General features: G+C 41.1%; 2 protein-coding genes across 9 annotated transcripts; both read right to left on the bottom strand.

Moving 5' to 3' along the window:
* Positions 1-92840: 92840 nt before the first annotated feature.
* CHD7 (chromodomain helicase DNA binding protein 7) lies at positions 92841-225938 on the bottom strand. 8 transcript variants are annotated; one of them, XM_050971144.1, is made up of 39 exons: positions 225923-225938; positions 223024-223127; positions 182518-184378; positions 152000-152421; positions 142779-142917; positions 139457-139594; positions 138335-138400; positions 133396-133451; positions 131894-132008; positions 130429-130512; positions 129381-129518; positions 129163-129284; positions 128483-128726; positions 123711-123887; positions 122250-122393; positions 119765-120020; positions 115052-115262; positions 114383-114578; positions 113985-114152; positions 113136-113315; positions 112803-112913; positions 112501-112706; positions 111397-111596; positions 110641-110800; positions 107485-107574; positions 106811-106914; positions 105309-105438; positions 104956-105028; positions 104683-104737; positions 103737-103965; positions 103364-103572; positions 102546-103223; positions 101996-102156; positions 100131-100358; positions 99461-99904; positions 98670-98891; positions 98122-98262; positions 97537-97641; positions 92841-96753 (listed from the first exon to the last, which is right to left on the bottom strand). In XM_050971144.1, the coding sequence occupies exons 3-39, from the start codon at positions 184201-184203 to the stop codon at positions 95800-95802; spliced, it is 9042 nt and encodes a 3013-aa protein (XP_050827101.1). In that variant the 5' UTR covers positions 184204-184378; positions 223024-223127; positions 225923-225938; the 3' UTR covers positions 92841-95799. The 8 variants fall into 8 exon arrangements, with proteins under 8 accessions (XP_050827101.1, XP_050827100.1, XP_050827105.1 ...); XM_050971143.1 differs by lacking the exon at positions 225923-225938 and adding an exon at positions 225211-225650; XM_050971148.1 differs by lacking the exon at positions 225923-225938 and adding an exon at positions 225211-225650 and having other exon boundaries at positions 98122-98259.
* Positions 225939-243931: 17993 nt separating this feature from the next.
* On the bottom strand, positions 243932-287091 carry RAB2A (RAB2A, member RAS oncogene family). Its single transcript, XM_009085569.4, has 8 exons — positions 286925-287091; positions 274773-274844; positions 271288-271355; positions 261732-261814; positions 260297-260389; positions 256711-256822; positions 247696-247764; positions 243932-245576 (listed from the first exon to the last, which is right to left on the bottom strand). The coding sequence occupies exons 1-8, from the start codon at positions 286968-286970 to the stop codon at positions 245481-245483; spliced, it is 639 nt and encodes a 212-aa protein (XP_009083817.1). The 5' UTR covers positions 286971-287091; the 3' UTR covers positions 243932-245480.
* Between the last annotated feature and the right edge of the window lie 369 nt (positions 287092-287460).

Here is a 287460-nt window from a genome sequence, read left to right as displayed (position 1 = left end):
CTTATGAGTACTTTAAAAACTAAAATCTTCTTGATATATTCCTTTTATCCCACTCTCAGGAACAGTTACTGTCACAGATACTTTCTTTAGAAAGTTTATATTTGACTCTACATTTCCAGAACAAAGTCTTTGGTCTCACTTGTCCAGGCAACTGCACACGTGTATTGGTCACAAGAAACTCAGCAGGATTATGCATGTGTAGAAAGCTGTTTTACCTCTTTATTTATGCAGTTTTTTTCAGGTTGGTAGAAACTATTTCTTCCCAAAGAAAGAAATGCTACTGATGGACATTCTATGTCCATCATCTTGTGAGAGTAGTGTCTATATTCCTCAAACAAGTAGCTTTTACATAGCTGAGGTTGACTTACCAGAAAAGATCATGTACTCTCATTCCGTGGTGCAGACCATGTTTAAAGAAAACATACTTACAGAAAGAGAGAAAATAGTGTGTTACTACCATTGTGAAAATTTCATCTGTGAATATTTTTACCTTTACCTCTTGTCCAGTTTTGGATTTAGTTTCTAATCCTCTTAACAGGCTTTCCCAAATCCTGAGTAGTTTAAACTATTACTTAATATGTTCTTTGCTAGAAGGATTTTCTGCCTGTGTCTATGTACATTATAATATGTATGCACATACACATAACATTATTATTCCCTTAGTGGCAATTAAGCAGCATAATCCACCTCAAAGATATTTACAACAATTTAAACTACCCTGAATCAAGGAGTTTAGAGGATTAGACATGAGATTTAGGCAGTTACTGAAAGGATAAATTTTACTATTCCTGTGCACTGTTGCACTGTTTGACTTTAAGACCAGAGAATGGAGAGTTTGGAAGCAATTGAAGCACAGAAGGAAATGAATCAAAAGCCCAGAATAGTTTGTTTGCTGAGAACTTTTAACTTTCATGTTTAGAGGAGGGTAGACAGCTGGCTCCTTGAGCAAATTTGTTCAACTTCCTTGCAATCTCCTTTCATTGGTAATTTGAGGACAGTCAGTGAGTGTGTGTGTTCTCCCACACCATCTCCAGCACCCTGCACATCTGTGAGCAGGCACAGTGGGTCTGGCTTCAACTGAAAGCTCTGGTATCTTCAGTAACATATGGCATTCTCTGGGATAGAGGGCACAAACCAGCACTGAATATTCAAGCCACACTGGATTTTTCAAAGGAAATAAGCACCCAAAGACAAAAATTTGGCTGTGCTGAAGAAGGATTGAACTCATTCAGATTGAACAGCCCTGCTGTTTGATTTTTCCAATGTCCATGCAGTGAATCAGCACACTAGGATTGTTTATGGGCACACCCTGGCTTGTATTTGTATCAACACATTTATGCTTTTCACTCTCAGACTTCTCAGCTGAAATAGCATTTGGCTGAAAGTGTCTGAAGCAAAGCTCACCCAACATATTTATCTCTTGCACAATTTGTGGGGCCAGCTCCTTCAGTCCACCTTGTCAATGGAATAAGAGTAAACTCTCTGAAGCTGCCCCTCTTCTGCATGTAACACCTGGGATACTGTCTGTTTTCACTCTCTTTCTGCCAGTGAGAAGCTACCACTAAAAAGTGACAAATAGGGAAAATTACTGTTGCCACCTGGTGAACTAAATATACATCCCATATAATTCCCCAATAAATTCCTTGTATTACTCTCAGAGGGCAATTTCCCCCCCAAATTTATTTTTTCATTAGTAGTATCTTATATATAAAAATGCATCAAACTCTCCTGTCACACCCCAGGCATCAGCTCCTATTATCCACTCCAGAGGAGAGGAGAGCAGAGAGAGCAGGAAGTGGAGTTCTCTGAAGGTGTCGACTTTCCAAGCTGCCAATCTCCCAGCTGTGACATTGCCCAGCAGCCCAAGGGCAGCCTTGCTAGTAGTCCATGGAGTAGCCCCCAAAAGATGTGGTCCTGCTCCCTTCCCCGCACAAGGCTCTGGCAAACTTGGGAACAGCAAAAACCTACCCTCTGCACCTTCAATTTTGTATTGCTGATGAGAGAATGCAGCAAAATCTTTCTGAATGGACACTTCCTTCCCTTTCTAAGAAACATCTTCTAACATATCTGTGTTTGCTGCTTACTAGAAAGAAGGGAAGAATAGGAAAATGCATGTGGAAGACATGAGGATGAAGAGGCCAAGCACAAGGAAGCCTTGCATCGTAAGTGTCATATCATGTGTTTATATCAGCTTCACTTCCAGGAGATCCACACTTGGTCATGGATGGCACAAGCTCCCTGTGGTCTCCAAATGGCAACAATTTCCAATGGAAAGTTTCATTACAACTCCTCCTTGTGACTGTGGCTACTTCACTTAAGAAAGTGAATCATTAAGGGGAACAATGTATTTGCAAAACTTATAAAAGTACTAACTCTGCGGTGTTTTTCCTCTTAAAAAATACCAATTATTTCAAACTACCTTGAGGTGCCTGCAGCAGTACCATGAGACAGTTATATGCCCTGTTCACATACCAGAAGGAGAAACAATCTTTTGGGTATGGCACTGGATTTCATGCCTGAAGTGCTCAGAAGTTTATTGCATTTACTGGGGAGTGAGGATGGATATTACAAAAATTATGATAAATAGCTTGCCCTAGCCCATCTACAAATTTCACCTGCTGACATGGTTTAGTGGGCAGACACTAATACCACCCTCGGGAGGAAGAAGGAAACCAGTGCTGGGACGGGAAGGGGTTAGGCAAGATTTAAGTGAGTGTACAGGAAGCAATAAAGGTTGTGGAGATTTAGCTGGGTTCTGGTGAGTGTTTGATTGAATCCTTGGTTAGGGAACAAACTTGACAACATTCTCTGTTTTTGCTGTAGGAACAACTGTTCACTTGTCTAAATCCTGCCCTCAGCACTGATATATATCAGCCTTCAATTTACTCTCGCTTCCATTCGAATCGCGGTATGAATCAAGCACATCGCCCTTGCTACCATGCAGATGGTGTGCAGAAAAGACTACACAGTTTGTTTTAAGCATTTTTAATTTTTTTTTTTAATTTTAATTAGGCCTGATTTGTTCTTCCATTTCCTGCCTAGGGTGAATTTAACACAGGTGGTGTCTTCCAGGGAAGGGCAGGGGATTTGGGTGAAACCTCAAAGCTGCCTGAACATGCTGTGCTCTTGGCTGCCAAGCTGAGCCTGCGTTTTACAAGCCCAAGTTTGGCAGAGAGCGATGCCAACGGGACCAGCCCCGGGAAGGGCTCTGGGAGCTCAGCCCCGTTGGCCAGCAGGGGAGCCTGGCCAGCCGTGTCTCAGCAGCCCCAGCCAGCGTCAGGTGCCAGAGCAGATCAGATCAGAGGTCCAGCTCGCCTGAAATCCTGTCTGTTCTGCTCCCTTGAAATCCTGCCTCTCCTGCTCCCTTGAAATTCTGCCTCTCCTGCTCCCTTGAAATCCTGCCTCTCCTGCTCCCCTAAAATCCTGCCTTTTCTGCTTGCTTGAAAATCCTGCCTCTTCTGCTCACCAGGAACACATGCAGAAGAACCCCTCCTGCAAAGGACAAATGCCCATCCAAAAACATGTTCAGCAGTCCAGTTTCACTGCAAGAGGGAAGTACTCACTGTCACAAGCCCTGAAGCAGAGATCTGAGTTATTAAAATAATATTACATTAAATTATGAGTTCGTAGATTAACTTTTACCCTGGATAGTTCAACTACAGATGTAGGCAGTATTGATTGCAATGTCTAACATCTGTTAATCCTACTGAGCTTTTTACCTCTGTATTTCTCAAGGCCATGGCAGACACTGTCTTAAAAAAGCATTTGCTGGTTTAGATTTAAACCTGTTGCTTTTATTTCTGGATCTCTCTGTGATATTTATTACAAAGGAGGGTACACAGGAGTGACCACATGACCCCTTGGAACCATCTGTTATTTTATATACTGCAGTGACATCCATTTCTTGCCACCTTCCACTACTCAATTGTCCATATCTTCATCTCAAAGTGTTTCCATACCTCTTTATCACAGGTTTTGTTACTCTTCTCTGGACTTAAAAATATGTCAGCCATATAATCTTTTATGAGGTGAAGCTACCCTTACCTAAAAACAGCATTCTAGCTGAGGACATGCCATTGATCTTTCCATAAAAAGGCATTGTAATTCTCGCAGCACTATCTTTTATGCCTCCCTTAATAGGAGGATAACCTGATTCTGGGAACCTATTCCCAGGGAGCAGCTAGCTGGAAAGAGGTTCAGGTTCTCTGAGTTTTGACCAGAACTTTTTATGATGTGGCAAAGCCCAAAGCCACGTCTGTCAGCAAGGTCACCTTTGCCATGCACACATGTAAGGTTCTGTCCCACTGCCTCCACCCTGCTCCATGGGAATTTTGGTTGCCAGGCACGGCCTTTGTTTGCCTGCCCAAAATAAAATGCTGAGCACCAGTGTTGGCTGGGCATTGTCTCCTGTGCTGTGGAGGTGGCTGCAGTGCAGGAACAAGCAATAGCAGCAGTTCCAGGGGGCCCGGGGCAAAGGTGGAGGTCACGACCTCTTGTGTATCATTAGGCAATTAGCCAGAGCCCTCTCTAACCTCTCAAAACACAGGGCCCTGGGCAAACTGTCCTTCCCTAGCCAGCCACGGCTGACCCTCTCTGTCTGTAACCCCACTGGGAGTGTTTTGACACCCTCTCAGATATTCTTCTGTTCTGCATAGGAACAACACTATTATATGCTTTTCTATCTGCATCTTGCAAAGTTGCCAGATTTTGAGGCACTGGAAGACGACCTTTTCCTAGGAATTTCAAAGAACTGGCACTCTCAGAGCTGCCATAGAAACAGGCTGGGTATTTATAGGTTTTGTCCAAGGTGCTGTCCCATCTCAGGATCCTGCTGTCTGTATCTAATATTAAATGTTTTTGCCCAAAGGGGCTTAGAAAACAGTGGCCAGAACCATGTGTGAAATGAGAAGATACAGAAGGGAAAGATTTAAGGATTTAGACATAATTGAACCTAGCCAACTCTGCTAAGCAGACCCTATTGAGGTAATTCCTGACACCCTTGAAAATCTACCCAGATTTGGTCATAATAAAATAGGCAAACCCCAAAATGCCTTTTTCTAATTTTAATTCTCTTCACATTTGCAACCTCAGTCCAAGAAGTTATGTGCCCAGGTACAGCTGGTATGTTTCTGACTACGTTCAAAGGCTAGGTGGTCTGAATATGCCATTTCTGAGACAGTGGGGCTTTCTTCTACTGTAATTGACACCAATGTCCTTTGCATGAGGCAGTGAAAACAAAGGAAATGGAGGATAAAAGGAAAGATGAAGGAAGGAAGGAAAGAAAGAGGAGTCAGTCTGACAGAAGAGGAGAAATCAGAACACCAGATGTATGCTACATGTATAGCATTTTATTAGATTACCCTGTAAGCAATGGTGCAATTTTGTGTAGGGCAGCACAGGCCCTTCCCTCTCAAGGCTATGGCAAGAGAGAGAAAAGATGGTCTTGTTGTTAAGGTAGTGACACAGAATTCAGGAGATCTGGCTCCCATTCCTGGCTCTGACACAAACTTTGTGTAAATCACTTAATCTCTCTGTGCCTCTGTTTCCCATCTGTGAAACAGAGATAACACATCCTTTTTCTCACCCCAGTCTGTCTTGTCTATTTAGATTATCTGCTTTTCTGGGCAGGGAAAGCTTCTTACTGCATGGGCTTGGGTTTTCAGTTTGTTTGTTCTCAGCGCTTTTTGCTGGATCTTTTAAGACCAGAGGGAACCAGAGTGATCATCTGGTCACAACCCCTTATACATAACAAGTCCGGGGAGCTCCCAGAATTAATTCCTCTTTCAGAAGCTGAGATTGACAAAGGAACAGACTTTAGGAGAAATATATATGTATGTATGTATGTATGTGTGTGTGTGTGTGTGTGTCTGTAATGTAAAAAAAGAAAAAATCCTGAAATCCAATGTAGTCTTTTATAAACAGCTATCAGGAAACTTCACTGATAAAAACTGGTGCTTTATTACTTGCTTAGTTTTGTCTAGACTCCTTTCCCACTACTAGAAAGATGCTTTGACCAGCGGCTGCTATCCATGCTGAATTCAAGGTCTCTAATCAATGTGTATGTACTCATGGTAGGACTCATTTTCCCTAACCTTCCCAACCTAACTGTCCCAGTGGTGGAAAAACCTGAATACAGGAATTCATGGCAAAGATCTTTGATCACTCTATTGAAATAGGATAAAATGGCCTCTGAAGGGGTCTGTATTGTCTTTCTTGTACACGGACCTTGGATAACTTATTATCCCTATTTGCACCCTTAGGATAATATTGGAGCAGTTACATGGTGCTCCCCACTCTTCCTGACATTGCATTTCTTTGGAGAATTTATACTTGAGATTATTGCTCTTCATGATGAGAGCCCAGTTGTGATTGTAACTTGACTTCAGCTGCAGTTGTTGCTCCTGTAAATGTGTATTCAACCCCTCCTTTCCCCATCATCACTATACACTGATAATTGGTAACACCCAGTGAGATAAGTAGATTTGAAATATTTTCAAGAGAGAAAAAAATTCTATTTTGAATTTTTCTAACCTGGACAAGCTCTAACTACTGAGTAATTGAATAAAAGACCTTTTCCTATGGTCATATGTTAAAGAAAGGCTGCATCTTCTTTTGCATTTTTGTGCACAGACCGATCCTTGAAGTGTGCCATAAGCACACTCCTTGGATCAAGCTCTGTACGGGAAAAGATAGACAAATGTATAGTTATGACATTGGTACTGAACCGCTCAACCTTGTCAGGATTGAGGTGTCTTCTGGGAGTGCACAAAAGCAGAACCTCAGTTGCCTTGGAAACTTCTCCAGCTGAAAACCAAGGAGATTAAGGCAGTTCTGGGCAGCCACCGAGCTGAGCTTTCAGGACTGCCATTTTAGATTCAGATGCCTAAACTCCTCCTAACTTCTCTCTTAAACCACAGTTTGCAGAGACAGCCTCTATTTGAATAATCAAAATGTCAAGCCACACAAACACATTACGGAAGACTAAATCTCTTACATATCAAAACCGTGAATTAAATCACCCCATTTGAAATCTGATTTTAAATTATATCAAGATAGTTTGACAAGAATCATCCTGATTGTCTTTAATTATATCACCTTTTTTTAAATTCCTTATTACTCAAGGTCCCTATCAGCCATTCCATTATTTTGCCTGGGATCGAAGGCAAGCTGACAGGCCTATAATTACTCGGGTCACTGCATTTACCTTTTTTAAATATTGGTACAACATTAGCTTTCTTGTAGTCCTCTGGAACATCCCCAATGCTCCATGGCTTGTTAAAAATCAAAATTAATGGTCTGTAGTGCTCCTAGACTATCGATCTTAAAATCTTGGATGTAAATTATCCAGACCTACTAATTTTAATGTATCTAACTTTAATATCTGCTGTTTAACACATTCCCTTAGTTACTGCTAGAATGAAAAGCATTTCATCATCATTCTGTCCTGAATCATCTGGCTTTTCCCCAAATACCGAACAGAAGTATTGATTGAGCACCTCTGTCCTTTCTGCATTATTATCGAGAATTCTACCAGCTAATAAATGATTAATACCATATCTAGGACAGGTTTTATACCTGAAATCCTGTAAAATTTCCTTTTCTTCTGTTTAGGCATTTCTACTTGTCTTGGTTTTTTTTCCCGACTAAATTTTCTGGTGCTTGGTATACGGTCCCTTTCTCATTTTCATGTTTACACATTTACTCCCCTGCTTTAGGGATTCATAACAGTTCTTTGTTTTATGAAACTGACCCTTTGGAAGGCAACATGGATGTGTTTGTGTCCATTAAACTGAAAGGAGGATAAAGCACCTGTCTTTGCCTTTCTTCATCTAAACCCTTTTGAAACTTGGCCTCAGACACAAGTCTATTGTATCCAAGTCTCCATTTCCTTGCATTCTTGGAATGAACCATCATTTTGTTAAGTGAATGAATCAGTATTTAGCCTGTGATCCAAAACTTCAGCTGATTAATGCTGTTGAAGAATTTTCTGACATTACAGGAAGAAATGAAGTGAAACTGGGCTCTTCCTAAAACATCAAGCACATACTGCTGACACATGTAGTAATGTTTTGGAACCAACAGCAGCAGATCCTCTTTATGTTTCCACTGAGAAGGCACAGACTGTCCTCTTGCAAAATCTCAGGATTCTTCTTCTAAGTGAGCAATGGACCTTGAACAGCTTCCTACAATGCAGGGCAGGAGCCATGCAGATGAGCAGCTTTGATCCTATGCAGTAATGAGCAGCAATGCTTACATAGACACACCTTATTTTTTAAGCACTTCACAGGAAAATAAGATAGATTACATTTTATTTCTCAATCCAATATTTGAGACAAAATGAGTATTACAATTAGTTGTGAGTTAGGAGAAAAAGGGAATTTTCTAGAGGGAGGTAGCGAATTTTGTGTTGGACTTTGGGTAGATCCCTTAATGCCCTTACTATGTAAGTACTTTAATAATCTTTACCTATGGCATATATGGACCAGACAATACACTGGAACCAAACTGTGTTGCTCCTTTCAAGTCATCATTCACATCACTGAGATACATCATTAATTATTTTCATTAAATAAGACTGATTTTTTTTGCATAATCGGCTCCCTGAAGGACTGGGATTGCTCTGTGCTTCCGTGGAAAGAAACCAGCACTGGGTCCCACTAGTACCTGCAGTGCTAAAGCTATAAAAGTTGAGATGCAATGTATGACATCACATCCTGCTAGCAAGAGAAGTGAGAAACTGAAGTGACAAAGTTCCAACAACCGCAGAAAGAATGCAAAAGTAAAAAAGAAATAGCACTAATTCAGAAAAGTTCAGAGGGATAGAGAAAACTGCACTATTGGCCTATCCAGACACATGAAAAACTATGGGAATTTCCACAGTGTGATTGACCTTAGCACCTTCCACATTGCAAAAGCAAGTCCTAGAGCAAGCTTACTGTGGAAATGAAAATGGCTGTTGTGTAAGTAGCTGCAACTAATAAATTCAAAGCAAGTCAATACCATTTGTAATAAAATAAAATATCAACACCAATTTACACTTCTAGAGTAGCATTAGGAACAATAACCAAGTTGCAGAAACTCTTTGGAGACTCACAAGTGTACAACCCCACTGAACTTAAAGGGAGTGTTCTTTTATGAACTTAGACGAAGAGCAAAACCAACTTCTGCTGACAATACTTTGTTGTTTCCAGTGGCAAATACATGGAAGGAAGAACAAGTCTGACTTTCCAGAGAGGCGTTAGGGCATGCCCACTTGTATCAAGATGCAAAGCTGGGGCCTTATCAGAAAACTCTTCAAGGCAGATGCATTTCTTACTTAACCACTTTAAAAGGTGCCAGGATGTTGAAGTTGCAGTCATTTCTGAAAATGAATGAAGAATATGTTAAAGCACAAATTAAGGAAGTAAAAACTAGGAATCACAGCTTCCTAATGTGTAGGAAGCCTCATTTATAGGCAAGTGCTGGAAGGAAAAGCTTGGTAGCTTGCCTAATTTTAGAGCTGAGGGGCCTACAGATGCTGACAGTTGTACATCTGCTTTGCTTGTCTTCTGATGGACAGGAATCAACTCCAGTCCAGGAGCTCTGTAGGCACAAGTCCAAGGTAATAATCTCAAAGTGGCACAGCTGTGGTTCTTGATCAGTTCAAGTGTGTTTTGCACTCATGATCAGCAACAAGACCCTACAGCCAAGGGGACTTCCGAGTAATCTGAGTTCCCAGCTGTGGCAATAACCAGATCATCAAAGGATGATAATGTCAATATTTCTTGGTTGCCTTGGGAACCAGACAAATGCCCAGACCTGTTCCCTTTGGTAACAGAGTAGGGCGATAAGTCATTGTTTCTTCCCTCCTCTGAAGCATTCCCAGAGCTCCTGACTCGTGAGCTATGTGGGATGTGGCTTGCAGGTTTTGGAGAGATGAGCAGTTCAGTGTGTGGCTTGTGCAATCAGAGCCTTGGTTACAAACCTGCAATAAGCATGCTAAGAAGAGGGATAGAGTTGTTTGGGTTTGGCACCACAGGAACGCAGCTGCTTCAGTGCTGGCCCACATGTGGCTACCTTGGCGTGTGGGTGGAGAAGAGGTGGGGTTGCCTGCACCCATCAGGGTAGATGAAGCTGGATGACTCAAAAGCAGATGTTGGATTAGAGCCCCCTACATCTGACTCACAGAAGTGTCTTTTAACTACCAACCATTTCTCAGAAAATGTGCCTGACTGAAATACTCAAACCGTATTCTTAGAATGGGGGGGAAAAATTAAAAAGAGCAGAAGAATCTATTTTAAGAGAAACCACAGGGCTCACCTGAAGCACCCTACCAAAGTTTAAAAAAACCCCCAAGTTTAAACAGCTCTGATCCAGTTTGACCAGCAGCATCTGAATAAAGGCAGACAAATAATCCCTTCTCCCGGTCCAAATAAGACTTGCATATGTTCACTGTCTTGCACTTATTTCTCATTCATCTGAAAATTACTTCTACTAAACTACCCAAACCAGAAAAACACAACACATGCATAGAAAGAAAGGGTCCAAAAATTCAGTCCTACAGCTGTTGTAACCACTTAAACATTTCAACAGTGTTTATAAATGTATGCCAAACTGGAATTATTTCTCTCATAATATTATGATTAGTACAGTAAAGAACTGCAGTTTGGAAAATAATTGTGCAGCATCACTCATAAAGGAATATTATGCAAAGAATATTTGCCATAATGTTTTGGTCCAAAGATTTCAGTAATGACAGTAGAAATCCAAACATTGACAATAGTCTAATTTCTCTGATGTTATTTAACTGAGAGATACCATAACATTCCTCTGTCACAAATCATCATCAAGACACTTCAGAAATTACAGTAGTGTAGTTAGCTCTTTCCCTTTTTGCATTAAATTCTTCACAAACTTGAAGTGTAAGATGTGTAAAACAAGAAACAATTCTTTTAAATTCCTATTGACACTTAAAATAAGAACATCTTAGTAAGACTTCCAGCAATACCTTAACATATGCCATTAAAAAGAAAGGGAAAAAATCCCCTAAATTAAGTGGAAAATATTCTCTTAAGAAAAAGTTATATATCAATAGTTCCAACAGAGAATAACAAAAGCAGATTTAGGAAGACTGAGAAGGGGAAGTTTATTTATATTGACTGGGGAATATAAGGATGACAAGCAGAATACATACCTCAAGACATCAGAAACCCAAGAATTTGCTGCCCACTGTTGAAAAGGCAATCTCCAGCTCACAAAAGACTACCTTAGGTATGCTCTGCAGGATGACATTTCTGACATTTAAGGAATCATCTTCCAAATATAAAGCAGTAGGTGACAGAAAGTACAAATTATTTGAGCCTTCATATGAAAATCAACAAAATGCAGACCCAGAAGATCGGTTGAATTTCTAAATATTTTCTAATCTCACTAATTCCTCATCAGTCTCAAAGGCAAAAGATTACCAACACTCAAGCTGAACAAGACTGATCTAAGTGATATTCAACAGGGATTCAGCATACTCTCTCCTTGAGTTTGATTTATGGCTGGTCATCTTTGCTTTAATGCCCTAGAAGTCTCTCTCCTACATAATATATGTTATCAAGATTGAGTAAATTACAAAAGAAGCATCATGCATAATTCTAATTCTCTTCTCACAACAGGATGTTTATTTCCTGTTTCAAGATAGCAAAAAGGATTTCCAGTTATCATATTACAGCAATTTACAAAAAATGCCTGTAGGCAGGAAGTTCATGAAGAGTGAAACTGGCTCATAACTAGGTTAGCACATGTGAATGGACTCTGAAATGTAAATTTATCTTGTAAAAAAAAAAAAAGAAAGAAAGAAAAAAAAAAAAAAGAAAAAAGAAAGGAACATCAGCAGATACACTCAGGTATTAAATGAACCAAAGGTCACAGTGACAAGATTAGTGCCTAGAACAAGAGGTCCCTGGCTGGGGATGGAACATCCAGGCACCCATTGTGAAACTAATTACAATAAAGCTAAGTCAATCTTTTAAATAAATAACTCTTTGTGTCCTAAGGAATAAAAAGAAAAGGCCTCATCTTTCAGTTGCTGACTTATCATCAGCCCCTTTGGGCAGAACTGGATCCTCACTCTGACCTCCTGCAGATGCCCATGCACATGCCTGAGGCTGTCTGAGAACAGGGTTTGGCCTCTGGTGGGCTTCAAGCAAAGTTATGTGCATGCAGAGAAAATTCAGACTTACAGGGAGGCTGGAAACTTACAGAAAACATAAGCCCCAGGAAAAATGAGTGGTCTGAAAACATTGCACACACTCTTCAGGAGATACAACCTGAAGACTTGTTCTTTGAAGGTGAGATGGCACCCATGGAAATGTCCTGGAGCTTAAATAACCTGTTCCCTTTGGGAGGTTCAGTGTGGAGGGGTGGTGGGTGTTCAAAGCATGCTGTTCCTGCTCTATATGTGGCAGTGACCTCAAACAGAGGCATAGCAATCCTTATCTCCCTTAGTGTGTGGAAAGCCAGAACCAACATCACCTTCTTTGTTGTCCCTTTCCTTCCCACCTCCATCCCAGCATGTCCCCAGAAGGTAGGTGTGGGCCCTGCTGAGAGCCATTTTCCAGGGCTGCTGCAGTACCACGTAGGGTGTCCCTCTGGACTTCTGTGGCATGTGTGGGTGCTGTGAGCAGCCACCTGCAGTCCAGCCTCCTCTCTTACTAGGTTCTGCCCTGGACAAGCAGCACTCCCTCACTGATTAAAAAAATTATCATCAGGAAATTAAATTCCTCAAGCTTCTAGTGTGTGTTCAAAGAATCATTAATCAGCTGTGTGAAGGAAGGGTGGGTGCTCTGGTCCACTGTAGGCATATATGTAATTTGGAAGTGCAGTGCAACACCACAGATACCATTAATTAGAAGAGCAGCCATTCTCTAAACTTTGAGCTCCTATTTCTTTCTACTGTAGGAAATCCACTTGGAATATGGCTTACAGATCAGGGTACTTCCCATTCTGATGATTACACCAGGCTTCAACAATTCCACAGAGTTGTCTAGGAACACATGCCTGGGAAACTACAGGGGAGTGTTCAGCAGGTATGAACAAAGCCTCAAAGATAATTCACTAGAACCAGGGAGGCATCCATCTTTCAATAGGATGAAATTAAATACGGAGCAAATGTCACTAAAACAATCTCAGCCTTTTCAGAAGTTGATCTTCAGCTGTTATCAACTGAGAGAATTGCACCATTTTACAAAGAGCAACCTCAGACCCAGCTGGGTATCTGACTAAAGATTGCAACATATTAAGTACAAGTCAGAGAATTGGAAATAAATTCCTCTCACTGAAAGTGGTGTAAACCTGGAGTAATACCACTGATGTCAGCTGAGTAACACAGACTGCCACCACTGTGCTTTAAAGAACTTGGTATTTGATCTCATTCTTTTTCATGAATTCACCTTAGAAGCCCATCAGGCATAGTCAGTTCTTTTGTCTTTCCTATGCTGCTACTGCTGTAATTAATCTTTTTCCAACCACCCTATTGGCAATTTCCCTAATGCACACATCCTCCCTCTCCCTCCCTCCCTCTCCATCTCTTTCTCCTCCTATTCCTCTCTGCTGTGCACTTCCTCCCTCACCAGCCTTTTGGGAACATGACATCTTTTCTCTTAGCCTGTGAGCCAGATTGTCTTTAAACTCTTCTTATAAAGGTACAGAAATCTTTTACTCAGATGTATCTGTGCCCTGAATATGGGCTTGGTTATTGAAATAGTGATATAAATTAAACCTTCACATTAACATTAGTACTAATATAGCTACTTGGCAGTGTGGGTGTAAGTAAAATCTTGTTAATACACTTTAAGTTCTGACCAGAGGGGCACATGCTATTATTTTAAAAAATCTCTAATTTTTTCTATCTAAAAAACTTAAAGAAAGTAACTCATTTTGAATCACAGGAACCATTTGAAACTACAAATAATTTCTTAGTATATTTTAACTATCAAATTGAAGCTTATTTCAATGTAAAATATTTTCAAGCAAATAAAATCAAGATGGGTTTTTTCCTAAAAAAAAAAAAAACAACAAAAAAAAAAACTGAGGTAAAAAAATAATTTTCTAAAAAATACTGAAGTGAAAATACTGACCAGTAAAACAAAATCAGCATCTGAAATGTAATTTTAGTTATCCCCAACAAAGAGATTCATTTGGAAAAGCATCTTTCAAATCTTCTGCTCTGGGCGGGAAAACAGTCCTTCAATTCTGGTTTGCTTTTATCATGTGTTGTAGGCAAAGCAAGGACTGGGGGCTTTTGCCTGGACTGGTGGGTCAGTGCACTCCTGCGAGGGAAGCGAGTATGGCCAGGTGACACCTGCTCACCAGTGCCTCATGCTCTCACAGGTGCTGGAGTCTGGGGGACCTGCCTGCCACTTGTCCTTGCCCATTGGACCTTTTGCTTCTATTAACAGTTGTCCTCCCTATATGACAATGGCAGGGATGTCTTTGTACAATCTACCCAGTTTCACAATCTACTGATGGTGTGATTCTTCACCAAAATAAAAAGGCAGGAAATTTAAATGAAAACTTTTAATAAATTCTCATAATAATAGTAGGGTATAGACAGATTGATATGTATACTACAGCACTTTCCCAAATTGCTTTTTTCCCTTACCAAGCAACCCCTTCGCTGCCTCTATGATGACAGGTGAAGTCTCTAATTGCCTCTATCAGGCCTGTGAACCATCTAAATCTTCCTCTTCCTGAAGGAAACCCCCCCATCCTTTCTTGATCCACATGTCATGCCGTGCACTGCACACCCTAACAGTACAAAAAACATTAGACACACTGGGGTGGAAGTGCACAGGCAGCAGATTACACCCACACAGGTGCACACTCCCTGGACACTGAGGTGACTGCAACCACTTTTTTCCAGGTGCTCTTTCATCCAAGTGCATCTTTAGAAGCCAACAGAAAATTTGGTCACTGGTCACTTGAACAGAAGGAAGGCAGACATTCCATTGCTGTTTGTGTTACTGTGGGATAACACTGATCCTCATGACCAGAAATGTTCCCTCCAGAAGATTTTACACCACTTTATGTAATGGGCACTTCCCACATGGATGTTGGTGGCTGTCCAAAGACTGGATAATAGCCAAGTAGTATTTTCATAACTTTCAATTCTCACTCACAGACAATGAACCTATTTCTGACACTGATGTTCCCAGCACAATTTTTATTTCTTCAGTGGTAAGCATGACTTTGGTGGAAAAAGCAGCAATAAGAGACCTTGAGCTCTTCTATTACCCCACCACTGACATCTGGTTTGACAATGATAGTTCAGACAGAAACAGATTTGGAACTTGGTATACATTGCAGACAATTATGAAAATTTACCTCAGGACTTCCTGAAGGTGTCAGGTCTGAACTGTCCTAGTGCTGAACTCCTTGCACAGTTACTTGGAGCTCCTGGCCCTCCTAGATCCATAGGACAGGCCTTTTTGAGACATTTTGAGACATTTTGTCCTCATGCTTCTGTTCTGCTGTCAGTGACTGGTGCATAAGGACCCTGACACCCTCATGGCTGAAGTGAGAGGTCCCCAAGTGGTCTGTATGATCCCCTCATCAGTGTGTGAGATCACGCTCTGAACATCACCAGAAAGTTCTATACCTTATCCCATGTTATCCTACCATACCCAGCCTCACACCAGCTTTGGGCTCCCTGTCTCATAATCATTGGGTCAGCTGAAGGCAATGATGGGATGAGGTTTGCTTCCTGTAGGGTCAGCTCTGTCTGCATTTGCTCAGCCGTTCCCCACAGAGGAGCAGGCAGTCACCATTAGAACCACACTATGAAAGAGTTCAAAGGTGTGCTTTAGCTTTTCAGAAGCCAAAGTACTGTGGTAGTACTTTGTGACATCACCAAATGTGTATGGCTTGAAAGAAGTATAGCAGAGTGGGCACGTGCAAACAAGCTTGAATGTCCAGACCCAGGCAAACCCTGCAGTAAAGGGTCAGTGATGCTTTTCCTGCCTTCTATTTGCCTCTTCCCTGCTTTCCAAGTTTTGCTCATTTGCCGACTGTGCACCTCTCTTTAAATTAATTTCTGCCCAGTGTTGACTTGTTACACTGAATGGATTTTTTTCTGAGCCTGTTAAGGGGATGCAGCGGCTGCCTTCATTCAGGTTGTTCAACAATCTCATCCATAACCTCTTCCTAACAGGTGTTCAACACATCCCAACAGGATACATTTATCCTGAAGCTTCCTCACTGCTTTAAACAAAACCTCGTATTCCCTGTGCCTTCCCTTTCTACTCCCTTTGATCCATCCTTTTTAAGCCTTGTTTGTGCTATTAATAATCGAGAGTTCAGCGCTGTCAGCACATTCAACACAGCAGAGAACAAAGGGCAGAAAACAGCCCCACCCAAAATGAGTTTACAGCCTAATGAAGGCAAACAAAACCCTCCACTTGGCTGGCTGCACAGGGTGGCAGGCTGAATGGGAACTCCTGGGCTCGGATGGGGCGGCGGGGGGGAGGAGGGGGATGTCCTTCAAAAACCACAATTTTAAGTGGACAAGAGCCTGCTTATTGACAAAAGAAAAGAGTTTAAGGGGAAAGTTCCTAAAAGTGAAAATGAAAGCCTGATGAAGCAATTTTTGGGCAAAGGGACGCCAGACAGATGGAGATAGGGGAGATGGGTGGGTGCAAAATGTAAGTGAGGAGAGATATGCAGCCTAAATAGCTAATCAGTAAGAGGGCAAAGGCACCCAGACACCCTGCGAAGACGCACTCATAAAGAACCAGGGACAGATGGAGCCAGAGCTGTGCAGAGCCTTTGAAGGAGCAGATAAGCAGGTTGAATTTAATGGGGGAATGTGAGAGGTTGTAACTGAAGAGCTGAGGACACAGAGGATCATTAAGAATTTGCAAGGAGTATTGAGCACTGCATGAGGAGCTTGGAAAATCTCCTGTGTTTGAAGGCTTTAAGGACAAGTTAGATAAACATCTGTTGGGAATGCTGTAGATGTGGCTGATCCTGCCCTGGAGCAAGTGATGGGTCCGATGACCTTTTGAGCTCCCTTCCCTTTTCTATGTGGGTGTGGTAGGCCAGGAAGATAATTTGCCAGATGGTAAATACATTTTTGCCCAGATTGCAGCTGAATAATGAGTACTGATTTGAGGGACGAGGGGGTCCCAGCCTGTACCACTGTGCAAAGGTATCACATGAAAACTGGAAAGGAGGAGAAAGAATTAGGTTACTGCACAGTCTTTTCTGCTGAGCGTCAGCCAAGTATATCAATGGGAGGGAAAGAAAGAAAAGAGGAGATGAAAAATGGGTCAAAGATTGCAAGTGTAAATTCAGTTGTGTTCGATATGATGAAATCGGTCCTGTGAAAACTATTGTGTCGTTGAATGCCACTGTGTATTCACTCACAAGGCCATAAGTATGTCTTTCCCAGACTAGCTATAATAGAGATCCTCATGTCTCTACTCTAAAGAGACAATGCAAAGGGGGTCAGCAGAAGCAAGGAGAAGCACTCTACTCCAGCTAGTCTGCAGGTGAAGTAGACAGGCAAGAAGAGTCAGTGGCAAAACAAAGGAATCAGGTATTAGAACACACACACACACACACACACACACACAGAGGAGACACTGAGATGGCAACAAGGCAGGGTTTAAAGTAGGAAACAGAAAGATAAGCTTTTGTAATAGGAAGATCCTCTTTATTGGCCAGACCAACTATACTAAATTGAGGGGAATGAAACTTTTGGTTTAAACAAAAATTAGGTGTTGCAGAGAAAATATTTTCTACATTCTTACATTTCAGAGCCATTACATTTTCTACATTTCAGAGCCATTGTTAAATGGCTCTGAAAGGAGCTCGAAGTCTGCATCCAGAATGAGGAGGGAATCCAGGTAGTGGAAAGGCATGGAGGCACTGTGGTTTTACTTTATTAACCTTCCCTCCTAGACTCCCATGCCTCTTATATTATTTAAAAAGATGAGTCAAATTTTAGACTCTCTAGAAAGCTCTATGTGTGTGTGCATACACAGGGAAATTTTTACATTGAGTCCTTGAGGAAACAAAATGTAAACCTGATGAAAACGATATTCCTCTAGTGGGATACAAGGAGAGAAAACAACTACTGACAACTGGGCAGAGAAAATACCAGAGCTAGACTATTACACTGAGGATTCCCTCCTGGTGTCAGGCATGAAGTTTGCTTCTGAAATGCAGGGTAAATCCTCAAAGCCAGGAACAGGGTTTAGCCCAGGGCTTAGTGGAAGTAAGATAAGGCCTTTGGGCCTCCAGAGTCTGGGCACTATCATTACCATCTGGTTGAGAGTCCTGTTGTGTCACTCTTCAGTTCATACAGGTAATGGAGAAGGAAGGAAAATAAAAGAAATAATTAGAATACAGTTGATATAAAGCTGAGTTTGAGTTAATAAGTAGATCACAGCAATGTCAGAGCAATGGAGGAAGAATAGAATCAGAATGGGCAGGCAGTGGGTCAAGGACAAGGAGACGTCCATGAGAGCTATCAGCAAGGACAGGGGAATGGGTTGCCAAGAGATTACCAGGCAATGGAAAAAGAACAGGCTACAGACAGAGCAAAAATAACAAAGAATCTCGGAATGATTAGTCATAAATGAAAGGCTGAGAAGGAGAGAAGCACAGTCAAAGATATCTGAGGTGAAACTAATCAATGAGAAATTGATTGTTAGAGTTATCATTGGTGACTTGGTAGTCACAGACTGAGGAAGATGAAAATAGCAAGAAGCCATGGCAGCAGCCAGAAAAGGTCATATTGACTTTGACCAACACCTTGTTGGTTGAGGAAGGTGCCTCATTTCAGCCTCATAGCAGACAAATGGATGGAAGATTCAAGGGAAGTCATGTGCACTTTCACAAGGTTTGAAGTCAAAGGTAGATAGCAGTTGTTAAGGAAGAAAAAGTCTAGATTAGATTTTATAAGAAGAGATGACGGGTGGGTCAGATGACAGAGGGAAAAGAAATTTAAATGTTGGGAAAGTAAACTGTCTGTGACCTGGAAGATAAGAACGAATTCAGCTCTTTCAGGTCTTTGTTCATGGTTATGTATGCTATCTCTTAGCATTTCTAAAACAGAAAACATCTTCACTCAGAAGTAGTGGCAACATGTAGAGGCTGCTGAACTAATGACAAGAGAACTCTAAGCTATTGAGAGAACTCAGGGTGATTGCTACTGAAAAAAGGCTCCTGGCTCACCAGCCAGTTACCAGCCAGGCCTCTGCTGCTAGAGAACAAGCACTATTTAGGCGCTCAGCTTCCACATCCCATCTGCATAGCTTCAATAAAGTGTCCTAAGTCCATTCAGAGTGGCTTCGAAACAACATCAAAATTATGTCTCTTCTTCTCTCTCTCTCTGTTTTATTGCAGAGGAAGCAAGGATCACAGCTTTCTGACAGTGACTCACCGCCCGTACCTGGATGTTATTTCAGCTAGTTTTTCTGCCTCCATTTTGCCCAGCAGTAGGTATAATACAGTGCTAATCTCACTGAAAACCAGTAGGAATTCTCATCCAGAGCTAAAAATCACTTTTCCATGCAGCAAAAGCAAATCTGCTATCTTTGGTGTGTGAGTGTGTGTGTTATGTGTGTGTGTGTGTGTGTGTGTGTGTATGTGTGTGTGTGTATATATATAGATATATATGCATGAATCATAAGTGATCTATCATCATTAATTCATTAGATATTCATTGTAATTACCCTGCTTGTGATGAATTAATTTGTCATTAATTTAGATGTCACATGTACAGTACTTTTTCAAGGATTGCCATATGATTCAACCTTAATTAATGTACCTCTAAAGCAAAATGCTAACAATCAATTCACATTACTGGGATGCTTAGGCTGTCAGCAGGAGCATGTTTATTATGATTATTATTATTTATGGACACAAGGAAGAAGACATTACAATATTTGCAATCATCTATACGTTCCATACAGTAGGATATTTTAGTCCCAACATAGCTATATATCTGTATGGCCTTCCTTAGCCAATTTGTCTAATCGATTTGTGAATGTCCTTATCTTTAAAGATGTCACCTTGTATTTACAATCATTGGCAGGTCATTATCCATAAAGATACCTCAACTAAATTTTTTCTTCAGTAATGAATCGTATTACTTAGCCACTGTACACCAGAATCTCTTTTCACTCTCTTATGGTCCTTTTTGGGGGTGGAAGAATTTATAAGGATGTATCAAAGGTTTAAAAAAAATCCATGAGATATTTGTATTCCAGAATGGGTCTTATGTGAATAATGAAGTGACACTCAATTTAGAGAAGGCTTTATTACTAAAATAGGAAATCTTATTTCAATCATATCTTGATTCATTTGAACTCCAGTTCAGTTTTCTCAGTGCTGTAGTAAGAACACCAAGTACAAACATTGATTACAGTAAGATATACAGAAGCATCAAATAAGAACAAGCAATATTTCTGTTCAAACGCACCTCGTCCTTCACCATAAGAAAGCACAAAAGCTATCAAACTGGAAGCATTTTAGAATAGCTACGAACTATGAACTCTCTTTAAATTAAATGTAAATAACTAAAACCAAAGTGAAGCTGCAATACATAAAGAATGTACTGCAGGATACAATGAGATATGGAATTTCTGCTTTGTATAGGCTTCCATATTATTCCTACAATGATTTTGGATACATCATTATTCCTTGTAGCCCTCTTGGTTCTTCAATTTCCAAATCCTGGGAACGGTATACTTATGCCTGCTGAGTTCTTTTTTCACAAGTTTTGTTTCCATTTTCCTCTGATGCAATGTTGCATTTTGTGTAAAGGCAGTGAATAGTTTATTGTAAAATAGAGGATTAATATTAATGCACACTCGTAACAGCTTTTATCAGGAATACAGTGTGAGCCTCCTTGAAAGATTTTTTTGTCCTTTTCTTGGGGTATGACAGTATGATGTATATGATCTATCATGCTCATTTCCTTCACGCATTCTTAGCCCTACTGAAGCAGCCTCAGAGTGATGGTAATCTTATGAAAACTCAAAATGATTTGTTTATTACTGAAGGTTTATTTAAGGCTGTCACCATGACCTATATCCATTAGTAACCTCAAGAATTCTTAAAGGGACACAGGTCCCATTACCTGCTATTTTCAGCTGTACTCCATGATAGCAGAAAGCTAAGGCTGTTGCTTCTAAGAGCTTTTGATAAATTATATTGCTATCCTTCCCTCCCCATCAACCTTCTATGTTCTATAGATGTCTTGCCTGGAAAAATGTTTAATCCCTCCCATATCACTCAAGCAGCACATATAGGGGCATTGAAAGAAGGGAAATGAGGTAGCAACATCCGTGTATTCCAGTGTATTGGTTTTCAGCAATTTGACTCCACAGGAGAATTATTTTGAGTAAAAAAGAGCAGGAGCCCAGATTTACTCAGAGGACATGATGACCTAGCTCAGCACCAAGGCCCACTACCTACATGGCCTTCACATTTACAAGTTTACCCCATTTACCCCAGCTCCCTTACAGATGAGCCACCTAAGGTACCCCCTTCCTTCCAAGAGGGCTGCGCAGCCACCAGAAAAGCCCCTGTCCTGCCTCCCTAAGCTGGTCTGCCAGGCCCAGAGTATGATCACACAAGGGCTTGGTGCAGAAAAGGTGGAAGAGAAAATAACAGAGTTCCTCACCATCTCCAGGCTTCATATTTAGTACCTTAATTGTCATACAGAAAAGTATAAATATTTTCTCACATTGTTTTGAAGAATTCCATCCCATTTCCCCAGACGAAATCCTAAGTTATGATCTCTCACCACTGCAGTCAGTCCTGTCAAAGACATTATACTTTGCATTTCACTTACATTCAGATGAGAGCCAGGGCTACATTCTGACTAGCTGCTACATGATCCTCCTGGCATACCTTTAGGCGGAATGACTGTTCCAGTTCATGACATCTGAGGTGCAAGTGAGGCAACAGCTTCAGGTTTTGGCAGAAAAGGGCAGGCACTATCCCCAGAGAGAACCTGCAGCCATGAGTTCTGGGTAGTGAGGAGTGGCCACCCCCTATGCGAGCATAGTCAGGAGCTATTTAGGATCTTCACTAAGGATGGTCATGGATGGGGCTATCTTATAACATACCACAGCTATATTATATGGAACTGTACTACAACAAAGTGATGTGGCTACCACCTGCCCTGTACTGAGTATTTTCACTATTCTGGGAGTAAAAACTTGGGTTTAGGCTCTCTTCAGCTTCAGAGGCACAAAACCCATGTCCCAGGTAAAAACCCTGTCCACCAAACTGTGACAAGACAACTTATCCCAAGCCTGCAGCCTAAGAACAGTTGGGTTTTCTCCTAGCATTGAGACTCAGTATTAGGGAATTCCAGAAAGAAACCCCAGTTATATATACACAGGAGCAGAGGATGACTCAGTAAGAGACCTCAGGAAGTCTCTCATCTCAGCTCTGAGATCAGAATAGATTTGCCATGGCTTTGTTCATTCTGGTTTTGAGACCTCCAAATATGGGGATTACAGCCTCTGAGTGACCACTGCTTGGCTCTTATAATGGGGGAAAGGGTTTATCTTATACCCACCTGACACTCCCTTCTGTCACCCCTTGACTTTCTGACTTGTACCTCTGTGGAGAACCTGGATTTGTCTCCTCAATAACAGTTACTGGAAGGCTTCTAGGAAGGACAGAGTTTTGCTCCTTAGGTCCTGACTCAGTCCACAGCAGTCAAGGTCCCCTGAAGTAACAGTAGATCCTTCAATCTTTGTCATTAGATTGGGGCCTCAGACCTCAACCACCTTAGTGCACACAGTGATCCAACTTTGAAAGAAAGACAAGAAAACTGGAAAGTGCTGTCACACCAGGTATTCCATGGTGTTTATTATAGCCTTCTAAACCTCAGACCTCATAAAAGTGATGATAACTTTCTTGCCATGCCCTTGTGGTAGGAAATTATGTAAAAGATGGGCACCAGCAAAGAGAGTCATAGTCACAGTCTTCAGCACACCTAGCTTTTCATAATTCTCCATAAATCACTCCTAAGTGGAATGCACAGACCCATCTAATAGAAGGGTGACCATCTATGCAGAACAAACACTTCTGAGCACATAGGGAAATCAGAAAACTTCCAGGTTAAGATTAGGCAAAATCTATTGGCATTTTCCACAGATTCACACCTGCAGCTTCCTGTTCAGCATGCTGATTTCTGTATTTCCTATTCTCAGGCATCTAATTCTTCTGCACTAGATAAGCAAGTCTGTCATCTCACCTAGGCTAGGATTTCCCCAAGATGATAGGACATAAAAGAGCAAAGGTTTACTGTATGAGTTCACCTTGAGAATGTAGTTCAAAATTACAGGGTTTACCTCCACAGTCCAGACTATCTCAATTAGCACATATGTTCTTCCTGCCTGGCTAAATCAACTTATTCCCCTCTGAGATCTCATCTCTTGTCTTTTCCATCTGAAATCTCCTGATTTATTTTACCTTATTCGTGGACCTGTCTACACTGAGCTCTGCATAAATCTGCTGAGGAATTAAAGAAATATTATTAAGCTTTATTTAATATTCTAGCATGGGAGAAAACAGAATCCTTCTTCTTCTGTCTTCTATCCTGTTGAGGGAGAGAAAAATCTGCTGCCCTTTTGTAATCTGACTTCACACAATGCAACTCTTTACCTTTGAGTCCTGGTATATGGGTTGAGATCACAGGCTTGAATCATCCCTTAGCTTGGTTAGTGAACTTGTATGTCTCATAGAAGACAGGCATGAGCAGGCCTGTGACACAAAGTTAATCTCCAGAGTCAGGAGGCTGGATCATTTGAAGTCTGTAGGCTGTAAAGCTGTACCTAAGGAAAGTACACACAATGTAACTCTTTACAGTGGTCATGCAGGGCTACAGACAGACTGGATAATCTTAAAGGTCTCTTCCAACCTTGATTCTGTGATTCTGTGAATGTCATCCATGCATCCAGCTCAAAACGTGGCTCTGCATCCAAGTGGCAGAGGTCACCTGGCCAAAGATACCCATATCCTAGAATTCATTTTAGCTGACCAGCTAGCAAAAAAAAAAAAAATACAAACTATTAACTGGAAGGATCAAGGTGCCTGACTCTCATTCCTAAGAGTTAGGAATGCCCACAAAATGACTTAAAGCCCAAGCTTCAAAGTACCTTTGGGGATGGAGATCCCTGGATACAGGTGGTCAGCAAAGCAAACCACACAGGTTTAGGACTACAGGCCCATGGCAACACTCAGTAGCCATGCAGAACTGTGTCATGTCTGCAACAGCTGGGCTAAAGAATTTCATACACAATTACAAGCTTTATCCAGACCTTTACAAATATTTTGTGTTAGTCTATAAAACGGAGTTTGCAAAATTCAAGGTGATAATTAAAACAAAATCTTTTAGAGAATATTTTCATGTAAGAAGGAAAAAGAGAAATGTTTTTGTGTTAAGATAAAACACAGGCTAATGTAATGACTGTGCTAATAAGGTGCAATGATAGAGTATACAATTAAAACTAGTTCCTACAAATGTTTAAATGTGAATGATATCAATAAATAAGGAGAAGATGAGATACTTTCAAATAAATTACTATTTCAGTCATACCAAATTCAGGACCCAAGGGTACAAAGACAAAAATAAGGACTCCTCAAAATCTCCATTCTCATTATAAGGGTATGATAGCCCATATGGTGAGAAACGATTTTTAAAGTTTGCAGATTTCACCCTTCAACTGTTGGGAAGCATGTTTTCTTTAGCAGCAAGGCAAATTGAGGCATCATTTGAAATTCTTACTGGGTAAGGAAACTTAGACTCACTTTTAGTGATAAGAAAGCGGCCGTTCTTTGGGACACTACAATTCCAATCACAGCAAATGGCCCGCAAGGACCATCTGTTGCTCTGTTGAAATGCCTGAATAAGAGGGTGAAAGAAGAGGAGATAGCTGATAAATTAGACCTCTCCTGAAACATCTATGTGCATAAATGTTACATCTAAAATAGCTTCATGCTGTCAAAGGAGGATAAGCAACTCTTCTGGTATGGCTTGGCAAAGCATGGGTGGGAACTTCTAATGGAGTGCTGTGTTTGAAAGGAAATTTAAAGTCCAGATAGGTTGTTAGGAATGCTACATAGAGCTGTGTGCCTGTGTAGCTTTGGACTACCTTTCTATAAGCTCTGACTTAGCTGGGCTGCAAATAAATTGCTTGCATAGATGAAGAAATCACAGTGTGAAATCGTATGCCTGGTGCTATGCAGGAGGTCAGAGCAGATGAACACAACAGTCCTTCTGGCCTAACAATCTATGGAGTCTACCAAATCTTGCAGGAGGTAGTCTCTACGCAGACAAAAAAAATAAAAAATCACCTACGTAGTAACAATAAAAATCACCTATGTAGTAACAATATATGAAAAATGAGGAATCTTAAAAAATGTGAATTAGTCAGAGGTCATTTTTTATTTAATGAACCATATATATATGTGTAGGTGGCAGAGGTAAATTAAACTGATCCTTAGATTCAATCACCTACCAGCTTTGTCCAAAATGTAGAGATTATTTAGTCTAATTCCTGTATATTTATATATTTTGGAATAAAACTCAAACAGCAGCATTGGTGGGTACTATCACAGAAAGGCCTTTCCAAACAGCATCTGCCTCTAAACATTAACTGGCTTGCTCACAACTGAAATGCACACAAGAAAGATTGGCACCTGGTAATGAAAATATTGCTTCCTGGCTATGTTGGGTAAACATCAGTTTGATTAAATCATTTTGGGTTTAATAAAGAAGAATGGGTTAGGGTTAGGAGGAACGCCGCACAAGTGGCTGGATCCCCATCAGGTGCGAAGGATATGAATATACATATATATGTATGTGTGTGGACTCTCTAGTGCACGTTTTTGCCTGCCGTGTGCTCGGCGGAGCCCTCGGCGTTCGCGGGGCAGCTCCGGGGCCGCGGGTCGGCGGTGCTGGAGGCAGAGGATGGTCCGGAGCGGGGCCAGGCGGGCTCCCCCGCCCTGTGCCCGCACCCCAGTCCCGCCGGTCCGGGCAGAAAGCGGGGCGGCAGCCGGCAGATGGAGCGCAAGGCCAGAAACCGGGCTGGGGAACGCGCTGGGGGGAAGGGGGGAACTGCAAAACTGCCCGGTCCTTTGATTCATAAAATACATAAATCCGCCGGGATGAATAATAACAGGAAAAAGCAGCCACTGTGCGCTTCCCACGAGGCGAAAATATTCAGAATCTCAGCACCCGCACGGTGACCGCCTGTCTTTAGCCTGGAATTCATGTTTGCACGGCAGTTCCGCAGGGTGATTGCTGAGATTCGCGCACCTTCTTCGTGTTCCTCTATCTGTTTCACTCGCCTTCGTGAAAAAGTGTTTTCCCATCACCACCCTGCAAATTAACAGCATAGAATGCCGTGACTGCTGCTCGGTGTTGTAAGACCCACCATGCACAGTCAGTGTGCAGCAGCTTATAAAGTCCACGAAGTAGAATAGTTCTGTTTTAAAAGAGCATAAAATAAATTTTAAAAAAAAATTAAAAAAAAAAAAAAGGCAGTTTCGGGAGCCCTTAAAAAAAAAAAAAAGTTTTTAGATAAATGGCCCACAGGCAGAGATAAAGCCCTGAATTTCAAGGTCCTATAACTCTCACAGAAGGTTCATCATCATTGTCACAGCTGACGTACAACATTGATTTTTGTGCTATTATCCAGACCAGCCAGGACATAATGTGTGAACATCTACCACCTATTTTTCCACTGGCTTTTATTTCTAATGTGCCCCAGACTCCGAGCAAATGTGAATCTGAGCCCCGTAGTTCAGTCAAATTTATTATCCTTAAGGGAGGGGGACCGAAATCACAATTGTAAGTGCTCCCTCCACTCACACACGCATGCACGCACACACACACTAGATGTGCTGTCTGTGCACCACTCCCCTATTGTTTTCACTGTAACTGATTTTGGCACCAGCTCTTTAGCACTTTGGAAGGGCCTTCATTAGCACTGGGACACTGTCCAAAAGGAATCCAGAAAAATCAACACATGGCTGCTCTTGTTCTCATGATAAATGACAGCTTTGGCTGAAAAACAACAACAGTAAGGAAGCAAAACAAAACCCAAAAAGCAACAAGGGTAGCCATAATGTGAATAGGAGAAGTCAGACATGACTAACTCAGCCTGGATGAGGGAACGGGCTTGGCTAGGAGGGGGCAGGGGAATTCCTCCCTGGGTACTGTATTAAAAAAGTGGTTTGGTTTGGCCTTTACGCTGACACAGGGGGCTCGTTCTCGGAGGGGAGCGGAAAAACACTGCCAGACCTGACCCCACCACTTCGATGACGCGAAGCAAAGTGCACTAAAAAATAAAATGTCTGCCATCCTCATGAGGAGGAAGAGGGACCCATGTCCCTCGTGAAAAGCAGAGCTTACAATTGCAGAGAATGTATCAGGATGCCGTATTAACCCATTTATTCCCCAATGGCTGTGTTTACACTCAAATCCTGAAGTGCTTACTCAGGCAAAACTCCCAGTTGACCTAGTCCTGAAGGCTTTAATCAGGAAGTATGCCCAATGACTTCAATGGGAGCTTTGTCTCAATAACTATTCAGGATATGGCCCATAGGGATCTTGAAACTAGAACTAATTGAATTTTTTGCACGACATGCCTTTTCACTTGAAAAGAACCCTTTTTATCCAAAAACAGTTCTTCACAAAATGCATCAGTCATTTTTCCTTATTATTGGAAATTTTCTATCATATTTTACCAGAATGCTTGCAAACTTCTTACTTTGTACAGTTTAAAAAATAAAAAAGAAATTTAAAAAGCTGGGAAAAAACCAAATCCTTATGGACATATTTACTTTTTAGCCAAGAAAAAAGAGACAAGCAAATAGCTTTGAAACAATGTTGATGAAAACTGTGGAAAACACTAGAGAATGTCACAAGAAAAAGTAAAGTCCTTTTTTAAAGCAAGGAAATTTGGCTTAGTGAGTTTATTTTGTCGCTACTGTTAAAAATGCATTCCTTGCATTTTGATTTCTTACATTAAGAGCTACAATACACTACCAGTGAATACACAAGTTTGCATACATAGTTATCTTAAATCACCACAGACAATTTTTAAACTCATTTTGTAGCCTTTAAAAATAAAACAAATGTCAGCCTTGACCTGTGAAATCTTCCATACGCTTAAGCATAGGAGCTATAGGGAGTCCTTCAAGTTGTGCAAAATTCAACAGATATTGTAGAATAGAATGACATTCAGAACAGAAGATAGATGTGGAAAGAAGCACTGTAAAGAAAATTTTGAGGCAAACATCCACAAATCTGTGAAAATATGTACAAACCCATCCTAACTGTGACAAAATTCTCCTGGACTGCTTATAAAGCAGGGTTTGTGCCTTTGTTTTAAAGTCTGAGAATAGCCTGCTTTTCCAAAAATGTAATTCAGGGTCTGGAGTCCAACCCAAAAAAGTTTTAAAATACATTTTGATCTTATCTTTTCAAATGAGAACATCGATTGAATTTCAGGGGGAAAAGAAACAAAAGAACAAGTTAAAAATCTGCTGTATATAAACCAAAGTAACATTTTCCAAAAATCCTCCTTGAGCTCTGCGTATCTCATCCCAACTTGGCACGTATCAGATGGCTGGTCAACAGAGACCCTTGAGAATACACACAAGACCCTCACACATCAGCTGCATTACAACTTGTTCATTACCACGCACAGCATCCCACATTGATCATGAATATATATTATTTGAAAACAGGCTGTACGCTGATGAGAAGGAGTTTGGAAATTGTCCTGCTTGAAATTCACATGAGAAGTACATTTCCGATAGGTGCTTAGCCTGTTGACTTAATATGGTTAAAAGCTAAGCAAGTATTATATTGGAACTTGCACCTGGATCTCTATCCATTCAAAAATATTTAGAGACAAGTCCTATTAACTGATTTTTATTTTGCTACAGAACAAAAGGCCTGAGGAGATTTGCTGAAAGATCCCCTCTGGTCTCTGAATTTAAATCGAGCTTGGTTCAGGTATTTGTTCTGAAACAGCATGAAACAGCACACCTCAGTGTTTTCAGATGAGCTTCATGTAAAGCTAGATCTTTGCAGAGCTACAATTCAAACAAAAATCCAGGGCCACCAGTAGACTTGAGTTTATGCTTTCCCATATCTCCCTTGTGAAGATAAATCACTGGGAACAGTCAGTTGAGTGACTTCTAAATTCCCCTTCACACCCACCCAATTAAACTTTTATCATATGGGTTGATCCTGTGATATAAAACACAAGTGTGTCTTAATGCAATTTGAAGTCACAGGCAGCCTTCTGGGAGAAGGGCAGATGCCTGATGTACCTTAAGCTGATGTATTGGATGCTGTTTTTTCCTGCTTTATGCCATTAGTACACTTGTTCACCATCTCCCCTACCACATTGCCATCAGGGAGATCTAAGCTTGGCAGCAGGCTGGGATCCCTGCCTCTAAGCTGAAAGAGGTTGAGCTATTTGCAGAAATAATGCTTTCCAGACGTACTAAACAGCACTCATCTTTCCAGATGGAGGGGCATTAGTGTTGCTTCCAGCCATCTCTTCACCTTCTGGTGTACTTGCCACTCCTCCTGTATGCACCACGAGCCTTATGCTTCAAATACCTCTCCTGCATGCTGAGAAACTCTGTGAGCTGCCTGCACCTTGCAGCCCTTGGAGCCAGCTGGAGGAGGCATATAGCCCATCCCATTTTAGCTGGGACTCCTGTCAGATGTGAAATAGGACAGGAGGGAAATGGGGGGGCTCTGAAAAGACCCAGAAGTTCAAGGGCCCTTTTTTTCTCCAGTGATCTGTATTCCTACTTAAAGGATTTAAAAAGGAGAGGATTTGGCAGGTAGACGATCTGCTGAAGAGAAGCGTTGATAGCAGCCAAGCTAAAGGGGGGTGGAGAGAGAGAGAGAGAAAGTCGATGATGAAGAGGTAACGGCCCCACTGCTAAACTAAAGCTTTTAATGGTCCCACAAGACCTGCAGACTGTCTGGTCCAACGACAGACGGCTAAGAGCCAAGACTTGAACATGCAGATCTTGGATCTGTGGCACACCAGGCTACATCAACCCCGACGAGGTCATCTGGATCACATGAATGCTTCAAGTCAAACAGCTGAAAAAAAATTTATTTTTTCTTTTTTTTTTTTTTTCCTTTTCTTTTTTTGTTCTTCATGTGAATCCCCAGTGGAAGAAATCCACCGAACAAGCATGTTGATTTTGGCAAAGGCACACACAGTCACTCTGTTCTAAAGATGAGCTGACACGTGCAGATTCACAGATTAGCCATTTCTAAAGGTTAATTAAATATTGCCATTGTTTTCCAAGCTATTAATGTATGTTATTCTATTTTTCTCTGTTAAAGAACATCTGGGTTTTGGAGCTAAAAAATATGCAACCCTTCGTCCCCCTTCAAAAAAGGTCTTAGAAAACACACACAGAGTGTCTCCTTTCAAAATATGGCATGACCGTCTTCAGAATCACATTACAAAGTTGAGAAAAAAAAATCCTTGAAAAAATATTAAGAAAAATGTTCTTCCATAGATCAAAACATTTGATGTGCATTCTTGTCTACCGAGCATGTCTCAGAACCAGCTCACACAGTAAATGAGCTGTAGAAGAGGCTCCTGGTATTTGCTGAAGTTATTCAAAGTGATTATATTCTGATTTGATCCTGCTCCATCCTTTGGTGCCAGGATGTATGACAGCCAGTTTTGTTTACAATGCTGGCACTGCTGGGTAAATGAAGTGAATCTGCACAGCTTTCCTTATCCCTGTCCTGTGTCCCTCCTCAGCAGTTTGGGCTCAGTTTGTGAACAGACTTGAGGTGAAAGAAAGACTGAGTAGAATTAAGAGAATGGAAGTACACAAAGGCTGATTTGGTAGAGTTTTCTTGGCAGGGATGTAAATGACTACAGAAGACTCAAGTCGGTCCTACCCAAGTGATCAAGCTTGGCAGCAAAAGCAAAAGAAAGCTAAGCTTTCCTTGCAGCTTTACTCTGCTGTTCCTGTGGTACGTGAGACAAAACAGTTTCATTTCTTGCACCAAAACTCCTTCGTTACATCTCCATTCCTCCACTTCTCCACGTGCTATGCAGTCTGAAAAACCAACATGATAACATTTGCCTCCTCTTTGCACAGATAATAATAACTGCTTAAGATGCACTTAAAAAAGGGAATTCAATCTAGTACCTTCTGTTCCTCCATTTACCTCTCTGTCAAGAAGTGACAGTCACATGCAGGTAATTCATGGTTGGGTCAGAAAGTTCAAGCTATTAATGCAAAAAAGTGCTTGAAAATTCTTAGTTGTAAGAAACACAGAAACATAAAATATTGTTCTCAGGATGAAAATGTGATTTTTCATATTCCATGGCTACTTCTCATCAACCAGGCTTTGAGCTTCAACTTATGCTGTCTGTAATAACCAAAGTCCCTTGCAAATCCTAAAGAAATTAACCCTCCCTGTTCCTGATTCTGGTCCCAACTCTGTTCAGGTCCCAGTCACCACCTAGGTTATAGTCTTGCCAACTTATGAATGAACTAAACCTGCTGATGATACAAATCAAAGACCAGTGATGGTCTAACTCAAATTCTTCTGCATGACCTTATCATCTTGGCAGCCAAGCTGTAGTAGTACCTGGCCCCTTTTTCACCCCCTCTCTAGGATGTCAAACTGTGATGGATCACTTCCTCTGTTTACTTGGCCACACTAGCAAGAGATGAAGGGTACTGTACTGTCTTCTGCATCCCTCCATAGGGATCAAGGGCCAGAAAAACAAGGGCATAGAACACATGGTGGGAGGTAACCCTGGCTTGGAGCAAGACCAACCAGAATTTGCAGTGTGCCTGCCATATCCTGGGCTGCCATGTACTCTACACCATCACGTGCAGTTGGTTTCCCTGCTGCCCAGTGCTATTACATTCCTGCTGGGATCACAACAGTTGGATGAAATGAGAATAACTCTGTTATTTATTTCTGTTGTGTTCTTCTTGGAAAGATTGACAATTCCTTCTAACAAGCATTTCAGTAGTCAACAAAAAGTTACCCATATTGCAGACCCTCTTCTGACCTGCAAGTTAGCAAGCAATAAATCTTAATTACACTTAAATGCTAGAAATTTGCAATGAATGGGGCCACATTAGTCAGTTGTGAATTGGTCCTGACTTCTGCCTCTGCTTTGGCTGGAGATGCAGCTGCAGGAATACATAAATTAGTTTTTTATTTGTTTGTGCCAGTAGAATCAGTTGCAGTTGTTTCTTAAGAGCATTTCCAGTATTAGTGGGCTTACTGGCATTCATCCTATTAGCATCTCTGATGCAGGTGCCATCTGGAAAGTTTTATTTTAAAAGACATTTAGTATTGTGCTTAGGTTAATAAGAAAGCATTATTTTTAAATATCGCGGCAGTTTTCCAGAGTGCAGCTCAGTCTCATGACATCTGCTCAGTGGATACTTGTTACCTTTGGGTTTATTGAAAGAAACCATCTGAATAACCTTTTTGTTAGCAATCTGTTTTATAGGCCCTGCAATGGAATAGCGCTGGAGTGCAAATGCAGTTGCAAGCAGAGGGGATTTTCTAAGCTGTAACAAGCTCTTTGGTATTCCAGCATTTATGTGTCATAATGTTCAATAAAATCACACAGACCTCCTCCCCACTTCCCTCTTTTGAGATTCTGCCATCTTTATTCAAGAACTGAAGCTCAGTTGACAGCCCAGCCAAGCTCCATGGCTGCAGTGCAGTTCTCCCTCTGGAAACAGGGGTCTGGGGAAGATTTCACCACCGGCAACATGGGCAAATCTATCGTGTCCTGTTTTAAACAGTGCACTGAGACCAATCTTAAGTGGCTGCTCCTACTGGTTGGGAGCACTGACAAATTACACTGAATGAGTAATGGCTCATTCGCAATAAATTAAAAGAATCACCCACTTCACTTCCAAATTTCACCCATTCCAATATTTAGCCTTCAACGGGAAAATGATTCAATGGAAATCCTGTTGGTGTACAGAAGAGTTTCATTTATACTGAGCAAAGTGAGTGCCGTTGCCAGAAAAAACCCTCATACCCTTCATGAAATTCACCTTTATTAGTAGCTGACAGAGTATGGCTGGCAACCCAAACTAGCTACTCAGCAACTCCCATTAATGAAACCAGAGCAGAAACATTTTTTACAAAAGCATCAGCTGAAGCTTGTGCTCCTGTTTAGAGACATCATTCTCAACATACAAAGACATATCTTGCAGAGTCAAGAGCAACAAAGTTGCAACCATAAACCAAAGTGAAGGGATTGAAATCGTCTTTTCCTATGAAACAGTGGTGTAAGAACTAAGTGTCACTCAAAGACTCAGTCAGGACCAAAACTTCTGACTGGGTTGGTTCTGGTGTGGCTCCACAGAAATCAAATCAACAAAAGTGCAGAGGCTGAGCTGGTTCACAATTCCTAAGTGTTTTTTCTACAATTCAGTATAATTTCTAATCTGGTATAAGTCCTGGATCTTCTGAAATATGGTTGAGTAAAAATTAAAGAAATAAAATTCTCAGAAGCTGATCAGGATTTCTGTAAGCACTAGAAAATTATTCTAACTGAATGAAGTGGAAACTCTAGATTTGTGAGTATTCCTAGCATACAAACTGCAGAAACAAACACAACCTTATGAGGCTCCTATAGGTGCACCCTCTGTACTAAAATAGCAAATATTACAGGAGTCGCCATTGGACAGACCGCCAAATAACCAGGTTCTGTTTAAGCTTCAGTCAAAGAACACAGACTGAAGTAATAAAAATTGTGTTTGGGAGTGGCAGTGGATAGTTTTCCAGCCAAACCTTGGATTTAGGTTCATTTCTAAAGAAGGCAAAATTTAGTTAATCTTGGAAGAAAGAATATCACCAGTCAGCTGACACCACTGTGATGCTGTCATTCTTTTATATGGTTCTTTTCTTCTGGTGCCATACCTGACTTTATGAATAATTTACAAGATAAAAGTTTATTGACAAAGTCTAGAAGAGAGAGTTGAGTTCAGCTTTGTGGTTTAGACAAAAGCTGCTAGAAAGATAGATTTCAAAATGAGGTAACAAACAAGTGATATAAGAAATATTTTAGAGATATTTTAGAAGTCTTGGGAATGTTAATTCTGGATGTAAAACCAAAGTGTTGTCTCTAGCCACTGGGCAAGGGTGCTCAGAAAAGACCAAGAATAACTAAAAAAGTAGGTGGAATATGCAAATCAGTTGAAACCAAGATGAACAAAGGCAGATTGTTTTAAATAGAGAGAAATAACTTTGGTAGCAAGATCATATTGGTCACTGCCTGTAAGGAAAACTTTCTCCACTTGGATGAATAGATTTCCTCCCATGCTTTTCCACATTGTGTCAGGATCCCTACAGATGTAGGGATCTGTGTCTCCAAGTGCTACTCAGCCAAGCAACAGCAGTGTCATCAGGTGCAGTGACTCTAGGTCTGCACAGAGTATCTGGCTGCAGGACTGGGAGATCAGGTCCAGGCAGTCCAGGAGCTGGATCAGAGCTGATGACCATCTGTACTAAGTCTGTCAGCCAAAACCATCTTGGCCAGTACAGAGCTGAAGAATGATCATGTCTTTGTCTCTTTTTGATCTTTCAGATTGCCCTTGGAATCAGGGGAGCTACTGGAAAGGCACAATACAGGGCTCAGAAGGAGAAAAACAATCTGATAAAAATCCTGGACCTGAGCCTCCTTGGAGCAGAAGATCTTATTCTTGGAATCAAACAAATCTGGACCCTTCCCACTGTTGCCTCAATACATAAAAGTTAGTATTTACTACTTATCCTCCTCTTCAGGAGGATTCTGCATTTTTTTCAGGCTCTTGAAGAGGAAGGACCATTTGGATTCTCCCAGTAGATGTCATCCAGGTCTGATTGTGAAGCCTTCATGGAAATAGTCTCTCATAATATAAATCAGTCACAACTCTGTGAAGTGTCATCCTGCTGAGGTTTGAGATCAGAATTCTCTTCAGGCCATTTCTCTATCTCCCACCTCCAGGAAATTTGTATCTAATTTCATAACACAGTTCCTGGGCCAAAGTTCTCTGACTACAAAGGTTGTAAAAAATTAGTGGCAAAATGTTAGTGATGCAGCTGTGATTAAAGTCCTTATCAAGGAAAAGATTTCCCAGGTACTTTTATGTTCGAGCCACTAAACCAGTTCTGCAACATGTGGCACTGAGAGTTTCCTGTATAGCTAATGTCTTATCTGAGAAAATACTGACTTGACTCAGAGCTAATGAGGCTGCAGACTAAGTCCATAAGGCAAATTCACATATATTAGGCTGGCATGAGATCTAGTAATAGGGTGTTGGAATAATTTTGATACCCACAGGAATTGAAGCACTTGTAATAAAGGAAATATGCCAACAAGGAACTAAGATTTTACTGATCTGGAGGTAGTCATTAGCCCCATAGGCTGAGAAAGAATTAGTAACAGCTAATAGGATGCAGAGAGATGTGCATATTTATGTGATCTGAATGCCATGCCTTCTTAGATGGGTACTTGTCACTGCTGGGAATTTTATAACAATATTTTTGTTTATGAGAGGGCCAAATAGCAGGGGTTTTTGCATACAATCATTTGACCTGCCTCCAATCTACTCTGCTCTTTCTTCTTTTCTTGTCTCTCAGTCAAGAGCTGACAAATCTAGCACTCGGTACAAACAGCAGATGGGACAGCCTCCAGTTTTTGTTTCAACGCCACAAATAGTCATCAAAGGTGAGGAAACTAAGAAAGAACCCCAAAAACATACCCTTTCTTTATTCTTTACTAACTACACAGACACATACATCCCAGGGCTGCTGCTGTTTAGTGAAATCCACTCTTGAGTACAGACACAGTAAAGTAAGATCCACTCTCCTACAGACCTGAAAACCAGCAGCATGTTTACAGCTGCACCTCAAGCTTCTTGGGGGAGGAGAGGTGAGAGGAGAGGTGAGAGGGACAGGTTCTGACCTGCTCCAGAAACAGGGGCTGGAGGCAGTTCACAGGGACACTGACAAGGCAAAGTGGAAAGAGAGAAGGACCAAATGAATGCATTTCCAAATGCAGAGCAGCTTCTGCCAAAAGCAAATCCATTAGCAAGATCCTTTGAAGAAAATGTGTAGGTAAGAACCATTAACCACTCCTGGGAGATAAAGCATTGGCATTGAATATTTACTCTACATAGAAATGTGTTCCTATATTCCTGACATGGTAAAAAAAGCCTAGGACTCTCGCTCACTTATTTTCCCCCACTGTTATTCCCTCTTTTCTTATGCTTGCCCAGCTGTGGGGAAAAAAAAAAAAAAAGAAAGAAAAAAGAAAAAAAGAAACCCCAAACAACTCTATTAATGGAAAACATCTTTACTCCAGTGGAATCAAGAGGTGTGCACTGTCCCTGAACTTAGCTCCAAGGGATTGAAGAATGCAGGTAATTTCCAGCTGTCCAATACCCATCTAAGTTTCTTTCAGTCTGAGTGTCACAGTGGTGACACCACTCTGACCTTCACACTGGCACCACTTCTGAGCTGTTCTCTGTGTATTAACAGTGGTTTTTGATACAGGATCAAATGCTAATGATCCCACCTAGAGTATGCCAGTACCACCTAATTCTACCAGAAATATATCCGAAGTTAAGGGCTCTGACTGCAGATTCCAGTGATCCTGCTGAGTGATTTTGAGTGCCAGCCTGAGTTCCCACCATATCTTCAGACTACAAGTCTGTAGGCACATGTCTGAGCATGGCTGGAGCATGTCCTCTAAGGACGCTGAGATTCAAATATCAGGTAGGCACTTGGTCTCAGACTGTCCACAAGCTATCTACAAAGAGAGCAAGTGGACAGGGTACAGCATGGGCCATATTTATGGAACCCCATATATCTATTTTTCACAGTCCTCTGAAACTGCCTAATCCAAAGGAAGACCATCAGTGCTCTTCTCAAAGTGTTTAGTTAGCACTAACTCTCAGTTTATTTTAGCTCTTCATCTGCAAATCTGCTACAGCACACCACATAAAACACCTTTTTTCCTTTGCAGCTTTTTTCCCCTAGGCTGACCTCCAGATGTGTAGATAGGGGAAACAGTGGCAGAGGAACAACGCTGCGCTTATCCGCTTCCTGCTGCTGACAGGCCTGCACGGCTTTACCTAAGGCTTGACCCCTATCTCTCCTGCACAGCTGCCCCAGCAGATGCTGTGCCCATCGTGGAGATGTGCTACTCATCAAGATAAAAGGAATAAGAATCTATCTCAAAGCACTTAGGTATGATTAAATAAAGGAGGCCATTTCCTGTGCTGCTAATCTGGTGCCTTTCAAAATCACTAACTTCACTTTTTTTTTAAAGTTACCATCTTTTAATTCTCCTGGGTCTCCTCTATAGTTCTCTTCCTCCTTCCTGGGAAGGGGTGATCCACTTCATGATACGAGAGTGGCTCACAGGGCTGATTAAACTGAACTCTGTGCAACACAAACAGCAATTTTTCATGTACAAAATGAAAGAATTGTACTGCTCTCTCTTTTGAGTTTTGCCTGGGTCAGGATACCCAATTAACCTGCAGGCTCTTGTACTGGCAGCTACCTGCTCTTCACTTTGAAATCAAGTCACTCTCCTGTTTTGGGAGCTCTGCTGCTCTGGAAGTCTTCCTGTCCTTTAATATGACAGAATAAAGCTGAAGCATCTACTGTGAAAAAGCGAAAAAACCAGACTCATTCAATATGGCCTCTTATTTTTTCGTTTGAGTATTGCAGTCTAAAGTTCAATAACATCTTAACTGCTTGGCCACTAAGAGACAAGGTATTTTAGGACTCTAATATCTGATGAGTATGTACAAAGTCAAGTAAACCTCTAGGTTGTATCTTCCCACAAACAAGAAACCTCCATGCATGTCTGGGTTTTTTTTTTTGTGTGTCATTCACAGAAACTCAGTCAGATTACAGACCTTGCTGGGCTTTCTTCATCAAATACCAGATGCTACATACAATTTCCCATGGAAAGCTCTAATGTTTGGTAGTCCTTTTTTCTTTTTTAATAAAACACCTCAGAATTTGCATATTTATCAACATGCGAGCATGTGAGAGTGAAGCAGTGATTGTGACTAAGCTGACTGTCATCTGCAATAGCCACACCAAATGTGAGGAAGGACTGTATAGGCAGTGAAGTACAATCTGTTCTAGGCATAATACAACCCCAAAGCTTCAACCGTGGGGTTTGACACTTGAAGTGCAACAGACGTCTGACTGCAGTGAAGGCATCCCTTGCCTTTGCTCTGGAGTGCTGATCTGTGCATGTGTCTGCTGAGCAAAGACATAGGCAAAAAAAGGGTTGACTGTATCTGACAAAGTGTCAGATGTGGGGAGCATGTGCTGCACAGAGCACAATCCGTATCTCCATCTCAGCCTAGATGGGAATGTGACTGCCATAACTTGTTCAGAGCCCATCTTTACTGCGACCTCCTTAGGGTCACCACTAGTATGTGGGTAGTTAAAATCTACAGAAACCATATGCAACTGATATTCCTCTGCTGCAAAGTTTAGCACAGAACACAGTTATTTACACACTGAGTCTGACTTTCCCCTATCTTATGCCATGAACAGCCTTTTACATTTGTGCAAAGGAGCGATAAACTACCACCAAGACAGCATGGTAATAAAAGGTGCAAGAAATAGAGATTGAGATTGCTGGCTCACAGAGATCTGTGTCTTTCAAAATTATTTTCTTTTCTATAAATACTGACTTCTAGCCAGAGCTAATTAATGATTTGAAGCTGGAGATTTGGGAAACAAAGGAACAGCTAAACCAGTGTTCTTTTCTCTTCCTCTGTCAGACTCTACTCAGTGTGATTTCAAAATACATGCAGTGCTTTGGAGCGGACATTTTTGTCCCAACTTTTAAATTCACACAGATTGTAAGGCTATGCCACACCTTGAAATGCACTTGTATGTGTGAGAATATCCTGCACTGACTGCATGGAAGCTGATTGCTAAATTTCCCAGGAACCTTAGTTTTTCTGCAGCCCAGAGCTTCTCATCATTAGAATTCCCCAGGTTTCCACCTCCTTCCTCGACAGCCATCTGTCCTGTCCACACTCCAGCTGCAGTCAGACATCCCTCACCACTTACACCTGATCTTTTGACTCTATGCACCTGAAACAATTCTTGCTCAATCTATCAAGCAATACACATTTAGACAATCAGGGAAGCTCTTCCAAAAGCTATGAACAAATTGCCCAGTTTAAAATCACCACTCCCTTTCCCATGATATCCCAGACAGGGTTAAAATGGAGGGGAAGATTTATTTGAGGAAGAAAATTTCAGTGCATTTCAATACCACAGTGCATCCTGATGGAACAGTGTAAAGGTCTGAACTTCTCTGACAGTTGTTTTTTTTGATGCTTGATGCTTGCTGTTGTGATATTCTCATGGAATTATAGAATCACTAAGGTTGGAAAAGATTTTCAAGATCATAGAGTCTAACCTTTGACTGAATAGCACCATGTCAACTAAACTAAAGCACTAAGTGCCATGTCCAGTCACCTCTTAAACACTTTTGGGGATTCCACCACTTCCCTGTGAAGTTTGTTCCAACACTTAGCCACTGTTTTGGTGGGCAAAGTTAGCAGATCAGAGTTTAACATGCAAAGGAAAGTGGTGTCTACACAGAAGGGCATTGCAGAAAGGGAGACCAGCACGAGGAGCACTCATGTGGCCATCAGATTGTCACTAAAGTGTTGTGGGATATGAGACTTGGAGAAGATGCTGTGCTTTGAGCTTACCTTGTCTCAAAGCCTAAGGACCTTACGTCTTTTTTCCCCCCCACCCCCTCCTGTTTCCACCTTTATTTTCCATATAGAAATGCATGCTAGATTATTTTCAGTATTTTGCTCCAAAACCTCTTCCAACTTCTTTTTTTGACGCAATTCTCTTTAAACCCTTCCAAACAGCAGTCTTTGGCTAGGTTATAGCTCAGCTAGGCTAGAATGAGCTGTTCTGTATCAGCAAGAAATCTGTTACAGGACAGATGCCAACATGATTACAAGACATGAGTAAACCTCAAAAAGCCTAAGATCTGGTTGGGTTTCCATGAAGCCAAACCTCTGGGGATCATTTCTTCCTGCTGGAGAATCTAGTTTTAGAAATAACAAGAACAGGGAGTATTGTTTTTAATGCTATATTCTGCTCCTGGTTTTAGGCCAAATTTGAGAGTGCAGAGGTGTTCAATTACTTTAATGAACAAACAAAACAGTTTTTCAGCCTGGATATAGATTTGCTTGTGGTTTGTTTTCTGTTCTCAATTTTAATTTTATCATAAAATAAGGTAGCCTACCTCTAGAAGTCTGTTGCATCGTAGACATATCAGAGCATGCCAAATTGAGAAAAATCCGACTCCTTATACTAATTTGGTCACTGCCCCAGCAGCCACAGTTTCTATTACATGCTTTCTATTAATAATTTTTTTGCTATTTATTAATATTCTATTTTTTTTTGCCTTTTTCACTAAAGTACAGTGTCTGTTTTTAATTCCTGTTAAACTGCCATCAACTTCCATGGAGAAACTCCAGATTTACATTGGTTGTCATTAAGTCCTGTTACAGTACCAAGTTCTTAGCAATAACTTAATTAAAATTAGTTTTGCTGATGTTACTCCTCATTTTTTTTCCAGTCAAGTAAAAGAAATCATAAAGAAGATTTCTTTACTGGTCATCCTGGAGAGCCTGCATCTGCCTCTCAGATCTTTCCTCTCTCCACCTTTCTTGTGCCCAGTCTTCCCTCATCAGTCCCTCTCACACACATTGTTATGTAGTAACGGGGTCAGTAGGAAACATAGAGTTCAGCACTATAGAAGTGGAAACAGAAAGCAGCCATGGGCAATTAACCAGGGCTGTGACTGCTTATGTTTGGTTCCTGCTTCCATTTCTGTTTCCATGGAAATGGACATCAGATCATTGGAAATAAAGTAAATTTTCTACTTCTCCTCACCTTCATATCAGCCAAGCTATATAATCCAAATAAATCTAAACTTATCTAATTAAATGTGAATTTAGAAATCTTTTCATTTCATTGAAATAAATTGAAAAAAGCAGCATTGCTTTGAAATAGTCAGATGCTGTTGGCTGTCCTTTGGGAAAGGAGTAGGTAAGTTTGCCCACCCCTTTTTGCTTTGTAAGGTATGGAAACATGCAAGCATCCATCTTACCCCTTGCTCTGTGCTCCTGCCTGCCCATTAATATTGTTGTGCTGAGCAGTACTCATCACTTGCCCATTAGGGGTCATTTAAGCATAAATGACCCCCCTTACAGAGACTGTGTGGGTTAAAGACCTCTTCTTTGTCTGGCTGCTAAAGCTTTGAGGTTCATTTGTATTGCAGAGCAGCTGCATAAAAAAGGTTCAAGCCCACCTTTAAAGGTCATATGGTCTCAGAGGAGGAGCTTTGACCTAGAAGGGTTTCCCAGGTGAAAAGCTCAGGGTTTGGGAACAAAGAAAAAAAGTGAGTTTTAAGCTTTCACATTCCTGTGAATGACTCAGAAAAATAAGACCTGTGTCTTTTGTAAACAAACATATTGGAGACTGAGCGCTTCATTTCTCCTCTAGAGGTGAAGATGATCTGCAAATCTGCCACACCTGTAAAGGAGTAACAATAATTTTCAGTTTGGCTTCTGACAGGACAGATCAGTCACAGAAAATCAAAAGAAGGGTACCATGACACAAGTCCATATTCATCCAGAAGTAGCAATTGTCTTTACTGGTCAGACAATGAAGGCACACTTTTGTTTTTAGACTTTTCATACTTCATACATGCTTCATACTTTTTTCTCAAAGAAGCTCTCTAATTCTGTTAAATCCAATGAACTAATGAAAACTTCCTGAGACACAAGAGTACGAAATAACAACTCTGCTTGAATTGGCATCACACTTTGCAATTTGCAGTGATTGAAAGTACAAATATCATTACGGTATTAATGCAAACTCAGTGCCAATAAATTACTTGTTTTCTAATGAGGTTCATTTTATGGCAGGAAGAGGGGAAAGCTGCCTTTACTAGCATCCACCAAAGTGTTAATTTCTGAAGTCCAGTAACAAGAACAGTAAGAAAGCAAGCAATCAAAGTGGATCTATATAGGATGGTAGATTTAAACTGTTTAATTACTGTAGCTGTAGCTGGTTATTGCTAATGCATGGATCACAAAAGCGTCACTCCTGCAGAAATCAGTCATGCGAGGGAGATCAGGAATTACAGATACTTCACCAATGTGAGGGATTTGGTCTGGTTCTTTAAAGTGATTTCCTCCAGTGACAAAAGCCTCATGCCTGATAGAAATGCAGAGTATGGACAAATTTACTTTAAAAAAAAGCAGCCTGTAACCTAATCACAGTCAGTCCTAAAATATACTTTTTTAAATGGCCTGTATCAAACTGTTTAGTTATGTAGATTTTTTAAAAATTTAAATCCACCTTTGTCAGATGGCTAAATTATTGAAGCAGCATTGTCAGATGCTAGCATGTCTTGGGGAAGTGGAGAAAGCCAGATAAAGGGTACCGAAATGTGGTCAATGGTGTAAGGTTTGATTTTTCCTCTCTAACCAGAAGGCAAGCTTCAAACTCTTTTTCTGCTGTAATCCCAGTCATTATGGTTGCCATCATGAACATCAAAACGATCTCCTCGACTGAGATATCTGTATGAGTTTCTTGCCCCCAAAGGCATTGCACATGCATTTAAAACCTGAAACAAACACACAGGCCATTAAAACTGGTACAATCACCCACAAAACAACATGGACTGGGATCTAACTTCACACCACCGGAGTCACTCATAAAGCACTGGAAAATCAGAGCATTACAGAGTGTACGGAGAAGCCTATTAAGTATTACTTTGGTTTGCATAGAAAGGCAGGGAGCAAGGTGCAAAATATTTATGGGGCAGATTAAAAGAAAAAAAAATAGCTGGAATTGTGGGTTGCAGTCTAGCTTACAGTAGAAGGTTTTCACTGAGAGGACTTCCTAGAAGTGATGTAATACATGCTGATGAATAAATAAGTGCAGGCCATATTTATTCAACAACTCTCATAAAGCCATGCAAGACAAATTGTATTTTTCTGACAAAACTGCATCTATACTTAAGCTTTTTCTTCAGTAGTTTAAAGAAATGATAATACCCTCAATTTCTGTTACGATCAAGCCCCTAGTTTTAGATCTTGTCTAATTGTCGTTTTGTAGATTAGATCCCCAGAGACCCTTCTGCTATTGGTTTTGTTCATATATTAGGAGACTTTTTTCAAGTAATAAGAAAGATTTAAAGTAGATGTCTCTTAAATGATAATAAATACCTGGAGAAGAATGAGGGAATACATTAAAGCTGAATCACTGTTGTGTCACACCAATTTTCCTCTTTTACTCCCGAGATTCCACTGAAATCAATGAAGTTACAGTTACTTAAAGCTGTAGGACTACATGAGTGAGCCAGGTACACCACACTACAATGACGAGAACTTGCTGGCAGACTTGCTTGCAATCAAAATGTCCCCTTAAATTTCCTTCTATTTTCACAATCTTGTAGCAGCAAAGCAAAACAAGAAGTTCACTGTGCAGTCAAAACAAAATCTTTTTCCTCTGGTCTAAGTATTTAGCCAATACAGTATCACAGAAACATTGATTTCTGTTCCCAGCCTTAGAATCCTCCTGATAGTTTCCTACCAAAGACCCAGCACAATCTCTTCTTTTATGGCTAAGAAAATGCTAGGAGAATCGTTATCCCTGGGAAAGATTTCTCTGATGGACGAGGAAGGACTGTTCATTAGTGTCATGAATGATGCTGCCTCTTTTTTATGCAACTTGCATTCACTGATGCTGGCACTGTCAGAGCCTCCAACTGTGTGCACAGTTCAGTTCATCGAACAAGGCAGCATCCTTTCCAGATACACTCAACGTGCGCTATTATGGTGGGGAAATTCATTCCACGGAGGAGCAACATGAATTATTTCAATTCTCACCAAAAAAAAAAAAAAAAATTAAAAAAAAAGGCACAGTCTGTGCCTTCTTTTTCCATGTTATTAGAGAGATTATCAGGAAAAAATAAACACAGCAGTTGCTCAAGGTCCCACACAAACAAAAACAAGGACTGCAGGCCACTCCATACACAGTGTTGAGCCACTGCTCTTGTTTACTTGTAAGATGTAAAATAACACATTTTTCAATATGTGTTTTTAATAATTATTCTGAGCTGACAGGGTAATTTTCCAAAATTTTGAGCATGAAAATTGGCCCCAAATATTCTCAGTTCTAAGTATACTCTGTTTTCAGCTCCTCAGTTCAGCCATTTCCTTTTGGTGTATTTAGTGTGGCAGTGACATGCCAATTTGTCTGCAGGGAATGGCTGCCTATCACTAATGCTGAATGTAGGTAGAGGCCAGTCCCACGCTCCTGAGTCACCTGCAGAGCTCAGGGTGCATGAACAAATTACATCTGGTCCCTAAGCACCAAGGACCAGATCCAAAAAAGGAGCTACAACACGTGTCTCTGTGTGTGCCTCGGTGCCTGCCGTACAAGAGAGCCTGGAGCTAACGGCAGGGAAGCAGATACATCTACTCCAAGAAGCAGAGAGCCCTGCAGAGATAATAGCTCACATCCCAGAATCTGGGTAGGTGCTTTACATCAGTAATACTGACACAGGGCAAAAAGCCCAGTTTTCTCCTTAGGGATGAGTCAGTACCCTCCCAGCATGGTGCCTGGTTCCCATTTGGCCAGGAATCTGCTGTTCAGAACAGGCAGGGCTTGAGGATGGGCTGGTTTCTGTACCCCCTTCACCCACACCTCCTCCAGAAGGCAAGGAAAATGTGCAGCTGGGGCATAGAATTTTTGAGATAGCAGCATTTGGCCTTGGTCCACAGAGCTCCATGACTTCACTTTAAAAGCGCTGGACTGAACAAGGAGCCATCATAGCTTACCTCCAGGAAAACCCTGAGGATGTGGGATAGGAGAAGAGCCGAAGACCCTCTCCTCTCCAGAGTTTAGTTATTTTACTCTGTGTGTTTTCTCATTTTGGATGCCCCTTTCAGAAAGATGTCTCTTTCCTGCAGAACTGAGCTGTGCCACAGAGGGTGTTCAGAAACAAACAAACCCATGACACTGAAATCCTCCATCTTTTGCAGCAGCTGAATAGTCCCACCCAAAGTGCTTTGCCCCCTCTTCTGCCTGATGAGATTTCCTTCTCTGTGTGGAGAACTCTCAGTCTCTCTATTGGTAAGGCATTCAGGGTGGAAAAACCACCCTTTTCTTCTTTACAAAGCAGTTATGCCTCATAGGAAATAAATACATATATATATATATTTTAGCTAAAGTAGACTAAACATGAGAAGAAAGAAAAAACCTTTGGCCTAATGGCCAAAGAAAGATCAGATCTGGCAGAGCACAGCAGGCGGATACGAAGTGTCCTTGTGAGACTGAGGCCTGCAACAAGATAAGTGGATGAACGTACTGTTCATCATTTCTAATCCAACTTAAATGTCAGATAAGTACCCTGCTGCACAGCCTGGTCAAGGCAGAAGCACTGGTTAGGCATGCTCCAAAATGGCATTAGATGCCTTAGGAACTTTCATGGCAAAGTTTGAAGGATTTGCATGGCCTAAGAGCCTCTAAGGCCCTACAGGATCTGAACATGAATTTCAGGGAGCTTAACACTCCAGTCCCTAATTTAATTCCAGTTAGTTTTATCATGCCTAATTTTCCTCCTTTGTTTGCTGCAAGATGGTGCTACACCTGGGATGGAGAATTTATACAGAGGCACATTCCCCAGCCTTTGCTCACAGGGAGTCTTACCGAAAAGAGGAGGAATCTCTGATAAACCACTTGAGAACCACCTGATAAGGGCTTCTTTGGGTCCTTTGAGACAGCTGCCAGCTTTAAAAAACAAACAAACAATCCAATGGAAATGCATGGGACCAACAGAGTGGGCTGGAATGTGAAGCATTAATTTTTCCACTTATCAGCCATCAAGGTAAAGGGAAGGAAGGGAATAAATTATATGCCTGAAACATTTGTATGGAAACTTTTCCAAGCTAGATAAAAATTCAATTATTTATTACTTCAGGAAATACTCTAACATCAACCAGTGACCCCTGGCTGGTGTCAATGCTTCCCCAAAAGGACTGCCATTCAGAAAGCTTTATGATTACCACATAAAGTTTAATCGGTGCATTAAAAATAAATTAAAGATTTGCTAATTGTAATGTAATTAGCTTAATATAATTACATTGCTCAGTGACTGAGAATTTTATTGTTATTGTGAGATCTTTTCTCATTTGGGGAGCCTGAAGTTAAGTGGCACGATATTGACAACCGTTTCTTCCCTTAATATTCAGTTTCAGGAATGGGCTGAATTTTTTACCTGAATCTTGCAATTTATCACAATCAGTATCATCACAAATTACAGAAAGCATCCAGTTACATGATAACTTCTAAATGAAGTGTCTGCAACCAGGGCAGTAGCAGCCTCGGCTGTTAATTTGTCATATTTCATAGCCAGCCTGACACCCTGTCCAATTTGCTTGTAAGCTTTATCACAAAGACAGCTATGAGAGCTGCCTCTGACTCTGAGCAGGATGGGGGAGATGGACAGAAATTCAGCAGCAGCTTTGCTCTTCAAGTTCCCTGTTTTTGCGTACAATCCAGATGCAAAATAAACACCCCTGTGTCTTGATGATGTTTGTTTTCTCCATTAAAATCTCTCCCTTCTTTTCTCTGTTACCCCCTTCCTCATTAAGACAACCAATTTTTTTAAGACTCCCTGCTGACCATAATTCAATGGTTAGAGTAATTTATTAGCAGTTAGAGGAGTTATAAGAAATAATAGGGATAACAGTACTCAGGGAGCATCATTACCTATCTCAAACAGCCTCTCAATTTCAATCCAAAGCATGCCCTCCTCTCAAAATGACCTGCAAGTTTTTCCTTTTGGGCAGAAGTTGTGCAGCACTATAAAAATGGCCACAAATATCCCTTCAGGATATTGGTCTCTCCTCTCCTGTTATCTTCCAGATGCTCTGAGGCCCTCAATCAATTTGCATTGATTTAAGCAACATCATTCAATACATATTATCAATCTGATCTGAAGGGAATTGTGTGAAGAGCAGGTCTTCTTTTCTGTTCCTGACATGCCAAGCACAACATATGATGCTATGAAACACAAAAAATGGTTTCTAACAGAAATGGTTTCTAACCTGTTTCCAACAGGTGTTAAAAGATACCTAGACTCACAAAATGGAAGAAACCACATTTTCATTTGTCTAACACTTTAAAGTCAGGCTGGCCAACTTGGAGTGCAGAGTGAATGTTAGCTTGGATGGATTTTGTTGATAGTATTGGATCCAGGAACAATTTTTAAGATCCTGGTCTGAGTGCCTGCAACACCAACCGCTTCATACGATTTCAGGGTACAACCAATACCAGCCTGACATCCTTGGGTTTTTCTGCATAATGAAAAATAAGTCTCTCCTTGAGGCAGGAGATATTATTCTCCTTTCTACACTTGCTCCATCAATACCTGTGCTTCTCATCCTGTTGCTGGCTGCCCAGCTGTGCTGTTGGGCTGAGGACTCCACCAGAATATCTAGCAGACAGGCTCTGCGGAGCTCACCTCTCCTGCCTCTAGGTGGTTTTGCAGATCTGTCCCCTATTACACCAGGAACCAAGAGAGAATGAGTAGGAAATTAGCAGAGAGCATTCCAGTCTTTACAGCTGAGCCTCCAGAGGGGCTATAAAACCTCTCATGCTGTCGGGGAGTCAAGGATAAACAGAAAGCTTGTGGTGCCTGCAATTAAAAGGAGGAATTTGAGAATAGGGACTGCCCAAGGACACAGAGGCTAAAAGGAGGCAAAAGAATGACAGGACAGAGAAGACTCAAATAAAGTAGGAATCAGTCAAGAAAAGCCACAACTGTAAAAATGGCAGAAAGAAGATAAAAATTTGGAGAAATTTTCAAGTTTGAAGGAGCTTATTTGAACCAAGTGACCATATGTCAGTCTCCTGAGGTTTTGCCTTTCATGTTGAACTGCAAGCCCACTGATTCTGTAGGATGCAGTCTTCAGCACATGGCTACCACTGTGAGTGAGTCATTTGGTACAGTTCCTGTGGCAAGAATCCCAAATATGTCAGGCCTGGACTAAAAAGCAAGATGGAGAATGAACACACCTGAAGGCACATTTGGCACTTTAATTCTGAGCAGATATCACTTCTAATTATAGCCAGCCTTATGCCAGCTTACTACCGTTCAAGCGCTTGTGGGTTCGCACATCGAGTGCCAGATTTAATCCATTCAAGGTAAAGCGCAAGAGAACCAATTGCATTTTGCATGCCTTCTACCTGAATGATTTGCTTTGTTGTTCCCAGTTTGCAGTTTGACTTGAAGATTTGCACCCCTCTGGTTAGTTCTGGTTGGCTTCTCTGCAGCCACAGGGGCATATTTTTCAGCTGAATGAAGCCCAGCTGGCAGGCTCAATTTGCCCCACCAATGAGTCACATCTTTCTCTAATTTCACCTGCATGAGAGAATTGCAGCTTCCTCTCCTAATTCCTTGAATTCAAAATTCTTCCTGCAAAAAAAAGGTTCAAGCCCACCCTAGCACACGGAGCCGTAACCCTGCTTGGCTGGAGGACAGTGGCAAAGCTGAAGAGACACCCACTAGTGAACGTTACTTAAATAGGAAGTTTAGTGAGGGAAAGCCTTTCCCAGTCTGCTCCTGTATCAGTTTTTTATATGGTGCCTAGTGTTTCACAAGGACCAATGCTCAGCACCCCACAAGGACATGTTGTTTTCCAGCATGATTTAGGGCTTGGAGCAGAGGGAAGGTTTAATACAATCATGCATCAGTTTCCTTTCCAAACAGTACTTTGAAACACAGAACAGAAGGAGGATTGCCTCTTCACCCCATAAATCCACTTAAGCTTGGATTATGAGCCATATTCACCCAATTTTTGCTGGGAGCTTAAGGCAGCACCATGCTTCTCTTGCTCTGAGGGATGATGGGAAGCTGGATTCAGGAGGCTCCAAATTTCCAGAAGTGCAATGGCCACATTCTTCGATGTGCAGCGGTCAAACAGTGTAAGATCAGCCACATTTTATGTATGGAAATAGATGAAGTGCACAAAGAGCAGGCAGAAGGGTTTGTTTTAGTAACTAGTAGCCTTCAGAGCATGTGTTTTTTAGCAGCGCTGCCACACTGAGTTGACAAAGAAATAAAAGGGAATACTTCCCCACACACAAATCTATATTGATCCAAATATGGATCTTGTTTCAGTTTAGAGAACAACTAGCACTGATGCTGTCAAACAGACCCATCTGGAATAATTTCAGAAGCTCCATTTTCCACCCTTATGCATAAACAGAGAGAGAAATGGAGAAAAGAAAGGAAAGAGGGGAGGAGAAAATAGAAAGAGGAAAAGAAAAAGAAAAGGAGAAGAAAAGGGAAAGGGAGGTAAAAGGAAAAAGAAATAGAGCACGGCCAGTGGCAGGCTGTGTGAAACCTCTGCACATATCACCTGCTCCAAGCACTGTCCTTCCCTTACTCATCCCTAATGAGCCGGTTCAGTTGTGCAAGGTAGTTCCTAATTACCTCTCTCTCCGGTTTCTCTCTTTCCCCCCTGAGAATGGTCTTTCCAAGAACTTACTTCACATGCACACACCTGGTACTGTGAGATAGGGAGCCTCACCATGGATACCAGCCCCCCATTCCCAGCCCAACCCACGCTTCTGGGATTCAAGCAACTATCTCCAGGAGCTGAAAACTCCAGATGTGCCTTACCTACTGCCTGGAGACACCGTGTGCAAACCTTGCTCACAACTATTATTCTCCACTCACACACACAGACAAGAACTGGCTATGCAGATCAAGCTCTGAGAAATGAAATAAAGCAAAATGGTAATCTTAATCTTCCCTTTAATATCCTACCCTGTGCCAGATAAGAGCAGCTGTGCTCACACAATGTGTCCAACTGGACATGATAAATAGCCTGGGAGAAAAGAAAAATACACACAGACACACAAATATATATGTGCATACACACATGCTCTAAGGAATTTAAAATATGTTTGTTCACAGAAGTGGTGGCCTCCAGCTCACAGCTTCCTCGATTAAGAGAAGGGTTTATTAGAAATAAAAAATTCTGCCAGGGCTGGAATTGTACACAAAATCCTGGAGTAAATATCTGCATGGGTAGCCTGAAGGGTTAAGCTTACCAATGCACAAATACTGACTGGCTCTCCTCCTGTTACAGTGTAAATGCTGATTGGAAGGAAGAGATCATTCTAGGTCAGTATGTCCTTTACACTGTGAATAGCTTGACAGGGTCTAATAAACTCCTCTGCCTATGGCACCAATAATGTATTATATATTCCTGGGCATCACATGCAATTTTTTATTCATACATGTATAATTGGTTGGTTTGATTTTAAAGATGTGAAGCAGGACCACCTGGGTCAAGAAACATGCTTAAGCCAGAGGATGCCAAAGGGTCCACTCTCCCAGTCTTAACTTATGGTGGAGAATAACATCCTGGTTGCTACTCCCTGCACCGGGACTTTACAGGGCAGCTGGGCATTGGGGTGGGTCAGCACAGCTGACTTCTTACAGGGATCCAAAGGGTGCATGCATGGCTACCCGCTCATGCTGCAAAGCAGTCCCAGCTGCTTTGAGCAATTCTTCATGAACTGACATGATTGTGAAACTGGCAGATTTCAAGTTTCTTTCCTGAGCGGTCACTGCTCTGCAGCCTGCTGCCGAGGGAGCCATGCCCCAGAGCAGCCTGCTTTGCTGCTGCCTGCGCTGCACTGCATTTCACACCGATGAGGTAATTCCACTGCAGATGAGGTAACCCTGCGAGTTGCCCACCAGCTAGAAGAGGCTACCATATGATTCCTCATGTAAACACGCAGCAGGGTCCCCCCGGAGGAGAGCTGACAGCTGCGCTCTGCCGATGCCGAGCTGGTGGCCAGCAGGCCCCGGGGAGCCCCCGGCCCGCGGGGCCTTCGCGCCTCAGCGAGAGCTGCCAGGCTCCTGCCACGCCTGTGCCACACACGGCTCACACACACGCTCGGCTTCCTGCCCTCTGACAGGGGACCCTGCTCCCCCGGCGCCCCTGCAGCCAGGCTCACCATTCAGACGGCTCCTTGTCTCCTCACACCAGGGTTTTGGAATGCCTGTACCTTGTCACGCCCTGGTGAGGAGGTGCATCTCTTCGGAACGACTTCCTCCTGCGGCTGCGGGCGTTAGACCTGGGGAAATCCCTCCTTCCCTTGCACAGGAGGTGCAAGGAGAGATGTGGCAGAGGTGCTGCAGGGCAGCAGCGTGGGGAGCTGCCCTGGCAATCCCCAATGGTTTGGTGTGCAAGCACTGCCATTTTGTGTGAGTGCACTTTGCACAGGTGATGTTCCTAGAAAGTCCCCTAATTTGCAAACAGCTTGCAAACAGCATGAAAAATTACTTTTGTGGTTAGGCGGTGTCAATGGCTGCAACCCTCTTCCACCTACAAGTGTGCATGTCAGAGGATCTGCAGGCCTCTGCTCACCCTACCAGCAAAAAGCTAAAGCTGAAGCTTCCAAACCCAACACCTTGTCTTCAGAGTCTGGAATCATTGTCATTTACAGTCCTTTGCTACCCAAGGAACCCTACTAGCTCTTCTGTGTTAAGTATTCCCAGTGCTGTTTCCAACCTGGGTGGTAGACAAAGCAGACCTGTGTGATGAATGCATGAGGAGAAGGAGAAATTCTCAAGGAAAAGAGAGCAGGACACAGACTTGTCAACTCCCTAAGCTCAGAGTTCATCTGCACCTTGCTCAGTGCCAGGAGTTCTCAAAGCCTCCTTGCAACTGACAGGGCAGCTGGGATCAAATCATACCACACCTTCCAGTAACTACCTGTGTCTCCATGGACTCTACTTAACCACAAAAACTGTGTTTGAGAAGTTTGTTTCAACAAACTTCCTCTCAGCAGTGGCAGTCACTGATCTGGAAATCTGTTCTGGGCAGGCCTCGACCCAAACTGCATGTGACAAGTGACCCAGAAGGACCCTGAGGACTAACATGTCATTAAATGCAGGAAAGCAGCTAGGATGAGCATCTCCTGTTCCATTCCCAAGTTACAAACCTCAGGTCCCCTGGTCTGTCCAGTCTAGAGGAGGTCTAACCAAGCACTCCTGGTAAGTACAGCATGCCTGTACCAAGCATCCAAAGAAAGTTGTTTCCCTCCACCCTGGGGATGTGAAGATCAAGGAGCTCCTGGCTAGAAGGAAAGGCTTTCCATCACCCTCTGGTGAGTTTATTTTGCCAAAAAATGGGAACTACTATGTGCAAACCCTGGAGGAAGTCATCTCTCTCTTTCCCCTACCTCCCAGAGCAGCTGCTTACCCAAGGAACATGTCAAAACAAACTACTGTTATAATTGGAGTATATGAAGGGACACAAATCCATTACTGCTGGGGCTGAGCTCACCTCACTTTGCAAGGGCTGAGGTTAGGAATCTTCCCTCTACTCTGAGCTCACAAGATACCAGAGGGACAGACAGATCTCCTAAAGACAACCAGCAAACCTACATCACAGCCCCAAGGAACTGTGCAGTGGGACACATGTTGGACTCCAGACACCACAGCTAGATTTTTAAAAGATGTGGCTAACTTCATAAGCTCTAGCAGTTGCTGTCATGCATAATGAGGTACAGTTAATAATTTCTTTGCCTCATGCTGTAGTTGGATCATCTGCTACAGATGACTTTTCCCTTTTGTAGGGAAAAGCAAAATGCATCAGGTTTTACACATCCCTCTCTCAGACTGGGTGCTGGTCACTGTTCAGTGAACACCAAGCCTGGCAGAGGCAGAACATCCCTCTGCTTCAAAGGAACCTGTGAACAGCAGATGGCAGGGGCCTAGGGCATGCCTGCCATGACAGACCCCAGGCCCTTGTCTGCATGCCACCCACACCTTTCAGATGTGCACGGGTTTAAAAGGCAACACATTGCCTCATCAAGGTTTGTGCTCTCCCAGACACAAGCTGTGTGAGCAGCTCAGGTGGGATTCACTTCTCTGACCCCTTCTTGCAGCATAAATTTTACCATCCAAGCTTGCCATTCTCCCTCACAGCTTGGGAGACAGGCAGGCATCCTGTGGGCACAGCCATCTCAGAAATGGCTATAGCCCAAGATGAACCGCCCTTCAAAAGTGCCATAAAGGGTCTCTAAGGTCATTAGCTTGGACCCATTCCCAGAGGAAGCCATGTGTTTGGTCAGACCAGATTCACCCTTTGAACCTGCTCAGCAGCCAGGCTGGCACCCCCAGCACTGCCCATGTGGAACAGATCCTCAGCCCCAGGGCACAGATCCCAAACCTCTGCTGCTCTGCCTCGGGATGCAGCTTCCCCTCTGCAGGCCTGAATACAGGTGCTGTAAGGCAGGCAGGGCATTAATTATGGCAGAAACTGATGGAGAGCCAGCAGGAAAAGAGTTAAGAGAGCCAGGGCTTGTTGCTATCCAGGAACCCAGGCTACCTCACCTCCCAGGATAACCATCAGCCAGACCTTTCTCAAGCCTTTTTTGGCAGGCTTCGTTGTCAGAAAACCACCTGTTACTTGGGAGAGATTCAAATGCATAATGAATTAAAAAAGCATATTGTGTGTTACTATCTAGCCCCAGACAGATGTGTTATTTAAGTGTGGGTATGATCTGTGCTGTTAATTTTAAACAACATATGATCAAAGATCATGTCTGGCTTTGTGCTTTGCTTCCTTTAGGGTTCTGGCTTGTGTGTCCATGCCAGACAGTTGTGGTTTCTGTCATATGGCAGGAAAAGCTTATTTTACATGCTGCCTAAATTTATATTTTATTGCACATTAAAGCAGCCCATTGGAATTAAGTTATCACATTATTTATAATGTTAAGCGAATCATGGCTGTAGAAAAGAGAGTACCACACAAAGGGATTTTTTAGAAACACCTACTCCCTACACTCAGGACTTTCAGCCATTTTAAAGACAACAGCAGAGTGAAGAGCAAGACTGAAATATATAAACCACATCATCGCTCCTATGGGCAGGAAATCTGTTGGAAATGGCAGTACTGCCAACCAATCAGTCCAGAAGCACCAGTCAGGCCCTTGGCAGACAGGGAGACATGCTTAACAGATCATGAGATTTTTTTAAAAAATAATACAGTTGAGGTTCTTTTATTTGCTTCTCAGCCTGAGCCTTCGGGTTTTGCTGCCCAGCTAGAATAGCTCAACATCTGCCCTGGACGAATAGGTAAGTAAATAAACTGACCAAAATAAGGAAGAGCAGCCCTGTGTGATTGTTCAGCTCCACCTCAGAGGCAATGCCTGTTTGAAAATGTCATGTAAAGCAACAGGAACTCTGGCACACTCAGAGTGGTAGAGGGGTAAATTTCTTGGTGGATGCCTAACTACACTGCTTTCTAAAAAACCTACACAATTTAGGGCAGATGTAAAGCACAGCAAAAAAAGGCATTCTTGCTGATGAAGAATCACTGTACAGAACAGGGGTTTCACCACCAGCATTTGAGGATACAGAGATAGTCTGAACTGATACTTTCTGGATAAATATATGAAGCAAGATACATCATAAGAGAACTGAAAGTGAGAGTACTGGTTTGACATCAGTAAATAGGGAGGCAGAACCAGCCCTCATCTGCACCAAGGTAAATGCAAAGCTGCTGCCATGGCAAGCACAGGGGCAGTGAGCAGTCACTGCCAGTTGCCCACCTCAGAAATGTGTTTGGGTTCCAGCCCTCCTTTCACTAACAGAAGGCAAGCAAAGCTTCTTCCAGGCTGCAGACAGCTGCCAGGCTTTGACCACCCTGGGGAGGCAATAATCCTCTGACACACAAGTTACTCAGGTTCATTACAGGAATCAGTCATCTCTTCCGCCCAGGTGTGCTGGGAGTACTGCTCTGACTAAAGGCTAGGGGCGATCTGCCCCTGCTCTACCCGGGCCAGGGATTTTGGCCCAGATTTCCTTCCCAGCCTTTTCACCTGCTAAGAAACTGTTCTTTCTCTGTTGCAGGGTTTCAGCTCTGCCCACTTCAGGTGCAGAGGAGGCCTCATGGCTCTCCAACATCAGTGTGCTCTCAGTCCCACACAGATGCATGAACAGGGCTAGCCACTGGCTGCCACTATCCCTGTGAGAGGCAGGCCAGCCTTTGATCTCAGCTGTCACAGAAATAAATAAAACAAAAAGACATGAACTCTCCCCTTCCAAGGCTGTATTAAGAGTGGCTCCAGCCAACCAGCCAGGCAGCCCTCAGCTGCAGTGCCACTGCTCTCCAGCCACTTGGAAGAGATAACACCCATCCTCCCCGCAGGGGAAAAATCACCCTAAAACCTCTCCATGGAGGGGACCCAGAGAGGAGCTATCTGTGATACATCTGTAAAGGCTGTCCCCACCTCTGGGAGCCAGGCTGAAATGCTGTGCAAAGGCACAGAGGTGAAACAGTGAGCACGGGTTAAAGGGATTGCACTGTGCTGCTTTAACATAGAATAATCCTGCTCTGGGGCTGCTACTGTTTGAAGACCTGAAAACACCCTCATCCACACACACAGTACTGAACAGGAGAGTATAAGGGGTAAGAAGGGATTGTTTGAGAGATGATACCAGAGCTGAGGTGAGGATTTTAAAGAGCACAAACTCATTTCATATGGCTGAGTGCTGGCGACACTAGGAGAAATTCAATGGATTATGTTGCACCAGAGGTCAGAATATAATTGTCCCTTCTGGCCTTTAAAACCTGTGAATGTATAGAGGAACCTTGAAATGACCAGATTCCTCAGGAATTTGATTCCTGCAGTTTATTTATTTATTTTCTTACCAGCTGCCAGACACAGCATGCTCCTAGACAAATAAGGAGTAGTAGCTATGGGATGAGTATATCAGTAGTGCCAATCTCTTGTGGGGCTTCTTGGTAGAATATGTATCTGCCTCAGATGAGACAAGGTTAAGGGATATAAGACAGTTTCATCTTAAAATACTAAGAACTACACTGCTATTTCAGAAATGACTAGATGTTAGGGAGAACTAAACAACTTGGAGCACAAGTATTCTCCTAGATTTTTTTTTTTAACAGAATCTTCCCAGCCCCCATATTAAAGAGCTCTCTGTTGTCCTTGCAAAGGGCCAAAGAGCTAAGGATTGGTCCACTTATTGCTGCTTCCCTTTGTCCCTTAGCTCTAGAGATTCCCAACTTCTATATTATTACTTCATAATTTTAATTGTGCAAGAAGCTTTTCACAGAATTAATTAGAATAAAATAATACTAATACAAAAATAAACAGTTATTAGTATCTAGGTAGCACCATTTTTAGAGCAGGCACTTTGTGAAGGCCTATTAGCCAACACTTCTGCCTGCACATGCTAATGCTGGGCAGCCTCATTCTGCGTATCAGGGACACACCCTGTGACCTGCACTCACACCAAGGAGACGTGCCAGGAAAGCACATTGCTGTCTCCTGAGACATGCACTAAAGAAGGGACAGAAAAATAAGTAAATGGGGGCTGTTCCAGCTCTGAAACAGGAAGAGAAAACCAAGAGAGTTTAAGGTGCCTTACAGCTACTGTTGCCTTCTCCATAACCCTGGAGGTACAGGACCCAATCTACTCTATAACTGATATACACACAGGGAAGCAACTTGGAAACAGTTGACCCTCTGATACTACACAAAGACATTCAGCAGACCAATTTACCAGTGTCATTCATTTGCACCTTTCAACTTAATGATACCTTACAGGGAAGAAAAATTCAAATTAAAAATTGAAGCTATTAATATATCTTTGAAAATGGTAATGGAACAAGATTGAGACCAATAGGAGGCCACTCATCTTGGCATACTTCTGATTTTGTACCCTTTAAATCACTGTAATACCTTGTTCAAATTCCAACATAAATAGGATTTTTTTATGAGGGAGTTACTGTCCCTGGTGCATCAAAAGCCACAATATATTTCACAAGTCCTAGAGCTGAGAATCCTCACTCCCAAAACAGACCTCCTCACCAGATGACATTAACACAGCTGACAAAATAACATTATGTTGAAAAATACATCTGTAGAAAGTGAAATAGAAGAGCGGAAGAACTTTTCTCCTATAACTGTTGGAAGGGTTCAAGAGGCTTGCAAGGTAAGCAGAATGCATTTTACAACTTTCTAGCAGAGATACTGCAAGGTAACCACGTCCTCTTCCTTCTGCTACTTCTGCCTTCCTGGTGACTACCGACAGGCAGACTCACGTACACATAACAAGCATCAGTCAAGAACAGGCAGCAGGAGGGAACTGCTCCCAACCACCTAACTGCATCTTTAAATTTCTCTTCTCCCTGCCCTCCATTATATCTGTCTGTCTTTGAAAATGGTAATGGAATGCCTGTTTCTCTGGAAGGGAGGAGGGGACCCAAACAAACCCTGAAGCAATCCCAAATTTCCTTGGTAGGGGGAAAAAAAAAATCTATTCTCCGGAGAGCAAACCTTCAGTGAATCATTTTTCCACTGCTCTGACATGTCAAATACTCCAGTGATTCACCAGTCATGGAACTCTGATTCACCTGTAATAAACAGGGCTAATCGTTTCCCAGAAGCACTGGGGTTTGCATCATTCTCTAAAGGCTCCACTTCCTCCACGCAGCTTCTCACCTCCCTGCCACACACCAAAGCCACAGCACCAGCCAGGGCAGTGACAGGGAGCAAGAAGTCCAGACTACTGGTTTTAGATCACGGGGACAAGAGGGAAGACAGTCTTGGATAAATTAACAGCACAAGGAAAAGTTAGGAGGGCCCATGGATCTTCCCTTGTTCCTGTTTAAGCATGAAAATGGGAAGGACAGAAAAGAAAAGGGACAGGAGGAGTTTGGTATTTATTTGTGGCTCTCACTGGGTTCATCTCCCTGCCAGCACAGGACACAGTTTCTCCAAGAGGGAGCACCAGAAATAGAACTGACATTACATCTAATGAGCTTTTTGGTGGCATATTCATTAAGCTTGTAGAAAGGGTAAAGAAATGCAGGAAGCTAAGTCTTGGAAAGGCTCCAACTGGACCCCTTTGACTCATTAAAGGAGGGAGTAAAATGAACCATGCCCCAGGGCAATCATAAAAGGATAAGTAGGAAAGCAGGAAAGGGTCAATTCATTAAGGACTGTGGGACCCCAGTGGTCCCTGGCTGGGCAGTGTGGGGATAGTGCCACGGGATGGCTGGGGCATGATGGAGCCCTGCACCAGGGATGTCCACTTGCCCTTGGCCTGCTGGAGGAGCCACTGGCGCTTTGTTCTGACTGAGTCCCAAAAGGCAGCCGTGGGGGCATCTCAGAAAGCCCTTGCTCCCCACAATTGCCATGATTTCCCCATCCACCACCATCAACAGCTTTCCTGCCTTCATCTCTGGCTTGGACTGGCCTTCCTGCCTGCCAAAGGGAGGGGGAAGGGGGGGAAAAGTCACGCAGACCCTCCCGAGCCTTGCAGGGGCAGGGGGAGGGAGGAGGAGGCAAACTCAATTGAGCAGCTTCGCGGGGGGCCCCAGATTTTCTCAAACCAGTCACGCCAGCTGCAGCCCAGCCATGATGAGAAAGGAGAGGAGACAGTGCGGCAACGGCTCCTACGACCCCGAGGGAGGAGGAGGAGGAGGCGGCCCAGGCTGCTAAACTGACACCAGGCAAAAGTTGGCCACGTTTTCCCCCAGCCACGGAGGAATAGCGCAGGCAAGTCAGATGTGACCGTGCTACAGGAGCCAGGAGAAAATAAAAACAAGTGACAGCTGACTCTTGAGGACTTTTGTAGGGGGTGAAGGGGGAGAGAGGGCGAGGAGGGAGGGAGAGACCTACAAATACTGGGGGAAGGGCAGAGCGCAGCCCAGGAGCCTTCTGCAGCAGCAGATGGAGAGGGAAGCTACCGCTGATTCCTGCAGAGTCAGGGAAGGAGAGAGACAGCATTGCACCGAGGTGATCACATGAATAGGGAATGAAGGCGCAGAACAAAGAAGGGATTTTGGGGAGAGGGAGCGGGAATTCTTCACAGGACCCCCAGAGCTGGGGCATCCCAGTGAGGTGCCCTGGGGTGCTGTGGTGGGGGCAAACCTGCAAGGGAGCTTGGGCAGAGACAGCTGAGGCAGCTGGAGGACAGAGTCAGTGCGAGCGGAGGAGCCACAGAGGAGACGTTTGTGCAGTTACCGCGGGCTAATACCCGATAGAAGAGCTAATTCCTCAGATCAGGACGCAAGCACATGGTGGAAAGTCTAAATTCCCTTGCTCTGGGCTCCTCTAACCTGCTGCAGGATGAAGCCGCGGAGGCTGCCTGTCTTTCTGCTGGTCCTGAGGTCCCCGATGTGCCAGCGATGATTGTTATGACAGTCATTCTCGATGTGATTGGCACCGCCTGGTTAGATCAAGGTCACTGTTAGAACACATCTTTTCATTAAAATGGCCGAGAGCCTGTCAATGACCACAGGCCATGGCTAATTAAGGGAGGACCCAACGCCCCCACAGGAGTCAGTAATCAGGGCTGATGCTGAGCCACCCACCCGAAAGGCAGCCGGCAGAGCCATCCTGGCCCCAGCGCCCTTGCGCACAGGGAGGACGTACCCACCCCCGGCATGCCGGGCCACCCACCATCCTCACTGCTGCCACACCTGAGCAACAACATCACGTCCTGTCACACAGCTCACAGGAGCATCCTGGGCACCTGCAGATGGCCCTTGTGTCCACCTAGGTTATGGATCCTTCAGAGGGGAAGGATGGATGACAACAGACTCCTTACAGTGCAATCAGGTGCACTTTTGAGGGACTAAGACCCTAAGCAAGATTTAGATTTGAAGAAAATCCTTTTACAAAAATGTCTGATGATCACCACAGTGTAATAATAACGAATTCCTGGAACAGTATGAGGTTGTGTCTGTACAGACCTTAGCAAATATGACAAAGTCTTAGGAAAGGACATGATTGGAATGGGTTCTCACTTCTAGGATAGATTTTCAGCTCAAACTCCAATACAGGTGGGATGCAATACACTGACCAAAAATTTATTTGGTGTCAAACACTATGGTGAAGACGTACACTGCCGTATCTACACTTAATTTGGATAGTACCTCCCCATGTTCTTAGTTTGGCTAAACAGCTTATCAAAAAAGTCTGTTTCTTCTCCAGCTTAAAAAAACAAACAAAAAAATAATCTATTTCTTGAAAATTGAGGGACAAAGTTTTATTCCAAAGGCTGCTGTTTCTTTCAGTTCTGTGTCACAGCACTTCCCTCCAGATTCTTTACTAGAGCTCTCTTATTTATTTTCCCACCACTAAACCATAGTGGAACAGTTCCTCATCATGGGAAAATGGGACTCTGGGCTGCCTCCAGACTGCCACAAATAACATGTATTTACTTTTGCTATCAGGACAAGCCATACAGCCTTCTGTTCTCTTGCTGCCAAATTCCTCCCAGTTCAACACCAGTTATACCTTACAGACAGGTTGTGCTAATCTCAAGAGAGCTGTGTGAGCCTCTTGCAATGCAGTTCCACACAAGTTTGTTTGATGAGGAGCTTTCCCCAATTTTGGCAAAGTATTTCCCCTTTGTGTCCAGCTCAGAACAAAAAGACGTTTTGGAATTATTGCCGCATCCAGGTGTGCCTTCCTTGTTTTGTGTCTGTGGAGGCCCTGCCCAACTTCCATCTAGAGATGAAAGAGAACCAGTTGTTGGAATTTGGCAATAGGACAGGAGGGAATGGCTTTAAACTGACAGAGGGCAGTTTTAGATGTGATATTAGGAAACAAATTCTTCACCGTAAGGGTGGTGAAACACTGGCCATGGGTGTCCAGAGAAGTTGTGCATGCCCCATCCCTGGAAGAGTTCAAGGCCAGGTTGGGTGGGGCCTTGAGAAACCTGGTCGAGTGGAAGGCTCTTGTCAGGGTCATTCAAACAAGGCAATCTTTAAAGTCCTTTCCAACCCAAACAATTCTCTGATTCTATATGAAGCCTATTCTTTGTGATTCTGTGGCATCACACGTTTCTGGCCCACTGAATATGGGAAAGAAATTTGACTCCTAAACACCATCTGATATACCTTCAACAGGTTCCTGATTGAGGAGAGGGAAGCTCAATCCCCTCCCCCTGCCACCAATAAACAATTGCTTATTCAGCCTTCCCTTCAGTTTCTCCCAGCTACTGTGGTTTACAGCTTCCATATTAGGCCCTGCACCTGAAGATAGTTTTGTAGAATATCCAGTCCAGTTGGAGTCTGGCCTCGTTGCTTCACACAAGGTGAATAATGACAATAATGATGTTTAATTTTTACTGTGATTGTAGGTGAATGGCAAAAGACACAGCAGGGACTTACTCCCTTGCTCAGGAGATGTGCTTTCCAATACAACTTGTTAAAAGTGTGATTTAAAGAATCTTTTTTTTTAATTGTTTTGAAAAGAAGGTAAGCCATGTGTAATTCAGTCAGAATCTCACTCTGATCTATAACTGCCTAATCCAGGCCAGGACTTCAAGAAAGCCATTACAGTGACACTAGGCACCTACTGTGAGAGCCAGTCTGGGAGCTAGACAGCTAGGAAAAACTACAGCTTTGGTCTGTGTCCAGCAGCCTAAATAAAAAGTTTCCTTTCCATGCTTTGCATTCATCACAAAAGAGCAGTAGCTATCTATTTTATACAGTAAATATGCACTGCCACAGAAACATATCACAATAAAGTCCCACTGGTAAAAGCTCAAGCACAGGATGTTAAAAATGAGGTATTGTAATTATGTTATCTCAGATGAATTTCTCTTTTTTAATGACACATGGTATTCATGCAGAAATGTCAATCCCAAACATACAAAGAGTGTTGCTTTCTCCTCTCCCTCATTAAAGCATCATAGAGTTGGCTTTACAAAAATAGAGTTTAGAAAAAATTATTTTGGTATAAATGTATATGTTCATGTATATAAGTGTGTGTATAGAATTGTGGGTTTTTATTTACTTTTCGTTATCTATTTGCACTTTGATGATATTTTATGGTTTTTTACAAAGGTGTCAATGCTAAAACTGAGATTTTTCTGTTATTCATGAGACTCCAGAGGCTTGGGCTTAAGTAAAGTACCAGATGTTATGAGTTCATGATGAGGTACAAGACTGGCCAACATTAGTAATATTTACAAGATAAATGATATATACTAAGCCAGTAAAGAAAGAAATACCTTGAAAACACAACCCACCTGAAATGCCTGTGTGTTACCATTACAAGGAATTGAACAGCTGCACCTTGTGACTTCAATATTAACAATGCTTTTCTAATAGTTTGCTATGCACTCAATCTTTGTGATGCTGTTTAAAAAAGAGAGAAAGAGAGAAAATCGAGCACTGAAGTTCAGCAGTCTCAGAGGGGAATACAGTGGGGAGTAGCAAATTTTGAGCAGTGCTAATTCCCATGCTGCTAATTGGACAGAGGCCATTTCCCCCATGCTAAAGTCAAACAGGACAGGAGCATATGGGCTTTCAGAGAGAGAGCTGGGTCTTTGCAATAGAAAAGAAAACACACGCTAAAAAACCACCCTAGAAGCCCCACAGAATATTGGTGATTGCAGAGAAATTACAGACAAATTACAAGCTTAAAAGCTATATGCACAGATGCTGCTCCTATTGCTTCTGGGAGAACTGTGCCTTTGAAGAGATGGTACTTGCTCCTTGGGGATATGCCATTTTCAGTGCCCAGTATTCTCCCTTGGCCCTACTGTTAAAGGGAATAGGGTTTGATTTGTTTTCTTTATTAATTTTTAATTATTTTTCACTTTATCTGCATTTCTTATAGGTTTCAGTGGCAGGATGAGATCCTCATTCATAAACTTTCCTGAGAGAAGCCAGTGTAGCTCTCATGGGCTGGAGGGTTACAAGCTCTGTAATGTTGCAGAGGGGACAGACCTGCCCTGTAAGGCTGAAAGTCTTAGGACTCCATGTCAGTCAGCCACAGTCTTTTATTCAGCCTGGTCATATTCAGCCAAGCAAAACATTTATTGTCAACGGAAAGTATCAGGACAAATATCAAACATTACATACTCTTCTTTAAACATGTTAAATCCAAGCACAAAAGGCTTGAAAAATTATTTTAGGACAGGTATAAGGAGGTAACACTTGTGACAGAGCTGAGATCCTAAGGGTGAGAGGGGTGCTCTAGGAGGAGATGCTGACTGGGTCTCTTCCCTGTATCTTCCTGCAATGAAACTGGTATAGGGCAGGGTCAAAAATGGGGCGCTAACAGAATGTCATTCAGATCCATTGTGGCAAGGATGGTGATGGTCCAGAAGAGCTGAATTTTTTCTATTAGCTGCTAATCAAAGATGCCTCTTTTACTTCATTTGACAGTTCATTCTGCCTACAGCAGTCTCTCCTACACAGCACCCTGCCAAATACAAATGCACAGAAGGTGCTGTGCAGGGACTGAGCATGGAAAATTTCAGCTGCCAGAGTGGATGGTTTAAAAAGTCAATGGTCACAGAACAGAGGGACACAATGGCTCTCATGATGGAGCCAGTCACAACGGGCAGCACGAGCAGCAGCATCCCTATTAGAGGAGTGAACCTGCTGCATCTCCATCCAGCTTCTGCCTGCAGCCGCAGCTGCCGGCTGACCGCCTGGTTTAGCTGCTGCTGGGACTCCCTCAGTGGCTGTCACACCTGCTCTGCCCTCCCTTGGAAAGCTGCCAGAGGAGAGAGCAGACAAAGGACGAGCAGCACAGCTGGAGCTGCTGGAAGCTGCACGCTACCCGGGCTGGTTTAGCACTCGCCCAACACCCCTCTTCCGTAGGAAGCCTCTTTCCTGCCGCTGAGTTCTGCTCTTCAAGCTCCCTCGTGCTTATCCCTTGCCGTCGTTTTTAAGGCATTACTGCAGAATTCCTTTGTGTTTTTCAGTATTATTATCGCTGTTTCTCACTGGTTTAGCCACTGCACTCGATACATCTTCATTGCTGGCTGTGCCCACAGAGCCCACTTATGTGGCCTGCCTTGGTGCTCGCACTTGTTTCAATGGCCCAGGACAGCAGGGCGCTGCTGGAGCTCATGGGCACCAGAGCAGCAGAGAAGGGGTTAATAAAGGGTTTAATACCAAGAGGCCACACAGCAAAGCCCAAGTTAGGGCCAGCTGCACCCCTCCCCCCTGGCCTCCATCCTGCTGCAGGAGCCCTGGCAGGGATGCAGCACTCAAGTGCTTCTTTCCCCACTTCCCTCCTGCCCCACTTGTGTGATGTAAAGCAATCCTTTTGTTTCCTCTTTAAGACATTAGCCTTAGGGGCCATTACAGGGAAAAAAGGTAGCTGAGGCTCTTTTATCTGAAGGAATCCATTAGGAGTGGGGGTCTTTTCCTTCCTACATGCCCAGGGAGCAACTCCTGAGCCTTTGCACTGCTCCGGGGACATCCCGTTGCTCCATGGTCACCTCCTCCCTGCCCCACGGCCATCTCCTCCCTGTTCCAGGGACATCACAGCACTGTTCCAAGGACATCTCCTTACTGCACCATGGCCTCCTCCTTGCAGCTTATGGCCAGCTGCTCATCTCAATCCAAAAATGGGTCAAACAGTGTCAGTGTGCAGAAAGGATGAGTCTGCTGTTCAGAGCCCCCTGAAAGGAGAGGCTGAAAGGAGGAGGAGGAGGTGTTTTTAAATACACCCCAGTGTAACAGATTGGCTTTCTCTTTGCTGACATTTTGGGTGACTGAGGGGTATTTAGTGTTCTGGCATGTCTTTGTGGCTACAGAAAGAAGAAACTCATTCTTGCTCTGTTTATTCTTGCACCAAAAGGAGCAGGCCCTGTGCATTTGCAGGATTCCAGGACCTGAGGCTTTAAATAAAACCCCTGATATTTCGATACTCTTAATAAACTTGAAACCACTGAAATAATAATAAATGAAAAAAAAAAAAAAAGGGACAGGAAAACTAATTAGATAGTGGGGGGGAGGGGTTCTTTTTGAGCATACCCTTTGCACTTCCCCAAATCAGGAACTACAGAACAAACATTTGTGCTGTACAGTGAATGCCACCAGGACCCACAGGGACCTACCTTAGGCTAATATAAATTGCCTGAGTTCCAGGAAGGCATTAGCAACAGATAGGAGCCTGCCCCAACCTCACCGGAGACCAAGCAGCCATGGTCAGCCCAGAGCCAACGCAAGCCCGCCAGCCCAAGTGGGTGTATTTACCCAGGCTTGGTGTTAACTGCTAGCACCATTATGTGGCTTTACCGCAGATAGGAGCTGGCTTGCACGGCAGTGATTCAGGAGACAAGCAGGGCGAGGACACCGAAATAATCCTAGCTAAACACAGTGTTCAGCACAAAAGATGCAGATTAGGGTAGAAAAGGTGCCAGCGAGCCTCAGCCTCGCTCCTGTTTAAGTTGTGAGATATTGGATGCATTTGAAAGGCCTTACTCAGCACCTGCCTGTATCCATGCAAGGGGAAGCGCCTCTGGAAGCCTTCCCCATAGGCACAGTCACGATGGGCGCCACCAAATAGTTAAAAATAGAGGGAACAAATGAGAGCAGCTGCCAGACCCATGGTGGGAGCATGCGTGTAAGCAGAAATACGTGAGAGCCCTCTGCCAGAGCTGGTGTGAGCAGGAGCATTACCATGTCTCCTTGTCAAAGTCATTGGGGAGAGAAATGCCAGTGGGCTGACAGCAGGAGATCACCTCCCTGGGCCCTGCCCTGTCCTGCCCTGCACTGCCCTGCCTTATGGAGGGAAAGAAGGAGGTACAGGCTTCCCTTCCCAATTTTGTTGCTTTAGAAAATGTGGGGTCGTGGGGAAAGCCATAGGGGGGATTCACACTTTGTTCTTCAAAAATCAGTGGTTTTACATGCCTTGAACCCACATGCTCAGTCTCCAGAATATTTCAAGTTCACGCAATAGGCCCAGAGAATAAAAAATAAATGTAGGAAGACTCCTGCCAGGGAACACACATGGGAAGGCCAATGTCTCTGCTGCTGCCCATTCTGACAGGTCTCCCTCTGCTGTATCATAAACGTCCTCCCCATTCGCCATATGTCACACATACCCTCCCTGGGCTCACCAGCACAATTGTGCTGGGCCTCAGCACAGCCAGGGGACAACATCACTTTCCCATCAGTTCAGTGCTGTTGTTGGTGGCTGGGGAGATGAGTGACCCCCAGCTAGTTGTGTCACAGCCAGCAGAGAGTGGGAGCAGGGTTGAGTCCTGTTGCTCGAGGCAAGACAAGTGGAAACACAAAGGTAGCAGGAACAGCACTGCTGTGAAAAATATTTAAACATGTATGATATTGTAGAAGCGATCTCTTTTGCTATGATGATCCTACTTCAGCACAGGCTAGTTGCTGCAAAACAAGTGGAGATGTGTGTTGTCTGCTGGTAGGACAGCACATGAGCACTGACCTAAGCAGCCCCTCTGGTAGGGTTCAGATGCCAGGATCCATAGCTCAGGTCTGGTGTCCCCCTGTGCAAACTCATCAGCAAAGTGTCTACACCAATCTAAGCAAGTTTACACAGGGAGAAGGTCCTACAGCAAGTGTACATTTTGTGTTAGGGTTTTGTGCTGAGGAATAAGATGCGGGAAGGGGCAGGCGGGTGCCTCACACACATCCCAGCTGCAGCAACAGCCTGGTGGGAAGCGGGCACCAGCGAGGATGCAGGCCTCAGGACACGCCCTGAGCACGCCAGTGGTGCCTGCGAAGATGTGTTAAAAGCAGCCTGATTTCCAAGCTTAGGCATACCCCTGTGGATTCCCTTCAAAGAAGGAAAGTGACTAGCAAGCCCATAGCTGTCCATTAACGTGACATCCTGGCTGCACCTTTCCCAGGGCTATGCTGCCAGCCCCTCAGCAAACGGCACCCTGAGCATGACTCCACCAGGGCCATGAAGTGGGTGTCTTCTGCCTTCTGGCATGGCAGAAACTCTCCGAAAAGCCACAGAGCTACATCTGGTTCTGGAGGTAGCGTAGGTGTCTTGCTCATCATAGGCTGATGTTCCCAGCAAGGCTGGTGAGCAAACAGAGGTTTATTGCCTCCAGCCAGGGAGGATGGCTGCTCAGGCCTGCCTGCCATTGTGCTCAGCCATGTAACTATGTGCTCCTTTAACCATGTAAGTCAGGCTGATAAGAGCCAGGGAGAACTGCAAGGGATTCTGAAGAGAGTTAATACAAATAAAACAGGTAATCTTTAGGGGAATTGCAAAAAAAAGACTTGTCTTTCTCTACCTGGAGAGTTACTGCTGACACTGAGAAACTGTCCTAGCAAAGAGCTCCCATAAGACATCGGAGGGATGTGATAGAAACCCCACCATTTGAGATGTGATTGACTGGACAAAACATTGAAAATATGATGGCTCTGAAGCTGCCAGAAAAATACATCAGAGCTGATCTCATCTATGACAAGTGTATTATGTACTTATGGATGGATCTATACAATACCCACATCTGACCCGGGGTCACAGGCATAAAACAGTGGGAGTCACTATAAACACACTTATAATTATTTGGGAAATTCTTCTCTTCCTTCCATTCATTAAAGAATACTATTTTGTTTCTCTTTCCACTACTTTACTCACAAAGAATTTGAACCTCAGCAAATTAGGGTTTGCAGAAATTTGTGGAGTTTGGAAAAGACTTTAAAATTCAAGCTACTTACTGGAGGAATCTGCTCTGCCAAGATGTGGAGAAAATGTACTCCTTATCCTTGGGAATCGCTTCTATATCTCACTGGTGTGCAAACAATAAACAACACCAAGGGTGATGTTTCTGACAGTCCTTGCAGCCTCATGAGCAGGATTTATGCCGGGTGCCTGTTACACATTGCTGTCACAGTCCTGTTGCTTCATGTGCAATTACACTCAATCTTGGGAAGGTGCACCTGGCATTTTTGCCAAACACTGCTCTGTGCAGAGGCCATATGAAGATGATGCTGTGTGAAGGGATAGAGAACTTTTTTCACCTGCTCCCTGCCCCAGTTACAAGCATTTCCTGGGGCAGAGGCCAGACATACTGGGAAAAAGGGCTCAGGGAGTCCAGTTAGCCTAGCTGGTGGGCTTGCACACCTTGGCAAATAGAAAATACCTAATTTCCAGAACTTGTTTAACCCAGCATTTTTTAACCTGTCTGGAGTCTGACCTTGGGTGCTCCCAACCCTCAGGAGAACATCATGCCCTTTCTGCAGTGGTGTCCTCAGCTGCAAGTGCCCAGGGCTGAGGTGGCCTGCAAGAGGCAGGTGGGCTTTCCTCAGCCCTTCCTCAGCCACTTCACCCTTGCACTCACAGAGGCAGGAAGGTTGCTGCCAGTCAAATCTCCAGGCACTGCAGCAGCTGGGGCTGGACTGCCTTGACCTAGACTTTGTGTCATTAATTTCTCCTCCACTGGGGAATGGCTCTCTGGGGCCTTCAACATCTGCTGCCTCTTGCCCAGGCTGCAGTGCTGATTATTGGAGCTGGCATGGGTTCAAGAAGGGACTACAATATTTTATTGTGCCAGTGCTGGTTTTCTGAAACCCACCCCAGAGGCGAGGATGGATGGATGGATGGATGGATGGATGGATGGATGGATGGATGGATGGATGGATGGATGGATGGATGGATGGATGGATGGATGGATGGATGGATGGATGGATAGATGGGGAAGAGGTGGACACGGTTCTCCATATCTCTGTAGCATGGGGGGGCTCCCATTCTCAAGGGTGTTGCAGCCAAAGCACCAGTATCCAGTGGGAAGGGCATTTTGCTTGCACTTGGCAAGTGGCTGTGTGAGGAAAGCACATCACTATGAAAGGGGGAAAGGATGCTTTCCTTGACTTGTCTGGGTAGGGCTGGAGGCAGGACTGGGAAGAAATCCTCCTGACAGGCAGAAAAGTAGGCAAGGGAGGGAGATAGGAAAACCAGGAAAGTTCAAAAAGGAAGGCAACATCAACAGACAACCAGCATAACAGAAGTCACCTGTTGGAAAAGCTCCAGCAAAGTTCCCACTTATTCAGGGAGTCAAGAATGTGTTGTGTCAAAGTCTAGAAAATTAATCTGGTGGGCTCAGTGGGAAGTGCCTGCCTCCATCTTATCTTCAAAAATACTTTGGATGGTGTCTCACAGCTACTGCCCTGAAAGGCCAAGAAACCCATTGCAAATTGCTGTATGATCCCCAGGACAGCAGTGCCCCCAGCCAGGAGTGATTTGTCAGCAGGCGGACAGGGAACAGGGGAAACAGGAGCCTTGGACTCCTCCCTAATTCAAGAAGGGAGATTTTTCCCAGCAGGATCTTGACAAACCCAGCAAACAACAAACCCAGCAGCAGACCACTGAGGCCATGTCACTCCGCAGTCTCCCATCCCACACTCACACACCTTGGGGACAGAGCCCTCATCTTTTGTGGGTGTTTTCTCAGTGCTGACCAGGTAAAACCTGAGGGACACATGAGATGGACCTGTAAAGTCCCTTGCTGAGAGGAAAGTGGCTGCATCCATGAGACAGATAAGAAGGGCTGGGGTTATAACAGCTCACCCCCATGAACACCATTGCAAACACCACACCAGAGGATTAAGGTCTCCATTAGATGGTTTCCCAAGGCTGTACAGATCAGCTGTAAAACTGTGTACTGGGACAAAAGTTGGCAGCATGGGAACAAAGCTGTGGAATCATTTTTCCTCTGCAGATTTGCCTCAGCCATTTCTCAGCCCTCACCCTGCTTAAGAACTGAGCTGGAGTGATGACATTTGAGCACTTCATGGCCAAAAAAAACCTACATGTGCAAGGAGAAGTAGAGAAGAATCCTGTGCAGGATCGACATTACCAAGCTGCCATGTGCCTCTGGGCTAGCTCTGTGCTGAAAGAAGACAATAAATAACAGTGACTGATGGCAGTAGCAGCATGCCCTGTGCAGAGGGCTCTGTGGAAGACACCAGCAGGATCTGCAGGCACAGGGTCCTGAAGGCAGGAGGGTGGCTTGAGGTGCCCAGGTGGTGCCCAGCCCCACACTCTGTGGGCAGGCACTACCGCCTCCCACAGAAGCAAATTAATGCTTCCCCTCCCTCCCTCCCTGCTTCCCACCCGCTCCTCACACCACCTCCATGGCCACCGGGGAGGGAGCCCAGGGGGCGCCCGGTGGCGCAGGGACACAGGTGCCTGTCACCTGCTCCCAGCGCCAGCTGGGGTAGAGGAGCATGGGGCCAGCAGCCTGGTCTCCCTCATGCCCTTTTCCTGCCTGACTGGGGCAGAATCTGAACCGTGCAAGAGGGGAAGTCAGTTTCTTAAAACCACAGCCATTTGCAAGGTGGGGGGGGGGAGAGGGAGAGGGAGAGGGAGAGGGAGAGGGAGAGGGAGAGGGAGAGGGAGAGGGAGAGGGAGAGGGAGAGGGAGAGGGAGAGGGAGAGGGAGAGGGAGCAGAGCTGCTGTGTTCCAGGTGGGAAGCAACAGCACAGCAGCCCCAGGTTCAGCAAATGGCACTGGCAGGAGATAGACCAAACTGTCAAGGCCACATGGTGACCACAGCGGTTTGCACCCTCTGACATCCCCTGGGCTGCAGGATCCCCACAGCCCCCAAAGCTGTGTCACATCCAATAGTGCCCGGCACAGGGACAAGCAAGGTTTCTTGTCCCTGTAATCCATGGTGGGCTTGAAACCAACACCTCACTGGCACTTCCCCCAGCCTCCTGCTTCTCCCTGTCCAGACTCAGCTCCTTTCCCTTGAAATCGAGTTAAGGGAGGCCTGGGCTTTTCCTTTTGCACAGATGAGGTGGGGGGTGCTGCGGGGGAGGGGTTGCTATAATTGGATCACTCACTGTGTGACTAATCACAGTGCCGGTAACCACAGTGACTGTGGTTTTAACCTTACTTGGTCATTCCCAAGCCACCGGATGACCCAGCCATCTGCAGCAGGGCAGGCAGCCGTGGCGTGGGGCTAGGGCATGCACCCCACACCCTCACTGCCAGCCTGTGCGTGGGTGGGGCAGGGGCGGGGGGACATCGGCACCAGTCCTTTTGCCATCCCTGTGCTGGTGGCCTTCTGGGCGGGTGTGGGTAGGTCGGGAGCGTGGCCACAGAGCAGACAGGACCGGGAGCTTGTGGTGGGGATGGGCTTCAGCCAAAACATCCAGCTCCAGATGTGAAGTTGGAGTGTTCCCCAGAGGAGGGGCTCAGGCTTGGCCCAGGGACAGTCCCATAGCTCTGCACCTCTGTGTCTGGATGTGACTGGTGACATCCGTGCTTGCTGCAGAGGTGGCATCTGACTGCCCTCAACTTGCCCTGGTGCATCTATTTCTGGCAAGAAAGAAACAGCTAGATTATGGATGGTAGATCAGATTAAGTTTTGATTCTTATTCATTTGAGTACGAACAATCCTTAAAAGCCATTATTAACCTCTTTACCTTTAATTACCCAGCCAATTGCTGGCCATCCTGGCAGTCTTGCTTTTACCAGACGACCTGCTGAACTTGAATACGGATAGGGGCAGCACTGCGTGGGCTGCCACTGTTTGTTGGGAAGCAGAGCTGCAGCGAGCTGTGTCAGGGCACTCGCCTTTCTCTGTAACAAATACAGGGCAGCAAGACGAGGCCAGGGCACCCCCACCTGCCCCGTGCAAACACGGCCACACGGGAGAGCCGGGTGGCTGCTGCCACTGTCGCTCCTTTTGAGCCCCGTGTTCAGTTTCTCCAAAGGAGGACGGAAGGAAGCAACAAATGGGAAGGAAACGGGCCTGCTTGTGAAATCCAAAACCGGATCGGTAAGAAAAACATCATAAATTATGGATCCCCTGGAGCCGCCGGCAGCCTGTCACTGTGCATGATCTGTCTCCATTGTACTTTTCTGTGTGGGTGAAACTGTTGTAAACTAACACAGGGCGAGCTTTTTCTGCCGAGGATCGCTGCCCACTGCTGGAAGAGCCCTCTGCCTTCCAGCACAAACAGGCCATTGCAAACCAAATGTTTCGTGTAACCGATAGCAGCCCCAGCGGATAGGCAAGCCCTTGAAGAGGGTGAAGGGGAATGAGGCTTTCAGCTGATCCTGCTCACTGGAGCTTAGCACCGGTGGACGCGCCAGCTGCAAGGACGGGGACGAGCAGCCTGGGCCAGCACAAGGCTGCCCATTGTTCCCCAGTACACTGCTGGAAAAGACAACCGGATAAGGGGAGACGAGTGGCAGCGCTGCAGTGCAGGACACCCATGCTGGGGAGCCGAGGGGCTCTGTCCTGACCCCCAGCCCCGGCTCTCAGGGGCGGTGTGGGGGGCACATGGGGAGCATCCAGTATATGGTCCGCCCAGAGCAGCAGGGGTTATGGGTTGTGGGGAGGGGGATTTTCAGCCCCCCAGCTGCACCAGCCTGTCTCGGATACCAGATGCAAGCGGGCAGGGGGAGGAGGGGAACGGGAGCAGAGAACGAACTCAAGGTCAAATAGCGAGGGGAGGGGAAGGAAGAGGAGGTGGCGGGGAGGGGAGAGGAGGAAGGGTGTCCCCCACGCGGGTGGAGAATCGCTCTTTATCCACCCTCCTTCCCCCCTTTCCACACGCCAACCACAGAGGCAGCCTCTCTCATCAGGATATTTATGAACACAAGCACAAATGGGAGGCTGAGGGGAGGCAAAAAAAAAAAAAAAAAAAAAAAAAAAAAAGAAAAACACCAACAACCACCCAACCCTATTTTGCTCATTCTCTTTCTTCAAAGAGCAGATGTGCTGTGGCCTGCAAACCGAGAAGGACACTCCCTTGCTGTTAGCTAATTTAGACTGACATGTTAGGGTTTTGTGGTTCGAAACAAGAAGTTTAGTAATCAGCCACTAACATTAACCAACACCTCTCACACAACCGCCCGCACTGGGCTCGAGCATCCTTATACGTAATGGGAAAAAAAAAAAAATTTTTTATTCCTTTTGCATAAGACAGTGCTGCGGTACTGCTGACAAGTCCCTGGCCACAGGATCTGATCCAGCAGCCCACTCTCACGGAAGGCCAAAGAACAGCAGTGGCAAAGAAAAGGCTGTCTCATCACCCAGGTGCTAGCCAAATGCGTACTACCCCCAGAGATTCAAAGAAATAAGTCTTTCTAGCAGGTTTATATAATTTTAAGGGGTCTTGTCTCTCCTTCTAAGCCACATTCCTGCTTATTTTCTCTGTTTCTGGCCCTGGTTCAGCAGCTCATCAGAAGGTGGGCTAGTCCCTCATTGAAGATTCAAATGTGCTTCTTTGCCAAATTGACCTGCTGTTATCCCCCCTTTCAGCTACTGTAACCAACACCACACAAACAATGAATTATGAGATTAGAGTTACAGAAAAATGGCCTCATTCTGCAGATGTTGTGTCTGGAACCGGCTGCTGCGGACTGGTGTTTGTTGTGTCATCTCCTTTGCTTCCCTCCCCTCCTCCTCACAGTCCCACCTTCACCAGGTGATGGTGGGAGCCACGGACCCTGTTATGCAAAGGGTTAATTAGCATCTTCCAACGCTAATACACCTCGCCCCCAAAAAAAGGAAAAAGAGGGGAAATGAGTGAGAGAGAAAAACGTAATCAATAAGAGGATAGCCATTATACAGGCAGACGAGCAAATAATTGAGCTGGAATTTAAAATGCTGCAGCAGAATTATTTTAAGAGATATCGGAGTTTCCCATGGAAGCTGCATGGTGGGGACAGCACAATGCAGGGAGGCTGGAGAGGGCAGGGCTCCCTTGTCGTGTGCATGTGTTTTGGGAGAGGCAGGGGGTGTACGTGTGCATGTGTGTGTGTGTGAAAGTGCACACAAGTGTGGGGGTGTCACACGGGTGTGTGGGGATGTCACACGTGTGTGTCATGCTGCCATTGGTGGCTCAGCATCGCAGCACCTGTATACTGAAAGCCCCATGCCATGGCAGCATCAGAATATAGCCCTGCAGACTCCAAAGTACTTTTGCTACCTGAGGAGCTTTAGAGTGCTCTGGATGATATTTTGGGGTATTTTTTTTCCCACAGTGGATCAAAATTTTCAGGTTAAAATTGGTGCTTTTAAAGGACATTTGGGGACAAGAAAATATTACAAAATTAAACAAACCCCTTAAACTCCTGATGCTGCTGAGAGTTTTGCTGTTGACTACAGCTGGGAAAGGAATTTGCCCAGGAAGCCAGTGACTGATGTGGATTGAGCCTGGCAGATACACTTCATCGTTCTTCTTTTTCCCACTATGCAAGGATTACACAGCTCAATAATTATATCTTATGTGCAATTTTTAATGCACATTAGGGAGTGATGAATGGAAATAAAGGCTTCCTGCATGCCAAAGGACCAAACTTATGCTCTTGGTTAGTGGTGGGACAGCTTTGTTTCAAAGTCAGTTTGAGCTATTTGGCAATTTCATCATATTTTAGGTGAATAGCTTTGACAAATAAATAAAACTAAAAAACTCACCAGCATTTAATTTGGAGTTTTCAAATGAAAGTATCTACAATTTTCAAAATGAAGAAAACTCAATTCTGTGTTTTAAAATTGTTTCACTTTGGAAATTATTTATGTTTACGGACTTTACAAGGCAAAACAAAATGAAATTGTCTTTGTTGGAGTAAAATTAATTTTTACTTATTTCCTGTGTTGCTGAGCCTTTTTTCCCGGTACAATGAAACCTTTTTTCTTTGTTGTTGTAAGACAAAGTGATGGGTGCCCCCGCCCACCTGGCTCTCTCCCTCAAAGCAGAAGGAGTTGTCATTGCAGGGGAAAGTAATTGTCCACATGATGGCAAAACTGTGAGGATGCAGCCAAGTACCCCTATGAACTCATAGGTCAGGCACTATGGAAGTGGGATGAGTGCAGTGAGGCCAGCAGAGGATGGAGGGCCTTGAAACCTCTCCCTCCTCCACTGCTCACTACCCCGCCTGGGTGTCCCAGCCAGCATGGAACATACCCTCTGACTCTCCAGAAAAAGCCTGGGTGTCATCTTGCATCAGGAAGCTGGGAGTTTCTGCACTGAAGAGCAGATGGCTCCTTGCCCCAAAGTGGGGCAATCCCATGTCCTCCAGAGAAGACACAAGTGTGTCTCTGAATTGCCTCAGGTTGCATCCATCCTTCCGCTGCCCCCCACGGGCAGCCTCTCTGGCACGCTGTGGTGCTGTGAGTGCCTTTTTAGTAACTGGGACTGCCGTGACACTCCAGAGGATGAGAAAGCACAAGACGGGGACAGGAAAGAGGCTGCAAGAAGAAGCCCCATGGAGATGCTGCATCTGCTCCATCTCTTTCTTTTCTGCTGGTATTTTAATCTCTCTGCTAAAACGAACAGCAAGTTGCAGGATTTGGCTTGATCTTTTGTGTTTTCTGCAGATTTCTCTGCCTATCATCACATCCTGTTGTGCTCCAGGCAATGTGTACTTCTGGGCTTTGTTTGACACCAGGCTGCACAGGCTGGAGCTATAGGTAGGCTCTAGTACATTAAAAATAGGTAGAGTTCCTTGAAGAGAAACACACTTTTCTGAGAAGCTGCAGTCCTGTTAGGCAGCAGGTTCAAGATGCTTTTCTCCCTGTGTCCCTGATCTCAACTTCTCAACAGCAACAGTTCTCTTTCCACCCAATGCTTTTGCCCATTGTTTTTATTTTCATTTTTTTTTAAGGCAAACTCAAATTGACATTCTCATCCCAGTCCTGTGCTGGTAAGACATGTTATAAGCATCAGCCTCCCTATTAGCAAATTCAACTAATAATATGACAAAGCAACATTTGATAAATACCAGTTATTAAGACCCAACAGTGACAGAAAAGGACATTAGATTCCAGCAGCCTGAGGTCCTTATCCACTCTTTAGTTACTTTGTCTGTATTCACAGAAAGTGTTCTCTCCTGTGCTATTGAGAGGTTTTGTATCCTCCAGTCCATTTGCCCTGGACATTTCAGTAGAGTTTAAGCTTATGTATTTCAGTGGAGTTTGAAATTATGCTCAGAGGCAGCCCTGGAGAAAGAGATGAGGAGGAAAAAAATTAGAAAGGTCCTCAGGAGCTCAGTATGTTCACAGTTATATGGTAACTACACCCCAGCCCATTAATCTGGTATTGCCATGTCTATACAGAAAGAATTACTTCAGTTTTCTTGGAATTTGGATTGTTCCACAGGGATTTGTGAGGTTGTGCTATGGCTGAACAAAATCTATTTGGTTTCATTTGAAATATTCAGGTCAAATGGTTGCATTTGGTTAAATCCCTCTGTAAGAATCAAAAAGGGGGCTGGATTTCTGGTTGCATTCCTGCTTTTCTTCCCCTCCCCCACCTCTTCAAACAGCAAGTCGCTCATGAGGAAAGCTCGAGCAAGAAAACCTAGAATTAATTTGAGAAAGTTACAGGGAACGATAAAAAGGTCCAGTAATGGAAATTGCATTAACTTGAGTGCTCAAATCCACTATTAATCGCAATCCCCATGCTAGGAAGCTGCCATTTGGTGCTACGATCCTCTCAGCAATACCCATTGATAGGTCAGAGGGGTCATTCCCAGCAAGGGCACCGATGTGGTCCCAAGTGTCTTGGCTGGATGGTGCCAGGACTGCCGTGGCATCAACTTGATTCCATCTGCTTTGTGCTGTAGCCATTTTCCTTCATTCAGGTAATATATGAGCATTCAAGCACCTGGCAGCATCCATTGCTTGATTTTAATTTTTTTTTTTTTTTTAAATCTGCATTTGAGTTACAGCTCTAACCTTTGCAGCAGCATCTTTTTTAACCCTTTTCAGAATCACCCCATGGCTCACACATGGCATCTCTGCTATTTGGTATTCTGTCTCTTGGTTGCTACCCGTATGCATTTTAATCTCTCACTGCTCATATTGTCCTTATATAGATGCCAGACCAAACTCCTCCCCATCAACTGCAGCAGTGAACACCTGTTCTCACATCATTAATTTTATGTGCTTAAATTCTTCAAGAATATCACTCCTGTCCTGTAGCACTGCTGTGTGTTGAACCCTGATGGATAATCTGGAAAATCTGCAAAATAGCTCCGAGGATGTACTACGGAGGATTTTCCATCCAGATTCACCTGCTGGTTCCCAAACATACAATTTTAATTTCTAATATATATATATATATGCTTGTCTGTTTGGGAATAAGTTTACTAAGCATCAGGGTAAAAAAAAAAAAAATTTAAAAAAATCCCAGTTTATCCATCCATTATTCTTCCAGCTCAACTGGTGGTAAATCAACAGCCTTAATAAAGTGTTGAATTTTCCAAATGAACAAAAACCACTTTAGGACTCCTGGAGGACAGCACAAGAGTCTTTCCAAATCTCCATACAGCCAGCATCAACTTCATCACCTTCAAGGCTCCCAATTTTTTTTTTATTCGGGTGTCAATTTGCACAAGAACACCTTGATGTGCAGCCTGGTGCTTGCTGTCCCTCATTCGACATATCTGCTTCCCGTCAGCAGCAGTATCACAGATCCTGGGGCCAGTCCCCTTCCTCCCTCCTTCCCTCCCTCTCTCCCTCCCTCCTCTTTCCTGAGCCTTCCCCAGGAGGTGCCGAGTGGGCTCTCTCCACGTGACGGGAGCAGCTGCACTCCTGCTCAACCCCCCTCGCTCCCCCTGTGCTGCAGCTGCAGCCCATCCTGCCTACAAAGGACGAGGAGCTAACTTTTTGTGGCATATGCTGTTACAGTCGGCTTTGCTGCATCTTTTGTCTGGATTTGTTGTCTTCAAAATAGCTGAAGCCCCTTTGCTTTCTCAGCATTCACTGAGCCCAAGCACTCAGCCAGCACATACATTAGTATTTTGTCTTTGTAAGCACTCGTGGCTGCTGTGAATGCAGCCAGGAGTTGTTAGATCTGGGACATCCTGGCACCCTCTTCCCTTCTCTCACATCACAAACTGGTTCTTCCTGCTCAGAGAACTGACCTCAGTCAGCCACCTGCTTGACTGTCAGGTCATCCATCCCATCCCACCCCATCTCATCCCATCCCCAGGTCATCACCAGGGGCTTGCACCTTCACCTTTGCTGCGCTGGGTCCCTGTTCAGCCCTCCAGACCTATGTGATGATTTATGACCGGAGACCCTTCCCTTCCCAGCATCCCCCTGAGCTTTGCCTTTGCAGTGTTGCAAAGAGTCCAAGGTTAGCAAGAGCAAACCTTTTTCCTCTCCTTCAGTCTGTAATGCTCCCAGAAAGGTTTAGGAAGACTTGCTTAAGAATTATTTAGGAACGACAGATGTGCCTTCTTCACAGCCTGATGTGCAGGGAGGTTTGCCCATGATGTAAAGGTCACCTTTACAAAGAGGAGTGGTGCTGGCAGCCCTCTGGCATGTTTAACAACCTGTGTGCTTCCCAGGGTTTTGGGCATGTGGGTGTCAGGGCACTTACCAGTAGCCTTGAAAGCAGCATGCCACCTCAGTTGTGCACATAGCAGGTTTTGGAAAATTTCCACAGCCACAAAACTCACTGTGACTTCTAGGGAGAATATCCACAAATGTGATCCCAAATTCTCTATGATCTCAAGTATTTTTTAGAGTACATAGAAAAATATTGTCCTTTTCTAAACTTCCACAGTATTCCAAAATGCAGCTCTTGCTTTTCTCAGATCTGTCTTTAAAGCCAGAGGGAGTGGGAAGGCTTCAAGGCTTCCTTACACCCACAGACAAATGTGGCTCATGCGTAGGAAAAGAGAGACTTTACAAAATAACACCAAAACACCTCATGTGGTGTTGTCACATATGAGAATACAAACACAGCTTTGGTGCAAAACTGTTTTATGCCAGGGAGTCTGGAAGTAGCTGGTGTGGATAAATGAGTTTCAGAGGCAGTTAAGTATGTGCATATTAGGTGAGAAGTCTTATGCTCAGGAGAACCTTACAGCGCTGCATTACACACGTTAGCAGCTGCAAAAATCACAAATATGCATTTAAAAACATGAATTGGATGAAACTATGTTTTTTTTTTCTTCAGGAGAAAATGAAACGTTTTTCACTCAAACTTTTCATGATGCCTCGTTTATTCTGCATACTCTGTGCATAATACCAGTCTTATTAACCTCTGCCTCCTGCACTCACCCATCAAGTACGATAAAATGGCTCCTCTGATGTCCTTGGTCTGCAGGGAGTTTCCAGAAATGGCATCTGTGCTGACATTGAAATAATCTGCAGTCTGAGACAAGTATGCAAGTTATTGACGAGGCTGCCTGGCAGTGGCGGTCAGCTCTGAGAACTGCTCTGTTCTTGTTTACTTAAAATCCTTTTCCTTCCTCTCTTTATTTGAGAACACAGTATGGCATGCTACAATGCTATCTCATAGCAGTCCCACACACAGAAGGGCTGGCCAGGGACCGTGGCCCAATATTCACAGTGTCACAGAGGATTCATTGCTCTCTGCTCCTCCACCAGAAGCTGTGGGCTTTCAGTGCCTCTGAAAATCCGGTTTCTGCTCTTGGTCTCCTGGCATCGGTCCCACAGCAGGGTCACAATGAGAGCAGATTATACCCACCACATGACAGGAGTCAATTCCTACTGACTCCAGGTAGCCGGCACTGCCACCGTTTCAATCAGTGTGCTGGTAATTAAAAATTGGGCAAGATCCAGCCACTTCCACCTGATACATTGGGCAAAAGCGTCTGGATGAGATGGACGAAGGGGTCCCGAGGCACAGATGGCTTTTCACAGGTCCCGCACAGCCTCCACGGGGAGCTGGAGCCCTGTGCAGGCTGTGCACAGCTCAGCCCGTCTCTTCCAGCAGCCTGCAGGGCAGGAATGAACCCAAAAAAATGCACACTAGGGACCGCACCACAGTGGGGGGCTGCATGGGCTAGAGCAGAGCAGGACACAAGCAGGCACGTAGGCAGCAGCAAAAAGTCATGGGGCTGAGTTTGGCCATCCTTCAGTTGATGCAGACCACAGGAAGAACAGCTCTATCTCGTAGTAATTCCCTGCACTTTTCAGTACAACAATAAACATATATTTACACAAAGACATCAGCATGAGACTTTTCTCTGATAGCACTTCCAGTCTGCTGTGGCTGAGAAATACAGAGCATAAAGTTAAACCCTGAGAAATATCATTAGCAAGCCATAGTATCTGGCCTCTCAGCACACCCCTGACTGCTCCCCACTTATCCCTTACAGAAAGAGGTACAAAACCAGAACAGGGAGCCACTGTTGCCCAGACCCTGTGCAGCCACTTCCAGCCTGTCAAAAACTATGGCTCAGTCACAGCATATTGAGATAAACCTGGTGCTCCAGCTTTGAGCCTTTGATCTTCAGCTGGTTTGCAAAGAGAGAAAGAAGAAAAAGGTTAATCACAAACAGCTGATGGCGAAGTTGCTGGTCAGGCAGAAAAATGGCAGATTCCCCTATAACCACACACCTCTCAGAACAGGAGCTTTCATCAAAAAGCAGTTGCCTCCCCATTGCAGGAAATGGCGGCATGACAGGCATTTCCAGAGACATGAGCAGATTAAACTAGTTTTCCATTTAATGTGAGCACTGGCTCATTAGGGATACCAAGGAAGGATATTCCTTGGTAGGAGCTCACAAGTCTAGTGGGTGTTTATAACACGAGCTGTATGATTTTTCCAGCTAAGCTGCAATTTCAGCTTCTACCCTGAGGGTTACACCCAGAGATGTTAAAAGGGGTGCTGAAAGGTCTCTAAGTACCAAATGTCTGTGTGTTTCCTCTGGATCTCAACCCCTTTTTGCATAGGCTCATACACCTCTGGGTAGACACAGCAGCCTGGCCCTCACTGCTCCTTCCAGTAGCTCTTGTCTCAGCCAGCCTGGCCAAACCTCTGCTGTGTGGCATGCCAGTGCTGTCTTCTTTACCACGAAACCTTTCCCCTACAATGGAGAAGAAGCCTGTGCTAGGGCTTCTTCTGCATTGTATCCTTTTGGAGGAATGGGGACAATTGGAGCTTAGTGGCCTTACAAGAAAAGTGAGGGTTGCCATTGCTCCCAACATGGTGCCCAGCTGCCAGTGTTGGCTCGTCCACTGCCCCATAAGACCTGGAGCTGGTTGCACAGGACACTCACCAAGAAGGTTTTGGTACCACTGCCTCATTTCTCACGAGGCCACTCAGTCAGTACTGGAGGATGAGGCTATCATGAAGGAGAAAGGGGAAAAGTTGGTCTCTTCTCACTCCAGTGCTTACTAAAAATCTTGTAATGAGGAGAAAACCTGGATTTTGCTCCAGGCTCAGCCCTTTCCTGGTTCCATCTTAGTTTGCCGCTGAGATAGGCAGCACTGGGTGAGACAAAGAGGGAGCAAGAGCAGCTGCGGGAAGATTTCCAGAGAATAAATATTTCTATTATTTCCCAGCCTGACTGGAAGCATTCATGGGCTGTGAGGAGATGGTTACTCCCTCCACTGCCTCACTTATCTCAGCCGCTCTAGGTGGTGGTTGCAGCAAATGGCACGCTTGCGAGATAACAGCAGCTTTAAAGGGCTGCTGCCTCGCAGGGAAAAGGAGATGCTGACTCAGCTGCTGGAAAAATCAAGCAAAACATGGAAAAGCCACAAAAGTTTGTTCACAGCCTGAAGAGGAGAAAATAAGGGAGGGATTCTGAGAATAGGAAGACGCTGAATTCAGGGTGCATCCGCTGGCGAGGGGAGGGGGGAGGCCGGGCCAGCCAACAATGGAGCAAAACAAAACAACACAAAGGCAGGAAATGCAGAAGTTCAGGTTCACACCAAAGTTCAGGTTCACACAGTGTAGCTGGGGCAGCTGCCCCATGCACGGCACAAGTACAGCACCTCCTGTGGCCACTGCGCCCCACAACAGGGCTGTGCCCACCTCGGGTTTGGGCGGGTTGTGGGGAGGGCGGGTCTGTCCCCACACAATTTGTTTGTGTTGGCTTTGTTTTTGTTTTAAATAAGCATGTAGCATCTAGTAAGAGAGCTGTGGAGCTAAGCTGGTGCTGTGAATGGCACAGCATACAAAGTACCTACACAAAGATGTTTTTTTAGTACACTGGGGAAGCAGAGTATTTTATTCAAAGACAAAAATTATTAAAACATCAAAACAGTGGATGTCCCCTGTGACTTCTGCTTTCTGAAGATTTGTTAACTCACTTGACAAGATTTGTAGTCCGGCTACTTTAGCTCTGATGAAATAACCAGACTAGTGTAGAAGCTGAAGTCTACAATACTGTGCATATTCAATGCTCATATTTCTATAAGCATTTTGGGAGGTAACATTAGGTACCAAAGCAGGGCCGTATCAGCAGTTACTTTTCACTCACTATTAGTCGTGTGTGGGGCTTTGCTATAATGTTCATAGTAAATAATATTTACAGAGGCCTCTTAACCAGAAAGTCTTCACAGTTTTATTTCCATTGCAGAAACCAGCACCTCTGGATGATGAGCAAGGCAGCAGAGAAATGGCTGCTGGCATAAGGGACAAAACCACATGAAGCTCGACTTGGTTAGCAGGTGTAGTTAGAAGCAAAGATAAAATTGTTGATGTAGACTTCCAAATAAAACATATGTGGGAACTGAACTCATCTGCATGGCTGGGGGCTGAGCTTCGAACAACTGCTCTTGGCCCTCCAACGCGGCGACAGTGGTTCCCAGGGCCAGGCTTTGTGAAACCTCTCCAGTCAGCAGAAGCGAAAGGACTCTGGATGCTCTCAGCCCACCGGGAACCCTTCCTGCTACAGAGGTGGGTTACAGCTCCCTGAGACTGAGCGGGGGAGGGCTGCTTTGCATCCCGGGCTTCTCTCTGTCCTTTTGGAGATGCCGCTGCCAGTTTTTGGGGCCTCATGCAGCTCGCAGCTGAGCCCCCCCCGCCCGGCTTTGCTGCTGCCAGAGCAGCTGAGCTCATTAGCATGTAAAGGAAACGAAACTGCAGCTCCCGCTCTGCTTTGGGTGCAAACCAGGGGACCACAGAGCCACGTAGGAGACACACAGATCCCCGTGCATCTCCGACCCCCGTAGAAAAGCAGGAAGCTGCAACCATTTCTGACGGGGAGGCACCATTTGCCGAAAAGACTCTGGCAAGAGAGAGATGCTTTGCTCCCATTTGGCATCCGCTCTGCCACTGGAAAAGGGGGGGTAGAGCCCTGTGGAGGGGACCCTCTCACCGGAGCCAAGCAGCCAAAATCTTCTGGGCAGCTAGGGGTCTTACCCAGTGTCTGTAAATCTCCACATAAATTTATAGCACTGTGTAAAAGTTTAAAAAGAAGGAAGAGGCTTCTGTTCTGTAAGGAAAGGAAGTGGTGGGGAAAGGAGTAGAGAAAGGCTTAATTTGTGCAGTAGCCTGGAAAGAGTCCATAGGGAGTTTAAAAAGCAATTGTATTTTGGATCCTGAAATTAAGCAGCAAGCCGCTCGCTGTTTGGCTGAGGGTGAAGTGGTCAAATGTCATGACATGTGAGGGAAAACAGCAGCTTTCCATCCCCTGTGGGAGCACTGGAGTGAGGGGTTTGGATGGGGAGGGAGGGTTACTGCACCAGAGGAACAAAAAAAAAACCCCAAACCAAACAAAAAAAAACCAACAACAACAACAAAAAAGAGGACAGGAAGGCATGGACGGAAATTTCAGCAGAAGGTCCAAGCCTACCACAGCAGCAACACACACAGAGGCTGTAGTGTGGCTGGAGAAAGGAAGAGGATGCATGGGGCAGAGGGGGAAGGGTGAGGGGAAGGAGGGCTGGGGATTATAAACCACTGTCAGCTTAATTTCATTCCTCAGGAAAATAAAAAAACTGTTTGCAGGCACACAGATGAGAACAAGGAGATGAGATTCAGCCAAGACGGGTTTGTTGAGAACATATTGCCTCCAATCAAATTAATTTCCTCATGTGGTAAAGTAATAGGCTTTGTGGATATACTTGAGGTTAGCAAGGCTTTTGACAGAGTCTTACAAACATCCTCCTAAGCAAATTGGGGAAGCACACTCTAACTCAAAATCCTGCAACATGACGGAAAATCAAATTGGAAACTGTGTGAAAGGATTTAGCTCATGGTTAAAAGCAGATTCTTCGAGGTCTCTCCCGGGACTTGGCACAAACAGCATTCAGCAAGGAACAGAGACCATGCCTTCATGGAGATGCTTAAAATATTTTAAACAGCAATGCTCATGTTTGATAAAGGTCTTCATCCAAAATAATGCAGTGGAGAGACATCCATGCAATCTGGTGAGAAGCAGAACAAGACTGGAATCAGGCAGAAATAAGACATGGAGGTGTGACCAGCCAGGGGGCCACTGAGAGGACATTCTGGGAAACAGGATCACAAGGTGAACACAAAATGACAGGACATCATGGCAAAAGAGGAGAGCTGGTTAACAGGAGGTGTGAATGGGAAGAGCTGAAGCCCCAGATGAAGCAACCTGGCTACATGAACTGTCCTAGCCCAAACACGGGGCCAGTGCCAGGATGTGCCTGAAGACTGACTACGGGAGAAGTCTGGAAGGGACAACCTTTAGAGAGAGACTGGTCCAATCATGGATCATTCTGAGGACAATAGACTGAAGAGAAACACAGCTGGTTTCCAAACTAGAAAACGCTGTTGCCAAAGAAAAGGGATTGTTTGGTTCTTTGTGTTCACAGAGAACAAGAGCAACACAAAAAGCAAAAACTACAGCAAGGAGAGTAGGGTAAAATGCAAGGGAAGCACAGCATGGTTTGTGGGATCTCTGTCTCTCGAGGTCTTTAAGAACTGGTTAAGTGAATATGAACAGAAGGGTGGTTGGCCCTCTTTTAGGACATTGGGTTGGTTAAATCTCCAAAGGCCCCTGCCAGGCCAATGAGAGGCCAATATGCTTTGACACAGTAGTGAAACGAAATGGTTGAGCACAAGCCCTTCAATAATAACTCCAGGTATGCAGTCTAATAGCTTAATAGGATGGTTTAGGTTATTTTGTTTAGGACCTGGATGCTGTAAGGCCAGATCCATAGTCAGTATTAGTTTTACTACTATCTTCAATATGGTTGAATTTTCTCTGGGTTTCCAGCTCCCTCTGCCATCTTCTGCAACTTTCAATAAAATGTTTATATCACCCATTTTTATTGTCTTTTTCTGTCTTTCCTTGTCAGCTGCTCTGTGAAATGCCCAAGAGAGCCTGGCCTTTTTAAAGTCATACACAAACACATAACGGCTCAAACAGCTTTTCCTGTACCCGTAGGCACCACTGCCTACACTCAGGTCAACATATCCTATTATCTTCATGTTTTGCTTTGCTGACATTTATGAATGCCATTGCTTAGTTAAAGAAAATTTTATTGGGCTAAGAAAGCATGATATGGTGATGTTCATTACTGATATAACTTCTCCTTTCATTCATCATAGCCATAATTAATTTTCTAGCATGGATATAGGCTGAGATTTAAAGCCATCCTTGTGAAATGAATTAGCCCCTTTTCTCATCTTATTTGGAGTTCCCTATTGTGAATATACTCCAAGTGTAATAGAGAAGCAATTTATGAGAATGAAATCTCATCTGTGTCCTATTCCTTGCCCTCTCTCTGGTTATTTTATTATGCTGGGGTGCCTCTTGCCATTTGTTTAGAGGCCAGGCTGCATTTGTTATTATAAGTTCAACAGGTTGTTTTGCATACATTAATGCACAGCGGGGAGCAGAGACAGACCTTGGATGCGTGACTTCAAACAGCCAAAGCATGCATTTGGGGTCTGTGGGTGAGGGGTGCTGCTGCACGTAACATTCAGCACCAAGGAAATCCTTACTGATGGCCCACAGTAGCCCAAAACTCAAATCCCAGTAAGCCACAGATCAGTCCTGGAGGAAGAGGTGGACACAGCAACTTGTGGGCATGAAGCTTGAGCTGACCCCGGCACCAGCACGCCTCCTGCCATGCCCAGATGGGTGTGTTCACACAGCTGAAAATGCAAAGATGGGATGGATCAACTGTTTTCAACCAAAATCTGCTATTAGCGCATCTGGTAAGATTTAAAGACATCTCTCTGAAATGAATTCGCCCCATTCCTCATCTTATTTGGAGCTCCCTGTTATGAATATAAATCCTGGCAGTATGCGGAGAAAGCTGCCGACTTCCCGGGCATGAGCAGTCAGCTTCAAGGGAGTTCAGGAAAACTGAATGGAAGAAATTAAAGGTTTTTGCAAAGCAGTGCACTGCAGTGGCAATTCTCTGAGGCCCTGCTCAGGGACTCTGGTGTCTGCAAGCAGCTACAGCTCCCCAGGCCTCAGCACAAGAACTTGCACCTTTGGCTTGTGTCAGGAAGCTCCAGTTCCCTTGGTATACCAAGGGGTAACTATTCAGCAACTTTAAAAAGGCCCGTGGCATCAAATGGTTACTTCAAGCCTTTAAACAACAAAAACCATCTTGCATAGAAGAGCAGATCCTGGCAATCACAGTTACAAGGGTCCTCTTGCAGGAGGACATGTGAATGTAGCTGGATCCAGGGAGGAAATAACCATGGCCACCAGCAATGCCCCTGCCAGTGGCTGGAACTGCTGCACAGGGTCATGTTTTGTGACTGCCATGCCAAATTGAAAATAAAAATTAGCCTTGGTAACTTTTCACATGTTTTTTACCTTTGGAAAGTGGCTGCATTTGATTTTCCAGAAAACTGGCATATAGCTAATTAAAACTGCACATATCATCCTAACATTATATCTTCACTACTGAACTTCTAACCTGACATAAATACATTGCATACTATAACCTGTTTCTCCTGATTATTAACCTTGAACATGGCAACCTATAAATCATCAGTGAAACAGCTGGTGCTCAGCATTGCCCCAAAGGTGTATGATTATGATCATTTTATATATATCTTGCTATGCAGACATGAAAAATTCATTGAAGACCTTGGTATTGTAAGACTTATTGTAATGAATTTTCTTTAAAACATAGATCATACTTAAAATGGGTGTCTGCTCATTATAATGTAGCCATTTATATCTTCTTGAATTACTTCTGTGGAGCTTGGCTGATTTCTAAAATTTAAATGTAATTCCTAAACAAATTCAGAGTGGTCAGTTTGCCTGTACTTCAGGATGACATTTTAATTTTTAGTTTTATGCCTTTATTTCTATGAGGGTAAGGACTTACACCTACAAAAATATTGAGAGGATTACAGATTTTTTTCCCCTGCAATACTTGGTGTTACATCCATCACTACTGGGATTTCAGCAGCTGACGTTAGCATTTTAGCTGTGGGGATGGTAGAGGTAGATTCACCTGAGGTTTGGTGCCAGCAAGCACATGAATTGTACAATTGTAAGTCAGTAATAGAACCAAAGGGAATAAACATAACATAAAACAGATATAAAGCCAGAACCTGAAAATAAACCTTTAAAAGCCATGAAATCTGATGGCCAGGAACTCAAGGAACATGGCGGGGTAGTCCAGAGGTAGCAGGTCATCCGGTGACATTTTGGTTTTTGGGATGGCATCCTCACCTTTTCCGTCCTCCCAACAGCCATGTACATAAACACAGCTAAAAATGTGCTCAGTGATTTAAAGCTACCCAGCACCCATCGAGTGAGCACTGAGAAGCCTGTGCCACATGTTCCCATCCTACACAGATTTTACAGAGAGGCTCTAACTGTTTGTGTTTAAACTTGAGTGGTTGTTGGCAGGTGAGGGGAATCATGAGAGAGGCCCTGCATTTTGCTACTGAATCATGCCATCAGTTTATCATCTTGCAGAAGAAACCATTCTTTTCCATAAGGTTATGAGAGGATTTTCTCACCTGTGGCTCCCCTCCCTCCTGCAGCTGCTTAGCCAGAAACCCTGCCTAGGATGGGATGGTGCAAGAGCCAATTTGTACCAGCCCTTCCCATGCATTTTGCTCAAGATCGCAGTGTCAATTAAGGAGACTCTCCCTGCCCTTGCTGTAGCCTCCATTAACAAAGTTCACCAATACCTAAAGAGCTCCACCAAGGACTCTTGTACTACATCAGCCACAGACCCCTTCAGTGTTCACCGTGCACCCCAGGGACATCACTGCCACCTTAAACCTGGCAGAAAAACCACAGAAATCTCTACATTCCTCCTTGAACTCCTGGTTCTGATTTTGCCTGTGACAATTTTTGTTTACTGCAAGTAGCAGACACAAAGACATTTGCGTGCAACCTTATTGCACATTGGTCATAAAAGAGATCTATGCAGATTTAATTTGCTTTTGCCTGCTCACAACATATTCTCCCTTACCTCTCAGAAAGAGTGAAAACAAGCATAAAAACCAGCTTCACAATTGCTTGCAGATAATTTCTGTAGTGCAAACAGTAAAGGCTCAACAAGAAAACCTGATACCACTGCACGCAAATGTTGCTTGGGTCACCAGAGGCATGAGGCCTAAGAAGAGATCTAAAAAGCCACCTCTCCATGAGGAATAAGCAAAGCACATGGCAGAGAAGCATAATTTGTTCCAATTTTGTTAAGACTCTCTTGGCACGTGAACTCACAACTGCTTAAGGAAGACTTCATTAAATGGTGTGCAAGGAAGCCCACTCATCCTTTAACTTGTTTATAATGAAATTCACTGATAGAAACAGTTTTGCAAATCCCAGTCCAAATCCAGGTTAAAAGCAGCCACCTCTGAAATGGTTGTGGTGAAATGCTGCACATGCTGGAGTGCTGTTACTGAATGGCGTGATCCCTACTAGCCATCAGCAGCAGAGAAGCCAATCCAAAATCACTGGAGACTGTTACATAGGAAGGGTGCCAAGAAGAGCTGACAAACATGAGGTATTTAGCAGCACGCACTGAAAACAGGCTGAAAGATATTTTGGAGCTTTCCTCTCATGATTTCTAGAAAATTGCTGTTTTCCTTTGGATTAAATACAAGTATACAGTAGGCAAGAAATTATGGCAGTATTTCACATGGCAAGGGAAACTAATAGAGCAATGAAAAGCTTGCTCAATTCAAACACTGAGTGTTAAAGCGAGCAGATATCTTTTTCTTTTCCTGAATGATCCTTTTCAGTGCAGCTGTATAGAGCCAATGACAGGTGCTCCTTGGCAGAAACTGCTACTTGGAAAGTTAGATTTTCGGCCTTTTTAAAACTACCAATTTCTGCTAGAAGACCAGTAGACACTGGAAGCCTCATCTAACCACTTCTTGCTATTTGAGAGAAAGTGGACAAGAATGGAAAATCCAAGAATATTATCTTCCCTCTGCCTGTCCTCGATGTATCCACAAACTCCCTTACTGACTCAGCTGTAAGCACAGCCAAGGAAGCACTAAGAGAGGGCTTTGCAGCACACCTGCATGACCAGGGAGAAAGAGAAGCTGTTAGCTTAAGAGTATACTAAAGTTTTAGCAATCTACCATGTTAATTTCAGATCTACCCTACCCACAGAGCAACGTGTGCAGCAGAAGCCTTTTGAGGAGAACACAGAGCTGTAATGATGCAAATCTTGCATCTTAGCCTAAACCTGCAGCTTCACTAACTGTATTAGTCAGATGAAACGGCTGCACCATCATATCCAGGGATGACCAAAGGAATATTAAAGAAACATGAACTATCACCATCCTGAAGAAGTCAGCATACTGATTTATGTTCCCATTTCTGTGATCTACTATGCAGTCAGAACAAAAAGCGGCCCCAAGGTCAAGTGGTAGCAAGTTGTGCAGCAAAAGCAATAGCCACGGCCCTGCCTTGACAGTGGGCACTCACTGGGATAATAAGAAGCGAGACCCACAACTTGGACATGCAGTTTTCTCTGGATGTGGGAGACAGAGGAGAGAAGGCGTCAGATTCAGTACCTCACAGCCGGGTAGCAGGTTTGCCATCGTACTGTGGCAGCCACTGATTGAGGGGGGCCGTACTAGGACAGCCCAAGATGTAATGAAGACTGTCATGTTCAAGGATGAGCTGGAGTTCTACCCAGGCAGTCCTAATCAGGGTGGTTTGAGTGCTGCATGATTGTTGCTAACATTAGCCTCACAACATCTCTGTGAACAAGGCAAGTGTCATTCTCCATTCGGAAGATTGGAAACCGCAATTAAAGCAACCGCCTCAGGGAAGCAGACAGAATTAGAAATTGAATCTGCAGTCCTGGTCTGCTGATTCGCCCACGGGTTCACCTTTCAAACTTGGGAGCGGGCAGGGTAAAACAGTCAGCGGGCACCTTTACCTGCAGCCTGAGAGATGCTCCCTCAGACCCCAGCCATAGCTCCAGCCTAATCAAACAGGCACAAAAGAGCAAACGCTGCTTGCAAAACAAAGCGCATACCCCACTGGTCACTAGAGTGCTACAAGCTGGAATCAATGCGATGATTGTGACAGCTGAGAACAAATTCAGCTATGTTTGACAACTTCCAGAAAATATTGGCAGAGGACAGGGAGTCTGCACTGCCCAGCAGCACCTTTGTGAATTGATTAGCCATATAGCAGATGGCAAGCCTGCTGCAGACTGAGACAGCAGAAGATGGCCAGTCTGGTTGAGAAGAACTTGAAGACAACTGGGAAGAAAAAGCATGTCCTTACAGTGACAGCCCAAAATGATATTTCAGAAATGTCAGAAATACATGGCAGATGAGGAACAGGACTGATTTTTAACATTTTCTTCAGCTATTTATTACCAGCACCTGTCTGGCTCATAAAGCAAAATTATATAGCTTAGTTTAAACCCTTCAGTTTCCGCTCTTTCCTTCACAAAAAATCCTTAATAATAATTTTTTTTTCTTATAAAATATTCTTCTAAACAGGACTCAAGTAACTCCTCCCAGAATCAACTTATATGTTTGAGAGAATGTCTACGCTTTCTCTGAAAGCAGGCATGCCTTGAAAATTTCATTTTAGGAAAATATATTGTGGACAAAGAGCAAAGACTTTGCTGTCCTCCTCCTGCTACATATTTTTGGGAGGGGTTTGGCACATGTTTGGGGAAAATTCATATTTTTTAATGGTTTTAGGAAATGCCTTAGGCTATTCAGAGTCTGCACAGCTGCTCATCAGTAGCCAGCCATGGCTGAAAGAGCAGAAACTATGGTTCAGAAAAATATGCTATCTTTGTCTGGTGCAGAACAATGCTGCTGCAGTGAAATACAATGGCCGTCTCTTATTTTCTACTAGCCCTTAGAAGGGTGGAGGGAGGGGGGAAGATGGGAAAAAAAAAGGGAAGGATCATGGAGTTTCCTTGCAGGGCCTCTGAGCGGAGGGAGGGAACATCAGCTCTGTACTCACAGATATGCAAATCCTTCCCCAGGCCCAACAATAGCAGAAACCCTGTGGGAGGAGGAGACCATGGCACTGCTGCTCCCAACTCCTTTGCCTGCAAAGCCCACAGGTTCCTGGCCGTTCCCAAAAACTGGAAGGCCAGTGCATCATCCAGGAAGAGGAGAGCTGTAAAGCTGTGGTATCAGAGTTGACCACTCTTTGCCCATTGAGCCGTGCACCATCACCAGACACTTTAAAGCTTACAGTTTGCCTGCCATTCAGTTCATGGGTGGGTGCAACAGCCCAGAAGATTGATGAATCCATGGTTAACGTCTGCATATTGCCCCTTAGGTTAATAAAGAACATGTATAAAAAGCTGGAACTAAAAGAAGAAAACACTTCCTGTGGCAAGACCCCAGTTAACAGCATACCCCAAGCAAACTTTCTAAATGGAGGGATGGGGTTTTTGTTTCTAATGTAACTACAATTACCAGGATTTAATGAAGTCTCTGACTTCCAGCTATCACCAGTATCTAAATTTCTTAAGCAAAGACTGAGGGAGGACAAGTAACAGATTGGAAACTACCTGCACTAAGCTACTGCAACAGAAATAGCTCAAATGATTAAGTTTTGATGGTTTTACCAGTGCTGTTATCAATCCATAGGACCTGGAAAAATAAAAACATCCAGTGACATGGATTTATCCCCTTCTAGAAAATATGTATTTTACACTATAGCTCCTTATACTAGTAAGTGTTTGCTCTTTTGCATCAAATCCATTATGTAAAACTGCATGCAGACTGAGCTGGGACATTTACCCAGCATTCCAAGAGAGGTCTTTGTAAGTCCCATCAAAGCTTGATCATAACAACTGTCAATCATACAACTGAATTTCCTTTACACATTCTCCTCAGAACAGCTGACTCAAGCTACTAATTAGAATAGATGCCTAAAACATCACCTGTCTATGTAAGAAGTCATCTCCAGGTCTCTGCAAGGCATCACTTGAAAGCAAAAGGGTACAAGAGGTTATTTGCACAGCACAGAAGCAAAAGCTGTAGCCAGCACTCCTTCCCACTGAGGAGTCAGAAACATTCATGGGCTGGCACCTTTCAGGTGCTCAGAAAACAGTGTGGAGGCAGCGGATCTGAGGGCCCTCACATATCCTGACACTTCCTGATCCCAGCCCTGATGTTGAGGATTCAGAGGTAGCAGAAACATGAGGTGCAGAAGCAACAGAAGTCTTAAATGTCCCAAGCAGTTTTGTTCACAAAAGTCAATGGGAAACGTAATACAGAAAACACAATTGCATACCCCTCCCTCCTCTCAAGCCCTTCTCAAATGAGGAAGTGCTCAGTAGCAAAGGTCCTCAACAGAAGTGTGCATTTCAATAAGCAATACACTTTCATATTTGACATCAATACAAGAGACTGAAGCTGACTGAAAAAACGGGGACTAGTTTAGGAATTTGTCCACTATTTCATCAGCAACAGTTTTCAAGACTCACACTTGAACTAGTTCTCCTTTATATTTCCCTTATTAAAAATAGTGTCTGTAGCAGCCTGAGCAGATTTGTTGCTGTTCGGTCCTTTCCCTTGCAGGATTGCCCACCACACACACAGAATAGGCTGTGTTAGCATGCAAACCACTGCTGTACTTTGACACAGGTACTTTCTTTTTGAAACCAACACAGAAAGTAATTTATATTCCTTGATAACCCCATTAACATTTCCACAGCCATTAGGAGGTCCAGCAAAAAAAGGTTGGTGGCAAACGAAAGGCTCCTCATCATGAGAGACAGAAAGGGTGCTCCAAATGTGAATCAAGTGCAGAATAGTTTCTGATCTATGCATCTTACTCATGTAAGCTTTTATTCATTTAGACACACTTTTAAAACTCCGTAAGAATCTTTGCAATAATTAACATGTAAAAACTCTGTCAAATCAAAGAAAAACCTTCATATTTTCATGTAATACATTTCTCGGACATTAGATGGCAATCCCCCCACTCCATTTTTCATACCAGGGGCCCATATCCCTTCCAAAAATCAAATGTCGCCACCTTTCCAACAAGCGAAGGGTCTGTTTGGCTTCTAAGAAGCAAGGCTGAGCACAGAGCATGGAGGCTCTCCCACTCCCATGGCATTTGTTCCGTTCCAACACTTCTCCAATTTTGCCTTTTTTTTTTTTTTTTTCTTTGAGTAGGAAAGGCAGATGAGTAATGCCATCATGGAAAATGCTTGTACTGGGGATAAGATTCACTCATTTGTCACTTGGCCACCCTACATTACGAGTTGGATGTTTCCACATCAAAAACCTATAGGCAAAAATAGAAGTTACCAGAACTTCCCTATTTTGACAGAGGAGAAAGGGACTAAGTACGGCATTTAACAATATAATTTCTAGTCCTGCCAATTAAAAAGGGTTCTCCCAAGGGATATCATTAGTCTCTGTAAATTTCTTCTGGAAATTATAAAACTGAACTGAAAAAAACCCTGCTATTTGGTATCATGTGTGGAATACACACAACGGGAAGCACCTACAAACTCTTACAGTGGGAATTTTATAGGTAGGAAAAAAAAATAAGACAAGGCATTTAACAACAACTTTAAAAACAGCTCAAATGAATTCAACAGAGTATGTAACACACCTGCCCAAGTCAATGTGCCTTTGCTTGCTCTCACTTTTTGCTGTGGTCTACAAGCAAAAACCTTCTATGCGAGGTTTTAGAAAGAGGCAGGAATAACACACCTCATCAACCATTCAGTGATGTCCATGCAGGGGGAATCCTTCCTGACCTTCATTAACTCCCTATGATCTATTTAAGTGGCAGTACAAGACATCCTGACATCTATTCACTTCAACAGTGTGTGCCTGTGATTCATTCACACAAAAATCACTTCCTAAGCCTTCATTTCTCATCTACTTTCATCATCCATGAAATATCCTTTTCAAGCCAAGTTCACCCCTTTTTATATATCCCCCTCAGGACCAAATTTCAGCCTTGCAAGACTTGCCCGTTTGAGCTCTCGTGTAAATTCACAGTGTACATGAGAGTGAGGTTTGCAGCTCTCCAGCATTCCAAAAGCACAGATAATATTAGTCCTAAAGACAGGGTTCCACCCACAGCTGGCTACTGAAATAGCTAATTTTTCATGTACTCTACTGAAAATCTAACCTTTTATCCTCACTCAGGAGCTTGTTGTGTATGTGTGTGTCAAGGTGACAACACCATGAAAACAGAAGTTCTCAAATGGTACATTATCTCGAATATCAAAAGGTCACAAAAGGGTACAAATCAGTAGCTCTCCAGAAGAGACACTGGTTTTTATAAAAAGTGGGTCAGTTTTAGTTTCATGTAGGTTGTTTGACACAGTGGTTTCTGGCATCACAAGCTCTGGTCTACAGGATACCACAGAGCCTTTGTATCCCTTGCTGTCACTACAGCATTGTGTTTTTCTACCCATTAACCAAGGATAAATGACCTAGATATTGTGCCTATTAAAGCCTCATTTTTCTTTTGCCCTTTTGTTCTTTAGTGTACCACATTATCACATGCTGAACACATTTAAAGTATTCTCAGTCTCTCATGCCCCTTTGAAGGAGTAAAGTAGGGATTTTAGCGTGCATTTCTGTAGAGTTACTTAGAGTGGAAAATATGAAGGCAATTCAAGGTTTCTCTTCCTGCCTAGTCCCCTGAAGACGATCAGTTCAGCATTTACAGCCACTAATCTATAAAGAATATAGCAGGAAAATGCTATAAAAAAAGCCACAAATACAAATACAGAAAGTGAACACCAGTTTGGTTGTCCCTAAACACTACATTCTATAATTACATCTCTGCATATCATGGGTCACTTTTATTAAAAGCATCATTACTACAGTTGGCAGCAATTTACATCTTATCTTACATGATAGCAGTTTCCAAAGAAAAAAAAATAAAAAGACATCACAACAAAGAAAAACAATACATTTACAAAGTCATGTCTGTAAACTTCAAGGCTAGTTTAGAGTTGAGGTAATGCTGTTTAGCTTTGTGGCTAAAGTAACAAAGTCCTTTAATTTAAAAAAGGTACCTGATTTTTTTCTTTTTTGTTTATACCAGTGCATTACAAGATCACGAGACGATTAAACTGTAGCTTTATCCTGTAAGAACCTTCTCCGCGGGTTAATTTCCAAAAGGTACTCTTCACATTCAACAGCTGCCTTATTATTGCTGCGTCTCAAGACAGAGACATTCACACTATCATGAAGATTGTCAGAGAGAGAGTGTGTGTGTGGGTGTGTGCGCGCATGTGAGCGGATGAACTCCCATACAGTCAAAATGAAGCGTGAGTACGATATGTATGGTAAATTTCATCTTGACCTTCACAGCAAAATTTAAAAAAAAAAAAAGGAAAAAAAAAAAAGAAAAAAAGAAAAAAATTTAAATATATAACTTCATCCTTCCTTTAAGCAGCACTTCCTTCTATTAGTGCCACTTGATTACAAATTGCTGCTTAATTCATAATACCAATGGTACCAAAAGAAAAGAAAAGCAGAGCATTATGTCCATTTCCTTAAAAAGACATGATCACCTCTCAAATTTCATCTCTCCTAGGGATAATAAATAATGCACTGCACAATACTTAATGACCAAGATACCTTTTGACACATCTGTATAACATGACTTGAACTTTTTTTTTTTTGCTACACTATGTTACAGAACAGCTTATAAAAACTAAGTATGGACATTAACTGTGAGTGTAAACAGTAGGACTACCACTTGTCAAAAGTTTAAAACACTTTAACTGTAACTGGTACTGGTTATTCATCGTTTTCATTGTTTTCTATTTCTTCCCCCCCATCAAGTGAGTCTAATTCTTCACCCTGTGCTATTTCATCTTCTAAAACGGAGGAATCTGCAGTTTTATCAAGGCTCTCCTCTGCATCACTGCCTTCGAGATTTTCTTCATCTTTAAAGGCAGCTCCTTCAGTTTTGTCAGTAGCCTTCTCTTCATTGGAGCCCACTGCGTTCTGAAGTCCTGCTAGTGCTGGGAAACCGGGCAGAGTCAATCCTCCCAGTCCTGGAGGTAGAAACATAGATGGATAGAAGAGGCCAGGAGCCATGGTAGACAGCAGGAAAGGATTGAAGGCCAGAGGGTTTGTGGGCAATCCAGTGTTGGTGGTGGTGGTAGTGGTGGCAGTGGCGGTAGTCGCCGCAGTAGCAGCACTGACAGATCCATTCGCAGAGTCAGTAGCAGAAACAGTGTCTGTGCTTTTCTCAGAGTCTTTGTTCTCCTCTTCGTTCTCATTTTTCTTCTCTTCAGCTTTTGAAGTGCCATCCTCAGTCTCTCCTTGACCGGAAGCAGTAGTGGCATTTCCAGTAGTAGCCGTGATCGGGTTATTCAACAATCCACTTAGTCCAAACATATTGGGCAGTCCTGCCATCCCTGGCAACATCAGAGGCAACATGGCAGCCGGATTTTTAGCGTCCCCCCCAGCAGCAGCAGCTGTTGCTAGCCCTGGTGGAAAGCCCATGAGGCCTGCAAGCTGGAGAGACTGCAGGTTCTGTAGGTTCTGGAGGCTTGTGAGGTCCATTCCAGCAAACAGACTGTTCATTAGTAGTGGGTTGATTCCCGAAGTTGATGCTACAGCAGCAGCTGCTGCAGCTGCTTTGGCAATTTCACTTTTTGGCCTTCTTCCTCTTCTGCTTGCTCCTTCCTCCCTCACAACAGGTCCAGTGAGAAGACGGTCAAACATGGACTCTGGAACAAAACCCTAAAAAGAGAAGGTGAAAAAACAAGCTTTATCCTCAACTGGCTTTTTTAGCTTTCAGCAGTTAACCGATAACGATAGAAGAAACAGAAGGGATTTCAGCATACTCCAAAAGTGGTTTGTTTTTTCACCCTGGCAAATGGTGACTAGCTTAGTACTACAGTGAATGGCAGTAGAACAAGTAAAGAAAGCTTAAGGAATCAAGATCACAGATTTTTTTATGTTTAAATACAACAGTAAAATAATACATGCTGAAAACTCTGTAACTTCATTAAAAAACCCCACCCTGACATGTTGCAGTTACAAGTTTGTATCTTCATAATTCGTACTGAATTTCAGAACAGTAATATTCTATTAAATTGAGTACTTGCAGAATTTTATCCTTTCTTTTCAAACAAGTGTTGTAAAATAGAAGAGAGAAAACCTATTCCGTTGATCATGCCTGTTACTGAGACAATCAAGTTATTTCTGTTATAATTATGACAAATATTTTCTTAGTAGTTCCTAATGTACAAAAATCTGTGCTTTTTAAGGATTGTTACTTACAAGAAAAAAAAATGCAAAACAAATGCTGAAGGCTGCCTTGACCGTAGCTGATTTTTTGAGTGTATTTCAATCCCATTCTGCAGCAGCCCTCTATCAACCACTCTCATTGAGCTGGGTAACTCCTACACCATGATTTTCTAAAAACCAGCTATGAGATAAAGACTTAATAATCAATTTACACAGCCTTCAACTTTTCTGTGCTATAATCTGCAGTGATACATGGAAGAGAGTTTCACTTACAGACTGTTTAACAATGTCAGTCCAATCTGGAGCAACAGCAAACTCAGGATTTTCTTCCAGCCATCTTGGCAAGTCCTTCATTGGAGGGGCCATAGCTCCACCCATCTAATGCAAAAGACAAGGTTATGACTTTAACAAAAATCCACCAACAAAACCAAACGACTACTTATATGGGAATTTTCTATGTTTCTTTCTATTTTATCTCTGAAGGACAGCAGCAAAGACTTTCAGTTTACTGTGAAAAAATACTTGGAAACCAGCTAGTGATACCTCAATTGACAAAATCATGTTTAAAAAAAACCCAGTAAAGTGCTGCAACTTAGGCAGGTCTGGTAATAAATTTTGTATCTAAGAACAAAATGTGCTATATAGGTTCAAAAAATGAGAGTTATTTACTCAGGTGATTAATATGAATTGAACAGAAGAGCAAAGAAGGAATTAAAGTAACCAGGTGGCACATTCCGGTAAGAAAAACTGCTGGTTCCAAATTATTAAACTTTTAAAGAGAAAGCTTGGAGTAGAAAACCTGCTTTCCACATGCAAAGACATTATTAAAAACCTTGACTGAAGTAACTTAGTTTTTACCTTCTTTCCATTTCGTTTATTTACAACAGGTACCCTTTCTTCTCCTGTCAAGGTGTTTATATCCAGTTTATTAGGGTTTCGACATCTGTGTCGTTTTTGTTTCGGCTTCTGAAATGGGGAAAACAGCACATCTGCACTCTTCTAGAAAGAAGAGAAATTTATTGCTTTTCATTTAATTTCTTGACAAAAATCACCAATCATGGTACCCCTTCTCATTACAACTTTAAGAAGGGATCCATTACTTTACTCTCAGATTGCAGGAAAAGAAATTTTTTTTGCATTGGATGAAGAAATTCTGCAGAAATTAACAAATGTGGTTCTAACATGCTGTTACATACAAATGTTAAGAAAGGAAAAGCAAATCAAACACCCCAGTGTCACTTGGGTGTGGATAAAATAGGAATGGTGGATAAAGAGAAAACTCCTGTTGAAATGCAAGCTACAAAATCAAACGACTATGCCCAATGTGAGGGAATTCAGTCTGATGTCCATAAAACTAACTTTTGTAGCCATATAATAGAACAACACTTTTAGAATCACATACTTACTGGTACATAACTTGGCATATCTACAGTGTAAGTAGGATGCAACTTAAGCCATTCAACTAGATCCTTGTTTTTCGGGGCATCCTCTCCCACCAGCCTGGTCCCATCCTCTAGATTGATTACAGGGATGCGAGTGTCTGGGTCTAATTGACCAGGAGATGGAATGTTCCTTGCTGGTAGGGCTTCCATATCTTCTTCAAAAGCTTTGGTCACTTCTGCATCCTCCTGAAAACAATCACATCCATATTAGTCTTCACAGAAACACCTGGAGAAATACTTTCAGGGACTGACTGAAGTGAAATATTCAAGATTTTGCATACACAAGATGGGGTTAAATACTCATACTACATGAAGTAATATCATTGCATCAGGGAATTTTGAAAATTTTACATCCTTGAACAATAAAGAACATAGTGCTAAAGGCAAAGCAGTTCTTTTGCATTTCCAGTACATGTTCTCCAAGATTCTTTAAGACCCTCCCTTTTCAACACATCAAGAAAGACATACTCAAGCCTCAAAATGCATATTGTTGGACATATATTTTGTAAAAAAAAAAAAAAGCAAGTAATTTTGAAAGTAGAAACTACCTAAAACTCAGAGTAAAATCTTGACGTGCACATTTTGTTTGGTTCAAAAAGAATTAACAGCTCTAAACAAAGAAAAACTTGGTTGGGCAAAAACTGTGTGTTTCTATTAGGGAGAGTAAGGGAGAGTATAAGACTTGAAACACATTCAGGAAGCACCACAGACAGAAGAACAAATATGAGACAAAAGGAAAAAGGTTGTGGTCTTACTACAGTCAATGATGTCCGTTTGTTGCTCATAAATAACAGATCAAGCCCTTCTACATTTTTCCTCCTTCCTCTTCTCCTCTTCATGGGTGGTTCTCCATCTATTAAAGAGCCATTTAGTAGATGCCTTGTGGGTGTGCGTGAAAGACCTGCTTGCAGCAGCTCCATTTGAGTTTTAAAGGCATCAGACACAGGTGTGGAGACATTAGGCAAGATAAACTTTGAAGTAACAGATGAAAAATTTGAGGTAGAACTTGTTGCCTCTCGTGAGGCCTTTGATAAATCTACAACCTTTTCTTGTCCATTTTCTGAGACCACCTGAGACTCACGTAACTGGGCAACCATTTCCATAAGATTTCTCCTCTTGGCAGCTCTCTCAGCCTCAATTTCAATCTTTCTTCGTCTCCTCCTCCTCTGACGTGGAACTGATAAATTGAGTGCATCTTCCTAATAAAAAACCAAGCATTTCCAAACATTAGCAAAGCTCTGTTTGCTATGCTGAGTTAAAATAAAACACCAAACATATAACTTTGACAACAAAGCCTTCATTTTATTCAAAGAAACACTTTTATGTTTTTCCTATTTTATTCATGCTGGTTTATTTTCTATTATGCAAGAGAAGCTCATGCAAGATAAAATGTTTTATGTAGAAAAGAGAATGCTGTAGCCTTGCCTTTGATAACTGAGGAGAAGCAGTGAGATCTTCGCTGCCACTGACGCTGGCTTGACCAACCATGGAGAGCTCTGCAAAGCTCCTTTTCTGCAGAGGGCTGTCCACAGCTGTTGGAGTGTACCCAGGTATGAGCCCCTGGAAATCAAACATCTGGCGCCTATTTACTGGCCACTTCCCTTTCAGCACTGCCTCACAGATGTTGTCTAATCGGTTGATCATTACTCGGTCCTGCATAAAGGAAAAGTATGTAATGAACCCTCAGTGTAAACGTCACCTTTTAAACTCAAGTAAGTCTTATGACACAGTCCAGTTTCCATAGCTTAAGGAAGACATTCAGAAACAACAATTCTTGTATGTTAGGAATAGACTGATCACCTTGCAAGATGCTAACACAATTTTGTAGAATAATAGGTTTTAAAAGCTGCATTTATATTGTGAGGGGAAGGAGAAAAGACAAAGTTTTCTGCAAGACAATGCACTAATTGAAAAATTTAATAGAAACTCACTGTTGTTTGGCAAAACTTCAGTAGTTAGAAACATCAACAGTTAGGAAGGGAAAATAAACACATCTGCAATCAGTATCTTAAAGCTGCAGTTCTTAAGATCCAAGAGGCTGGATCTGCAATTCTGTCCTAGGAAGTGGATCCTCATTAGCGTCACTATTAATAAAGTTCAACATTATGAAACGGGCACCAACCTAGGGACATCTAATGAATGTCAATTTTCATTCCACGCCCATTATCACTTCAAATTTCACTGAAGCATGTACACTAAAAATCTCTAATTATGTTTATTAGTCTACTTATGCTGAACCTATACAGATGAAAGATTTTCTGTTCTACTATCACACTATGACTGGAATAAGATTTTAGCCCACGTTTCCAAAATACTTGCTGAAAGCAGAGAAGATGAGCATTATTTGATTTTTTTTCATTTCAGTATTCAAGCACATTCCAGACTAGCCTGTCTGAAGTAGTAGAAACTTTGGGACTCTAAGAAATACTGCTGGGTAGGGAATATGAGCATCAGTTAGCTTCCTGAAAAGCAAAACAGTGCAAAAGCCACTAGCAAATCTCAGCAGCTGCAACAGACTGCTTGCTTTCCCCAGAAATAAGCCTATTAAGAGCAAGGTCCTCCTGCCCTGCTACCCCCTTCCCCCCTCCCTGCCCCAACCAGATGGCTCTGTTATGGTGATTAGTAGGCTTAAGACTATTACTACTTTATTTTTCTCTCTCCCCTTACTGCAAAGGAGAGTACTAAATTAAGTATGGCTTTATTACAAGGTTACAGTTTTGTATATTTAAAAGGATTTTATATTAGACAATTTTCTGCACTGTTACCAAAATAAGATATAGCTTTATTCTACCTAAAATCACTGCTTATTTTTGCAGGATACCTTAATACAATTACATCTGTCAATATTACATAATGGCTTAGATCATGTAGGTCACCAAAACTCTTCCCTACAATCTCCTCACCCCAAAATAAAAAGGTGATTTTTTTAAAGTCTCTGCAGATTGCTCTGCAGGAAAAATTCCTAATTCAAAACTGTACAGTGGTGCAAGAGGTGGGACTCTGTTGACAAAAAGTTATGGACCCTATGAAGAGCTCATGTCTGCCAGCAGTACATTGTTTTACTAAATGACACTATTTTACAAAAAAAAAAAAAAAAAAGAGCAATTTCTTTCATTTCCACTGCTAGTTTGTATGATCTTAAAGAAAAAAGTGCCATCCCACAAATCAGAGAAAAAGGTCTCTTGCCTGCCAGAAGTGCAGTACCACACAAAGCTCACTGTTACTTTTCAAGCACATTTCCCATATTTTACTGAAATTAAAAGATACACGTCTTTCTACCCCTAACCAACCTTAGGCCAGAATGAGAAGGCAAATGTTCTCTCATGAAGCAGCTGAACCACAGAGGGATCCCCGTCTTCCATGTAGAATCCATCGCGTGTTTCATCCCTTGCGGTACTCATAGAGGCATTGCTTTCTTCATCAAAATTCTTACCCTGAGAAACTGCTCCTGCTGAATAACAATCATGACCAGGCATTAACATCCAGTGTCTACCCAGCTAGATAAGCTAAGGCAACCAGGCTTGACACAACATTTCTAACTCAGGCTTTTGTTCAGTAATTACTACAGCAGAGCCCCAGCCTTCCACATTTGGCACAGAGACCATGCTTATTGACTCAGTGAGCTTTCCCAGAAATCATCCCTTGTGGGGGAATACCCTGCTGATGCTGGATGGTTCTTATGAAAGCTTATTTAGCCACCTGATATGTGGAAGGGCAGAAGAACTGCTACATGTAGCCCATCCCATACTCCATAATGGCACCCTGTGTGCCACTTACCAGCTGGCATGAGCTACAACAGCTGTGGGGCTTGTGCTAAGCACACAGAACTGATCTGATTACCTTCAGGTTGGGAGGATTCTTCTGATTTATCATCATCTTCCAGTTTCTCCTCTTCATCTTCCTCTGAACCTTTCTCAGAAATAGATTTCGGATCTACATCTGTACTCATTTCTATGTCTTTCAATTCACATTTAACAGAGCCAGGCTCAGCCTCAGCATCACAGTCTGGTTTAGTGTCCTTATCTGTAGTATCTCTCTCCTCTTTGATTTCAGACTTTTCTTTGGCTGCTGGATTTTCAGACCCTTCAACTTTAGACTCTGTTGGTTCTGTAGTCTTTTCTTCTTGTATTGGTGTGGATGGAACAATTGGGGGTGTTTGACTGCAGCCAGCACCCAGAGGGTTTACAGAAGAGACAGTATTTGCATTACCTGTTCCTCTGTTTTGAGCAAAGTTTTTGTGAGCCTCAAGAAAAGAGAGTTCAGGATCATTCAGAATGTGATAATCTGTCCTACTGACTCCATGTTTAGCAGCACCAATCAGTAAGTCTTTGTCATGTTTACCACACTCCCACCACTCTGGCAGGTCCAGACTTGGCTGGCAAAGCTTTAGCCTCTCCCCCAGCTGCGGGTGATGGAGAACCTGTTCGCGGATCTTGCGCAGCAGCTCGATGCGATATAAAGTTCTAGAAGCACGCTCCTCTGTGATCGGCTCAATCAGTGTGGAAAGATCAGGAGGTTCTGCAAGGACACCAAGTTGTGCTGTTTAACATGGATTGAATGCACACCCATTTCAAAATCATTACACCTGGGCATGAAGTTTCAACAGTCCCATGGTCTCACAATATTCATGTTGATTTCCAGAGTCAGTTTAAACTTACCATCATCTGGTTTGACTGGCATTCGGCACACTCGTCTACACATATTCACAAAGCCATTAAAATACTTTTCCAAGCTTTCATCGGACTTTTTGTCAAGCCTGGCAAATGCTCTGAACTGATTCCACTCAAATTGATGCTTTACAGGATCAAAAATAACTCCAAAAGTAGACACCACACGATAAAAATCGGCTTCTTCTCTTCTTGTCCATCTAGTCAAGGAAGAAGCAAGAGAAGTGAGACCACTGAATAGATAAGATTCCGAACACTTTTAGAAGCCCCAAAACCCCCTTAGTTTATTCTTTCAAAACTAGAGAGCTGTATGGGTGACAAACTCAAATAGGATTTAAAGAAAGATTATCACCGGAAAACTCACTTTTGTCGTTTCTCAGTTATTATGGCTTCCCTTTCTGCCTCCAGTGCCCTCACTTCTTCTCGAGGCCGACGTCTCCTGCGGTCAGTCTTCATTAGTGCCTCTTGCCTCATTTGTTGCCTTTTATAGCTGCGCTGATAGGCAGTAATGAGGCGACGCAGACGGGTAGTCAGGGTTGAAGTGTTGGGCCAGTAGAGTTGCCCTAACTCAGCATTGCTTTCACTGTGCTTGCCTAGAGAACAGAGAAGTATTTGCACTGCAAAACCAACACTACACATTTCAAAGTTTCTATGGCTATAACTGGATTCCTGTTTTATCAGATAAGAACATGTGCCTCTAATACTGGTGCATAATAAATTAGAAACAGGATTAGTATTTGTAAGAGATGGAAAATAGAATCAAACCATCCAAATCTAAGAACTCAGAAATGCTTGTGAAAGATTTAGAGATAACCATCAAGCACTATGATTCGATGTTATAAATGCAAACATATTATGAGCACTGCAAGTATTTAAATTAATGCAATGCATCTTTAAATACATTACTAAGAAGATCATGCTGCCTCTGAGGAAACACCTATGCTTATCATTTCCCACTTTATTATTCTCACTTAAACTTGGCAATTTTCCTCCATACTGAGGAAACAACGTATTTGTAACTTCCAAGATTATATCGGCAAAACCATCAACAGCTGCATTACGAAACATCCGGTCTTTATCATCACGGTTTCTACTATGTAATTAGAAATCCAGAGAACCATAATGTGGATTATTCAAAGACACTATGTAATTGTTTTGAAAAATGTGAAGCATGAAGAGATTTGGCAGTAAAAAACTTTCCCTGGTATTGTCCCAAAATATCTCCTATCCCCTCATGTGGTAATATACACAGTCCACCTTTCACTAAACGATCCCTTTTTGCCTTTTTAATTTTTTTGCTCTAGACTTACTTGGGTGTAATTCTATGGACTCCTCTTTGTCTTCTGGAGGTGAGTTTGCGAATTCCTTGGGGAGAAGACACAAGTTATTTTAGTTTTCAGTTTTGACCATATGTCATAATTTGAGAAGAAAAATATGTCATCTCTCAAACACAGCAGCAAACAATCTTTGTAAGGAGTGTTTATCCAGTAGCTCTCAAACTTAAAAATCACACATTAAAATAAATATGGAGAATCAGTTGTAATTGCACATATTTTTAATTACAGAAAATTGGGAGTTCTTACATCAATTTCATCCTTGAAGGGAGTTCTGGTTGGCTTATATTCTGGATCTTCATCCTCTCTGTCAAATTCACCCCTATAAAATATTTTAAAAATATTTTCAAGAAAAATACTGGTTTTGAGAGGGGGCTGGTTTTCTGGACAAAAGCAAAAAAGCTACAAAAGCCATCAGTACGGTGTACCAAATTACATACATTTGTATTTCATGCTCAACTGTGTAAACAAATCTATGTACTTTGTACATCATACGATCACTTCATATCCTCAGGCAACATGTAAGTATAATATGACATATGAACCCATGCCAACACATACAATGCTGATAAAGTTTATTAATTTTTTCATGTCCTCCTTACCCATCACCGCCATCTGCTAACATGTCTGTCCCTCTCTGTTCAGCAGCTATGGCCTTTGCATCAGGCATGCCAACCCGTTCCAGAAAGCACAGTGCTGCATCAGCTCTCATAGAATTGTACTTCTCATAACCTGTGTGCAGAGTGGGAGACAAATGCCTTTTTAAAAGCTATGACCAGCTGTGAATAGAACTGGTCTAGGCAATAGAAGTACAATTTTCTGAATTCATTAATTTATTATTAAATAAAACAAAGGTGCTATTGCCATGTTGGAAACATTTAATATTAAAAAATTGTTCATTTTGGTGAATTCCAACAGCACAGGAACATTTTCCCATCAATAACATTAACACACATAAGATAATGAAGAAAGCATCGAATTTCATGTTGTCATAAAGTAAAGTAAAAATCTTTCACAAGTGAAAAACTTCTTTAAAGTTCTTTGACACAGTTCTCGCATCAACCGCCAGTAGAAACACGCAGATGCAAACAGGAGTGCACACACACACACACACACACACACACACACACACGTATTTTCAATAGCTCCAGCCCTGCTGGAACCCTCAATATAGGCTGCAAAAATGCTGCATACACGGGTTATACGTAAGGCCAACGAACCTGTCTTATTAGGTTTAGGATGATGCATGTCAGTAAGATGACACTGTTCCCTCTATGGTTTTCAAACTGCTGTTTGCTTTTTTACTGCCCAAGTTGACTAGATGGAAAATGGCAGATCCCAACAGTGCACTGCAGGAAAATGATTTTTAGACTAGACTTGCCTCAGCTGAGCCCACAACACAGAGCTGCTGTACATAGGCAGAACAGCACAATTCAATTAGGATTTGTACTACAACACACTGCTCCTAACTGCTGTAGAGCCTCAAGCCAAACTGTAATCATGAAAGGTTTTATAAGCCATCATTCTCCCCTTTAGTCAGGCTGGGCTGCTGAGAATACCTCTGCGACCTCCAGAGAATTGGGATTATAATCAGGAATCGCTCACTGTATATATCATGCCAGCTCTGCATCCCCAGCCTTTCAAAGTTAACAAGGCTGCATCCCACTCAAGGGAGCCGGGAGTTCTCAACACTGACATTTGTGAAATATTGCTTGGAACAAAGCCCAGGAGGCACTTGTACAGATTAATAGCAGAGGTTAAGCCCACCGTCCACTTTGACACTGGTTGGCAGAGTTAGCAAGTGAAGCAGTGCTGGAAGCAAAGTTTATGGAGATCTATCTTACTATTTGGCTATTATTTAAACAAATATGGCTTTGTTTTATTTACAGCCAAGAAAGTAATGTTTTCTTCTCAAATGTTCTGCAAACATTTAAAAACAGCATCTGATATTTACAGCTCATATTAGGTTTTTAATGCAGGCAAGAAAAAAGGGAGATACAAGCCAACAGTTCTTTGGAACAATACTTGTTAATATTATGACTGAACAGTCCTACACACTGAAAGCTTTACAACCGAGTTTTGTTGAGAGTGAGACGCCACTTACCGTGTTTAAATACTCCAATTAAAAGGGATTTATCTGCCTCCTTATCCCACCAGTCTGCAGGAACTTCGGCATGGAATGGCTCAGGTATCCATATATCTACTTCACTGTGAAGACAGCATTATACACATTCTCAAAGATATTACTCGACAAAGATTTAAAACAAAACAAAACAAACCATCCTAAAAAAACCCAAGTGTTTTACACTGTTCTGTAAATATAAATTTTGAGCTGGAAAAACACCCCAAAATCCAATGCAGAAATTGAAATACCCTTAAAAATAATTAGGATGGTTAAACAAACAAACAACAAAAAATAATTAATCAACCAAAAAACCAACAAAAATACTGCTCCCCCCCCCAAACATTAGGCTATTTTGGGAGTCAAATGGTTATCTAAATATGATTCATTTAATGTCTTAATATTTTAATTTTTTTTAATTGAGATAGAATAATCCTTCAATATTAGCAGAGCTGCAAATCCACTTCTGTCATTTCCCACATCGTTTCCTCCCCCAGGAAAATGACCCACTGCACTTCATAAAATAATACGGTTGCTTGAGTACAGACATATAAGAGATAAAGTGTGACCACCTTTAAACGCTGCATTATTATAGTATGTGTACTTTACAAAAGCCAGAGTCATAAAGCAAAAAATAAACCTGCACTTGCACTAACCTTGAGTCAGCACCCTCTAAGATCTTGTCTGCTTGGTCCCCTATAACTTCTTGTCGTAGATAGTAGAGCATGCGGACACGCAGCAGGACCCTGGAGAGGAAGGCAGAGGGGGGAAAAAGTTCTTAACTTCAGGACTGTTTGCCAACAGTGGCTTTTGGCAGCTGCTGCTGTTCATCCATCATCCTGCCAAGGCTGATTAGCCATGCTGTATGGTAGGCTTGAAGCGTGACAGATGGTGGCACATAATCACCTCTGTGTGGTGCTTTCTGCTGGCTTCCAACAGGCCTGCCTGGCAACTGCTTACACTGCACAGAGAGGGACCCAGCTCAGCCTGGCCCCGGCGCATTTCATTTAGTTCTACCTAGTGCAGCTTGTGAAGTTTAGACACGTACTCTACCACTGCCTCTGAAGTATTGAAGCAAGTTTGTAAACAACTGAGCAGATGGCTTTCAGTAACTGTTCTGCTTCATTATCTCATAAAATTTCCTCAGCTGCTGCCTTAATACCATTTTTGGAAGCACATCAGAAGTTGTAGGAATAAACGAGATATAAAATCTGGTTTTACTACCTTACAATAAACCCTCAATATGGAATGTCAGGTTTTTCAGATTATACAACTTTTTGCTTCTGAGAATGGGGGGGAAAAATAATCCCCCATTTCCCTTGGGAGATATTAACTATTTTTACTCTTTATAGTTCAAACTGCTATTAAATTTTACCTACGCACAACCTAACTGTTACAAGGAAGTGAAAAATCTTCGTTGCCAAGTTTATTTTTCCCCATTTCTGCAATACTACAGTAGTTTTTGGAAGCGCTGTCAGGTGTTGTGGTCACACTCAAAGCTGGCAGGAGAGAGAATGGCAGACTGGCTTTTCAAGGAGACTAGAAAAGAGGTCATTTCTGTAGGAAAAGTATCTACCTGAAGATAATCCTGCTCTCCTATGTTTACCCAATTCAGGGCACCCCCTGCTGCCTAGTTCATGAAGTAAAACCAGTACCAGCTAAGATGGAGATTACTTAACCTGCCCTCTCACTGTACCCAAATTCATCACAGCAACTGTTGAATTACTGCTGCTCCTGAACAGCAAGGGTGACCAGGGAAGCAGTAATCTGATCACCACTTGCATGAAAAATTTAGACCACCACCAGTTTTGAGAAGTCCTTGTTAGAGATCAGATGCAACTAGAGCAATACCCGCTTTCACACGTGTTATTCAATCAAACCTCGGAAGAGCAGGGATGTGAATGAAGGTCATGTCTGCAATTCAAAACATGTCAGACATGCTTCTTTCTGTATGCACAGTAACTGGGACCAGTAAGGTGTCCCTGCTCCCTGTGTGGCTATGTAAATAAGCTGTTGAGGGTCTCTATCATCTTAGTATTAAGCAATAACAGCTGTTACATCAAGCAAAAGAGGAGAAGCATGAAATAAAACCCAAGATAAACCAAAAGCTAGAGGCTCTTTGCACCTTCCAGGAGTCCTATGCATTAAACCAGCATACCCGGTAACTTAAGGAAAGGACACCAATTCTTAAAAAGCCAAATTCAACTGGTACCTTTTCAAGGAAATTACTCAGATTATTAACTGGCTACACCTCTGTTTGATTTTATCTGTGCTAAAAACATGTAGCTTCTACAATTCATTTAGTCCTGGTGAATCTGGGAAGTGAAGGAAAAAGATAGCAACTGAAAACATTCTTGCATATTTACTAGTCTTCCCAGTCCTTGTGAGTGTTCTATTGTATTATAAAAGAAGCGATATTTTAAAAATTATGTCAGATCTGCAAACTGATATAGCAAGTAATGAAGACATGTTACCTGAGAGATTAAAATAATGTTACAGGAAAGAATTTTATAACTTTAAGACCAAGTAAAATGTAATAACAGACCTGAGTAACAGTTCAGAAAAATCAGAAAGCAGGTTATTTGGAAGTGCGCTCACTAATGTAATTCTATGAGTATCTGTTGTCATCAGCTAAGAATTAAGCTTGGTTAGCATCTGGAAATGAGCTAATAAACCCCTTAAATGCCTTTCCTCCTTCACATCACACCCCCTATTGACAGCCCACAGGTACTTTTCAAATCAATAGTATCTTTCCACTAAACAGCATTAAAAAGATGCAATACATATTCAAACCACAAAAGTAATGATGACCTTTCAGTAACACTGCATTACAACTGCATGATGATATACAATGAAGAGTAGAAATTTAAAAACAAAGACAAACATCCCAAAATCCCCAAAGCAATCAACCACGTCCCTAGCCCTAAACCAAGGTATTTTTGGGACAAAGTTTAGTGTCTATATGGAGAATATAGCAAGCAAAACTGAGATGGCATCAAAGAAAGCTGACACAAAAATAAGATATTATAAAACAAAAGCCAGAAAATATGTAAGGAAGGCTCTTAAGGGACATTCATAAAACAATAAAACATTATATACAGTGACCTTTATCCCCAAAAGCTTTTGGTTTAGTACCATGTTTAGAATTTCAAAAATCAAGTCAGGACAAATCAATTCAGGTAAAAGAGTTTGGTGGAAAATTTTATCTCAAAGGAGAAAGAATAAATATTCTGCCTATTTATTACATATTATTGCCTATTTATATAGATAATTGATATATATTTATATACATAAATATTCTCTGAGGAGATCAAGAGAGGAAGGGAGAGAAAGAATGAAGAGAAAAGATATGCCCACATATAGGCAAACTACTACATTAAACTCCTGAAACTAGGAACTGGATATATGAATTTAACATCTATGGAACAGAATTTTAAATATCAGCCTCCACAAGAAGGTAAGAAACAAACAGCTTTTGTTTAAAGATAGCCAATTGTCAAGTGAAATAGACTTAATGCAGGACTATAGTCTTTACTTGCTATGGTAAAAAAACAACCTTATCTGATTCCATTCTTATTTAATAAGAAGAGAATAATTTTCTTCAGAACTGTGCTGATCTGTCACAAAGAGCTTACAGAAGTGTCCAGATATCTGTTAAGATGATTATCCCCAAATTAAAAAGCAATAATAGCCTTTACATCCTATTAAATGTCCCTGTGTTCTATCAATATATCCAAAGCTGTGGACTTTTCAAAAGCATGTAGTTAAAAAAAAATCCTAAACCTCTAAATGAAACATTTATTAGTACTTACTTATTACAGTGATGTTTAAGATGTTTCCTGTAGCTGTCTTCTTGAAATAATACATCTGGATTACAGGTTGTGAGCCAATCAGCATCTTGCAGCATTGGCTGTGAACTCTGGGCTTTTACTTTCTTCCCTTTCCTCCCTCTGGGCACTGGTGCAGACAGACCTAGAAAACCCCCAATATTTCTTACACAATCAGAATAGAAAAACTCTCACCCCAAACAGCATTACAAACATACGTTTAAAGCTAAGTATTCATTACTTTGAGGGCAACACAACCACCAAAAACTGAACAGCAACATGACTCAGTACAGAAAATTGCAAGTAACAAAATCAACCAAAACTTTCATGCAAATTTAGGTGTGAAGATTTCAAAAATTCAGAGTGCTAGCCAGAAAATGGTGTTATATAAATATTTCTTGTAAAAACTCTCATGAATCTAAATGGCCGTAAGGAAACAAGCTTTCTGATTAATGGCAATTCAAAAAAGATTAAATCCAGCAGTAGGTGCCAGAAAAAAAAAAAAAAAAAGCTAGAATATTTGTTTAAAACCAATTTAAAGGAAAGAGCACTGCATTTTACAAAGTGTCTGAGGGAGACGTCCCCTTTAAGAACAGACCGAGTCAAAGCCCACCTTACTCATAAAATCTGACAAGATCCCACGACATGTCAGAATGGCTATAGTTTAAACCAAATACATAGCACGACTGAAGCAATTCTTCCCTATTTACTAGCATCATTATTTGATTGTGGTAGACATACCGGAATGATTAACCAAAGCTCGAGTTTGCCCATCTGCAGTTGGAGTGATCAGATCCCAGATGAAACTTTTGATATTTTCATCCCCTTTGTAATGATTAAGACAATACACCAGGATAGTCCGGCAGATGGTTTCCACATCTTGCTCCGTTAGCTGACGTTTATAGCGCCCATGTGAGAGGATGTCAGTCCACCGACCCCAGCTACAAGAAAAATATGTTCAATACAACAGCCAGGGTACTGGTATTTTAATTTGTGACTTTCAATTTAACTCCTGGTATCAAGCAACTTGGGACCTCCTGTGTTAGCGCTAATGCATTTTGCATTTGCAGGTTATGTCAGGGAATCCAACTTCCAGCACCAAAGAGTTAAGAATGTTTATTTTACAGAACAGGCAATAAGTTCACTGCTCGTAAAGCTGCAATTGAACTACACTCAAATTAATAAAGTACATATGTTTAACTCTAAAGGTCCCAGTAAGCTCAACCAATTCTTACAATCATGGGATTTGAGGAACAATTCCTATTTTGAGCCCAAAACCTATTACTAGCAACTGTTGCACACTAAATTTAATTAAATTTCTAAAATAAAGACAGTCATTCTGAAGGCCACCATGATAAAAATCAAATATAGCTACCTGCTTGCAAAGACATAAAATTCAAATTAGCACACTCAATGGGGAAAATATCAAGTATCTGAATTTAAGTGGTGACAAAGTCTAGATTGATTGTTGATTTCAAAACCACTTTGCTCTTTACGAATACACTATTACTCTCTTCAACGCTTAGAAAAGAGAGGTTGAAATTCATTAACTCAAGAATTCTTTACACTGAGAAACCAGAAACAAATATTCTGTCATCACAAAACCACTTATCTTACCAGTGAGCTCATAGCCATCTGTGACACACTCAGATACTTTAAACTAAGTAACACATATAAGTGCAATTCATATATATAGCAACCAAAACCAAATCTGACCGGCATGTATAAGCATTATACAGTATGATAGTATGTGAATGTGTCCAAGAGAAGGGTGAGTTATTTACTATGTATAATTTATTTTCAGATCTTTAGCCACAATTACTATATCCTACTTGCATATCTTACCCATAAACCAACAAGTTCTTCTCCACCCTGAAACATTCACTTCTTGCATAACCTTGTGATTTGTCCTGAGGCCTACGGGGCTTTGTGCTAGGCTTTTCCTCAGAATCACTTTCCAGGTCTGAAAACTCCATCAGCTCATCCTCTTTGACTGCACTGTAGAGTCTGGTTTGCTTCCTTACTCTTGGTGTATCAATAACTAGGTTGTTCTAAAATGATAGGGAAAATGTATAAATTTAGGAGGAGGTGGAGGGGGAGAAGAAAATCTTCAGTTTAATTGTACTAGAAAGAGTTCTAAAGCTTACCCTTCCATTTAGAGCATCGATATCCAGCTCAGCTTTCTTTGCCCACTTCTGCCAGAAATTAGGGTCATCCAAAGAAATATCTGTCCTGTTCCCCGATGCAACAAAACTAGCCTAGTAAAAGTAAAAGCAAGTGGGATTGATTTCTTAACTGCATGCTACGAAGAATACTTGTTTTTCACCAGCAAATACAATACTTAAGAAGAGGCAGTATGAAGAAAGAAAGAAAGAAGACAAGTACACAAAAAAAAAAAAATTGACATAGAAGGCAATTGAATATACTTCCATCTATTCTGGTCACGTTTTATTAATTTTCCTCTGAATGTCAATGCATACCTTTGCAAATGTTGAGCCTTTTCCTTCAGATTCAATAGTAATTGTGTGCGTTCGCCTTAAGAGAATCTGATCAATATCCTCTTCACAAAACTTAGACCCTTCATCTTCCTCATCCATCAGAGCACCATATGCCCCCTTTCGAAGAAGATCTTCTATTTCTTTTTTAGACAGCTGTTGCACCTGTAATACATAAGAGGGGTTACAGTTTTGGGTTTTTTTGACACCAGCCAATGCATTCATCTGACAGCACAATCAGATGGATCATCCTCATATTTGGCATTTTAAGAACTGAAACTCTATGATAATGCAGTGGTGATCAAATTAAACATTCATGCTGAAATCACCTTTCAAAGAAGAATACAAACAACAAAATTCTCAGATTGAAGTTATGTGAGTGGTTTAAATGACTTGATAATTCATTGTCACTGAATCCCTTTAGCTTTGATGACTGCTAAACTCCTCCTGGGAGCAGATTTAACTTACTAACCTGACAAAAAAGCTACAGTAAAGTAAGTCCCAAAGCAAAAAGGCTACACCAGCAAAAGCTAACTAGAAGAACTCCGTAAAGTGCCAGGATCAACATAATGTAAAGAATGGAATGATGATAATGGATCAGGATTGAAGGAACATGACTCCACTTGCCCTCTTTTGGCAATAAGTCATTATTGCCAGAAGAGCCATTAGATAGGCTGAGCCAGTTCATGTAGCCAATGCCCTTATTTAACCCGACTAAACTATCAGTCACACCATCTGAAGACCACTGCTCTCCAGCTAAACACAAACAGGCAAGCAAAGTATAACACATTCATAACATTTGTTGATAATGCACCTTAAAAAACTATTCCTTACCCCATTTGTGGCATTTTCTCTTCCACTCATAGACTGCAGCACAGCCTTATCAAGGCCCAGCTTCAGGCTAGCTTTGTCAAACATTTCCCTTTCATAGGAATTCCTTGTTATCAACCTGTAAATTTTCACTGATTTGCTCTGCCCTATTCTGTGACATCGTGCTTGAGCCTGAAGAAACAAAGGCAGATATTCAGTTACAGGTTACAAACAGAAGAAAAAAGAATTTGAAATAACCAATACAGAGAACCTACTTTAAAAGTTTATTTTTTTTCAACATAAATAATATTGGTTATGATTTCAAGAGAACAACAACAGATAATTTCTCTTGTAGGTGAAGAAAATTTCACAGTAAAAAGGCAAAGAAAAAATTTCAATAAAATCATCTCTTGTAATATTACCTGGAGGTCATTTTGGGGATTCCAGTCTGAATCAAAAATGATGCAGGTATCAGCAGCAGTAAGATTAATGCCCAAACCTCCTGCCCTTGTACACAGCAGGAAAACAAACCTATCAGAATCAGGTCTTGAAAACCTGTCAATAGCTGCCTGACGCAAGTTGCCTCTCACTCGACCATCAATTCGCTCATATGGGTACCTGCAAAAGAGATATAGGGGACTGCTCTACTGCAATGGCACTGCTTCTTTAAAAGAATAGGCAATTAAAAACAACAAAGACAAATATGCTTCTATGGGGTTAGAAGAACTACAAAAAACTAAGAGACTAACTTTACTAGAAAAGACATACTACTTTGTCTCTTTCTTTGGTAAAGAACAGACTTTCAGTCCAAGGATTTGACAAAAATTTAAGCCTGAACTAAAAAACTCTAGAGCCACCAAAACATTTAAGAGAGAGGTTTAAAGCTCTCCATATGAGGTCATTTTGTATTCACTCAAAAGAAAGGGCTCAATACTTGCAACCTCCAGGTTTGCTCTTTCCTGTAAGTCAGATCACTACAGAAAACACTGTTTTAATTTCTTCCCTTCTATATGGATTACTCACAGGTTAAAAGCAGTGGTCACTGAGGAAGGCACAGTTTATTTATAATTGTATTATATTGTTGCTCTCACCGTCTTTGAATGAGGTAGTCTTCCAGTATGTCCAAGCAGCGCACCATCTGGGAAAAGATAAGCACCCTGTGGCCACCAGCCTTCAGTTTTGGCAGCAGCTTGTCAATCAGTACGAGCTTGCCAGCAGCCTGGATCATTGCCTGGAGCTGAAAATCTGGAGAGTCGGCATTGTGTGTTTCTTTAAACTCTTCCAAAATTTTCTCTTCAGCACCTGCAAAGATTGGACAGCAATACATGAACACTGCAAAGGGTTTTATTAATAAACAATGAGCTCGCCTTCAATACCCTATAGAAACTGCAGGAATGTTTTAAGCACTATGTGAACAAACATTTATAAAAAAAATAAACATTTATAAAAAATATTAAGCTTAAATTTGAAGCAAACATCTCCACATATACAGCACAAATAAAAAATAGCTCTGAGAAATCATTCTTTTTTTTTCTCTCTTTTGAGCAATACTAAACTCTTTCCTAAATAAATTCATAGAAATATTGACACACGCAATACAGTGAAAAAATTTTTAAAAGGTGAAAGAAATTAAACATATTTCAACTGATAAAATGGATTTTTTTCCTTTAAAAAATGTAACATGAAAGAAAACAATGTCTTGTTTCTACAGAAAAATACAAGGGACACAAATCACATTTAATACTGCCTCCAAAATCATCCTTAAACAGCCAAATGACCTGAACCTGCTCTTTTCATTATTAATTTTAAAATAAAAATCCAAACAAAAAACGGGGGAGAAGCAGCTATGAAATTATTATTTTACCTTCTATTTAGTTTTTTCTCACTGAATGTATTTTTTTGGTTCAGTTTGATGAAGCTATCCAACATATTTATTCCTTCCAGCATTAGTCAAAAGTTCTCTCTTGCTACTCACTTCGCCTATGAATGATATGCACAGCAGCAACTATTTTCTTGTTCTGCTTACTATTGGAAGACTACAGACCAAGTTCAAGCTCTCTCTTCAACCTCTCCTATGCTTTTATTCCATTTTTATGTCACTTCTACAAAGTGGGCAATTCCAAGAACTATCAGATTGCCAATCTTGGCATGTAAAATATTAGGAATCTTTGTTCTAAGCTTATTTTACTTCCAAAGAAGCCACTTTTTTAAGCCATCTTTTTTTCCCCTCTGCTTATTTTTTTTTTTTTTGCAACAAAATGTCATTTATAAAATACTTCTTGTTTGTCTTCTATTCAGCTCCAATACTGCTTTTGAATAGCACAAGGCAAGATGGAAGGGTTGGGGGAGGGGGAAGAACAGCTTACTGCCAGGCTTCTGCTGAGCATCCCTCTCTCAAATCCCAGCTCTAAGGAGATGCCTGTAAACAAACACGGAACGCGCCCTCCCTGAGCGATGGCTGGTTCAGTGCCTGCCGGAACGCGGTGCCTGCAGCAGATCCCACCTGGGGCAGGCTGCCTGACAGCTCCGCGCTGCTCCATGTGCTCGCACCGCTCGCTTTTACAGAACCCCACGGACTCAAGATGTGACCGCGTTTCACGATAATTTTACGTCCCTGGATTGTCCTGATCTGGGCTGCCTGGATCATCCTAGTGGTTTGCACATAAGGAAAGTAAGCCCAAATGAAATGAGTGTAAGCAGACACTCAAAGTTCCCTTCAATCACATCACTGCCCGTCTTTGTAAAACGGGCAGAATTTTGGGCAGTACATCTCCGATTCTGTACTGAACTTTGGCAATTCCAGCATACAGCAGGCTGCCAAGCAGTTCCTATACAGTAATTTCAGTCATCTTTCCAGCTTACAGCAAATTTTCCTGACTCAACTGCAATATCCAGATTTAAGTTTCACTATTGTGAAGCAACCCAATATTGAAGAACTGCATCTGCAAAAGCAAACCATACCACAACAATCTGGTCTATTGAATGGTGAATTTACAGTATCAGAGCTTGGCCTCACCAAGACCCAAATCCAGTACAGTTAACTCCAAAAATCCGTTCTTTCAATAACTCTCTTCTAGCTAAATCCTGTAGAAGACCAACCTTTTTTTTTTTTTAAATTCCTACTTCAATTGCAATTACGTCATGTCCATTGAGCAGCCTGTTACCCAAAAGTTACTTGATGCAGTACTTGCTGGTCTGTGAAATTACTTCCTATTCTAGCTGATATTTAGCAGAGGATGAAAGGAAGGTATTTGAATGTGGGGTTGGTCAGTCAGGGAAACCTCCACTTCTACTTTTCATTAGGAGAGGCTTCCAGGGCTCCAGAGGGCACAACAGAGTAAGGAGCCTTTCTGGTGGTCAGCACTAAGATGTGTAACTATAGAGGCATTCCCCACGGCTGGTTCTTGGAGATAGAGAGAGGAATGATGTATAAATACTTGAGAATGGTTGCTATGGAGAAAACAAGGAGTCCAGCCCTAAGAAAAATGACAGACAATGCTTTACCCCCAAGCTGACTGGAGAATACCCAACATGCTGTAACTACCTCTAGAAGCCTACTCCTAGTCTCAGCAGAATACATCTATCAATCAAGAAAGAAACAAAACCCCACTTTACATTCAACTCCTATCATACTACTTCCATCACATAGCCTTAACTGAAGTTATATAGAAGACCTGTTTGCAACTCTTACACAAAACAAAACAGATTCAAATGTTCAAATAAAAATGCTTGCTCACAAACCCTACAAACTGGGAAGAAAATGAGGATTCAGAGACACTTTTATAAAAGCAGTTAAGCTTAGAAAACAGAACTTGTTACTGCAAGAAATCATTCAGCAGGAGAATACTAGGCAACCTTAAGTACTTCCACTGCAAAAACTCTGAGCAGAAATAAAATAAACTTGTGCCATTACACTAACTACAAAGTTGTTAAATATCAGTCAGCAAAATAAAACCTTGGGCTCAGATGACAACAGCACATAGGAGTATTTTCTGGCCTAGAACTACAAAGGATGTATTTGTTTAGTTCCATCTCCACACTAACACATCAGGATTTCTTTTTCCCGTCAAATCTGAAGGCTCAACCCACCCGACATGTTGCTGAATGATACCAAGCAAGTCCAAAGGTTCCAAACATCACAAAAATGTTTGATAAAGGCAAATGCATTGAAGAGACAAACCCATCTCCCTTTACTAAGATTAAGATACACTAATCAAAAAATATTTGAGGTTTTCTAAATTAACACCTGAACTTTATCAGTCTCTTAATTATATTAAATGATACAAGACTTCTGAGGAAAAAGAAAACCCTTGCTGCAGGCAACGCTGCAATCACTGCTCATAAACTCTATTTGACAAAATAAAGTAGCAGCAAAATATTCTCTTTTTTTTTCTTTCAACAAACATGAAATAAGGAAAAATAATAGCAAGGTTAAAAACTAGCTGAAAGCCAAGAAGCATCAATTCAGACAGACACCCATAATCTGAACAACCTAAACTATTCTGATAAATTCATTTATACAATGGATTAACCTAAGCAAAAAAATCAAGTAAAAAAGCACAACAAACTCTGCACCAGAACCACAAAGCTACTTTACTGCATGTCATATGAGTTTAGAAACTCAACAGCCACCAGCATGGACAAGCTGAAGTACTTTGGAGTAAGCCTATATTATGTCCTTTGGATTAATTACTTGTGCATGAAATGTAATTAGGTGTAATTTCATGAATCAGTTTAAGCATGCCCCCCCCAAACAAAAAGTGTCAAGGAAAAGAACTTAAGTATAGCAATATGGAAGTCATACAATAAAAAACCTGAAAACACATATGGCTCTGGAACAAAACCGTCTTTCATCATGAAGCCTATAACCAGCATAAACCAACCATAAATCATATCTAGTAAGAAACAGGAGCTGGGAAACAAGAAACTAGTAGAATGCAACCCTGTATAGAGGCTTGTGTTACACCCTCAAAGGGAAGAACTGACCAGCACATACAAGTTTAGCATACTTCAGACAGAGCTGGCTGGCTCATCACAGGGTTGGTCACTGTAACAGCCTCCCCAGGGAAGTGGTCATGGCACCACAAGTAGAGCTCAAGGACCATCTGGTTCTCAAGTGATATGATTTAGTTTTCGGTAGTTCTTTGAGGAGCAGAGTTGGACTCAATAATCCCCACGGCTCCCTTTCAACTTAAAATATTTTATGATCCCATACTACTTGCCAAAGACAATCCTGACCTAAACCCCATACTATCATCACACAGAAAAAGCCACTGAAGTCTAGTAAGACATTCATTCTAATTTTTCTCTTACTAGCCAAATTAGGAAAAGTAACTGACAACAGGTGGTCATAAAAGCAGGCTTGATCACGATTTCTTACTCCACAACTTTTATTCAGAAAATTTAAGCTACTACCTTATGATGTCTGACAGCAAGAAAGTAAGTAGCAGCTAACTGTAAGTGAAGAAAAAATTACCATATTCATGCTAGCATCCAACAACCTGCATGATAAATGAAGTCTTGTTTTTCACAACTAACGAAAGGAAAACTTTATAATACCATCATTAACTCAGTCAGGGCTAAGTCTGTCAGGAAGCCTTAGAAAAAAGCAGCACAGAAAAAAGCAGCTGCAACAGCAGCACTGTCCTGGCTAGCAGATATCCATACCAGTGAGAATCTAAAAGGTTTTCTCACTTTTCTACTTAAAATAATAAATAAATAAAAAGACACACTAAAATAGAATTTATACCTAGTGTACATTTTCATAACCATTTTTCAAATAAGGAGAAAAGTAGGCAGCCTACCATTAATAAGGTATGGATGATTGCAGCATTTTCTTAGTTCCATCATAGTGTTTAAAAGATTAGGTACATTTGCCTGACCTCCGCCCTTGGAAAGAAATGTGAAATTCTTTTCAAGAATAGCACGATAGTATTTCTTCTGAATATTTGTCAGCTCAACTTCAATGATGGTTTCCTCTTTGGGGGCCAGGTTCTTTTCTACATCCTCCTTGAGACGTCTCAGCATCATCGGCTTCAAAATAGCTTGCAGTTTTTGCACCTGGAAAACAGATGTTTAATAAAATAGCTGAATTAAAACTGTTAGAAATCAAAAAATATTCATTTTTCAAGTTCCTTAATTCTAAAAACCTTGTTTTCTACCTCAAATGCCAAGTAGAGAGCACTGTAAAAAAAACTTTCTTCAGTGACTCAGCAGCAAGTTCTTCTTGTTAACTCAGTGACATAAACATTTCTAACGTCTATTTTTGGTGTGAAGCCCTTCTGTTTAGTGATGTCTGTTATTAAATAGATCTCACTCAGAACTGTCCTTCTAGACACAGACAGTACTGCACACAAATCATGCAGAGTAACCCTTTGTTAAATTAGCAAATCTGACACTTTTAAGATAACTTTTGCAGTTCACTTCTAATTACTAATCAGTATTTAATGCTATTTTCCCACTTTAGCTATCTGCTTCTAATTATTTTCTCATTTCCCTAGTTTTGACATCCACTGAAGTAGAGAACTATTAGGACTGCTCTAAAAATGAAAATACCGTATTTCTGTTACCACTTATGACACTGATAATTTTTAGTGTCCCCAGGTTTTGTGGAATACTCACTAAGACAAATCCTAAAGGGTAAATGTCAGTTTTCCTAAAAAAAAAAAAGGCTAAGTCGAAGTTTTTATAAAGTCTCTTACACAAAAAGCTCAAATGTATTCCATATTAAAAAAAACCCAAAACACCTGCCATTTAGATTGTTTTAGGCCATGCTTCAAAGTACAAACCATCTCAATGCTGAAGAGCTAATAATTCACCCTGAAATTGGTCATCATCTCCTGATGCAGAGCTGCACAGCAGAAATATGAACAAAAGAATATGAACAAAAGACACTTTCTCCTGGATTTATACAATTCCCTTAGTAATAAACCAACTCCAGAACAGAAAAGGTAATTAGCAGAGAGGGATGAACAACTGAGAAAATATATGGAACACAACTGCAAGGAATGGAGAGAAAACCCCAAGCCATTAACACATAACCTGTCCCACCACTTAAACCCAATTCCAAAACATCTGAGTCAACAGATAAAGAAGTTCTCCTGAACTTGTTGAACCAATCTAATTCTGATCTGCCATTGGCATTATTTTAATAATAGTTCCATGTACGGATTTAAAAGCTTCCAGTTATTCTGAGCTGGCCATACAAAAGCTATGTTGAGAGTTAGGATATATTAGCTTCAGTTCAAACACTTCATTAACTGGACTATATGGCTTCTGCAACTGAGCTGGCTCACTTTCAGTCAGGTCAGGGTCCATTCTGACTGACATGTAATAGCATGAACAACCTATGGAAACATATCCTATTTTGCCAGGAGGCCAGGGACTAGAGGAAGAGCTATTTTTTAATTTAGACTATGATGTGTGAAAGAGTTGCTTGCAAAGAAAGTCAACAAATTCAAAAGCTGAAAGATATCAAAAATTGCATTTTCAGACAATGCCAACAAAGTTACGTACAAAAATACATGCAGTTATTACCACAGGAAGCAAAGGGCCAAGTTAAGATGCCATGCTTCAGTTAACTCTTAATATTAAGGTGGTTTGGCCTTTTAAAACATTTTGATACATACAAAGAAACATTTTACATTTGAGATATAAAACATGTTGCACCTAGGGTCTTTCATTTTGCATTGATTTATGCATTTCTTCTTTTAGACAGCTCGAGAAATCTATTTCTGAGTTTAAAAAACATCTCTATCCATTTGGTTACCTCTTATTAAACTGGGTTTCTAGTATGTTTCTGTTTGCACGTAAGTCACTGAGAAAACTCTCAGATATTAATTCCACAGAATTTACAGGGAGAGTCCCTTCACTCTGATGCTTAAGGAAGAATGTCAACTGACAAGTTAATTCTCATAGAAGTATTTTCATCCAGAAACCATTATAGGACACCCCACCTCTATTTTTAAACACTACATTTTAATAAAGGGAATGTCTCCCTGTTTTTGCAAGACCAATGGACAAAGTACAAAAAAAAAACACCAAAAAACCCCCAGAACAGTGAAAAGGCAGAATTACTTTTGACCAAAAGCAAAACACCCTCAACTAAATTAAAATAAACAAATAAAAAGGAAAAAAAAAGAAAAAAAAAAGGAAAGGATAAACCCACCATGGTATTCCAGGAAAAAAAATAGGTATTACTTTAAAAAGCAAATAATGAAGTGCATATACAACAAAATGGATAAATTCTCAATATCTAAATAGAAAAGTAAGTGTGCAAAATAACTTTACCTGCTCTTCAGTTTTAAGATCCCCAAATTCTTGCATGAATGTGGTTTCTGATGGAAAGCGACCTGGTTCCAAGAAGTGAAGCAAGCTAAACAGCTCTTCTACTGTGTTTTGCAAAGGGGTTCCAGTAAGCAGCACTTTATGCTCCTGAAAGGTTAAGAAACAGTTGCCTAGGAATCCATCACTTTCATTTCCAATGGAAAAATACACAAAATTCTTTCCCCTTGTCACCATGTCTGTCTCACCTTTGCTTCCTTTCCCCTCCCCCAGCTACTTATATAACACTCTTCTCAGGACATTTCTAACTGGTACTCTGGTGTTTCTTCAGTGATAGCCCAGAAAAACACTTCACTACTTAAGCAGCTTCAAAAGTCCTCCAAGATACAAGAAGAGATTTTACTGGTCCACAATATCCCATCCCTTTCACAAGTACAATGAGCTTTAGATGGCAAAGTAACAGTTGAACATAATCCACCATTTCCAGTAAAAATTCATTTATTTACCACACCTCCAAATGACCTCAGTGCACTGATCTCCTCAGGCCAGGAGATCAACACAGGATCTAACAGGAACCCTGAAGCAGAGTTCTACCTTCCTACTACATTCTAAAGAGCACGAGAGTGGCAGAGACAAAAGTAGATTAATGCTTTAGAGAAGGAGCCCAGACAGGTTCAGCAACTAGTCCAGAGCCAAACATAAATTTAGCAGTGCCACAAGAACTAATGTGAAAAGTCCCATATCTCTATCTGTAAGACTGTAAGTTGTGCTTTCCTCTAACAGCAACCACAATAAGAAAAACAAAAGGTACACAGCATTTTAAAAAACTGAATTAAGAGTTTACTTTAGCATGACTGCATTGTTCTCACATTTTAAAAGAATATTCTGCCTAAAACAAAGTTATTATTGTGTCTTTTAAATGGTAAATATCTTCACATTGTCTTATTTTTCTTTATGAGTTTAATGCACCTATTTTGTACACATAAGATAATACATATTTATGTAAGCATCAGAAACCAACTCACTTGCCCTTCCTTAATCAATATGAAAGAATATCCTTATGGGCACACAACAAATTAACATTAGAGCTGATATTAATGCAGAGCAGTTTAACTCTCATGGCCAAATTGGGCCACCTGACCACATTACACTTTTTTATAAATGTCTATATGAAGAAGTGACATGAACGGAGAAAAAGGAAAGAATAAATTTATTTTTATTGCCTTAGGAGAATCCACATTATTCTACATCTAAATCAATGAAAAATGTTATTAAATATCAGCACTCCAAAACTGAAGGTATGCATATGCTTCCAGGTATTTTATACTTTCTCATCTGCATTCTCTTATTTTTAACACCTGATGATTTACTTGAGAAAAAACCCTTTTATTTTACTTTTTGATTAAACCGTAAATCAGAAGTAATAAAACTACAGAAGACTCAAAGATAAGAGAGATTCACACTGACCAGATCCATCATCTTGAGTCCTTCCAAAAGCTTACAGTTCCTGTTTTTCAGCCTATGGGCCTCATCAATGACCACGCAACGCCATGGAATGTTACGCAGCTCTGGGCAGTCAGTCAAGATCATTTCAAATGTTGTGATAATGGCATGGAACTTGTAGGACCCCTTTATCACACGACCCTAAAAGGAACAGCAAATGTTAAAAATAAAATCCCTGGCAAAGAAAGGAAGCAATTTGTTTCACCTTCAAATTTTATTTTTTAAAAATACAAAACAGTACAAGGGACAAGACATTTAAAGCAAATTAAGTCATTGTTCCTGACTAAATGGGGAAATACAATTCTCTAAGCTTGCTACTGGCTTCATGATAGCTGTTTTTAATCCTGTAAATAGGCCCACAGAATCACTGCACATTGATTACCAAGAAGTTATACAAGTATTTCAGTTGTAATTCATATGGATTATACTAATGCCTCGAGGCATTAATGTATTGCTACAATATTGAAATAAGGTTTTCAGACTTCATCAAGAGAATTCTCTCTTTACTTGAATTGAAGGTACATGAAGGTCCTCCTAAACAATCCAAACACAGCAAAAGTGCATTAAGGTTTTCTTTTTATGACTATTTGAATACTGCGCTGACTTATCTTTTTTTTCCCCAGTAGACACACGGGATACAAAACACCGACAGTTCATAGAACGACTTGGGTTGGAAGGGACCTTGAAGACCATCTAGTTCCAACACCGCTGCCATGAGCAGGGATGCCTTCCACTAGACCAGGTTGCTTAAAGCTCTGTTCCATCTGGCCTTGAACACTTCCAGGGATGGGGAATCTACAACAGCTCTAGGGAACAGCTTTGGCAGAAGCAAATATCTGAGCTTTTAAATGCAGAATGTGTATCTGCATACAATTCCTTAATATTTTTGTAAGTCTGTGTTAAGCAAAGTTCAACAGGACAATTAACCTGATGTCTGACACCATATTCACTGGTTCATTAGTTCAGTCTTATTTTCAGCACTGATATAAAGACTGTTTAAAAAAAAACTCTGAATAAACTTTATTCAGGAGAATGAAATGAGCATCTTTCTGACATTATGCTATGCTTCTTGCCAATGCTGTTCAAAGAAAAATGTAATTTGGTACCTCCAGTGTCACTGAGTCTGTGCAGAAAAACTGTCTCTGTAAGGATGAGCATTACACAAGTTCAAAGCTACTCCACATTTTCAAAGGACTTTGTCATGGGTTGTATATTGAATACATTTCAAAAGAAACACACATTTTACAGTAAGGTGACCATTTCTTCCCTTAGACCTGTGCAAGACTGAATCCTTTTATAAGTGACCTGCTTATAATCCTCTCCAAACCATGGGGATCAGAAGCGGCTACTGACCCAATGAAATGATTGAAAACCTAATATCCTGAACTCAGCATTAAATCTGCCTACTCAAATCAAGAACATTTCAGAGAGAGTAATGACCTGCTCAACAATGCTTTCTCGTGGCACAGTCCAGAAATATTTATCTTGTTAGGGGCAAAAAAAAGCTGTTACTTAACAAACAGCAGATGAAGATACACTAAGTGGGCAGCTTTGAAAGCCAGCAAACTGAAATGCTGTAACCTTTTCATGAGCCAAGTAAATTTCCACTACAAACCATGTCAGCTCTTTTCCAAGTCTCCGTCATTAGCTGTATTTGGCACATATAGGTTTTGTAATCTTAAAGCAGAACTCCTTCTCAGAGGTGGGACAATACAGAAAAAGCACATGGTTTGTTTGATATTCCAACCAGGGAAGGGCCCCTAGGAAGACCTTTCAGTTATATTGCTCAAGAACACCAGAACAAGCTTCTCTATGTGAAGCTCACAGCAGAATGCCTCTGATAACACCATGTCTTTGCTGTTGAAGTCACACACCACTGCAAAAACTTATTTTATTATTGACTACTCTTTAGCATTTCACAACAACTTGACTCTGGTAAGTGGGGCTGACCCTGAACAATCACACTCCTGCAGATGGGGTAGATGCTTCCTATGCACGTTCTCTGTCATTACTGCCCTTCAAAAGCTGCTCACACACTCTCAATATTCAATTGTCTTTTTGAAAAATGGCTTAGATCGAGAAGCCTCTTTTCATATTAAGACCTAAAAAGCCAAAGATGCCTGATGTCTGGGTTGATGTGTCTGGCAAGGGAACTAGAAATTATGCTGCTAAATCATGTCTTCTTTCACTCCCTTTTCGTCTCCCATCCCATTCCCAGTGATGGTACTTTGGAGAATGATAGAGTGAACACTACATAGGGACTCTTTTTTTCAGAACATGAAGAGATTTTTTTTCCCTGTTTTTGGTTTCTACCATGTGTTTCACAGCTGACACTCTTAGAAAGAATGGAACACAGAAGGTGATTTTGTGACACATCTAAGCTAGCTGCCACCAAAAGGATGAGTTCTTTCCATTTCTCCTTTATCCCTAAATGCAGTAATTGTCTGATTCAACTCTTAAGACAGCTCAGAGAGCAAAGCCAGCAGAAAATCATTCATTTTTCTGTGCCATGAGTGCTTTGTCATTACTCGCTATGGGGTAAAATGACTGCCATGCTCACGGCAAGAATTAAGAATATGGCAATGGGGGAACAAAACTTTCTGCTGCATTTTGCTGTAGATCCCTTTAGTTACCTTTAAATCAATGAAACAACATTGCCAAAATAACTAACAATCTGCACAGTAAGTGGGATTTTTCAAATGACATTCCTTCAGGCTTCATGCTAAGTAACTGCTAAGGGGGAGAACATGCTGAGAACAAGCACCACTCAAATAGCAAACAAATATGATTTTTAACACAGGAAACAGTTCAGCAGAGACAGTATTTGTATAAACCCAAATTTTTAAATTATTCAAAATATCAATCACTGCTAAGAAATTATTTTAGAATCAGAAAAACTGACTTCAATCCCACTTCATTTGTGTATTATACATCTAGGTAAGAAGCTAAATGTGACAATCATTGTAAACAATATTAGAGATAAACAGAATGGCCTGGATTGGGACCTTAAAGATCATCTAGCTCCAGCACTCCTGCTGTGGACTGGGACATACACAACTTCTCTGACTCACGAGAACTCAATAAAGCAACTGTTACTCAAATAAATCTTCAACAAACACAGATATGATTTTAATTTAAAAGTTTCTTTGATAAATTGCTAAGAAAACAGTCATTTTATAGACCACACAGCTGTAACTTCTAACTAATATAAATTACTATGTGTTTCTCTACTATGTTTAAATACATAGTTCATTCTGTTTGCCCTAATGACATGTCAAGTTGTGCCACAGTCATCACCTTCAAAACAGTTTTTAATCAGTTTTTTACCTGTAAAAGCATATTTTCTATTTTGCAATCTCTCTCATAGCTTTGCTCTAAGACTGGTTTTCCAACACACTTTGAGGACATGAAGTGAGAGCTAAGCAGAACTGGACCACTCATTGCATCAGTGACAAAGAGAAGAATGCTTTTCTCATCTTTATATTAAAGATTTATTTTTTTCTCCCATGCACTTGCACTACACTAGCCCTTTTAACCACTGTGTCACATGTTTTAACTGGTCATATGCCATGACAAAAAAAGATCTGCTTTTGTCTTACAGCCTTCCCAGAGCTGAGCTCTCCCTGTGGTAAGAATCATCTTCCTTCCTTGTACACAGACAGCTATTTAGCTATTCTGAGTATTGTTAGATTGGATCCAATTTATTAAGTAATTCAGCTTACTCTGTATCCATGAACTGTCTTAATCATTTACCACTCTCCACATCTTTGTGTCATTTGAAAACTTCCTCAGTAATGATTTTATGTTTTCTTTCAGATCACTGGTAAGTTATATAGCTCATGGACATGAACCAATCCCTGAAGAACCATGCTGGAAATGCAAATCACTTCTCATTAACAATTACATCAAGAAATATCAGCTAGCCAGTTTTAAATCCACTTAATGTGTGCCACATTGATTTTATATCCTTCTAGTTTATTAATCAAAATGTCCAGTGGTGTAAAATAAAATGTTTTAAAGAAAATCTAAACATATGAATTCACCACTATTCCTTTTTAAAGCTCAGTTGAAAATACCACTCCACAGGTTGAACTTCTACCCTTTTTCTCTCTTACATGAGGCAGATTTTATTGTTCTGTAATAACATTCAATGTATGCACATTTTATTTCCCTTAATTCTGTTTATTCTGGGAAAAGTCATGCACTTAGGAGTAGGGATCTGCTGCTCCTCTTAGTTTCTATTTTCAAAATAATTTTCTGTTTCTACCCCTAGTAATTTCTGCTTTCCTTCACTCACAACTATTCAACCTAAGCGCAGTAACACACATTCAAAATATATCTGACTTACAAAATTTGATAAAGAGGCTTTGACAAGTTTAATTTCTGCAAGCAGGTCTTTCCTGGAACGGTAGGTAAAGATTGATTTTTAAGCTTAGTTCAACTTAAAGGAGTTTCTCCATTAAGAATATCTTTTGCCAGCTCCCCTCAGAAACACAAAATAACAAAAACCTTGCATGAAAGAATGAAACTCCAAACAAAAGTTGCACCATTTCATGGTGACCCTTTTATTCCCAGAGAGATACTGGCCATTATTAAAAAGCATTCTTAATACATGTATCTGCATTTCTAACTGAAACCTAACATACCAGTACTGAAAAACTAACTGATGCTTAAATTAATAACAACTGTAAAGCACATACAAGAAAAGAGAAAAAAGGAAAGTGAAGAGCTTTTACCTGTGGATCTTTGAAATACATTTCATACAACTGAATGGTCCGCCGACTCGCTTGACTCCCATGATACACAACCACATTCAACTCTGTCCAGGTGCGGAACTCCCTTTCCCAGTTGGGAATTGTGGACAATGGTGCAATAACCAAGAAAGGACCATGGATTCCTTTCAAATATATCTCATAGAGAAACGTAATGGACTGGATAGTCTTTCCCAACCCCATTTCATCTGCTAAAATGCAGTTTCGTCTGAAAACAAGAATAAAAACAGGCTGAATGATTTATTCCCAACTTAAAACACAGAAAATCAGTAAGGCAATAACCTGAATAAACTGGGTATTTCTGGAATGAAAAGGCATCATAACATTTTGCATTTTAAATAAATGTTATGATTTGTGATGCAGTCAGCATGGATATATCCCTTCTATCTACCTCTCAAGTTCACAAGGGGGAGAAAGGAGCAGCAGGGGCATGCATGAACCCAAAGCACTTGCCACAAGAATCTATCTGAAACATTCATGTTCCACCCCAAATTAGCTTGTATATGACTCCTACAGCAAAAAATGAGCCACATAAATGATTCTAAAATCTCACTTTAGCAGGTTACTTTAAAAGGCTGCTATTTTAAATAAGCTATAAAAGCTTTTCCAAAGCAGGATTCAGCAGTAAGCTTTGTTTTACGTACGTGTTGTACCAATTGAAAAGAAGCCAGTTTACTCCCTCCAACTGGTATTCCCTGAGTTTGTTATTGTTTTTATACTCCCTGGAACTCTCCGATTTCTTCCAGTCATCGGCAGGAGGTCGCTCCTGTTTCAAATACAGCAAATCCCATTAGTGGTTTCTAAAAGACCACATTACTTTACTATTTTCAAATAAAATCCTCTATATAGAGCCAATTCTTACCACACGCTCCATTTCTGGCTCCCTAGACATCAGTTTCTCAAATTCTTCGATCTTGGCTTGGTCGATGTCTTGCTTGAGCTCCCAAGTGCTGTCTTCGTAAGGAAGTGAACACCACTTCACCAGATAATGCGTGACAGGCTTTGTTAAGACAAAAATTACATTATCTCACAATACAGAAAGAATAAAAGTGTACCCTTTCTTACAGATCTGCAGGCTAGATGAAATTCAAAAAGCTTGATCAGACCTGAATGCCTGACTCAGCCAGAAGGATAAGCAAACAGCAGGCTGACACCTTGACAACCTAACCAAGTAAGATGAGAACCTGGAGAATGCAGGCTTACCACCAAAATGAGCTTAACACATTTGAAATCAGTAAGGTTGGACTAAAATTTAGAAGCAAAACAATATTCCCATTTCAGCCCTTACAATTCTATGCTTTACTACATATTTAAAAATTGACTGTTTTATCAGCATCATCAGAAACTTCACAACAGACAAGTCAACCATCACCATTCACTGACAGAGCAACATGGAATCAGTGACACTGCCAGTGAAGCTTTCTGTTCTCATAGGACCAAAAAGAAATCTCCTGGAAGACAAAACCATCTTCTTTGCAGAACAAGTCATTAGAAATGAAGAAACAGTGAGTTCAGGACTTCTGTAACAGGTAGTCTAAATCATTGTGACATTTAGCTAAAACTCTTTCTTGCAATTTTCATTTAAATTCTGCATTACAAGCACGAACATATTTCTACAATATTAAATATCACTTCTTCATTGTTGTTGCTTTTTGGTTGGTTGTTTTGTGCTTTTTAAAAAAAATAGGTAACTTATAAAAAAACTTTCTAATTCTCAATTAACCCCCTTTATTTAAGGGAAACCACTACATTAGCCAATGTTTTCTCAAACACGTTCCTATTTTTTACACACCTACACTGTGGTAGTTTCTGTAAATGCTTAATATATTCTAATTAATATATTTCGAAACAATAAATTCTAAACACAATGTCTGTATGACTAGACATGCACTAAACAAAGTTTTGTTTACCTCTCCATTATCATCTGTGCTACGTGAAAAATCCATGATTCGATCAACTTCCACATAATCTGGATTAAAAAGCTCATCATCAATCTGTTCAAGGAGAGAGACAAAAATATAAAAGATATCTCTATTAGCCCTTCCTGAGAGAAAAAATGATTATATATTTCACAAGGCAATAATATTTTGGGTCACGGTGACACAGAATTTATATTTGGCAAACTTCAACATGTTAATTGAAATGCTACAATTCAGCAAGATCATTCCCCGTGAGGGAATCAGACTTCTCAGACTTTGTTAACTGGGCCTCTTAATTACTGTGTGAAACCTTTTACTGTGAGAGAATGTTTAAGAATATTTTAAATGAAGTGTGAAATTACAATTCACTAATGAGCAATCGAAAAGGCTTATGGCATGCAATGCATTTAGCATTCTTGAAAACTACAGCTTGCAATAAAGAAATTAGAGCCTTGTACACTAAGTGCCTTTGGATTATTTTAACTACAGGAACTGTCTAACGCTTTACAAGCAAGATTTAAAGATTACTATTTTAAAAGCAGAAAAAACACAATGCATGCATACACAGTTTCTCTAAAAATCACAATTTGTCAGGTTTGTTCCTATGCCTTAAACAATTTACAGGATTCTCTTCCATACTAATGCATAGCATTTCATTTTATAGTTTTAAGATCCACTTCAACCGAAGAGACAGCCAAAAGGACTAAAGACTGTATATTTTAAAAGCTTTTTCTGAAACAATGACAAATTCCAGGTATTTACAGTAACTTGTGATCCACTTGGAAACATATTAAAAAGAGAAAATGGAAACAATTCCAGGTATCTTCACTTAGAACAGGTGGAAGTTTTCAATTTGCAACAGGTTATTGTTTCAGCTTGAATGATATAGTAAAAATAAATATAAATAAATAAACACAGTAGCTCATGAAGACAATTTTTTTTTCTTAAAAAACAGCATTTTTCTAAAAGGTAATCTTTCAGACACACAAATCAGCGGATCTGGTCTTTTATTGACAGGACCCCTGCTACATTACTGCTTATGGCTCTAAGTGAAATTAAATTGATGATAAAAAGCTTTGAATCCCTAGTGAGCAGCAGTCCATAACATAGAAAAAAAGCATGCATTTCTTCTGGCATAATCAGCTCCTGAGAAAAAAGACATGGTACTGATTCAGTCAGGCTTACAAGGCTAATAACTAGCCACTCACTTCAAGGGAAAAAAAAAACAATCAAAACTATAGGAAAAAGCATACAGTCAAGACAGATGACTTTCATAAACTTGCAAGACTTGCATCCAGATTGCTTTATATGGTATATGCTTTTTCTATATACCAGAATTAGTGCTACTGATATATCACAGAGTTATTCAAAATGCTCTGCTTGCACAAAAAATCAAGAATTTCTAAGAATATTCCTTAAACATGCAAAAGAAATAAACAAAAAAAAAAAATCATACTTCAGAAAGGAATTTATTCTGGCCCTGTTTTGCCTTAAACCGCTTAATCTTCTGCTGAATTCTCTTGTCTTTGTCCAGCTCTTCCACAGATGCCCACTGACAGTGAAGGTAAGAACTAGAAGATGAAACAGAAAAATCTTACTTAAAACTCTGCTTCCATTGCACTCCTGATTTACTCTACTAGTATAACTAGATTTTTCCAGCACGGCATGGTGCTATGCTTGGAAAACTTAACACTGTCTTCTTTGCCATACAGGTCATTAACCAATCATCTTTACTCAAACTATACTTACTAATAGGGAAACTTGTCAGGAAATAGAAACTCAAAATTTGAATACATACCTTCTATACTTAGTTTGGCACAAAACTAGGATGATTTTTATTGGACATACTTAAAACATAATTACTATACAAGACACTTATAGTAAAGTCATTATTTTACATCATATTCTAGCAAAGAGTAGGATTTTCCTAAATTAATCAAAGGATGTAAATATTTTAAGTACTACCATCCTATATATATTTTTTTTGTGAAAACAGCATTGTAACTCAAAATTACTTGTGAGTCTTTCATGACTGACAGAGAGAAAAGAAAACCCTCTTGTAAATGCAATTCCACATTAACAACATAGAAGATGAAACAGTATCTCTACCAAAGTGACTTGTCCCACTCCATAAACTTAGTCTGTCAAAAGCTCTAGTGCTCAGACAGCACAGTTAACACAAAAATGATGTAACAGAACTAAGCAAATCACAATTAAGCAATTAAACATTATACAATAAACAATATAGTGCAAAGTATACAAAAATGACAGCATATTTAAAGTGAAATCAACTATGTGCAGTTAGCTGCCATAACTGCCCTTAAAGCATATTTCTGTCTCTCAGGAAGAAAATTTGGTAAAAATACACAAGGTGGGCTATTTTCCTACAAAAAAAGTGAGCTTATCCAGCTATGAAGTGTTTTATTTTAAATACTGATTGCATTGCAGTTTCAGAGTCCAGAAGTGAAACAACATGCTGCTCTCACCACGATCACATTCCTCTCATGGAGGGGTAACGATATGCTGGAATACTGAAAGCCATCTCATTTGTTTGTTATCTTAGACATTTTGTTCAACATAAATCTTGTTTTTGATACAACATCAGGGGTTATTTTTGAGTAGTTTGCACGCACTCTAGTTTGCAAGTTACAGTTTGACTTACACAGCACAGGTGTGTGCTAATGAGCCTGCAATGCACAATGAGTCTTAAAAGTATTTAATAACGAAGCAATTTTACCTATGGATTTAATTTTGGAGAGACCACAAATTAAAATGACACTGTAAACCCCTGTACCACCAATGTAAGGTATTCCCCTGTTTATCTGTCACTGTTTTGGATTAAACATAAGATATGTTTAAAGTTTGATAATAATTTGTATCAGCACAAAACCAGTTTTGAATGCTATTTGGAAGTTATATGAACTTGAGGATAGCAATCAAACCCATAACTTTACTTACAAGTTTTTGTACTTTACATAGAATTCCTCTACTTCTACTTCCTCTCCGTTCTCCATCTAAAAGAAAAGAAATGTTGAAACATGAATGAAATCTCTAAACAGCCTAACTTAGTAAACAATTTAAAAACTATCTGAGATATGGACTATGGTCCCCACACAGAGACACAAGTGGAGGTGTAGGAAAAGGTTTGTGGGGGAGGACATGGGTGAGGAGTTTCCTCCAGCTGCTTACCCAAGTACATACTGCACTGCTTACTACAACTTCCAAGACATGAATCATTTGAACTCCTCCCTAACCACATGCAGCTTCATTCACAACCTCACCCCAAATCTGGCTTTCTGCCAAACCCACAGTGTTAAGTAGAAGCCAAGTGTACCATTTTCTCAGGCAGCAGCCAATTAGCAACTGCACTCCTGAATGCCATATGTATTATTTTTGGCTGGCTCATGGCAACTTTACATTGTGGGTTTTGTAATGTTTTAAAAAAGAGTTTTAAAGGGGGTTTATTCCTCCATATAGTTAATAACTCCAAACAAGAAGCCATATAAAACTAAACCTTATACCTCTGCTAGAATTGTAGTGCATCAGTGTTCATGGCTTTAGTTTTACTCAATGGTGCAATTAAATTCACTCAGGCAAGATGTCTCACATACAGAGCAGCCAAATTAAATTAACACCCAAAAACTACATTTAAAGCAAGGTTAAAGTTGTGACATAAACCAGCAAAACCAAGGTCATTCAGTGCTAAGAGTTGAGCTACCCTTAACTTATCCCTGGTGCCAAAGTATTGCATAACATATGGCATGTAATACTTTGTTGAATTACTCCTTACCCCAGCCATAGGACAAACTAAGGACAGTGCACCAGGCACAGATTTAGAATTCAGATTATGTCACAACATTAACTGTCTGTTTTTACTAATGAACTTTAGGAAAATTTTAAACAGAGCAGCATTTTCTGGTTCTAACATTTCATCAGGGACAACATCATCTGTAATAAATACTGTATATGCAGCATTAAACAGGCAAAACTGTTGACTGCTGTAGAAATCAACAACTTTTGTATTTTTCTCTATATATTTAAAATACACACACACACAAGAGGGACTACTCTGAAACTTGAATTGCCATTTTTAGTTGCTGGTTAGATTTCACCTCCACAGCAGTGCAATTAAAGAACAACAGTAGCAGCTGCATTAAACTGTGTTCTAGCACAGTGAAGTTCATGCATTCCCAGTCCCTGATTCATACAGTATTCCTTTACTTCCTGAGTAGAAAGGGAGTTTCAGGTTAGCATTTACATCACTCCAGTAGAGTCTGTTTGTATTCCTTCCTAGAGAGCAAAACAATACCAGATTCTGCCTATTTCTCCCTAAAGAAATGGAAGAAGATTCCTGGTGCTACTTCTTGATCTTGAATCTTCCAACAAAGAAGATAAGCTCTCCAAACCATCCTCTAAACACAAACAGAGGGGAGAAATTCTCTGACACTCACAAAGATGCTGTCAAAGGAAAGGAATCTGAAGATCATCAAGATTCTTTTTAAAACAAAAAAATTCAAAAGAGTCTCTCAAGATGATATTAATATTTAGAGATCAAAACTGCATTGAAAAAAGAAGTAGGAGATCACATTATTGGAACTTATTCACTGCCCTAAGGCAAAATTAGTCTTTAAGAAGTCAACCCTAATTTTAAGACATTAACTTCTTTTATTATCTAAAATGTATTACAGCCAAGTCTCTTTGATTACTCTTAAACCAGAATCCTTTGAGATCCATCAGTGTTACAATGACAACATCATTAAACACCTTTACATAGAGGTTTCATATTAACCAATTTCACTCCCCTCAATAGCGTTTCAGTCAAACATATTTTCTGTCAGCTGCCAACTTAATAACAATAATTTACAATGCACATCTTGATAAATCCTGTAACTCTCATGAGTAAAACACAATTTTGTATTGTCTAATAGGTAATAACTGGTCTATGTTATTAGATGTTCCATGAGAGTGCATCAAAGATTCACCTAAGCAAAAAGTACTTCAGAAAAAATATTTTTAAAATCTTAGTCTGACATTCAGCACTTATGCCCTCCTCCCAAAATTTAATCAAATTAAAACTGTCAGCACTCAGAAAAGCAGAGGTTAACAACTTTAGGGTATATGAGACAGCAGCTTATGCCTCTGATGTCACTGTGCACTCCTCACTACCTGTACACATATATTAACCATGCAAAAAGGTGAGATAGAACATTTAAGCAAAATTCTCCCCAAACTGATTACACAGACATCCTAAAATAACACATGGCAGACTTGGGGAATGCAGGACACTTCAAATTATCATTTCCAGGTGTGGCCAGGATCTGATTCACAGTCTCTGCAGATAACTGAAGAAATAAATGACCCCTTCATTCAAGCAAATACTTAAAAGCACATAATCTTGCATGCCATTGCCACAGAGGTGATACAGTAACACTGCTAATGCAAAAAGGTTGCATAAGCCACTCAGGTGTAGAGACAAAAAAGGGAAAAAAAAGCCAAAAAAAATAACCAACCAACCAAACAACAAAACCTAAGAAAAAACAAACCATGAAACACCTCTAACCACCACAACTACCAACTACCAGACAAATAGCAGATAGAACTCATTAATAACAGATGCAAAGCAACACACAAAACCCAACCATTTCAATTGATACACAGCCCAAAATTGTAAACTGATTTGAGGAAGAGATGTAGGTATCATACACATTCCAATTAGTTCTAATTCTCACATGTACTAGTAGGCAAAAAGAGATATTCACATGCTTAACATGCATGTACAGGGTTCTACAAACTCCCTGTCTTTCCAAAATACGTGCTATTTCTGCTGGATAGCATAATCCGTTCTAGCTATTCCTTTTCGAAGTTAAGAAGCAGGAATTCAAAGGGGACTGAATGAAAAATTTCAACATCCAAACTCATCAGGTTTGGAAAGAGAGTGATACACATACTTCATGCTTTCTGCAAGAAGAAAGAGTATTCAAGGGAATTCAACATTCCACATTAGGAGGAACTGTGAAAAACACCATCTTTTTTACTTCAAACAGGAACTCAGCTCTACCTTTTACTCTGTACGCTTCAAAAATGGCTGCACGTAGAGTGCTGCATCCTATCTGGTAACTCCAGAGCTAGACTAAGGCTATTTCTCAGAGCACCAGCATGATTTTATGATAAGAATACTGCTCCAAAAGCATACTCATTATCTAATGTCCTTTACTTGAATGCAACATCTTTGTTACAACCTAATCCACTGAAAGGTTTCCTAGTGAAGCTTCTCCTTGTGTTTATTTTATGCACTGGTCCTGATCGCAGCAATTTTACTTTGATTAGTAATCTAACAACCAGGGTTTTGATGACGTTAGTAAGAGTGTAAAAGACCTTTAATAAAAGCACAGTTGGATACTTCAGATGTTAAATATTAACATCCTGAAATCCATTTTTTTTTTTTAAATTTGGAGAAGAGGGCTGGGGAGAAGAGCAGGGAAAGAAGAGACACCCCTCAAACCTGCAAATACAATCCATAAAAAACATTAAAGAAAAAGCTCAAAATAGAGCTTGCCTCCAGCAGAGCTTGCAATCAAAGACATGTAGGCAGCAGACCAACTACTTCCTACAAACTGCAGCAAAATACCCACTCCCCATGAGTAATCACACCTTTGTTTGCAGGGGAGAGGAAGAAGGGAAGAATAATTGGTGAAAAACAGCTTCCCCTGTAAAGACATTTATGAAAGGACCACATCCCCCTCTCCTGCCTAGAAGGCCATCAGGACAAGTAAATACTCACTTTATATTGCCTCAAGTTTATCTGAAAAATAAGCCCATTATTTGAAACACAAAATACAGCTCTAGACTCAATAAAAAAAAAAAAACAACTTAGAGAAAAAACGCTTGAAAAAGCCTTGGAAGCTTATGCTCTAAGATGCATAAACAGGTCAGATTGAATCACAGGATCTCATGACATTAAATGAATGTAGGTTTACAAAATTGTTAATGATATTAAGACAGTACTAATAAAATTGAACACACATACCCCACCCTGTCCAAGAAAACCAAACAAAAACCCAAACACAAACCCCAAACCACAAGAACATTGAAAAAAAATCCATTAATAAAGCCAAATTTCCTTTCTCCAGTTTGAAAATTAAAACTGAGGCAAAGATGAATTGCTGGTTAAAAAAGATCAACATGATACTGTATCAGTCTAAGTCAGACAGTTTTCTCTCCAACTGCAGTACAAGTCAGAGAATTAGCTCCACAAAAGAGTCAAATATAATCATGCCCTTTTTGGAATAAGTTCTTTTTTACTTCCTTCTCAGAGTTCTAATACTTTGGAAGTACAAAGGCCAATCAAGTTGAGAAGCAGATTAGAAAAATCTGTAAGCAAAATAAGAACTTAACTACGAGCCAGGGCTGAATTATAAGGGAACCACATTAAACTTGTGTATTTCTTTCTCCATCTTAGCACAGTGACAAGGAAGATATTCATCACCTGTGTATATGCCACACGTAAATTTGTTTCAGCTGCCAAACACAACTGCCATCAAAAGATGCAAAAATTATGGGCAAGGGTTTTTGAGTTCTCCCATTCCTCAAACTCCTATGGAATATCACTCTGAAGCGAAGAGCACCACAGATTTCATTCAAGCATGTATATTTGCAAAAATCAAAATTTTCATCCAAAAAAAGCAAGAAATGAGTAAAAGATTACACAATCTGTTTTGTGTATGTCTATTGAAAAACATGTTGCATACCATCGGAATACACTTTCAGGGTACCTCCTCTGTTCAACAGAACAGTTTTTTAACTGGGAATATCCAAGGCATTTTAAGAACTCAGTAAGGGCTTCAGCAGAAATATGCTTAGCCTATTTAAAATATGGGGGGAAGGGGATTTGTTTTACCTTTTTCTTGACTAAACGGCTACTCATGATTTTCTCCACAATAGGACCTTCAGCATCAGCAGATTCCTACATCATAAACAGCATACAAGAGTTATGGGAGTGCATCTTTGTTAAAGATTTCCTTCATTAGAAAAACTTTAAAATAATTTTTTGTAACAGAAACTTAATACCAAGAGGACATTCTCCCTCTAGCATAAGAACTTTGAGGATTCAAAGAGACTTAATACTGTAATAAACGATTGAAGGATACTTGTTTAGGCCCATTTTTAAGACTTAGCGCAACTCCAGCTCTCTCAGTAAAAAAGGTTGACGTGCACAGATAAACAGATATAACATGAGCAGTCCCCCTGTCCTAAATTAATACATGCTTTCAGCACCATACAGTCTAAACTGCAGATGATGTTCAGTAGCTCTAGTTGGCAGTGCAGGTGTTGACACGATCACTCTCAAAACTGCCTTCAATTCTCTGTTACATTAATTCACTATTACAACGGGAGGCAAACCATCCCAACTGTCCTTCTGATAAGACACAATTAACAATGGAGATCACATACAATATTTCACAAGGCTTAACAAATTGCCAAATGAAATACCAAAGAACATGGATATATTCTCCAATAGGTCATCAGTTAAATGAAGTAGTTCTTTGAAAAAGCACTACAAAACAATGAGATTGTTACAACAGTCATTCCTACAGTATTACCCCTCATCTTATTCAAACTATTTTATCCATCATTTACATTGCAGAGAGAATAAAGTGTACCCTGCTGGGTACTACAAGGCAGTAATTTCATAAAGGAGTTCTTATGGTGCCTAGCAGCAGGGGACAAGCTTGAGTGGTTTATTAAAGTCACAGAAGCCAGACCACTGCATTCACAGAAGTACATTCTAGATTTCTAGCAGTACAGTTTAGGTTTCCTTTAGCTAGGGACCAGTAATTTCAAAGAACTCAGCTTGAACTTTCAATAAAGCCATGAGTTGAGATATTTTTTAGGAATGTAAAAACTAATGCCTTCTGGCACATTCTATCAATCACATACGAATACCATTCAGGAAAAGGGCCCATATTTGATATCTGAATGCTGCAGTTATGGCCACCTTTACAGCCCATTCATATCTGACCTGTTGCTCTGATTGAGAAGTATTTGAAGGAGAGTCTCTTCCAGCAGCATCAGCATCATCAGCCTCCTCATCTGAAATCTTGAATTCCAGGTCTTCAGTATAACGCTTCCTCTTCACCTGCCTGCTGGAGCGTCGTTTCTGAACAGAACGCATTCATATTGTTCATGAGAAACAAAACTGATGAGAAGCAGAATAACGAAGAAAACTTCTTTGTGTGTCTCTAATACATTAGTGTGCAGTAAATGCTATAATTTCTAAAACACCCTGGCAGAAAGACTGGACTCGGGGCACTACTATTCTGAATTCCTGCCTGCTAGCCATTCTTAAATTCTGTAAGCAAAAAACAACAGAAACCTAAAATGAAACAAAAAAACAACCACAAATAAAAACTGACTTTATGCTTGTTTCAAGTTGGAAAGTAGGGGGCATTTTTTCACTTTTTTTAACATTACTAAACAACCTTAAAAAATTAGGAAGCCTATCCCAGAAAGCAATTAAAACCCAAGAAGCTGCACTTCTCCATTCACATCTGTAACAAACTTTGACAGATGGCCAATGCAGGAACCAAACACCACCTTTCCACAGCATGGCCCACTGTGTTGCTAAGCAGTGACAACACACTTTCTTCCTCTCCCCATCCACCCAGTTGTACCGGGATTATCTTGTAGGGGAAACACAATGAAATACGATTTCCTCACTTCACTGACCCAACACTGTTCAGAAAGGCATCCTGCAGCACAGCATGGGAAAAGACCCCAAACTAATAGAGGAGAATGGAAAACTTGAACCACCCCAAATTGAAAACATGATTTCTGTGCTCCCATAGCCTCACCACCAGAATGAGATAAAACTTCAGCAGTATTGCACAAAACAACCTGTAAAATACAGAAGTATGCATTTGACAGAATTTGCAACTTGATGTTCAGTGCTGGGTATTGTTTTTACAACAATAAAATTCAACTTCCCAGATAGTCTGCATCAGGTTATATATTTGAAAAGCTGTAAGCATATGTTGCTAAACAAAACTGTCAACTGAGCCTCAAATATCTTAATGGAGTAATGTATACATTAAAATTATGTTGACTGTCAAATGTTGAAACCCCCCCACCTTAATGACTTGATAGACTACTTACTTATATATTTTACACTTTTTATATTTTACATCTTTCTCAGCCAGTGCACATCCTCACTGATACATGCAAATACTTATGTAGCTTGTTTAACAGACTGAGTCTCTCAATATACACAGACAAAGTCAAATATTTACTTTTAGATAGCTAATCATTCTTTCTAAAGCATAAATACTTGGTGCACTTCACAAAAATAGAAATTCTTTATTTAACTGAAAATGAAAATTTTGAGCAAAGGTTAAGCTTACATCACCCTTTTAAACAATGGTGATGTGACTTCCACCTTTAATGCAGTAACTTATGGGGGTTTCCAGAAAACAATATTTTTATATTTCAAAATAGTAACACTGACAAATTTGCATCTTGATTTACATGATGACTGATGGGAAAATACCAATTTTCTTCTGACTCTGTAGGTAAGTCTTACCATTATTTTTGGTACCAAAAATCTTTTCTTCCATTTCCCTAACAGAAAGAATACCTAAAACATGATGGTAGCCTTTATTTGATATTTTTTTGACTTGATCAACTTCCTGTTTCCTCTTACATTCATATGTGGTTTTGCAATTGTTATGCTGTTGACAGAAACTGTGCATGTATTTACCTGCACCAGATTAACTCATTAACTGATCTACAGCTAGGAAGGTGAGTAATAGGTTTGATAATGGAATATAAAAAACCTGCACAACACACAAATATTTCTGCTCCTTAAAGAAAACAATGCATCACTGTGCATTACTACATAATATCTCTAGAGAAGACTTAGGATTTAACACTAAGAATGCAACTGTGTCTTAGACAATTAAATATCATCAATTTCTGTTGAGAAATACATAACAAGTTTATTAACTGTAGCTGTCCCAGGAAACATGGTTGGAACCCTTTCCTAAGTTCATGCAAAAAGTGCATTATAGCATGCACAGTGCAAGACAGTACTAAGAAAACAGAAAATTTCCTAAAATACTTTGCTACATTTAATTTAAAAGTGATGCAAGTGCCTAGCACTTCGATTTACAAAAAAAAATTTTAAAAATTTAAAAATCAAACATAACATTTATCACCCAATTGTGTCTGACAAAAGTTTTTTTGAAAACAAGCAAACCATGCAGAAATGTTGAACTGTAAATGGAATAGAATCACCTACAAACTAACTTAAAAAATCCCATCCAAAGCCCTGAAGTTTCTTCATCTTTTGCCAGTGTCATCAATCTGGCTGGCAGAGATTTGCAGCACAGAACAGAAAACTTAATTCTTCAAACTTTTTAATATCTGCATGGTTTAACTCAACTTCTCTAGTTCAGAATACACTGTCTGAAGGAGTCAGGAAGAACACACTCTCATACTGCTGCTTTTGTTTTTTAACTAGAATATACTAGATCGCTCACATTTCATTATTTACTATATTCTTCTTGAAAATAGTGCAAGGAAGAGCCTGAACCATGCTTTTGTAGGACAACTGTTTGCCAAAGTCTTCACCAGGCTACTTTCACCATTCCCAATTGATCATTGGTCTGAACATCTCTCATAACCAGAAGCAATCCATCCACAACCTGACGTGCAAAGAACAAATGCAGTGGAATTCATGTACACTGGTATGACTACATAGGAGTCTCATACTTTCCCCACCACAATTTGCCCCACCTCTTCATGAGGGGATTCTTATTTTTAGTGTCCACTCTAAACACTGCCAGCAGAAGCAAGCCAGGAGCTGACCACTTCTTAATATGTCAAATGACAGGGCACACAGAACTTATGCTGCTCTATTTCCAGATTTGCTTTATGTGAAACAAAGTTTGGACAGAAGGTGATAGGTGTGCAGTGGTCAAGAGAAATTAATCAACGTGAATTCTGCAAGAAAAGCCCTTCATCCACTAAAGCAGTGTAGCTACAAGTGCTTGACATGCATGTTTCCAATACTCTGCTCTGTCATGTCTCATTCTTGGTTTCAGAAGGTTTGCAAACCCAATGCAAGAATAAACACCAAGCTTATAAGCAAGACTTTGTAATAGTGCGTTAAGTCTAGAGAAGAGAACACTCAGCATCATAACTGCAACAGCAATCAAAGAGAATGTGTGAAAACTCAGCAGCACCGTACACATATCTGCAAGCAACAAGACTGTAAAGCAAAATTATGATGAAAAATATGCTTCAAAGTCGTCAAAGCCCACAATGAACTTGAACAATAGCATTACCTGAACCCCTGGATCATCTTCATCTTCAGGATGAGGTGATGGTGGTGGAGTTTTTTCCAAATCTGAGTTTTCAGAACCTTCCTTTCCCTTGTTAACCTTTTTCTTCGCAGCACTGGCTTCAGAATCTTGCTTCTTGCTACTGAAACAGAGGCATTTTTAATCAGTATTTGTAGAAAAATATAAGCAAGAGGTGCTGAAAAAACAGTTGACCCATGAGATGTTTGTTTTGAGGGACTTCATTATTTTCAACTGCCTTTCTTAAGTATTTCAAAGTAACTGCAAAATCAGTGCTGCATGGGCCATCACTACACATGCCTTAACAACAGACACCTCACTTCTTTCCTTCAAGACCTTAGACAGCGACACTCGATGTGTACTCAACAAGAAACTAAAAATGAGATGGGAAAGGACGAGCTGCCCTCCTCAGAACCTGCACTTTCTGAAAGCAGTGTTTGGACAACCTGACACATGAGAAGAGAAACAGGATTACACATGTGCTTGTCTGGTATTAACCATGCAGCCCAGGTAAGCAGATCCAGATCAAGCGTTATCAAAACAAAGGACTGAATTCATCTTCTTCTACAATCCCTGCTATTTCCAAGCAGGAAATGCACTCTAGTGTCAGTGCTGAGGGCACCCAAACAGCTTCAACACATGCAACTGCAGCTTGTACAGGGGGAAAAAAACACCATACTAGCATCTCAGCATCTATACAATACCAGAAATCTATATCCACTGACAGTGATATCTGGAGGGTTCTTCCTTCCCTTCCTCCCCCATGAAAACGTTCATCACCTGAAGAGCTGGGACTGTCTCCAGCTGCACTCAGTGGCTTGGAAATGGGTGAAGACATATGTATTAAAATACAGCTTTAAATACACCGTCACCAAATCACAAACTGAGGTGATCTGCAGCATGGCAGGGGGGAAATTTTTAAATGGCAACAAAAATCGATGGTAGAAGGTAGTATTTTAAAGCACATCTAGCCTTTGAGTCTGAGACAGATTTTAACTAGATTTTTGTGGTCAGCTCCCAGCAGCCCATTCCCAATGTGAGGGGCTTGCTATGGGAAGTTGCTGAGATGGCTGACAGCTGAGCAGAGCTGTATGCTGGTACCTGACACATGGCAAGCACAGGTCACCAAGCACTATATAAGACACTTTTATGTGGCTTATACATTCTCATCACATTACTTTCATGCCTGGGAAACTGCCCAGGGTTTGTTTTTTCTTCATGATCCTCATATTTGTGTTTTCTCATTTAAACATCAGCTTTAAGTCTGTTCATTTTGATCAGCAGATTAGCCCACCAAGAGTGTATATTGGAGATGTAATTTAAAATTTTCCAATACAGTCACATGTCTCTTCAGGACTCCTACAAATCAACTACAGTGTTATTTTCTCCTTGCAGCCTATGCGTAAACTAGCGCTGATTTCCAAGTTTAAAAAATTTAAAAAAGAACTTACACATGAAAAGACTGAGTTTTGAACATGGATTGGTATTATTGCAAAATTGTCTCTACCTAGCCCTACTGAGGCCATATCTGGAGTACTGTGTCCAGTTCTGGACTCCTCAGCGAAACAAAGACAAGGAGCTAGTGAACAGGATACAGAAGAGGGGCACAGTGATGATTACTGGTCTGGAGCATCTCTCTTAAGAGGACAGACTGTGGGAGCTGGGCCGATTTAAAGAGTGAGACTAGATGATCTACAGAGGTGGCTTCCATTCCTAACAATTCTGTGATTCATTAACACATTTAAGTATCTCAATAGTAGGTATCAAGAGGATGGCGCCAGACTCTCTTCAGTGCTGCACAGTGACAGGACAAGGAGCAACGGCCAGAAACAAAAACAGAAGTTCCACCTCAACATGAGGAAGAACTTCCTTACATTGAGGGTGGCAGAGCACTGGAACAGGCTGCCCAGGGAGGCTGTGGAGTCTCCTCCTCTGAAAACATTCAAAATCCACCTGGACACCTTCCTGTGTCACCTGCTCTAGCTGACCTTTACTTGGCAGGGGTCTTGGATAAGATGATCTCCAGAGGTGCCTTCCAACCCTAACAATCCTGTGAAATTAATAGGACATGACACAGCTCAAAAAAGCCTACCTTAAACTGTGACAATTTTTAAAAAGAATTAAAAATGAAACGGGATGCAGGGGGGAAGAGCTCGACACGGCGCAAAGAGCGCGGGCACAGCGGGGGCAGAGTTTGGCACGGCGGGAGGAGCGCAGCCAGAGGGCGAGCCCCGAGAGGCGGCGGGGCCGGGCAGCGCGCGTCCCTCCCGCCCTCCCTCCCTCCGTCGCTCGGTGCCCGGCGGGCTCCCCTCCCTCCCCGCCGGCGCTTGTTTCCGCTCTGGCTGCCACCAATGGCACAAAAAGCCGCAGCTGAAGCGGGGCCCCCTTCGCCTTTTCATCCGCACGCCGAGAGCGCTGGCGTCGCCCCGGCAACCCGCGGCCACGTGACCAGCACCTGCTCCGCTGGCCGGCGGCCACCGAGCGCTGCCATCTGCTTCCCTCAATCAGCGCCCGCCCGCTCCCGGCACCTGCGCGGCCGCGGCACGGGAACCCCCGCCGCACACACACCGGCTTCCAGCAAATCACCGCCAAACCGCTTCCAAAAACACCGACTCAAAACTGAACACCAAACAGCGACAAAGCAAAACAAACACAAAACGCCGCTTTACTCGTTTCTCGAACTTGTTTAAATGGAAGGTGACGATCGCCGCCAGGTGAAGCGCGCTGACCGCCCGGCGCTTTTCCCCCCTGACCCCCGTAAATCGGAGCGGGGCGCGCAATTAAAGCTCCGCCGTGGTGCCGTGCCCCCGGTGCACGGCTGCCTGTGAATAACAGGCTTAAAGCCGGGAAGAATAGCGTGGGCTAGGCGGGATAAAACACCAGCCTGCTGAAAGGCCGGGCAGCGCTAACGAGGGCCCGCCGACCCACCGACCGCGCTGCGCTCCCGGCCGGCCGGGCTCAGACAAAGAGCCCGGCGCTGCGGGCAGGTCCGCCCCGACACGGGTTCCGATGCGGCCTCTACGAGAGCTTTCTCTGTCCGAGCCATGACTACTTCATGACCTACATCTACGCCCGAGCCGTGCGTCTCGGTGTACACAGGCACCCTCGGCAACGGAGACGCGGTCGAAGCGATTCGGACAAAGTTTCAAATCCCTTCCCTTTCCAGACCACTTATAAACACACACGTGAAAGAGCGACCAGCTTGAGGAGAACAAAGCCCTTGAGCAGCCCCACCGGGAATTTTAAGTTCTAAATTCAGCAACAGAAACTGCTCTTTTCAAATGCACAGCTACAACTTCTTTGAAGGAAAGGGAAAGAAAGGGGGAAAAAAAAAAAAGTGAAGTAGAAATAGAACAGCACCACCTCTCTAAACGCGGGGACACACTGCTTCCCAGTGCATCACACATGCAGGAGCTTCATCTGGCCAGTGAAAGCACCAGCTTCCTTGCATTGCCAGCAACTGTTCTTCCTCTTCCCACGGAGCCAGTGTGATTTGCTCCTGACAATTGAATGTACCCACTTTTGACTCAGCCTTTGCACCTTCCAGCAGATCACACTCAGCATTAGCCTGGAACAGAATTACCTTTCCACATGAAAAGCAGGCAAGTACTCAGAGACTGTTCTCAGAGACTCTACCATTAGGACTCCCTGTCAGTGCTCAACACTGGATACACATGATTAGTACTTTCCAAGTCTGGCAACAAGGAATGTAAGCTGTAACATACAAATTTAGACAACTGTCTCTCATACTTGTTTTACACATGCATGAATGCAAAATTTAGACAAGGCCCACTAGAGACAAACTAAGTGTCCAGTCACAAAACAAGAACTATAAATCTAGGACAAACTGGAGCAGTGTTTGCTACACACAAAACTTTGAAGTATTTAAAAACCATCAGTTAAACTCATCCCTCAATTCAAGTGATATTACAGATATTTCAGATTACACCTTCTACAAACTTGCTGTCCAATACCACTTTCTGGTTTCATTCTCTTACCCCCAAGGACTGCACATCATACTGACCAAAGAGGATCAGTATGAATACAACCTGCAGAAGGTCAAACATGCAGACAACATGAAGAAAAAGAGGCTGAATAGGAAAACAGTAAGTAGGACAACTAAAACGAGAGCTAGACTTAAAATTTGAGAAAGATATCTAAACTGCAACAAAGTGTATTTTATCAGCTCAGCAGCCCCCAAGAGAGCTAGATGAAACTCCAGAAACTTACAAGGGCAAACCATCTCACTCAAAAATGACCCCAAAATCATGACATGCTTTGCAGGATTAAGGGGGGAATTAGCCCATATGTTTAACCTGTGTAACTACTTCACCTGATCTGGGTAACTGATAGATCTGTTTATTAGTATAATTTCTGACAACTATCATGACTTGGATGATGTTTTTTTCTATAATTCTATTATCTAAAGGAAGTCAGATGCATTACTGATTTTTTTTTTATTTTATCATTTGGGAACATTGTAACAGATTCACTATAGGAACCTAGCTTACACAAACTTTACACATTCACTGTGGAGCATAAAAACATTGACATTTTGAGAAGGTGGGATTCTTTTTCAGAGATGTGAGACTTATACTTCACTGCCTAACCCAAGGAAAACAATTATTTTTTAAAGCTCCTAGTATAATCAAAACTTCTTTTAAAATCAATTTTTTACATATCACAAAAGTAGGAAAAACAATACACAACAAGGTTTTACCCAGCCTGAAAAGTCAGCCAAATTACTAAAAGGCTTTGATACTAGTGAAGCCTACAAGGCCTGCCCTGCAGCACAAGCAAAGGTAAATATCAGGCAGCTGGGCTGGTTCAAAAGGGAGATGAGGACAGGTGTGAACAGGAACAGCCTCAGCGGACACATGCATGGAAATCTCACACAATTTCCTGTTCTCTCCCAAAGGCAGCCCCTTCCTGCCTCGCTCAGGATGATCTGACCTTGGGAGTGGAATCTACCACCACTGCCTCGGGACCTCTCTTCCTGTCCTACAGCTCCCCAGGGTGCTGTGTCCTGCTGTCCGCAGCGCTCCCCCACGCAGCAGCCTCTTCCCACTTCCGTGGCCAGGAGCCATCCCGTTTCCGATACAACAAACAGCCAAACCATGTGCCAAAAAAGCTTTTCTCCACCTCCCTCTAAAAACTTTAATTATGCTCATGTTTAGCACTTCCCTTGTAAGCAACAACCCACTTGCCCTACACTGTTTCCCAGGCTGCTGCTCAGTGTGTGGAGAAGATGAAGCTTTCCCTGCCACAGGGAGGGGAGGAAGCAGATATGAGCAGCCCTGCAAAGCACAGCACACTGCTTTGAGGAGATGGGAAAAGGCAAGAGCTCCTGCAAATAGCTGCCATTTGGCCCTTGCAAATAGTTACTGCTCCTACCACCATAATCAGTGGCCAGTCTCTAGGGTTTCATAGGAAGCAGCAGGAGAGATATCAGCTGTGCTGCAGCGTGATCTTCTCAAACAGGTGGTCTTCATCTCCTCCAGGGACAGGCACAGGAGGAACAGATATCTGAGCCATGACTTTGCAATTCAGTAGGATTACTTGCCTTTCCCTGTCCCTCTACTTTTGGAAAAATCTGCCTTCTTTGCATGTGCCTGAAGCTGGCTTCATGAAGTTTAGAGCCCACATAATACTCAGTACCCATTCAATTTAATGAAAACACTTCACTTGTGATCCTAGTTTGCTTTCAAACTTGACTAGTTTGGTCCACAAGAGATTTGTTTTGCCAGTGTTATTTTTTTTGGCCACCACTATATTTGTCTTTCAGTATTGGTAGGATTGGGCAAATATCCATTAAAAGTTAGTAGTGCAATATTAACGTGTGATCTTTCTTTCACTATGCAGTGTAACATACTAGCAGAAAATTTGGGCATTTTCTTTCTTTTTGAGATCCCATGACACAATTCAAACCACCATTAAACTAATCAGGTTCTTCCATTTTCCAATCTGACTTGTTCCTCACATGAAGGTGCATTTCAGTGAGGCAGGCTGCTCATTTTGTTGCAAGTTGCACCAAAGATAACAGAGATGTGAAGGATAGAGTTTCTGGGGTTTTGTTTTTATTTGTTACATAAAAGGATTATACTTTAAGTTGAAATTGGAACTAAAAAAACAGGGTTATGAGCTACATTAAATTACAAAATGGTTAAGATAATTAAACATCAGATTTTTTCATCCATGTGTATGCCCTTATACAGCCTGTGCCAAACTGAACTATTAAGGACTTGTTATGCTCTATCCAAAAAACATTGCTCTTCAATAAATATCTAATTTTATTTACCTTAATTTTACATGATTGCAAAACTCTTCTATTGAAGCTGATCATCTTACTCAGGAATGAGGACCATTACTTACACACAGCATTTTTAGATTTCTAAATCACACCTATTCCTTTCAATGCTTAAAAGCAAAATACTGAGCATTTTACACAGTAGCAGTAAAGACATGCCAGACACTAACTTTATAAAAATATTTTACTTCTACATAATCATCCATAATCTGTATTACCATACATTATTCTCATTCATCTAAGCTACTGTAATATATCCTTTCCAGAGTTAGTGCTGCTGAAATACTGTGACTTACATGACTTGGACTGTTGATTTATTTAAAAAACTTGATTCAGTGATCTGTCACTGGACAGGTTCCCCAGTCTTTGATGTTGCCAAAGTAAGCAAGTTTCTTTCACTGATTTAAAATCCTTTGGCAGCATAGGATCCCCACACAGTCTCTGGGTTCTTTAAAGAAGCTTAATATTGAAGCTGACAAGACCACAAAATGAGAACAACCTTGTTTTCAGGAAAGCATTTGGTAACAAGAGACACAAGCCCATTACGGCAGAAGCAGGACTTTCTCCACACCCCCGACTAAGCACAAGGAACACCCAATACTCTTGCTGTTGCTCCAAACATGTTTCTCTCACAGGTAAAACAACAGAGCTTATTACTTACTAGAGTACAGTAAGTCACCAAGCCAGCCAATGACAAGAGTCATTGATTGCATGGGAAAGCAGATAAAGACTTGCCTACAAACACAATTAAGCAAGCAGTGTTTAGTTCCTTCACAGGAAACACTGCTCCTTTAATCTGCATTGCATGTCCCAAGATTTAGAGAAGATGTGCATAGAGGTATTAGGATTGAGTGGACAGGACGGAGCAGCTCTGAGCTCTGATGTCCAGACAATCAGGGAGTTGTTGAGGCAGACTCCTTCTAACCATGGTTTATCAAACAACGTTTCAATGTAGTCAATTGTGAAGTCCTGCCATAAACAGTTTTTACTTTTTGGCAGCAAAAATCTGGTAACATTTATGATGTAGCCTGGTCAGCCTTTAAACCTGTGAGTCTAGGGAACTGGAGTACCTGTCTTTAGAGGACAGTCTGAGGAAGTCTTGCCTGTTTCCCCTGGAGATGACTGGAAAGAAATCCTACCAATGCATGCAAGTATCTTAAGGATGGGTGTGGAAACAGTGGGGCCAGACACTGCTCAGAGGCGCTCACTGACAGGACGTGGGACAGTGGGTACAAACTGAAACACAGGAAGTTCCATTTGTCTAAAAAGAAAACCTTTACACTGAGGGTGACAGAGCACTGGAACAGGCTACCCAGGGGGGCTGTGGAGTCTCCTTCCCTGGAGATACTAAAAGCCTGGTCCTGGATGGACACCATGCAACCTGCTATAGGTGAGCCTGCTTTAGCAAGGGCATTGAATTACATGATCTCCAGGGGCCCTTTTCAACCCCAACCATTTTGTGATTCCATGAAAAGGCTATTTTAGCTGATACAGTACTTTCATTTCAAAAAGATATATTGGATGATATATAACTTAACAGATTTTCTAAGCTGTGAATTGCTGCTGTGTATGTAAACCCAGTCCTTAGTAGTCTGGTACACAGCCAAAGTAAATGCTGCAATAGGGATAGGCTGATCAACTGTAATTTACTGATCAGTTAATACAACCTGTACACATCAACACTTGATTTTACAAGCCTATGTTTATAAATTCTTCAGGAAACATCATCTCTGCTAGTACAGAAACTTTTCTATCTTGCTAAAGCATCAAATGACATCTTACTGTCCATCCTCATTTAGCTACAGAACTGTACCAAACCTAACCAATAAATAGTCAGTCTTGCAGAATATATGCAAAGCTGATTCATTAACTGCAATTTTTAAATCCTAATACAAATGGATTTTGCAAACTGATTTGGATTAACCAAGTCTGGCTGTGCTTCCATCTGGAAGTTATAAAATATAACTCTAGCCACATCTTGAAAAACAGATTCAGATGTTTGGAACAAATTCAGAACAGTTGTAAGAAATTCTAGGTACAAATGAAAAAAAATATTGAGCTTTAATGTCTTTGTGGTCTCAGTTTTCTTCCAAGTAGGCATTTATAACGACGGTGTTTAGGGACTTGAGGGACAAGGAAAGAATCTGTGTTATTACCTATGACATATTTACTCATGTGTAATGACAGTTTATGCTTTCTCGTACTACTCTGGAATGTTTTAAGCCTATCCTGATAAAGGTACACAATGCTGAATGGCAAGTTAAAAAACCCAGTTAAGAAACATGGATGAACCATCTGGTCTAACCACAAAGATTTTACGTGAAACAGGAAAATTAATATCATTCCTAAGGTGAGGACACATCAATATCCATATAAAATGCCTTTTTAACAGCAGAGCTTAGAGCCCATGAGTCGTGTTAGCACAAAACAGTGTCTGTAAGGGTTGTAGAGCATACAACAATGTGAAGTACCTAACTTCTTTGTTTAGGGAAAAACATCATCAAACCATTTTGCTCCCAGCCTTCATCTCTGAAACCCTACATTAATATTGAAGCAGTTTAATTCCTCAACACAAAAATTCCACCACACACAAAGACAGACGAGCATTAGAGGAGAAAGAGTTACTTTTAAAATCTAACACATCCAGAAACTTTTCTGCCTTCTGCAGAAAAACTAACCTTCTGCCTTTCCAGCTTGCTTAAAATAACTGAGAAGCCATAAACAGGAAAGTCAAACAAGAGAAATGTGCCCAAGCTTCTCAAAAACATGATGTTGTAGATGGTATAAGGCAAACGACAAAACAAGATTTCCTCTCCACCCACGCTATTTAGCACAGATGCTCTAGAAATCCCACAAACACAGTTTATCTCTTACTGCATATACAAGTTTCCTGACTTACCTAGCCTTTTTGCTGGTCTTGGGTTTTGGCGTGGTATTTTTTGCTTTCTTTTCCTTTGGCTCTTTAGGGGTCTTAGGGACTTTGGGGGTCTTGGGTTCCTTCTTTTCCTTGGGTTCTTTAGGATCCTTCGGTTCTTTTTTTGCCTTGGGCTTTTTCTTTTTCTTTTTGTCTTCTTGGGAGCAATCCACTGAGTTTCTGCTTAGATTCTGGCTGTCAAGTCCCCCAGGAAAGTCTTCCTTACCAAAACCTTTACTGGGACCTTCAGCAGCAATGTGATTGTTTTTCTTTTTCTTTTTCTTTTGCTGTGGCTGCGGCTCAATTGATGGCAGATAATCATCGCTTTTCACTAGCTGGGTATTCGGTCCACTAACCTGAGTCATATCCGGCACTGGTTTCTCTAAAAAGGGTTCCGACGGAGAATGCTGAGAGAGATAAATAGAAATAAAAATTTGAGATCTGCAACTTTGATTTCTAAAACTTTGCTCTTTTGGAGCATGAGGTAACAGAGGGAGAAAATATTAAGCACAAGATTAACCTATTAACAAGAGTCAGCATATCTGAAACACTGTGCAGTAAAGAACAATTCTTTTTGCTGTCAGAACAGTAGCAAAATAACCAGAGATTCTTCACATATCAAGGGTAAAATTATTCTAAAGCTTGTATAAAGTGGAAATAAAGAAAATATTTAGTCTTTAACATGTGAATGCAAAATTAAAGCAATTGTTGTTCCAGATATTTCAAAATAGTTGTTAGTAGAATTATTAACTTATTAAAAATTATTAAGCTGCACTGGAATTTTGTTCTTTGGGGAGAAAATTGTTAAACTTTGTTTCTAGACATTTGAAGGAGAATAAAAGTGTATTCACAGGCTATATTGAAAAAAAAAATAATTAAGGCAATTTACATTGGTTTATCTGTGACAGGAGGTATTTTGTTCAACAAGTGAAGGATTAAGCCACTTGAAAATGTAATACAAGGTTACATTTTATATCCAAGATCCACTGCTTCCAGCTTGTACTCAAAACAGATTTGTTCCTGCTCCAAACTGGACAGAGAACTACAGTAAGTGCATATCAGGTTTATACCAAACTTACAAACTACAGGAAAACCTATGTATAATTACACAAATGTTAAATACCTAAACTAAAATATATTGGATATATTGACAACTATTTTCACTTCAACGGTTCTGTTCTATACAAAGATCCATGAGTCTGCAGTCGAAAGATATCTAAGCTCCACCATGACTCTGCAGCCTATCAAAGCTCTAACCTGCTTCTCTCTGCCTGACCATGGTTATAAATGCAGGACAACAGTGCTTTTCTAGAAGAAAAGTAATAGCATGACACTGTACTGATGCCTTTCTCGCACCTACATATATGGTCAGATCATTTTACCCACCCTCTTTCTCTCTCTGTTTCTCCTACTTTTCTGTTCCCTAAAAATTAAGTCAGGATGACTCTAGGTGGACTAATCATAGTATAAAAGGACAGCCATTTGAGATATTTGATCTGCTGAACTGTGGAGAAGAAAAGTTAATAACAAATAAGAATTTTACTTCTACGAAAAGCAGTGCCAGTGTAACTACAATGTTCTTTGCATTTCCTTTTTCCACTTTTTTTCCCAATGGCACTTACCGAAAAGTGGCAAGCGTGCAAATAAATGACTACAAAAGGAATTCCCAAGCATGAGGAGAACTGATGGGCATATACTCATAATCAACTTCAGCTATCTATAAAAGTGCACTTAAGATAAGATTTAGGAAACAAAATTCTTGACTATATTACATGAGAAAGAGAATGCATATATATATTTCCAAATATATTAATACAATTTTCTGAATGTAAACAAACTGAACCAGTGCAGTCCCAACTACTTCTGCCATTTCTTCACAGTAACATAAACCCACTGTGCACGAGCACAGTCAAATACTCAGAAGCAAAAGGAGCAAGGTTGTCAGGAAGGTAAGACAGGATTTTTTTCTGCTGTCTGAGAGGTCTGAATGGTACATGTTACACACTACAGTTCTTCATGGAAGAGACAGAACAAGAGGGAAGGCCTGAGTGACAGACTGATGGTCTGTGTCTCTTGGCTTAACCGAGGACTTCCAAGGGTGACTTCTGCATGTTTCTGTCCTCCACATGTTTATTAAGATCCTTTTTCGAGCAAAAGGGCCTAAGTTGCAATGGAAATCCAGGTCTAATGAAAACCCCATGCACTCATTGCATTAGCACTGCATCTGTCAGCCCCACTTCAAGACCACCTCATGCTATAGGCATCATGAAGTATCAATCAAGACCTGTTCCAGAAACCTCTAGTCACCACTGGCATGTACAGCTCTGTGCTGGGAAGTTCCCAAAAACTGGGTATCTGTATAGAAAACACTACCCCACAAAGCCAGTGGTAACAATGAGTTCTGCAGTCCAATTACTCATTACATGAAATGGAAACCTTTTAAAATGTTCTGATTGGTTGTGAATTTGGTTGACTGAATTAAGTGTCTCAGATTTGTTGTATGACACAGAATAAAACTGTCTTCTCTGTACCTCAGACTGTTATGTGCTTGCACCAGCCATAATTTTTAGGTAGGAAAATACAGGAATATAACTGAGATCATCTGTAAATACTTCTCATCCCTGAGTTTTCAGAGCAGTACTTTTAACCTCTGTTTTTGAAAGACAGTCAATATATTTCTGCATTACCTGCTATTTTGTATCTCATGCACCCTACATTTTGCAGAAATTCCAAGTGCAAGCTTCACCAATTTTTTCACTGATCTGTCCCCTACCATACTCAATCCTGTTTTAAAATACTACTCACCTGCTATATATAACATACAAGAACTCCAGGGTTTTCTTTCCATTATTTGTAAATTTTGTATTGAGCAAGTACCTTGAATTTGGCAGTACTTTATTAGTTCACCATATTAAGAGAGACTTTTACAATTACCTAGAAGCTCATGTATAAGGCACAACTTTCTAGAACAGGTCAGAATCAGTAGTTTTATTTTTCTTCCTCTTATGCATACAAAACACCCAAGCCAACAAATATTAAAAACCACAAGAATTCCATTAATGCCATGTACATTTAGTTTTACAAAATTTTCAACACTGCAACTTCATTAGTGGTATGACTATCACTGAATCAATATTATATTTTATAAATGCTTCGGTATTCAAAAAAAATGAATCCTTGCTGTCTTTGTAAGACTTGTGGGTTGTTTTTGTTCAAGTCTGAACAACAACTTTCAGCACAGTCACAAGCAAATCTTTCCAATCTCCACGACAGCAGTGTCAGCTCTTCATGACTTGACATTTCCAGTTTTAATGAAAGGTCTGGCCAGAATGCAAGGCCCTGAGAATAGCATCAATTGCTGCCACACTGTAGTACCCTGTGAAATTTCAGATTCTTACTTTTCAGAAACCTTATCCACAAGAGTCATCCTCAGGCTCTAGAACAACTATACATTAGACTAAAACATTATGCCTGAAACAAATACTAAAAAAACCCCAAACTTACTGCCTTTTATTTAAAGGATCAAGTTATATGCATTACCAAACATAATAATATGATGGTTTTGGTTCATATAATTCAGAATCCCTGGAACTACAGCTACATTGCTGGAATTGCAGCTACAAAAAGACAATTCTGCCCTAATTAGGCTTTGTAGGCTGTATTTGCTATTACTTGAAAATATATTACTTTTGCCACGTGCCACTCCCCTTGCAGTTTGGCAGGTTTTGTAATCCACTTACACATGATTTCCTAAATTATAGCACTTTCAAAGAAAGAGCTGTGAATACTTTTATTTTTCTAGGAAGTCTGTGGCTGTACGTCTGCAATATGCTAAAACCGTTTATCCCTAACTGACAACCCCACATTGCTCCCTAGTGTGAAGCTGTGTAGAAGCAGCACAAATCTACTGAGAAGAGACTGGAAGCAGCTTGAAAGATGCATTTTCTTACCCCAAACCAGTTGTCTGCTCTTTCTTAAGTAGGGGGAAAAGGACGAACAACAGGCTTTCACTATAAATATTAGATTAAGCCTACCACAGGGAATTATTTCAAATAGTTCTACTTCTTTAAATCTAGAAAGGATTAGCTCTAGTTACAGGGTCACAATTTCTAATGAAAGAACCCCATTTTCCATTTATAGAATTTTTAAAAATATGTATATTACAAATTTTTTATCAAAAGATGGAAAAAAATTATCCGCATACTTCACAGAAATTGCTTCTCCTGCTGCTTTTAGTAGTAACAAAGCCATAATTTAGTATGTTAGTACAGAATTTAATCTTCCATGGGAAAGAAAACAGTGGAGATTAAACACAAATAGCTATTCATCCTATTTGATATTGCGGCAGAATTATTTTTGGTATTAGTTGAAATAAGGTGAAAAAGGTGCTCAAAAATATTGGTGTGTTTACTAGACCCACATCTCTTTAAATCTTTTAGAGAAAAGCTGTTTTTGTAAACATTTAACAAAGAACAGATGGCCTGTTTTAATCATGTGAAAAAACCTGGAGCTCACATTAATACTCCTACCAGCGACTACTGGGGCTAGTCACCTCCCTAACCAGCAGCATGGCACAGCCTTCAGTAATTCCATTTAATTTTACAATGGACATTTTCTCATCAGTTCCCACTGCTCAACAGTTAATCAATGCTATTAACATGCAATATCACAATGCAGGACACTCCTAAAGATTGCAGCTTATTAGAGAAAATCAGAGATTCTTCAAGAACTCTGAAGCTTTAAAACAATTTGTGGCACAACAGGCTATACAGCATTGTCAGTAAGAGCCAACAACACCCAAGGAAATTAAAAATGAAAACACTATTAGAGAAACAGAATTGTCTGATTCTAAACTGCAAAATTTCTGAAATTCAAACCTATTTTTGAGCTTCCAAACAGGTATCACCAAGACTTGAAAAATTAAAATTAATTTGCCTGTGTTTCATAGCTGCTTACATTTTTAGAGTGTAAGCTCATTTTCCCCAGCCCAAAGCACAGAGAGCTGTCTCAAACCAGGCCTGTTACATGAAGTAGCAAGATGGACAAGATGTAGGATTAATCCAATGAGGGTGAGTGGCAGGGAGGGAGGTTAAGGAGGAGAGTCTTTCTGTTGCTTGAACAAGGACTGAACCACAATCAACTGTACTGAAAGCAGCTGAGTGTTACTTCCTTAAGAGAGCAGCTACTTGAGCCAACACTGAGCTTTGCTGCTCTTGCTTCATAGTTTGTAAAGTATGTGATGTGACTCAGCTAATTTTGTGAAACTTAAACATCAGCACAAAACAACAAACAATTTTTAAAAACTCCAACTTTTTAGCAGGACTACACTTTCATTTCCCTTGTAAGTATTATTTCCAGATTCCATCATCTTTTCCATATTTAAATAAAGATCTACAACCACAACACCTCATTTAAATTTTCTTGAATGTTGGTTTACTAAGTTGTCTAACAATAAAGCAAGTGCTCAGTCAGTACTGACTTCATAATACAAATCACTGTGGTATGATCTCCATACAATGGATAATTTCACTTTAGGTAAATCATTGCAGAATATTCTCAACTGCAAGCCTGTTCAATTATCACCTTCACTTTGCAGAAGTTAAAATAGTAATCTGTACATATTCTTTGAAAACCTAACACATACTACAGGATGCTTCCAGCATCAGCTCTACCTAGTGCCACAGAGATCATTCATTTTGAATTTGTATCCTACTTGATGGGACAGCCCAAAAGGTGTTAAAAGCCATCACATAACCAAACTGCTCCGGGATTCTTCCTTTCAAAGGTTAATGACAGGATTCATCCTCCCTCTGGATTATTTAGAATGAACTACTCATCTTGACTAATTTGGAAAATTTCTGAGTCATGCCTCTATACATTGCTTTGTCCCTGCAATTCTCAACTCGTCTCATGAATACTTTCAGAATTAGGCCTCTCTTAGTGCCACCTCAGTGTGAAACGTGTGTCACCCTTTCTAGACCTCCATTAATACTTTTCTGACATTGTCCATATGCAGAGCTCACATATCAGTAAAAACCTTAGAGTAAACAGAAATCAACACCACCACCAAAACTCCGGCCAAATGCCAGTACCTACATTCAGCAAAAGCTGTACAGTATTTTTTCTATACTAGGTGAAGTTCAGAAACATCCTCAAGACTACATTCACACCATGTTTCAAAAATATGTTTTACTGATCAGTTTCTTCTCCTTTATTGTGAACAATGATCCCTTCCCTTTTCTGTGAAACTACTACCGTGACGATATCTACGTTTCTTTTACTGTACTGTATGAAAATACTTAATATTAAACTTAAAATATTTTGGGGAAAATGATTCTGTTTAGAACCAACGGGTATCTCAGTAATTCAGAAACCCTCCTAAGAAAACTGTAGTTCCAAAGACAACTGGGATTTATAAACCAAAAAGCACTGTCAGTGATCTCTGCAATAAAAGGAAAGACATCACACCACATGAGAGTGAAAGTCTATTTTGCAAATAGGCTTGATAGGTATCTAAATTTCTTGACATACCTCTTCAGAACACAGATGAAAGTGTACAGAAAACAGAAGTTGTAGTAATACCTTTCTAGAAACACAAAAAGTTAATGTTTTAGCAAACATTATGTTTGCTGCTGCTGCAACACCATTTCTTAATCAACTCTTTGAAGAAAACAGAATTATCTAAGACTATTCTAAGTCATCCCACTCTCTTACTGCTCCTGGGAACCTGCTAAAAGCAGTACAATTACAAACAAGTTATAACTTGCTGATTCAGAATTTTTTTTTAAACTCTGGATCAAAAAAAATATAAATCTGATGCCAATAGCATCCTAACAGTCAAGTGGAAGTGATTAAAACCACTCTTAGTGCCCCCTGCTACCACTGTAAAACTACTATAATTTCTGATTTGGTGGAGCTGAAAATATCACCCAATTACATTATGTGGAGGAATAAAACCATGCTATGCAAAATACAGAGTTTCTTAATTGAGTCTCAGCACTGCTACAGTAATAGAATTATTTATTTACTGGTCATGTACTCTGTGAAGAAACACAGATTAAAAAAGATGAATGATACTAATGTGGCCATCCAAAAAGCAAACATCCCATTGTAATTCTACAGCAATTATATGTAGTGTTTTGTGCTCACAGAAAAAGTGAGACCCATTACTAAGCTATGGAATATCAGCCAGCACAATGAGTGCTGACAGTTTGTTCACAGCTCAAGAAACAACTAACTTGTCCCATAAGAGATGTCCTAAGTTGCTGTCCATTGATCAGAATTGATCAGAATCAGTGTTGACCAAGGCAATCTCAGACAACTGCCACCCCTACAGTAATGAAGCATGCATGCTGCAAATTTGCTTTACATGTAAGTCAAGGATTGTATGTAACTGGTGATATCATAGTCAACAAGACAAATGTTTTATTAATACTTTTTTTGCTAGAGATTACTTTGCAATATAGACTGACTTAGCAGTATAAGGTTACCCCTAATGCAAGCAGGGCAGGTCCTAAGTATTACACAACAGCAGCCTGACTCTCTACTCTCCATCATCACTATGTAGACTGGTTGAGGACTCATGATTTTGGCAAGTTTTTACTAGCTCTAGCTGCAGACATATAAAAAGGGTGGGACAATTAGGTACTGAATTCTACTGGTGAAAGCTTATTGCTCATGTTGACAGCCTGTCCACCTCAAGCCTGTCCTCTGCACATGGCCACAGTAAAAGGAAACCTCGCTTTGAGTGTGCTCCATTATCGAGCAGAAGACATGCCAGAACATGCCAACATGTTTTGCCACAGAAGTTCAAAACGGTCAGACTTGAGGATCTTAAAGGTATTTTCCAGCCTTAATGGTTCTTTGATTCTGCCATGTAACATTTGTATTTAAAAGTGTGTATTCTCTTTGTGAAGTTACGTCTGTGAAGTTATTCCCAGGCACAGCTATCAAGATACCTAGTGCTCACTAGAGAATTCCTCGGATTAGAGAATATCCAGGAGATTTACCATCAGTCTTTTCCAACCCCTCTAAGACAAGGCTGCTCATCACCAGGCAAGATAGGGAAGTCACACAGTGAAGTAAGAATGTGTAAGGACGAAAGAGTCTTCAGAGAATATAGTACAATACTTCAACTTCTCCAGTAAAAGGGGAATACAAGAGAAGAAACATCTGCACATACTCAACCAAAACAGTAATAATTAAACTCTTGTGAGTAAATAAATTAGCATTACAAAAGACTACCCAAACATTTTAGCCTCTATACAGGCTGAATTGTTGCTCTTGAGCTTGCATCCATGTTCCCCACAGCCCCTTTGCTTCACTGTAGAGGCAAAGCAGTTCCTCCAAAACAGACAAATGCAAACGCCCTCCTTCTCTTGGGCACAACCATGCTTTGGAATTCAAGATCCAGAGGGGAGAGACAAAACTGTACTGCCCTGTATATGGAGCCTCCTCCCTCTACCAGCAGAATTCTCTCCATTCAGCTACTGAATGTCAAATGCACGGAGATCCATCCTCTCTGAAGGGCAACCTGTTCATACATCACATTGTATTGCTATCACCATAGTTCCTGTTTACCACTAAACACACAGAAAAAGAAAATGCAACAAAACAGTCCTGGCTGACTTGGTATATTAAGCACTTAGGGCCCACCCACAGTAATAAAAGCAATAAATGCCCTCTAAAACTTCGCTTTTTCTGCAGAAGACTAAAGTTGCTAAGAGAACCATTTTCAGAGGGACCTTAAATAGATCATATCTACTCATCTCAATAATCTTTCTGTCATCAAACTTAAATCACAGTGACATGTAGCACATGACACCAGGTTTAGGAGAAAATCAAAGACAAGCATACGTGGCACAAGCACTGGTTCTTCTGACCACAGACAACTGAAAAAGTTCCATCTGTGCTTTCACTGCTGCAAGTAATAGTAGCAGTAATAGCATTACACACCACAACAGCAAGACCGTTTCTGTTCTGGTACTTTTTTCCTCCACCCCCTCTAACATCCAAGAGTTAGAGAAAAACTTACTTAAGAGGCAAAAAATGTAAAAAATAAGGTGATGGGTAATAAGATACTATATTGTATGTTTACTTGGTAAATACATACTATTAAAAAACTTACAATACAAGGTGTATGTGTTAAGTCAGAAGCAATACTTCTTTTTTGATTTGCCAAAGATCTAATAAAGATCTATCTAAATTCAGAATAAGTACATTTCATCTTCTTGCAATATATAATAAAAAAGTTTATTTTAGTCTAAGGAAAGGAGAACAACTATAGAGAGAAGGGCAGTATGTTTGGGGTGGGTTTTTTTATTAGATTAAGATGAAGACTTGCAGGCCAGGAAACATTTTTCTCCTGACTGCTCTGCAGCACTTAAGGACAAGTAAATACAAATGAGAGAAATGTCCACCTGCCTGATGAACATCCTGTGAGCTCCAGTTCATTACTTGTAAGGACAATACTAATGCTTTTTAACAATGAATCACTGAATCATAGCATATCCTGGCTTGCAAGAGACCCACAAGGATCACCAAAGTCCAACTCCAGACCCTGCACAGGATACCCAAAGAGTGACATCATGTCCCTGAAAAGATCCAAATGCTTCTCTGTCAGGCTTGCGGCTGAGACCATTTCTCTGGGGAGCCTGTTCCAGTGCCCAACCACCTCTGGGGAAAAACTTTTTTCTAATATCCAAACCAAACCTGCCCTGACTCAACTTCATACCATTCCCTCAAGTTCTCCTATTGGCCACCAGGGAGAAGAGGATTAGTGAGTGCCCCTTCCTACACTTCCCTTTGCGAGGAAGTTATAGACTGCAAAAGGACCAAACTGCAACAGAATGCAAGGAAAACCACTAGGAGCAGACGGGCACCACGTGGCTACAACTGCATACTGCCCTCAATCTGATTACTTGGCATCACTATATGCCTCTGTACTTTATTACAATATGCCTGCACCAGAAGTCCTCAAACTCAACCTTCAGGGTGTCCTGCTTGCACCCTGCTTGTGTATGCACACCTGAATGGCCCTTCTTCTGGGCTTGTCTTCCAGTCTTGGGAAGCTTTAGAAAGACACCAGTCACAGTCAGTCCTTTCAGCCTTCCTGATATAATTCACACTCTGTTTTGCCATTCTTACCTGCCCCAAGGCAACCTTTCACACCTCTTCTGAGGGCACTCTAATGCAAGGGTCTTCAACAGGACTAGCCCACCTCTGCGAAAGCCATCCCAGAGACAGCCTAGGGATCACAGCCGCCCAATGAGCCCTCACTTGTAGATGTGACTGAGCTGCTCTTCAGCAACTGAAGAGCACAATACCAAACATTCATAAACAGTAAGATACAGCAACCACCAGTAAAATGCTTTCAAACATATTTTTAGGCCATTACATTTATTATTGTATGATGTTTGTTCCAATATAGTAGGAATAGATATAACATCTTTCCTTACATACCTAGGAAAACAAAAGCCCTGCATTTTTCTTTTTAGAGTTCCCTACCATCAGCTTCTTGTTAAACATCCATGTTTAAGAAAACTGCATATATAAAAAAAAAATACCAGTCACAATTTAATGACAAACATGCATCAGATGACAAGGCTGGTGAAAAGAGGATGCAATTCATAGAGAGTCTTTACTAAGAACTTTATCACTTCCCCTATCTGCACACCCCAAGAAATAACAAGTTTTCCCCAAAGGTATAAATATGTATATCACATTCAAGGAAAGGCCAATGGCCTTACATGGTAAAGATTTCAACAGATGTGAAAAGGACTAGAACTCCTGAGTTTTCACTCCTGTCCATAGAAAGGAGTAGTCCACTGAAGTCCCAAGATACTTCCACAATACCATGCCTAAGTATTTTTATTAAATCACAGAGTACTCTGGATTTTCTGTGGTTTGCGATAAAGTATTTTTATAATTTCACCAAGATATCTTGCAGTTAAGAGTGTACCAGATCAAGAAAAATTAGCTAAAAGCTTTAGAAGAAACACTGCCAGCACAGATGGTTTGGTTTGGTTGGAGGTTTTGAGGGTCCACACTTTGGCTTCAGTTTGCAGCTAACAAACGTTCACTTCAACGACATTTTATCTGGATGACCGGAAGAGACCCAACTAAGGAAATAGTGCAATGCTCTTTGTCTTCCCTTGCCATCTTCCCTCTCTGCAAGGTGAAGCTGTACAGTATCCACAAGCAAAAGATGAAATCCTTTTCATTCATTACTTGTGCTGGTCCCCTTTATTTTTTTTAACTATAACTTGTACTCAAGTCTTTTCTGCTACATATTTTAAAAAGCACACAGAATTCTCTGATCACACAGACTTCTAATGCTGTAAAATACTAAGGTCCACCAAAGAAAGTTAAACCACTCTAAAGCAATTATTACTATTATTACTTAATGATTCTAATCTTTACATTTACTTGCTCTGATTAAAAGAGCCTCATCTCAGAATTTTCTCCCAAAAGACCATATTTGATAAATGTTTTCTGATACCATAAGATAACATCTAAAGTATTTCAGTCAAGCTGTCTCTACTGTTTATGTCAACTCCAAATCTCAAAGTGTTTAATTGTTGCTGTTTCAATCTCATAGTAAAGGTAAGCCTATTTAGTACTAGGAGATTCATAATTTAAAACTGTAAGTTTATGTTTTGACATTCTAAATGCCATTTCCTTAATCACAAAGAAATACCACATCATGAGAGAAAAAGAAACTCCAAAATCCCACTGCCACCATCACTTTTACTTCTATTAGATGTCTCAAATAATTTGGAATTACTTTGCTAACCCATTTTTATCCAATATTAAATTGTTCTTGTTCAGCAAAAATTCAAAATGTTTTTTTCAGGAACTGACCAATGAATCAACTTGCAAATGAAACAGCAAACATGCAGCGCTGTCTTGAAGATTACTTAAAGTTCATTGTAATCCTAAGAAAACACACTGTAAATTATAAACATATTTTTATTTTTTAAAATTACAGTCTAAATTATTTAAATATTTCAGATACTAGAAAACAAAGAGTAATTGTTGTTACTAAATGGATTTTATGCCCTATTGTTTAACTTCCTACAAGAATATCTCTAACCTACAGCAGAATAGTCTACATAATAGACTACAGAATAGTCTCTTCCCTGGTTACTCTTCAACTGCTGCCTAATGCAGTTCACAGGATGGATGAGACTTCTAGATTCAATCAGATCTAAATGACTACGACATTAACCTGAAGACAAGGCCCATGTTACCTTGGGAAAGACTACAAGGACTGATGAAAGCAGTGAACATCAGGAAAGATAAATTACTTCTTTCTACCAGCCTCAACTCATTGTGATACCTTTCCATTTTCCCTTAGATGGGCCTTTGTTTTGCTGGGTTTTGTTTTTCCTTTTCTTTTAAATTACATACTCATTTCTTACTAAGAGGGTTTTCCAGCAAAGAACTTGCCACGGGTCTTCCTGAAAACTGCTCAACAATGACTGCAAGAAAGTACCTACTTGGATAACTACTGTCTTCAGCTTCAGGGCAATACAGCCCAGCGTAACACACACAAAGAAGCCCCAAATCCCATTACTATCACTCTTGCCTCAGGCAATTCCCTATCCCTCTGTACTGGTTTACTCATATGTAAAACGGAGAATACACTCTATGCAGGACTTAATATAATGAATGAATTAGTGGTTGGTGAAGTTTTGATGCCATGTGAAGGCTGACCTAGAACAGAGGCTGGGGAGAGTTAAAGAATAAAGTATTTATTAGAAGGCTTTAATGGGTACACCTTGGGCAGTACAAGAGCCCAGCCAGGGCTACACCCAAGACGAACCCAAAATGGACGACTGGTCATGGGGTTTCACATTTTTATAAGTTCCAGTCCATTTGCATATTGGAGTTAATTGTCCAGTTATAGCTTTAGATTATGAAGTCCCATCCTTCTTGTTTTTCTCTCTTCAGTCCACCTTTGTTTATACTCTTGGACCTGAAATTTAGATCATTTGTCCTTGGTCCCAAACTAGAGAAGGAATTGTTTTGTCTACCTACTCTGTGAAGAGAGCTTACTATCCCCTAAAATGAAGCTCAGAACTACACACTAAAAAGCAGTACAGAATGTGAAAAATATAAAAGCTAAAACCTGAGGCATCAGTTTAGCTATTTTTACAAAGATATAAAGAGAGGCACTGTATGTATGTATGGTTTAAGGGATTCAGGGATATTCATTATGGGGTTTACTGTTTAATACACAGTCAACAAATTATCAGGCCATACCTCAAACAATAAAACCAAAGTAACTGAAAAGCTACTCCCATCACAGAAGGTTACATACACAGATTACATCCTGTTTTATAGGCATGAGGAACATGTAGTGTCAGTCCTACTTCAGATCTTTTTTAACTACAGTTAGCAGCTTGCCATCATTCCGTAAACACAATCACATAAATTTTGTGTTAAGTAACATTGTTTAACATTTTCTGTCACTTACTTGAAACTTACTTTCAAAAAGTATATATAAATGTTACAACCAAGCCTTCTAGCTAACTGGAGATACAACAAGGCAGATTCCTCCGATGTAAGAAACAATTACAGTTTTCCAACACCGTGATCACAGACCTCTTTCAGAGCCACTAATGCTTACACCAACATAAATACTGAAAAGTTTTAAGTGTCCCATATTTAGTAATTGGGAAAAAAAAAAAAGAAGAGTTAAAAGCCGCACTGTTCCTCATATACAGGCATTTACTAAAATATACATATGCATTCAAACATTTAACTTTCAGTGTTTAAATTGTTTCTCATGTCTCTTCCTAAACTACAGCTGTTTCCAAATTCATTTTCCAATATAGTACAAAAAAATCAACACAATCAAAAACCTGCCAAACCATCCCCAAAAGCAGCCTGCAACAGGGAAAAAAAAAATCAACTACATCAAGCCAGTTCTTCCCTGGTGATATGCTCAAGAATTAACTTCTCCCATCTTGTCATGAAGAAGATACCCAGTCTTAAAATTTAATAACTTCTCTGAGGTAAAACACAATGCAAAGACAGGAGAGGAAAAAGGAAAAACCTGTGTCTAAATAGAAAAGAAAAATAACCTAGAAAGTAATTATTTGAGCAATGGCTCTCTTACATTTTGTTTTCACTCCCAAATAGTTAAGCAGTAATTCTAAAAAAGTCTGATTAACCAGCCTTTAAACACCTATGGTTGATCAAGTCACAGAAATCAAAGAGCAAAAGGTACAATGTATCTTCAGCAGTGATGCATTTTACACCAATGACACCTATATATTATGAGAGAAAAAACACTAAAGATTTAATGGTGCCAATTAAAGAAGCCAAGAGTTTGCATGGCTCAATGGCTGAGTCATAGACCTTTTCCCCATAATAGGTTCCATTATAGTCCTGAACTCAAGCTGTGGGAAGAGGATTACAGATGAGTAAGAGAATTAGTATTTTTAAATGTTATTGCCAAGGAAGGTGTCCTTTAAGCATTACACAGCTGAATGTCTCTCCTAGCAGTAGAGCAGCTTGTGCTTACTCACCATCCTAGTTTTAAGTGAGAGTCTCAGAACTCCCTTCAAAACACTAGCACAGAAATTAGGCCCATCAGTGTAGAGCCCTCTCAAATTTAATCAGTACTTCATATATATTTCCAAATTTGAAGTATTTCAGTACTTGTAATTTTTGTGCTGTTCTATTACCCCGATTTTTAAAAATTCATATATACTTCCATAAAACAATGTAAGACTGCATAGCTAAAGACCAAAATAGTTTGTACTTAAACCATAGGATTTTCTGTATACAACTGGCATGATGTACAATGAGGAAAAGAAAATTAAAACATTCAACTGCCTCTCAGGATTGCTTCCAGTAAACCTAGGGAAGCATTTGTGCCAGAGTACAACATTGCACAAAGTTCTGATCACCCATATCAACAACAATCACACCTCAGGTACAACTACAGATTATCCTGAAGAAGTCCAAAGGGAATTTAACTTACTTTAGATAGATTGCTATTTATCAAAACACTGACAGATCCTAATACAGTAAATGAAAATTATTAAGATGGGTAAAATTGACACCAGAGGAAATTCAGTATGAAACCGGCATCTAATAAATTTAGGACAGTCAGATTTCTGTTCCAACATTCAAACTGATCTGGGTAAGAATTTCAAAAAGCAGGAATACTGGAAGCAAAAGCCAAGTGCTCTTTGACCTTGATAAGGTTTAGAAAAGCAGTTCATGAGATGGCAGATGTGACAACTAGAAGCTCAACTCAATGGCCCAGACAACCTTTACAAGTACTTTGCTTCTAATGACTGGGAACAATAAAAATCAACATCAAAATCTTGTTTACATTTAAAAATAAATGCATTTTAACAAACCCAATTTGGAATATGACAAACATCAAACATGCTGGTAAACTTGAATATTTAACTAGAAAAGAGTTAAATATGCTTAGAAAAAACATTTATGTTTAATTTTCTTAAAAGAAAGCATGTATTTGGCAGACTAATACGGCTGGTAAAACAAGCTCCTGCTCACAGGGATTTTATCTTCAAACCTGAGAAAAGGGGTTGGCTACCCAGAAAGCTTTTCTAACTACACTGGCCAAAATAGTCAGAAAAAACCCTGTAGTACTGCCTATTTCATAAGCCTTACATCACACACATCCTCCTTAAGTCATCACAGCTACGAATGTGACTGCTCAGATACCCCAACAAAAATCTCTCCAATTTCAAACACCTGTTTTTATAACATTTTTTCTTTGGCAAGTAATTGTCTCTGTATCATGACTATCATATGCAACAATGCTGTTCAAAATAGAAAGGGCTGCTTATTAAATAAAGATGCCACAGTACCAGTGTTCTTTTGCAATAACTTTTCTATTCCCTGGTTTGGACAATTTTCCCCAAACACTGCCGAAGTCATTTTTATTTTCAAGTACTCCAGACAACAGAGACTTGAGAAAAGAAGAAGTACGCAATTTATTAAATTACTGGTCATTCATCATTTGTTCATTTACACAGTTACATCACTTCAGTATTAGGGATTTACTTGTAAGGAGTGGGTTAGTGCAGGAGGGAGCCAGTATCCAGTTGCTGGGCCTGTGTCTTAGCCTGCCAACCAGAATTTTGCAACTAAAAAGACTCCTGAGAGAATTTCACCTCTTTCTAATGCTGTCTTGGAAAACTTGTTTTTCCTCAAGAACTTCCTATACACATCCCTAATACAAGAGATCAGAATCAATGAGGATAAATGAAGGTAGAACAAATTCTTCCCTCAGAAAAAGAGGAATTTTTTCCATAGAAATTACCTCATAGCTCCCAGCCCAGAAGTCCACGGCCTGCTTTGAGGGCTCTCCAGACTAGTTACTCAATAATCTAAAAAGCCTTCTTCTATCCCCACCCATTGGGGAATTGAGTGGTTTATAGAACTGTTTTGTTTTAGGCTAAGTTTGATACAAACCGATGTAGAGACACTTAGAAGAGACAGAAAGGAGCAAAAACTTAGTAAGTCTTACACAGCTGATAACTGAAAAAGCATGACAACCTGCAGATTAAACTTCAACTACTTACAACCCAAGTTTTCTTAGATGTTTATTTTCTGCCCCACAATGGTTTCTTTGCTTCACTTATGAATACAAGCATCCACCTCTTCAGTAGCTACAACCCACAGACCATATTTCTGAGTTAAAAGGAAAAGACGCTGATCAAGATTTAAGTAATTCTGTGTTTTTACCTTGCATGAAATAAACTGGTGATTTTCTAGCACTGAAGCAAGGTAGGCATTTTCACATGCACTGCTAGTATGCTTTTTATGTACTAGTCACCACAGTTTCTGCATGAGAATTTCTGATTATCCGATTAGACGTAGTCAGTAAAAGCCCTTTAAATGCAGGAAGTGACATACTGAAGGAGCAGAGGTTATATTCTAGATCTATTAGAAGACAAAGTAACACAGGAGACACCCAAAGGCTTTTTTGAGAACTTGTAAATCCACTGGAGAAGTCAAGCTGACATTCGAGAAAGTGTGCAGGAGCTGACAAACAGGCAGTGCTAACTCAAGGCAGGGCTTCTGAGGCAGGCACCCCTCAGAGCAGAGCTCCAGGCAGATGTGGAGAATCTCACCCAGGATGGTGGGGGTGGAAGACAGAGGAGGTTTGTGGTCACCTCCATAACCCCAGGCGTGTTACCATCTACATAGTTCCACCCTTTGAAATGGAAACAGTGATCATGTTTGTGTGACCCACCAACAAATTCCCTCTGATTCAAGTTACACAAAGGTTATCTGATGGAAGAAGTTAACAGATATGGAGGGCTAAAGCCATCACAGGCTAAAGCCATCTTTTTCTAGGTGGCTTACTAATACTGACCTGTCAAACTCAGGTAACTTTGGTTTCATGCTGACACTTCCTGCTACAAATCTTACAATTGCCCAGAAATGCTCAGCTATGTCCAAATCCCTTCAAAGTGAAAGGCAAATATAAGACATAACAAATACAACATTGGTCCTTTCATGGCCTTTCCAAAAAAGGCAGCGCTATACAATCCATAACTTTCAGATGAGGTGGATATACCATCAGGAGCCAACAGAGAACGCCCTCCTGGAGAGATAATAGAAAGGTTCAGATCAGAAAAGACTGAAAAGGCAATCTAGTCCAATCCCCCTGCAATAAGCAGGGACATCTTCAACTCAATCAGGTTGCCCATTCAACCTGACATTAACGTTTCAAGGGATAGGGCATCTACCACCTCTCTGGGGAACCTGTAACATTGCTTCATCACCCTTACCATAAAAAAAAAGTGTTTCTTATATCTAATCTAGACCAGTCCTCTTTCAGTTTAAAATCATTACCCCTTGTCCTATCACAACAAGACCTCCTAAAAGGTCTGTACCCATCTTTCTAATAAGCCCCTCCTTAGGTACTAAAGGACTGCAGTAACATCTCTACAGAGCCTTCTCTTCTCTGGGTTGAACAACCCCAACTCTCTCAGCTTCTCCTCATAGGAGAGGAATTCCTGACCCTTGATAATCTTCTTGTTCTTCTCTGAACTCACTCCAAGAGATCTATGCCTCCCCTGTGTTGCAGACCCCAGGAGCTGGATGTTGCACTCCAGGTGGGGTCTTACAAGAGCAAAGCAGAACAACAGAATCATCTCCCTTGAGCTGCTTGCCTAACTGCTTTTGGTGCAGCCCAGGATTGGCTTTCTGTGGTGCCAGCACATTTTGGCAGGTCACATGCAGTCTTTCATCCACCAGCGCCTTCAAGTCCTTCTCAGCAAGGCTGCTCTCCACCCCTTGAACCCTCAGTCTGTAATTGATACCCTGATGGAAGTGTAACAGCTTGCCCTTGGACTTGCTGAACCTCATGAGGTTCACACTGATCCACTCCTCTGGCTTGTCCAGTTCTCTCTGGATGGCATCCTGGACCTCAGGTACATCAACCTCCACACCCCACCTGGTGTCATCTACAAACTTGGTGAGGGTGCCCTTCGTCTCCCTGTCTGGGTCACTGATGAAGACACTGAGCAGTACTGGTCACAATACACTTTCTGGGACAGGCGGTCTCTGCACTTTGCTTTACACTGAGATGCAACCACTGTCATTTCAGACACCACTCTCAGCAGATCCCATCAGAAGTCTGATTTATGTTACACCATAGAATTCTGTTCTGTTAACTTTCCTTCTTCCCCCTTTTTTTCTGTTGTCAAGATCAGCGAGCTTCTAATAGTGGACATACTATTCTCCTAATGAACTTCCCACATGCATATTGCTGTTTATCATATAAACCTGCTCTCCTTAATCAACTTTCCCAGGCCACATAAAAGTAGTCTGCAAGTGACTTCAGAGGTATAACAGACCATGGTTTGGAAACACCAGCTTAAAGAACTATTAACAGATACACATGTGACACAAAACCAGAAGTAATCAGCAGTAATCAGCTCTATTTTTTTTTTTTTTTTTTTTTGTGTGGTGGGAAGACAGCAGTTCCCCATATGGCCTTTTCATTGCACTATTTTACTAACTTCAATATGACAAAATGGGCTTGAAATCACAGACTTGATAAAAATCCATTGATGTTATATTTGCTGCTAAGAGCCATTTATGCCAAAGAGCCCAAGATACTTCTCAAACTCTTTAGTCACAGCAACAAATGAAAATACCCTTTGAACATGTTAGCTATGGCATGTCAAAGGTAGGCCTTTCCCCAACTCCTCTAGTAACTGAACTAAACTGATAATTAAATCAGAATGTGTCATTAGAACTGGAGGGAAGATGGGAGGATGGAAAACAAAGTGCAAAATAAAAAAACAAACAAAAACTCCAAACAAACAAACCCCCTCAAAACACACACACAAAATCAATGAAAACAAGAAAAAAAAACCCTCACTAAAAATCCTACACTTCATTTTCTGTGAAGTAACACCTACTTCCTTTACCAACTGAGGTAACTCAATTTAGATTCTCCAACCAGTTTGATTAACATTGTTCTATAAGACACCTTATCTTTAGTGCAAATATTTTTAGCATCTTTGCTCCAGACATTCTTAACACAACCTATAGTAAAATGTAAAAATCCCTATGGGCAGATCTTAAATCAGACAAGCCTACAGCATACAGGGTTACATCATAATGTTATATTGCAGTTGCAGAGCTGTGTCCAAAGCAACACTTTTAACGTACCCCTGGCTGCCATAACAGTTTCTGAGTTACATTTTTGGGTGTTGCTGTACAGAGCAGCAGGGAACTGTAGAAACTCCTCACTGCTGCAGGCCATCTCAAGCACACCCACCAGGAACACTGAAATACTGACACCAAACAACCAACCTGTGTCAGTCAGCAAAAATTCTTCCAGTCCCAATCTAATACCCTAGGTACAGCATTATTTGGTTTTCAACAAGTTTCCCTGAAGTATTTTATAGGAGGCCTACAGAGAGAAACACAACCAAGCAGTATTCCAGGACTGGAGACATGTGTCCCTCTGTGCATCTCTGACAATGCTTGCCCCAGTAGACATCTGCAAGATCCCATTAACAAACAGACACAAATAACTGCAATGCCCAAAGTTTTAGACCAGTTTTAATGACTCTGTATTTCATGCACAGCTGTACAAGTAAAATGTGATGTCAACTTTTTAGCGTAAGGCGTTGCTTTAAATTCCAACATGCACTGTGTATTATAAGCCTCTCACTATATTTAGCAACAATTGGCTGGTACAGAAAGATTTCTTCCAAAAATAAAATTAAGGACTTCATATCATCCAGTGCTCACATGTAAGGAAAATTACAGTATTATCACACTTATCAGCATCTTGCAGGGCCAAAAAAGATACCAAGTACCAGAATGCAAGTGGATGGAGGGCCATCTGGAGAAAGATGTAAAAGTGGAGTGGAAAAAGCAAGAGTTCATATTGACTACTAGACATTAGAAAGTTTGTTATGAGTCTTCTCTCCTCTTCCAGAAAAACTACATCCAAAAATCTGTGGAACTATTAACTCCTTAGTCACTGTAGTCATGTTATTTTGATTGTGAGAGTTACAGAGACATAACAGAACACAATTTAACTAGCACAATTAACATGGACTTTTTTTTCTGATTCAACCAATTAAATTATTCAGTCTGTTGTAAGAAAAGTTTACTGTAAGTGGGCATATATTGGGAAGTCAAGTATAACATGAAAATTTCCTCTACGATTACAATAACAAGAGATTACATTTAAGGAAATACAAAAAAATTAATATTTTAATATAAATATTAAAAAAGTGGAAGTTGAAACCTAAATAAATGTTTGTCACTTCCTACAATGTTATAACAATATATCAACGGCCCATTTGGTTTTGCATACTACAGAATAAGCGTTGCATTCATGAAGACAAATACTTGCAGTTTTCCAAAATGAAAAGGTTAATAATATGCCATAGAAACCTGCCAAGACTTAGAAATCATGACTTTAGAAAGTTAAGATTATGGACTTTCAGTACTTAAAGGGGGCTTATAAAAAAAGCAGAAGAGCAACTTTTTAGATAGGCAGATAGGGACAGGGCAAAGAGGAGTTGTTTTAACTATAAGAGAGGATTTAGATTAGATGTTAAGAAGAAATTCGTTCCTCAAGACAGTACAGAGGCACTGAACAGGTTGCACAGAGAACTTGTGCATGCCCCACCCACAGAAACATTCAAGGCCAGGTTGGATAGGGACCTGAGGAACCTGATTCAGTGGGTGGCATCCACCCAGGGTTAACCCACTCCAGCATCCCTACTTGTGGTGGGGTGTATGGAACTAGATTCTCTTATAGGTCACTTCCAATGCAAGTCGTTCTATCATCCTGCAATTTCTTAACATTTAATTTCTACAGCAGCAACCCAAGCAATATGAACCCATTCCCAGAAGTTCTTAATATTTTGCTTGCTCAGCCTAACACAAGAGCTGTTCTCTCCTAAGCTTGGCTAACACAGTAAAACCACTGAGGAGGAATACAGGAAAGAGCTGGATCCCAATCCTTGGTACTGAGGAAAAACAAAAGTAAAGGAACAAAGATTCCACCCAGCCCAACAGTGAAAAATCAGAGAGATCCACTTTTTTCTTCCACATCTTGTATAACTGCGCTTCCACTTTTTTCTTCCACATCTTGTATAACTGCACTACTCTCACATTAACCTCTACAACTACCAAATTCCTACACAAGAAGTGGGATTTTCTGCTTTTTACTGTTAAGACTGGTAGTCTCAGTCTTCTTGAGCTGCACTCTAATGCAAGAGTAATACTGGAAGGAGTGACAGAGAGCAAAGAGGTGGCACATTTCAGAGTAACAGATACCTAAGTAAGAATTTAAATTGGGGGTTTTATGAATTTTAGTTTTGAATAAATAACAAAATTCAAGGCCATCATCTCTATGTTCCTCTTCATAAACAGAGGCAACACTATTGGCTACACCGATCTTGCCAGGAAGAGAGAAAATTCTAAGCAGGTAGGTAATATATAAAGTACAGTAAAATCAAAAAGAATGATTTATAAACTCTGGGAAGAGCAAACACACACTCAGATCACTTAGTTATTGAATCTCTCAGTTATGTTTCCTCATAAAGATGACTAAAAAAATTAATCTGAGTTTTATTTCTAACTTGCCATGCTTTTAAAAATTCTGTATGCTAGGAAAAAAAAAATCCCATTCAGTACTCAAAGAAGACAATTCACTAACTGGAACTGGAAGCATCCTCAATATGACACACACCAAATGAAATTGTGCCAAGCTCTTTGGTAGAAAGGGGATATTCTTTCATCTCTTCAATAACAAAACAGTTGCAAGTACTTTAGTTGGAAAACAGCCCCACTTTTGTAAAAAAGAAAACACTCCTGAAATCAAATTAGTCATTAATATTTGTGCAGAGTAAGAAGGAAGTTGGGAGAAGCTGGAATGTGGCCTGTTTGTCACTAATTCAATAAAGATAAAGCTTTCTAAGACTTCTAATGAAAGTTTTAATTTATCAAAATATAAGGGAGGACTCTAGGACTGATTACTGAGGGCAGGTACTATAAAAAAAACCAAGATGTGTAAAAGTATTAAAGCTCACTGCCAGAGGAAGGGGCAGTCCCAATTCTGCCCCCGCAAGCATTCCCACTCCTACACCACCAGCTTGGGTGATCCTGTGGTCACACAATGGAGAGCTGCCAGGAACATGACCTGGCCAGATAAGCCCATTCACCAAATGATCAGGCAGGGGTAGGAAGCAGCAAAGGTTCTGTATCCCAGACCACAGCCACCTTCATCTGCACATTTTTTGGGTTTTTTTCTAAAGCAGATTAGATATTGGGAGTTACTGAGCTCACAGAGCTATGCTGGGAAGCTGTCAGTGGGCTACATGCCCACAGCAGGGTGACACAAAGGTACACCCTGAAGCAGTGAGAAGAGCAATAACAGGCACCACTGTACCAAATGGCTGCCTCTGGCAAGGGCTCAAAAGGCAGGTGACTCAAGCACAGAGAGGTGGAGTGACTCCCTAAACTTCTCTGTCCCCATTCTAACACAGACATTGGCCATTTCCTCTCCGTTCCTACTGTTCAGCTCTGCTCTGTCAGATCAGCTCAGCCCTTCCCTGCCCCTTCCCTGATCATTGCTTCCTGCCCGCATCTCCTAGTCTGCTCCTACCAGCTCCCAAGAAGCAGCTTCACCATCTTTAAACCACACTGGCAAATTTGAGAATATTTAAAAAGAACAGATGTACAAATAATAGATGCTTTAACCACTCACGGGTATAAAACCTTGCTCTTTAGCTACCACACTTTACAACTCTTTTGAGAAGTCTATAAATATTTACAGATAGCATCTCTAAAAAAATCAAACAAGCGTTTTGTTTGGGGTTTTTTCCCCAAATCCAGACTACATTATCACCAGGAAAATACATGTATCATCATACAGTTAAAAAGAATTGAAATCTGACAACTCAGAAGTGAAAAGCACTGGCTTACTGAACTGAGAGAGAAAACAACTACAGACAAAAGCTACAAATTACACTTCAAAGCAATGGTGTCCCATCATAGTGGGAACTGACACTCCACAGTGTCAATTTACTCCACAGAGGAAATAAAAACACTTATGCATGTTTGTGACACTTTCATTCAAGATACAAGCAAGGACAGGATAGCTTAAAATAAATGGATGCCTCAAATTCCATGAGAAAGAGCAGGACAGAATCCCACAACAAGGATCCACAGTAAAAAGATAGGAATTATTTCTTCACCTGCAACTTGTTCCTTATTAAGACTGGCACTGTATTTAATGAAAATTTAAAATTTAAAAAAAAAAAAAAAAAAAAAAAATCAAGCATTTTCCTTTCATTTGCCCAGATTTGCAATCCTTGTCTCTGTAGGTCAATAATGACACAGACATGAGGGGTTTCATTAGACTATCAGCTTTCAATAATGAAAAAAAGTTTCTCTGAAACAACAGATTTAAATTTGTTCAAATAAATATAAAGTAGGACAACATTTTCAACCATGGGAAAGTAAGATAGCTGTCAAGTCCCACTAGAAGTGACCATCAGCAGTAGATAAGAACACAATACTGAAGTACTAAACAAGCAGCATGAATTTAAAAACTTTTCTAGTTGGGTGATTCCTCAGAAAATACTAAGGATTTCAGGAAACAATACATTCAGGTCATCTACATCTCACAGAAACTTTCAAAATACCCACGCTGAAGAACAAGTTGGGTAACTCTTAAACCTACAAATCACTATGCTGATGCAGACTTATGTTTTCATGTTAATTCTACAAACTGGCTTTGCCCAAAACTTCAGAGAAGACAATTTAATGGCACAAATTATTTTCATCATAGTCGAACCATGGCACCTGAGGGAAGAAGTATTCTTGAAGTAGCTTGTGCCTCCTCAACAGTAAAAAAGACCAAAAAGTTCATAGCAAAACCACCTCAAAACTACAAATCTTTGGCCCAAAGGCCTATTCACTGAAAAATCACTGCAAACACTTTATTTACAAAACCACAAATAGCCTTTTCAAGGGTGATGAAGAAATAAGCCTTTGGATATGTTAATATTAACTGTTAGATTGGAACACAACTGCTAAGTTTTAGAGTATGAACCTTTCTTGGACATAGTACTTCATAATATTATATCCTTTGAGAGACCTACATGGAAACTCACTCACAGATGGATCAAGTTATCAGTGTAACAGAAAATTCTACTCCACAGGGGTGAAATAACTTCAACACTTCTGACCAAAGGTAGATTTTACCGTCTGTTTTTCTTTTAGTTGGAAAATTTTAGTTAATTACATTGCTTACATTGCTCAAATACAAGAATTCTTCAGAGCCCCAACAAAATACAGCCTGTAAACTCTAAAGACAAAAATACTGCTATCAACCTTTACTTTAATATGAATACTATGGATTTCCTTCCCTTTTTCTCTCCCATTACTATCAACAACCTCTTATTTTGCCTACATTTTCTCCATATATATTATAGAAATACACATACATTCATGCTTATCTACACATAAAATTAATATACAATTGTAGCTAATAAAAGTTCAGTATTAGTGGGTTCTTAATTCCATTTAGTCTGGCAGTTTCAAAAATCATGCCAACATACACTGTTTTGCTGGTCTGTGAATATTTGAAAAAGGAAACTAGAATTTCCAGGGGCAGGCAGCCACGAGACTCTGCTGAATATGCAGCATACACAGTACCTCAAAAGACCAGCTAGCAGTCATGTGAAATAGCCTCTGCATCAAAACAAAAAGTACCCAATAGTGTTTCTAGGGTTTTTTTAAAATAAATTTGATTTGTTCTACTTATCAACAGGAAAATAGTCCAAAAGTTAAATACTCAAGGGATTAAAAAGCCAGCAGCTCTCTCTGGAGATGTGGGAAATTGCTTATAAATATTATTTATGGGAATAATCCTAACTATTCAAGTGGCATCATTTGTTACTACGTTACAGGAAACACTGAAAGATAATTCATGGTAAGACAGTAAGGAGTCAATCACTTCTTATTACTCTCAGCCATTAAAACAAAAACCCAGGGGAGAACCAACTTCATTTTAGTGTGCCAGCAGAAACTGATTTAACCTCTACTTTCTGCCAGGTTAGAATATTGCATCAAACCAATACAGCTGATTATAGTTTTCACTAACATCCCTTTCCATTCAGGTATATCCAAGTATAAATTAAACTGAGGCAGCAACATGAGTTTGAAATTGCAGGAAGGGCCTGTGAAAGGGGTGACCCAGCTGGTGACTCAGCAGGACTTTCCCTGCCTCCTCCCCTGCAAGGGAGGGCAGGAAATTTCAAAAGAATGTGTTCATACCAAACACAGCTATGAGTTATGATTTAAAGCAAAGTCACATGCCCACAGATAATAAGGCCAGCAGAACAAACCTGGCAGTGAACCGGTAACACACACAAAATTAGTTCCTTCTCCACCAGAACCTGGACACTGCAACCCAGAATCCTTCAACACTGTTTGTGCCCATTGTGGAGCTCTCCCATTTAGTCGGGCACGGAGGCTACACCATACTAGTTTGTCATTTAAATACTCCTGTGTTTGACTATAAATAATGTAGATTGCATTTGTGGAACATGATTAATGAACACGACTCGAAACTTCAGCCCACACAGTAGCTGTGGGTAAATAAGTTGTATGTAACAACACACCCAGGACAGCCTATTCTTGGCAAAGAAAACTCCTACACTTCCTCTATCACCAATAAAATGCCCTGAAAATAAAGATATGTAAGAACAACTGCATAGCATTAGGCCTCCAAAGGCCTGTCTAACCTGATATCACCTCTGATAAAGCGTGTGGAAGAGGACAAGAACCAGACATGCATACAGGAGATGCAACTGAGAAACAAATTCTCAGTCACTTATGTATGGCAGAGATCTGCTGAGCCAAATGTGGTGCCTTTATGTTTATCTAATGATGATGCATTTTTCTATGAAACATCTCAGAGATCAGCATCTTATTGTTCAGTTCTGAACTCACCACTGGACAGCTTGCTGAATACCTAAAAAGAATTCAAGGAGACAAAAACAGGTGACAAACAACCCTTACTTCACATTTCATCCTCTTCATGCACCTGTATCACTGACAATTTAGAGGCTTTCACCATCTCTCTCCTTCCTTTCCCCACTAAAACTCCCCCAGCCTGCCCCCCCACCCCAGCTTTTTCAAGTGCTGCTGTATTTTCTGAGGACTGAGGAAGGAACACAGAACTTCACAGCACTTGCCTCACCAGCATACCATACATACACATAATAATCTTTGTTTTGTTCTCTACTACTTTCATTACAATTCATACTGATTTATTTCTTTAACTGTTATAGCTCATTTTCAGACAGCCATCTAACACCGAGACCTGCTCCTAAAAAAATGGTTTTGCCTGCCATTTCACTGCTCAAGCACCACAGAACCATAAAATCATTTAGGTTGGAAATGACCTTTAAGATCATAAAGTCTGACTGTCAGGTCCACCACTAAAGCACGTCCTTAAGCATGTCCACATGGGCAGGCACCACATCTATACATCTTTTAAATTCCTTCACAAATAGCAACTTTATACCTTCCCTGGGCAGCCTGTTTCAGTGCTTGATAACCCCTTCTGTGACAAAACCAATCTAATCCTCCCCGGCCATGTCTTGACTCACACAACTTAGCAGCCAAGTAATTGACTCTTCTATTATATTTCTAATTATTTTATTTCATTCTTACTAGGTTCTTCATCACATCTGCATTTGGTACTCTGCTTTGGGTCCATCAACAGCAGCAGCAAATTTTGCCATCTGACTTTTCACTCTTCTCCAGATCATTTATGAGTATTTTGGAGAACACAAGCTCACAAGCCCAACACAGATGCCTCCCCTATGAAAACAGGCAAGCTACTCCTGATCCGTGATTTTCCCCTTAGTGGATGGCTCTGCCACAGCAGAACCAGCCTTCCCACCCCATGGCCACAAGGCTCTTCCAAAAACCTTTAGTGAAAAGTGTTTCAAAGGAAACACTTGCCTGACAAACCAAGCACACTGACTGAACATCCCAACACTGCAGTGGTTCTTATGGGTCTGTCAAACTCCACTGAAGCCAGCAACTCACTGCTAACACGGTCCTAATAACCATGTCAAGTTTTCAGCTATTAATCAAAACCAGATGAATTGTCAATCACCAGCTCCATCTCACAGCCAAAATAATTTGCAGTTTTCCACACAAAAAAAGAAATAACAAGCCTTGGAATCAACACAGCAATTTCTTTCAACTTAAAAGTAAAAGAACTTCACTTTCCTTCCAACATATCTAACAACAAAACAGTAATTTGGTTAACCACAAGTATTACAGCCTTCCCAGGATAAGGCTAGCATCAAATCACTGAAAAATAATTACTAAGATGACTTCAGTTGATTTTAAAGTACATAGTGATTTCCATTTTCACTAACTATATTAATTTCGCTGATTCATTTTATACAAATAAAAACAAACCAGTCATTTAAATAACTGCTCTTTGGTGAACAGTTTTCTACCTACTGACATGAGAGGAAAACCATGACACAGGAGAGCTACCAACTCTGTAGTCAGGTTAAAGAGCAGGGGTTTCACACATCTGCATTTTTTCCCCAGGGGATGGGGAGGGGTTAAGTTTTCGTTGATTTGAACAATACTCATTTCATCCAAACAGTTTTCAAGGGGGAAACGACTGCCTGTTAAGAGTTTCATTACTACAGTCAGGGCTCAAACTAATTACTTAATGGGAAGGTACATGAACAGCAACTTTTACCAGATAAAAACTTAACAGAAATAAGCTAACAGGGAAGTTACTTGGCTTGCTACAACTGCCTGAATTACTGATTTTAATCAAATAACTGGAGTTATCATGTGGTTTTCCTCTAATTATTTCGTTTCAGCACTTACCTTTCTTCAAGCTATTCATTTGCAGTTCAGCACTCTGTAATAGGTTCCTTAGCTTATTTAAGGGTTGAGCTGTCTGTGTTTAACCTCTTCACTGATTAAAGGCAAAAAAATGTCCCAAGAACATTTAAGAAGCTTGTACATTTTTCAAGTAAACTTTCCTCTCCCAAACCACCTTTTAATGCCAAAAATAGGCTTACTGGATGGGCAGATGAAAATGAGGAATTCATGCTGGTGAAGAATACCACTGCTTTAGGGTACAGTCCACCTCAAGTATTTCCTCCCACATCTCCACCATCATGGGTTATGAAAGATCCTAGTGACACTGGTTTTTGTTCCTTTACTGCCTTAAAAGTCTTACGTTACTACTCCTATAATTTTCTTTCAAGTTTTTTCTACTAGACGCTTCAGCTCTCATCTTTAGAGTAAAAAATGTGTCTTGTACTACTTTTTCTCATTCCTACCCTTTTTGTACTGATTTTTCTGTGCTGTCATTACCCCCTTCCCAATTAGTCACTCATTTTTAAAATTTTTTCCCTATAGTCTTGAGCTCTCTCCTTTTCATCCTGCTTACCCACACAGTTGGTAACAGGAGGCATTGGGAAGAGCTGCTGTCTCAGACAGGGACACACAACTCCACATGCATACAAGAACTGTAATTTAAGCTCTCCAAACAAAGTTTGAGTGTGGAAATGCAGAGAGAGGAAGGGCCAACACAGGCATCTAAAACTTCAAACTAACTTTGAGGTAGGCAGGGAAGAGAAAGATGGTCTTGAAGATAAACTTTGCCTCTTCAAGAGAGCCTCCTCCTCCCTCAAGAGAAAGACAGTGCACTTTTCCCCTTGCCCAGCTTAGTCCCCCCCACCTCCTCTCTTCCACAGGGAATGTGGAAGCCTGTCCCAGCTGCTGGGCTGCTCCATCTACCACTCCTTGTCAGCTGCCTCTCCGCAGAGCACGCATCTGACTCGCAGCGCCGGCTCACGCTGTGCGGAGCAGCGAACGGGAGCAGCCGGCAGGCAGCAGCGGAGGGGACGGCCGAGCAGCTGCTGTGCGCACAGGCCCGGGACACTGCCCAGGACAGCTGGCTTTATGATTTATTAAGCGTATTGTAGCATCGTGTTGTTAGGACCACATTCCAACAATTGTCTCCAAATATTTACGGGCAGAGCTACTTGGCATTAACTACTGATTTAAAAAAAAAAAAAAATTAGTAAATCTGGTATCTTGACAACTAATTCATCTGGTACCAAAACCTCTTGAATTCTGACTGACTGAGTCAAAGGCAAACAACAGCAAACGTGAAGATTCTAAAAAGCATTTTTTCAGCTGAAGCTTAACATCCTAGCATGCAGTCAAACCTGTTAAGCTACAGAGGATCAAGATGTTTTACCATTTTTAGCTTTTAATTGAAAAATGACATAGAAGCAATACATGGCCATCGAAACCTGGCAGACCAAAGCCTCAGTAAAATAAAACTTGCATTCTATTTAACATTTCATTTGAGCCTCAGAAGATTTAATTTCAGACTGATTCACATTGTTGTCTTCTCCCTGTATAAACTGTTTCCCCATCACTTCTCGGTTTCATTACTTGGTGCTAAAGAAGTTCATGCCAGAATTTTTTTTTCACGTGTAACAATTTAAGCTTTAATTTAAAACCACAGAACATCCCCTTAGGATTTAAAATAAAGATCTTGGTTTGGCCAAAACAAACACATTATAACACACACTTCTTCCTCCAAGTTGCAAATACAAAAATTGAATAATTGAATGACAATTCTCACACATGCTTTCCATCTTCTCCCCAAAGGAACCAACATGAAAAAATAGTACGTATTCTGTTTGTCCTGTTGTTGTATCACATTTTGGTCTATCCACAATGTTATCCTATAACAATTACCATGAGGATGTTAGAAAGATACCTGAACACAATTTTACCTTCAGCCTCTGTACACCAAAAAAGCCACATTCCCAATAACAAACAAGGGAGTTGAACAGGGGCAACAGTTTTGAAACCATAGTTCTTGTGTATCCTGAAAGGCATTTATAGTCATTTAAAACATTTTCTACTAATTGGAAGTAGCTTACCTGAAGGACAGGCACTTTTTGTGGTGTGTTTTGTGGTGACTGGTGAAGCTGTGCCCAAGGCTGATGATGAGGATGTGGGGGTGGTGAAGACTGGTGATGTATCCCTGGATGAGGCTGCATGGGAGGACAGGTTGGCATTTGCTGTTGAAAAGACTGCTGTTGACTAGGAAGCTGCTGGCCAGATATTAGTCGCTCTTGTATTGCTTGTGGATCTGCAAGGCCAACACCTGGACAACCATTTGGTCTCATGTGCCCACCCATCTCCCGTGGTGTTGAAGACATACCCATAAATGGACGATTCTGTTGCATGTTTCTGGGGCCCATATTCCTTTGTCCAATTCCCATGGCACCAGGGGGCTGGTGTGACGGCTGAGGATGGGGTATATTTGGGTAACTGCCAACTTCCATTGGTATTCCAGCACTACCGGGTCTAACCTGCGGAGGAGGTGTACCTGCTGGATTACTCATTGCTTTCATAGGTGACATGGGAGGTGGAGAGGCATAAGTTCCCTGAGGCTGTGAAGGGTGCATAGTTTGCGTGTTCATTTGGTTAAGTGAGCCACTAGGGTGGATGGGCTGCTGGTGCATTAGTCCTTGACCACTGTTTGATGGAAATCCGACAGCATTTGGGTATCTTGGTACAGATTGATTCATTGGAGTGTTATTTGTAAGGCCTAAATTCTGATTCATCCCTGTATTATTAACTAATCCCTGATTAAGGTTACTGTAAGGATATCGAGAATACTGCCCTGAGTTGTTTATAGTAGGTGAGGGTACCGTCTGGCTCCGAGAACTAAAATTAAGTGTTTGCGGCCTAACAGCACCCTGCTGGGGAGGATTAGGGGAGAATCTGGGACTGTGGGCTACTGATTCCCCATGGAGAGCAGTAGGGGGATGGTGGTGAAATTGCTGGACTGAGTGCCGCAAAGAAGGTGCCATACTGGGATTCTGCTGGGGCACATGAGACAAGTGGCCAGGTCCTGAGGTGGCAATGAAAGGGTTTCCCTGATTGAGGCCTTCTTGGCCTTGAGAAAACTGGTTCATCCTCTGCTGCTGCGGCTGACCGTGCTGCTGCATTGAAAAATCACCACGAGCCATGTAGTTTCCCATCTGCTGCATGTGCTGAGGATGGCCCTGCCCAGGGGGTCCGGAGGGTGCCTGTGGCGGCTGTGTGGGTTGCGGCTGCTGCTGCTGCTGTTGTTGCTGGTATGGCGCTCTTATCTGGTCTGGCACTTGAACTGCCCGTGGTCCCCACATGGAGCCACTGTCTACGAAGGGTTGGCTGTGTCTTTCGTTCTGCATGCCGGGATAGACTCCCATCTGACCACCAGCACCACTGCTGTGAGGAACCTGAGGAACTGGAGGGTTGTGATACTGCGAATGAGGAGACGCTATACCATTCCCAGGGGCATTGCTTATCATCCTGTTCGGCTGATCCATCAGGTGCATTTTCTGCTGTTCGTATTGATTATAGTGATCAAAATGGGTCAACTTGGCTTGGTTTTGATTTGCAGGAGGATGATGAAGAGATGACTGTAAAGCGGGAAATCCTTGATCCATGGGCATTTGCTGACCCATAGGATTTACTGTATTTTCAGGATATCCACATTCTCCAAGACCTTCCAACCCTTCACTGAAAATATTCCCATCTTCTCCAAACAGACTCATCATTCCTGGATCTGCCATCTTTTTTCAGCACACAGCTCCTTGGAGCTACAACCAGAATGTTAGTCTGTGCTTCACCTCGGTGAGGTGTTTTGTCCTCAAAGCCTTTAATCCTCAACTAATCTCCTTCATGTCATTCCATATTTCCTTAATTCTTTTGGACCATGCAGTGTCAGGCAAAGTCTGGTTACTGCTCCTAGAAAAAGCAGGGGAAGGGGGAGAAAGAGAAGAAGATATTAAAATAAATAGCATCAGGCAACATAAAGAAAACATACTTGACTGGTTTTTAAATGCTAGCTACTTTTAGCCCCCTGAAACACATCTTAAAAATCTATTTCACATTACGAAGGATTCATTAGCTTTATCCAAAGCTTTATTATGATAGAGAGTTAGGAAGCAAGCAAAACACTAGTCTTAACCTTAAATTAATCCATTCACTACACTTCCTAGTGCTCCTTTCTTGGGTGGAACAGAACAAAAGAACACAACACGCAGCAGCAGCAGCTGCCACAGCAGGTAGGCAGATGTATGAATATAGCTGAGCAGCCCATCTGCTGAACTAAAGCCCTGAAAACGCTCTAGTTACCAACAGCATGTCCTTAACCTTATTCCCCTGAGCTGCGTAATCAGATGAGCAAGCAGAAGCACCAGGTCCTACGATGAACTAAAGTTAGCTATACACACAACAGATTTTTCAAATGCATACAGAGATGACCCACTAAATACAGACCAAACTCCAAGACTAAGCCTTTAGGAAGAGATTTAAAAAAAAAAAAAAAAAAAATTCAAACATGCAGTTTAGCCTAATTTAATGAATTTGTACACTGAAAGACACAATATTTCTCCCCCTTTCCACAAAGCTATATGCTCAATTTGTGTAAGAAAATCAAAGTTACAAGCTTCATCATATGAAGCTCAATCCTTCTCCTAATTTCCTTTCTGATGGTTACACAGAATAGTATCAATGAAGTTTATTACTCATCTCCAGGTTATCGTGCTACTACTGCAACTACAGCGCTTTGCAAGACCAAGAGTATTCAAGTTCTGTTGTCTCCAGAACTTGAATACTCACTCAAGAGAATTAGTAATGGCAAAATGACTTGACAAAAAGCTAACTTAACAAGGTGCACATTTGGACTTGGGGAATAAAAAACAAAAAGCAACAACACAGTAGCAACAGATTCAGAAAAGTTCTCATTCAGTTTTCTACAGGGAAGACTGATCTGTTCTGAAATGTGTACCCTATCCTCTTCCTGCAAGAACTCCAAAGATTTGTTTGGATCCATTTTTTATGAGCAAAGGTAGTCTAATGCTGTCTTTTTCTTCTTAAAAATCAAAATTTTGAACACTGTATCTTACATGCAAAATAAACTTTAAGACAATAGTCAAGGGAGCCCATACACTTAGCAAGTAAAACTATCTTTGTATCTTGGTTGTAATTCAGTGGCCACTCTGCTCGCAGATACCAACTGACCTTAACCAGCAACCAAAGTAAAGAAGATTTACAAGTTTATGCTTTCACATCTTGCATTCTTTTGTGGAGGAGAGATGCTTTCAGTCACTTTGGACACAAATGCCAGGCCAGACTGTTTGACTGAAGGTGATTTGTCGCAAACAAGTTTTAGGGAAAAAAATATCAGCACATTTATTACCCTTCTTGTAACCACTGTCAAGAGGACCTTCTACAGCATGAAGCAGAGGGCAAGAGGAAAGGCACAAGCATTTATCACTCCTCTTAAAATAGCATTTGAATGTCACCTTTAAAACCACACACTTAAATCTCTTTAGTGCTCGGCTGGGATATTAACACTTTCTAAATCACTTGGAGGTAAACTCCTATGAGCCATCTTCATATCTCTAATATCTATTTGGTTTTATTTCATTTCAATTATTAGGCAGAAGCCATCTGTAATATTTACCACCTCATTTAGTTTATTAGAGCACACCATAAGGAAGTTTCAACAAGGTGAGAAGGAGCCCCCTTCACCAAAAGAAGCTTTTGCTATTAGACTGCTCCAGAGCAGACTGCAGTCATGGTGAAGATCCCTGATGGCTCAAGGACGTCTGGCACTGCAACTATTGATGCTCACTGCCATCAGGAACTGTTAAAGCTGGACTTCAGTGTGTACTGACAGTCTCCAACAGAACAGTCTCTTTGCCTGCAAATGCTAAAAAGCAGAGCACACAGATACTGTTACCTCCCAAGCACTGATGTAATCTGGGCAATATCAAACTGGAGCCGACTAAGTCTCATCCATCCACCATTAACAGCCACACAGTTATGAACATGTAAGAATTTCCACTCATTTTATTATATAAATCATGCCTGCTAAAAGAACCATTTTTTATGACAAGAAGGCTCTACTCTCCTGAAGCACTAATGAAACTTTATAACAACAGAGCATCTCCAGAAACAAGGTTACAAGCATCAAGCAGGCATTTGAACCTGTTTTGTTTACTGTTTTTCAGGTGACAAGCATCCAATAAAATTCAGGCACATCAGCCATTGATAACTGTCAACATCAGCTCACAGTAGCTTGTATCTGCTATTATATCCAGACAACCAAATTAAAATAGGGTAAGGGTTTTGCTTTACTAAACACACTTTGCTCAACTCACACTCTTCCAATTTGCAGGTTTAGGCTAAGTACTGTCCCTCACAATGCAAGAGATGTGCTAGGGAACCTAGCACTCGCCCTGCTTCCTGAGCACACTCTCTTTCAAAAGAAAAGTAACCTTTAAGTTTATGATGCAGCTTGTAAACAAACAAATCCATCATCTAAATTAAGAGCAAAAACACTGCTTGCCCTTACGTGATTTTAGATCTGCATTTTTATCTGAGGCATGAATCAACTTCATGTTTGAGCTCTGGATGCTAAAGTTACTATGTCTGAAACACAGCGTAAGTCCATGGTAAAGAACTCTCAGATTTTAGGAGTATTTCTTCAGATTTAAGTCCAGCCTAAAATTTAATGACCACAGCCCTTAACAGTCAGTTGTGCTCTCGCCAAACCTTATTCTACTTTCCCCAATAAAAGTCACACCTCTGATGTGATATATGGCTAACAGCAGCTGTTGAAGCATGAAAGACAGTAGCAGCTACAGCCTGATCAAAATAAATTAACCAATGTTTTGGTAAGGAAATAGTCAATACTGGAATTACCTACTAACCTCTCAACCTTCTATTCCATTTAGGTAGTTTAGCAAGCCACAAGAGTCACAGCCTTATTTTAAGTTGCAACTACGTCTGCTTCTGTCAAAACAAAAGAAAGCTCACACATAAATAAAAGCAGAACCTGCATCAAGCAATAATTCTAGTTAAAATACTCATTCAGCACCACTGTTCACTTCCCCTCCCCATAAAGGCAGATATACTAACAGCAAGACTAACGGTGACAAACTCAGCTTACAGTCTTTTTTTTTTTTTTAATTGAACAGTTTAAAATAAGGGATGGCACATCTTCCCTACATTTCTGCAATTTAAAATCAACATACACAGAAGCAGTGTTTGTTGGGTACAAAGTGAAGAGTATCTGAACCTTTAGAAAGGTGGATAGCTGAAACAAAGTATGAATGTATGAAAAGACAGTGATTTTTTTTTATTACCATCTTAAACTACACAGGTTCTGCTATAAAATTCTATCACTTTTCTGTTCCTGAACATGAAAGATGGCTCCAAGAAGACTGACCTAAAGAGTCAATGAATATGTTTCATTAAGGCTGCCTAGGCAGCCTGTTTCTGTTCAAAGCAGTGGTGTGATCCCAACCACCAGGACAGAGTAAATTGCTTAACAACCCTGTTGTCTCAACAAAGCTTACATTTACTCCAGTTTGCAACGTTCCAGTCTTAAACAGCTAAATCTCAAATTTAAGTAGTAGTTAACCATTGTCCAGCTTAATATTCCAAAGCCTCATGCACTCAGTTGTCTTCAGCAGCTTCCCACTTTTTTAAGTTGAACTAAACTGTCTGCTGCATACACATAACTTATCTAGGGCTGCAGACACTAAAAACCTGAACTTCATTAGTTTTGCTCCTAAAGCAGCAGATCCAGGCAGTCAAGACCAGGAAGCAGCAAGGGCAGCACACAGATACCCATGCCCTCCATACCATCCTCACATTCTGCTGTTCAAAAGAACATTTTGTAAATCAACAGGTTCCTTGATTCAGCTATCGACAGTTCTACAGAAAAAATTCAGCAGCATTTGTCTGTGCAGCAAATAAACTGAATAAACAGAAGGTGAGAAGGCAACTTATACTGACTGCTCCAAGCTTGAAATGACATGTGTCATGCAGAGTTATATTTTTACAGCTATTAGTTGATACCTCTGACAAAACTCTGAAGTACTTGACAGACACAAACAAACCAGCTACTCACATAATGAAAGTATGCCCTTACATACGATGCAATAAACACCACAAATACCGTGCTCTTTTGAAGAACTAGGCTAAAAAGCCCTCTCGTGCTAAAAACACCACCATGCCAAAGGTCATTTTGAGACCAGAGCCTCAAAATGTAGGATTAAACATTAGGCTACTAAATCTGCATTTAAACATTGCACATTTAAACTGCTTTTCAGAACTGCTAAGCTCCTGCTGGCTGTTAGGGGTAGTAATTTAAGCATTTGCCGCATGGAAGGACATGACATAAATGACAGCAATGAAAGTCACATTCTTATTTTACTCACAAAGTTGAAGGAAAACATTCACCAAAAACTTCATAAACACATGTAACACCATGACAACATAGAAAAAGCCACAACAAGACATTCAAATTGAGCAAGACGGCTGGTGAGGCTTATACATTTCACCTCATTCACCTACTGAGCACACAGCACTGCTAATGCCAGGACAGTTATGCAAGTGCCTGACCATGTCTGTGGGAAGCATGCCTCATCTCCTACGTGCTTAATGCTTACTTTTCATTGCTGCCACAGACACCACGCATGGTATGTTCCTTCTGCATATAGATTAGCCAAAATATAAGACCAGACCTGTAACGTGATTGCAACATCATTTCTGAATGCAGGATCCAAAGAAACTTGGTTTCCTGAATGCCTGAAGACCTTTTTTTTTTTTTAAATTCACTTAGAATGCTTTCCTACTATGCACTTCACACAGCACAGCTGTGTTAAAAATTAAGTTCGTACAGTTCAGACATCAAAGGATGGCAGGAATCTCGTTCCCCCTTGTCCCATGAAAGGAAGACAGGACTTGCAAAGATGAAAAGAATGACCTGATGCACTTCAGGAGTATTCTGACTTAGTGGGAAGCATCAGCAAATATTACTTAAGCATTTCTTAAAAGTTTGGTTTCACCTGTATCTTAGTAGAACTGCGTTAGTTCTTCACAGAAATACTTCCTTACAAGAATTTGCAGTAGCAAATTAAAGGCTGTCAATGTCTCTTGTTAAACAAAGAAAAGAGGGGGAGGGAGGGGGGAGAGAAAACCTTAGGTGCCTTTCCTCAAAGGTCACAGGTTTTGCCAATGTGCAATCAGCTAAAATGCCATGAATGATATTCAGTAACTTTTTTTTTTGCCAAGAAATCCATGAAATCCCACATTTCTCATAAAATCATTCCACAAAAGCCAGATTGGATTTTATTTCCCTAATGTATGATGTACATTGGCAAAAACAGGCTTTCACCGAGGCAACTGAGGGCACTACAGCCTTCAAATACTTGGCAGCTTGCTGCTGTCAAGCAGCTGATGCAGGAATGACCAGCCCAGAGTTCAGCCTGTGCCACACATTTGGAAACAATATCCTACGTCATTCAAGTTCACAGGAGCTCTGATAGGAGACCACAAAAGCGTCACTTAGGAGGACTCTGATGCAAACCCACTGAGCCTTGCTGTTACATCACACGAAGGCATTCACCACACCAGATGGGCTGCAAACTCTTCACCCTAACATGGCAGCACCGGTAATTTCAAGCCAGCACCTATGATATCACAGAAGAAGCTCCAGCATGTCTTTTCTTTCCTGATAAGAAGAAAAAGAGGAAAGCTTAGAGCCATTTATTAGAGGACGTACTTGGAGGCCTTCAATGAGGTAACCAGAGGAATAAAAAAAAAAAAAAAAAAATTAAAAATTTAAATAAAAAAAAAAAAAGAAAAAAGAAAAGCATTTTTTTACGTTTAATTACATTACAAACATGAGGTGAGAGAAGAGGGAACAAGCCTAATCTAGAAATACTTCACTTCTAGTGTTACGTAATCTGGAATTTTAAGAGGCCTTTTTCATTGCATGACCCCGTCTCTCCCAAGGTAACTTTAAAACACAGATGTGAGATGGTTCATCCAAAAATAGTCCCAGATAAGTAAGAGAAACAATTGCGGTCACAAAAATATTTCAGGAATACTCTTTAAAACATTTGACAGAGGTGCTAACCTCACAAATAACTCCATAAAGGGGAGCAGTAACATGCTTATCGTGAGGCCTTAATGAGGTTTAACCATGACAAGGCAGCACTATAGCCAACATTAAAAAAAAATACGGAAAATTGTATGGGCTGCACGGCTGCCTTGTTTCGGCGGGCTGGGGACACTGAGCTGAGCGCTCAGCGCTCCGCTGCTGTGCGATGGCCAGGCGAACACAAAGCGCTAGCAGGGCCAGCGGGGCGGTGGTGTCACCTATATTGTCGCCATCAGTCACCCAGAAATCTCCCCGCAATTACATTCCCTTCTCAAGCTGACACTAAACCGGCCCGGGTGTTCAAGAGGTGGGGCTAGCGGCGACCCCGCTGGGGCGCTGAAAAAACACCCCGTGCAAGCGATGGCTCCGGGCTTTTTGTGCACCTACTGCAGTTGTCACTGATTAACCAACTGATCTGGCAATTTCCTACATTCTTTTGCATTTAAAAAGGATCTGAGAGGCCCGAGAGTCATCCCCTTGCATATTCCCGGGGGAGTGGGAGGCTGCGCTCCGTCCTGCTGGGCCAGGGCGCGGAGGGGCCCAGCCACCCTCCTGCCCTCCTCCCCCAGCCCGGGCCTGCAGCTGAAAATAATTTATCTGCTCGCTCCGCCGGGCTCCCGGCATATGCGATTGGGAGGGAAACGTATCCATCACGGATAAACTTGAGCACAAAGACAGGCTGAGTGTCACAGGATACAAAAGGGCAGAGGTCGCCGCGGCGAGCGGGAGGGTTTGCGCAGGGCAGGGCAGGGCGGCATGGCCGCCGCACCACAGCGCCGGGCCGGGCCGGGCCTGCCGGGCCAGGCCCGGCCCCCGGAGTAAACAAAGCCCGAGCCACCAAAACCGGAAAAAAACCCGCTGAAAACAACGGAATGAGCGGAGGGGTGACGAAGCTCTGAGTAACACGGGCCCTTTCCCCTCTCCTTTCGCCGAAAGCAGCTCATGGTGTTTACACCCAGAAAGTTGGGAACTGTAAAAATTCATGAGGTGGAGACTCAAATGTTTCCCAGAGTTTCTGAACATGTGATTTTCACCGAAATGTATTTTTTTAATCACAGTCAGGTTTTAAGACTTAATCGTATCCCAAAAGGCTATTTCCAGCCTTAAAATTATGAGCGCTTTAAAGTAGCCAGACTCTATATTTTACTTTACCTGTTACAAGGCCAATACAATCATGTTTCATTCATAGTTTATGAAGTCTGAAAAACCACTTGATGAAATTACAGTCTACCGATACCACACATGGTATATTTGTCCACGTATATTCTATAATCATTTCAATTTATGACTTGTACTTAAGAGTCATTTTCCTGTACATGTGTTCTTCATAAATAGTGGTAGATCGCAGTCTGCGCTCGTGCGGGAACCACATATCCACACTCATTGCTGTGAAGATAAATACACCCTGTGCACCCAGAGTGAAAGGCCAGTTTCCACAGGACTAAGAAGAACCCATTCAGGACTCAGGAACAAAATGGTAGCTCCCCCCTTACACTCCTTACATGTGGCAAGATGAATCATCCTGCAGCTGAACTTAAGCTCTCACTCTGCTTCCAGTATTGATGATCCTTTCTGCCTCATACACTTAAGCATACCGTCTTGACCCTTTCAGCAAAGAAAAAAATTATTACGGACTACACCAGGAAAATATTACAAATTGTTTCTTTTAGAAAAAGATAACATCAGCATTTCCTAATGTATTTTAAATGAAATCACACAGTGAATGGCTTGGGTTGGAAGGGACCTCAGAGACCATCCCAAGACTGGATTTTACAAATTTAAATATTTTTTCTTTTACAGATTTTAACTTAAGTTACAAAAAAGATCTGTAGCATCAAACTAATTGTGTATTTTATCATATGCTGTAGACTATTTAAAAGAAATGTTAAATTATTTCACTAACTTAAAATCAGGCACAAAGAAAAAGGTTGGGGGAGGGAGGGTGTGAAGACAGACAGTACCAGTACATGGAGCAAATAGATTTCAGAAACCTTCATAGGTGGGCCCAGTAATGTCCCACAGAATACATGGGGCAGCTGAAATAGAGGACAGATACCCAAATGAACTTTTACAACTACTTTTAATTGGACTACTACTTAAATTTGAGAGATTTGTTTGTTTTAACAAAAACAAATACACCTTGAACATTCTGTTGTTTTTTTGGAGAAGGCTATGTCAAAAAAAAAAAGAGGTTTATTCTTGGTCAGTGCAATGGAAGCAGGCTCTTGCACATACAAATGAAGCCTGGAATTTTTTTTTTTGTGGTTTTTTTGTTAGTTTTTTTAATATAACACCTGGCTCACAGTGATCATCAGTACTTAAACCACAACATAAACAGCTATACCAAGCTGTTCTCCCCAGTGGACAACACCAAGGGAGGGGCTCTCAACAGTTTCTAGTGCATAAGACTAAGATACTTAAGAGTAAGCCCAAGTTCACTTAGACAGGGAAAAGGGGTGCCCAGATAGCATACACAATAGTGCCAGAAAGTTAAAAATTGCATTGGGGACTGTCAGATGAGTACAACCCTTGTCAGTCCTCATGTGCAGTGTGGCCCTTCTGTCTAAGCAGGACTGAGCTCAATGTTTCTCCTCTATAAAAGCAGGTTCAAAGGGAAGACAACCAAATTTTCTTGTGCAAAACTTTAATGGGACATCAGTTTTTTCTTCACACAGAAGAAAACCAACTGGGATGTTTTCAAGCATTTTGGTTAATCAATTTACAGTTCTAAAATTACTCCAGCATAGTTAAGTTCAAATGAAAAAAAGAGCCTTCCAGGGGAAAATTTGTCATGTAAAATTCTAGAAGTATGCAATTTCATCAAGATTTTGAAGAACTTGGAAGTAACTGTCTTTTGATGTGCAAACTGCTGACCCAGAACCCAGAGCCAGAGTCATTCAAACTACTGCAACAAACAGGAGCAGCTGACCTTCATCTACCACATTTTTTTTCACCCAACAGGGAAGTTCTTGAGCTATCTTCAACTCCCCACAAGCTTTGCAGAGATAAATTATGAACATACGAGAGCAGTGCTGCATTCACAGATTAGATGTGAAAGGGAATATTTACTCATCTAGAACTGAACTTGGAAACCTTCTCTCAAAAAGCAGGGCTAAACCTAATTTTTGAATAGAAAGCACTATCTTCACTGTTCCTAATGATTCACAGCCTATTTAAATTACCTGTTAAGCTTATCAATTTTACTGCAGCATCTGCAGAGAATTAGAACCTTCCCTGCCCTTTTCAGTTAAAATAAACTTTAAAAAAACCTAAAGCCCCCAAAACCCAAACAAAAAAACCCAAACCAAAGCATTCCACATTGCTGTCCCCTCGACAAACCAAAAAATTTATTCCTACTCATTAAAAACTGAGGTAAAAAATTTAGGGTAGAGGGTTGGGGGGGGGTTGTGTGTTTTGTGTTATTTTGTGTGGGTTTTTTTGTTGTTGGGGTTTTTGAAGTAGGAAAAGCAAGAAAATTAAAGGAGTGGGCAGGCTGCCTAAAAGATTAGAGTATTATTTTACAAGCATAGTAAATAGGAAGGCTTATTTTGATAATTTTGGAAGAGTTTGATTGCAAATTTTGCTTAACTAGCAATTTCTTTCATGTTTGTAAATACCTGGAAAAATGAAAGTATGACCAAGAAAATGGCTCATTAAAAAAACCCAAACAAATCCAGTTAAGTAGCAAGGATCCCAGAAAAAGAGAATTGAGGACTCTTAACCAAGTACTATATGACTACTACAACACAGATTTTTGTAAACCGCCAAGTTTTAGAGTTATTTCACCTACTATTCAGAGTCCAGTTCTCAGAACAAGACCTACAATGACTAGTGAATTATCCATGCAACAGTGCAATGTAGAAACACTACTGGGAAAATCTTTTCCCTATCGAGTCAAAAACCTGCTAGTTAAAGGTGAATAAACTCCAACACCTAAAAGTGTATTCCTTTGCTTATCAACTATGTAGTGAGGACAGTTAGAACAAGTACAAAGAACTCTGAATTTCTACTGCTAAACATTTCCAAAGTTACTTTAGCTCTACCAAAAAAAAAAAAAAAAAAAAAAGCCTCATCCAGAATAAGACAGCCACCAAAAGACAGAAAGATTGTACTACGTTTTACTTCAGCATTATAAATGGCATTATTGTAGTATAGACTTAGATCACCTGAACCCAATAATCAAGTGCACAGCTGAGGAAAAAGCATGGATGAGGCTCTGCTAGAGATCAATTGATTTAGAAGTCACAGGAATTAGTGGCAGATTAAATACTTATGCTGTATTAGCAAATATTATTTGGATCTACAGCTGAGACTCAGGTAACTTTAATTATGCTTGCAAAGCAATAAAATCTAGCTCCTTGTCCCTCCAATTACATTTACCATATAAAACTAGTTATGAAAGTAAAAGTACATAAAGCTACTTGAAAGGGAGGATGAACTGCCTGCTGTCACGATGAGCTTTCCTAACCAACATTTTACAGTACCTTTTAAATTACTGTATCTGTTTACAAAGCATCATCCAAAAATCTGAAACACATAAAAGCATGATTCTTCCTTTCCTATTCTGCTCAGCAGCTGCAATCCATGTACCTGTGTTTTCAGATAACAGTTATTCCAAAGTTTAGACTTGAAATAGAAGCAAGAGAGATCACCTCAGAGAAGCCCATGTTATGTCCTCAAGTGAGACTGCAGCTTCAAAGCAAAGCAAGCAATGAACCAGCGCACCTCAATAACAGCCAAACATCAGAATCAGGCTCCTCTGGACACTGTATACCAGTGTGCCAAGCTTGGACAGGAATGAATTGCTCAGGAAGAAAATGCTATTTGAGAAACTTCAGTGCTTAACACTCACAAATACATGAAGACTTAACAGACTGATCTTCTACCACTTGGTCTTTATATGAACTGTAAATGAGGCTCTTCTGCCTGCATTTCCCTGAAAGCCAGGTCTTACTTCCCAGAGCAATGGACACCAATACCAACTGCACCTATCATATTGCCACAGCACTCAGCATATTCTGTGCAGCTCAAAAATCAAAAGTGAAGAGTCAAGCAAAAGGTACTGGGACCAGCTTCACTGAGATGTCTACAAGGCAGTAGCAATAGCAACAGCCGTCAACAAGATTTGCTCATTGCGATTGTCAGGAGTTCCATCCTCCTTCTAAGCATCCAGGTAAGCCAGCTGCCACCTTTCCTTTCATAGGCACTCCTCACTAGTCAGCCAAGCATCTCACAGCATCACAGTTACACAACAGGCTGCACTGTGATCATATTCAAAACCTGTTGCTACCAAAAACTCTAAGTATTTATTTAAAATTAAGACTTCTTTGTGTGTGTGTGTATATTTTTCTTTTCTCTGGGGAAAGCTGCACTTGTGTTCGATTTGTGACTGCTTATAAATTAACTTTCTAGGAGCAGGCTAAGTGAAGGTTTTATTGAACAAATTGTAAGCTTTAGACTTGACAATATTGACAGTCTCTTATCAAAAAAAGAGAGTATCTATACTTATATGCAAAACCATAAATGGCATCAGACCTTTTTCTGATTATTTAATACCTACATTTTTAGGCACCTGCATTTATAAGTGCACTGGTTAGGTGTTAGTAACACTAAATGCTAAATGGTGTATGTACTCTAGTAATTCCTCCTGATGCCTCCATATAAAATGGATTCTTTAGAATAAATGGAAGATGCTACAAACAAGAATTACTGTGTATTTATAACCTTTTCAGTAATCAGTAATTGAAGCATTAAGTAAAAAGAAAAATCATCAAGAAAACCCAAACAAAACCACTTCAACATCTGTGTGCTTAAAAGGAAAAATTCCCCTATTCTTTAGGGATCTCAAGATTGTAAACAGCATCACATACAGGAAGGATTATTACATTTTTCACAACATCAAGATGCTCTACAAAGAAACAGGCGAAATCACTTTTTCTGTCTGCAATAAACATGTAATTCAATTTAGTTCGTTTAAACCAGAGGAGTCAGCTCCACAGTATCAGCCTGGTCCACAAATAGCCCTTGTTGATAATCTGAGAATTTGAGATTGTTGCCATGGCCATGACATGCTACTTTACCTGAGGATCAACAGTTAATTTTTCATGTCTCACACCTATGCCCTATGTCTTCTTCACAATAAGGACAAAACTGAGCTCTCTCTCACACCTTCTAAAACACTGAATAAGGTACCAGCATTAAAGCTGGTGTAGATTGACAGTTAGGTCCAGAGGAGTACCAGAAAAGCCTTTTTCTGCAGAGTTGGAGCCAACTAAAACAAGTTTAAACCAGAGTTTCATTTGAGAAGCAAGGAGAAAGTATACATCAACAAAGCAACGATGCAAGGAACATCTACAAGATAGAAGTCTGTGGAGCGCCTCTATTTCAAACCTGTGATGGCAATATTGTCCAATCATTTATACTTTGTTGCAAAAGCAGTGTCCATCTTATTTCACAAGAGACATGCTGCCTTTTAAGGTAACCGATACAAATTAAACAGTGCTATAGAATACATTGAAATCTTTTTACAGTTTTGAGAACTAGATTGAAGATTTCAGCATTTATCACAAACTTCACATTTCACAGGAGCCAGAGACCATCCAGCCAGTTTTCCCTACTTTTCTGACCAAGGCATCTGCAGTTTTGAATGAATTAAAACCCAGATAACTATTAAAGCATCCATGTAATTTAATTTCCTATTTCTGCTGCACCATACTGTAGCTACTTAATCTGAGAGCCTTATAGCCAGACAAACTAGCATACCCAATAACCAAACTCCTTAAACCATCTGTAGACATTCACTCCACTGTTTGTTGTTCCCAAACTTCAGAAATCACAAGCTGGATTCCCCTTGACCCTGATCTTGTGTCTTTCCTAGTAATGCTCCAAGTGCAAAACATTGCACAGCCTTTTCCCTGACTTCTCCATACACACTCTTACTGTTCAGTTGAACTTCCAAACTATGAACATGGTAACTGCTCATGAGTGAGCACAGCTGAGAGGCTGAGTTGTGCAAATGTTGTGCAAATCAATGCAAACACTTCTTCTCACCAAGTCCTCCCCTTCTTGGTCAGTGTTTCATCTGCTCCATGTTTCTCAAGACAGCAACACATCTCATGAGCACAGAGCTTCTCAGGGAGCTTCTGTTCTCACTCTGCCAATGTGTGGCAGCTGCACTTGCACAGAAGACCATTCAGAAGTATATTACACTTCTGTTAATGCAATACATCTATCATCCCAAAATGCAAACATTTGCTCCTATCAGCAACTCAGTACTATTTTATTTCTTCAATATCAGTTTCTGCCAACATGAAGCTAATAAATGTATGATCCCTAGTTAGAAATCAGTGGTTAAGTTACATATACTGTATTAGCCAGGATGTGGGGGCAGAGGGGGGGCTAATTTGAGAAATACATAGAAACCTGGCTTTCAGGAGAATGAAAATTAGCGCTTTAATGTGCTCTGGGATTTCAAGTTGAATGTCTGAACCACTTTAAAAAAATCACTTTACAATAATTTCCAACTGGTTGCCTAACACCCATCTCCTAAGTGACTATCATCAAAACATAACCATAACACTAGCAATGAATTAATATTAAAACCCTTCAGTGAGATCACAGAAGTCCTCAAAAAACAACCCAAGTTGTCAGAGCACACTTTTCCCACACACTGAGTAGTAGTCAGGTTCTGGAAATAAAAGCTTTGTTCAATTACTAAAGTGGGTGCTAGGTATACTTCTCATTTACACATATAATTTTGAAATCCAAATCAATTTGATGATGTCTAAACAGATTTTAAAAGCCAAGAACAGCTACTTCCAAAAAGAAGATGATGCAGTAGTCAGAAAAAGGGAAGCTACGCTCACCCACCAGGAGAACCTGACTAGCAAGGGACTGCTCTCTGACAGTTTGATATATTTTGGCAGGGATAATTAATGAAGTTTTGTAGGGTTTCTGCATAGTAGCAAGTCAGAAGTGGCTACAGTTCTTCACTTATGACACGGACATTTTGTTATCCATCTATTTTGCTTTACAGAAATACTCTGTTGCAGGCTTGCATTGCCACTCTCTCTGCTGATGTTGGTAACTCACCAGTGTCACTCACAAGAGAGCAACAGCCCAGCGATCTGTGAAAGGCATAATCTAAGCGACTGCAAAATGGAAGTGCTAAAGACAAGAGCAGCCTAAAATAGCACTCTGAGGATGGGCAGCAGGCATCTGCCTGCCAAAAGCAAAACACCTCACAGGGTAAAGTTCCCCAGCTCCTGGGCCAAGAGGGTGATGGCCACTCCAAGGTTTCTTAACACCTCCCTTGGCTCCCTGGTACTTCTCACTAGTTGCATATTTTTGTCTTCACAAATAAAGGTTCTGCTATTTCTCTTGTCTGCGTGCTGCAAGTTAACATTTACTATTGCTGAACATTTTGTGAGCCCAGCAGACAGGAGCACAGCGACCCTCCCAGGGCAGGGGGCAGCTGCCATGTCGGTCTACAACATCACATACGCAATTAAGATGAGCAAACACATTTACTACAAAGAAATGAAAATGCACCTAACAAAGTTTTTCAAAATATTACATGTGCATGTGTTGCATGCCAGGTTTCTGAGAAAAAAGGAAAATAAGCATGCAAGCCATTTTCTCCAAAACCACAACCCCTTAATTCCCCAGGTCAGGGCAGTGTCTGGTCCTTCAACATTGCATTCGGCTCAGCAGATGAGGAAACAGTCGCACCAGAAGGCCCTGTAACAGATGGAAACCAGAGCAGCTGGAGAGCAGGGAAATGTCTGTGCGGGTGAGGGGGTGGGGGCAGAAAGCCCATCCCCACTCCCGAGCTTTAAAGCTGCGTGCAGCCATCACGCCCTACTGCAAACTCAGCCCACGGATCTGCTGGGGAGAAAGTTGAAGGAAGCAGTATGTGGCCAGATGATTTAGTGCTTCCCAGACTTCCCATCGGGAGAGCAATACTGAGCCATGCAACACAGGGCTGCAAGCACTGGATGTGAACCCCTCAGGGATGCAGGAGATAGTGGAAAAGAGCAAGCTGAGCATTTGCCTTCTTCATGGAAAGCACAGCAGATGAAGAACTGCCAGCAGGAGAAAGCAAAGAACTGGAGCAGTAAGGAAGGAAACAAAACTACAAATGCATACTGGAGAAACAAGTAGGGAAACAGTGATATCCAAAACTGTCAAGGTTTGAGGGATCTTTTTTTAAGTAAGAGGTATTACCAAAATGGCACAGAGAGATATTTTTATAGAGGAAAAAACATGGTAAGTGTGGAAGAATAAGAATTGAAGATAAAGCTCCTGCCATATGGTACAATTATTCCATTACAGTTTAGATTCACAGCTTTACAACACCTGCGCAGTTAATAACCATATTAAGTCATACATGATGTCACCAGTATTTCCTTTCTTTCTCAACTTGGTTAACTCTTAGGAAAATACATCTAACAGGGGTTTCTATACTTTTGAAAAGACAAATGACTGTCCATTATTAAGATGCCCATCCCCTAACACAGTTTGAAAAGCAGCCTACCCCCAGTTCTCAGATGAGGGAGGGAAAGGGACCAACCCTCATGAGGGAAACCCAGCCATTAAGCAGGGATAGTTTATTATAAACAGGATGAGTGAGGCGGGATTTTTTTCTTCTTTCTTTGTTTCCTTTCGTTTTGGTTGGAACTACCTTCTGCAATCCTTTTGGTTCCCCAAGTCAGGAGACAAGAAACTAAACTGATCAACTTGTAAGACGGAAGTCCTCATATTAGAGCAGGAGATTAGAGCGTTAACCCAGATAACACAAACAAGGTCAGTCAACGCTTGTAAAAGGCACACAGAAATACTCCATTATATATATACACACATATAAAACTGTTTGTTACCTGGCCTGCCACGTAGAATTAGACTTTGAACATTGATTTCCAGCAGCTGTAAGCAACTGCAAAATTGACAGGGCAGTGGAAAGTTTTCATGACAATTTTTCCTCCTTAGTTATTCCTCTTCCTAACCACAAGCATGATGCTTTTGTTCTACTATTACCCCAGACAAGAAACTGTTCAGGTGCAGTCTGGCACCAGAGGTAAGCTGATCTAACCATTAGCTGCCATCAGAAGATCATTACCACGGGGGTAGCTGAACAGCAATGACAGCACAAGGGAAGAAGCAAGAGTGGTACGGCTGATTTCAAGCATCACAACCCATTGGATCAGCTTATTACTATACCATGCATTCAAACTGCCTTCAGGCCACAGCCAGGTGGTTCAACAACTTAAACTGAAAAGCACAGCAGTAAAACAAGCCAGACATTTGCTGTACAGAAAGATAGGAGAAAACAGTGTCTGCTGATATGACTTGCAGAAAAAATAAAGGAATTCTGATTTGGTCAAATATGTGAAAAAATATTTTTCATCCAACTGATGAAACACACAAATTAACACCAAAGACACAAAGTATGGAAAACCTTGCAGTTACCTCGAGCTGACTGGAAGACTGCTGACTTAAGAGCTATTTCATACCAATGTACAACTCCAGTGAAGGATGTGCAAATATTCTGAAATCTGGCATTAGAATTTCTTTTAGACAAAAAAGTTATATGTCGTGTGATTTACAAAAATAAAGGCCATTTGTGAATACTAAGGATATTTGTCAAGAGACTCAAATTACAGGTTTTAGTTAAGACATTCCAAAAGCAATTAATCCATGGGTGCTCAGAGGACAGTCTCCAGCAGTTCAAGCCAAGCACACACACAGTCCTTCAATGAATGGCTGTGATGGATAAACATACTACTTAAAAGAAGAATATTTCATTGACATCCATTCAACACCTAAGAAGCCTTCTGGACAGAGAGGTAAAACTTTCTTAGATTTTTCATTACACTTCTCTTGCTCACATTGTACTTGTCTGCAGTCTTTCCTAAATCCCCATACTAGAAGTCCATTAGCATAAGATTGGATTTAACATATTCGGGGGGGTTTTAAAACATATTCACCACAAGAATTTTTAAATATATCCCACTATTCGAAACACTTTTGTTCCAAGAGCTGACCATTACAGACTATTTTCTAGATATGGCAGGACAAATTCCTTCCTGTCTGAGAGTTTCCATGGTAATAAAAGTCCCCTTTAAACACATTCACGGTGGTTTGGGCAGGCCAAACAGGCAGCCTTTGTACTGAAAAGCTCCCTCTTTGTACTCCTCTGTGCTGATCCTGCACAAACTACCGTAAAAGTGTATTTTAGTGGAGGCAGAGTAAAACTAAGGCTCACATCAGTTTCACACGACAACTGTTTATTCCACAGCACACATACAATCCTCTGGAAGATTCCCTTCCCCCAAAATTTTGAGTGGTTGGAGAAAGCAATCTGCAGGACAGTCTAGGACATATTTCAAGCAGACCTAAGCCCAGAAACTTTGCCACTTCCACTATTAAAAAGGATGAACTGTAATAACCACCATCCTTTTCCCATCCCCCCTTCCCCACCATGTAGTCTCACTGGTATTTGGAGATGGCGTATTTGCACCAGCACTTGCATCTCTAGTTAAACCACGTACTGGTCTCAATTGACACCTCCACATCAGCACAGAGATCTGTCACGGAAAGGAACTGGGAGAATGACCTAATGTGGCTCAGAATGTTTGGAGGAATATATGGAAACAAAAGAAAAAAACGTTTTTTCTAATGTTCAACAAAGCACCTCTCTCTAAATTTCTATCTATTCATATTCACATTTGTGTTTCAGCACCTTTGAGTACTAGCAAAAATTTCAGCACATTTAGGTCTTGTAACAAGTGAAGCTTTCTTTATTAGGCTTTTACATTTCTGTAAATCTGTAAACACTATTTCAAATTTAGACAGACTTTTTTTTTGCTACCATTAGAGCAGACCTTCTACAGATGCCAGATCAACTCTACAGACAACGATTTTCTTAAAGAAATCTTAAGCAAAAACATGCAACTTGGATTCACTAAGAAGGGCTTCATAGCCACCCCTTAGATTCTTTTTTTTATTAACTTTCAAAAATTTGCATGGAGATAAAAAAATTTGCACTTTAGATAAAAGGTCTCTATATCCTGGTCAAGTTTGTTCCCTGGAGTTTTCAATGTTGCAGATGTCTCAAACTCTTAAGTGCAGATCAGTTCCCAAGCCACTTTCCTTGCTTATAACAAGGGAGAGGAAATGTAAGCATCCAATTTGCACAGTGAGCTTTTCTCCAGTGCTACCATAAAAATTTCCAGGGTTATTTTGCTACCTCATCTAGTGGAAATTTCAGCATAGCACAGTCAGTGTAGCACAGAACTCTCTCATCCTGGCTTTTGAGAAAATGTATGAAGAAAGAAGAAAGAACAGCAGGATAGCTCCAAGAAACCAATGTAATGTTTCACTATCTCTCATCTCCACAGTTCAAAACACCCCTCAAACACACACATGCACATCCCCTTTCTCAGCTCCCACCCCTGCCATGTAGCTCATGCCCTACTGGGTGCCACTACTCCAGAGAAGTCTGATCTTGACAGTGGACTCTCTCTGCTTCCCAAAAACTGAAGCAGTTTGTATGGAAAGCATTATCCAGATGAGTGAAAAAAAAAGATCAGTCTTGAGATCACTTTCACATGCATAAGGATGAAAATACCTGATCTTTGTCAGATCCAATTTAGAGGCATTTAGAGTTTCTTTTTGTTGATAGAGGAAACAGCCTTAAAATTACAGCAAATTTAAAATTGTGGGAGGCAATGCAGTAACATTTAAGGCAAGCAGACAGAAGAGAAGGTGTGAGAAAGGCACATTATGCAGAACTATGTGACCCATAAACCCAAGCTACAGCTGTAACTTTCTGGAGAAGCTTTTTGGTAGGCAAATTTTAAGAACAAGATCAGACCAGATACAGGAAAACCAGGTGACAGCAAAATATTCATTAAATGCTTCTCAAAATAACAGGCCTAGCAGCTCACTGACTACTGGCAACTGAAAAATTATGGGTTCAGCTTCAGCAAAGCTAACAGCATTTATTTTTTTCCAATAGAAAGTTTCAACTTGGGAAAAGAAACTGAACAGAATTTGTTTTGGTTGCCAGCAAAACCTGGTCTATCGCTTTCCTTGAAACTAGTCCAATTTAAACAAACATCAATGTAACATCCCACATTTCTCATGCTAGCAAATCTTACCAGGAAGACTTTCCACAAACACATGGTATTGATCAATTATCAACAACAAAATATTCATATGCAGTCCTTAAGGATCATTTGTAGTAAATCCATCTACTTCAGCAATCTAGCCATAAATCTATCTCCATAAACAGATGCAACACATTAAATGATTTTCACTGTAGGTTGTAATATTTCTGAGTATGTTCAAATTGCTCTCAAATTATGCTTTATCAAGCCATCATGCTGATTGTAAGATAAGTGAATATAATCAGAAAAGGTAAACTCTAGCTTTCTTATGCACCCTCTTTTTAAAATCAGAGTCATTGTACGACAGAGATTTCATTACCACCCTGTTCTGACAGAAACCAATATTAATTATTATTTGAATTAACCTTTGAGCCATAGTTTTCATCAGTACCCGGTAAAGACACGGACAATTTCTAATTACATTCTACTCTCATTATAAGTCACTAGGCTGTAAAGCTGCATCTGACAAGACTGCTATAGTTGGCCTTGAAATGCTTTGGACTTCACTATAAATCTTTCAGAAACATCCAAGAACTCATTGAATGCAAGAGCTATCACACAGGATGCTTCTCCAACAATTTAGAGGCTGTTTTAAAGGGATAGCAAGTGTGATATGACTGGATTGCAATACTATTCCTAAAGCAAAATAAATTAGCATTAGAATGTCTTTATCATTCAGCATCACAACATAGATGATCTTTCACCAAAAGTTAGATACAGTGGATTCACTCAGTCTATCAAGTGCAATTATTCAGTGATCATCAACTAACTCATAATTATATTCAACAAATAGTATAAGAAAATTAAAAATGTATAGACTGAGAGACATCTGATTCCAAAGCTTACAGCAAGTATCAACAACACAAGCCATATTTATTACAGACCGGAGAAAAAGGTTTGATCTGCTAAAGAGTTATTAGTTCTCTAGCAGAAAATACGGATTTTAAAGGTCATAAATGAAGAATAACCTGTAATTAATATACAAAAATTAGTGCAAGTAGGCAATTTTTCTTTTGTAATTTTTCAGCTTTCCCTCACATAATCACTTTGCTGCAGTCAGTTATCTAGCCAGGAAAAAATGAAATATACACACGGATTTAGGGAAAGTGAACGCTATTCTGGAGAACAGGTTTCTACCCTCAACTATGCCAAATCTCTTGAACGAACAAATTAAACTTCTAACAGAGTGATTTCTGGCTCTGTAACCCGAGCCTCACTTTTGCAACTTCACAAAGCTCACATCTATGACTAACTCCAAATGTCCAATCTCTAAGCAAAAGACAGTTTTATTTGAAGGAATACCAGAGGCTGGGATCTATCAGGTTTCAAAACCAGAACTTGACTTAGCTGCTGACTCAAGACATATTTCAAGATAACAGAAGCATATTTCAAGATACCATTTTTAACCTTCCACTGTTGAAAATACCTGTATCTTAAAACAGAAGCTTGAGTATGTAATCAGTCTAATTCCAGTGAATGACATTTCATATTAAAGAAACCCTGACCTGGACTAAGTTTCACAACATGTATTACTTTAGATTTTGTTCATCTCAAAAAAAACCCAACAAAACCTAACAATTGATCTTGCCTTCACATATAACTTTTAAGGATGCTGTTAATAACAGAGAAGATCCAAGGTACTAATCCAGAAACTTTAAAGAGATATTACAAGACACGAGAGAACCTAATATGAAGTTTGCAGGTTTTGACAAGGAAAATGCCACTTGTGTATGTATTTAAACACATTATGGATTTCATTAGGTAATGCACAGCAACTTCAAAATCTCACAGGGTAATGATGTTCCAAGACTAGAAGAATAGCTAGGTTTAATCAAATTTATCACAAGACAGAATATGGTAAGAGAATTCGGATCTCTTGAATTTTGGAAATGGCTAGAGATGATGGATGGGGCTCCAGTCTATAAAAATGCAGTGTTTGTAGCACTGGTGTCAACAGTGTTACCAATTCTAAACATGCCTCCATTAATCCTGTCCACATATTCTGAAACTATCCAGGCCCTTCACCTTAAGGCCCCAACTTGCTTACCCACTCAAATCTGACATACTGTTTTGTTGCCTTTTTCTTTTCCTTGCAGTTACATGCTTTTCAGAAGTTACTCCAACATACAACTTCTCTGTATTACATTAGAAGCTACCTGAATATTCAGATAATAATTTTTATTTTATGCCCAGTGTATTAAATGCCCAGATTATTCTTCTACTTCTCTATGAAAAACATTTAACTGGTAGTTTGACTATTTCTTTTCTAGACATACATGGGTAAAAGGAGACTGGAGGAAAGAAAAATCATCATTCATGACCCCACAGAAACTGTGCTTACACAGAAACAGACAATTTAATTCCTACTTCTTATCCTTACCAATCTCATTACTAAGAACGTGTGGCCAAGTGATGAGCAAATGTCTGATCCAGATCAATAATCCCATGGAGAAGGTGGAAAGGAGTCATCAGACCCATGATGGGATTGTCCATCTTTAAGAACATTTTAAAGTATTTTCCACATAAAATTTCCAAGAGTTTGCTACTGTAGTTAAACTTAAGAGTAGAGCAGAATGACAAATATATATCCAGGCCTTTGAAAAAGCAAAAGGAAAGAAAAGGAAAACTGACAACTTTCTGTCAAAGAGTAAGTTTTCCTACAACAAGCCCTACATTGCAACTCTATTCTGCCAAGGCATAACTGTTTCACAGATCACAGAATCATAGAATAGTTTGGGTTGAAAGGGACCTTAAAGATCATTTAGTTCCAGTCCTCCAAAACAAGCACATGATTTCATCTCATGCCACTCATCAACACATCCCTCCTTTTGATTAAAATTAAGGTACTACTAAAAGTAGTACCAACATCAATACCAAGCTTATTAGAAAGATGCATTTGGTGAACAGAAAGGTGGCATTTTAAAAGCCCCCAAAAGATGATACTGCCTTATTACTGAGGGTAGAGGGAACACAAGTGATATATGCCTTTGAGAAGGATCAAAGAAATAGGGGCAAAAATATCCAAGATCCATAGCTTTGTTCATGCTACTGGATGAAGACCTTCTTCCCCTTCTCAGTGCCACTTTCAAAATCCTGTGTGGGGCGGAGGGGGGATAAGGGACAAGGAGGTTAAGAGAGAAAACAACAGCATTACAACACCTCGTTTTGCTTATCAGCTATTCAAAGCCCCTGACAAAATCCCCAACAGTGCTCATGCCATTTTTTCACATCAAATTTGCTAGTGACATTTTTCAACAAGCCTATAAGCAATGCATTCTAATAAATCAGCCTATAAAAGCACCTATTCCATTTAAAACTCAGTGCTAAATGACTGATAGCTTGTGATCTTCCAATAGCAAAGATACATCCTACTATTGCACGACTACTCAGCTTTTACACAAATTCTAGATTTCCCCTCTATTCTTCACAAAAGTTACTTAGGAGGCAAAATCCAAAATGTATTAGTTAGGGAAGAGATACAAAAATGAATGGCAAGAGCAGCCATTCACTAAACACCACCTAAGAGAATTAACCATGCCAGAACATGCTGCTTTTAATTGTGTCTAGGCTGGATTAGTTTCAACTCTTGTTATTTCAAATTCTGTTACCAACCTTTCCTTTGCAACAGAAAACCACCTCTCCACCTTCTTTGAGGTCCTTTGCTTATATTAATTGAACTAAGAAATGACCACATCCTAAAATTCCTCTAAGTTTTTTTCCTAAAACAAACCCTGTATTTCTGCACAGTTCCTTTTCCTGTTACCCTCAGCAAATTTACCTGTAAAGACACTGATTGCAATTTAACTTTTAAGTAGATAACAAAACAACTGATTAATTTATTTTGTACATATGGCATGCTATCTTGAAGCTGTTGTAGGTTTCATGAGAAAGCTTAAATATTAACTTAGCAAAGCAGGATCATGACTCCTCAACAATTGAAAAGGCACAAGCCTTTCATGACACCTGCATTCCTGTTAAGGAAAAAATTAATTTTGTAAGATCTCTTTTAAAATTCTGCTTATTTCTTCATCTTATGAACTCATACTTGGCACCTTTCAGAGCATCTGTTTTGAAAATGTAACTGCTGCTTCTCTATAAAACCAGTTTGCCTACTTTCATGACCATGAGTTCCTAAATATTTCATGTTCTTAACACAGCCAACATTTTTCCCCATTACTTTAGTATAAAATTCCTCAAATTTCAGTTGCTTGTGCTAAAATACTGTGTGAGTGCATGTTACAAACTACTTTGAAAGAGCAAGTAACTTTCAGGAGAGCCTCTTCCCTAACACAAGTTATCAAAAGAAACACAGAAGTAACAGTGATGCCCATGGCTTCAGATTTACAGACTTATGTCTTTCCAAGTCATTCTCTGCTAAGCAAAGCAACGTAATTCTCAAAAATCTTGCAGTACGAAGTGGATATTATTTGTGCAAAAGTTCTTCTAAATATGGTGCTCACACATTTATACATGAAGACATGAATAAACTCTTACTGTTCTACCACTGCTTCAAGCACCAAAGGCTTTTATACAGACTGGTACTGTAGCATGTCACATACTATGATAAAACAGAGAGACCTTAGTACTAAACAATTAAATAATATACTACAGTACAGTTTTTTAACAGAGAGCCAAGAAAAAGAAAAGTAGAAGTTATGGCTCCCATGATAACTGCAGCTTGATTGTAATACTGTTTTATACTGTATATTTGAACAAATGCATCAATTTACAATTGATGGGGAATTATAACTGAAGGACACAGTCACATACTTTGTCTCACTCCTAAATAAATCAGTGGCATTCAGAATAAATTTCCATCCCATTTGTACAACTTGGTAAGGTGACTGGTTTGCTGGCAAGAAGGATTTACAGTAAAAAAGCATTTAAACTGTATGTATCAAAGTATTTATATGAAGTTACACTGAAGCACATGGGGCAACACTGCCACATTTTAACTAGAACACAGACTATTTAAACATCCACAAAATTATATTATGATTCAGATTTGTTCCTGTCATATTTGACTTAACTTTATCATGATTCATGGCTACTGCTAATGAAATCCATTAAATATATTTAAGCTCAGCATTCTTTAAACAGGAATAAACAACAAAAAATGCATCGTTGGAGTGCTTACTTTCAAAGAGAAAAAAGCATTAAAATGAGGAAGAGCTTGGTAAGAGAAACAAAATCAGACAGTTTGACAAAACGTTTACAGAAAACGGACAAAAAATACTATGTTGAAAATGCAAAGATGAGGAAAAAAATGCATCAAAGTCAAACCTCAAGCTGGGAAGGCTATCAGTAAAAACATTTCTCAAGAAGAGGGGACCAAAGGAACTAGCAAAAAAATGCAAACAAAGATCTGTTCCTGGAGGGGCAAAGTGTTAAAAGGTCCTTTCACAAATGCCAGGTATAGGGAGCCTGCTACAGAATCCAGTGGACTAACATATAACCAAGATAGGAAAGAATTATTCCAAGAAAATAAAAATTAAAAGTTTTCTACATCTGCTGTCATTAAAGAAGCTAAGGCAAGCTTTCACCTTTTTTGGCACATTAATCTTCAGAGGCAGTTTTGGTCAAACCAAAGCAAACAGCAGCAGTCACCAATGTACTCACCAACAGCTGAATGGCATTCACCAAGCTGAAGGATAAAATAGCCTGTCTGTCCACTATGCCATTTAATATCCCTGGTTCCAACACTGCCTTGTTGCCAGTTGTCCATCAGTTTTGAAAGGTGGTCATACCTTTAGCCTGCCCAGCAAGTCTAATGTCCCAGCAGGGCAAGTAAGTTGAAAAGAGAAGAACCACAGGCACATCCCAAAGGACAGACTACAGAAGTGACACTGATGCCTTCCCACAGCAAAGTCCTGTCTCACCAGTACAGGAGATTTCACTGAAGCAATTGATAAGTGGCCAAAGTCTGAGCTAACCTGGATGACCAAAACACATGCCAGCTGCTGAACAAAGGTCCTCCAGCAATGGTTCCTAAGGAAACTAAGCTACAACAGCAAAGGAGGGAAGACCTTCACGTGGATGAAAGCAACCAGGTCAAATCAGGAAATGAACACTGGGAAACATTACCCAGCCCCTTTACAGACCGGCACTGACAGTATGCACATAAAAGATCTAGAAACAGGTGAACTTTTAAGTGAGTTTGCTAATAGTAATAACAAGTTCATTTTGTTAAAAATGAAAATCAACTATGCAGGAAGCAGCAGACCTTCATCATAACCACTGAAAGTGTAATAAACTGCAGATGAGATGCAGTGAAAGGAAAGAGATAGCAATGCACATGAGATAATACAATCTGACTGTTTTATATACATTTTACTGAGCCCTGACATAATTTGGGAGCTAGAATAAATAGTCTAGGAAAACAAGATTTGTAAGAAGAGTGAACAGAACACTAAGAATGTTTAAAGAAAAAGAGATGGGGAAAAAAAAAAAAAGCACAGAATTGCACAAGAAATGGGATACCTAAGTCTATGAGGTGCTTATAGTGACCGTGTTTGCTCTTCTCACCTCCACTTCAAAATTAAAATTACTGATGGACCAGAGAGGGGTGACAGGCGTCTGAATACCCTTCAGAATCTCCAGCCTCAAGAAGGGCCAACCAGGGAGAGAATAAAAAAGTATATACTAAATCAAGCAGCATGGATCAGGTACACAGTGAACCACTGTTCTCCTCTTTTAACAAGGAAACTAGAGAACAAACAAAACTAGCAGCTGGTAGGTTCAAAATAAAACAAATAGAAGGAAGCAGTTCTTCATACAATGTGTACTTAAGCTGCAGAACTCTGCCACAGTCCCAATGGAAGCCAAGAGTTTACACAGACCAAGAGAAAACTAGATGAATTCATGCAAGAGAAATTCATTAAGCATTACCTATCACTTTTTCCAAGACAATTCTGAACAGCAGAGCTGTGGAGGCTAAGGGGTTTGCTCTGTTTCTGGGTAGCCTCCACCCTGGTCACTATGGAATAGGATTCAGACCTCTGGTACTATAAAAGAAAGATGATATTCACAACATGGTTTTAATAGGTGTTGACAACTATGCTACTTCAATAATACACCATTTCCAGTATAACATTTCACCTCCTTTCATGAAGATACTGTATTTCAATCCATGTTACCAGTACTTCAAGAATGTAAGTGAGATTACAACAGTTTAGAGGACCACGACATGAGAGAGACAAGGACACCCAAAACCGTATTAGAGTCTGCTGAAATTCTACTTATCCTATATAAAAGATTATCCCTATTCCAACAACAGAAAATTTAGAGAGAGTATATGATCTGGTTGTAACCTCTTAAAGGAGTAAAACAAAAGAAACAGAAACACTGATAATACTAAATACTCTAGCACATACAGTACATCTCTGGACATACTCAGTACCTACAGTGGGTTTTAAGTTCATTTTTTTAACAACTGAAAAAGGTGTGATTTTAATAAATCAAAGTTGTGCTATACACTGAAATATTAGGAATACTGAACTTTTATTACATCAATCTTTTTATGTTTGAAGGAAAAAGACTTAAAAACAGCACTAAGTGGTAAAAAAATTAAAATATTCATACTTTTTCTTAAAAGATTTAAAAAGATTTAAACAGCAGCTGTAAAAGATAATATCAGCCGAAAGCACTGGACTGAAGCTTTACAACTGTTACAAAAAGGTACTTAAAATAACTACAACATATTTAGGTTAAGCACTTAAAGGAATTACTGGAAGACTGAATTCAATCCTTGGTTCCAATCCACAAGTCATTGTGCAACATCTTAGCTGCTGAAATCAAGCCCTCTCTATTACCTATAAAGTGGAGACCATGCCCATCTCCTGAACGGGGGGTACAGAATTTTCCCTCTGCAAATACAGAAGGCACAGCAATTGCTTCTGTAAACAATGGAAGAACCCAGTCTCTCTGCACCTTCCAGCCTACCCCTGCTCTCTCCAGTCCATGGAAGGTGCTGCTGCCATTCTGTGCTGGGCACAGCCCAAGCTTGGAGGCAGCAGCATATTCCCAATGTAGAAAAGACCTTCTGCTAGACCTCTGACAGAGACAGAGCAGAACATGCCAGTGGTTTATTTTCAAGGACTCTAAATGATTCGTTTTCACAGGTACAGTAAAACTCCCCATAACTCCCAGATCACAGCCAACAGATAATCTGCTTGGCTTCAGTTTAGTTTAGTCAGGTTAAATACCTGACCTGATATGGAAGAAAAACATGACAGAAAATATGAGTCAAAATGACTACTAGCACAGAGTAGACAGTACACTCTCTGAACTCTTCTACTGCTAAGCCAAAGCTCAAGATATTATGGCAGAGTTTGTTTAAGAAACTGTATAGGACAAGGAGGAAGCTTATGGTCCCTAAACTCAATACAAAAAATACAATTGTTTGGAATTTACTCCTAAGAAAAATATTTAAAGGAAGAAGATAAATTCTGAAAAATAGCAGGCTGTTCAGACACAGACTCTAAAGACTTTAAAAAAAAAAAAAAAAAAAAAACTAAAAATCTGTCCTAAGTGCTGAATGTCAGACCAACTCTCCTTTTAAGGATGGCATTTATCTACTTCACAAGAGCAGTAGCAAGACAGAATTAGCACTTGGTAAAGAACCAAGATCCTCTGCTGAATGCTGCTTGGTAATCAGCAACTATTACACATCCCAATATGGCAGACACAAAGCACATCACTACGAACCTGGCACACCAGTTTGGAGTAGCACCTGGGGTCCTGCCTTCCAACCACCTGCTCAGGTCACTGGCCTTGAAAGGAAGAAAAACCATCCAAGCACTCAGAGATGCATGAACTAAACAGATATTTTGCCTTCTAACACTTCCATGTGTAATTAAGACAGGGAGAATCACATTCACTGGAAGTGAATGTACTTTTTCTTATGGTACAGCAGAACTATATGCCCAAAATTTCTCCCACTCTTTCAGAGCAAGCCTTGTCCATATACCAGCAACAGCAAGCATCCCAAAGTGGAAAAATACCCTCACTGCTCCTATTCCAACACTTTGGGTTGTTTTGTTTTTTTTCTGAGGCAACGCTTAAGTTCCTTTTAAGCCCTTCCTGTAGCAATGCCTACCACACCAGACACCTCCAAATGTAATCCACTGGAATAAGCAGCCTTTAAATTAAGGTGTTGTAAGGTCATATAGCAACAAGATGATCGGATTAAAGAGGAAGTGGAGTTAAGTTAATACTGAGTCACTATTTTAAGTTCTGTGTTCAAGACAACAGCATGATAGCCTTTCAAGTACAAACCAGTCTTCAAGCAGGATGGCTGAAGAACTTTTCTATTTAAAAAAAAAAAAATAGTTTTGTTTCTTGTGTAAATCTGAACATGAAATGAAGGACAACAACTCATCAGACAGACAAGATCTGGTCCCAGAGACAGATGTTTCACAGCTGTGCTTTGGGCTTCCTAAAGCCCATTAGAGCTAGCACATACAATTCCTAATGTAAACAAGCTGCTTTTAGTAACTACTATATTCACTCTGAACACACACAACGCTAGTCAGGGCCACTGCTCCTCACAGTTTGCACCAAATGCAGCTTACAATGCCCATAAGATAGAATCTGTAAATCCCCTCTCCTGCACCTCCTGACATCCCCTCTAGACCCTGAAAAATAATTTTTTAGATGTAAAACCCAAGGAAAGGAATCTAGAAGGTGCACTACATGAAGGTTTGGGTTTTTTGTAACCATGGCAAGAATTTGCCTTCTATTAACACACATACAATTGCCCAAATCTTGATAAAAAAAGGAAGCACAGCATGAGCTTCCACTCTTCCACCTGCCAAGAAGTCCCTTTGTCACACTACAGGCAATATACACAAAAAAGCCAGGGCTCTTCAGAAAGCAAGCAGCTTCCAATGGCACGTTGCTGCTATGCTGAAAGAGTCACCTCAAACTGACAGGTGGATTGAGCAGAAGCTGCAGTCAGAATCCCTGACTTTTTGTAAGGTGTTCATTCCTCTGCTAAGCTACACAATGTAAACTGCCCATTTTTCTCTCTGGAGAGCAGCAAGAGCACAGTATTACAGAAGTGACTAAGCAGCATGTTATTTGACTAGCAATGTACTTTCTTTCACCAATTTTAACAAGGAGGAGTGCATTCATTTCACTATCAGAAAGCTTAAGACTATGATAGGAAGTAACAGCCTCAGCCACCTACTAGGACCAAGCACTCATTCCATCTCAAACCAGCAGGAAAATGTAAATACTTGGGAATACTCTGAATAATGGAATCCACTGAATTACTGACTAATGAAATTTGATGACAATGAAACAACACCAAGTTGATAAAATTTGAGACGGACAAATTGACTCAAAGCTGATGAACCTAATGGAGGATTTCAATCTTGCAAAAAGACCAAAACACAAAACAAACAAAAAAAACCCACCAACCCAAAATAACCCCCTCCCCCTTTTCTTGTGAATAAATTATTTCAAAGATTAAATACTTCACATTTGAAAGAGCAAACAAGTTATTTATACATTAGTAAATCTTTCAGGCTTTTGTTTTCCTACCTGAAGAGGAAAACTGATTTCTGGTCAGTGGATTATTAATTCTAACCAATTTATAGCATGCAATCCATAGCATCAATGGAATAAACAAATTTTAATATCCATTTTAACTCAGGCCAGCACATTTTTCTTTTTGTGTCCTTTGCTTCACAGATGATTACTCTATTTCTCTTTCTCCCATGAAGGTTCCCAGGCAACTGATCCAATCCACTTGCTCACTGCAACCAAAATGAAAAGATGAAAAGGGCTTGCTGCTCTCCAAGCCAGCGGCCCCCCTCGTCCTTAGTACCAGCTCTGGTGTTCATCAGATCCTTTTATGAGCTAGTTTGATTCATTACAACAGCAAAATGCTCTCCATTTTACAGGGTTATTTTTCTGCCATTTTGGTGAACTAAAGTGGTGCACAGAAGGACCTGACAAGCACTGCTGCCAGAAAAAAGTAGCAGAGCCATGTGGTTGTGAGTTGGGGTGCAGGGGGACAAAAGCAGAGAGGAAACCTCTCCTTTCAGAACAATGTCTGGTTAAATTAGCTCACTGCATTTCTCAAACCATACCCTGGCTTACAAATTATTAGAGGGACCACAAGACAACATTCAACAGCTTCCAGCTATCTTCAGAGCTACAAAAAACTTATCATACCAAAAAAAATGTACTCTTACACAGATTTAAGCATACTACTCTATCAGAAGAAAAAAAGTTCTTACAAATATAATATCAAGATAAGGATACCCTAGACAAGGAGGGTAAAGAAAGCTTGGCAGATTTCATTCTAGTTTTCTAATTTAAAAAATGAAACAAACAAAAATCAAAAATCAAAAAAAAAAAACCCTAGGAACAGCCACCAATCTCAATAAACATTATGATGGAGAAACAAGTATTTTGGATAAGCAGAAAAGAGCAAAAAACTTTTGTCGCCAGTATCCAAAACAAACCTACCAGAGGACAGCTTATGTGCCTAAGAGAAAGCACCTTGAGGGAAGGAGGCAGTCAAGCCAACATGGTGGAACCAGGTGCTACAGCTGACTAGTCCCCAGGTTTTCTGCCCAGAAATTTCTGTCCATGGATCAATCTGCCTCATTAGGATGGACTGCCTAATGACTGTGGCAAATGTGCTGTTTCACTCCAGAAGAGAGAAGTCAAAGTGTAACAAAGGTATCACTCCCACAGCCACATTGATTCAATCTCCATATCCAAAGTTCATGGCCTACCTGGAGGCTCCTCAACACAGAAACAGGTGATTTCAGCATATGCTGAAGAGAAAATGCACCTTGCCCCAAAATACCACCATTGCCACACCTTGTCAAATTAGAAAATGGATTTTAAGCTTTCCTGACCCTACCAGCTTCTCTCCAAAAATCTTAATGTTGGGCAGCCACAGAACATACCACCAAATTCCAAGTGACACACAGGCACACAAAGGAAGACAGCAGCAGATCCCAGAAGCCCCACCAGGAGACAAGTTCAGGCACACAGCCTGCATCCCAGCTGACACTAATATTCCCGTCTAAGAACCCCTCCTAGTCCAGTTCCTCAGACAGCCAAAATCTGCATTGCCCAACCAGCCCCTACTGCACAGTCCAGTTGTGCCACTGGTCATGCGACAATCTCAGGGAAGTCACATGTGAACCAGTGACAAGCCAGAGGTTGTCCACCCAGAGAGGCAGGCACAAAGGTAAGCATCCTGGTTTCTTTTGAGAGAGGAGACAGAGAAAGGTGAAGAAGAGAAAGAGATTAAGGAGATTAATCTTTTAAATCACACCATCAGGGAAATTTCTTATGAGCTATGGAAGCAATTGCTTTCACCTGCCATCTTTTCTGTAGCCAAGGTTTTATTTTTTAACTTCACAAATTTAAGTAGTCATGGTTTGGGCAGGGGGTAGCAAGTGGGAGAGAAGCCTTAACTTACTTCCCTGAGAACTCACCGTTCAAGACTTCAGTCACCTTAACCACAGCAAAGCCACACAAACACCCTCCTTCCATTTTTCTTTTTTGTTTTTTTTTTATAGTTTCAGTGCAACATCTAATATGCTCATCTTCTGAGACTGTTATGTACTACAAAGATTCCCAGACCCAAGCTGTAAGACATGTTTCTGTCCTAGTGCTGCCTGTAACAACGTGATTCTTCCAATAGCCATGCCATTTCTACAAAACAACCCCTTCCTTCAGCATGGCTGCCACAAGGTTCAAATCCTGTTTGAACTGTGAAAGTATGTTCACTAAGAATCACTTCTGTGAGAGAAAACAGTGTGGACTGGGGAATACTGCAGAACTGTAGTAAGGAGAAATGCAGGTAAAACAGGCAAATTTTTTTCAGTAACCTCTGTAAAGATTACAACAGAAATATAGAAGCATGTTTCACTTACTTCTGTAAGTGAAAAAAGAACAAAATATGAAAATGACAATGTACCTTTGTAGAGATCAATACAGAAATTAGAGGGAAGTGAAGCTGAAGCCTGCTTATTCACTTCCCCCCAATGAAACAGTGATGATTAAAGATGAGTGAGGTTGTACTCCACTTACAGAGCTGAGTGAATGCAAAGCACAGCAGACACCTCACAATGTTACTGATAAATAAACTGAATTACTTAGCAGTTCTCTCCCAGACTAACATCCTGAGGCAGTCCAGAAATCTCTATTTAACTCACTTTCTGAATGATTCCTTCCTAAATCAAGAGAGATAGTAAACTGCTCACTATAAACTCTCAGTTTAATTCTTCATGGTTAAAACAACTCAAGGCAAGAATTATACTCTTAGTGAGAGTCCCCTCATCAGAGTTTAAAAGAATCTCTGAACTCACTGGCACTGGCTATTACATAGCCAGTGCACTGGCTATTACATCAGAGGGCCTTCCTTTAAGCCATGCTGACACAACTACACCACCCTGTGCAGCTGCCTGGTCTTTCCAGGAACTAGCAACATAGTCCCGGAACCTTTCAAACTAAGAACTGGAGATGATGAGCTATCTGCTTTTTGCCTTGCAATAAACCACCAAATCCAACAAGCAGCTGCTTCAGTCCAGAAGCTGCAAAAACCAGAGCACATTCTCAAGAATCCACAGGGCTTGCCTAGATATATACCAGACAGTTGAGCCAAAAATATAAAATCATCATCTTAGATCTCTTGTCAAGACAGTAACTGCAGTTATGGTATTTCAGTATTTCTTATCCCACATGAGAAAACAATACACATTCAAATACAGAACTTCAAGCAGCAGGATACTTGGGATGCCTGATTCCTGGACTTCAGATAGGCTCTCCTGTCCAGGAACAGGTAAAGTTTTGAAAACATTTGTTATAGCCTGAATAACTAATTAAGATGCATCCTCAAAATTCACGAGTCTCTCACTGTCATGCACTTTTATCTCAGCCTTATCAGAATTATTTTTGAACATCTGTTAGCCTCATCATTACTCTCCTTCTCTCAATCCTCCTTCTATTGAGCATTACAAACCAGGTCAGTTGTATTGCCTTTCTGGCTGTTAATCTTCAACTTGAAGAAATACTAAACTGCCTTTCTCTACAGTACAGACTGACACGTGCTTTCCTGCAAGACCCTTTACCAAGTAGCATTTCAGCTTTGGATTTCAATCTCAACAACTACATTGATGGATCCTCTTTGAAGCAAAGAATATTTTCTCATAACTTGTCATCGACTCAGACTTCCCACTTACTAGCTCATCCAAGTTAATACCAAAGACTTGAACTGAGTTTCTCAGTTTCTATTACATAAGAGCTTGTTTCACATTTCTCCCAGAACCACACTACCTACCTCAATGCCTTCTGTGAAGACTTTCTCCATGTTTTGTCCTATTACTGATGTCTAAACTTCTAAAATTCCAGCTTTCAGCTCAGCTTTAGTCTTCACCTGAATTCTCTCACAAAGAATGATCAGTATTCCTTCTCACATAGCAACTACCCACTTAACAAATCCTGTTTACCCTGTAAATAAATCCATAGGCTTCCTATTTTAAGATCGAGGACAAAAGTGCCTTTATTAAAGTCTTCCTTGGCCTTGCTCCACATTCTGATCTGCTTTACCACTGGTCACATAGTTCCTGGTCTCCAAAGCTCTCCTATTTCTTTCAGAAATATCACAATCCCATCAGGAGCCCCTCCCCACACCCCAAACTTCTCTGCTTGGCAAAGGATAGCCCACAATGGCTATGTCAATTTCAAAATTGTCATGGGACTAGACCCTCTCCACTCACAGCTACTTAAGAGTACAGAGCAAGAGAAACCACTACAGCTCTATCTATCCACTATTAAAAGATGGGGGAATGTCACTTTCATGAAAACAAAACTTGAAACAAGAGGATTTTCCTCTTCAAAGGGTCATGAAGAACCTTTGGGAAGCTGCCAGCACACTGCAGCAGCCCCTGCTCTGGCTGTCTGCTGCCACCCATCCCCTTGCCATGACAGCATCCAGGGGCCAACATGAGACTTCATCAAGCTTTGGTGCAGCCAACCAGCCCTCTCCACACCAGCTTAGGCATCCTCCTTAGGATTTGGTAGAAAGCAGCATTATTAGGAGCTGAAACACATGTTTATTTTGCCACATATCCTCATTATCTAGGGCCGGCAAGAAAACACAACTCCATTAAGCAAACAGAAAGCAGTATGAATTGGAAAAAAGATTAAAAACCTAACAGGAAAGGAACTTGAAGAGGAACAAAATCTATGGGAAAGCTGGGGGGAGGGGAGTAGAAAGGGCAGGAAGGAGAAAAGAAAGTTTTGTTTTCAGAGCAGGACTGCCTCTGCTGCACAGAAGGAATCCTACTTTGTACATCTGATGTACACCTCCACAAAATGTTTTAAGTGACACTTGCTTTGTAGATAGAGATCAAAATAAACTGTGGGGAGGTCAACTGCTTTCAAAATCACCAAGAAATGTTAAAGCCAGCTACCTGTTGAAGTTCTAGCAGTAAGCAGAAAGCTCAGCTGAACAGCTTAAAAAGTGGCTCAAGGACATTAAAATAAAGTGCTTGCAAAACTATCCAGCACTGGACTTGCCATATGTCAGCTACTCCCAGGCAGGTAAGTTGCTGCATTGCTCTCCCCAAACACAAGTTCATATTTAAATGAAACCTGAACAGAATAACCTCTAGGATCAGGACCATTTAAGTGAAATTTTATTTTCCCCTCACAACCACTAGGAAGAGGGCAGACATTTTGGCTGCAATGACTTTTTCCAGACAATTGATTCCCAAAGTTATTTATTCCCCACCCTCAAGGCCCTCTCGTCACAGCAATTGTCTATGTCAGAGGAAGGTTGGACTCAGCTCCCATGAAAGCCAAGCAAAACCACACCCAAAATAGCTATATAGGTCACTACAGAGCAAAGCAAGCCCTACATCATGCCAGCAAGGGCTTCTGGTTAGTTCCCACATGCCAATAAGTTTTCAAAGTCATGTGTTACAATGCTCTACTAAAACAGTAGCTTACATGGTAACTAGCACTCTTTTACTGAATCCTAACTTTTAAAAGAAAATGCTTAAATTAAGTTGTACCCCTCCCTTTCTTTTTTTTAAGGAGAATGCATTTAGCATAAGGGCAGCAAAAGAACCAGAGTGCTTAGAAGCAGCTACAGAACAGCATGCAGAGAAGAACCCAAGTGGCAGTACAAAGATCCTTGGTCTTGGCTTGGTTTCTTCTAGGTGCATATTTACATCTCAGAAAAGTCACAATGTTGGAAGCTAAGGGCTAATCAGCTTTTATATACTTAAGAATACCCTTAAGAGCTTTGTTGTCATATTTGGGCTCTTGGAATATGTCCTTTAGGTCATAACCTCCTTTTTATTTTCTGCATCGTACCTTCCAACCTCATTTTCCAAGACAAATTTTAGTGCACAACTACATGGCATTTCTATGACTGCTGATCTTGGCTAAGATGAGAATCACTGAAAGTTAGTCAGATTGTGCAGGCAGAAAGAAATCAGGTGGAAATCTTCCATCAGGTTTCAGTATCTCATCAGCACCCTAATAAAAACATGGGATGTTTCTGCATATTGTACCTCACTCCTTTCTCTGAAAGAGTTTTAAAAATTACATCACAGTTGGAGTTTCCCTTTGCCTTTTTATCACTGCTGCAATACAGACAGTATTTTAAACTTTCTTGCATTAAAATCCAGTAGTATTTGTGCTAACAAGCTATTCATGGAAATAGAAATGATGAGAAACGGCGGAGTTAATGTCTGTCTTAATGATGGAGCTAAATTAATACAGTAACTTTTCTGTTGGAAAAGTGAAGGCAAAAGCCTCACCTACACATAAAAGAGTCATTTGTCAGAAAGACAGTTTAATTATTTACTAAAATTTGCAGTTTTCTCTTGTATACAGGGAACATTAAAGTAACATAAAAGTATCACCCGTGTTACTTATGGGCATCAGTTAACCAGCTCATAAATCTGAGCAGTTAGTGATTTGCTCACAGCAGACAAATACATAAGGGTTTGGAAGTGAGGATTTAAGGGAACTGGGGGAAGGAAGACCTTCAGACACACACACCACTTGTCTCACAGTTGCCTGTACCCTTGGTAGCCACACACATTTCTTTGAATTACACCAGATTCACAAGAGCAAATACCGACCAGCACATTCTAAAGGCTTTCCATCTGAAACTTAATGTAAAAATGAATGGGAAATAAGGGTTGGAGGTAAGGCACAGGATTCAAGGAGACATCTGCATTATTTTCCACCCTCCTTCTTTCTGGTTACTTTCTTCCACCTCTTCCCACCTTAGCAAGCTCTACCTATCACACCATAGGCTACAAACAAAACCAAACCCCAAACAGCCAGCTGCTACAGGATGCCTTGGCCATGGCAAAATGCAGCCTCACCACCACACTTCAGCAGCTCTGAGAAAACCTGAGAAGCCTCTATTACTCAGATCTTTCCAGCCTGACAGAAAATCATGTCTGGGTTGCCTTGGTTTAGGTTTTGCTGTATCCTCACACTGCAGGTTCTCCTGCCCACAGAGCCGCCGTCCATTGGCACAGACCTGGCACGGAGCCTCCCCGTGTGCCTGGGCAGGACAGGCCCACTGAGCACGACACCCACCCATCCCAAGCCCAGACTGAGCAGCACTTCCTTCTTCAGTACCTGCTTGCAGCTCTGCCATCAGCCTGACCGACCTGGACTCACCAACATCTTTTAAGTTTTACATCTTATAAAAGTCCTAATATTATTTGAGTGTTAATGGGAAATACTGTGAACATTCATCAGAAGCTTTTCAGTTCAAAACAGTAAATAACTCACATGGGAAAGAAACTACGCTCAGCTTAACTGACCCCTCTACATGGACAGGGAAACCTTTACAGTGCTCCTTTGACACAAATCTTCAGGCTTCTGCATTAACCAAACGCAAAAGGAACTGGTCACAACTGAAATCACCCATCACTGCACAGAGTTTTGATTGCAACAGAAAGTGTTCCACTAAACCTCATTTTTACTGACATTGTAACAGTGAAAAATCCCTAGAAATGTTTATTTTCCTAAAAGAACTGTGTGATCCTTGCCTGTGATTGAAACTTTCCTTCATTACTGAAGAAGCAATAAAATAATTTTGGGTTGCAAATATGAGGCTTTTTCCCCTGTTTAAATAACCTAAGCATGATTTACAAGCAATAACAGAAATGTCATCACATTGTTAAATATTTAGTAAGACATTTGGTCAAATATGATTATCCAATTAGTATCAGTGAATTAGTAATTCAGTTACACTTGCAATAACAAGCATTTAATGCTGTTCTAAGAGCCTGTGCAATGGCTTTAATAATGATCTTTATAAAGTTTATAAAACAGCTCAAAAGAGACTGAAAATAAGCAGGTTAACAGAAATACAGGACAAGATGCGTGAATCTGTGGCATTCACTAATACTTTAGTAGGGGAAATTTTGTTTTGTGAAACTGTTTCAAACTTCACATTACGTCTAAGACCAAAAATAATTACTTTTTTCTAAGCAGCTGTGGTTTTAACCTAGAGGAAAATAGTACACTATCATAAGGATCTCTGCAAAACCCTGAGCACATTTACAACACCAAACAAGAAGAAACAAGTCATACTCCCCACTTTTGGTAGCTGGAGATAGGAAAATATACAGAATGTAATTGTTCTGATCACCTGTTACAAACCTCAGAAAGAAATGGTTAATTTTCCCCCAGACTGCATCTTACTTTAGAAGCGATTACTAGAATTTTTCTGCTGGTGTTATAAACGCAGACCTCTTCAAAGGAGCTCTCTCTAACTGTCACCTCACCGTTGAGTTTGTAAGCAACCTGGACATCTAAAATATGATCTATGCTGAGCAATGTGCGTTTTTTATTATTATTTTTATTTTGTTAATAAGAAAAAAAAAGTGTTGGAAACTTTCACGGTGGAAACTAGAGAGCTTGGAAGTTCCTCTCTTAGCAGCGCCCAGCAATGGAGAGTAAAGTGTTCTGCATACGTGCCCCAAGCATCCAGCTACATTTAGCTTTCAGCCTTTTTATTATCATTGTCAATGAATGGGCCCCAGTCAAATTAAAGCTGCCATTTTAGGTTAAAGACTGGAGAGCCTCTGTTGTGCAACAGCGAGACAAAAACACTCCAAGCGACAGATGCAGCACTCTCATTGGAAAATGATAGATTTCAACTTTTATAAAAAAAAAAAAAAAAAAAAGAAGGAAGAAGAATAATTACGGATCATGCTTTTTAATATGAATTATATATTGATACTCACACATTACCGCAAACTAACGGGATTTATAATTGGGAAAAATCAGCTACCCATGCTGCTAAGGTCATAGTCATTAAGATTTTTTTGCCGTCGTTAGAATGGACGATCTGTGAGGAAATGAACAGAAACATTTTTTGTTCAACTTGCTTGTTTGTACCTCCGCAAGTCCCGTATAACACGAGAAAAGAAAAAAAGGAAAAGGGGAAAAAAAAAAAAAAAAGGCTAACACATTCTCCCGAAAGCCATCTTCCAGGATAAACACTGCCCGCGATCTGCTTTGATGAAAGTAAAAATCGAGACGAACATCGACACAGAAACAAACTTATCCCACCGAGGTTATTCTGATATTCCCCAAGCCAAACATCCGCGGAAGCCCAAGTGGCACGGGAAATTAAAAAAAAAAAAAAAAAAAAATTAAAAAAAAAAATAAAAGGCTTCCCGCGAATGAAAAAAATCGCCCTTTTCTGTAGTGGGGAGGCACGCTCGGCCCCTTCCCAAACGAAAACAAAGGCAGAAAGTGGGTAAGTGCGGGAGAGTTGCGCGGCGCCGCGCGGCCCCGCAGCGGACAGGGAGCTCCCGGGCATCCATCGCTACTTTCCTTTTGTCCATTGTCTGTTTAAAAAACAACTACTTTAAACCCGGGCGTGAGCGGGCTGTCGGGGGGAGCCGGGGAAACCGGCTCCATTTCCAGCCCGTGCCCACAGCCACCCCCTTCCCCAGCACCCCGACCCGCCCCCCAGGACACCCACCCGCGAAGACCGGCCCGGCAGCGCGGGGCGCGCCCGGAGGGGCTCCCCCGGCGTGGGAGCGCGTCCCCTGATTTAGCGCTACCGGGATAAATGAAGGCAACGTAATGATGGCTGCTCATTGCCTGCAGCGCCTTCTCCCTGAGACTCACTAACAACCCTGCCCCCCTCCCCCCGCCACCGCTCTCTCTCACACACACCCGCGCACACGCACAGGCGCTGCCCGCTCCCCGCCGCCCCGCACGCAGCGCCCGCCGCCGGCCCCGCTCCGCTCCCCACCGCGCCCCGCGGACCAAGCGCGGCCGGGCCCCCCCTCGCTCCGCGCTCTGCCCGCTTTGGCCTCAAACCACCTTTTTCCGCTCACCCTCAAAATGGCCCGGAACGGGGTGGGGGGAAGCGCGACGAGGGGAGCGCCCCGGCCCCGACCCCATGTGCGCGGCGGTGGCGGCAGCGCCTCCCGCCCGCCCCGGCTCCGCGCCGGCGGAGCGAAGGTACTCGGCGGGGTGAAACCCCTATTATGCGGCGTCCGCCGGCACCGCTCCGGCTGCCTCGGGTAGCGTTCTCCCTTCCCTTCCCGTCCCCTCCCTCTTTCCCCCGCTCCCCTTTCTTCTCCGGCCGCCGGGGAGCGCCGGCCACCCCCTGCCCCCTCCCGGTGCCGCCGGGGCAGGACGATCCCCCCGCCGCGCGCACCGGCGGCCGGAGCGGCACCTCGTGCTCCCGCCTCCCTCCTCCTTCTCCTCCCTCCCCGCCCGCCTTCCTGCCGCCCGCCGCCACCCACCGCCCGGCCTCCGCTGGGGGTGCCCCCGCTGCGGCCCGGGCCCCGGCCCCGGCGACCCATGTGCCTGCGCGGAGCGGGGCGGTGCCGGGCCGAGCCGGGCCGGGCCGTGCACGGCAGGGAAGCGCCCTCACTTTGTTAGCGCTTGTTGTGCCGACGCGGCCGCCGGGAGCCGTCAGCGTGGTCAGCGGGGGAAGCGCTCCCGCGGCCATCCCGGCCGGCGCTGGGCCCCGCCGCCCCCGCCGCGCAGTTTCGCTCAACTTTTCCCGGATTTTTAGTCACCCTCCAAACTTGCGGAGAGGAGCGCAGGGGGGAGAAGAAGGGAAGGAGAAGGGGCGCCGGCGCTCTGGCTCCCCGGTGCCCTCCCCTCCCCCGAGGCGAGGCAGGCGGCCGGCCGGCCGCAGCACAACAAAAAGCCATTTACACCCGGGGAAGTGCCCCGCTGAGACACCCCCCCTCAACACACACACCCCCCCCGCCCCGCCTCGCCCGGAGCCGCGGCAGGGCTCAGCATCCCCCACCCCCCCGGACCGCCGCCGGCAGCGAGCACCCCCGCGCCTCTCCGCTCCGCCGGGGACAGAGACCTGCCGCGGGTCCCCTGCTCCATGGCCGGCGCCCGCCCTCCCTCCCTCCCTCCGTCCGCGCCCAGTGAGGTGCGGGGTCACTCACCGGGCCGGTGCGTGGCCGTCGGGGACCGGTGTCCCCCGCTCGCTCCCTCGCTGCCCTCCGCCGAAGGGCCGGGGAGGAGGAGGGGACACGCTCCGGAGTTGGTGCCGTCGGCCGGGGGGGGCGAGGCGGGGTGCGGGTCTCGCACACACACACACGCACACAACACACACGCACGGAGTTGCTCGCTCGCACCGGGGCTGGGCTAAGAGGGGAGGAGGGGGATCCCTGACCGGGGCGGGCAGGCGAAGGAGGGGTGGAAGGGAGGGGAGGGAGAGGAAGGGTCAGCGCGGGTCTCGGGTAGTTTCGGGGTCTCCGCCGGCTCCGCTTCGCTCCTTTGTGTAATTTCACTCGATTCAAGTTTAATCCGATAGTTCCCGAGCGAGCGAGCGCGCCCGCCGGAGCCGAGCCGAGCGCGACACCAGCCAGCCAGGCGGCTGCCGCCCCCTGCGCCCGCCCGCCCCCGCCGCCTCCCTCCTTCCTCCCTCCCTCCGCCGCCACAAGGCGCGCCCCCGACACCGCCCCCTCCCCGGGGGCGAGCGCCGCCGCGCGCCCCGCCCCCGCGACGTCACCGCCCCGCCCGGCATAATTTATGCAACGAGGAGAGAAGGGGGAAAAAGGAAAAAAAAAAAAAAAAAAAAAAAATAGGAGGAGAAAAAAAAAAATAGGAAACCCCCCCCGCGCCCCGGGCGGGGGAAGGGCGGGGGTCACTAACCTGCCTGCGCGCAGCCCGCCAGCGCCCCGCCGGGGCTCCGGCCGCCCGCCGGCCGAGGGTGCGCTGCCGCGGGGCACGGCGGGGCACGGCGTCTTCCGTGCGCTCCCCGCCGCTCCGCTCCGCCCCGCCGCACTGACCGGGCCGAGGGGGGCCCGCTCCGCACTGCACCGCACCGCTCCGCACCTCGGGGTCAGCGCCGCGCCCGCCTGCTCTGGCGCGTCCCGTCCCGGGAAACTCCCGGTGAAGCCCGTGGGGTGTGTTGTGTGTGAGGTGTCACTGTGTCACTGCCGCTCTTCAAACTTCCCAACCGCGGCGGCGAAACGAAACCGAGAGGCGTCCCGAGAGGCTGCCCGGCCCCCCGCTGCCCTCCCGGCCCCGGCCTCTGCCCCCGGACGGGCAGCGGGCACCGCACCCCCGCCCGCCTCTCTCATCCCGGCCACCGAGGCGGGGTGGGGCGGGGCGCGGGTAGGATCGCCCGAGTCCGCGGTTTAGGGTGGACTTTGTCCCGAGCGGGTCGGGCTTTCAAAGGGAAGCGGCCATTAAGCGCTGCCCTCCCGTCCGCTCGCGGCAGCGCCCCCGTCCCGGCGGGGCCGCGCTCCCCCGGCACCGCACCGGCATCGGCACCGGCTCTGCCGCTGCCGAGTTTGTAAGCGGTTCATTCGAATTCGTGATACAAAGCGAAACAAACTCATTCCGTAAGTAAATTAGACAAAACCCACCCAAAAGTGATTACCAGTAGCGCGCTTAGCGGTCCTCTCCGCACTGCTCTGGAAACTAAATAAGCGTCTTAAAAGTATAAAGAGATTAAAGCGTAAACCCAGTGCAAAGATACTCGGCATTACAGGAATTTTCAGCGAGTCATTTGACGAGATAACTTTTTACCATCATTGTTAGTGGCAGGTTGGAGAAGGAAAAACAAAGTCGTGTGGTTCTGAGCAGAGACACCCTCCCCCTCCAGCTCCTGCCGCTCCTTTTAGGGGGCTGTTCACTGCACCCACCCTCGTATCTTTTCCGTGGCAAAGAGAGAAGGCGTCCTGTCCTCACAGGATCTCACACAGCTTTTCCTCTACTAACTAACACACAGTTAGTAAGCTGGGAGCTGGATCAGACAACGTGCATGTCAAAAGCTTCTCCGGTTATCGGCTCCCTCAGTCCAGGTGTCCATGTAGATTCCACGGCCATGAGGGCCACTACAGCTGCAAAAATATTTCAGGCTTCTCCAGAGGAAGTATGACACTCTTCCACATTGTGTCATTCATGTCTGGCCTACTCAGTCTCTCTTGGGCTTAGGGGAAGGCACCTTTCGGGAGAAGGGGAGAAGAGAAGGTTAGCAGTTTGAGAGGCATCACCATTTTCCATGCAGCTGGGCCCGTGCATCACCCAGAAAGGGGCCAGCAGCTGGGGTGGTGTTGCTCTCCCAGGTTTTCAGCTGAAAAATGTAGTGAAAAGCTGATAGCACGTGATGGTGCAGTAGAATACGCTCCCTGTTCTTTGCCAAGGTCTTCCGTGGAGTTAAAAATAGCAAGTGGAAATAGTATTTAAAAACAAAACACTTTGAAGCAGCACATGCCCCAACTGTACCTTCACTAAATTTGCCCAGTTTACCATCGTTCTATTTTTATTTGCATCTCTGTACCCTTTGAAAAAACAAATGACAAGACAACAAACCTACACAGAGGTATTTTCGCAAGTTACTAAATGTGATCAGTTTCAGCCTTCTCTTGCAGTATGTTGACAGACCAAAGAGAAAACAGCTTAGAAACATTTACCCCAAGTCTGTTTTTCTGCGTGCATCATTTAAGTGTGCCCCTAGTCTGACAGCCAAGCACCCTGGTGTAGCGTAAGCCTGCCTGGAACTCCCCTTGCTTTCAAAGATTTAAGTTCTCCAAGATTTAGGGGCGCGAGAAACTCATACTGAGACCAACTGCCAGCAGCCTCAGTGCTCCCTCTAGAACTTGTTTCAGTTTCTTGTTGAGCAGAAATCAGAGCGAGAAGCTATCAAGCATGAAAAGTGTTCAAAGCGTATCGTGGTGCCAGGGTGAGCCAATCAAAGAAATGCTGCACTTCTTTAAAAAAAGAAATATATTAGCATGGCAGAAGCAGTGGGCAGTGGGGGGGGGGGCATGGATAGGTACTTGGTTAAATGTTTGTTCCACGGGAAAAAACCTGCCCTAGTCTTGACTTGTAGAAGGCACAGAACCAGCTCCTCAGGTGCCATAAATCATCCTCAGGCCGTGGCCTGTGGAATCAGCTGGCTTACTGCTCGGGTCATAAAAATGTGCAGGGAGTCTTCCAACGCTTTCCAACATCAGAAGAAACAGAATCTGCAAATAGCACTTTCACAGAAGGGGGAGGATTACAGCCATTCTCTAACTCCTCAATAACAGGAAATAGAGAGTAAGGAAAAGTGCTGCAGTGGTTTCACCTGCTCCAGGGTGGGACACCGTCACGGTGTGGCACAAGTTCATACACAAGCACACTCAGTGGTAGTACCAGACATGGACAAAATACATCACTGTGCAGCTGCTACAGAGGAAAGGTTTTTGAAACCTTAACTTGTGCTTCAGCCAGTCCTCAAAGAGAAAGCTCTAACTCCATGAGTTACCAACGAGGCAGCTTCAGAGGAGAGTGAGGAAACAGCAACACAGCATCTTCATGATTAACCTTATTGGCAACAGCTTATTAAAATACCCAAGAGATGACAGGGATGAAAATTCACTTGTAGCCAGCCACCCAGCCCTTTGTGTTCTGTGGGGAAGAAGTAATCCATCTGATGTAGGCAGCCATTTGGCTCACAGATTAGAAAGAATTTGCATTAATGGCTGAGAATTTCAACAGCAGTTGCAGAACAAGGGTATGTGTACCAACAAAACCCCAGCGAATTGCTACACTTTACCTAACCAGGTAAACTCTCAAGTCTGTGGGGATAGTTTGTACCAAGCTGAGCAAGTCACTGTGTATGACAGGCATAGCTGTGCAGAGATAAGTTAATGTACTCTGTAAGAAGTATAGCACTGAGATTACTGGGCAGCATTTAAACCTGTTTTAAAATATCAGAATTACAAAATGCAAATGATTTAGCATCACATGAAAATACAAAGGCAGGTTACTTATTCAGTAGACTTTGAAGAACCAGCATCTGTTTTAACAGCCATGTACAGCAAAATGTGATCTTAAGATCTAGACACTGTCACTTCTTCAGGTAGCAGATGACACCTCACAAAGTTCTGAGTCCCCAGACAGGCTGTGCACAGGGAGGCCTTCAGGCTACAAGGGCCAAGCAGTCTGTGCCTCATTCCTGACAACCCAGTCCAGGTATTGAGCTTGTTTGAGAGCTGCTGAGGGCTGTGCACAGGGCTCAGAGCAGCCCACCCTGCTGGAGAACAGCTCTGTTAAGCCCATCTGGTTCCTCACCTGCTCAGCACTGGGAAGGTCCAAGCCATGCATCAGTTCCGACAGAAAGTACTTGTGCTGCTGCCATGCCCTCCAGGTGGCTTCCTCTAGAAAGCTTTTTTGCTTTGGTGAGAGAAGTTGCAGCTCCCGAGGAAATTCTGTACAGATGTACCCAAAACTCAAAAACTTCTCCTCTCACAGGCTTGCTTTTACTTTTATTCATGCAAGGAGAGATGTGAAACCATACAGTGAGCCCAAGCTTGTGCTTGGAGTAACTGCCTTCTGAGCACTTCAGGCTCAGTGTTCAGGATGCCATTTCAGAGCCTCAGACCAGTAAAGGCACTGTGTTTTGTCCCATGGTTGCTGGGAAGTGGCTCCAGCGTCACACAGCCGTGACACACACATTTTATTAATCTTTGAACACTGTTTCAGTCAAATGAAGTGAAAAGAGTCAAATGGTTTCTTTTTCTTTCACAAGTGAAAGTTTTACTCGAAGTTTCTTAAAATTTACAGAGCAGTGGAAGCACACAAGACAGAATGTGTAGTGGCCAACAGAGCACAGGTGATAGCAATATGCCATAAGCTGAAGGAAAACAATATTTTTTCAGAAGAAATTGTTCACTAACCCATAGCATGCTGAAATACCAAGAGCACATGGATTTTGGTAAGTACCAGGAAGCAACAGACTCGTATCAGAAAGAACAACTTTAACGACTTCAGCTGAAGAGCTAAAAGTGCTGGAAACATAAATGCTACAAGGAGCCACCCTGTGGCACCAGCAAGCTAAGGGAACAGAGGGCAAGCCAGGGTAGACACTTGTGTGGGTTGGTCGGGTTTTTTATTTGGAACTCAAGCCAGCCATAGTGACAAAAGCTGGAACTGGCCCAAACAGCCATTTCTGTGGCAGGGAACTCTTTAACTGAGCAACTGAACCAGAAAAGCAGAGGGGCAGAGAGCTCCAGCAGCTCTTGCCCACATGCCACTCACCTGTCAGGCCTCTCAGGGGCTGAGATCTCTGAGGCGCACCAGCATTCCCTGATGCCTCATCCTTGGGAATCCAGCAACAAGAGGGAAATACTACTCCCAAACTTTATTCTTTTATGTGGAAGTGTTCTGATACAGCAGTATCTCTCACATAACAACATGCAGCTCTCTCGGGCTAATTTAAGGGCATAACCAAAGACTTTTAGGGGGGCATAGGTGAAAAGGCTGTCTGACACAGCATGCTGTGACATGTCACTGTGGGTCTTGTGGGTGCACACACAGCTGTGGGCAGCTGTCCCCAGCCTGTCTGCACTGTCCCACTCAGTGTCTCTCAAAGGCTGCCCGGGTACTGCCACTTACCTATGATGATCTGGACAGCTGGAAGGCAGCACCCAGCCAAGTGCCAGCAGCACAGAGGTGACAAACAACTCACTGTCCCTCCCAAAGAGACTCATCCCTTAGTGTGCTGGTGTATGAGGCTGGATCACCTTGCTTTCAGTCTAAATTCTGATTTAACAAGCCAGTGCATGACTGCTCATCTCAGGCTCTTGGTTCCCACCACTACTGGAGACAAGACCAGGCCACCTCTTTAATCAGGAGCAATAGTGAGTTCTTATAAAAACGGAGCAATGGCACAGAACTGACTTACTCCATATCATCCCTGCTGGTGAGGACGTTTGCTCTTGGTCCGTGACATGAACTGGCAGCTTCACGGTCGGTTTTGTTTTCACCGTGCAGGAGCAGCGTTAAGGACTCCCATTTCCATCCTTGACGGCTCAGCAGAACGTGCCTCTTCCTATAGGGAGAGCCTCAGCTATCGCAGCACTGGCAATTCCTGACCTTTGTCCTTAATAAATGGAAGGCATCATATCTAAGAATGAAGTCACACCCCCGCCAAAAGTATCAGCTGAAATAAAAACACTGCAACTCCTCTGCTTAGCAACACGGGCTGCCACCAACATCACTTCCTCCTGAAACACAAAGTTCAGTGCGCGGGCTCCACCCTGACTCAGAGCCGCCCGTAAAATTGGATCTGACTCGCTGAGAGGTCACGTCTCCTCGCTGTGAACAGGACTTTCCACAGCAGCAGCATTTCACTGGAACTTCCCAACACACAGGCACGGAGAGACGGAGGGAGGGAGGGAGGAAACGCTGCCGCAGTCACAGAGTTCACCTGCCGAGGAGGCAAGGCACTGACTTTCACATTTCCATTTGTCTGTCCTGCCAGACAGATTTTTCAGAGCAGGTACTGAATAACTTGTTCCTTCTGTGGACTGGGGAGCAAGAGGGATTTCTCACCATTATTTCCTGGGTTTGCATATGCAAGGAGCACCTAGGTGTGACATCCTCGGATGTAACTATGGATGTTGTCATTGCTTGTTTTGAAATGGGAAGCAATGTAAAACCAATGGCCAAACACACACAATATCCTTGAAAAATATTTACAAACTATCCTTGCAAAATGCTTATAAACTAGTTTTTCCTACTTATGCTCCTTTAGAAAAAGATGCACTTAAAAATGTTCCATTTTATAACTTTTAAAAAACTTTTTTCTATAACCATGTGTTTGTTTTCCTAAATACTTCATAAAACTGCAAGTCCACAACAATTAAAAAAATTCATTTACTTATGTAGTTAAATGTGGTTTCTTGTAAGTTAAATGTGGGTTCTTTCTGATTCTTCTTCTATTCTGAAAGAGGATCAACTAATAGGATGATACTGTTTTCTCATTAAACTCAGGTCCACTCCCCTCCCCACTTGGTAAACTTATTGGAAGGGGGCTGAGAGGGATCTGAAGAGACCATCTGGTCCCCCCAGGCTGCACAAAGATAGGATAAAGTAGCTCCAGACAATCCCCAACAGATGTTTGTCTAACCTGTTCTTAGAAACCCTCTGCAGAGCAGAGACCCGAACTTCCTAGGTAGCCTGTTCTGGTATTTCACCAGCATGCAAAAACAAATGATCAAACCTCTCCTAACCTTTTACACATTGGAAAATTTATCTGATTCCCTCTAAAAGTTTTTTTAAGGCTCAATATCCTTCCTTCTTTCACCACTTCCTTTTGTATTCTACATCTCTTATTAGCTTTCTCTCCTTGTGCTGTACTTTATTTTTCAGCACCATGAAACCAAGGACATTGTGGCAGTTGGGAATTTACTGGCGCTCAGTGGAGTCATCTTTACATTGTTCTTGATGACTTACATATGCCACCTATTGATAAATCCTAAGAGAGCATTTTGCAGGAGCGCTGCATCATCCACTGCGATCTTGTTAGCGATGCTCTACAAACTCCCTATAACCATGACTTCTCCCTACTCTGACTTCCCCATGAAACTGATGATTTATTTTTCCTATATGAAGTTCATTTTGATTTCTGTACTGATCATCTACCGTGGTCACTGTCCTCCCAGCGTGGTGCAATTGAGACATTTCACAAACATACTCTGCATTACACCAGTTCAGTTTGTTCTTTGTCTCTTTGTACCCTGGCTTTATCGTGGGACTGCGCTGGTGCCTTACAGCAGAGTAATTTGTGACATTTCGCTTGTCTCTTTCCTTCTCTGTCTTGTCCTTTCTCTCTCTAGAATGGCATGCATGGAAAATTTGGTTTCAGAAGGATATAGGGACATAAATAAAGTCACTGTATGTTTATATAAGGAAAAATGTATAATAAATTTCTCCTTCTGCTATTTCAGACCCAGCTCTGAGAAATCAGTCTCATACATGGTGAAGCTGATAAAACACTCTCATACATAGTTAAGTATAAAGCTTATGGAAATGTTTTTCTGTTACAGAGCAGCAAAGGTACCAGCTGTGGTCTTCATTTCACTGACACAAAACAGTTTAAGGGACGAAAATTTAAATAGGAATCAATACTCAGTTATGGAAACAGCACAATTTGGAGGAAAAGGAGAATGCGCTCACACTTATTATTAATTGTTATGGGTATAGGGACATTTTAAAAGTGTGAGATATATTCATCAAGTGTGTAAGGACTAAAACTTGCTTGTACATGTCAGAAGAGACCTCTAAGAACCATCTGGTCCAACCACCCTGCAATGTCCAGGGACATCTTCAATTCAATCATGTTGCTCAGTGCCCAATGCAACCTGACCTTGAATGTTTCCAGGGTTGGGACATCAACCACCTCTGGGCAACCTGTGCCAGTACTTCACCACCTTCATTGTAAATAGAACCTTCTAATCAGTGAAGTATTTAATAGAATGCACCATTAATTGAACCTTTTAAGAAAAGGTACTCTGGCATTACCAACTCACAAGTAAAGGAGTACCTCACTTCACAGAAGACACATAAGTTCTGATTCCATGAGGTGCTGCATACTCGTCACTCATGCTGACATGATTTGAAAGCAGAGGTGTTCTCTGATGAGCCAAACATGAAGAAATAAAGCTGGAGCTACAAGTCAGTGTTTAAAGCACCATTCTGCATGTTTTCTGTTTCTATTTTGCATAAATATCTAAAATTTCCTTTATCCTTTAAGAAGAACACCTTGGATTTTCAGCACTGAGGGAACTCCCCTGAAAGCTGCCTAGAAACTCACCTCTCCTGTGCCCAGGTTTGTTTATACTTTGGGTATGACAAGCAACTTTCACAACCATTGTATTTGCTGGTACACTCTGGTGAACAGAACAGAACCTTGTTTCAGTTAAGGCAGGAAGATCTTGTGTCTTCATCCGGTGGTGGCCGAGAAGGGAGGGGATTTGAGGCACATCTGTAACGCCACAGGTCCCACTCCAGAGGCTGCCCACTTTGGCAGTGCTGCACAGAACAGCACAGCTCAGCAGCAACGAACCAATTGTTTTCTCTCTTAAAAAACACAAGTCAGAACACGCCGAATATTCCGCACTGAGCGCACAGATTGTATCACGGCTTCCAAGGCAGCAGGTTTTACCTGGAGCTTGTCTATAACTTAATAGAAAAGCTGTAAACTAGTTGCTAAAAGGTAAAGATAACAGATGCAGTGCTGGCATGAACATTCATCTTTGGTGCAGCAGGTTACTAACATGACTTTTGAGTCAGAACACAGCTCATGCTCTCAGGCTTTTTTATTAAATAAGTAACATACCACACAGCATGTCCACCTTGCAATCTGTTGGGAAATAGGAAACGTTGACATGGTAGCTAAAAAATCCCAAATGTGATGGCAGTTATGTTGATGCCAACTTCTTGGAAACCAAGTTTCATGATGCATAAAAGCTGCTTTCTTTCTTCAGAGGTAGGCTTGGGTTTTTGAGTTGTATTTGCTGTTGTACATCCACCAGAAGTTGACACAGTACATTGTATACCACAAAACTCCCCAGAACATTAACAAATCAATGTAGTGAAGGCAGACTCCCTTAATATCTCAGTCAAGGGAGTACACCTTTCTTAGTTTTGTACATTAGTCTGAATGGCAGGCAGTTCTCAGGGCTTGGATGAAAGGGAATTGCAGCAGGATGAAGGGAGGAGCAGGAAAAGGCCCACTTCCACCTGGAGTTGCTTTTTATAAGCCTCCCTGCTACTAAACAGGCAATCCCAGTGCTTACAATGATTGTCCCATGGGAACCTTGATGACAAAGGCCCAAATACACAGTTTATTTTTGATACAGAAAAAATCCAAAAGCAGAGCCTTCAGAGAAATAAGGAGAGGGATCATTAGTTCAATATGCTGGAAAGACCTTTCTTTGTCACTACCCTCCACAGAGATTTAAGGCTAGCAAGACACAGATTCCCAAATAGAAGGAGCAACAGCAGTTATTGTAATAAAAGGATCAGTGTACCCAGGCCTTGGATTTTTTCAAGCAGAAAATATTATTAGAAGTTCTCCAGCGCCAAAGACAGCAGCACATGGAACACTCTGCTGTCTTGGGTCCTCTGTGCATGTTTATACAAAAGCACAACGGTATTGTAAGGGTTATCATCAAAGCCAGTAAGTCCTTCAACCCTCCTACCAATCCCTAGAAACAATCCTCTGAAAAACAGAGATACCACCACACATGCACACACACAACTGAAAAAAAATTATAGGCAATGCATGTTTTTAAACCCTCTCTGTTCTTTCCCCTGGTCTAAATGCCATAAAATCCCAGTAGCTTAAACTGCTCTGAGAATTTTAAACCTATCATTCGCCACAAATCGTAAGTTTCACTACACATTTTTCACCCCCTTTAAAAATGAAAACCCAGATCCAGCTTTCAGCAGAAGTGAGACTATTGCTTCACCATGATTAGATATAAGCAAGGGGAAACAAACCAGGCAGTGCTGGGGCCTAACGCTGTCAGCATTCGTTCTGAACGCAGCGCTTTGCTGGGCACCTCTCAGCTCCAGCACACATGGTAGTTTTTGCAAGATCATGGCCTTGTTTTAGTATAACACAATCAAGATAATTTTTACAAGGTCAGAAAGTTGGAATAAGAGGAAACAAAATCCAGGCCAGTTGTGTCTGGAATCAATTAGGCTTATGTGCTTTTCAGATGCTGCTTGTCTTTCTATTAAATAGTATTTCAATGTATACTTTCTATTAGTATGTACATAAAAGCATGCATCGCATAAAATGTGTTTCTCCATTTATTTAAACCCACCTAAACTAGGGATGTCAAAAAAGGAAGAGGTTTTCTTCTGTGAGTGTTGAAATTGTTCTTTTGGCACTTACAGTTTAGTTATCTACCTCCTCAATGACAAACTGCTCAGAAGGGCCAAATGTCCAGGCGTGTCTGTGGTGTACTCTTACCTGTCCAAAGAGCAAATTAAAGCTGAAGCATTCAGTGAGGTGAATACCAGCTATGTCTGCTGTCAACATTTAAGCATTTTGTTGAGTTATAAGATTTAGAGGGAAAAAACCCCAAATTGTTTTGCCTTTGCACAATAAAATTTGCTGTCTAATCATCACATTCAGTACTGAATCATGCACACAAGACTTCAGTTAAGGAAAAGCTGACTTTATAAGGAATTTCAATTTTCTCTACATGAAGCCAGTCTAACTTATACTAAAATGAAAGCCAGTTCCTGTACAGAAGGAATGCACAGGGGCACACAATACAGAGAGATTTATGCTGCATTTGCAAGTAAAACAGGTGACAGGAAAAAAATATTGATTTGTTGCTCATATTGTGAAAAAAATTACAGACATAAAAATTCTATTGTCAAACCACTTAAAGATCAAAATATTTACTTTCATTGCTTTTTTTCTCACCTTCATTTTGCCAAGTACAAAAATAAAGTGAAAGAATTTGTTCTTCCTCCACTCCAGTAACTTCTTAACGTAGAAGTTGGAATTATTTTGGATAGCACTATAAATAATAATATGCAGTGAAAGAAGTAAAATCCATTAGCTTTCCTAATCTTTTTCTAAGCAGAACAGTTATGTGCTGTGTTTACAGTTGTTAACCGGGCTCAGAGCCGGCCCGGTACCACAACACGCGGGTCATCACCGCTCCCGCTGGAGCTGCGTCAGAGGAGGGACTCGGGGACGGGCTCCAGGCAGATTCTGCCGGGTCAGAGAGACGCGACAGGCCGGGTTGCCCTTGGAGTGACACAGAAACCCATTGCCTGGTCGCGGGGAATGATTTTCCTCATGCAGTCACCCCTCCCACGCTTCCGTGCAGTCGCACAATGGTGCGGCTCCACAAGCGGGCAGCGAGGGGAGGACGCGGCCGCCTGCAAGGGCGTAGGTCAAGCAGGCGAACGCATCCCGGAGGGAAGCCCCGGGTGGGCTGGAGAAGCGGCCTGGCTTCCGCACGGCCATTGTTCTTTCCGGGAACGGGACGCCGCGTATCCCGCGCCCCTGTTCGCCGGGCGGGCCGGGCTCCCGAGCCTTTGCGCGCTCCTGCTCCGGGAGGGCTGCGCTCCTTTGAAAGGTCCCGCTGCTTTGCGGCTCTGCTCCCCGGGCCACAGCGGGGCAGGAGCACTGTGCCCCTCCCTCCCGACAAGCTCGCACTCTGCCATTCCGTGTCCCCAGGGACTCGCAGGGAGCCCCGGGACACCGCCTCAGGATCGCGGCCGGGATGGGGAGGGACCCAGAGGGGCGCCCCCCTCGCAGGGCTGCTCGCAGGAAAGATCGAGCCGAGCGCCTCCCGGGGCGATGGGGGGAGCCCCGCAGCGATGGCGGGACCGACCCCGCCACCGCCGCCCTCTACCTGCGCCTCCTCCCCCAGAGGGTCGGAGTTGCCGTGGCGACGGATCAACACCATCCCCCGGGACAGGGCTCCGCGGGAGCCACGGGCACGGCGCGCTTCTCTCCCGCCTCCCATGGGGAACCCCGTCCCGCCCCCTCCCGCGGCGACAGCGCGGCCGCCCCCGCGCAGCGACGTCAGCTCGGACCGGCTTTCCTGCCCCGGCGGCGCCCGCCCGCCGCCATCGGTCACCGCCAGCGGTCACCGCCCGGGCACCCGCACAGGGGCCGTGTGCCCAGACCCGTCGGGACCGCCGTGTGCCGTGCCCGCCGCCACCTCCGCGCCCCCCGTGCAGGCAAAGCTGCACCCGTTTAAGCTAAGCCCCCTGTAGACGTATTTATTTCGGTTTAATAGGTGTTTATGGTATGTTAGCCCGGACCTGTTCCTAATCAATCCGAGCTTAATCAAAATAACGCAGATTTATACCGGCCCCGGTGCCAACCGAGCAGGTGCTACCTCGCACCTGTGGCTAAGCCGGCGGTGGGGCGGCCGGGGAGCGACCGCCCCCGGTGCCCGGGGCAGCTGGGCGGGCGATGGCTCTGCCCGGCCAGCTCTGCTTTGCCCTCCCTCCCTCATTTCCCGGCCGGACCGACCGACAGCTGCCACGATGGTCAGAGCCAAAGCCCGCGAAGCTGAACAGCCGTGCCCGGCAGGATGGAGAAAGAGGAAGTTATAGCACAGGGACGTCGGGGTTGGCTCTTTCCATTTTCTGTCCTGGCTCAGGCTAGGAGCACATGGTCGTGGTAACAAGCCGCGGCGCTGGGAGGAGGAATTACCTCATGGAATTGCAAGCACTTTCCAAGTAAAGGTGGAGTCTGGAGCAAACAGGAGATCCAGCTGATAGTGGTTGATAAGCCTAGGGAGTATCGCATTGCTGCTTTGCTTACCTCAGAGACGCCTCAGTCCTTGTGGAGCAGGAAGAGGAGACTCCAACACACTGGCTCCCAGCACCCAGATAATGAGCCGTCTCCTCCTTCCTGCAGCAAGCAAGCCGATGTCTTGGCTCACAAAGCAGCAGTTTCAGTAGAGGTTTCTCCTCTCCTGGATCCTCTTTTCGATTGGTTGAGCAACAACTCCACAACTTCAGAATTTCAGAGCTCATTAAAGGAAAGCTGCTTTTCAACCTGCATAGCAATTGAATTAAACTGGAAAGCCAGGACGAAATGAAGTTACACACACACCTTCAAAACAAAGCCCAAACCAAACAAAATCTCAACATTCAGATGGTGCTTGGCCAAAAACACGACTAATAGGCAACTGCATTTTTTCTTCTGTGATCCTACTGAAGCCTTCTACTGCTGGTGGATGATCCAGGAGCCAGAATTTAGCAGTTAAATAGGTGGGTCTGTGACCGACTATGTCTCTAAATTTACACAGTGACATTGTTAAAAGCAATCATCGCTTCATCCAAAGTAGATGAAAGTGTTTTGTTTTACCAGTGATAGTTAAGAAAGGTCTTCCAGAAGAATAGGGAACTGTAAGTATGCTACTCTTTCTTGAATAATTTCCTTTAAAAAGACACCCAAACTCCAATAAGGAAAGAATAAGGTAGAAGTAACAAAAAGGAAGAGAAGTAAACTGGAAAGAAAATAGAATTGGACTTGAATAGGAACCGAGGGAAAAGTGAAAGCACTTAATTTATGATGCACTGTGGTCAGTCCTGCACACGAGGATGCTTCTTTCTCTGGAGTTAGTGCCTTTTTAGAAAAACTTCCTAGGCAGAATTACAGTATTGCACATGAGTTCACAAACTTAATTTCTGCTTAATAGCAGTAACTATGGGAGGCACAAGTGTTTTTGTTTCTGTGCAGGAATGTTTTACTTCTGACATGAAAGTCGAACAACACTGGGCAAGGAGGAGCAGCAGAGCCCATCCACTGATTTTTGTGCACCACTGATGGCTGACAGACCTTCATCAGTGACCAGTTTGCTTAGGTCAGTCAGTCACCTTTTGCTTAGAAGTGGCTGAATCGACTCTCAAGGGCACCAGACACAGGAATTCTTTTGTGTTCTGATATTCTCTGTCTTAAGTACTTTAGACATGACACTAACCAGCAACCCAAGGTCTAGTCATCCTCATAAATTAAAATGGATTAAAAAACCCCCATCAGGACAATCTGTTTCTAACTACATTCAAGACAAAGCTTTGCTGCATTTGTGTACAGCAATCACAGAGAGGTGTTGTACATTGATTCAGGGCTTTTTTTGGAGCCAACAGGCGACAAGTAAATTTGCCCATCTCCTCTGCTGTTGTGTCTGTACCCATCCCTCCTCCTAAAAACCATTCATTCACACGTGTCCTACAAATTCTGGACACTGCCTCAGCTCCAGTCTCAGTGCTGTTAAATGTGCACCTCTCACAAATGTCCATATTTAAAAGTTCCTTCCTCACAGCTGCTCCAGTCCTTGCATAGTAGCACTGGCTCAGGTATGGGTGTCAGCGCTCAGGTGCTGGGCAACGCCTCAGTCTGACAGCCTTCCCTGCCTCATCTGGACAGACAGCAAGCAACCCCATGGACTTCTGTTTTCCCAAGTATCCTTGCTATTTAAACTGGTTTTTAAGTCACATTCTTTCAGACATTTCCTGCATCTGAAAACGTTTTCCCATGCCATAATCAGAACATGCAGTGTTTACTTGACTGCTTTAACCCAGACAATGTTAAATTGACAGCTGTTAGCACAGTACATTGATCTCTTTTGAACTGTCCTTGCACTGTAAGATTTTCCTCCCTCCTAGTATTTTATGCCTAAATCTGGGAAAAGTAATGGAACTGGGCTTCACTTAAGAAAGGCTAATTAGATCCTGCTGTAATTTACAGCAAATGTACCATAGACTCAACCATCAACAAGAGTCTGCCCAATATAAACATTTATATCTCTGACTCTTTAATGAAGGAATTCTAAAAATCATAACTATGCTGGGGGGGAAGGGGTGGGGAGGAGCTCCAACAAACATACTGATGCATCAATTCATCTACATTCATGGATGATTTTATTTTTATGGCTGCCATGGATAATTTTACAAGGACTGTAATTTGGGAGAGGAGTACAAATGACCGTGCTGACTTCTAAATAAACTTTGAAGTAGGTTTGTCCTATACCTTATTTCACCTCTGTGTCACAGAGCCATGGATGGGATGTTGCAGTTAAATCCCATGTCTAAATATCAGATGGGTTCCAGTTTATATGTCGAGTCAAATGCCTATCACCTCAACAAATATTTGCAACCAAACACAAGTTTTTAAAATTTATTTTTAACTGAACAGTATACCTGATGGCACAGAATAGCCATTTCTTAACTGAGCACTCTCATAACAGGCTGGGGTATAACTGACTGTGGAGTGCACTGGGTTTGCCTTCTCCACCTTGGATTGCCTGTGGTAAGATTGCTACAGCAACAATCTCTTTCCTCAAGCAAATGCTAAAGCAGCAACACTTCCACACCCCCCCCCCCCACTCCAGCTGCTAAGCAAAGAATAAACTTTTAGCTTTGCCCCTCCTTTATTGGAAGGGGAATAGGGTAATATGCTGTAATTGGTTTTCCATGTTTGCCAAGAGTCTGTTTCCTCTTATCATCCACAATATTTAACATAAGTCTTGTAATAGTTCCAAAAATAATAAAATCTGTCCCAAGAATAAAAATGATAGATCCACAACATGCTGCTTTTTTTGTCATGGTCTTGGTTTCGTAACATTCTGTTAGTAGTTTTTATTGCCTAATGTTGTGGTTTCTTTCATACGCGGCAGACCCAGTAAAGACATTTCATCAGCTACTTACACAGCAGCAGCCTGGATTATTTACAAATGGAGATTTCAGTAGTGTATTACAATAAATCACCACTGCATACTGTTAAAATTACATTGCAGCAATGTGGCAAAGAGAACCCAGAGATTCTAGGGGGAGGAACATTAACTATACACAAATCATACAGATGATCCCAGCAAACAAATTTATTAAGATATCCAAATAAAACCTGTTAGTCTTCCTCTGTCTCCCCTATCTCCTCCCATGCAATAGTGGAAGAGGACTAGGCAAATTATATCCCCCCACACATGCAAACCAGTACACACAGTAGGTGTAACAAGTAACAGAGCCTGTGCAATACTTCCTTCATGATTTTATATCATGCAGCCAGATAGCACACATATCCCTCTCTCCCCCTGCCCCACCCTTCCACCCCTAAAACAAATGCCCCATACTGGGCAAATTCCTGTAAGTGTGGGAGTTACGGATGTGGAGCAAGTAAAGACAGAGAGCAGCATTTTGCTCACAGGATTTAGTCTGAACGAAATATGAAAAGACAAAAAGGAGATAATGCACAGGAGAAACTTGATTTAGAAAAAAAAAAACAACAAAAAACCCAAAACAAATAAACCAAAAAACTTAATAGGAAAGTTGTAGGACACTCAGTAGTATCAGAAGAGTAGTCTGTTAAGAGGAATCACTACCTCAGGCCTAAGCATTTACAAAAGCAATACCCTGCTGGTAACAACTAAGAGAAGAAAACAGGCACATTGGGGTATCCTCTTAAGAAAGACCACTTAAAAAAAAAATAAAAATCACGCAATGCTCAGAAATGTCTTCTGATATTTCTAAGTTAGTTTAATATACTTTTTTAAAAATTCCAATTCAGTTTATCTGTATTTTTGAGCCTGAAAAGAACTTTCAATTTCTTCCCAAGAACAGATTTAGTGCCCTAGCATACTCCCAGGTAAACTCTTCAGGCAGAAAAAACTTGCCCCGTTTAAATGCGCATCTTTTAGCGTGTGCCCTTCTAACCCAAACAACATATAAATGTTGCAGCTAAAGGCTCTTCAAAGGCCACCACAAGAAACTAAGTGTCACAAAAGGTGTAACACAGCAAAAGGGATACAGCTCTGGAGCAGGAGATGGAGCTCTCACTGCTTGCCAGGGGCTTCAGACACTTGCTACTTGAGCTTATCAGCGAGTGTTCTGGCAGTTGTTTTACCCTAACTCACTGCTGAGTCGGATCTGCACAAGAGTAAATCAGAATGATTGAAGCCAAGAGAGACACACATGTCTAAGACTGAGGGGGAGTTGTTAATCTTTCTTCAATGACTGCCAAAATTCCTGGAGCATTTCAGTTTTAGCAGAAATGGGAGAGACAAGTTTTTCGTCATGCTTGGAGGGCTTATCACCCCAATTGCCACCTTTTTGTTTTTTAAATTTGCTATGCTTTCTACCATATTCTAAACTGGGATTAAGGGAAAAATTGCACCTTGGTATGATTTTTTTGTATAGACAGTTTCACATTACATGTAACAGCTGTACAACTTGCTGGCAAACAATTACATGTTTTGGTTCTTTGGTTGTGAAAATGTAAACAACAAGCAACTGGAATTCAACATGGAATCTCAGCAAGTTATCAGTCACTCACACACAAGTAAAACTGAAACCTGTGAAAGCATCATCTTGTTAAAGCAAATGTTTTAGAAGTAAACCCTCCGGCTAAGTTCTGTGCTATAAGGTTTTCAAATTCTAATTGGATAAAATAGCATCAGGACTTCTCAAAAAGAATCCCTACAAAAATACAGGATTTCTGTAGCAACAAAAGTTTTACTTGTGCATAAAGTTTGTGACAAAAAAGCCAGCCAGAAAGCACGGAACTTTCAGTTTTGTTCTAGCTACTCAGACTGTACATTATGTTAAGACCATGGTACTTTCAAAGACTGGCATGTGAGCCAGGACCAAACCAGCAGGGTCAGCAATTGATTGCAGACATGACTGTAGCAGGTCACAGCATATTCCTCCTGCCCCTCTCACACCTAAAAGGCAACACTGGTGTTTCTTTACTATAGTAGCCCTGGATTTCTGGGCAATTCTATACCTCTTCCATGTTTTTAGAAAATGAGACTGTCAGAAGCTTTCAGTTTTTCAAATCATCACTGCTATAACAGCATGAACGTTCTTTCTCCTTAGGGCAGGGTACAAATCTCCCCCCCACTCCCTTAATGGACAGCTTTTACGGCCAACTTTATTCCCCTTTGTAATGAAGCTCAGGCTGCTGTGTAAGAGCACATTCTTCTCTCATCTCAAGCAACTGAATTCTACAACATTGCCAAGTGAAAAAAACTTCAAGTAGTTAATCCAAGCTAATAAGTCTTGTTCATTCACCCCTTCTTGTAAACAGCTAGCTAGGACATGCCAGTTTTCCTGTGTCATCTATGCAGTTCAGTCCTATGGTTTTACTGCCATGCAATGCAATTTTTAAACTTCAACTGAAACAGTAAGTACGCTATAAGTGCGCTATAAGTGCAAACTCTGTATAATAAACAGGTAACAGTTGAAAGTATGTAAATGTAGTAACTTCTTAATAATTTAAAAGTTGAAAATTATATTACATTGCTGAAAATGTTACTAAGTGTGTAAAAAAGAAGTGAGTGAGCAACTAACATAAATCCATACTGGTTCCCCCTCCCCCGAGATACCAACAAAAGGTTCCACACCATTTTTTCAAATTTTATTTAATCTCAGAACCACTGCTATGTTACACCCGTCAGGTTGAAATTTATTCACTCTGGATGTTCAAGTTCTGACAATCAGAATGGGTGACATGAGGATCCCTTTCCTCCAGTGTTGTGTTGCAGTCAATATTGGTCCAGTAAGACAAAAGTTTTGCAGTCATTGTCTGCCCCCACCCCTTTATTTCCCCCAATACATGAAGCATGGCCTACCATTAGCATCACCCTTTTATCTGCAATTATTTAAATAGGATGAGATGAAAACTCAGTTGTTTGCACATTTGTATGAAAGGTGACATGAACATTCTGTATTTTAACAAATAAACACTTAAACACAGGATTGTGTTTTGCCGTGTTGCAACCCTTTCATTTAAGGAAAAATATGCCCCCTCCCCCCCAGCCATCACCATAATAAGTAACAAAACATTTGTAGTTTTGATTTTCAGCAAGATTTCCAAACTGGCAGATTTTATTTTCACACCCTCTTCACAATAGACAAGATGCTTACCATATATTTAGGATTACAAGTTGTCACTAAAAGAAAACTTTACACGACCACTATACATTTAGGTTGAAAAACTGTCCTTGCATGAAAAATATACCTAGAAATCAAGTGGTAAACAAGAAAAAAAAACCATTGAGAAGATAAATGTTTTTAAAATGTGCCATTTTAAATTTATCAACTCCTCCTCTACTTTTCATCCATACTCTGTTTTCACCTACAGTATTTGTTAAGGCAAACAGCTAATCCATTTCTGAAGAGGTGTTGTGGAAATTGTGGATAAACAGCAAACATTTGGCATTAAAATAGATAGCACGTATGTAGCCTCTAGTAATATACATTAAGCATCTCTCTTGGACTTCAGGATAATGACAGGGGAGCATGAACATGCTAACAATGTCAAAAAGGCTTAAAATTTAGCATCCAAGCAGTTCCTATTAATGCTTTTGTAGTTTTCAAGCTCTAAGTAGTATAGATTTTATGCAAATGCATTAAAGAATTCTAGCTTGGCAAGTACACCCAAGCAGGTTATTAAACTATATATACAGAAAGTGATAAATACAGAATTAAAAGAGTCCTTCTGCTTCTCTTCATAGCCTTGAAAATTGACAAAAAAACTTGAGGACAGCTCTACAATATTAAACATTAGGTAACCTCAGGAGCTGGGAAACCTAACTACACAAACTGATTAAAATACTCAGATGACTTTGTAGTGTTTAATACAATTCAGTTCGTAGTCAAGGGCACAAGACAACATTTAACAAAAATAATCACATCAATTGACCTAGAAATCAAATGTAAATAGATATGAATACAATCTCCAAAATCTGTCTTTAAGTGAACATTAACCATTTATTCAAAGTTATACAAGAATTTGAAGGATAAAGTCTTCTGCAACAGGAAACCAACTTACAAGTTTCATGTCTCAGTTGAATTGAAGTGGAGGCGAGCGGGCCAGGGGGAGGAAAGGGTGAACAAACAAGTAAGTAGGCCTCATCCAGGCAGCTAGAAAGTAAAAACAGGCTCAACAGCAGCCTCCTCCAGCTTGTTGTCCTCCCTGATTGCCTGCAAGTGTTGCGTTGGTGGCAGCATGTTGAGGGCCAATTTTTATGCCATTTGCCTGAAATGAAGTTCAATACACAGCGTAAATATTTTAGAATATACTTGAAAAGCTACTTTTCCTATTTAGAAGATCACATAACAAGTTCTCCTAATGTATGCAATAAATACATCAAAGTTTGTAATTTTTCCCAGCATGTTCTTAGCAATTAAATATTATTTAAAGTAATATGCCTTCCTTCTCATTTAAATTTTATCTCCATGTTACACTCTGTAGCTTAAACTCCTATTAAAAAAAAACCACAGAGCAAGAATTGTATTTGAATACTACTTGGCATATAGCTTAAAAATATACAACATTTGCTAAGAATGTGTAACCTCTCCCCTCTTGCCAAAATCTCCACTAGTTTAATAGTTTAATATAAAACTTTTCCTCTCTAGACAACATTTCTTTCTGTGTTGAATCAGCTGTAGAGGCTAAGGGCATACGAGTGTTCTGTGTCATCAATAATTTCTGTGATCCCAAAAGACATGGCTACTTGCCAAGAACCCACACACAGCGTAGCTCTTTCATTCATCAAAATCACACTTATATCTTAACCCTCACTCCCTCAAGTGGATTTTACCTAAAAATACACCACTTTGAGAAAAGTAATACAGTAGCTTCAGAAATTAAGCTCTTAAGGAAACTTTGCGTCACAGCAAATCTCAGATTTATAGTGCTTGGCAGTTGTTCTGCAGCAGTGGTAGCCTTCGGGTTTCTGGCACTCGCTTAGTATTGACAGCAGCTGATGTGGTTTCTTTTCGCTCTTTGACTCCCCTTTAATATAAAGCATGCCCTATGGCTCATTGGTTTTGCCCCCTCTGGGCTGATAGCAACTTCTTGAGGAATCAAGAAGCCAGACTTGGCATAAAGCCAAATAAGTAGCACGGACTGTTGGCTCTTGACAGCATATTGCAATCAAAGCTCGGTAAGGCACAGTAAAGCAGTGAGCTACTATATGAAACTCGACAGATACAACAAGCATGCTTTTTCAGACACCCTGCTCTCCAATTTATATTGCACTAGCAACTGCATTTTCTTCAGGAAGGATGTGAAAGATGATCTTAAATTTTTCATCAGCGAACTGACTTTAAGAAGTGTTTCACTAACATGAGCACACACTTTGCAGTCAGAATTAGTTTAGATTACTATTCATGTCTTATTTAGCTCCAAGTTTCCTAATGCATTACTTTGCATGCTACTGAAGTTTCTGACTTTTTTCGTCTCTGAAGTCATGAGTAATACTTTTAATAGGCTCAATTTTCTCATGTTGAAATATACTGAGTGTAAAGAGAAGAAGCTATTTAATTTGAGTCCTGCCAATTCCCTCCCTATTCTGAACAATCCTGCAAAGACAGTAATGTTTAAGAGAAGCACCACACTGACAGTCTCCACAGAGCACAAACAGAGCAGGCTGGTGGCGTGGATTTGCACATGTGGTTTCACTAAGAGCCTCAGCAACAATATTCAGGGACACGCAGGGAAAAAAACCCAACCTGATCTTCAGAAAAAACTGATCACCTCACATTATGAGACTATTAACAGAGAGCTTATATAATACTAGGGTTACAAAGCAAAAATTTTCAACACCACGGTCATTTCAAAATTCAAGAGACATTATCTGTCTTTCTAGCTCTTGTTCCCCTTTCTCCAGCTCTCCAGCCCGACCCCAAACAAGCAAAGGCACAGGCCCTAATAATCTCTAATTTCACTAATGTGCATAAGCAAAATGGCTAATCTTTTATTCCCTACAGTATCCAGCCACCTAAACTAGGAACATTTCAAAAGTCTTTTATGTAACTCTCAAAGCAATCCCTCCCCTACACTGGACAGCTCATGGAGTGCATCTGGCATATCAACATGGTCCTCCATTTACATAGTGGAAAATTATCTTTGAAAACAGATGACACCATATGGAGAAGTGGATGAAAGTGGATTTTCTTCTCTTTTGGGGATTTATATTATTTTGCAATGCTTCATGGATGGATAGGGTCACTTATTTTAATCCATTTTTATCACAATGGCAGACAATTCTACAGCCAAATGGAACAGACAAATCTTTTACTGTCCAGCTTTCTAGGGAAGGTGAACTCTGTATTTTAAAAAAGCAGAAAGTGTACAGAGTACTAAAAGTTACCTCATTATTAATGTCAAAAACTCCTTCCTGGATTTTCTCGTAGATCTCCTTTGCAGTGTTAATAAATGCCTAAAACAGAGGAAAAAAGACCACAGACACAATGAATGTGATATCCTTCAGTGTAGGATGCACTAATTGGAATTCAATCTCATGTGCAGTTGCTTCAGTGAGACTTTCCTTCCTGACCTCTGCAGAAACAGGTATGACAACAGCATCCCATAACCCACCCTGAAGCAGCAATGGATCACACGCTGTTTACAAAAACAGTGGCATTTTCATAACATCTGTATTCTACAATCTGTTGTCCAGTAATTACAGGGAAAAAGTGGTTTTTAAGATATATAAATTACTTTTAAATTATTTATTTCTGACCCTTATGGATAGATTGTGTGGCAGATGGTTTCCCCTACCCTTAATATCTTTGTAATAGGCCACTCTAGATTAGAGTGCTTAGCAACATAAAACCACAGGGTACTTACAATGATGATGTAAGGATGCTGTCTGCTGGCTGAAACCTTACGCTACCATTTAATATTCACCTAATTTTAAGAACGTATTCTCTTTAATTAATCTTGCACACAATGGGTAACAGACATCTTAATAGTAGAAAGAAGAGGCCCTAGGTTTTGTAACGACTTCTAAAAATCTATTGTTTTAATTCAGAGAAAACACTTTGACACTCAGGTCTGAACAAGCGACTGATATAGATGTTTTTGGTTTAAGTTTACAATCAATGATTCCATTTTCATTTCTCATTTAGCTTTATAGGTCAAGTAACACCTAAAATAATGCATAAATTAGGAGGAGATTAACAGCAGCTAGTAATTACAATAAACATACAGTTCTTTTGGTTTTAAAATACCAACACCATGCAATCATACAAGACATGCTACCTTCTGCACAAGCCCATTATGGCAAATACAGATCTAATTCAAATATAAAAAAGTAAACAGGGTTCATGGAGAGGAACAAATCATACCTTTCCTCATTTCTATACTGGAAGCATTTGACTGCTGAACTTGCCACCAGAGCTTTGTTTCCTAATTAACAGGACTGATATGTTTTCACCTTTAAAGGCCTTACAGCTCCCCAGAGTAATCAATCTACTGCAGCTCAATTACTGCACCAAGCACACACCACAGCCAGTGAAGGAGACTTGAACGACTGCAGCAGGAGCAGAGAGATATGAATATGCATAAACTCTAAGTGGGTGATCGAATCATCACAGAGGGTCATGAGAATTTGCAGCAAAATAATGAGAAGAATTAATCATTGCAGATTCACAAGGCACTTAGGAAGCGAGTTCGTTTTTCAAACACGTGTTACAGTTGAGAAGAAAAATTGGCTTTCGGCCAACTACGAATTGATTCACATTCCTCAGAAACTGAAATTTTCTAAGTAAGGAAAAAAATTCAAACTTTGTTCCTGATAACATACTAATTATTGTAATGGCCTCATACATGTGCCCACTGAAAGGTGTAAGTCAACTTTGAAAATTCACACAGCTGGATTCTGTGAGGATCCTTACTTCTGCTTCAGCGGGACATTAAACAGAACTTGAAGTCTTAAAAAAGTGTTATGATAAGTTCATGTAAACAAGCACTTAACAATTGGCACTTCTAACTCTTCTAGAAGATGTTGGCTAAGTACACCAAGACTCTTAAAATTAATTTCATGAGAATTACATTAAATCTATAAAAAACTGCTTTAGAGCAACAAACCAGAATTTTAACAGATTCCAAACTGATACAACTAAGAATAAATTAACTTTTGGACACTATACTCAAAAGCAGTCATTGTCACAATGCATCTATCCTCACAAAACCCAGTAAAACACACTGGAAAAAAGCATTGCACAAACATAAAATTCCTTCTGTTACTACACATGTACTGTACAAACCAAAAGAGCATACTGAGTTCAGTACAGTATATTTTAATATTAAACATACTGGCCAAAAAACTGTTCATCTGAAAAAAAACACATATTCAATTAATCTCAGTTCTATCATTTCCATTCTCTTGAAGTCATAATCTGACTACCCCATCCCATCAGTGATTCTGGTGCATGACATACTTAGTGTTAAAACAGCATACACGGTTACTTTGCATAGCAAAATGCCAGGTTGCACTGGGGCACAGAAATAATTCCTATTTGAAAGCAAATTATAAGAACATAACACATAATAAGTCTATCTAACGTTCTCTTCTTTGTATGTATTCTAAAAAAGCTGCTACTAATCAGCCTTGAAAAGATACTTGAATCCCTTGATACTTCCATTTGTTTCTCAGATCCATGTATCTTAACTTATGATTCAAAGTGTAAGCAGACTCAATCACCTGAGAATGTCACTAAAACAGCAGTCTACCTGCTTTAAGACCATCTCATCAGATTTTGGCATTGCATGCTAGTGCCCCAATTATTAAGGACAAGAAGGTGAACTTGGTAGAATTGACTTCTTCCAAAAATCTCTAAATACTGCATGTTCTCACTCTTATCTGGAACATGCAGTATACTATAAACTCTTAATTATATATGGGCAGTTTATCCTATTTTCAGATTAACTGAGCCATAAATGCAGAAAGACAGAATGATTTCCCCTCAAATCCAGTTTAGATTTATTAGACCACATGCAGGGGACTGCAAGAACACAGCTGTAGACCTCACACGCCAGCTTGGATCCAGGTGCAGTTTAGCCACTTCCACACAAGACCTCACCAGCAAGCCCACAAGGACTCAGCTGGCTGCCAACCAAGCCTACTGCAGTTGCACTGTACGTTCCTATAAGGCTGCTGATACTAAAACACTAGACAAAGATACTCATGCTTTTCCATCCCAAATCAGCTCCAGGCTCATTTTCACCACTGCAGGGGAGGCAGTACCAGACTCACCCTGCGTTTATACATAATCACCTGAAAGAAGGCAATGCCCTAGTACATAGTACCCCTATTACTCATAAAACGAAGTGAGAGACTTTTGCAAAATCAGTACGTTAAGACTTCCAAATATAAAAATCCTTGACTACATTTGGGGTAAATTCAAGAAAACAATGTACCTTCAGGAAAATGTCTACATTTAATGTTTAACTATGTTCATTTTCTAAACCCCAACTTACTGATGCTTTTTCCATGAGACCGCTGAATACAACTGTACCACAGCATTAAAAAAAGGTTGTATACAAGTTATTCACAGTGACTTGTTTTAATGCAACGTGTTTTCCAATTGTGTGCTCATTATCACTAGGTTCCCAAATAATAGCAATATCCCTTCGAGGAAAAGCACATTACTGTACAAGTGGGAAAGTGAGTCTTGCAAGATGTGCTCTGCCTGTTGTGTCATGCCTGCACCTACTCCAAAGCCAACAAAAGAGGCCTTTAAATCACAATATATCAGTATATTATCACTTTAGATTATTTGTATAAGGAGTTTCCCAGATTATACAGCAAAATGAGACTCAAGAAGTCACGTCTCACAAAGCTTGCTCCAAAAAACTCCCCAAACAACCCAAAGCAGCAACTACAAAACACTACAGATACTACATTTAAGGTAAATTAATCCTACAAATACTAAATGTAGAATTAAATCAACTTTAACATTTATATCATCACACAAATAAACAAGTAATACAGTTTTACCACCCTTGAGACAAATCCAGGAAGAATGAATTCTGTAACTGGTAAAAACAGTGCAAGAAACAGGTAAGGGAGTAAGTTCCTGATACCTCTGTCTCATGGAAGCTGCAGGAGTAATAATAAGCTAGGGGCACCAGAGTAGTAGAGCAACTACATTTACTTTTTACTTGCAGATGTCAATAATGTCACTTGTCTTTCTCAGAAAGCTTTTGGCAGGACAATAATATTAGGACTTTTCTATAAGCTGAGCATAGCAGGAAAAAACTTGTAAATGAATCACTGATACGTTTCAAAACTGAAGACTTTACAAGTTCATCTTTGCCTATAATCAGGTACGGGATCATGTTTAGCACTGCTAGCTCGTGGAACATACTGCCCTCTGGTGGCAATGTTAAAATTAAATTTAATGCGTGGAAATAAAAAATTGGGCAATCATTATTTCCTGGATTCTTTCTTACAATTACATGAGGAATGTTTAAAGGTTAAATGTACCACAAATTCTACAGCATGACCCAGCCAACACCTAGAATTTTCCTCCTCCTCTCCAACTTCCTATCTTATCTTTAAGCAGTAAGATATGATATAGTTAAATTACTCTTTAAGAATGCATTTGGAAACAGTAACAACATACACAACAAATGGATTTATGCCTAAAGTATTCACCATCTCAGTGTGTAAGTGGCACTGGATGGTCACTTAATAAAGTGAGATTCCAAAGCTCTGAGCAACTCTTTTATGCACCCACAGTAAGACAATGTTTTTTACAGGTAAATTATCATTCAGGAAGAAGCCTAGCATACTAAAAGGGATGCAGAGGGGTTAGTATGCATAATAAGGTGCTATATAATGAACCCACAGCCAAAAAGCAGCCCAACACATTTGTAACCTTATATTTTAAGTATAGGTGCAAAGACACAAACCAGAAGTTGACAGCAATTTCTTTATGACCCCATTGAGGCACAAGCTGACAGACTTGAGCTGATACCTATTACGAGAGCTCAAACTGACGTAGTAAGTCCTGTAACTGTTGTTGAACAATTACACGGGACAGAATACTTGAGGGAAAACAAAAAAGATAGACCCCCCCCAAAACTAAGAATCCATTTCTCCAGGAATCTCTAGGTCAGGCAGGCAGTATCATCGATTTCATGCTCTTCTATAGAGAGAAGACTGAAACACTAAGTTAACTGAGACCTTTTATTCTCATCATACCATGAGACACCCCAACGCCCCAAGAACCATGGCAGACCCAGTGTTCCTTACTGGGAAGTTGGGGCACAATCCAAGGAATTGCCACAAGCAGCTAAAAGCTGTGTATCCTCATTACAGCCAGGTGTCCTGCCCCTTCTTCCTTCCTCGCTGAACTGACAGAAGCTTCAACCCCATTTTCTCATAGGAGACACTGGCTAAAATGTCAGCTTTGCACAGCTGAAAGGTCACAGAACTTTGATTTCCAGGAACTTGAAGGAATACTGGTTTTGATACAAATTAAGATAAACTAAACTTTTGGGGAGGTGTTTTTTGGGTTTTTTTAAAGACTCATGACCTAGAAATCCTGCTCTCTTGCAAGTGGTAGTCAGATTACCTGGCTACGAAAATTAACATCCTATGATTTTTAAGTTTTATTAACTAAATTTCTGCTTACTATATTACCATGTCAAACAACTGTTTGTTTCCCAGCTGTAAGTTGTGTTCAAGGAGGGTTGGAAGGGAAATAAAACACTCTAAAAATCAGTTCAACTGTAGATGCCTCTAAGAGTCTGATCTTTCCATGAGATTTTTCACCTTCACCCTTCAGAGAATATTACAAAAGGGCATCTCCTTTCAGTTATCTGTGCCACTGTTGAAGCTTCAGGAGCTTTGAATATTTGTTATTCATTTAAGCAAAAGCATGAAAGAAGCTGCCTGAAGAGAAAATTAAATTACAACTTAAACAGAACCACTGAATGACCATCAAGCTCCATATGGCAGAAGTGCTCCATAGCACAGTTAAAACCATGAGTCTATTCAGATTTAATCCTAAATAATGAATTCCTTATTGCATTCTATTTATGTACAGACAACTTGGAATAACACAAACAATGCTTTTAAGTTTGGCATAGGCATCCCTCCATAAGGGAAACAGCTTACTAAAACCAACTCCCACACCAGGAGTCAGTGATACACTGGCACAACTCAAGCAAGACCAGCTTCTGAACAGTGATGTTGTTTAGCACTGCTTTGACCAGCATCCAGAAAACTTTCTGGATTAGGATTGGTCACATCATTTATCATTATTAAAAGTAGCTGTCTGGAATGAAATAATAATGCACTAAGTTACTGCAGCTTCCCAAATACAGCTAGGTATCCTTACTTCTTGAGAATGAGTGCACATAAATAAATTCAAGGCATTGATATGCCAGGGACAAAGAGTTAAACACCATGTGCTGTAGGGGACTACGTGGTCACCCTGAGGTCATGCTGGTGATTCTACTCTGCCCTTGCCTAAGCAGTTAGCTCTCAGAAAACTCTGAACTGCAGGTTGCAGGTAAGAGCAGAATTAATAGTCACAATCTACTGCTGAACTACCAATGAAAATAACTAATGTGATAAAATTGCTAATGTGTCTTGCAAATGAGACAAAAAAAATTTTTATGTATTATGTGTTGGTTTAATGAGAGGTCAAAAAGTAATGGATGCTATGATTAAAACAAGTGCAAACCTGCTTGGGGTTCAGACTTACGTGTGTACAAGTGAAAAGCCTCCCAATGGACATCACGGTGTTTTCTTAGAAAAAGAAAGTAAGCAACACTGAAGTCTGAAAACAGCGCTTCAGAATGCACATCACCCATCCACAGTAGAGCAAATATGTTAACCAAGATTCTAAAAGTAAACAAGACTCTACCATGAGAAAGCTCACAGCCACTCATGACAAAGTGTACACTGCTCTAACTGCAATCACCTCAGCAATCACTGAGGAGAAAAAAAGAGAAGCACAAAAGGTCAGTAATATTTTGATAGCTGGTAACCTGTACAGCTTTAGACAGAGGCTAAAAGGAAATCAACAACAACCTTCTGTTCAAATAAATATGACACTGCTGAAGAGACTAGCATCAACTGTCCTTGCACTGCAGTCAGATTATAAGCCTGTGCCTAACCTCCCTCCAGTAACCGTTCTATCTTCTCAGTGACACAGAAGCTCTTTTTACACAATCCCATTCCACATGAAATACGATGATTTAACCCTGTGGTCACAGCGAATTCTTAGAAGTCTCCAAAGTAACTACAAAGGATCTACTTCCCACTCCCTACCATCTATTACTTATTATGCAAACAGGGTGGAAACTTCTCCAACAGCCTTGCACAAAACAAACAGCCAGCAGGATGTTTTCCACTCCTTATCATCCATTTCTATTCAAGATGTAGGTAAGAGACAAAATCCTGAAGAATATAATGAACAATTTTAAACTGTTTTAAGATCCAAACACCAAAAAGGTCAGTGTACTGCTCCAGCTACGGATTTACTAAAGTATTCCACAGTGGTGGAAATCAGGATTGAACAAGGGAAACAGCTTGAAAAAACATTACCAACAGAAGCTGATTTGTTCATATAAAAAAACTGGTTAGCATTTTGCTTCTGTAGCTGTTAACTATTCCACATCATGCCACTTTTTTTGTGTTTACTGAGAGCACCATTTAAGGTATGCACTTGATCGCCACTGGAAAGGATTACATCCTAAAGCTTTTCCACCAGAATTAGAAAGTTAGCACACACACCACTCACACAAGGAGAAGATTCTAGGTGAACTTTTTGATAAAGAACTTCATGCTCATTTGCCTCTTCATATTCAGAGATGCATTACATACTGGACAATTAATTCACTAGGATGTATTTTTTGATACAAAATGAGGTGATAATTTTAGAATCAGGTAGTAATGAATCTGTGAAAGTCATCTGTAGCTTACTGTAACTTTTCAAAAAACTTAAATATTTTATAACTAAAAGGCTTTACCACTAAAAGAATACCTCATTGGTCACACACCACTTTGAATTTAGAATAGTTTTGGAAATGAATAGGGATGTGTTATGTAGTATAAGAAGCTATGTCATCATAAGGTCAGTGTGGGCATTAAAGACATGTGAAGCAATCTTTCTGCTGTACATAGCACTAGCATCTCAGCTGGAGCTCTTGGTCAACCACTGTACTTGTCTGGCTACAACACAGTTAGTTTCCTTTACAGCAGCCTGCATGGTGCTGTGTTTTGGATTTATGACTAAAACAGTGTTGATAGCACAGCAGTTTTAGCTACTGCTGAGTGTCAAGGTTTTCTATTTCTTACACTGCCCTCTCCTAATATTAATTAGACTTAGGGTAGGCAAAATCATGGGGGCACATAAACCAGCCAGGACAGCTGACCAGAACTGGCCTGAGAGGTATTTCATATTATATGATATAATGCTCAAGAATAAAAACCAAAGGGTAGTCAAAGTCACTGGTTCTCAGAGAAATTAAATTCAATTTGAAATTCAATTTGTTTGTAGGAAGTTGTGAATGACTGCCTTTCTGTCACTCTTTGTCTATCTCTTTGCTTAATATTTAAAACTATCTCAGGTCCTGAGTTTTATCTTGCCTTGGCTCTTCTGCGTCTTTCCCCATCCAGCAGGACAGAAATACTGAGTGAGCAACTTGGTGGGTATTGAGCTGCAGCTAAGCTCAGTCCACCATGACTACCCTTCAAGAAAGGAATGCAGCAAACCAGGATGAGTTCTTGCACCTCTCACATGTGTCCAGAAATGTGAACTATAAGCCAAACTTGAAAAGACCCAATTTCTTTAAAGTAGCAAGAACTGAAAAACTTATTCAAATACACAGCAGACTACAGTAACCAAGGCAATGATCCTTTCAGCAGGTCTATAGAGGACAAAAAATAGAAGCTGTGTGCAAATTGAAGAAGATTCCTACTAGGTAGTACACAGGAAAGATGATGACAGTACAAATAGCAAAGCACTGCAAGAGATTGCCGTGAAGAGCTCGTGATATACCAAGAGCCTTTAGAACAGGTTACAGTGACATCTGCCAAGAATACCGATAGCTTGGCTTGCTTTGGATTAGCAATCTATCCTAGCCTTACTTCTTAGATTTCATAGCAGACAGAAGTTAGCCATTTCTCTGATCAAATACTTCAAAAAACCCACAAGTACATTAATTAGGAAGTCTCAACAATATAATTACTGCTGTGTAATCAATTACAACATGGAAAAATATATACTATATATTATTCTCATAATATAAAGAAAAGCTAATTCAACTTAAGGAACCCAAAATCTAGAGGAATAGTATCTATACAAACAAGTGTAACTTATATCAACTGTTTCAGTAAAAAGTCAGTGTTGAGCAAAGTTACCTCCTCTACATTGGAAGCAGTTTTGGCAGATGTCTCCATAAAGATAAGTCCATGTTCTCGTGCAAATGCTTCACCCTCCTCTTTCTTAACTTCTCGTCTAGATTCTAAATCACTAAGATACAAGAAAAATGAAAAGTTAAATTACATAGTTTAACATGCCCATATAATGATTGTTCTTCACAGACATGCTTATAAGCGTGAGAAGCCAAGAGCCCCCATCAGAACCTGGGTATCTAACTTGTCAAGCCCTTAAATAAAGTAGAATTATAGTAAGCCCTGCACTTACAGTACATGGAATAGTCACAGGCATCATACTTATTTGAGCTATACACCCTAGCTGACACAAATCTTATCAAAGACTTCATGAAATAACTTTCTACAGGATGAGTGTGTATTAATCTAGGTATTCCTTGAATACCAACTTAGACATTGTACTTTCAGTATATATCACTCTCTTCTATTATATTATTATCTACCAGTTTAATACTATAAAGCTGAGCCGATAAAAGAGCTTTATAAATGAGTTATTTATATTAAACATAATTTAAAATACAAAGTTTTTTTTTCTATTCAGTAGCAAAACTTCATAAAATTTCTTCTCTGATAAAAAAACCTTTAAAAAGCAGAATTAAGTTCTTTTGAACTGCATTAGCTGTTCTCTCCCAGTAAGTTAGCACTTAGGTTGTGAAACTCCCTCCAACAGCAAAAGAAATTGAAGTGATGGTTAGACAAGTTCTTGGTTTCTGCTTTCCAAGCAATTTAATTCAAAATTATTACTCAAAAAAGCAGAAAAAATCTCCTCTTGGACTTGACAACTAGAGACAAATCGATTTCTCTAAGTCATATAGACACAAGTATTTCACCCTTACTTTTTAAAGCTACTTTACTAACAAGGGATTCACAGTTTGTCCTTCTTTGTAAGGATATTATATCTTGAGCAATAAAAATTATATACTTATTACTCATGCATAAGCGTAAGATATATATGTCAATGAATTTTTATCTAAGTTGTACACGCATAAATATATTTTTAGATACAAATTTTTAACTAAACAGCATACAAATAGATACATTTAATGTGCAGGCAGTATACAAATAAAATGTATCAGGCTAGACTTCCGTGCTTGCCAACTTTGTAATTACACATATATTAAAAATATGTAATACTCACTGTGGCATCTATTTTGCAGCAAAGCAGGGGTTTGTAATTTTTAACTAAATGCTAGCTTAGATGAGTTACAGAGTCAATACAATTCAGCACATTATTTAAATATTTTAAAAATTTGAAGATAAAGATACAAGAAATATTGTCTCAAAACAATTTTGAAGTTGATGTTCATTGCATTTAAGCACTCCCAGTATTAGCTGACATTATCTTTTTCAACCTGAGCAATGTCTTTATCTGTTACTACCATGCTACTCTCAAAAATACCTTATTTAAAACCTTGATTCACTACAGTGTTATTTCCATGACAGAATATAAACAAATAACTTTTTAGCTGAAATAATGCAGTTGTATCAAAAACTGCAATGACAGCCCAATCAAAACTCAATACTGATACCTAAACATATTCTTAAAGATCTTTAACTGCTTCTACTAACCACAGTTGTCTTCCTCTCTCCATTCCAATAATTCGAAGCATTTGGTCTTACTAGATCAATATAGCTATGCTTTGGTCTGGAAAGAAGATTAAGTACAGTATTTGTAATGTTTTAACACTAGTATTTGTAATGTTTTCAACAAACAGCCATTATATTTCAAATTAAATTCTCAACACTCTTTAAATCCAGCAGTAAGTCAGTAGTACAAACTTATGCCAAGTGCACTTTTGGGAGTCATAAGAGCAGTATTTATTCCTTCAAAACTACTATGCTAGCACACATATTCTTCCTTCCACCCACCTCTAGCACTATGGCCTACCATAAGAACTCTTTCAGGATAATGCAGTAAAATTGAAGAAGTTTTCTTCCTGCCCTACTTGAAAATAATATCTTCTAATATCCTCTAAAAAGCTTAAAATTTTAACTCTTAATACTTTTAGTTCATGTGGCACCTTAATCTGTAACAATTTACAGTGCACATTTTCAGCATATTTATTGTTTGAATAAAACCTAGTTGTAACTGGGAATTACTGGGTTAGCTGAAAGTAGCAAATGAGTCTGCATCCGCAGAATACAAGACATGAAAATTTAGTTTAACAGCTAAGAATAATCAGAAAGAGTTACAGATGTCAATTAAGTATGCAAACTTATCTCAAGTAAACAGTACACTTTACTGTTTTTCTCAGTGCCATATTTTTACTCACACAAGTAATAAAAACAGTTGGTCAGGGCCATCACGGGTTTACCAAAGCTTCATTTAATAAAACATGATTACATTTTTTACAATAATTTGTCACGATTATGCTTGACACATTCCTCAATTAAAAAGAAAGTTGTTAGTCATTTACCAGATAATGTAAAAAGAAGCTGACAGACTTCACAATTACTTAATATGTACCATAGTTTCCAGGAGGAAGTAGAGGGTAGTGGAGCAATGGGGAAAAACAGAAGGGAGAAGAGGGGGAAGACGAAGAAAATAAAAGTTCAACAGGCCTGAACATCAAACCCAGACTCACTATCACAAAGCTGTTTCTCAGTAGTATTTAAGAAATGATGTGTCTGCTCGTGAAATTTTTAGGGGCATGCGTACACACCATTATTTCAACTGGCACGTTTACCTTCAAGAATTACTGAGGCATGGACACAAGTTCCAGTCAATTACACAAAGGCCCATAATTAATGGATTATTGAATTCTGGGCTGATGCTTTTGATATTTTGAAAAAATTCTGCATCCAGGAAAAAAAAAATCTAGATATGATGCTATAATTTACTGGATCAAGAACTAGAAGAATTACTGACAATATATTCACTGATGTGTTTTTAGTAAGACTTTCACTACCAAGTTTCAGCATCAACAGGGAATAATTTTATAATTGTAGACAGTGTAGCTGATGAGAAGACCAAGTGAATTTACCAGGAAACACTGAAAACGCATTCTCTGACCCTGATCCTAGCTAAAAGGTACAGAATATGGAAGAGGCTTGTAAATCAAAAATGTCTCAATCATTGAGGTATGCACTTCTTACATTTGAGAGAAGTTTTTGATGTGAATCCTGTACTATGGGCTTTTGTTTTTAAAATGACGTTTTCTCTGATGTGATACTTAATCAAAAACTAAAGCACTTTAGAACACCTCAAATTAGGAATCATAAGGGAGAGATCTAGGTGTTCCTAACTGGTAATTCCAGAAACAAAAAATCATAATAGAAAATAACTCTCATAATCCATTGCTTCAAGCATTTGCAATCAATCCCTTGGAATCAAATTACTTCTAAAATAGGTATTCAGAACATAACGTAGCTGATCCATGTACTGCACACTGTATTAGTCTTAAGTAGAATAAGAAAGGTTTTAGGCTCACCACAGAACTATAGAAGGGAATTTGAAGTTAACATATTCCCTACAAATTTGAAAACTCAAAAGCTGAAATACAGAGAAGTGAAATATTTCTCTCTTACAAAATAACAGCTAATAAAATTTTACCTTTTGTTTCCAATAAGCATTATAACCATGTTGGAATTGGAATGCTGACGAGCATCTTCTAACCAAGTTGTCAAGTGGTTGAAAGTGTCCCTCCTAAATATAGAAGAGAATGAACATTAAAAGCAGTATTTTAAGAAATCTTTCCCCTGTTAGTCCACTATTCTACTTGAATAACCAACTCATTTATTAGTGCACATGCTCTAGGGATAAAAGCTAGTAATCCCTTTGTGAGAGGGAAAATGGGCAAACAAAAATTTAGCAAACAAGCAGTGCTAATGAACTCTGCCTAAAAAGTAATTGAAAACATGTTTACTACAAAGAGTAAAGAGGATTCTTAGAGCTGTAAGAATCTGTAATTTTATATACATATAAAAACTGAACAGAATTTTAAAAGTACCCATCAGCTTCACCCAAGCCAAACAACAGTACAAATAAACACATACTCATATAGTAATATTTGTTTTACTGAAAGCAGAAAATGGTTAATAATTTTTATGTGAGTTTAAAAGCTGAATAATAAATTTAGCAGTAAAATCTTTTAAAGTGAGGTACGTGAATGTGACACATTACAGTTTTTACAGAAGGTGTAAACTAAGTAATAAATCCCATGCTTGTAGAGTGGTTTTAAGATATCGTATTTTATTTATTAATCAAAGATTCATTTACTGGAAATCCAAAGGAAAGAATATGTTGCTTCTTGATATTTAAATATAAAAAGGGAACAAAAGAAAAAATATCTAGGAAATCTCTAGTACAAGCAGTTGCTCAGTGCAACAAGAGCCAAGACCCACAAAAGGAGGCACACAACTTCATAGGACTTTGGAGCCTGAACATTTTCATAAACCAGCCAGAGTACCCACAGTTTTACAGATAAACTGCATATAGATACTTTATTTAATATGGCAGGGAAACTCTAGTAAACTTCTACCTACTGAAAAAGTATTAGTTCAAGACCTGTATTTTCCAAATCTCATGAACACAGCAATGGTACAAGTTTCCTGGTATTCTTTATGTAACCAAACTTCTATGTTTTACTATTTCATTCACTTGCAGAATAGAACTTCAGTAAAAGTAATCTGCTATAATTAAAGAAAATATCCCTCATGATAATAAAATGCTAGAAAGGAATTAATTAAATATTTTCAGGTATTTCTCCATAAAGGTAAGCCAGAGGTTGATGGTCAATAGTTTATAAAAATATTTTATTTCATTCTTTCTGAGATTTTATGCATGCTTTCTCAATTACCATACAGAGAAAACTCAAAGTATATAGGTTACATATGCTATATCTTATTAGAGCATTTAAAGAAAGTAGATACAATGTTAGATTATCACTATCTATACAAAAAAGCCAAATTAGATGAGACACTTAGCACTACTGCACACCATAGCACAATTCACAAAGACATCATTGTAGTCCAGTTGGTATTCTCACCTTGTAATGTCATACACTAGCAAAGCCCCTGCGGCCCCTCTGTAGTACGATCTTGTGATGGAACGGAAGGACTCCTGCCCTGCCTGTAGAACACAAAGTTTCATTACTTCATATCTAATACTTATTTTTTGTTCCTTAAAAACCATGAACTTAGAATCACAGGATCATAGAATTCTACTTTTGAGAGAAGAGGATAAGGAAGAGTATGGATGGGAAATCAGAAAGGGGACAACGGGGACAAAGTCACCAACAGCAGCAAGAGAAGGCACATAGGGAGAAGACACCAACTACAGCACAGTGCTGTTAAAAAAGAAAAAAAAATCGGAACAAGACCTCTAAACCTTTTTTGGCAATCCCTGACAACCCAATTTACTGAATGGCTTCACAATACATGAATCATTATTAGAGCACAGAATGGACTCCTAGCAACTAAGCTCTGAAGACAAATTTGAAAGGAAGCAAATAACCCAGAGCTTCACATTTGAATTCAATAACCCGCTCCCTGGGGCAGCTGTTGACACTAGAATAAATAAAGTCCATTGTAAATAAATGATGAATGACATCTTTACGCCCACCATCTGCTGGTGTAAAGGTTGTTGGAAGGCCAAGGATGCAGATTTTATCCGTTATATCATAAACTGCAGCCAGCTTTCAACAGTCTTCAGATGGAATTCTTTCAGTAATCATTTTATTAAGAAAAAACAGAAAATGGTTGGGAATTCAATTTTACACAATTCTGCTCCACAGTTAATCAATTTCCACTGTACTTGATAAATAATGCTTGTCAAAGCAGCTACAGGATCCAAGAGTCATCTTCATATACACTGTGAAAAACTTCACAGTCTACACAAATTAGATAGTTCTCACAGAGAAGTATTCTGTAAAAATCTGAGCACCTAAAAGAACATGTTCAAAAGAATACAGTCCCGAAAAATAAATATTCATGGTTGCAGATCTTGAGCTCTTCATGCTCATGTTTTTCAGAAGAGCTATCTAGCACTTGACACTTGCTAGAAGAAATATTTACTTCTAATATTTAGCAATAACAGATGTTTTAGCATAATTCAAAGATAACACAAAACATGCTTAAGAAATACTAATGATGAAAAAAACTCTATGTGCAGTAAATCTGTAGAACTATAGGAAATTGCCTTGATTTTAAAACATTAAACACAAGAATGAAATATTTATCAAATAGAAGGAAACCTTCAGGCATGCCTACAGAATTAGTACATGGACAACTTTTTCTTCACACAATTACTTTTCTTAATACTACATCTTCTTAAATTCAAAGAGAACTTGACCTAGGTACTGTCACTCAACAAGAACAGTGGCACAACAAGTTTAGATGTGTTTGGTCTTCAGAAAGCATCCTTCTCTTCCAGAATAAACAGTAACTTCTATTTAAGAAAACATTTTATCGTAGCCATTCCAGTGGAAGCAGTTATAAAATACAGTATAACACACAGTTTCAACACCATTAGAATACACTCACATATGCTCTTGGCCAAGAGTACAAAGTTTACCTTCATGTAAACTTTGGTAACAGAACACAGACAATGAGTAGAATACACCACCAAATAGTAAAAAACAAATAACAAACAGTTTTTTAGTGTAATACCTGTTTCCTACAAAGAAATTCAAGTAAGCTTTACCACCTTTTCTTGGTGTGGTGAGTAGCTCAAGTGTATGGTAGACAAATGAAACATTTCCCTGCTAAACCGACTAACTTACTGTTACCACGGTATTCCATACATTGCCTAAAATTACACATGACCTAGACTTCACCTGACACATTAAGATTGCCTGTTACACCTTCATAAATTCCATTCTGACATGTGAAATTTTTCATCTCCCTGAGTAAATTAATCATGACCAAGCAACATTGTCAGATCTCACAAAAATGTATGAATAGTGAATTCTTTAAAGAATCACTTACAAAAGTTCAGTATATAAATACTGAAACTACTGTAATCATTTTAATTGTGTCTCACTTGACAATGGTGAAAATTAAATATCACTGCTTCCTTAAGGAAAGGGTGGAAAATGGTACCTCCTTTGGTGAAGGGATCACATTTTCCATATAATAAGCGATAATGAATTTATGCTTACATATATCAATGGACAACACAAACTCAATTCCTTTCCATTCTAAGCAAAAGAAAACTGAGTTTCTGGAAAGAAGCTCCACAATACTAATTTTTATTTTATCTATAACATAAAAATGTATTACATAATATAAACCCCTTATATATAAAATTTACTGGCTACTTTAACAGTACCATTCTGAATGAGATCTAGGTCAATATTGAGTCAATACAGAAGGTCAAACAGGGTTAGGCATGCAGCATACATTCCACAGTTGTTTTTTTTTTTTTTAAGAATCAGTGTTACTTTATATCTCCATCTGTAAGTTTTCTCTGTCCACTTCCCCTTCTTTCCAAAGGGGAAAAGCTATTTTAAAATAAGTCAAAAGAAGTCAAAACTGAAAGAAAGTCTAGGCTAATAGCCAAAACTGACTTAAAAAAACCACAAGTGTACTATAACTATACTTTATCAATCTTCCAAAGAAGGACCTACCCAAGTTTAGCTGCTTGTTACAAGGAGCAACAGATAGAAACAGCAGTATAGAAGCTCAGTATAAATTAAAATCAGCTTCAATATCTGAGAAAGGCCCTTTATCTTAAGCATGATTTTGTTATTACAATTCCCTTCCTGTTTCTGCAAAATCCAGCACTTACTTGTTTTTATCTCTCTTTCATATTAAAAAGTTTTTTCTCACAGAACAGTTGAGGTGGGAAAGGGACCTCTGGAGGTCCCCTCTTCCAACCTCCCTGGCTCAGGTAGGGCCATCTGAAGCAGATTGCTGACTTCCACATCCAGATGGTGGGTGAGGCAGGGGGCTGTGGTGTTAGGAAGACAGGGGCAATGGTCAGGAAACAAATGTTAAACAGGGTGTTTGCCAAAGCCAAATTACATCCAGTACAGGTGACACAAGCTTTTGCTCCATGACAATTCCATGATATACCCACTGTCAGAGTTACACTCCAGTGGAAATGGGAAGATGGAGGATGTTTCTGGGAACAGCCAGACCTGACAGCTACTTCACACACAGAAACTCCAGCTCAGACATGGCTGCCCACAGGAACCTAGAATATGCATCCTCTCTCTTCAGAGAAATATGAGTAGTGCACTAATCATGAAAAAATGTGAGCCTCTGATAAACAAGAAATGTTTTAAGTGGTAAGTAACATTCTTTTCCGGCTCTTTTCTACTCTGTAAGCTTTTACAATTCATACCATAATGGTTCACAGAAACAAGCAAACTTTCTCTTAGCAGAGACTTGTCTATATAGACAGTTCTGGAAGTCATAGGTCTTCAAGCAAGTACAAAAATCTTCATCCCTGCTTCAACTGCACAGACATATATCCTATGTGATTTTCAAAGTATACTTCAGTATAGAGACCAAAACACAACTTGAAAGCAACAATGTAAGCAGAACACGAAGCATTATCAATCACCTCAGGTCACTAAAATAAAATGAGATTTATGATTAGGACCTATACTAGAGTTTTCAGTAACATTTAAGCTATGCAGCTGTTATCATGGACACAGTATCTCTGGCATATTTAAAAAAATACTCCAAGTGTTACTATTCCCACAGGAAATCTCGGTGTAATTTCCAAGTATGCAGTGTAGTTGCATCAGTTGCAAAATACACAGGCAAGCCTTTGTTTTCCAAGAGAGTTACTTTCAAGTGCCTTAACTGTATATTTTTGAATCTATAAAGAAGGGAAAAAATGAAAAGAGCCATAATACAGGACAAAGTAGTTAAAAAACCAGCACCCACAACAGTGTATCTCCCTAGAAAACAGTTCATTAATTTTGCTGGATTCTCCATTCTCAATGCTGAAGAACCCAAAGTTTCTTCAAGGACCAAGTTATCTGGGAATGTCCTAGCAGGCCTTCAGCATTCAAGCTGACCAACAGTTTTTTATTAGCAGGGAATGTTATAGTACACATCCACATGCAATATGAAACTACAACACACCTAGCCAGTGGCTCTAGATTCCCTCACTCTAAAAACAGAGGTACACGTGCAATATGTTCAAAACAGGTGACAGAACATTTCATTCATGTTGGGAATTATTATTTACATGTTTACATTTTCCTACACTATAAAGAAGACTAAAAAGACATCTAAGAAATAAGCAACTTGCAACTGTCACACCACCTGTGACAGCTGCCAGCTGGGAACTACTCCACAAAGTTGATCCCTGGAATAAAATGTTCCAGAAAGAAAGAGGAGCAATACATACCTTTAAATATAGTTTTGGAAGTTATAAATACATTAACAGCCTCTAAGTCACATGTCAACTTGTTTATACAAATGCATTAATCTTTCTTGCAGTCATGTCCCCAGTCCAGAAAATGAAACAATTTTAAGGTGATTTACTAGCATGTAGGACAAACGGATACAGAAGCAGTGTAAAATTAAAAGAACAACCCCGCTGTTTCCAGCAAAGAGATTCCCAAACAAAAACAGAACTAAAAATGCTTATAAAGAAGAATCTATCATAATATATAAAAGTCTCAGAATTAATGTGACGGCTTTAGCCAAGTTACATGTTGCTTGAGAATAACCCGGTAAGTATGCAGTAAGAAGTGAAATTTCAAGAGGACTAAAGATCTCCAATTGTACATATGTCTAAATACACATAACTTGTACATTTGCTTTTTCTTCTGTTGGTTTTGAATAAATGCCACTTAGATAGCAAAAGCAATTCCCAACATCACAGAAACAAAGCTTTAGCCTTCCATTATCAGAAATACACTTATAACTTGAAAGAAATTGTATTTGAAACCTTTAGGTTTTAAGCAGCAACCCTCACTAAAATAGGAGTTTTACTGTGCAAAAGAGTGATTAATGCGCTTCCCATTTAAGGCCTTACACTAAGCAAGAGCTCGCTCCTGTAGAAATCTTGTAATTATTGTAGAAAGCATGGATAAATCAAAAAACAATTCCGAAAATAACATGCCAATACTATAGTATTTCAATAACCAAATATGTTTAACCATGACTAAGGTTTATGAACACTAAGCTAGAAAGCATATCAAGTTGCCTCAACATCCTAAAAGTGACATCATGGGTGTGAAGAGTAGCTTAAGCTACTGGCACTGAAGCTCAGATGATGGTCATATTAAACAAACAGCAACAGGAATAACTATTAAACAGACAGATCTCCCTGCCTCACCCTTCAATCCGTGGATCCAGAAATAAATTAATCCTCCTATCTGGCAGCAAACACAGTCTGTGACTGATGATCAGACTAGGTTCAGAAACTAAAGTAGATTCTTTCTAAGTTCTTCCTGCAACTTCACAGCAGCAGTGTAATAGAGGGCATGAGATGCAGCAATATGCATGTAGGTACCATGATTGAAGAGTCAAATTAGTAAAAATGTAGTAAAAGAATACACCAACGGCCCACAAACATATGAATATGCTCTGACTACTAAAGCAAGCAGAAAACACCATGAAATCAACAGTTAGGAAAGAGCTCTCGGGGGTGAACCCTATATCCTAGCAATTGTCAGAGAAACGAGGATGAATATTCATTTAATGAATGAAGAGAACTTTATTTGGTTCTAATAGGTCCAAACCAATTGCAAACACAAGAAAAATATCTTAATTTCCAAGAAGAATCACTATATTCAGAATATCTGAAAGGGAAATACGCCTTTAACAATTATACCTCCAGTCTTCCACAAACATGCTTTTTTATAAAAGCTCTCAACCACTAGAAAACCCTATCAATTCAATTAGAAAGTACACTTGTCTGGAAATCATGAAATTACTTGAAATTATTTCAGATATTTAGTCTGTCTAAGCAGGACTAAGGTGCTACATGAATTAATGTTTTTAAATAATGAATTTCCATGAAATAAAGCTGAAATAGGTACTATTCAAGTACACAGGAGAAGTTCGTATTCATACCAATTTAGAGAACATCAGCATTATTTAGCGTCATCACAGATCTCTTCTCCTACTGCAGTGTCTGACAGAAATATCCTTTCAATTACTGCTTATTTTTTCTCATCAACAATGACTTGTTAGTAACAGTCAATGCAATACAGAACATCACCCTCAACAACAAAACCAAGGCCACTGACTCAGCCTGGTAACAAGCCCAGTTATCTCCCTACAACAATGAACTTTCTCTGAGGAGAAGAAATTTAATATTTCTTAGTGTTATGCTACTGCTACAAGACAACCAAACTTATCTACACAGCTTATTTAAACTCAAAAAGCTTAACAGCTTCCAGAACAGTAATTTTAATCCTTACTAGCTGCTGTAAAACCACTTCTAGTTCTCTAAAAGTTATGTGTGCAGCTGACACTAGCTCAAATACCACACTTCCACATAAGAGTTACTTAACTTATCATAATAGGCAATTACCAACTAAGCAGTTTGGACAAAAGTATTTCTCAGTCCATCCAGTTACTGGAAGCCATCACTAAGACTAAAGATGCAAGAGAAGAAATAATCTAAAGACACACAAACAAACAATTTGGTCCAACACCTCATCTTTACAGACCTAAAAAACACTGAAAAGGAATATTGAAACCCAAAGACTCACAGAGCTAAACACCTGGGCGTGCCACAGCACACACAGCAGCAAGCTTGCAGAGCCCAGCACTGGGGAGATCCAGAACAGCCTGCAGCTGGGAGAGAACAACAGGACACTATTTGCTTGCGCAGACATGAACAGCAATAGAGCTGAGACTGCTACACAGAACATTAAGAATGCAAAGGCCACACTGAGTATCTTTCATGGAATTTTGTTTGTGGGGTTTTTGGGGGAGGAGGGGGTTGGGGCTAGGTGTGTCTTTCCATCAGAGTAGTTTTACTAGACTACCAGCTCACAGGACCAAATACTGGACTACAATTTCTAACAGGCATACATGCATTCTTTAAGCATATCTTCCAGTCTGGCCTCCTTCAAAAGGAATTCAGTTTGTGTACTCCCACATGGAAAACAGACTGCAGTAAATAGAATTAACTTCTGTAACATGCTCCTAATCCAAACTAGGATGATAATGAAAAAGTAAAATATTACTGATTTATCATACAAGAAGGACACACAAACGGATCTCACAGACATGCAACAGTGTTAGCTTCAGCTGTCCCTGTAGGGTGCAACATTACTCCTACAGTGAGGTATGCTGCAGCTTCCTTGTATTCCCATTACTACAACAGGGCTTTCCTTGGGGCTGCAGTGATCTGCTGAAGACAACACAAAATGAGCACTGTTGCACGGAAATATCTGGCCAGAAAAACCTGAATTTTAGAGTCTGATTCTCTTAAGCAAGCAAGTTCATTGTTAAGCAATCCAAACAAATTTTATTGAGTTCTCTGCTTCTTATGCCTCTGCTCAGGATGCATCCTATTTAGTGATGGATTAAGAGCAAATGTATAAGGCTAGCACCAAATAAGAGAAGGGCTAGTGCCGTGACTCAATAAGCACCAACCAAAACCATAAATAGTTCATGTGTTTCCTTAGCAACAGGTGTAAAATGAACCTTCTCTCATCAAACAGAAGTTGTTACAGCTTAATAAATATAGAGATAGAAAGAGGAACACATACCAGTTTTGGCTAACAGAAAACCAAAAAATGATCAATGCAGATAGAACACAGTAACCTTACTCATTATGGACATTTGTAAGTGTATTTTACTCATAAGTAAAATATCTCATAGAATTACCTCATCATGTTTCTTATTTTTCCTATTCCTTCAACACATTTGTACCCAAGATCAGAAATGATACAGTGGAATTCAGATATGCTGACAAACCAAGACTGGATTACAACAGAAATATCCTGTGTTTTAGAAATCACACTGCATACAGTTAAACTTTTAACTAAGGCCAGTATTATATATATTATACTGTCATTCCCTGCATACAATTTATAAATTATTAAATACAACATCAGCATACAGTGTATAAAACATCAGGACTCAGTGTATAAAAGCTTTCAATTAATATTTTTAAATTATGTACGATATACTTAAGAAGCTAGCCAGAAAAAACTCCTGGCTCAAATAAAGTTTATAAATTATAGTCAAAAACATTTGGGTTGCCACTTTGGCTGGACAATTTGCATGCATTCAAAACAACAACCAGACTGCAAAGAGCCACTGAGTCAGAGGCACCAGGAAAAGCATGATCTACTGAAACACAGTTGAAGTTCATTTGTTATCTAAGGAGATTAACAGAATCAGTTTCAAAGCCAGTAGTAAAATTAGTACTTTTGCCTACAGACAATCTGCCCCAATTTTAGAAAACAAGGACCAATATAGGTATATAGTCACATGGTCACACTACATACTAAGGGTTTGATTATGAAGTTATTTTTTTATGCAGAGATCTGCTTGTTTATTGAACTTAAAAATACTCAGCCCCTTGGTAATCTGCAAGCCACAATTATAACAGTAATAATGCCCAGAGCTGAAAAAGCCTAAAGTAAGCTGGTCATATTTTTCTATGCCTTTATCTTAGAACTTCCAACAAGGCACAGGTGTTAGGCACCATGTCAAGTGAAGAACCTGTAAAATAAGATCTTATCTATGAAGTTCACTGAAATATTACATTTATTTACATTTTTATATACACATGCCCATATGTAGGCATGCATATATGAATCTATGTCCCTCCACTGATTTGCTGTACCAAAAAAAAGCACATACATGAGGCTAGGGATCATGTACCTGTCAGTTTGTAAAGGTATCCTAAAATGCTTTTAGAAAAGGTAACAGGCAACTCTGTCTTAGGGAACAGTCAAATACATTTAAAAGATATAACTACTGGTATGAGCCTCTTAAACCTGCTTCATCACAAGTATAGACAGTGATGCTGACGGCTTTACAGTAAATTGACTGACAATACATGAATAGCTAATACATGTTCTTAACCTGAACCCCCTCAAAAGTCAAAGTGTGAATTTTGGAAGGTGTTTTGAAAATTAAAGCATTTACCAGTCCCTTCTTGACTGAAATATTTACTGTCTTGAACTTGTGTTTTTAAGTCTTCTATGAAAAGTGAGGCATGTGTTTTCTTCTACCTTGGAAATGCAAACGTGTCCTCTAAAGAACTCTTGATAAAAGGTAGCAGACACATCACAATTTCACAACAGGATTTTGTCTTTACCAGATCTTGCATGAACGCACAAAGAAAGATTTAGAGAAATGGAAGTTTAGAGAAAGATTTAGAGAAAAGGAAGTTCTTGGTAATATAGAAGACTTTCATCTAATATGTGATGCGGTATGAATTCCAGTCTTACAAATCTGACAAAGCTCGAGGAAGTTACAGTGCAAATGCCAAACAGTACATCACAACAAGAAAAGGATCTATTAGCAAATTTTTAACTTCATAGAAACCAAAGAAAGCTGCAAGATAAAGTACATAGTCTATGAATGCTGATGATAGAGAGCTTAGCCAAAATAAAGGAAAAGTGAAAAATTAGTGGAGCAATACCAATTTTTATGATTACTTACCGTATCCCATATCTGAAGCTTTATCTGTTTTCCATCAATAGTGATCATTCGAGCCCCAAATTCTACACCTGAACAGATTTTACAAAACATTACATTATTAGCACATATCAGAAAGAAGAAGAATGTCAAGTACTACAAAAGCAAGAACCTAAGTTTAAGTTCAGTCAACAGTGTAGGAAAATAATCTCTTTCACAACCTGCTCTCAGCCAATTTTCCAGCAGCTTGAAAGAGCTTTCTAGAAGAAAGGCAACCGTTACTGTCCAAGTGTCTGGGAGGTATTTCCAACAAAGATTTCCAAACCAGTTAGTAGCTCTAGATTAGAGGGAGAAACACACCCCTTTGAATGTAAACAGAAAATTGAAGAATCACAGTTATTTTAACACTCTACCAATGACAGATTGCTGGGGCCAGTTTAGAAGAAATTCCTTATCAATAAAATGATCAACCTACCATTCCTTATCAATAAAATGATCTATTAAGGGAGCATACAAAGTCACCTTTGACAAGATAAACTTTATTACTGTATTAAATAAAATCACCTGTCTATATGAAAAAAATGCTTCCAAAATTCTAGCTGGTTAAAGATGAAGTTTTATAACTGACGGGGAAAAAAAAGTAACTTCTTCAGTGAAAAATCCAGCCTTCTATACCATTTTTAAAGCACTTTTGAAATCACTAACAAAATCAAGTATGAATTGAGGCCGTTCATGCAGCAGTTAAAATCCAACAAATGGCTAGAGATTGTGGACATATTTAAATACTATCAAGTTTCCATTAATCTATAACCATTATTTAAAAAAACCAAAAACGGATCTGCTAGCTGAAGTTTTGCTAAAATTGGCTATTGTCTAGACACGCACCCAAGACTTTCAGTTATGCAGCCCTGAGTTGAAATATTCCAAATGTCTCTTCAAGAGCTTGCTTAGAATATCTGAGGGTGCAGTGTTGCTTCCTGTGGAATGACTTTTGGGGAAAGGGGCAGAGATCCCTAACAGGATATTGGAGCCAAATAAAAGCCATTGGCCAAAGACCACTGTGCTCTTTAGCAACCAAATAATTTGCAGCAACTATATGCAAAGAAATTGAAAGAATGCAGGTGGAGAGGCAGCAAGGAGGAAGCAGGTGAATGACACTGCTCTTCCTGAAGTTCACTCCAAAGCCAGGAGAATGTCCTTGGAGTACTACACATGTAAACACTGAAGGTTTTACCTGATCTCAAAATGTGATTATAGAGCTGCTGATTTAAAAATCAATGATCATCTTAAATATTTAGTTTCTGCAAACAACCCTATAAAAAATTATAAAGGCATTTATCTTAGTCCATCAAAATACATGCCAGGAAAAAATACTGAATTTGAAAAAACACAAACAGCTTGACAGCAAGCTTGTTCTCAAAGAAGGAATAGAAGCTGATCATGTTTACAATAAGGGCATGTCCTACAGGCAGTGGGTAAAACAGCTAGAATGTTTACAATGGTTTATTTAATCAACACATTTTCAGGACTTTTAATACAACCATTAGGGCATTTATTAGTTAAATTCAACCCACCCCATTTCCCCCACAGGGGTATTCATATGACTTTGAACCCATGTTCTTTATTTATCTGTCTTTCCAAATCTGTTTGGGTGATTGGGAGAATCTGGCCAAAATACACACATGCCCTCACAGTTAAGGAGGCATTTCCAGCCTCTTCTGATGCCTTTAGGGACTACCTAAAACCAGAGGCCAGACAAAATCAAGGGGAATTAAAAAGCAGTTATATTTATGGAAGGGTCTTGAGGTACATTTTGGGCAGATGATGCCCCCACCCCCGGGGCTACACCCAAAAATGGATGACCAGTCACAGGTTTTCATACTTTTCTAAGTTTGGTCCATTTGAATATTGGGGGTTAATCTTCCAATTACAGCTTCAGGTAATGAACTCATTAACCCCAAGTTTGTTCCCCTCCCCAGAACACTTCTGTTTACATTTTCAGGGCCTAAGACAGTAAGGTGTCTTTGATTTCCAGACTTAGAGAGGAATTGTTTTGTCTGACCAAAATTTGAAAACAGTAGCTAACACTCTATATAGAGTTTAGATTTACACACTAAAGAATTGCAGGACTACAAATACATAAAAAATATAAAAGCTAAAATCCTTCTTCCCTCCTTTTCAAGCAGCATCACAGGCTCTATTACTACATTCCTCACTATGTTGCTTCTAGGTTCACCGCCTCATCTTACTAGCTTCAATTTCTGCCCTGCTCCCAGATTTCAGCTAACTGTATGCCAAGCAAAGAACTGGCACTACAACCACCCTGCTGAGGTGAAGCTGTTCCCCAGTGCCTATCAGTCTGAGGTGACAGGGCTGCCAAATGTATGAGTGATATATAAGGTGTCATATTTTTGGCAGGCCTAAAGAAGAAAATATGATAATAAGTCATGCCTCCCTAAAGTACTCAGGCTCTTTATTCAGCCAGCCTATCTGCTGCCAAGACCTCACAAATATCTAAAAACTCACGTTAGCCAAAGAATTTGAACTATACAACAGGCACACACAAGGTGTGGAAGGACTGTCAAAAGAAAGAGAATTCATAATCAAACCACCTGATACATTCTGTTACATGAAGAAAATCTGTTTATATTTCAAGCACCTATTTCAGTACTCCCAAACATAGGAAGCCTACCTATTCCAGGGCACAAACTAAAAATAGAGACTAGGATACAGTTTGTGCAAGGCTCATGATTAAAGCTGATAGGTTCCTTGAAAGAACATGAACAAGCTGAAAGGTTCTGCAACCTCCTCTGAGACTAGCATCTGTTATGCTTAACAGCAAACATGATCTGCAGAAGAAACCTGCCCTCAGAAGAGTTTACTACTACGTAATTCCTCTTATTTTGTGTGGAAAGATAAGTAAAAGTTTGTATCATTTACTGTAGTTAGATCATGCGTCAACATGTGTTCATTCCCCCAGTATCAAATCATACCTTATCACAAATGGTCCACACCTAGTTGAAGAATTGGGAAAGAAAATTCCTATCCCTTCCAAAAGCAAATACATTCACACTTCAGTCCTCTATTCCAAAGTCAGTCTTCCCAAATAAATTTTTTTATTTGTCTTTAAGGGTAACTTTGCTACAATTTATCTGTAATTTGTCTCCAAGGTTTTCTTGCTAGGGTAGTATTACATTCCCTAGTGAAAAAATACCACTTCCATTACCATCAGTGCATTTCAAGCTTGTACAATTCTTCTGTGCATGCTCTTCTGAAGAAACAGTTTAGATACTGCAGCTATGAACTTTTTTAATTGTTTCAGATGGTACCCCCCAATAAAAAAACCCAAACTGACTTTATGAGCTAAAAAGTACTCCTTAGCTAGAGATTCACTGCCACCTCAATACAGCAAAAATCCTGCACTTCTGCAGCAGAACAAACTCATAAATGCATGATGAGGTACACCAACCACTTAACTACTAATAGTGGGCAGCACAAAAAGGACCTACCAATAGTGAGATCGTGGACTGGTTGAAACCGCTTGTCTGTGAACTGTAACAATAAACATGATTTCCCAACACCTAAAAGAAAGAAAAGAAATAAGTGTTAAACTAATTTTTAAAGACGTCTGTAAAGGACTAATAGAAATTAATTCAAGGAAATATTACACGTTGCTTAAAATTAATTACTGGAACTGAAGGTATTACATTTCACATACTTTGAATTGTATGGAACTTTTTAATTACAGCTTTTAAAGTTCTAGAAGCATTATAGTCAAAGCAGTTATTTTCAAAAATTGAACAAAAATTAATTATTCTGCTTTAAAATTGAGTGTAAAACAAGTTTTCTAACAGACCTTCAAAGTACCATTTTGCATCCTCTCTCCTTAATAACTACAGGGCTTGCTAGTCCTCACAACCCTTTATCTGCTTCTCCTTCAGTACTTTCAGCTTTTTCCCAAGCTAACTATTTCTTCAATAGCATCAGTCTCCCATCTATCTCTGTATTTATCCACTGAGGCAACCACAGCAGGTCTGTGGCTGCTTACAACCATTATATGCTGCTGCCCACTGGTCCCCCACAGGCCAAAAAGCACTCCAAGAAGAACTGGCAGCAGCTGAGTTTACATTGCAGTCAGACAGGTAACACAAACACTGACCCCCTCAGACAACTTGTGTCAGACATCATCACAACTATTTCCCATTACATGGACACTGGTCAGCAAATGGGCAATTTCTTCTGTATGTGAAAGTACAGAAAAGTAGAAGTTAATGCAGTCAGCAAGAGTACTCAAACTACCTATGTTTGTAAATATACTACTTTTTACAGTTATTTTTTTCTTCTTTTACTTGGAGGGGTTATTCTTCCTGTTCTGTGCAGTCAAACTTCATCTTTTCAGCCCTTAAAATTTGACAGCAATATATTTGGTTTAAACTCTGAGCTATAATCACATAACATACTACACTGTAGCATCCAAGTTCCTGCTGTACTTTGTTATATCTGTCCAGCAAAATAAAGTTATTCTAGCCACATACTAGAGGTCAGCAACAACTCATCATAAGAGACATATCTAATAATAAAAGACAGCAAAGAAAGAGATAAGGAAAAGAACCACACTACTGACAAAAGATACACATACCAGAGGTTTGCATATAGTGACACTGGTCTTTCAAGTACCAAATTCAGCAAAGTTTTTTAGTATGGTTTAATGAGGAAACAAAGCCTACAGAAATATTATCATCGCATATCTTATTTTGGACTTTAATTCTAAGACCAGTAGCCAGTTTCAACTAAATCTAACAGAAATAGGAAACCTGCATTTAGTTTTGTTACAAAATGAATTGTGGCCAACTGATGGCACTCAGATTAATATCCCAAACAAGGCAGCAATCCCAACAGCCTAAGCCAGTTGCTAGTGCTGCTGTCTCTGCTTTCTAACCTACAGTATGCTCCTGTCCATTTCTCCCCACAGCTTAGATGAGTTCTGAAGCAATTTCAGTCATCCACTGGGATAGCATGCTAATCTGACAAGAGGAGTGACAAAGCAAACAGAAACAGCTTAATGCAGGGTCAGACAAGCCTAAGAGTTAGTTCAAATGAGGGAAAAGAAATGCAGCAGCCAGCCGATCAATAACAGAGTGGCATGGAACTGTAGTCCAAGACAAAACTTGCAGCATCTGCCTTACTAGAATTCTTTTCTTAAGCTTTCTGGCTTAGGATGGCAAGATGACAGAACACAAGCAGCTTTGAAGCATATAGGTATATGTATAGATTCTGTCCCTAAAAAATTAGTTAACATAGGAGAAGTTGAGGAGTAGTGGGGGAAAGCACTGCAGGTAAAAAAGAAACAGAAAGGCAGAGTATGGGAGCTGTAGGGACAGAACACAAAACTGTATGAAATTTTAAAATACTAATAAATCTACTAAGAGAACTGCTCTTGTCACAGCTGGTGAGTGAGCCTACCAGGGGAGGGACTATGCTAAATTTGGTGTTTGCAAACAGAGATGGGGCTGGTGGGAGATGTGGTGGCTGGAGGTCATCTGGAGCTCAGTGATTGTGAAATTATAGACTTTTTAATATTTGGTGAAACAAGGAAGGGCATCAATAAAACTTTCACACTGGACTTCCAGAGGGCAGATTTTGGCCTATTCAAGAGACTTATTCAGAAAGTTCCTTGGAAAGCAGTCCTAAAGAAGAAAGGAGTCTGGGAAGGACAGGCATGCTTCAAAACAGAAATCCTGAAGGCACAGGAACACACTGTCCCTATGTGCTGAAAGAGGAGCCAACAAGGAAAATGACCAGCCTGTATTACTAAGGAGCTCTTGAAGGAACTAAGGAAAAAAAGAGGATGCATCACTTTTGGAAGAAGGGTCAGGTATCTCTGGAAATGCTTAAGGGAATTGCTAGGTCATGTAGGAAAAAAAATAGAGAAGCAAAAGTCCAGATAGAACTCAATCTGGCCACTTCTCTAAAGGACAATAAAAATATTTTTATAAATACACTAATGGCAAAAAGAGGTGCAAGGACAATCTCTATTGTCTATTAGATGCGAGAGGGAATTTACTAACTGAAGATGACAAAAAGGAAGAGGTATTTAACAACTTCTTTGCCTCAGTTTTCAACAGAAAGACAGGCTGTCCTCAGGACAACTGTCCTCCTGGGCTGGTAGATGGTGTCAGGGAGCAGAACAGTCCCCCTAATACCCAGGACAAAGCAGTCAAAAACCTGCTGAGCCACTACGATGCTCACAGATCTATGGGACCAGATGGGATCCTTCCCAGGGTGATGAGGGAAATGGCACATGAGCTGCTCTCTGTCATTTACCATCAGTCCTAGCTCAGCTGGGAGGTCCCAGATGACTGCAAGCTGACCAGTGTGACAACCATCCACAGGAAGGGCTGGAAAGGAGGATCTAGGAAACTACAGGCCAGTCAGCGTGACCTTGTGCCCAGAAAGGTTAGGGAACAGATCAGCCTGAGTGCCACACAGCACCTACAGGATGGCTGGGGGATCAGATCCAGCCAGCATGGATTTAGGAGGGGCAGGCTGTGCTTGATCAGCTTGGTCTCCTCCTATGACCGGGTGACCCACGTGGTTGATGTGGGAAAAGCTGTAGATGTTCTCCACCTGGACTTCAGAAAGGACTTTGACACTGTCTCCCACAGTATCCTCCTGGAAAATCTGGTAGTCTACAGCTCTGACAGGTGCTCTCTTCACTGGGTCAACCACTAGCTGGATGGTTGGGCCCAGAGAGTGGTGGTGAATGGTGCTGTGGCCAGTCATTAGAGGTGTCCCCAGAGATCAGTGCTGGATTATCCTGTTTAATATCTTCACTGATGATCTGGATGAGGGGATGAGTCCACCATCAGTAAATCTGCAGATGACACTAAGCTGGGAGCATTTGTCAGCTCCAATCTGTTGGAGGCTAGGAGGGCTCATCAAAGGGACCTGGGATGGTTGGATACATGAGCAGAGTCCAATAAGATGAAGTTTAACAAGTACAAGTGCCAAGTCTTGCATTATGGCCACAATAACCCCCTGCAATATTACAGGCTGGGGAGGTTGTAGCTGGACAGTGCCCAGGCAGAAAGGGACCTGGGGGTACTGATCAAGAGCCAACTGAACATGAGCCAGCAGTGTGCCCTGGTGGCCAAGAAGGCCAAGGGCATCTTGGCCTGCATCAGGAACAGCATGGCCAGCAGGAGCAGGGAGGTCATTCCTCCCCTGTACTCGGCACTGGTGAGGCCACACCTTGAGTGCTGTGTCCAGTTCTGGACCCTCAGTTTGGGAAGGACGTTGAGAGGCTTGAGCACATCCAGAGGAGGCAACAAGGCTGGTGAGGGGCTGGGAACACAAGCCCTGTGAGGAACGACTGAGGGAGCTGGAGGTGTTTAGCCTGGAGAAAAGGAGGCTTAGGGGAGACCTTATCACTCTCTACAACTCCCTGAAAGGTGGTTGTAGTCAGGTGGGGTTTGGTCTCTTTCTCCAGGCAACCAGTGACAGAATGAGAGGACACAGTCTTAAGCTGCATCAGGATAAGTTTAGGTTAGACATCTGAAAAAAATTCTTCACAGAGTGATTGGGCAATGGAATTGTCTGCCCAGGGAGGTGGTGGAGTCACTATCCGTGGATGTGATGAAAAAAAGACTGGACGCAGGACTCAGTGCCATGGTTTAGTTGATGAGGAGGTGTTAGGTTAGGTCATAGGCTGGACTTAATGATTTCAAAGGTCTTTTCCAACCTAGGTGATTCTGTGAACAGTGTTTATATACAAAGATAACTTTTAATTCACCAGTTAAATAAAAGTGCCCCATTGGAGAACATAATGACCACCTCATTTACAAGAAACCTGCAAGTCACACCAGAAATAGCTTTTGCCATTAACCTTGCAAAGTGATTTCAGTTTCAATGGATAAACCAAAACCTTAAACCAATCCAATATTCCTGCACAAATCTCACAAATGTTGGAACAGTATTTCAAAATCTAATCAACAAAATGACATTTTATTAGGTATTCCAGCACTAGTTCTCAAGTGGCAATCTGATACTTCTTCTCCTTCTGAGGCTTGTGACCAAGTCAGTTGAATTGAGTATACAAACACCAGCTTCAGCAGACCAAAGATGACAGACAAGCACAGCCCCTTTGATGCAGGCACAAGATGACTGCACTTCTAGACACTCCTCCATAGCAGTCCTTTTAGGAGCAGACTGCAGACTGATGGGCTCACACAGAGAAACAGAAGAAATAACTAGTTTCTCTTTAATGCCATTCCTGCTGGTTCAGAACCTTTCAACAAAAAACCCCACCTGGAAGTCCCTAAATTTTGTACTGCTGTTGACTGAAATAGAGGTTTCATTTTAATTTTATGGTTTTCAGATATTGCACGTTTGTATCACAAAAGTTCTTATGAAAATAGTTTGTAGCCCAAATCACTTCCAGGGCTTGAGCTAACTCCCCTATCATAGACAGGAACATGTATGAGAAACAGGAGCTCTATATGAATGCCTAAGTAGTTTACCACTTTGTGACATAAACAGATGCTGCAAAGATCAGTTAACAGATGCAGGCAGCTAATTCTATGGCATGCAGGTGGTTTAAAATAACTACACCAGTTAACTCTAAGAGTGGCAGCTTACCAGGTATCTTGTTCACTTAGCACTGTAACTATTACACCTGAAATGAGGCAGACATTGTGAGAGGTAGCTGAGAACGTCTTTATGACAGTCAATTGCAGAATGCAAAAGGGATAGATTCAGTTATTTATTAACCCATTCTCCATTTTACTGCCACAATTATTTCAATATAGCTTCAGATAAACCACCCCAGAAAAAAAAAATCTAGTATTTTCATATGAGAGAGTTTGGATACACTTCAACAACCACAGTAAACAAAAGCTCTTGCTTAGGAACAAATGAAAACAATGGATTATGTGCTCAGAAGGAAGGCTTGCTTCTTTGCAAGTGCCTGTTTTAGAATCCCTTCATTGCTTCTTAGCACTCAAACAATGATAGGAGTAGAACTTGTGCTACAGTAATTTTACCCTCCAGCTCTAAATTCTGAACCAGCAGACTGAGCTGATTCTCTAAATTCCACTACCTCCCTTAACAGCTTCCTCTTAATCTGGGTGCAACTCTGCTGTCAGTTTCCTAACACAAGGCATTGCCAGAACTTTGCTGTTGTCCACTTTGGCCCAGCTTCAACACAGCCCTTCCTTATATACTTGTGTTTATTTCAGGGCTCAGCAGTAGAGCTACCCATCTCACTCATATGCAACAAGAAATGGATCCAGCACAGTGCTATACTCATCCAAAACACCAGTACACCCATGAGACTAGGGCTATGGAAGACACAGCAAAGAGAATGGTTATTCATTTCAGTAACAGGCTGCACTTATAGCGCTTAAAAAAAAAAAAAAGTAGCTCTGGAACCACAGCACAGGTGATGGTACAGCTGAGCAAGTCTTTGGCTAAGAGAGCTGACTTACTTCCTTCTCCCCTTCTTGATTCCCTGTGAATAGGGCAAAGAAAGTTCAATTACTGGCTGCAGAGTCAGGTGTGTACTACTGAAAATGAGGAAAACTTCAGGCTTTTCTTTCCTCTAGACAAAACTCATCAGTGTTCCTTACAGTGATGTTTGCCTGGAAAAAGCTGACCTGGTTCAAAACTAAAAATGCATCAATAAAGAGGGTAGGGGGTGATTAAGACTTTCCTTACTTGCTCACCTAGGCACCAGTATAGCCCCAGAGAGGTGACAGAGGAAAAGAACTGCAGTAGTAGTCCTCCCAATAAAAACTGAATGCTAAAGAAAAATCTCCTATGTTAATCTGCCTGCTGTCTCTGTTGAGTAGACTCACTCCTTCCCACACACCTCCACCTCCTTACCCAAAAGGGCTCTTGCACTCTTTTAAGCATACCTACTATTTGTTTAGTTTTGTTTTTCAAATCATCTTCGTGAGCTGAGCTGGCTCTTTGAAGGATCACACAAGAAGTGAGGCTGAGAGCTAAGAAGCAGCAGAGCTCATAGTTGAGACAAGAAGTGGTAACAAGATCTACTTATTTTGGCAGCAGATAAACTCTGGATTAATTCAACAGTCTCACATAACTGTTTTTCTTGTACTTGATGGTGATCAATCAGTCCACCACAGAGAGATGAAGACCTACTCCCCTTTGATATCTTGCTCTCACTAATCTTTCTAGATCCAGTTTCCTTTCTTGAAAGTACTCCAGAGTTGTGGAAAGTACAAGCACAAGTCACCTGGTTCAGCCACTAAGTGAAAAGATAACCTAAAAGGAGATACTTTTCTACTGCATTAGTGGGTGGATCCAAATCATGGCAGACTATCATAATCACCACAAGGTAAGGGGAGCAAGAACTCCTTCTTTCACATGTAACCAACTATGTCAGCTTGGATGTCCATGAAACCAGCGCCACAATAACAACTGAGCTGAAACAAGCTTTTTGCTTTCTTACCATCCCTTAGAAAAACAGACAAAAATAAATCTTAAAATTAGGGTAGCACAGTTTCAAATAATGGGCAAGATTATATATATGATTATTATATATATACATATTATACATATAAATAGATTATTGTCTAGATGATACATATAAGGACCCAGATTTTAAAACTAACTTTGATTTTAACCAGGTAATTACAGATTACAAATGTCACAAGATATATACCTTTAGACTGGTTAATGAGATACTTTTAGTTCTCTCCAGTAGTCTGCAGAGCTTCCAGATGTTTCATAAACCCCTTTCTTATCACAGGTTGCAATTCATTCCCTCTCTCCTCCCTTTCCAACCACAGCAGCTTTATCAAACTCTGGAAAGTGCAGTATTACCTTTTCACGGGCCTAGGCATAACAAGACATGAACCAAAAGCAAAGATTTTTCTTAACCTCTTCTCAGTCAGTTATGTCTTAGTCAGAACTCTACCATCAAGTGGGAAAGCTTTACTTAAATTTATTTGAAGGACAAACTAAAACATTTTGAACTGCCACGTACAGAGCAAAGGGAGTTCACATACAAATGTAAGCATGGACAAGAACAGAAGAAAAACAACCTCCAAAATCCTTCATGCTGCCTATGTAATTTCGGAAAAAGTAATAAAAATGGCTCTTTTAAAGCTGATTTAGCTTCAACACAAACATTTTCAATAGCATATTTTAAGCCAATGATGGAAATGTTTCCCTCCTACATAACAATTAGCACAAGCATACAAAGTTAAAGGAGCTGTTCAGCTTTTCCATATTTCAGTCTGTATGGCACTGCTCCACTGCTAACTCTCTGTTTTAAAAGTAAGTAAAAATTATTTCCAATCAAAATTAAGCTACATTTGCATCTATAAAAAAACTTCATGTTCTGCATGGTCATAAACCACTTAGAAACTGCCAGCCATTCATAATAACATGGTTTTAGAAGAAACTGGAGGTGGGGTTGGGTTAAGATTTTTTTTTTGAGTGGCAAGGTGTCTGGGGTTTCTTTTAATGAAAGTGTTAAGAATTAGTACAAGTGTGCACACTAGCAGCCTCATGAAACCATTTGTATGGACATATAGTTTGTTAATTCTACCTAACTTGTAAGAGGCTAAGACGATGTTCTTATACAACATCTAATATCTGCTCTTTTAGGATTAAAGCATAATTGAAAGGGTCTCAAAGCAAGATATAAGTAGTACAGACCAGTACTCTGGTTTTCAGCACAAACAAGTTCTCGTGCTATCAAAGGATATTAACACCAGCTCTGGTGAGATGAAAACCAGTTTAGCCAAGAAGTACTACTATATACTTAGAGAAAATAAGGGGAAAAGACTCTACTCATACACATTACTAGCTAATAACAGCTGCTGTTCCAGAGCAAAGTGCAAAGACACTAGAAGTATTTCACAAAGACGATTGAAAAATAAAGTCGATTGCTTAATTTCAACATTTGAAAGTCTCCTAGACAAGTGAAATGGTTGACTAGACAGCTTACTTTACTCTAGAGAGTGAGAATTAGATCACCAAGGAACTACATTTTCTTTCATCATCACCTCCTAATAGGAATAACTTAGATACACTCTTGGTCTAGGAGCAGCAACTGTCTGCTGAAATTGAAAGGCAAGTGAAAGTCCATTATGCAAAAAGCTCACAGAGTTCTGCACTAACACATTTAAGAAAAGCAAGTGGACCTGCTCATGGAAAATGCAGCAACACTGACCCTAAAAAGACAATGAGATAGGTGGCAAGAAATTTGACCATCGCAAAACTAGTACTTGAGGTATCCTAAAGTTCAGGAGCATTCTCTGTTGAAATCTAGCAAACACACTCTAATATAGAAAATTTGGTTAATGTGTATTATTCTGAAAAAAACCAACTCCAGCTCTCATCTTCACAGAAATCTTATCATTCCCAGTTTATTACCACATGGTACACTGCTGATAACAAACATTTAAGTAAAGATTTTACCATTAAAGAGAAAAAAATCTAAAAGAAAAAAAAAATTACAGACTTTCAGTCACCAACTGCACAAACAGACAATTCTCATATGCCAACAGTATTTATCCTAGCTCAGAGCAAAGAGCACCTCAACTTTAACTGGTGGCCAAAGGCAGATGTATAGTGGATGAAGACACCAACTCCTACTGGCAATCAAAATCAAAGACACCATCAACTATAAAGGCAAAGGTCTCAAAGGTACAGCCCTAGGCAGCATGCACCACTCATGCTTTTAAATTCATTTGCAAACACCTATAATGCTTTGGAAATAGCCGGATCAAAGGATTTTTCCTGGTAAACTCTCACAGTAGTCAGTATTACACAGTACTTGTATTTTTCTCTTAAAACTCCACAGCTACAGTCCCACTGCTACAATGGAAAAACCACACAGATTTATGGCAATGTTTTTTAGCAGCTGGAATACAGCCATGCCATTTCAGGTCTCTCCCGTAACAGAAAACTAACTAGATCCTAAACCAGTTCCAATTATACAAAACACCATTTTTATATATTAAAAAACTCAGTTGAGAACCAGATTAGAAGCAATCCCATGTTCATAAAGCTACCATGCCTGAAGTACCAGAAAAAGAAAAAAAAGTCAGTGAATGACAATGACCAATGAAACAGGGAATGCAAAGGGAGAAGAACAGTTGAGCACAAGGCAATCTTGCACAGTCAGTCTCTGTGGCTGTCATTTTAAGAGACTGAGATCATCCTGAATTCCTGTGTTTAAGCAAATGAAAGCATGTGGAATCACAATTCAGAGAAGGCACATACAAGTGTCTTGTATAACCCCAGGAGGGTTTCATTGGTTTGCTTATGGATTGCACAACCTACTTTGTTTTTCAGTGCAGAAAGAGGAGCTAAATGTTAACATCAGTCCTCAGCTGAGTCTTAGTTTTCTCCTACAGTTTGTTTACAACTATCTGCTGAGTCACCAGGCAGCTGAGGCATTTCCAAAGACTCTAAATCAAGTACCAGAAACAAATTTCTTGATTGCTATGAAATCTACATGGCCTGCAAAGCCAGTGGCATATCTTCATTGGTTCGAATGCTGTGAGAAACCACCACGGGAACTGAAGAGGACAGTCACCATCCACTCTTAGTTTCCATTGTCAGAACTTTAAGTTCAATTTCCTTCATCTGAGGAAGAGCAGTAATACCTAGACTACCACCATCATCATCTTGGCAACTGTGTGCGACATAAATTGGCTCTTCGGTACTAGCTCTATTAGAATACTTAAAAGGCTCACAGGAGATCTAAATAAAAGCAAAACCAATTTACCACTATTGACATATTCAATTCACTTCAAAAATAATCATTCCAGTAGTTTTAATTAGTTTCCTGTAGCAACTCAAGAATACAAGCCACGAGAATTAAAAAAACAAAAAACAAAACCAAAAAGCCAACAGCAAATCTGTGAGCCATTTTCCTCTCTGTGTTTCCTTTCTCTTTCTCTTCTGATATTTGGCTCTTAAGCAGCTGCAACAACTTCAGAAATGACACATCCATCCTGTATTTCACATTTCAAGAAACTCAAATTCAAGAGTAGAGCAGAGACCCTTACACCAAGGATATTTCTTTGCAAAAATTTAATCAGTATACAATCAATATACCAAAGCAACTGTAAGCTGCTTTGGTATCTCTAAAAACTAGTCACTTTAGTGACTAGTTTTTAGAGATATACCAGAATTGGCCACCTGTTCTGAACTGTGCACTACAATCTTGCATCACCCCAGCCTGACAAACCTCTTCTTACTTCTCCTGAATTTGCTCAGGTAATATCCTGTCCTCCTGTCCTGGCTTGATGAACTGTCACTCAAGTAAACACTCCACAAAAATCAGAATTTTCAGTTATCATCCACAACCTAAGGTTTCCAACATGGTCATTATAGCTGTGATGTATTTCTAACTATTCACCTCTACTACAGCTACTACTGCAGAAGCCTAAAAAAAGCTTTCAGAGTTTAAATGTACATTTAAAAAGCAGATAAAAGTCACAGAGTAGTGGCACCCAGTGTATTTAACAACGTCATGTGTAATGCAACTACAATCCATAATTATACTCCACCAACAGATAATTTGGTTCATAGGTATGAAGTACAATTATGAAGGCACCCTCAGAATAGCACCTAAAAAAACAGGTGTGTCATCAAACTTAGTAAGAAGGCATTTAGACAGGTATGAGGAAAACAAGGAAAACACACAATACATGGGCACAATGGTTAACTAAGTTAGCTACCCTGTCCTGACAATAGTATGATCAAAGTATGCTACTCCCATCCACACTGGGCCAAAGAAGCATAAAACATATTGGCAAAGGGGCTTCAAGCACCAATTCCTATCAGCATATGGCTCTGCCAACAGCATTTATAAGCATTATTATTTGTCACACAGCAGCCAGTTACAAATAGATGGTGTAAGTTTTTGAGAAATGTTCAGTGCTAGGTTGGATGGGGCCTTGAGCAATGTGGTCTAGTGGATGTGTTCCTATCCACACCGGGGGGGTTGTGACAAGATCATCTTTAAGCCCCAGTCCAACCCCTTGACATTCTATGATTCAATACGTTTTTAGAAAGTCACAGGAAACATCTGAAAAAGCAGTGGTGTGTGTACATACATACACATAAAAAAGAGGTCCCTTAAATTAGACTGGAAGAGCCAGGGCTTTTAAGTCTCCTTTGACAGTGTGTCATCCCACAGTTTGCTACAGCAGCTCCAGCCGAGACGGCAAAGAGCATCCTTGCAGCCTGAGTTGAAGGTAACTCGCAGCAATGAGACGGAAACTCATCACAAAACTGCGGAGAGGAGTGTGGCCTCGCTACCACAAGGCTGCAAGCCACAGGCACTACCCAGGTCTAGGTTTCGTTGTGACAGTGCCTTCTCCCTCTCGGGTGGCCCGCTCTGCCGCCGCAGCCAAGGCCGTGACACAGCCCGAGCTGCCCCGCGGCCCCACAGCCAGGCCCGGAGGCGGCTACCAGCGGCCCAAGGCCGTCGGGAGACAAGGCAGAGGCCGCGGGCGGGGCCCGGCGCAGAGGCGGGGGGGAGACACCGCCTCTTCCTCGCGCGGAGCCACCACGTCGGCGGCACTGCCAACACTGCGGAAATGGGCGCGGGGAGCCGGGCCTTCCTCTCCGTCTCCCGCCCCGCTCCGGCCCGGCCCGGGCCGGGCTCACCCACCTGTGTCTCCGATGATGATGTACTTGAAGAGGTACGCGTAGGCCATGGCCGCTCCCGGGCTGCCGCTCCCGGGCTGTCCCGCTTTCGCTCCGGCGTGACGCGCGCGCTCGCCGCCCGGGCTCGCGCTGCGGAGAGGCGGAAACGGGTTAACGGCCCCCGGGCGGCGCCTCCGCCCGCTCGCTCCCTCCTACCTCCGCCCCCGCGCCGCCGCTGGCGGAGGAGCTCTGCTCGCCCGGTCCTGCTCTCCGCCCTCCCTCGCTCCCTCCCACCACGGCCCCGCAGGCGCCGGGAAAGCCAGAACACGGCGGTGGCGGCGGCGAGAACAATAAACAGGCGCCGAGCGGCCCCCGGACCCTCTGACGACGTCAGCGCCCGCCCCCTCACGCTGCCCCGCCTCCGACCCGGAAATGCTGAGGCGCGAGGCCGCCTCCCGCCGGGCGCGGGGCGGAGTCTCGGCCCCCGCCCAGCTGGGCTGAGGGCGGTGGCGACTCCGGGGCCGGGGATCTCCTGTCCCTGAGTCCAGAGCCCGTCAGGCT

Source organism: Serinus canaria, chromosome 2 (genome assembly GCF_022539315.1).
Source record: "Serinus canaria isolate serCan28SL12 chromosome 2, serCan2020, whole genome shotgun sequence".
Taxonomy (NCBI): domain Eukaryota; kingdom Metazoa; phylum Chordata; class Aves; order Passeriformes; family Fringillidae; genus Serinus; species Serinus canaria.
This window is presented reverse-complemented; position numbering and strand designations above follow the sequence as displayed.

What these genes read in the sequence shown, in the direction of transcription:
- CHD7 (XM_050971144.1), bottom strand. Translation starts at nt 184,203, where the DNA reads ATGGCAGATCCAGGAATGATGAGTCTGTTTGGAGAAGATGGGAATATT. An exon ending in CCTTCAAGGATGAAATTGAT is followed by an intron (nt 104,738 to 104,955) that starts GTAAGAACTCCC and finishes CTTCTCCCCAAG; the next exon opens with GAATTCGCAAACTCACCTCC. An exon ending in ATAAACGAAATGGAAAGAAG is followed by an intron (nt 97,642 to 98,121) that starts GTAAAAACTAAG and finishes CTTTTGCATTAG; the next exon opens with ATGGGTGGAGCTATGGCCCC.
- RAB2A (XM_009085569.4), bottom strand. Translation starts at nt 286,970, where the DNA reads ATGGCCTACGCGTACCTCTTCAAGTACATCATCATCGGAGACACAG. An exon ending in AGTCCACGATCTCACTATTG is followed by an intron (nt 271,356 to 274,772) that starts GTAGGTCCTTTT and finishes AAATCTGTTCAG; the next exon opens with GTGTAGAATTTGGGGCTCGA. An exon ending in ATGCTTATTGGAAACAAAAG is followed by an intron (nt 256,823 to 260,296) that starts GTAAAATTTTAT and finishes CTTGTATCTTAG; the next exon opens with TGATTTAGAATCTAGACGAG.